The sequence below is a fragment of the Oryctolagus cuniculus genome, chromosome 1 (genome assembly GCF_051225735.1).
Source record: "Oryctolagus cuniculus isolate XC-2025 breed Fujian yellow rabbit chromosome 1, ASM5122573v1, whole genome shotgun sequence".
Classification (NCBI taxonomy): domain Eukaryota; kingdom Metazoa; phylum Chordata; class Mammalia; order Lagomorpha; family Leporidae; genus Oryctolagus; species Oryctolagus cuniculus.
Genome location: NC_142867.1, coordinates 218,155,471 through 218,434,660, shown reverse-complemented (window position 1 = coordinate 218,434,660; position 279,190 = coordinate 218,155,471). Strand labels below are relative to the sequence as shown.

Here is a 279,190-nt window from a genome sequence, read left to right as displayed (position 1 = left end):
CGAGGAACGACTCCAAGAGACTTATTCTCTCATGCAACCAGCAGAGGGTTAAATTTATTGATCCAACATGTTGGGGCCCTCTGACAAGGACAGAGGAGCAATGAGGAACTACAGCATAGGGTTTATAAAGGCAAAAACCGCTAAATCGGGAGGAGGGAGAGAATACACGGTTGCTAAGTGGTTGCTAAAATCTTACAATCAGCAATTATGATCTTAAGACATAGACAAATCACATCTTCATTATTAGCCCAGGTAACCCAGGTGCAACCTTTCTACTTTTAAGCTTGAGCAATCATGCTAGGGGGTTTTTGTGCGTTGCCAAGGGTGATGTAGTGCACTGCTATTGTCCGATTATTTGAGATCATAGTTTCAGACCAGAGTCTCACGGTGGGGGGGTTGCTTTCCCAGAATGCAGTCTCAAGTGCTCCAAAATGGAGTCCCTACTGTCAAGGTGCTACTTCACTCTGCTTTATTTTTACAGCTGCACCAGGAAGGTTTAAACCTGTAAGCTTAAGCTTAACTTTTTACACCCGTACATATACAATTTTAACTCTTCATGTCAAAGGAATCCCAGTACTTGAGACATCACCTGCTGTCTCCTGGGGTGTGCACCAGCAGGAAACCAGAATCAGGGGCAGAGCTGGGACTTGAACCCAAGCACTCGGATATGGGGTGCAGATGTTATAAGTGGCCTCTCAACTACTGTGGTTATGCCAAACACCCTCCCCTCGGGTCTTTTGGTAAAAGTACTAATTTATTTATTTTTTTTATTTGAAAGGAAGAGTTACAGAGAGAAAGGGAGAGGCAGAGAGAGAAATCTTCCATCCACCGGTTCACTCCCCAAGTGGCTGCAATGCCCAGGACTGGGCCAGGTGGAAGCCAGGAGCCAGGAGCTTCTTCCAGGTCTCCCACATGGGTGCAGAGGTCCATGCATTTGGGCCATCCTCCACTGCTTTCCCAGGCACAACAGCAGGGAGCTGGATGGGAAGTGGAGCAGCCAGATCTCCAGTTGGCACCCATGTGGGATGCTGGTGCCCGCAGGCTGTGGCTTACCCCGCTGCTCCACAATGCCTGCCCCTTGGGTCTTTTTCTGAACCTTCTATTCTATTCCACTGATAAATCTGTCTACTGATACCATCTTGCTTTATTCTTGCATCTTAATTTTTAACATAAATGTTAGCATCAATTTGTCTAGGTCAATAAAAAATTTGATGGCATTTAACTGTGATATGTTAAATTTACAAATTATGTTAAATTTACAAATTAGCTTAGGGGACATTAAAATCTCTATGATGTTGTTTCTTCCTATCCATAAACAAATGGCTTTTCACCTTGTCACTTGTTCAAAACTGCTTTTGTTCTTGTTGTTACTGAGGATTCTTTATTTTTTTAAGTTGGTCCCTTTTTATTAATTTTTATTTTTTATTTATTTGAAAGTCGGGGCAAATTCGGAGAGAGATCTTCCATCCACTGGTTCACTTCCCAAATGTCCAAAATAGCTAGGGTTGGATGAGTCCAAAGCCGGGAGCCTGGAACCCAATCTTTGTCTCCTGCATGAATAGCAGGAACTACATGAGTTATCACCTGCTACCTCCCAGGGCGCACATCAGCAGGAAGCTGGAATCAGGACCAGGGCTAGGAGTGGAACCCAGGCCTCTGATTTGGATTCCGACATTAACTACCGTATCAAATGCTCCGCCTCCGGGGCTATTTTTTAATGTCCTTCATATAAATTTTGTAAATTCCTTATTAAACATATTGCTAAGAAGGTTTGTTGTTCTTATTGTCGTTGGGGTTTTCTGTGTCAATGTTGTTGTAACCAGTTATGGCTGGTGTGCGTTAACATTGAGGATCATATGTCAATCCAATGCCTTGCCTCCGTTTTGAACTCCTGCATGGTTTGGGCTAGTTTTGTCATTGATTCCTTACGGCACACCAGGGATACTATCATGTTATCTGCAGAGACAGCTTCGCTTCTTCTTTCTTTAATTTGTGAGTCTTTGATTCACCTTATCCATTTGTAATGGTTAATGCCATTGTCACCCAGTGGAAATAGTGGGTATCTGTGCTTTACTCCTGATTTTAAGGGAAGTTTTGCAAATGTTTGCCCAATTAAGTAACAAGCTGACTTTGGGACAAAGATTTAAAAGATGATAGACACGTGATAGGTGGTAGATATGATAGGACGGTGACGCTATTTTATTGTTAGGAAAACACCCAGTAATTCCATCTTCTTCTTTTTCTAGCATCTATGGGGGAGGGTGGGAGAATCATATAATTTTTCCCTCACAGTGAAGCCAACTTCCATTCTATAGATAAATTCCACTGATCAGGATGCTTTATTTTCATAATATGAGGTTGGACTACGTTCACTGATCTCTCACATGGCATTTCACATCAGCATGGGTAGGTGATATTGCTCTGTAATTTTCCTTTTTGCATTGTCTCTGTATTATCAACATTCTATGCTCTGTCTCACTTCATACACTCTGGAACAATTTGTGTCATACTGGAACTAGTTCATGTAGAAATCTTGGTCAAATTCCCATGTGAAGTCACTTGGGCCTCTTGCCTTTTGAGGGACAGTAACTCCTTGATAAATCTTTCTATTTCCTCTATGGAAAATGATAGAGTTTCTGTCTCAAGTGTGGCCAATCTGATAAACTGTATTTTCCTTGGAAATTAACCACTCAACTAAGTTCTCAAATTCATTTGCATTCAGGTACATTAAGCACTCTCAAGATTTTTAAAATTTCTTCTGTGTCAGTGGTTATTTTCTCCTTATCTCTTTTTTTTTTCTTAAAGATTTATTTATTTATTTGAAAGTCATAGTTACACAGAGAGAGAAGAAGAGGCAGAGAGAGAGAAGGGTTTTCCATCCACTGGTTCACTCCCCAATTGGTCACAACAGCTGGAGCTGAGCCAATCCGAAGCCAGGAGCCAGGAGTTTCCTCCAGGTCTTCCAGTGCAGGTGCAGGGGCCCAAGGACTTAGGCCATCTTCTACTGCTTTCCCAGGCCACAGCAGAGAGCCAGATTGGAAGTGGAGCAGCCGGGACTAGAACCGGCACCCATATGGGATGCCAGCACTGCAGGCAGCAGCTTTACCTCCTGCGCCACAGCACCCACACCCCTTATCTCTTCTAATTTTCCATTTTCATTTTTCTCCCTCTTTACCTGTTACACAATATTCTTATTTTAATTTTTGCAAAAATAATTTGACATATTACTTAGATCCACTATTTTTCTATACTCTAGTAATTTCTGTGTTCAGTGTTGTACATTCCCTTGGTTGCTCTGTCATTCCCCTTCTAGCTTTTGGAACTAGGACTTTATTCATTCTTTTATTGGCAGGGGTGTTTAAAGACTGTGATAGGCAGAATAATGCCCCTCACCCCACACACCCAAAGACATCTTTGTCCCATTCCCTGGGATCTGTGACCCTGTGACTTTACATTGCAAAAGGAGAGTAAGGCAGGAAGCACACAATTAAGGCTGCCAACTAGTGACCTCAATAGAGGCAGATAATCCCTGGTAGTCTGGGTGGGCCCATTCTAATTACTGGGAGACAACCTGCAGCCCAGCTCAGGAGCAGAGAGCACATAGCACAGAGGGCAGGACTGATGGAGGGCAGGTGGCAGCATCAATGGGGTTCAATTGGTACATCCCACTCATAAAGCAACTAGGCCTCAGCCACTAACCCAAATCTCTCTCTGCCACTTATTTACTGCGTCACCTTGGTCAATAAACTCTGTTTACTCATCTGTAAAACGGGTACAGTAATGGCCCAGTGAAATCATGCCCCCCACATTCTCCACTCTGCTTGGCCGTATCTTCTCTGGTGAAGCGTACTTTCCTGCCCGTTGGGGTCCGCTGTGTGACTTCCTTAGCCAATGGAAACTTTGCAGATGGCTCACCAGCAGGGGTCCAGGAATCTGGCACCCCCATGGGCAGAATGTGCCTGGCTAGCCTCTTAATACCAGAAGAAGAGGAGAGAGTGAGGCAGGACCACCCCAGCCACCCTGAGAAGCGTCGTGGGCAGAGGGACGGTGCACTGCAGACAGCACCAGCAGATGCTGCCCTCATCCCTGCCTCCAAACCCAGCCCCCACCCCAGCCCCAGCATCGCCTGGTTCTCCATCTCTGTGACATCACAGTAGGTCTCCTGTCCGCTCTGCCAGCTCCAAGTAAGTGGGAGGGAGTTGTTTTTCTACACTACTAGGACAATGCCCCCAGCACTGATGGGCGCCTACCCACTGCTAGAGGAAGCAGACAGCTCACCACTTGCCCTGGACCGCCATCTCCCTGCCTGTGCTCAACACCCCCTCTAAGGGCGCCTCCAATTCCAGAAATCATCCCAGTTTTCCTCGCTGATCTTCCTTGCTCTGGCCAAGGTGCCCTGGGGTCACTAGAGACCTGGGGCTTACTAGGACAAGCCAAGTGCTCTTCTCTGCGGCACCTGCTTCCATCTAGAGGAGGGCACTGGTAGTGCAGGAAACACCACCCTCACTGTGCCCCAGCATGGTCCTTGGAACTACTATGTGAAGGATCCCGTGCCCTATTTTGTATCTTTATATCACCCAACCCTCACAGCAACATTCGGAATAAGATAGCGATCTCATTGTGCAGGTAGGAAAACTGAGGGTCAAGGAGGTTGGATTGCTCTAAATTACATGGCAAGGTGTAGCAGGTATCAGGAACTCAAGTTCATCCAAGTAAAAATTGGGTGCTCTTCACTGCTGCTCTGGCAAGCCCCATTTGGAGCCTGTCCCTTTATTAAAAAGAAAAAAAAAACAGCCTGCCATCAACTGTCAGAGGACAAGAGCAGCTCATTCTGGAACTGCCCAGAGGGTGAGGCCATGGGCAGCACAGGCTCCGGCTTCAGACAAAATCACCTGAAAATCCAGCTATTCCTCTTGGCTGTGACACCTGCAAAGGCACCGGCTGAGGCTCGATTCCTGTCTTCTGAAAACAGGACAAGACCTTGCCTTGCACCGCAGATAGAACAGTGAGATGGGTTTGTAGAGCCCGAAGGACCTGCCCAAGCCGCTCAGCACAGGTCAGTGTTCTTGGCACCTTGGCTGCGTCTCTTCCTGTTAACTCCGAGGCTGGAGTCGCAGGGGAGAATGAGGACGTCTCAGATAAGGACGCTTGCACTGATTCTCCAAGAAGAGAGTAAAAACGCTGCTCGTAGAAGGCAGAAGGGGGAAAGCTTTGGGCAAACTCTTGTCCCCCGGTCAGTGAAGGACACTTACTCCGTGTACAGCCCAGTGCTCAGGCTGAGCCTCAAAGGGGAGCTGCCTCCCTGAGAGCAGGAATCCATCGCTCTGATCCACCGCAGTAAGCCCAGCACCTCCCACAGTGCCTGGCCCCAGTGGTAGCTCCTCCATAAGTACATGCAAGATGTTTTTATAGGCAAAAATATAGGCAGTGAAAATATAGTCCTTTCTCAACAAATAATGACTGAGCGCCTGTGATGGTTTAGGCAGACCCTGTGCAGGGACAGGTAAGGACCATGATACAGGGAGGCCCAGGGGTTCTGGGAACCCAAGGGAGAAGCCCTCCTTCACCCCAAGTACTCCCGAGCTCAGCCTACAAGCACGATCGGCTAAGAAATGTGGCAAGGCCGTGATGATGGAGAGGACAGCATGTGCAAAGGCACAATGGTGGTGCCTCAAAGGCAGTGAGCCAGGAGTGAATGAAGCTGGCAACACCACAGGGCCAGAGGCCGGAGCAAGTATGAGCAGCCAAGCAGGGGAGCCACTGAGGGTTTGAGGCAGAGGAGGGACTTGGTGGGATTGGCACTGGAGGGCAGATCTGGCTGCAGGTGAGCCAGAGAGATCAGCGGGCAGCTGTTGTCATGATCCAGTGGGACAGGGGACGGTGGTGAGGGCAGCGGGGATGAGGGTGGCAGCTGAAGGAGGAGTGGTATACAAGGGAGACGCCAAGGCCTCAAAGGATGATTGAATGTGGGAGGAGTGGAGGGGAGAGGCAGGAGGAGGAGAGGGGGGTCCCATGTCTAACTTGGCACAAAGTGAACAGTGAGTTTGTCCCCAAAACATAGAACAGAGGGAGGGTAGAAGCAGGCTTGGGTTGGGGAGGGTGTGGCAGGTGGCGGGGAGCAGCTGACCAGGGCCACTGAATCAATCACCCGTAAAACCATCAATCAGTTTGGCAGTGCAGTGAGGCCAGCAGGGTCCTATTGGTTGTAACATTCCTGGAACAATCCAGTGCTCACCTCTCGCTGCTCCCTGATACCCAGGACCAAAGCAGAGTTAAGTGCAGGTTCACGAACCATGCCACACCCATCTGTTAGCTGCCTACTCATGCCCTGTCTTGGGCACCCAGCAGAAACCAAGGAAATTTCCTGCCATCATGGGTTTGCCAGTACAAAGCCAACACTGCAAGCTGACAGATTCTGGGATGTGTCAGAACGAGGCCAGGGTTGAGGGTCATGGCCGGGACCATGAAGAATGGAGTGGAGAAGGGAAGGCAGGACTGCTAGGGGCAGGGCTTAGACCCTGTGCCTAAACAGAGAGAACTGGGTTGGGGACCAGGCCTGAAGCGCCTCTGTGAACGAAATGGGCCCCTTGGGAGGAGCACTGTGGGCGGAGGAGGTGGGGGGTAAGCAGAGAAAACACAGAAAGCCACAGGTCTGGTGCCACCCAACAGCAGGTGGGAGGAGGGGCAAGGGAAGGGTTAGAGCATGACTTTGTCAGAGACACCATGGGTCCCCGGCCACAGTGACGGGATCTGACTCCCATGGAGAGAGCTGACGTGGGGGAAGACCAGCTGAAGGATGCAAGGAAAACAGATAGGGTCCAAGTGAGAGATGATGGTGGCCAGGGAAGACTCAGAGGGGTGGGACACTGGTGCCCAAGGACGAGGCCAGGAGTGAACCCGGTGTACTGTGACCAACACACAATCGCCATGACGGAAATTGCCAAAGTGGGGCTTTGGCCACCGCGAAAGGGGAGCCAGAGCGAGAGACGGCCAGGATCTGGAAGAGAGGTAGGTGATCAAGCCAATGATGGCTGCGTTCTGGCATGGGGTGCCGCTTTGTGTCAGCTGCTCCAGTTCTGATCCAGCTCCCTGTAATGTGCCAGGGAAGGCAGTGGATGCTGCCCAAGTCCCTGGGCCCCTGCCACCCACGTGGGGACCCCCATGGGAGTTCCAGGCTCCTGGCTTCAGCCTGGCCCAGCCCTGGCTATTGTGGCCATTTGGGGTGTGAAGCAGTGGATGAAAGCTTTCTCTATCTCTTCCTCTAGTTCTGCCTTTTAGACCAATAAATAAAAATCTTTAATTTGAAAAAAAAAGGAATAAGATGAACTTTCAGCTTGGGGCCACTGGTGCGGGACGGATCCTTGGAGGTACAATGCACAGGCCAGGTCAATCCACACAGCAAGTGAGCGGCAGCTCCAGGACTTGAACTGGTTAGGGTGAGCTTCCTGGTCATAGCCCCAGGAGGACTCAATCCCAGGGGAGTTAAGGAGCCACATGAAGGGAAGGGGCAGGGGGATAAAAGAAAGACAGAAAGACAATGGGCAGAGTGCACATTTGTGTACCTGCCACTACACTGGCTCACATTCAGCTAGAGAGGGATTCCTCTACTGCTAAACCCACTTTTTTTTTTTTTTTTTTTTTTGACAGGTAGAGTGGACAGTGAGAGAGACAGAGAGAAAGGTCTTCCTTTGCCATTGGTTCACCCTCCAATGGCTGCCGCAGCCGGCGCACCGCGCTGATCCAAAGGCAGGAGCCAGGTGCTTCTCCTGGTCTCCCATGGGGTGCAGGGCCCAAGCACTTGGGCCATCCTCCACTGCACTCCCGGGCCACAGCAGAGGGCTGGCCTGGAAGAGGGGCAACCAGGACAGAATCCGGCGCCCCGACCGGGACTAGAACCCGGTGTGCCAGCGCCACAAGGCTGAGGATTAGCCTAGTGAGCCACGGCGCCGGCCTGCTAAACCCACTTTCTAGAGAAATGAGGCTCAAAGAGATGACAGAACCAGCCCAGGGCACACACCTAGCAAGCAGACAACAACCCAAACACGAGCTCATCTGTGTCCACTGCTGTGCGTGCTTGGGGTCCCACTGCCAGAGGCCTTGGCAAAGGACAGCCCAGCAGACTGCAGCCACAGTCTCATGTGCATTTGGGAAACAGCTCTGTCGCGAGAACGATGTCAGACCCTCAAGTTCAGCTGACTCAGAGAAGTGTCCCTGCAGGTGAAGACTGGCCAGGTAGAGGTTCCAAGCCCCCACTGCGCAGGTAGGGGACAGTAGAGGAAGGGCTGGCCTGGAGAGGCGGCTTGGGGCATGTGTGCCACAGGGAGCTACAGGAGGTTTGGGAGAAGGGAGGGTCCAGTGTGACCCACTGCTTAAACAACAATGGGCTTCAGGGGTTGGGACTGCACAGCCAGATGCCCAGTGCCCTTTCCTCTTCTCAAAGCCACCAAAACATGGTGTGCAAGCTCTTCTGTTGTTGCTGCAAGGACAGAGAGGAGGCTCCTGACACTGTGGTCTCCTCCACCCCACGAATGTCCCAACAGCATCATCCACGGACCTTCAGTAGGTTCCACACTTGGGTGTGTGCAGTTGGCCCAGGTTCCCGAGACACCACCTCCTGCTAGGACGTCCACAGGTTTCTGCCAGGCTTTTGGTGGTGGGCAATGGGAGTTATGAGCCTAACGTGTAACAAGTCCATCTAAAACCTCTCTTGGCTATTAGATATTAGTTACTGGATGTATTTTTTTTAAAGATTTATTTTATTGATTTGAAAGGCAGAGTTACAGAGAGAGAGAGAGAGAGAGAGAGAGAGAGAAATCTCCTCTAGCCCTGGTTCATTCCCCAAGTGGCCTCAATTGCCAGGGCTGGGACAGGCCGAAGCCAGGAGCTGGGAGCCAGGTGGATCTCCCACCTGCTTCCCCAGGTACATTATCAGGGAGCTGGGTCAGAAGTGGAGCAGCCAGGACTCCAACTGGTGCCCATACAGTATGCTGGCATCACAGGCAGTTGCTTTAACCCACCATGCCACAACACCAATCCCTAGTTACTGGATGTTTAGTGCTAGTTAAGATCCCTGGCATTCGTCTGATGTAGTAGTTTAAATTCTGCCCTGGCTGCTTATTGAACTTGAACTTGACCTTCAGCTCGGAGCTTCAACATCATCTATCTCTGCCAAACAGAGACAAGACGAACATGTTCCCTACTTAGCAGGCTGATGGCAGGATGAAATGCAGTGAGGTTATGTGAATGCCTGGTGCAGCCCCACCACTGAGGCACTCAACAGCTGGGACTGCATGTGTCTATTAGGACCAACTAGGCCATGCTACAGTCTCCATCACTTAACGCAGCTTGCGGTCAGTCTGAGCTCAAACAAGCAGAATTTTTTTTTTTTCTTAAGCCATGAATACTTCAAGGAGTCCCTTCGTGGGCCAAGCCTGCTTGCTTGGGCATCACTCAAAGCCTTGCTCTGGGATTATTTTTGCCTTCATTCTTTCAGATCTGAACACAGATTCTCGCCGAAGGAGTGCACAGCAGAGATGCCCACGCCACTCACCCAAAAAGAAGAAGGGTTGCAACTTGGGAAGACCCTGAACCTTCTAGTGGGTGGCCCCCAAGCCTGCCCCTGAGCTGTGCAGCTGCTGGGCGTATCCACAAGGAAGAGCCGGTGGGCAGGAGTCATGAAGACGGATTCACAAACTCCCCTGGAGGAGAAGACGTCTGAGCCACCCCTGTGCACCTGCAGGAGCGCCTCCAGCTTCTGAAACGGCCAGAGCCGCAGAGGAGCTGCTTCCCATTAAAGTCCTTGGTCCATCAAGGTCGTGTCCCTATTCTTTCCCCCTTTCCCAACGCTGCTTCATGAATGTGGAGCAATTAAGACCCAGGCACCTCTCGTAACGGACGGTGGTTATCTCTTGTGGAAACGCCGTCAATCACTCCTGACAGAGCCGGTGAGGCTCTGCTTAGGAGCAGCTGGGCAGCAAGAGAGACGCTGTAGAGGGATGTGCAGTCAGTACTAGAACCAGAAGGCACAATCTGCCCTCCTAACATGACTCTGCCCAGAGCGCAGGGCCATAATGGACAGAGGAGCAGGCTATGCAGAGCCTAGCAACTCACTGCCGGAGCAGAGGTACAGGGCTGCGTGCAGACATAAGGCACACGGCGGACACCCAACTGCCTGCTGCGCTAGCCAGGGAGCCCGGCATAGCAGCCTGCCACTTCCACGTACCAGGACGCCAGCTTCGGGAGCAAAGAAATGAGGAGCAGTTTTGCAACTGCCTTGGGAATCTGAGGAAGCCCACCTGGAGGTGACGGTGCCTATGTTTTCTGAAGGGTGCAAGGGAACCAGCCAAGCCAGCAGGAAGGGAAACTACTCCAGAAAGGAGAACAAAATCAGCCAAGTAGGGAAACAGAGAGCTGGTAGAGGTGTGCTATGGCTTGGATCTAGTGTAGATGTTAAAAGCCTGGTCTCAGAGTGGCTGTGTTAAGAGGCGGTGGGGCATTGAAGGGGAGGGGCTTAGTAGGAGGTCATTTGGCCACAGGGGGCATTGCCCTCAGAAGCCAGGTGGCCTTCCATCTCCTCCCACCTCCTCTCAGCGGTCACTCTCTGGCCTCCAGCCTGACCACTGACCTCTCTCTCTCACCATTGTGACACCGTCCACCATGAGATCCTCACCAGAGCTGTGCTCATCCAGGCCCATGCCCCTGAACCTCCAGAACGCCCAGTGAAATAAACCTATCAAGTAAGTACCTAACCACAGGTATTTTAATATAGTACTAGGCAGTGAACCACCAGAGGGTCCTACAGAGCACAAGTGTGGTACTGATCAGTCGAGAATGACCTGAGTGTCTTGGCAGAGCAGCTTGGCCCCCACCGGGGATGCCCTCATGCTGTCTCCCAGAGCCTGGGTTGAGTCTCAGCTCCTGTACTTCCTATGCAGCTTCCTGCTAGTGCACATACCATCCCGGGAGGCAGCCGCGATGGCTCAAGTCATGGGGTCACCAGACGAAGTTCCTGGCTCCTGGTTTCATCTCTGTCTCTCTCGCCTCTCCTCCCCTCCCTCTCCCTCTCCCTCCTTTTTCCATCAAATGAATAAAAAGAAATAAAATATTAGGTTGTTTTCAATGAGCAAAGTGAAAAACCTGAGCCAAACCGTGGGTGGGAAGGAGACAGGCCACGTGCCAGCAAGAGCCTCGTATCCAGGGCAAAGGAGACGAACTCCACCCTGAAGACGATGGACAGCCGCAGTTGACCCCTAAGCCACAAAGTAACACAGCCAACGTCTAATGTCTGCAATACAAACAGCGCCGTGGCCCCCTCGGGCTGCTATGACAAAACGCCATACCTGGGTGTGCTTCTCCCAGTTCCAAAGGCTGCTGCAGTACCTGACGAAGGCACCAGCACACCACAGCTGGTGTCAGATGAGGCCCCACTTGCTCGCCGATGGTGCTCCCCACAGCACCCACGTGCAGCGTGAGGGGTGGAGGGGACAGCTCTCGGGCCTGTTTTATACAGCGTGCCCCAGTGCTGCTGCAGTAGAATGACACTCCGTGACTACACTTGGCCCCAGACTGCTCATTCATCGCCTGCAGTCCATTAGAGATTTTTCCTTTCATAACTGGTGATGTTGAGGTTTGTCAGGGCAGGGGGCGGCGGGGGAAGAGCTGCGGAGCTGCAGACCCTGGAGAAGGAACGGGCTGTCCTTGGTTCTGTCCTTGGTTCCCAGTGTCCCGCAAACAGGGGAGCACCCCTGAACAGTCACCATGCCCTGACAGCACCCTAGAGGGAAGACTTCTAGAACATTCTGCCAATGTAGCACCACAGAAATGTCCCCACCTTTCAAAGGCCACAGCCGTGCCCTTCACAAGGTTCAGGGTCTCGGCACAGCTCTTTCTTGGGTGCCCTGTCTCAGCCGCAGGGGCTGTGGTTGGGCCTGTATATGCTGTGCCTATATCCCTGAGAGTCTGCCTCACTTCTTACTCGCCAGGTCTCTGTGACTAATCCCATCATAGCTAACACTGTTTTTCTCCAGAAAACTTCCCTGGTCACCTTACTGTGTAGTTTCCGTCTGCTGATGGGACCCTGACTTACACAGTCGCCCGCTAAGAGGCAATGCAGGCCAGCAGGACGGCCAGTGCTCAGGCCTGACCGAGGGCAGCAGCAGCGGGAGACGGCCCCAAGCTCCACCTCTCAGTCGGGCTGGCCAGCGCTCGCTCACAGTCACGGGGGGAAGAAGGCACTGGGGGCGGGGTTGCCAGCTTCTTCTACAAGGCCCACATCTTCAAAGGAGGCGGCAGTGGGGCCAGGCTGACACCACACAGCAGCACAGCATTTCGCTTTGGGCTATGTTGGGCAGAGGGAGCCCATGGCACAGCCAGATGGCCAAGTTCAGACACTTTAGAAATTTTTTTTTTTGACAGGCAGAGTGGACAGTGAGAGAGAGAGACAGAGAGAAAGGTCTTCCTTTTGCCGTTGGTTCACCCTCCAGTGGCCACCGCGGCCCGAACGCTGCGGCCGGCGCACCGTGCTGATCCGAAGGCAGGAGCCAGGTGCTTCTCCTGGTCTCCCATGGGGTATAGGGCCCAAGGACTTGGGCCATCCTCCACTGCACTCCCTGGCCACAGCAGAGAGCTGGCCTGGAAGAGGGGCAACCGGGACAGAATCCGGTGCCCCGACCGGGACTAGAACCCGGTGTGCCGGCGCCGCAAGGTGGAGGATTAGCCTAGTGAGCCGCGGCGCCGGCCACTTTAGAAATATTTAGCAGGAAAGGATACATGACTGCGGCCGCAAGGGAGCAAGGGAGCTGGTGTGCACTAACAGTTCACGTCGTCACAGCCCCTCCCCGCCATGACAGGTGAAGGGGCAGCAAACACTCCCAAGCCTCACCATCCAGGCCCCCCTTCCACCCCCAGGTGTCACCCCGTACCCCCTGGACCCACCCTCTCGTCCTGTGCTCTCCCACGCCAACGACTCACTTTCCTTCTCCAGCAAATGCCACCTCCTCGCGTCTTGGAGCTGCTTCCTGTGACGGCTGACAAAGGTGTTTGCGTGAAGATGCTCCATAAACACTACTCCTCATTCGGATCGTTCTGAAACGCTTTTACATGGCTCTTAGCCTCAACGACATCTTCCCAAGAGATTTTCAAATGATAACTTTAAAAAATGGAAACCACAGCTGGGTTTACTTCCTTATATAAAATATTTTAAAATGTATTCTAAAGGCAGAGGGAAGGAGAAAGGGGAGGGGGAGAGAGAGACAGAGAGACAGAGAGAGGGAGGTCTTTCATTCAATGGTTCACTCTATAAATTCCCACAATCAGCTAGGACTGGCCCAGGCAAAGTCAGGAGCAGGGAGCTCAATCTGGGTCTGCCATGTGGGTGGAAAGAATCCAAGTACTTGATGGGGCCGATGCCATGGCACAGTAGGTTAATCCTCCGCCTGTGGCGCCGGCATCCCATATGGCCACCAGTTCTAGTCCCAGCTGATCCTCTTACAATCCAGCTCTCTGCTGTGGCCTGGGAAAGCAGCAGAAGATGGCCCAAGGGCTTGGGCCCCTGCACCTGCGAGGGAGACCTAGAAGAAGCTCCTGGCTCCTGGCTCCTGGCTCCTGGCTTCGGATCGGCGCAGCTGTTGCAGCCATTTAAGGAATGAACCACTGGAAGGAAGACTTTCTCTCTGTCTCCCCCTCTCACTGTCTGTAACTCTACCTCTCAAATAAATACATTTTAAAAAATCTTTAAAAAGAATCCAAGTACTCGAGCCATTATCCGCTGCCTCCCAGAGTGAGGAACGGCAGGAAGCTGGAATCAGAAGCAGAGCCAGGGACTCAAACCCAGGCACTCGGGTACTAGACGTGGGCATCCCCAGTAGTCTCAGTGCCGTGCCAAATGCCCACTCCCAGATTTGCTTCTGACCCACAGCAAACGAACTTCCACCAGACCAATCTACCCTCAGACTGATAACGGTAAAAAGCTGGGGTGTTTTCCCCTTAAATCTGCACAACAGAGCTACGAACACTCGGGTCTTGAGGAGCTAAGATCCTGGACAGAAAGGCAGTAGAGGGAGAAGAGAGGCTCAGAGAGGGCTTCTGATCCCCTCAGGGCACCTGCCCAGTCCCAAGCCAGGTCTAAGAGGCAGAAGACTGGCACTCTCAGTAGTCTAACAGCTTGGGGAAACAAAACTGGAGGCTTCAGGGTCACCATGAAGACAGAACCCTAATTTTCTTAAAAAATATTTTGACAGGTTTTCAGTTAAAACTGCTGAAAGGCTACCACTTCAGATCAAGGGCTCACCAGAAATAGGCCAGTGCTCAAAGGTCAGACCTACCCCAGTGGGACTCTCCCAGAACAAGAGCCTGGTGTCAACTTCTCATTTTAAAAAATGTCCAGCACTGAATCAAAACCCATGAGGAAGAGGAGATATGACCAACAGTTGATGGAGAAAGAAGGAGAGAGAAATAAGTCTAAAAAAGAACCAGATTTAGAACTAACATGGGCTTTAAAATACATAAAATTAAATATTGAAGGAAATAGATTACAAGATGCATAGTTTCATCTGAAAACTGGAAACAAGTGAAAATGATAGAGCTAGGGGCCGGTGCTGTGGCATAGCGGGTAAAGCCACCGCCTGCAGAGCTGGCATCCCATATGGGCGCCAGATCTAGTCCCGGCTGCTCCACTTCCAATCCCGCTCTCTGCTGTGGTCTGGGAAAGCAGCAGAAGATGCCCAAGTCCTTGGGCCCCTGCACCTGCATGGAAGACCCAGAGAAAGCTCCTGGCTCCTGGCTTTGGATCAGTGCAGCTCCAGCCGTCGCAGCCAATTGGAGAGTGAACCAGTGGATGGAAGACCTCTCTCTCTTTCTCTCTGCCTCTCCTTCCCTCTGTGTAACTCTGATTTTTAAATAAATAAATACATCTTTTTTTAAAAAAAAAAGAAAATTATAGAACTAAATACTGTATCAGCTGCCATCACATTGAGGGGTAGGCATTGTGGCCCAGCAGTTAAGTTGCTGCTTGGGATGCATGCATGTCATATCCAAGTGCAGGTTTGGGTCCCAGCGACTGCACTTTCAATGCAGCTTCCTGCTGATGTGCACCCTGGGAGGCAGCTTCAGTCCCTGCCACCCATGTTGGAGACTGGGACACAGTTCCTGGCTTCTGGCTTCAATCTGGCCTGGAGTTAGCTGTTGCAGGCCTTTAGGGAGTGAACCAGTGGATGGAAGATGTCACTTGCTCACTCGCGCTCTCTGTCACACTGCCTTTCAAATAAATTAATTAATAAAAAGAAAACAGGATTAATAATCAGTTAACAACAAGGTTAATAAATCAGAAAATATCCGAGTGACTCTGGAAGAGCCAGGAGAATGGATAACACCAGCGTCTTGGGGACACGAGGTTCAGCACGCGCATCGTTAGAGTCCCAGGGCCGGGAGAGTAGACGGCAGAAGCTGTGCTGAGAGACACCATGTCAGACCCTAGATGTGCTCTGAACTCCTGGCAAGATCGACATGAAGAGAGCTGTGCCTAGCCACGGGGACTACAACTACTAAAACCCAAAGCAATAAAAACCAAAAAAACATGGCATCTTCAAACGGTAGAAAGAAAATAACTAACAAGAATTCTTTACTTACCAAAAATACCTTACAAAAATAAACACAGTATTTTCAACGAACAATTTTCCATCGTAAGTCAAATACATAGATACACCATATTAAATGCTACATTAAAGACAAGTGTATCATCAGTTCTGGGGGAAGGAGATTGGTTTCGGTTATATGGAAACACAGAAAGGAACAAAGATGTATTTTTAAGCAATAAATGAATAATAAAAAATGAACATGTAGATAAATCTAACAATATTGACAGTATAGAGCATCAGTGATAATGCTTGTTGTGGTTTATAATACAGAGAGAATTTAAATCCATCACAAAAATAGCCTAACAGACAGAAAGGTGAAGGCTGTGAGGAGTCTGGTTCTCCAGGAAGCAACACAAGCAGTCACAACAGATTTGAGTAAGCCAAGGATGCTCCTTTTATCCTAGCAGGGGTAGGGAAACTTTTTTCTGCCAAGGGCCCTGTGGATACTTATAAAATTATCCACAGACCATACAAAAGTATCAACTTTTTTTTTTTTAAAGTATCAGCTTTTAAAAATTAGCCTGCTATACATTTACTGAATTTCAATTCTCAACATGCAGTAGCCTTGGCAGGTCCAGACTGAATGAACTGGCCTCACACAGCCAGCCAGTGGGCCATTCCCTAGCCCTGCCTAAGGTAACCATTAAATGAAAAGAATATACACCATAACTCATAGGCTAACAGATGACAAAAAAAAAAAAAAAGGGAAGAAGAAGAAGAAACAAGGAAGTCTTTTTTTAAAGATTTACTTATTTGAGAGGCAGAGTTACAGGAAGGGGTAGGTAGAGACAGAGAGAGAGATCTTCCATCTGCTGGTTCACTCCCCAAATGGCCAAAACAGCTGTAACTGGGTTGATCCAAAGCCAGGAGCCAGTAGCTTCTTCTGGGTCTCCCATGCAGGCCCAGGGGCCAAGCAGTTGGACCATCTTCCACTGCTTTCCCAGGACATTAGCAGGAAGCTGGATCAGAAGTGGAGCAGCCAGGACTCAAACAAGCACTCATAGGGGATGCCGCTGCCACAGGCATAGGCTTAACCTACTATTCCACTGCACTGGCCCCAAGAAGTCTTCATCTAAAAGAAGGCAAAAAGGAAAGAAAAAAAATAAAAGAATACAGAAAAAGTACACAAACAGAAAACAGTAAAAGGGTACCTATCAGCAATTAGACACAGCACAATACTCCAATTAAATTAAAATCCAGAGACAATTTTTTAGAAGTAAATAATTTTTCAGAATTAAATAATCCCTCTATAAAGGGGTTATCTGAAATATTAGGATACAGATACGCTGAAAGTAGGATGAACAAAAATGTGCAATGTCATCCCTCATCAAAATAAAGTTGACTTATTAGACAAAGTAGATTTTTAAGGCAAAAACTCTACTAAAGATGGACATTTGGGGCCAGTGTGGTGACCTGGAGGGAAAGTCACCGCCTGCAGCACTAGTATCCCACATGGGCGCCCATTCAATTCCAGCTGCTCCACTTTCAATCTAGCTGCCTGCTGGTGCACCTGGGAAAGCAGCAGAGGATGCCCAAGTCCCTGGCCCCCTGCACCCACTTGGGAGACCAAATGAAGCTCATGGCTCCTGGCTTTGGTCTGGCCTACCCCTGGCAGTTGCAGCCATTTAGGGAATGAAACAGCAGATGGATGACTTTTCTTTTCTCTGCCTCTCTGTAATTCTGCCTTCCAAATAAATAGTAAATGTTGAAAAAAAAAAAAAAAAAGAGGAACATTTCATAAACACAGAAGAGTCACTCCATCAGGAAGTTTCAATAATTCTAAATTTGTATATATGAAATAGCAGCAATACTTACCAGAAGTGAACTAAAATAAATGTTCACACAAAAACCTGCACTGGGCCGGCGCCGCAGCTCACTAGGCTAATCCTCCGCCTTGCGGCGCCAGCACACCGGGTTCTAGTCCCGGTCGGGGCGCCAGATTCTGTCCCGGTTGTCCCTCTTCCAGGCCAGCTCTCTGCTGTGGCCAGGGAGTGCAGTGGAGGATGGCCCAAGCACTTGGGCCCTGCACCCCATGGGAGACCAGGAGAAGCACCTGGCTCCTGCCATCAAATCAGCGTGGTGCACCGGCCGCAGCGTGCCAGCTGCGGCGGCCATTGGAGGGTGAACCAACGGCAAAGGAAGACCTTTCTCTCTGTCTCTCTCTCTCACTGTCCACTCTGCCTGTCCAAAAAAAACAAAAACAAAAACAAAAACCTGCACTGACTGTTCATGGCAGCTTTGTTCATAGAAGCCAAAAAAAATGAGCAACTCAACTGATGAAAGTATAAACAAAACGTGGTGTATCCCCACATTGGAATACTATTCAGCACAGAAATGAAAGTACCAATATATGCTACAATAGGAATGAACCAGAACATGATGCTACACAAAAATATCTAGACATAACAGGCCACACAACAAGTGATTCTGTTTAGAAGAAATGTGAAAATGCACAGAGCAGTGGTTGCCAGGGAGTGGGAGAGGCGGGAGCAGAGAGTGACTGCTAATGGGTGGGGGTTTTGGAGGGACAGCGGTGGTGATGAGGACGGTCTAGAATTAAAGCGTGGTGATGGCTGTACAGTCTGGTGAATATATGAAAAGCCCACTCAACTGTATGATTTAAAAGATGGTGAATTAATGCTGTATGAACTGTCTCTTTTTTTAAACTAGAGAATTTTTTTAAAAGTTGTTGGAAGTAAAAGGAGAAGGGCTGGTGCTGTGGCATAGCAGGTTAAAGCCCCAGTCTGCAATGCTGGCATCCCATATGGGTGCTGGTTCGAATCCCAGCTGCTCCACTTCCAATCCAGCTCTCTGTATGGCCTGGGAAAGCAGTAGAAGATATCCCAAGTGCTTGGGCCCCTGCACCCACATGGGAGACCAGGAAGAAGCTCCTGGCTCCTGGCTCAGGATTGGTGCAGCTCCAGCCATTGCGACCAACTGGGAGTGAACCATTGGATGGAAGAACTCTCTCTCTGCCTCTCTCTCTCTCTCTGCCTCTGTGTAACTCTTTCAAATAAATAAATAAATATTGAGAGAGAGAGAGAGACAGAGACAGAAGAACTAAAAGAAAAAAAATCTACAGTCATAGTTGAAGATTTTCTCATCTTGGTCCCTGATAGAACAACCTGACATCGGTAAGGTAACAGACTTGAACACGGCACTATGGACGCCTTGCTGATGCACACAGGCAGAAAGCAGCAACCGGAGCTGCAGAAGAAGCTGCCTTCGACTGGGCCCTTCCTGCGGACTCCAGGGAAACCAGGCCCTGTGTTATGCATGCATCACCTCCTGTGACCCCATTCTCTCTGGAGGCAAGAAATGGAGGTGCAGGAGGAACACAGAAGGTGAGTGCCTGGCCCAAAGTCCCCAGCTGCCTCCTTACCCCTCCCCTATGTACAATCTGCCAAGAGATTGGCCTAGACTTTTCCTCACATAGATATACCCCATGGGGCTGGAGTCACTGCAGTCTGATGCAGACTGGAATAAACACCAACAGTTAATGACCCACATCATCAACAAGAATACACATCACACACTTACCGCATACCAGACAGGGAGAAACTTTTTTTTAAAAAACAAAATAGCAACAATTTATTGAACTCTCCTCAAGCTGGTCATGCAAAGCTGCAAGCATTTGAAGCATTCAACACTTTTAATGCCACTGAATCCTCACAGCAACCTGCCAGTGAGCTCCTGCCTATGAGGAGGGAGACGCGAGGACAGCAAGGATGCTCGCTGTCCCCAGGCGGCAGGACTTGGATCTGAACCCATGTAACGTGAGAGCCCAAGCAGGGAGCTGCTGCCTCCACCCCCACACGATGACGCTGCGCCAGCCCCACGGGGGACATGTCTGCTTTTACACGGAGCCGCAAGCCACTGGAGCATGCCCGTGTGTGGACCTCCCCGTCCTTGTAGCCCTGTAACCCAGGAGGGACGGGGGTCACCAGGATCCTATGCAGGAGGAAACCATGGCTTGGATGCAGAGAAACGTGTCTGATGAGCGTGACCCTGCACGCCCCAGCCCACGCTGAGACCACCCCAAGCGCTAAAGCAAGGGCTCTCAGTAGAACTTTAAGTTGGAAAACAGCCATCTTGTCATCCAACAGGTACATTTTTATTCTCTATTATCATACTCACCAAACACAGGCTTCGCCCTGTGCATAATTTCACCGGGCACACTTGCCCTTGGACTTGGCTAAAGATAGACACCTAAAACAACCGCTTTCAGGGGGCTGATCCATGCACAAGACCCTTCTCCTCTACCTCAGAGAAAGTGAATGATTGGATCTGTCCCCAGGGTGGCAAGTGAGCTGCATCGTTAGCTTTCAAGTTCGCCAGGTCTGTTTTATACAGTAGTACAGAGGGTAAGGGACTCAGCCAGGTGACACAGCCGGGAGGCTGCATGGATCCAGGACAAGAACCCAGGCCTCCTGCGAGCCAGGCCAATCTTCTGCCCAGTGGCACATCAGGCCCAGGCCACCGGAGCCAGGCGGGGCTGCGAGACTGTGACGTGTGCAGTGACACCTGACAGGCCAAGGACTAGGGGGTAGCAGAATAAGCTGGGACTGCCACAACTCTCTTCCTGGAAGGACCCCCAGACTCACACAACCCACCCACCACACAGATGAGAAACAGACCCCCAGCCAAAGCAAGCACCTCGGCAGAGGCAGGTCGGGTCCAGACACAGGTCCAAACCAACCTTACCATTCAGCTGAGCTGGGAGAACAATCTGCAACAGTTGCTATGGAGATGGCAAAGCAATCGATCCACAGGATTTTTTTCCTTGAGCAGGTCTAGGTCATGCATGGAAAGTATAAAATGAAGTCTGTGTCCTCGAGGAATTTATCAACTAGAGAGAAAAATAAGCAGGTGCACAGGAAAGCAGAATTGACAACACAAAACATCAATATAGGGAGCAGCTGTATCAGGAATTTAAAAGAAGGCAAAGAACAGGCAGGGCTGGCTGTGGTGGACAGGTTCCTGAAGGAGGATTATAGAAAGTGGGGCTTTGAGGCATGAACAGGAGTCCAGTAGATTAAAAAAAAAAAATAGGTACTTCCAAAAGAATACTCCTAAAAGTTCTTGGAAAAACTGAAGGAAATGGTAAGTGTAATTTAGTGCAAAAATCAATTTAATTCCATGCAGTTTTTTCATCCTACACATTTTCCATGAACCTTTTGAAGACCCCTCATACACACAGATTTTGAACACTTTTGCACCAAAACAAACTTATTTTTTAATTTGCTTTCTCCAAGCTTTTTAAGGTACCCTCGTAAGTCGGTTCAAGAGTTTCAACTTCAGAGGACAAACCTGCAGAGGAAGGCCAAGTCCTGGGGGCCGCAGGGCCTTCACATCCCAGGCCGGGGCTTTTGACCTTGGGCCCGCGGGGCACTGGGTCTTCCAGCCAGCCTCTGAGCTCATCACAGAACCCCACGAGGGTCGATCACATTGATTCCAGAGCAGCATTAGTGTTAGAGACCACACATGTCAACCAGCGTCTGGAGCATGGAACCACGACCACAGCGTGCGTGCCGTGGACCAAGGAAGGCCGGCCAAACAGGCCCGGTCTCCTCCAGCGCTCCCCTCGGCAGCTCACCGCCCTCCGTCTCCGTCCTCCGTCTCTGCCTTCTGTGGCTCGCGGCTGGCGGCTGACAAGCACAGGTGCCGCTGTTCTTACACGAAGTAGGGGGCAGAAAAGCTCCAGGATGCAGGAAGTTCTCAGTGCGCTCATGTTCTCCAGACTGGAAGGAGGCAGTCTCAAACGGAGGAGGTCAGAGGCCACAGCAGAAAAGCAGTGTCCTCTTTAAGAGGCTCAGTTTCCCAGCCTTCCACGGTGGGGCCGGGGATGGGCTTGCCACGGAGACCAAGCCCTATACACGCCACTGGCCCAGTCTGGTCACCTCTGGACCTCCGAGCAGTGAAAGGGCTGGGAGACCGGCCCTCCCATCCATGCCCACGGTCCTCCGTGGCATAGAGTAGCTCGGACTGGGGCCAGCCAGCAGCTCCTCGAGAGGCCAAAGCCACGCCGACAGGGCCCCAGCTGCACCCCTCCTAGCTTGGGGCTCACCATCGGCCATCCCAGGTGCCAGAGGTCTCCCCCACTTCTCAGTCTTGGAGGAAAATGAGGCTCTTCATCCCGAGGTCACCTGGCCAGGAATGGGCAGCAGCCGGCGCCCAGGAGGTGGGCTTCTATGAGCTGGCAGGGACAGGGAACCTTTGGAGAGTCCAGGTGCCGTGTCCCCGCGGCTTGGGGGAGCTGGGAGGTCACCAGAAGCCGGGTGTAGTAGCCACCGAACACCGCCAGCAGCTGCTGGGCCATTTCCTAGGAGAGGCAGGGAGTAGAGTGAGGGCCATGGGGACGCACCTCCAGGGCAGGGGCACTGGTGCTCACAGGGAAGAACCAGAACCAGGCCGGGCCGGGCCAGGGCAGTCCAGAACCCCAGCTCTGCGGCTCCCTGGCGCTGGGGGGCCCACAGACTCAGCGTCCCCACCACCACGGTGGGTGGGTAACTGCTGACTGGCAGTGCACAGCGAGACGCAATCCCAAAGCACCAAAGAAGCCACCAACTGCACCCGCACACATCTGCGCGTTGCAGTGTGCTCAGTCTGGAAGGTACATGTGGTCAAGGTGAAGCAAACCCCGCTTCAAGATGAGGGGAGCATGTTGTGGCTCAGAGGGTAAAGCCCCGGGTCCGCAGTGCCAGCATCCCATACGGGCACTGGTTCACACACCAGCTGTTTCACTTCCAATCCAGCTCCTTGCTAATGCACCTGGGAAAGCAGTGGAAGATGGCCCAAGTGCTTGGGCCCCTGCATGCATGTGGGAGACCAGGGAGAAGCTCCTGGCTCCTGGATTCAGATCAGCTCAGCTCTATCCATTGCGGCCATTTGGGGAGTGAACCAGCAGATAGAAGATTGCTCTCGTTCTCTCGCTCGCTCGCTCTCTCTCTGTTTCTACCTCTCTGTAACTCTTTCAAATAAATAAAACTAAATCTTTAAAAAAAAAAATATGTGGAGGGAAGCGGTCAGCCTTGTGGTGTAACAGGTTAAGCCACCACCTGCAAAGCTGGCATCCCATATGGTTGCTCATTGGAGTCCCGGCTGCTCCACTTCCAAGCCAGCTCCCTGCTGATGGCCTGGGAAGGCAGCAGAGGAGGGCCCAACTGTTTGGGCCCCTGACACCCTTGTGGGAGACCTGGAAAGAAGCTCCTGGCTCCTGGCTTCAGCCTGACCCAGCCTCAGCCACTGAGGCCACTTGAGGAGTGAAACAGCAGATGGAAGATCTCTCTCTCTCTCTCTCTCTCTGTCTCTGACTTTCAAATAAATAAATATTTTTTTAAAAAAACTGAATTTAACACAAAAAGACAGATACTGTATGATTTGTCACTAATTGGTGGCACCAGGGTGGTAAATTCATAGACACAAAGCAGAATGGTGGCTGCGAGGGTGGAGGGGGGAGGGTAAGGGAAGCTTGCATTGGATGGGCATGGAGCCACCGTGGGGAGATGAAAACATCCCAGAGACAGATGGGGGTGCCAGGTCACACGTGTGCATGCACTGATGCCACGGAACCACGGGCTTAAGAGTGGCCATGACGGTAACTTTAGTTCTTGATTCATTTTTAACTTATTAGAAAAGTGGAGCAACAGAGAGAGAAAGAGAGACAGCGACACAGAGCAATCTTCCAACAGTGGTTCATGTCCCAAATGCTCACAACAGCCAGGGCAGGGCAGAGCCAAAGCCAGGAGGCCAGAACTCAATGGAGGCCTCCCACGTGGGTAGCAGGGACCCACCTGCACCACTGCATTGAATACCCAACCCAAGATGGTAAATTCTAAATGTATATTTTACCACAATGGAAAAAGTTTAAAGGTAAACTTTGAAAAATAATTTTAAGAATCAGAAGGAACGCACGCTCTGAGCACAGCTTTGTGTAAAGTTCCGCTCGGTTACCCAGAAGCTGGGATTACAGGGAAATGCTGGACCTGCTGTCCACTCTGTAACAAACTCCGCTCTAAGTTCCGGCCGGCCGTCTCCATCTACAGAGTCAGTCAGCAAGAACAGGCTTTCGGGGACAGCGCTGTGGCTTAAACTACCACCTACAGCGCCAGCATCCCACATGAGCAAGGGTTCGAGCCCCCGCAGCTCTCATTCCGACCCAGCACCCTGCTAATGCCCCTGGCTTCAGCCTGGCCCAGCCCCAGCCACTGTGGCCATTTGCAGAGTGACCCGGCGAACAGAAGACACCTTGTGTGCGCATGCGCTCTCTCGTGTTCTCTCTCTAACTCATTCTTGCTCTCCTTCTGTCACTTATTGCCATTCTCCCTTCAGATAAATAGTCTGAATGAAAAGGAAAAAATTGCATAATCTTCAATCAGCCGGGCTGGCTTCCGTCCTTGGCCGTGGCACACTCTGCCTCGCTCTGTGATGCTGGACAGGTCAGATGCTGTCTGGGGACCTTATTTCACCCATCCAAGCAGAAAGAAGATAACGCAGACCTCGGACGGTGAGTGCGAGAACCGCACACATGACAAAGGCGCTGGAAAAGCCAAGCGGCCATCCTCACGCTCTCTGCAGGCTCCTAGTGAAAGGGGAGGCGCTGGCCATGCTGAGACTCAGGCACTGGCTTTACTTCCTCTCCGAAATTACCAGGGCAGCTACTTTAAAAACCTGTGCACACACACTTGCTACTCGTGACAGGAAATCGTACTGCTATCGGTCTGAGTGATTTTGAAAAAAATAATTTGAAAGATTTGTATTTAACGGGCTATTGCACATAAACCCAGCCACGCATGCCAGCATCAAACATGTGATCTTATCCATCTTTTCGGGTCTTTTTTAAAAAGCCAGCGGGATGCCGGTGAAGTTTAACACATTTATCCTCTTCCCTTTAAACAGTGCAAACTGCACGTCTCCCACTCCCCACCAGAACGAAAGAGAAAGTCTGAGCTACTATGGATCTTGAGTCCCCAAAGCTCCTGGCTGAGCTGGAGAGCAGGAGCTCTGTGGAAGTTCCAGCTGTCACCCAAGGCTGCCCCTTGTGGCTTTTCTCCCTGCCAGCAGGGTGCCCTCATGGCAAGAAGCAAGCTCAAGCTGAAAACCAGACTTCCGGATTGCTGGGCTCCCGACGCTTAGCCTTATCCAACAGAGAGCGGGACCCAGCGGAAGTCTACAGCTGGAGGGATAAGCAGTCAACGGGGCTGCACACAAATTCTACCACCCAGCTGTGATTGAAGTAGCTGGATAGATGGATGCTGGGAAGGATAAACGGATAACTGAGTGACCAGCTGATAAAGACCCAAATATTCATCAGTATGTTCATGGTTAGGAAAGCTACCATCCACCAAAGCACTTTTTATCTATCCAGTGCAACTATCAAAAATACCATCTGGAGTGGACATTTGGCCTAGTAGTTTAAAAGATGCCCATCCGTGTCTCCTATCATAATGCCTGGGTTCAAATCCCGACACTGCTCCCAATTCTAGCTTCCTGTTAATGCACACCCTGGAGGCAGCTGGTGATGGCTCAAGGAGTTGAGTCCCCACCACCCATGTGGGAGACCTGGACTGAGTCCCTGGCTCCTGACATGAGCCTGGTCCTGTCCTGACTGTTGCAGACATCTGAGGACCAAATTAACGGATGAGAGTTTGGTCTTCCTCAATGTCTCTGTCTCTGTCTCTCCACTCCAAATAAATAAGACAATTTTTAAATATTTTACATAATATCCAAGATATTAAAAAGAACAACCAAAAAATCCTATAAATCAACTTTAAAGGTGCCGGGGTGAAGAGAAACAGACTGGAAAGTGGGGTTTGGCTAGAAGATGGGTATGGTTCAGAGAAGCCACGACTCCAAGAAGCCGGAGCCGTGCAGACTCGCCCCGCGAGGGGGGACGCCCCGCCGCAGCGCCCTCACCTCCGGCTCAGCCTCAGGAACCAGCTGGTGCAGCTCGGTCTGCATGAGCGCCCTCTCTGGAGGGCGAGCAGTGCTGGGCAGGAGGGGTGCAGCCTCCAGGTCCGCCGGCCCCTCCACCACCGACGCCTCTGGGCTCACCCCGGTCTCCATGACGACGCATAACTGGCTCAGTCTGCTTCTCAGCAAAGACTGCAAAGGAAACAAGGGGGTTGGGGGGCTCAGGTGTGTCCTAAACCTGGGTGGGGTCTGAGGGGCTGTCATTCCGTCCTCCTGCGGGCCCAGCAGAGGACGGAGCCACGGACAGACTCAGAGGCTGACCTCAGAAGAACGGAGGAGCTGAGCCATAGTGGTGAGCGCACATCATTCCCCAGCAGAGAACGGGCCTCCTAAAGTACTGCTCCATCCATGGTTTCATTTGTTCTCCAAGGCAGCCTGGGATGTGGGGCATCTCTAACCGCACATATGTGGTTACAGTATATGGGGTGAGACCCCGATGCCGGCTGCAAGACTGGCTGCAGCACTTCCAGGACCCAGGAGAGGCTGATCCTGGGGCAGGAGCCCAGCCTTGGAGCCACAGGCCTGGCCTCCAGGTGGGCATCAGCACCAGCTCCGGGACCACAGGCGGGCAGCAGGGCTTGCCAGAGCCTGTTTCCCCCTCTACTATCAGAACACGATCTCCCTGGACTTCGGGGACAAGGCCACTTTGAACCAGGGACAGCCGTCTAAACCTGTGACACTTAGAGACCCACCAGGATTTACTGTGAATGTTATTGTAGGGCACCTTTTGTCCTCCAAGGGCCATTTGGATATTTACAACAACATCCGCGGGTCACACAAAGTTCTCAACTTAAAAATCCGCCTGCTACAGATTTGCTGGAATTTGAGTGCCGCCTGCGGCTGCCTTGGCAAAACCAAACCACATGATTTCATGGGCCTTGTGCAGCCCTCGGACTGGACGGTCGCCACCCATTATAAAGAAATAAACACCCACTATTGGAGATGTGCAAGGTGTGATTAATTAAAAAGGAGCAGACAAACAGCCATGATTCCCAAACAAAGCATCCACAGGGTCCATGCACGCCTTCTTCCTCCCAGGTGACTCTGGGGACTTTCCTCCAAGGCTGAGGGGAGGCCACCTGCACAGCACGGCCCTCTGCTTTTGTTGGGGCTTCGCTTCTGTTTCACTCCAGATGCTTACCTCTTGGCTGGTCTTCATTTCTCGCACGTGGTCAGACAAAAACTGGGTGCAGTCCTCCAGGTCGAAGTAGACAAACCAGAGCTGTGGGGAGAGGCTACTGTGACCGCTGCAGCTCAGCCCACCACCCGCCTCCTGCAGCTCACCCAACGGAGGGCCGCCTGGTTTACCCCGGGGTTGGCAGACACCTGCTGCTCTGCTCTCTCCCAGAGCCTCTCGTCACAACCACGTGGCCCCGGGAGGACGGCTAGGAACAGGGCTTGCCGGCAAACTTCAGACACGTCCAGCCCGGTTCCGGCCGGCTGCGGCCCCACCTCCCACAGGTCACTAAGCACAGCGGCCAGACTCCAAACCCTCCCAACACCACACATCCAGCCACGGCCACCACCTCTGTTGTCGGTGGTGGGACACCCTTCTGTCAGGAACCAGAACTTGCAAAGAGGTAAATCTCCATGCCCTGGCCAGGTCTCAGGTGAACAGCTTGGGGGAAAAGGCTAAGTCTTTCCCCCTCTCCTACCTCACCTTCTGCTTGAACCTCAATAGTTCCCAGAAGGTCAAGTTCAACTTAACCAGGCTGAACTCCTCCACGTTCACTCATCACATGACATTTGTCAGGGCCACACCTCCCACACATCATAACCAGTGTTCTGCACAAAACTGGTGACCCTTGTCTCACACCTCCACCCACAGACCCCTTCCCTCCTGCCAGTCAGATGCAGGGGACCAAGGTCACATCCCTCTTTGCCTACCCATCTTGCCACTGTCTCACCCCCAAGGGAGTGTTTTTCAGTGGGCTTTTAAAAAAATATTTATTTTATTTATTCAGCTGAAAGGCAGAGTGACAGAGAGAGGAGAGAAACAGAGACAGAGACAGATCTGCCAACTGCTGCAACAGCCAAGTCTGGACCAGGCTACAGCCTGGAGTCAGGAGCTCCATCCAGGTCTCCCACATGGGTGGCAGGGGCCCAAGGACTCGGGCCATCACCGACACGCCGCTTTCTCAGGTTTGCTAGCAGGAAGCTGCATCCGAAGTGGGCCAGCTGGGATTCAAACCCGCACTCCATCCAATACAGGATGTCAGCCTCGCAAGCAGTAGCTGAATCCACTGCACCACAGTTGGCGGTCCTGATTTTTTTAAAAGGCTTTTACTATGAAAATTTCCAAACATGAACAGAAGAAGATGGCACCAAGCCATTGTCCTCCTTCAGCCATTAATCACTGCGGCCACGCCGGTGCCCTCTCTACCCTCACGCATTGCGCATCCCCAACACCCCCCACCCACTACTGCGCACCCTAGTAAATTTGAAGGACATCCTAGACATCGTGGCACCTCGTCCCAAAATAGCGTCTTGAACATGAAAGAACTCAAGCTGTCTGAAAAGATGAGGCCATCCATTAGTCACCCATCTATCCATGTATTCAGCTAACGTCCAAGCCAATTGCCAAAGCTGACTCAGCGGTGAGTAAGGTAAACGAGGCTACAGAGGACCCCAGGTGCCAGGAGCTCCCAGCCTGGGAAATCACACCGGAACTGCTTCACCCCCACACTGGACAAGACGGCCTCACACCCCACGCTGTCTCAGGTGTGATCAGTCCCCACAAAGACAGGGGTCTGGGGTGTTCTCTGCTGCAGCCCCAGCAGCCAGAACACAGCAGGCTCTCAGCAAACACTCAGAAGATGTGCAAGGCACATGGACATGGTGCTTCTTCCAGCTTCCCTGTGAACACCACGACCACCCCCGACAGTGCATGGGCTGTGACTGGTGACATCACAGACCAGGTGCCCAGCCCAGGAGACTCTGCAAGCAGGTGGGCGGTGGGCAGAGCCCAGCCAGGCTCAGGTGACTGAGGGCTTATTCAGCCCCAGCTGTGTCCCCACCCCTGAGTGACCTTGTCCTGGGCACTTTAAGATCTCCCCACTGCCTTTAGGACAAAGACAATGATGAAGCCAGGCAGACAAAGCCTGCAGGACCTGAGCCTCCCTCTCTAGCCTCATCTCTCTCTCTCTCTCTCTCTCTCTCTCTGTGGGGCCACTCCTTGGGGCCAGGGAGGCTGCTCTAACAGTATGCCTGGGAGCTCCGGCAGGACAGGGACCTTGTAGGGTCCCTGAGCATCTTCACTGGCCACAGGGCTTAGTGCAGAGCAGGAGTAGGTACGAGCTGTTCACAGCCATCTCATCAGCAGACTCCCAGACACACAGTGCAGGCTGGGTGAGCGTGAAGCCACCTCTCGCAGTTAGCCCAGCCCCGAGGTGGGCCACGCGGGGGCGGTCACTCCAACACGCGGTACCTGGATCACACTCTGGCATCCTTCCACCGTGTCCGTCACCCCCAGCAGCACCCGGTGTCTCAGCAGGGCTCCATTGGCAGCCGCCAGCCTCAAGTCAGTGTTGGTGTTGGCCTGTAAGACAAGCATCAGCCCCTTAGTCAGAACTCCAGGCTGCCACCACCCCACCCCTAGACACCATGGGACAATCCTCACCCTCGGGTCTCTTTCCTTCCCTGTGAACCCCAGGGATTGTGGGGTTGTCAGGATAGTAAACTCCAGCGTTAGGCATCCCTGGCTGTGTGGCCCTCAATGAGGTATGTCCCATCCAGCCTTGTTTCCAAATACAAAGTGTGTCCTGGTTTCCCAGGAACGTGGTGACAGCTAGCTGAGACTGCATAGGAAGCACTTCACCTTGGTCCTTGGTCTCGGCCGGGGTGCACAGGGAGCTGTGAGAGGCGGTGGGAACAGACGTTGCACCTGCTTGGTCTATGCAGCACACAGCGTGGTGCCTGGCCCTCACACGAGACTCTCAGAATCAGAGTAAACAAGGCCCAGAGGGGCTGAGCTATAACCCAGCCTAGGCTGCACAGCTAGCAAATGACAGAGGTATCCTGCCCACTTGGGAGGTTGCGTCAGGCACAGACATCAGGCCTCACGCACAGAGTAACTGCTCCTTAAATGCGGGTCGTTATCAGGACGGAGCAGATCCTGCAGGGTCTCCTGGATGAACAAACAGCAACCGTGGTGCTGTCACTGTGCCCCCGGGGCCTCCATGCTGCACCTGTGAGCACAGGCCCGGTGGTGTTCGTCTCCACTACCTGCGCCCAGCACGTTACCTGGTACTCACAGGGCTTCATAAATCCCAGCTGAATAAAAGAAGGGGTGGGCGTGTTGGGGGGGGAGAGGGGAAGCAGAAGAGCAAAGCAGGCATTCCCTGAACTGCATGAGCGACGCCTGCGTCGTTGAGGCACCTGCCACGGGCCGGATTTTTTTGCTTGCTTCTGCTAAATCAGATCGCGCTGTTCTCTCCCCTCCCCGAGAAAAGCTCCTTGTGGCAGGAGCAGCCAGCTCAATTTTATTTTTTTATAGCCAAGCACAGGGGCCATGAAAGCATCAACAGAGCCCAGGGGTAGCATTAGTTTTGTCATCTTTTCAGAATGATTAAGCCATAAAATTCCTATTTGTCCCTGTGAACGTAGGCACTAAATGGAACTCATTCCCCACCACCCTGCCCTTCCCCTTGTGAGCGAGGCAAGGGGGCGTCTTTGCTCCGGGATCTCAGAGCTCAGCTCTGTGCAGGGGCTGCAGGCTGAGGGGACAGGAACTTTCCAAGGAGCCTGAAACACAGCGTCAGTGTGGCACACAGCACAGTGGTCCCCTGAAGATGTGTGCGCCCCATTCCCCAGAACCTGTGACTCTACCGCTAGTGGCTAAGGGGAGCTGAGGTGCTGGGCAGAACGTGTGCTGCTAACCGTCTGTCTTTCAGGCTCGGAGACTACACTTCATTATCCGTGTGGCCCAATGCAAGCCCCACGCCACGCCCCAACAGTGGAAGAGGGAGGCCCAGGACTCTGAGAAGGAGACTCGGGCTGTCAGACGGAGGAAGGGGCTGTGAGCCAAGGAACGCACGGGGCCTCTGGGAGCGGGAAACATAAGGAAACTGCTGCCTTCAGAAGGCATGCAGTCCGGCCTTCCTGGTTCCAGCCCACTGAGACCACGCCCACTTCTGCAGAGCAGGAACATGGGCTGCCACCAGACATCCCGCTTCTGCCATGTGTTAGAGCAGCAGCATCGGACAGCCCCCGAGGGAGGGGACAATCTGAGCATCCTGGCCTTGAACTCCTCTCTGCCGTTATCAGCAGCCTGGCCTTGGGCTACTCCTCGGGCCTTTCTCGGAGCCTCTGCTTCTTCCTCCTCTGTAAAAGGAGCGTAGCAGCCTCTATGCAGACAGGTGTGGGGGAGGGGGAGGTTAATGAATTAGCGTGCAAAGCACAGGAGGGTCTGCAACACAGGACGTGCTCAGAACGTAGCACAATGCACACACGGAGGAAACAGAACACAGTGAGTGTCCTATGCATCAGCAGGGGCCGCGGATGGAGCAGCCCTCAGCCACAATGCTGGGGAGCAGAGCTGCCCCACACTTCAGATAGCGACTTGGCGATACCTGCAGCAGCAGGACCTAAACACACAAAACTCACTCACACTTCACGTGCACCTTGCACATATAGCCTGGAGGTGACTTTATACACTACTTCAGTGCCTCCGCATTTGACTGAGACCGGTCACGCGAGGTCAAGTGTGGAATTTTCCACTCGTGGTGGCACGTCAGTGCTTTCTGAAGTTTTGGATCTTGGAGTGCTTCAGATTTGCAGATTAGGGATGCTCAGCCTGCACCCATCTTTCCTCTGAAGATGACCAGGGATCAAGAGGACTTGAGTTGGCACCCTGGCTCTGCCACTTACAGCAAGATTCAGAATAAGTTACCTAATCTCTCCGACCACTCATGCTGCCCCAAAGGGTACTGCTGGGATTAAATGAGGCATGGCTACCGCTAAGGGACCATGTCAGTGTCTGCCCAACACAGGAGGGAGCAGTAAATCACCACTCTCCAACCTTCCTCTGCACACGTCCAGGGCACGTCACTGGTGAACTCCCAGGGACACGGGGGCATGAAATGGTTCAGTTAACTAAAGGACCGCGAGGATACTGGTCATCGATGCCCTCCTCCCAGGCTTGCTCACTCGCTTTCCACACAGCTTGTTCCCAGAAAAGCAATCCACAAGGATTAGGTAGAAAACAGAGAACATAGTCATGCATGTGATTGGATTTCTTTTCGGTGCTGGGCATATGGGCTGGTGTGCACGCTGCTGCTTGGAGACATGCTTCGAGGTAGGTAAGAGAGAGATGCTGACTCAGGAGTCTCATGGCCCCGCTACCCTGCTGCAGGAGGCGTCTCACCTTCCTCTGGTGTCTCTCGAAGACAAGCATGAGGGTCAGGGTCAGGCTGACCGCGGCCAGGGTCACGAGCAGCACGCCCGCCCAGTGGCTGCCCAGGGCAAACATCTGGCTGGTGGAGTAGATATTGGCCCACACCACCACGTAGAAAACCTGCCGGGAGCCGGGAAGAGAGCGTGGTCAGGTACCTCGATCCTCAAACAAAGGAGCTCCGCTTGAAGGAACACACTGGGGACACTCCTGCCACCAGGAGGCTGATGCAGGTGCCCGGGTCTGTGGGGTGAGCTCCTGCTCCTTGTTTATAAGGAAAGGGGCTGGCAGCCACTCCTAACTGTAAGCCACCCTGACTGCAAGTAAGCTCAGAAATGGCAGGAAGCCCTGGAGTGAGATAAATGTTAGTCCAAAGCCCGCAGGGATCCTTCAATTGCTGTGGGGCCTAGGAAAAGTCAGAACACCTCTCTGCGCCTCAGTTTCCACATCTGTACAATGGGGGTAAGATCCCTACTTCACAGGGTTGTTCCAGAGTTAATAAGGTAATGGATTATCACCCAGCACTCATTAGGAGATCAAATGCTGGTTCCCCACCCTTCCCCTTCTCCTTAGACGTGGCACGTGGGAGGCAGGTGCGCTGTCTGACCACTGACACACAGAAAGCAGCAGCAAATCATCGTGGCTGAGAGCACACGTGCTGAACAAGACTGCCTGGGTTCCAGCACTGCCTGTGCCATACGTGTGTTCATGTATGTATGCTTACATGTATGTACAAAATACACACACTCATCAGATTGGAGCTAAAATGGACTCCTCTGTTGATGAACAGGAGGAGAAACCAAGTCCCAGAGAGGACAAAAGTCTTGGCCAAGGTCACAGTGCAGGTGGGTCTGCAAATTCCCAGCCCGAGCCGTGCTCAGAGTAAACCCTTACTTCCTGCGGGGACCGGGTCAGCACTCCCTCCTGAGAACTCTTTAGACTAAAGCCAGGTCCACGTGGCACAGCTGGGTCACCAGGCCCCAGCCCCAATCTGCTCTAGGACACACCACTGAATGTCCTAGAGGTGCCCCAGGAGCCAGGCGGGGCCGGGCAGGGTCACTGTGCGGCCCACACCCCCTTACCACAGCAAAGGCCAGCCGCATGGGCCTCGAGTTGTAGATGATGTATCTTCGCACTTGGGGCTCCAAGAGGGCGCTCTCTGCCAAGCTCCTGTACTGGTCAGCCGGCACCTGCTCAGGCAGCCACAGGAAAGACAGCAGTCAGCCCCAGGACCATCACACCGGCCTCCTTCCTGCCAGCAAGCCCATGGCTCCCAGTTCAAATGACCGTCCCATTCCAGGTCACCCCAGAGGGCAGGGGGAGCTTGGAACACCAGGTGGAGATGACAGGGTGCAGCTCTCAGGTCAGGCAGGCCTGGCACCCATGGGGAGCCGAGACAGCTGGAGATCCAGCAGGGTGTTCTGCAGAGGGACTGCCATGCCCACAACTCCCAGGCCTCGAGGCAAACACAGAGCAGCCCAACCACTAAGGCACAGGCCCTGGCTCAGACAGCCCTGGGCCCGCACCCTAGCCCTCCCAGAAACGTGCTGTGTGACCTGAAGCAAGGCATCCCACTTCTCTGAGCTTCCGTTGCCTCCTCTGTAAAACAAGGAGTACCCGTCTGGTAGGGCTGAGGTGCACATTAAACAAGATAATACATCAACGGGGCTTGGCCAGGGGCCAGCCCCCTGGGGCTCCCATCACTACTGCACTGCCACCACCTGTTGACACAAACCAAATACCTACTAACAAAGCTGTCCCCACACTGACAGCTGCACCCCAGGGCTTCTCAGACCTAGGTTCTGAATACCTGCGTCCTCCTGCCCAAAGAAAACTGTGGACACAAAGGCCCTGTGAGGGTAGACCCAGGAAAACAGAATCTAATCATCAAACATTGTATTGAGGAACACGCATGGCAGAAAAATATATGAACTGTGCACCAGTTAGAAAAGCCAGTTTGGGGGCCAGCACTGTGGTGTAGCAGGTAAAGCCACTGCCTGCAGTGCCAGCATCCTATATAGGCACCGGTTCGAGTCCCAGCTGCTCCACTTCCAATCCAGATCTCTGCTATGGCCTGGCAAAGCAGCAGAATGGCCCAAGTCCTTGGGCCCCTGCACCTACATGGGAGACCCGGAAGAAGTTCCTGGCTCCTGACTTCGGATCCGCACAGCTCCAGCCGTTGTGGCCATTTGAGGAGTGAACCAGCGGATGGAAGACCTCTCTCTCTCTCTCTTTCTCTCTGAGTGTAACACTGACTTTCAAATAAATAAATAAAACTTGAAGAAGAAAGAAGAAAGGATTTTCAGTTGTTAGATCTCTTTTCATCAACCTGCTATCAAGAATGCTCTACATGCAAGTTTCATACCTATGCAAAAACAAACCCAAATTAAAAGTATTTAAATTCTAATGGAGAGTGCACAACAAATACACATGAAACCAAAACAAAAGAGAGCCGACACTGTGGCATACCAGGTAAAGCTGCCGCTTGCCATGCTGGCATCCGTATGGGCACCAGTTCATGTCCTGGCTGCACCACTTCTAATCCAGCTCCCTGCTAATGGCCTGGGAAAAGCAGCAGAAGACGGGCTAAGTGCTTGGGCCCATGCTACCCTCTTGGGAGACCTGAAAGAAGATCATGGATCCTAGCTTTGGCCTAACTCAGCTCCAGCTATTGAGGCCATCTGGGGAATGAACCAGCAGATGGAAAATTTCTCTCTCTCTCTCTCTCTCTCTCTCTCTCTCTCTAACTCTGGCTTTCAAATAAGTAAATAAATGTTTTTTAAACCCCCCCCCAAAAAAAAAAGAAAAAAAAGAAAGAAGAAGGGAGAGGAGGAAGAAGGGAGAGGGGGAGGAGGGGGAGGGAGGAGGAGGAGGAGGAGGAAGAAGAGGAAGAGGAAGAAGAGCCAGTCTGAAGGCAATCATTTAAGAAAGGCATGCTAAGGGCCAGCACTGTGGTGCAGGGAGTTCAGCTGCTTGGCCAGCATCGATATCAGAGCCCCAGTTCAAGTCTTGGCTGCTCTGCTTCCAATCCGGCTCCCTGCTAATGCACCTGGGAAAGCAGCGGAAGATGGCCCAAGGACTTGGGCCCCTGCACCCACGTGGGAGACCCAGATGGAGTCATTGGCTCAGTTTCAGCCTGACCCGGCCCCGTTGTTGCAGCCATTTAGGGAGTGAACCAACAGCTAGAAAGTGCCCCCCCTTTCTCTCCCTCCCTCCCTCCCTCCCTCTCTCTCTCTTTCAAATAAATAAATAAAAAGAAAAGCTGTCTTTCTGTGCAAAGACTGAAGGAAAAGGGATGGATCAACCCACTGGTGCTGATGCGGAATCAGCTCCGCTGATGTGGGAAGTCTGCCCTTAGAGGTGGCAAAGTGTTGATCTAAACAGCGCTGCGACTCAGTTTTAAAGGCATACCTTCTGAAACCCTCAGGGTGACATTAGCAACATGTCTCCCCCACCCTTCATTACCACCCTCGGCTAGCACGGGGATGACCTAAAGGTGTCAGGGGCTTGGGGAAGAGAGAGAGTAACCCACACCCGTGTGCTTCACAGCTTCCATAGCTACCCTGTTGTCGAGCAGAACAAGTGCTCAGGCACGATTCCCTTTAATCCTAAGAACCCCTACATAAAGGCATTAACACTGTCCTCACTTACGGATGACAACGCTGAAGCTCGGAGAGGTCCTATCACCTGCCTAAGGTCACACGCAGAGCACGGCACAGCTGGATCGGCACCCAGACCTACGGCTGTGCAAAATCTGGGCCCGAATCGCCGGCCCATCACCTAATGAACTCACGTGCACTTTCCCTTGCACACGCGATTTCCTCTCCTAAAATGCTGTTCACGGTGTTCAGCAAGTTGGTTTCTCTCTCCAGTTGGCTTACTGGCACTGTTTCCTGCAGACTTGCTACAGAAGAGCATCTTTTTTTTTTTTTTTTCAAGATTTACTATTTACTCATTTAAAAGTAACAGTGAGGCCGGCGCCACGGCTCACTAGGCTAATCCTCCGCCTAGCGGCGCCGGCACACCGGGTTCTAGTCCCGGTTGGGGCGCCGGATTCTGTCCCGGTTGCCCCTCTTCCAGGCCAGCTCTCTGCTGTGGCCAGGGAGTGCAGTGGAGGATGGCCCAAGTCCTTGGGCCCTGCACCCCATGGGAGACCAGGAGAAGCACCTGGCTCCTGGCTCCTGCCATCGGATCAGCGCGGTGCGCCGGCCGCAGCGCGCCAGCCGCGGCGGCCATTGGAGGGTGAACCAATGGCAAAAGGAAGACCTTTCTCTCTGTCTCTCTCTCTCTCACTGTCCACTCTGCCTGTCAAAAAAAAAAAAAAAAGTAAAAATGAGAGACTTTCCCTCTGTTGGTTCACTCCCTAAAAGGCTGCAACAGCTAGGGCTGGGCCAGGGTGACACTGGGAGCCAAAGATTCCAACTGGGTCTCCCATGTGGGTGCAGGGGCCCAAGCACTTCGGCCATCCTCCGCTGCTTTCCCAGGTGCATTAACAGGGAGCTAGATTGGAAGCGGAACAGCCAGGACTTGAACTGGCACTCTAATGTGGATGCCAGCCAAGCACCTCCTCTCCACCTAGCACACCCAGATTCAGCTTTCAAAACTGCCACGCACTGCCCCTTGCAGGCAAGCTGACTGTTTTCCTCTGGGAAGGTCTTCAGTGCCTGGGGCATTTATGTCATGTTGTCCTGATTTAGCCAATGCATGTCCATCTCCCCACTGGGCTTGCTGAACACTGTGTCCTGTTCACCTACAATGTTGGGCCAGCCTGGTACAGGGCAGGTACCCAAAACACACATGTGTCAGGTGACCTAACTGGGAACAGAGGCCAGTTGTAATACACCTTCCTGATATACCACAGCTAGAACAGAGTGTTTGATAAATATTTTGCGAATAACTAGACAAATGGATACATGACTGAATGGGTGGCTACCTGGGTGGATGACAGGTGAGTGGATGGGTAGACAGACGGGTGGTTGGATGAGAGGATGGATGGATGGACAGACAAATGGACAGATGGAAAGATGTGTGGATGGAAAGAAGCAAAAATGGTAGTGTCTCGGTAAGATCCGCACTCACCTGAATGCCCCAGGCCTGCAGTTGGTCTTCTGCCGTCCCCAGATCGAAGGAGATGGGTGCACAGGTGTTGTCGACCCGGAGAACCGTGAGCACCTGGCCATTGCGGAGTTCTGAAAGCACACCAAGGGGAGCCCAGGGTCTGAGGGCATCACCTCCCTGGCTGGGAGAACCTCGTGACGAGGACGCACACATTGGGACAAAGCCTGGACTTGCCAGGGAGGGGCCTGGCAGGCAGATGTGAGGCCAAAGTGAGGAGGCCACTGGCATACAGTGTGAGGCCACGTGAGTGAGGCTGGCGGTGAGTTCCCCGTCACAAGGGGTATTTAAAAAGAAGAAACAAGTAACCACAGAGGGGATGATGCAACAGACAGGAATTCGAGCTCTGCAAAGGGAGCGCAACCAAATAAAATTCCCAGCAGGCTCGGGCAGCCTGCGTGACAGATACCGGCCACGGGGAGCAGAACAACGGCTCCTAAAGACGTGGATGCCTAGCCCCCCTGGACCTGTGAACTGAGGCTGCAGATGGACTTCAAGTTGCTGATCAGCCTGTCTCACAGAGGGAGACGATCCTGGATCGGCTGGGTGGCCGGCCCCATGTAACTCCAAGCATCCTTAGAGGTGGAAGAAGTGGGCAGAAGCAGTCTGTGAAGGAAAGGCACAGACGCCTTTGACCATGGAGGAAGAGGGCGTCCAGCCAAGAAATGCGGGCAGCCTCCAGAGCTGGGGAAGGAAACAGCTTGTCCCCTAGAGGCCCTGGGAAGGAGCTGACCCTGCCGACACCCTGACCTCAGCCCAGCCAGGCCAAGAGCAGACCTAGAACCTACAGAACCGGACGGTGACAAATGTGCATGTTTTAAGACAGTACCTTAGTGGCAATTTGTTACAGCAATCATAGCAGATCAATACAGGATGCATTGGTTAACCCTTCCCAATCCTATCTGTGGCTTCTTGTCCCTCTAAGAAATACACATCGGGGTGGGCATTTGGCACAAAGGTTAAAACGACGCTCAGGATGCCCACATCCCATATTAAAGTGCCCGGTTCACACCCTGGCTCCTCCGCTTCCAACCCAGCTTCCTGTCAATATGCACCCTGGGAAGACGCGCATCAGATGGCTCAAGTACTTGGGTCCCTGCTACCCACACGGGAGATCCAGGCTGAGTTCCGAGCTCCCGGCTTCAGCCTGGTCCATCCCTGACTGCTGCGGGCATTTGGGGAGTAAATCAGCAGGTGAGAGATCTCTGTCTCTCTATCTGCCTTTCTTTCAAATTAAATGAAAATAAATGAATTTTAAAAATTTAAATTGACAGCTATCAAAACTCACTCTAACAGTGTCGGGATGAAGCCAGGCCCCAAGAGCAGCTGGGGGCTGAAAACCCAGGAGCCCGGGGAAGGAAGGGCAGCAGCACAAAGCCCAGCCTGCCTACCCTCACGTGTGAGGAAAGGAACTCTGGACTCAAGGACAGAGACCCCCTTCGACCACGGCAGGTGGCCCTGCAGGCCGCCCGTCAGACCGCCCGTCAGGGATCTTTGTTGGGCAGAGGGAACTCCCAGCCCTGGATCCTCGGGTTCCAGCATTCAGCCACGCATAGCTGAGCACTGAGTGTTCTGGTGTGTTCCTGGTGGCTTCTGCTTAGGCCATAAGGCAGGACTGGAGGGTCCACACTGTCAATACGTCCTCTGCTGGCCAAAGCTCCCGTCACCTCAGCACAGCTCTGAGCAACTCCTGAGTCTTCAAAGCCACAGGACTAGCTCTACCTGCCTGCAGAGTCCCACCCCTCCCCCTTCCCTCCCTCATGCAACCCATCACTCAGCCCTGCCAACTGGGCCACCAGAATCTCTCTGCATCCACACACCTCTGCACCTCCTTACCTCTCCCTTGCACCTGCTCGGGGGCCTCCTTCCTCGCTTCTCCAGCGGCAGAGCGCGAGTCGGAGGAAGCCAGTCCCCTGAGTAAAGCACTCAACAGCTTCCCGGTGCCCTGATGACGAGAACCAACCTTCCTATCCTACCTTCCCAGCCCTCGGGAGAACAGGCCTCTCCCAGACTCGCCTTGAGCCACACCATCCTCCTTTGCTCCTTGAACATGCGGCATTCGTTTCCCACTCCTTAGAACGCTTCCAGCGAGCTTCTCCCAGTTAAATCCCGTGCACTATTTGCATCCATTTTCATGGGGAGGTCTCCTTGACCTCCAAACTCTTAGCAGATCATTTTCTTCTGTTATACCTACCTATGCCTTTTGCTCTTCTTCCCATGCACCCAAGATGAAAATACCCACATACACAATTGTTCGATGAAACTTGATCTTCCTTCCCTACCAGACCAGCTACCCCACATCGGCTGGCTCATCACTGAACTCCCTGAGCATACAGGAGGCACTACACATAAGCTTTAGGTATAAATGAATGAATACGACAGGACTCTGGTCCCCAAACCTGTTAGGGGTCTTTTCTCACAGGGTATCAGTGATGATCGCAAGGATTCCATAATTTCATAATTCTCTGATCCAAGGATCCCTTTCCTTGCATCTCACCAAGCAGAACTTTGCTTTGTTGCTGCTCTCACTGCCTCTCTTGTTTTGTTCCATGGGAGGGGTGAGGGATGTGGAGGCAGGGGGGTGAGTTGGAGGAAGCACCCGCCAGTGTTGGGGTTCGAATTGTAGCTCAGCCTCTCGGGAAGAGAGCAACCTGAAGCCCTGGGCCTTTCTCCTCTCTCCCAGGACGCCCAGATCCCCTGCAGAGGACTTGAGAAATAAGCAAGAGAGAAAGGACAAAGCGCTGACCACAGATCGGCCCCTGAGGAGCTGCTGCTCTGGTCATCTGCCAAAAGCAAGCCGGGCAGATTGGAGAACGCACGGCCGAGCAGCACTGATCGCTTCTCCTTGGTTTCCGCCCCCTCCCCCCACCTGCTGCCAGAAAGGATTTAAGGTGGCTTCATAAAAAATAAAATGAGAAAACTGAATTTTAAAATAGCAAATCAAGAAAATTAGGCAAAAAGAAAATAAAGGCACGGGGCTGGCGCTGTGGCGCAGCAAGTTAGTTACCTTGCCGTCTGCAACACCGGCATCCCACATGGGCTGCCCCAGTCCCATTCCAGCTCCCTGCTAATGCACCTGCGAAGGCAGAGGGAGATGGCCCGAGTCCTTGGGCCCCTGCCACGTGAGAGACCTGGAAGAAGCTCCTGCCTTTGGTCTGGCCCAGCCTTGGCCGTTGCAGCCATTTGGGGATGGAAGGTCTCTCTCTCTTTTTTTTTTCATTTTTTTTTCTTTTTAATTTATTTGAAAGACAGAGTTACAGAGAGAGGTAGAGACAGAAAGAGAGGTCTTCCATCATCTGTTGGTTCACTCCCCAGATGGCCGCAACGGGCAGAGCTGCGCGGATCCGAAGCCAGGAGCTTCTTCCGGGTCTCCCATGTGGGTGCAGGGGCCCAAGCACTTGGGCCACCTTCTACTGCTTTCCCAGGCTATAGCAGAGAGCTGGATCAGAAGTGGTGCAGCCGGGACTAGAACTGGCACCCATATGGGATGCTGGCATTTCAGGCCAGGGCTTTAACCCACTGTGCCACAGCGCCAGCCCCATCTCTCTCTGTCTCTCCTTCTCTCACTCTTGTAACTCTGCCTTCCAAATAAATAAATAAATAAACAGGTTCTGGACTCCTAGCCCTCTCTGTGCCCCAGGCATGGGGCTTTGGCCTCAGGCCAGATTGCACTGACTCCTCCAGAAGCCCTAAAACATGGGAACCATGAACAGGGAGAGTGAGAAGGGAAGTCAGCGCCTGGAATGGGGACAGTCACGCGGACGGGGCCTCAGGCTAGCCCTGCACTTTCCCACACAGAACGACAACCCCACGTGCACTGGGACCGGGGCGTGGAGAACCTGAACCCTGCCCCAGCCCGGCTCTTTGCACGTGGAGCCAAGTGTCTGCCAGTGCGATGATGCAAGGATGCGGGCAGTCCACGGTGTCTCCTGGACTCTTGGCAATGGTATCTTCCATCTGTTCTTTAAAGTCAGAACAGAAAGTCCTCCACGGAGAGATACTAGTTTTTATGGCTAAGCCAAGAAAGGCTACCAATGGGGAAGGGAGGGAGGGAGGGAGGAGCAATTTCCTGCAAAGGGGCAAGAAATGGCCTGCCAGCAGTCGGTGAAACCCGTCTTCAAAGTCCTGCCAGAAATGACCGCCCCACTCTGTTCTGCCACTGCGTGTGCGTACTCGCATTTATACAGACTCCTGTCCTCGTTACAGTAACAAGAGATGCTTGGTTCTGAAGCCAAGCTTTAAAAGCAGCCACACTCCATGGACCCCTGCCTATACCCCGCCACCCATTCATTCATTCAAGAAAGTACCTCTGGGCCGGTGCCGCAGCTCACTAGGCTAATCCTCCGCCTTGTGGCGCTGGCACACCGGGTTCTAGTCCCGGTCGGGGCGCCGGATTCTGTCCCGGTTGCCCCTTTTCCAGGCCAGCTCTCTGCTGTGGCCAGGGAGTGCAGTGGAGGATGGCCCAAGTGCTTGGGCCCTGCACCCCATGGGAGACCAGGAAAAGTACCTGGCTCCTGCCATCGGATCAGCGCGGTGCGCCATCCGCGGCGGCCATTGGAGGGTGAACCAACAGCAAAGGAAGACCTTTCTCTGTCTCTCTCTCTCACTGTCCACTCTGCCTGTCAAAAAAAGAAAAAAAGAAAATAAAAAAAAATAAAAAAATAAAAAAGTACCTCTGAGCATCCACTATGGGCCAACCCGTGTCCTAGGTTCTGCAGGGACAGGGAGGAAAAGACCCCACTGGGCCCCCCACACCACCCCTGGCCCCCGTGGCACTGGCATTCTAGTGGGGAAGGGATCATTTGGCCTTTCTCACACAGATCGTTATTTCCAGACTGTGATAAGTGCTGCAGGGGGAAGCAGGAGAACCCTGGCTGAGGCTGGCCCGTTAGGAAGATTCCTCGGGGAAGGGATGTTTGAACCAAGCTCTGAAGGATGAATGCGAATTAAGCAGAGGGAAAGAGGCAGGGAAAAGCATGACAGGCAGAAAGAGCAGCAGCTGCAAAGGCCCTGAGGTTGAACTATGGCGAAGAGCCAAGAAGAGGGGGTCGCAGGAGGCACCAAGCAGGCATGACAAGCTGGGGGGACGCTGGGTCATCACGCTGTGCCCAGGGGAACACTGGAAGAAAGCGTGGCATGGCCGGATGTGCATTTTAGGAAGCGCGAAGCAGGAAGGAGAAGGGAAGATCAGATGGGAAGCTACAGTCAGAGGGCAATGGCAGAGAGCCAAGGACAGAAAGTGGCCTGGAAACACACCCGTAGATAGAAGAATTCCTGCCTCACACACACACACACACACACACACACACCCCAGACCCTCCATCATGCTATGCACGTGCAGCACAGGCAGAAGGTCCTGACCTTACCTTGCCCCCAGCCAGGAGGGTTCCCCGGAGGCAGGGCGCTCCAGCCATGGGAGGAAGTGGGCAGGGGGCCCGCGGCCCCGCCAGGGTCCATCTGTGGTTCACAGGCCATAGCGGAGGCCCCGCTGGGCTTCTACTTCCCCTTCTCGGAGCCGAGGTTCATCCTGGAGCGGCCGGCTCAGCAGCGCTTGCCTGCAGAACACAGCACAAAAAGGAACTTCAGCCCGGGGCCCGAGCTGCCTCGGGCTCTCTGAGATCAAGTCACCAAGGCCAGGCAGAGCCGCCGGGGGTCGTTCTGCTGACCTTGGCCTTTCGGGCTATGCCAAGGAAAATTCTGGGAAGGAGCAGGAAAGAAAATCCTCCGAGGCCTTTACTGAGAACTTCGCTCAGGTCCCACGGGCACAGGGTGCTCAGCAGCTGACCAGGCCGTGCTCCCAACCCCTTCCTGAAGGCACCCCAGGTCCCCAGGCCCAGGCCAGCTATATTCTCTATAGGAAGCCTTGCTGACAAAAAGGATCTCAAATGGTTTCCCACAGGACATTGCGAAATACAAATGAAAAAAATCAGGTGGTGGGAAAAACAAATTACCAAAAAAAAAAAAAAAGCCTGACAACCACAAAGAACAAAAATACCCAGACGCTCAGACAGGCAGGTTCCCACACAAAGGCAGAGGGGGACTGTGTGCACGAACATGGACTCCACAGTCAGGCCAGCCAGGCCTCCGTGCCAGCTCTCCTCATCATGGGCCACCTGGCCGGACAGCTTCGGCTCTTCTAGTCCAAGAACCTTCCCTACAGAGCTGCCGCCATGAATGGATGGTTGATGATACACACAACAGTGAAAGAGGCAACGCCCACTGCTCCACCAACGGCAGCCCTGCTGGCTGCTATTTCAGGATGTGACACCTGGGGCCGGCAGAGTGGCTGGCACAGCAACACCAGCATCCTCTATGGGTGCCGGTTCGAGTCCTGGCTACTCCACTTCTGATCCAGCTCCCTGCGAATGGCCTAGGAAATCAGTGGAAGATGGCCCAAGTCCTTGGGCCCCTGCACTCACATGGGAGACCTGGATGAAACTTTTGGCTCTTGGCTTTGGCCTGGCCCAGCCCCAGCTATTGCAGCCATTTGGAGAGTGAACCAGTAAGGTGGAAGAATACCTTTCTCTCTCTCTCTAGCTCTCCTTCCCTCCCTCCCTCTCCCCCCGACCCCGTAACTCTGCCTTTCAAATAATATAAAATAAATCTTTTTTAAAAAAGGCAGATTTGAGGGGCTGGCACTGTGGCTCAGTGGGTTAACTCCCTGGCCTGAGGCGCTGGCATCCCATATAGGCGCCAGTTCGAATCCCGGCTGCTCCAATTCCTGTCCAGCTCTCTGCTGGGGCCCGGGAGGGCAGCAGAGGATGGCCCAAGTCCTTGGGCCCCTGCACCCATGTGGGAGACTGGGAGGAGGCTCCTGGCTCCTGGCTTCAGATCGGCACAGCTCTGGCCGTTCCGGCCAATTGGGGGATGAACCAACAGATAGAAGACCTCTCTCTCTCTCTCTCTGCCTCTCCTCTTTCTGTGTAACTCTAACTTTCAAATAAATAATTAAATCTTAAAAAAACAAATAAATAAATAAAAAGGCAGACTTGACATAGTTGCTGCACCTGAGCCAATCATTTGGTTTTGAGTTTCCAGGGAGCCAAAGCTGCAAGGGAAGCACTGTCCGTTAGATGGTGGTCTGTAAGGAGAAAGGAGGGGAGCGGTGTGGCTTCCGGGCACTGAGCCCTCAACGAGCTGGGCAATGCTGCCCAGGGCTCCAGGGCCACGTCACAGGGAGGCACAGGTGGGCAGTGCCCTTAGCCACTTTCTTCAGCAAAAGCAGGGAAGTTTCCTGGATGAAAAAGTCTCCATTGACATCTGCTCTGGCAGCACCCTGCACACGTTACCCACCTGGGGCCCCAGAACCACCCGCTTACCACAGAACGTCATGCCGAAGCCCCCTGACATGACACACAACCCCTTAAATGTCAGGGTGCAAAGGCCACCGGCACCTTCTGCAGCTACTCTGGTTCACAAGGTAGGGCAAGACGTGAAGTGCTCAGCGGGCACCTGTTCTCACGTCCTCTTGATCCTGAGCTGCCCAGGGCTCAGCACCGACCAATGCCCATGAAAGGGTGACTCCCCTGTCCTCACCATCTTCCACTCCTCTCAGGATCATGACCGGCAGTGCCCAGTGCAAAAGGAAAATGTGAGGCCCCTTGTTCAGAAATGATGAGGAAGGGCCAGCACTGTGGTGTAGGTTAAGCCTCTACCTATAGTGCCAGCATCACATATGGGTGCTGGTTTGAGTCCCGGCTGCTCCACTTCTGATCCAGCTCCCTGCCAATGATCCTGGGAAAGCAGTGGAGGATAACCAAAGTGCTTGGGCCCCTGCACCCACGTGGGGGACCTGGAAGAAGCTCCTGGCTCCTGGATTCAGCCTGGCCTGGTCCCAGCTATTGTGGCTATTTGGGGAGGGAGTCAACAGATGGAAGATGTTCTCATTCTCTCTCTCTTTCTCTCTCTCTCATTTCTGCCTTTCAAATAAATAAATTAAATCTTAAAAGAAATGATGAGGAGTTTCAAGATAGTGACAGCTCAGCATGAAACCAAACCAGGGATACTGGAGCCAGGATGCAGGTTAGGCTGCTGCCTGCAACGCTGGCCTCCCATAGCAGCACGAGTTTGAGCCCTGGTTTCCCAGTTCTGGTCCAGCTCCCTGCTAAATGCACCCGGGGAAGCAGCAGAGGATGGCCCAAGTGCTTGGGTCCCTGTCTCTGACATGGGAGACCCAGATGGCATTCTGGGCTCCTGGCTTCAGCCTGGCTCCGTCTCAGCCGCTGCAGCTGCGGCGGGGGGACTGCACCAGCAAAAGAAAGTGCCCTCTCGATCTCTGTCACTCTGCCTTCAAATAAATAAATAAATCTTTTTTTTTCTTTTTTTTTGACAGGCAGAGGACAGTGAGAGAGAGAGACAGAGAGAGAAAGGTCTTCCTTTTGCCGTTGGTTCACCCTCCAATGGCCGCCGCTGCAGCCGGCGCACCGCGCTGATCCGATGGCAGGAGCCAGGATCCAGGTGCTTTTCCTGGTCTCCCATGGGGTGCAGGGCCCAAGCACCTGGGCCATCCTCCACTGCACTCCCTGGCCATAGCAGAGAGCTGGCCTGGAAGAGGGGCAACCGGGACAGAATCCGGCGCCCTAACCGGGACTAGAACCCGGTGTGCCGGCGATGCAAGGTGGAGGATTAGCCTATTGAGCCACGGCGCCGGCCAATAAATAAATCTTTTAAAAATAAAAAAAAAAAACTGGGGGATGGTGGGGAGCCCCTAGGTGGAAGGCCCTGAGTTCAGGTTGCATGCACCTGAAGTTGGCCCCGACTTCAAGCTCTGGACACTCACTTGGGAGTGCTTCCAACCAAGCACATATAAAAGACGAGCGTTTCACTAGCAATTATCACACCAGCCTCGAAGACTGGAAGGCAAAATACCATGAAACGCTAAAGCCTTTACAGCCTGCAAACACGGGCTGGAATCCCCACTCGGGTCGTTCATGTGATCTGTGACATCTGCTGCCCCAGGCACTCAGCCCAGATCTTCCTAGCCCCGTTTGGAAGATGGGGGTCAGGAGAGAAAACTGAGGCTGAAAGATGGGAAGAGCCCTGCTTAGGGCGGGGTGGCTGTCAGCTACAGAGCCACAGCGAATCCAAGCCAACCGGCTCCAGAGTCCAAGCCGTAGCTGCCATGTCCTTGTACCTCTGGACTCCGGTTCTGGCTGTCTCTTAGGCACCTTTGAAAAAACGGGGTGGGGGGGGGGTCAAGGAAAGGGCATTGCCCAGGCCCAAGCATGGTTAAGCAACAAATGGCTCACTGTGGCACTCAGATACGATGAGCGTTTACTGTCAATCTGTTCACACCTCACTTCCTTCCCCTAACCTCGAACCCACCAGAGGCCTGAACAGGGCAGGATACCAAATATAGCCGCCAGGCACTCACCAATCACCCGCCCGCCTCAGCCGTCCCCTTCCGAGGCTCAGGAGGCACACACAACGCTTGCAGTCACGGGCCAGAGAGCCTGAGAGCGGGGCAGCTGGGAGCCCGCGGCCCAGAGACATGGGACTGGAGTCTCAGCATGGACTGGGGGACCCCGGAGCAGGCAGGGCCCACACACACAGGTGGAACTGCACAGGCCCCTCCCAAAGTGCCTGGAAGGTTTGTGCCAGGAAGTCACTGCAAAATCCCACAATGAAGTATGGTCTTGGGCAAGAAACCCCAGCTCCCTCATTGGCCTCATTAGCCACCCACAGGTCCCCGTCAGCAGCGTTCACTTGTTCACCTGGACGCTGGGCTGGGCCGGGCTCCAGGTATCCTGCCCGGTCCTGCCACTTCCAACTCAAGGCACCCAGAGCCAGTTCCTTAACGTCTCTCTGCCTCAGTTTCCCCCTGTGTAAATGAGGATACGTTCAGGTCGTTGCGAGGGTTAAGTGCCCGCGGGTACAGCACTCAGAACCCCAGGAAACAGGGATCACTGGAGGGGCGGAGCTGGCAGCATCTTTACTCCAGGAAGCCTGGAGGCCCGGGTCCTGCACCTTTGCAACTGCAAAACCCAGAACAGAACCTGAAGGCCCAGCTCAGCCCTGCCTGCTGGGGACCCACATCTGGGGAGAAAGACACAGTCACAGAAGAACTGAGAAACAACCACCCAAGAAGAAGCTCCCCGGGGCTGGGGAAAGGCTCTTCCGAAGTGCTTCCAGGAGGAGGCGAGCATCAGCACCTGCCCAGAGTACAGACCAGAGGCCAGGATGGGGCCCCCAGAGCCTCTGGGGCTGCACACCCTAAACTGCGCACTCACCTCCAGCCCCGCCCCCGCGGCCCACTGACTAGCCCGAGGGCTGGCTCTGACCCGCAGTACCGCCAGCGTGTCCAGGGTCCTTAGACACACAGCAGGCTGCAGGCAGAGCAGGGCGGACCAGAGCTTTGAGGCGGGCGACCTGGGTATAAACGCCTGACTTCTGAGCTCCCTTGGCCAATCCTGCACTTGAACCAGTCCTGCCAGGCACCCGTCTTGCACAAGTTCGGCTCCCCCAGAGTCTCCATCTCTGCAGACCGTGAGCGCCCTGACTCCCCCAGGAACGGTGTGCCTCCCTGACCTTCAGCCCTGATAAAGAGAAACTTATTTGCCTAAGTTGATTCTGCTTTTGATTGTTACTATGGAGCTCCAGGCTCTCCATTTTACAGCTCAGAAAATTAAGACCCAGAAAAGCAGATGAGGTACCCAAGGTCCAGGACCCAGGGCAGAGCCGAGCCAGAACCAACACCCCGGCTCCTTCAGCCCGGGAGTCCACCACAGGGGCACGAAGCCTTGGCCTTGGGCATTTGCGTCTCAACGGGTCTCTGCTTCCCTGGGGACAGCCTACCGCCCTGCCCCCGCCGCGGCTTCCAGGAGGCGCCGGGAGACCGGTTCCCACGCCCACCGCGTGGCGGGGAAGGGGCCCAAAGGCGCACGGAGAGGCGGGGACGCTGCCCGCGGCGCCCACCCCAGAGCCCTCGGGATTGGAACGCAGGCCGAGGAGGGCGCGCGCAGAAGGCCGCGCAGCAGCCGCAGCCGCGCCGCACAACAGCGCGACCTCGGGCGCGCGCCCCGGGCCCGCGCACACTCACCGTCCGCGCCGCCGTCGCCGCCACCGCCACCGCCACCGCCTACGGACGCGGGAGGTCGGAGGGCCCCGCGCCCCTTCCGCGCCGCAGCCTCCCGGTCCCGCCGCGCTGCGCCCCGCCCGCCGCTCGCGCCGCCCGCCCCCCGGGTCCGCCCCCACCGGGAGGAGCCGCCCGCCAGGCTAGTCTCGGGCCCGGAGGGAACGCTTCTCCCGGACCCGCGGGCCGCGTGTCATCAGCCGGCTCCCCCGGGACGGCGCCTCGTGCCCGTCCGCGCGCAGCTTACCGGTGCGGTCGCTCGCAGTCACGCGACCCGGCGGATGAGGCCGTGTGTGGGACCGAAGGTCCTGGAGCGCTTGCTCTCGGTGTGTGCGAGGTCCTGCGAAGAGCGTGGGTTTGGGGTCAGAGAACCCGAGCTCTAATCCGGCTTGCTCCACTTCTTACATCATCGGCTAAATTAGCTCACCTGGCTGTGCCTTCGTTTTCTGCAAAAAGGGGCTGGGGGCGGGTTGGCCAATACAACTATGTCGTGCTAGGGGAATTAAGAGTCAAGGAGAGCAGCTGCGAGAAGTGTTGCGCAGCCAGCAGGCACATAATTACTGCTCAAAGTTGTGGCCGCAACTGCTGGACAGGCCAGAGCTCCCTGCCTGCGGCTGTCACCCCCACGGTGGCAGGATCTGCCGTGAAAAGTAAGTGCCCTCTCCCTTGCAGAAGGCACGACCCGAGCGTATTTTTCCTTAGAGCGCAGGGTGGCAGGACGCGTGTTTTATAGGAAAGGGGGTTCCGTTGTTGTGTGCTGTGGGGCCCTCTGCTTTTGGCATTCTCCGCTTGCAGGGGCACTGGGCTCTGCCTCCCGTCCCCTTGCAGGGCTCTGAGCTCCCCGACTGGCAGGAAGGCACTTGACTCTCCTGGCCCTCCGTCCTGCCCACGAAGGCGGTCCCCACTCCTGCTGCCTGGCCTTGCCGGGATGCGGCTGGGACTTAACGTCCACGCGGCAGCCTGCACTTTTCTACGGGTGGACTCAGAATGCTCCTGCGCTTTTTAATTTCAACAGATCTTGCCAAATGGTTGGGGCGGGGGGGGGGGTGCTCTAAGAACACAGGCTTGGCTGGCTGTGGTCAGTCAGCCCCACCCCCAGGCAAAGTGCTTGGAGGCGGTGGGCGGTACCTGAGAACCCTGGCTCCATCGTTCACCAGGCAACTGAGTGTCCTAGCAGCACTGTCTGCTAAGTGCCAGGTGTTGTCCTGGGCAGCGGTAAGCTGTGTTTAGTGCCTGGTGTTCCAGCAAAACGACTTGGAAGCATGAGAGCAAGGGGCCCAAGGAGCTTTGGAGTTTCACCAAATGCTGATAGGCTACTGAAAGACAGCTGCAGCAGGGAGGCGGCCTGGTCCCCAGCAGGGCCCCTCTGCCGGGTGAAGCTGGGTGGATGGTCTCTGCCCTTTCTGCTAGGCTGCCTTTACCCCTCCTCCTCGCTGCGGTCACCCTAGCATGCACTTACATGACACATCTGTGTCCTGTATTAGGGAGGCACAGAAGATAGAGGACTTGGGGGCTGGCCAACCTGACTTGGGGGCATGTGACCTCAGGACGGCTCAGTTCACTTTATTAAAAAAAAAAAAATGGAAAAAAAATTTGTTTGAAAGGCAGAGTGACAAAGAGAGAGAAAGACTTTCCATCTGCCGTCACTCCTCAAACGGCTGCAACGGCTAGGGGTGGGCCAGACTGAAGCCAGAAGCCCAGAACTCCATCCGGGTCTCCAACATGGATGGCAGGGGCCAGAGCACTCGGCGCCATCCTCTGTTGCTTCCCCAGGTGCATCAGCAGGGAGCTGGATCTGAAGCAGAGCGGCTGGGACTCAAACCGGTGCTCTGATGTGGGATGCTGATGCTGCGAGGGCAGCTTACCCCACTGCACCACCCCAGCAGCCCCGCAGTTTGCCTCCTGAACTTCAGTGTTTTTGCAGAGGGTGGACAATGCCTGCTGAAGGGGTGACTGCACTAATGAAATGAAATGAGGAGTTGCTCCACAGAGTGAAATGCAGGCTTGAACAGCAAGGCGTCTTGTGTTTGCATCTCGAAACTCCTGCACGTGGCCAGTCCTGTTACTGTGCCACGGCGCAGTGGCGGCTCCATGTACAATGGAGAAAGGACAATAAAATCCAGCCACGTGTGCTGGAGAGCAGACTTCAGTACTGTTATTCTGATGAATTCACAAAGCCTTTGGCAGTGAGCCCAAGCCCTTCCCTGCCTTCAGCTTGGCCTGGACTAATGTTTATCCACTCTCCCAACCCCTAAAATACCCTAAGCTCCAAGAATACACAGTATCTTTCAGTTCCTCCTACACCCCAAGTTCTCACTTCCAGTTCTCCGGGGTTACCATTCCCTCTTCATTGGGAAGGCCCGCCCCAAACCCCACGGACAGCTGTCTCAGGTCTTGACCGACAGTCTCTGGGAGCCCTTTACTGTCCTGGGCCTGGCTGCACCCCCCGTTCACAGTTACCTTGTTGGACCTGCACCCCAACCTGTCACCTGGTATGCTCGTCATTCAGTTCTTCCCCAGAAAGACAGTATACCTCTGGGGCACGAGGTATTTCTGCCTGTGCTCGGAGCTGTCTTCCCAGCACCCTACCCTCAGAATGTGTTAAATGCATCTGAAGTGCATGGATAGATATGAATGACATCATCAGGGTCTCACCTACAAATAAACCCAAGCCGTCACAAACCCCAGGCAAAGCCACCCTTACGCAGCAGTGGCTCCACCTGTCCTGCCGTGACCCTTGGCAGAGGGCCAGCTGCCAACGCGATTTGGCAACCTGGATGAAAACGATAAACTTCCCAGCTGGTGTTGCTGCAGATGGTACAGGGGACAGCCTCAGCCCCTCGGGGTAAGTGAAAAGGCAAAGATCGAAAATGAGATCTAGTTTTTTTGGAGCTGCCACTTACAGATTCACTGTCTTCCTAAACTTTAGAAATGCACTGTTGAAACATGACCAGAGCCTGAACAACTTGCACTAAAGTTGCTGGTGCCATAGTGGTGGCGTTACTCCCTAGACCCACACCAGCCCCCTGGTAAGCTATTTTTTAAAGTATTTGCAAAAATGTGCCTGACAGAATGTTTATTGCTGGTAGCTCCATGACACTTGTTTCAACTGAAGTCCCCGGGCCAAGTGACAAGCTCCACTGTTAGATACAAGACACGGGCTGACAGCGCGTGGGAGCTTGGGACTGAACACGCAGCTGTCCTTGTCAGAAGGTGCGCTGGGAGTAAGACAGATCGTGTGCTGTTTGTCAGGAAACTGGGGCACATCAGACGAAAACAAACCCTCTGAATTCGTGACAGGAAGGCCAGCAGCCCTCCTAGGCCATCAGGGATCCCTTTCTACACTGAAGACTGGACAAGTGCTGCCAGGATAGAAAACGGGCAGGGTTGGGGGGGCTCACCTCCGGCTGGGGCGAGGAGGGGAGGGCAATTGAAGGTAACCAGGCTTTAACTAGAGCTTTCCTGCTTTAAAAACACGGGAGGCAGTGGCAGACAGCCCAGTCCTGTCTCAACCACTAGCCTAGCAGCCTCCCCCGAGCTCACCTCCAGCAGCTACCAACGGTTCTAGGACGCTGCCACTCTGCCTTTTGTTATTTTCAAGTAGAAAGGGGCCGGGGCGATCTGCTCCCTGACTCTCTAAGCCTCCCCACCCCACCCGCCATCCCCCACAGGGAGCTATGGCCTTAAATTCACACTTGACCCAGGAGCCAGTCGTTGTCATCTGAAGTCTTCTAAAAGCCGGAGGAAGCAGATGTTGACACGATCCGGCAGCTTCCTCTCCTCGAACCACTGGCCAAGCTTCCCATAAAGCACGCGCCTAGCATGCTGCTTAAAACTGACCTATTTGCAAGGGAAGTGGGGGCTGGGGGCACAGCTGCTTGCTGTGTGTGGAAACTGCTGCAGTCATTTCACAGCCACCAGTCCTGTGACATCAGCTGACAGGAGAAAACGCTCCTATCTGCCAGACTGTCCCTGAACAGGTAGAGGTAGAAATGAGGGGCCCAGAACACACACAACCCTGACCGGCTTCCCTACCCCTGGTGCCATCAGTCTTCCTGGTGGAATGGTGGGGCCAGAGCTTTACTGGGCTGAAGGAGGCGAGTACCCTGCTCCCCAAAGCATTCTGAAAACACCTGAGAGCACAGCCAGGCTTTTGCTTTGCGGCCTCTGAGCTGAGTGGACTTCACGTCCATCACTTCCTTCCTCCACACCTCGAACATTCTCTAAGCCTCTGGGCCGCATCTCTTCTCCGTGGAAATGGAAAGCCAATGCCTAACCTGCAGGGTTGTTATATGAAGTGCTCAGAACATAGTGGGCTGGTTCCCTAACCTCTCTGCCTAGCAGCTCATAGTTGCCTAGTTGCTACGAGGATTAGTTATGATAAAGGCAGCTCTTAGACCAATCGCCAGCCCAGAGACACCTACACTTGACAACTACAGCAAACATTTTTTGCTCATGGAACATCCATGGGCTTCCTCTTTATTTCTCGGCTCCCTCCTGGTTAGATTGGGTTACGTGACCTCCACTGATTAAGTGGCTGAGAGCAAGTGTCATGTGTCTTTCAGCACTGAAGCATGTCTGCCAGCTTTGCCTTCCCATCCCTGCACCTGAGGAAACCAGCAGCAGAGATGGTGGGACGGGAGTGGAAGTAAACTGAATCACTGTGAAGGCTGTCCTGAAGTCACCCAAACTGCAGCAGGCACTAGAAATAAAATTTTGTTTTATTAAGCCACTGGGATCGCAGAGCCTGCCCTAGCCTCACCACTACTGCTATTATTACACTTTTAATAATGAGTAGAGCGAGAAAATTATGGCTGATTTCAAAAAATTAAGAAACCCTTGCTGAGCACCTAGATCGTTCCAGTACTACATGCAGTGCTTCCCTCTAAGAAACAGATGTATCAATCTGGAAGGGAGAGTGGCAGGGATCTTCCATCCACTGGTTCACTCCCCAAATGGCCTCAACAGCAGGGCTGGGCCAGGCTGAAGCCAGGAACCGGCAACTCCATCTGGGTCTCCCACAGGGGGGCAGAGGTCCACCCACTCGGGCCATCCTCTGCTGCTTTCCCACGAGCGGGGCGCTGAGGCACAGCGGCCAGGACTCTAACCGGCACTCCTATGTGGGATGCGTTTCAGCAGGTGCTGAACCCTCCATGCCACACCAGCAGCCCCTGTGCTTTATTTTTAATCCTTCTGTTATTGCTGTGCAAATAGTTCCCATCTGGGGATGGTGTGGGGACCCAAAAATACGTACCACTTCCCTCAAGCCAACTCCCCCCACCAGCCACTACTGCATCCCTCCCTCAAACCAACTCTCTCTACACACTTTATACTAGGTTCCTCTCCCAGGTCACCAAGCCCTTTACTTTTCAGATGTCTTGTTCTGTCGACTGACCACTGGTCACATCCCTTTTCTAAATACTCCCCTCGGCTTCTGTGACTAGCAACACAGGGCTGCTTGGTTCAACCAGTCATAAAATAAGCAAAGCCTTACCAATCCAGGATGAAAATATCCGTGGCAACCAGGTTAAAAATCTTGGGTCAGTGAGTCTAAGTGTTGCCTCCTGTCTCTCCAGTTTAGGAAACCTGTATTGGCAGGGGCAGCAGGTAAGGAGTTGCTACAGTTAGCAGTCACACCAAGAGTTAAGCTGCAATAAGCGCAGGATGTTAAGATGGAGGTATTTACTAAACATTCATGTCAAAACATCAAATAAGCAATTTGACAGGAGTTTGAGATACAAGTATCTTCAATACAGACAACAATGCCAGGAAATGAGAGTGGTTTCATCAGGAAATATGTACAGAAGGCCAAGAACAAAACCTTGGGAAAACAGGAGAAGGCACTGGGAAGAGACTGAGAAGCAAGGTAGCTCACCACTGGATAACAGAAGGAAACTAAGAGTGTTTCAGGGCCAGCGCTGTGGCACAGCAAGTAAAGCCACTGCCTGTGGCACCAGCATCCCATATGCGTGCCACTTCAAGTCCCAGCAGCTCCACTTCCAACCCAGCTCCCCGCTAATGCACCTGGGAAAGGGCAGAAAGTAGCCCAAGTGCTTGGGCCCCTACACCCACGTGGGAGACCCAGATGAAGCTCCTGGCTCCTGGCTCCGGCCTGGCCCAGTCCCAGGCCCTTGCAGCCATCTGAGTAAGCCAGTGGATGGAAGATCACTCTGTCTCTCCCTCTCTGTAACTTTGCCTTTCAAACAGATCAATCTTTCAAAAAAATTAATAAAATGTTTCAGGGGAAGAAGAGTGGCCAAGCCCATGAAATAATCCTAAACGTCAAATGGTAGAAGGCTGGGTTTCTCAGTGTGGACACCACCACTGACCCTGACGAGCAGTTTCAGGGAGTCAGGCATGGGTGTTTTAACAATAAAGTCAAACAGCTTGCATAAGAAAACTTTCTGAGGTCTTCTACTACAAAACAGACATGGGGGCCAGCGCTGTGGTACAGTGGATGAAGCTGCTGCCTGCAATACCAACATCCCACACAGGCGCCCATTTGTGTCCCTGCTGCTCCACTTCTGATCCGGAAACTGCTGGTGGCCTGGGAAAAGCAGCAGCAGATGGCCCAAGTGTTTGGGCTGCTGACACACTCGTGGGAGACCTGCCTGGCCTTGCCCTGGTCGTGTGGCTATCTGGGGAGTAAACCAGTGGATGGAAGATCTTGCTCTCTCTTTCAAATATATTTTTAAAAGTCTTATCTTTCAAGCCGGTGCCGCGGCTCAACAGGCTAATCCTCCGCCTTGCGGCGCCGGCACACCGGGTTCTAGTCCCGGATGGGGCGCCGGATTCTGTCCCGGTTGCCCCTCTTCCAGGCCAGCTCTCTGCTGTGGCCAGGGAGTGCAGTGCAGTGGAGGATGGCCCAAGTCCTTGGGCCCTGCACCCCATGGGAGACCAGGATAAGTACCTGGCTCCTGCCATCGGATCAGCGCGGTGCGCTGGCTGCAGCGCGCAGGCCGCGGTGGCCACTGGAGGGTGAACCAACGGCAAAGGAAGACCTTTCTCTCTGTCTCTCTCTCTCTCTCACTGTCCACTCTGCCTGTCAAAAAAAAAAAAAAAAAAAAAAGTCTATCTTTCAAATATATTTTTAAAGTCTTTCTAGCTGTATTGGTAAGGAAATCCCATGCTCTTTCAACCATTTCTACCAGAAATTAGTTTCAAACCAACAAAAGACTTGCAGCTAACAGAAAGACATTTAACTCTTATAAGTAGGAGTGTGAAGTCACTAAGAGCTTCAGTCACGTCCTTTAGCCCACCAGGAGGACACAGGCTGATAAACTGCCAGGGCAGGCCGGTATCAAGAAGCAGCAGCGAGCTGACACTACTTCTTGTTTTGTAAACCAATTTTTAGGTAAAATTACAAGCATTTTGCTTCTTGCTAAATCTGTACATCTTGAACAATTTCTAACTATGAATGCAAATGTGATATGTGAGCTAATTTCCTAAGTGGAATTCTGCAGAATCTGAAGAATTCTGTAGGCCAAAGTGCATTTTGCATTATCATACAGGATGAACCAGAGAAGTGTGAGAGATAGAACACATGACAAAGTCTTTACTTTTAAATTATCAGTACACCAAGTAATAACATGCAATAAGTTCTTAAATTCTATCATCTAGTAATTTTGATTAAGAAGCTAAAAGCAGCCTAAACAATTACACGAGTAATTCATTGCTTTTGCCTTTGGAATAGACATTAAGGCTGGCTGCTGCTTCACACAAGTTACAAGAAACTATTTACTACTTTTTCATAGATAAAGCCCCTGACCTTCAAGAAAGCATAGGGGAAACAAATTGTTTAGTCCCTTTCTTTCTTCAAAGAATTTTTTTTTATACAAGATCTAAGATAGAAAAGTCAACACTGACATATATGTTGCTTGAACTAAAAGGCACAGGAAAACACACGACATATACTTATTAAATGTCTCTAAGAAATACGAAGTAAAAAGATGAACTCTTTGGAAAGTCTGGATAAAGAAGCTAACGAGTGAAGGCCCTCCTATGAAACACACAGAAATAATTTAATGCCTTGTCATGAGGGCAGAGCGTGAGCTTTGCTGAGGCTCCATGCTCCACGAGAGCATCTGAAACGCCCAGCCGTGGAACAAGGGCAGCTTTCTTCTATCCGTTTATGCGGTAGTTCTCATGGATTTCTGGCCGGATGTCACAGACAAAGGCCAAGAGGTTATCCAAGACCTCATCCCTGTTCTGCTGGAAGTAGGTCTGCAGGATGGTCATCTTCTCCTGGGTCTCCTTCTCTACTTCGCTGCTGCAACTGCCGTGGGATCCCAGCGCCTGCAGTGGGAGGAGGACACAGAGGGAACGTCAGGAATGGCCAGGACATCCAGAAAGCTGCTTGCTGACTTGGGGAAACCCGGGCTCCTCAATGAAGGTAAGCGATCAGCAGCAGACAATGTAGCCTCATGACTGCACAGCATGTGGGGAAGCAGACACTGCCAGAGTTAACGGGAGTCACGTTCATCCAAAGGTCAGCTGCACGGCCTTCCCACTGCTAGAACCCTACTCCAGAGACGATACTCACATCTCTCCAGAGTCTAAGTGTAGCCTTAACCAGACTAGAATTGATCTTCAAACTCAAAAACTGAGGACTGGTTAAATAAATTAAGGTGCTTCCATGGATGAGTTCTTAAAGTACACAAATTAGGGAGGAAAAAAGCAAGACACAGAGCACTAGTCAGGAGATACACACAATAACACATATGTATAGATATAGATATTTGTGTGTGTGGTTTTAAAAGAGGAAATACATGGTATCTTAAACACTCTTTAAAAATGGCCTGGGAAAAGCAGCAAAAGATGGCCCAAGTGTTTGGGCTCCTGCATCCACAGGGGAGACCCAGATGAAGCTCCCGGCTTCAGTTTGGCCCAGCCCTGTCCGTTGTAGCCATCTGGGTAGTGAACCAGCACATGGAAGATCTCTGTCTTTCCCTCTCTTTAACTCTGACTTTCAAATGACCCAGCAATCCCACTCCTGGGAATTTACCCAAACAAAATAAAATCAGTATATCAAAGAGTTATCTGTACCCCCATGTTTATCGCTAACACACAATAACTAAGATGTGGAATGAACCCAGATGTCCATCAACTGATGACTGGATAAAGAAATTATGGTGTATAAACACACACAATGGAATACTACTCAGTCATAAAAAATAAAATCTTGTCTTTTGCAACAAAATGGATGCAACTAGAAACCATTATACTTAGTGAAATAAGCCAATTCCCCAAAAGACAGGTATGTTCTCCCTGATCTGTGGTAACAGAGTACCAAAAATGTAATGTATAGGAGTGAATTTGACATTTTAAGTTTCAATGATTGTTTAGAGCCCTGAACAGTGGTTTCTATTTTTCTTATTCTTAGTATCTGTTTAACTCTTTACTTAGCGTATGGTTAATCTTATAAGTAAACCATTGCTTACATCTTATAAGTATAAAGTAAATCACTGTAAAAATTAAGAAAGGGATTAGGAGAGGAAAAAAGAGGAAGGGTGGGAGCATGGGTGGGAGGGAGGGCAGGGTGGAAAATATCACTGTTTCTAAATCTGTATACATGAAATTTGTATACCTTAAATAAAATTTTTTTAAAAACTATTTAGAAACAAACACAATGAAAATACAGTTTAGGACAAGTATATAAGTTTCACCATTACTGGTTAATGTTTAAGCTCTCAAGTTCATCAGTAGATTCACCAATATTATAAATACATGACATCTGTTCTTTCAAATAGATATTCTAGAAGAACTCACAAAACACTGCTACCAATGTTGAGCTCTGAGGACTTTCAGGCTGGGAGAAAGGCAAACTGATTTCTCACTGCCACCTTTTCTACTCAATATTTTTATCTTATTACACTTTACTCTTCAGTTTTTATTCATAATTTGAGACACGCTGGTTGATGAATGTTCTTTTACCTTCTATGATCTTCACAGTCAGGTAGGCTCTTTGTTAACTGCGATAGTTTATTTGAACTTGACCTATCAGGTTCTCCAAGACATAATTTCATGTCTGAATCTTCTCATCAGCTAGTGTGCTATTTTCTCATATAGATTTATACATTAGTTTACAAAGCATTCTCTCATATTGCCTGTTCCTCACAACAACCAAGGAGGAGGCTATCACCCCTTCTTAGATTAGGAAAATAAGGCTCAAAGAGGGCAAAGTAAACACGCAGACTCAAACCCAAGTCTTCTGAGTGCAAACTTAAGAGCTGTTCATACTACATTATAACTGCTTGTATTATAGGAATACCCTGGAGCAGTTAGTAAGAGATCAGTCACTAATTCATATTTTTAAGTCCCATAACCTCTACTCGGGATAAAAACTCATTTCTGTTACCAATATAAACCGCTGCCAAGTTCCCTAAGTTACCTCAAGATGGAAACAATTATAGATGAAAATCACTAGAAAACTCAGCTTTTGCTTTAACAGTACAACACTGATAACATCTCTGTAATTGCACAGTAGAGGGTAAAACTACAGAGATAAGATGGCCGCTGGACACAAGTATTTCTCCACTGTTTTGTTAGTAGTCTGACGACTTACAGCAACAATCAGCCTAACTTCAAGCATCAGGAAACAGTTTAAGATTTTTTTAGATAACATAATTCAGTTTTTGTATTTATTTTTACTTACTGGAAAGACAGACAGAGAATCTCCCATCTGCTGGTTCACTCCCCAAATGTCCACACGAGTCAGGGATGGGTCAGGTCAAAGCCAGGAGTTTGGAACTCAGTCTGGGTTTCCCATGTGAGTGGCAGGACTGAAATGCCTGAGTCAACATCTGCTGCCTCCCAGGGTGCACATTAGCAGGCAGCGGGAATCAGGAATCAGAAACAGAGCCAGGATACGAACTCAGGCACTGAGAGGGGACATGGGCAGCCCAAGAGGTGTCTTAGCCACTGTGCCAAAACTCACCCTGCATTTTAAATTTTAATTTAAAAAATCACCCTGTGCAAAGATGGTGGAAACTTTTGTTACTGAAGGCCAAGAAGGACGCATGTGCCTCTTAATACCAGACGCAAGCCACCACAATGTAGAACTTGAGAACAAAGCACACAAAATCAAAAGCAGAGCTCAGAAAGCAAGAATCCTGAGCGTATTTTTTAAGCTCAGGATCAAAATAAAGTTAGCCTTTCACCTAGGTTTTTAGTTATACCGGCCAAGAAATTCCACTGTGCACCAGTATGAACTGCGTTTTCCAAGAGTGTTGACGGTTTTCCTCCTCCACTCTTTCCCTTTACAGACTGATGATCCCTGCTTCCTCTGTATTTTCTGTGATCTGTTTTTGTACTATGATCCAATGCGTATACTGACTAGTGGTAAATGCCTCTCACTATACTACACTAAAGCAGGGCTCTGTTTATGCTACTTTACAGCTAAAGGTCTGCAAGACTGGAAGCTAAGCTCTGTGAAGGCAGGGGTCAGATCTCTTTCTGTCCACAGCTGATTCCCTATCATCTGTCTCAGTACTCGGCACTATTTGATAGATTATTTGTTAAATGACTGAATAAGTGAAGACTAGGATTCAATGTTAGTAAACAAGACTCCTAAAAGATGCAGCCTGAGCATACAATAAAATGCATGATACCCAAATTTGCAGAACTCTACAAGAGCCAGAACCTCTGAGCTATATTTTTAAGAGCCTGGGGGAAAGAGGAAAGGAAAGTGATGAAAATAAATGGGGGTGGGGGGTGTGGCGCTGTGGTATAGCGGGTAAAGCTGCTGCCTGCTGTGCTGGCATCCCATATGGACACCGGTTTGAGCACTGGCTGCTCCGCTTCTGGTCCAGCTCTCTGCTATGGCCTGGGAAAGCAGCAGAAGATGGCCCAAGTGCTTGGGCCCCTGCATACGCATGGGAGACCCAGAAGGAGCTTCTGGCTTCGGATCGGCTCAACTCCAGCTCTTGCAGCCATCTGGGGAGTGAACCAGAACATGGAAGACCTCTCTCTCTCTCTCTCTCTCTCTGGCTCTGCCTTTCAAATAAATAAATAAATCTTTTAAAAAAAGAAAAAGAAAAGGGGGCCCACCGCAGCTTCCTTGGCCTTGAACTCCTTCTCCCTCTGCAGGCGGTACTGTTCAATTTCAGCCTGTGCTTCTTCTTTGGCCTGCTTCAGCCTCCGGTTCTTTCCTGTTTTCAAAACAGAGAACTAATCAGGAAGTGGTTAAAAGACAAGTAGAAAAGCAGACACCAAAATAGTTAAGTTTTAACAGTAAACAAGGGGAAAAAGTTAAGACACAATCCCAAGAGACAGAGACATGCATGGGAATAAGAGAATTCAAAGCTAATAGGTTCCTGGCGCCACAGGCTGTACCTAAGAAATTACTACATTAAAAAAGATGCCTTCATAATTACAGGCCATGAAAATGATGGAAAAAGTTGTGCAACGTGTCAGAATATTCTCTGCTAGGAACCAACAGGGAACTCCTCTTCCCAAGAAGTATACACCCTAGTATGGGGCTGGCGACAATTGGAGCTCTGATGAGAAGCTCAGCAAGGAGCTAATAGGTTCACCAGGGACATCAGCCTAAAATGTACTAATGAAAGATGATGTAATGCTGGAAACTACCATGCCTGTCACAAGGCAGCCATGAAAGCAGTGACTGGGAGGGCAGGCTGAAGGGGGAGCACTGAATGGGAAGCTGCACACTGGCTGAGAGGGGAGGGGACACAGGTGCCCTGGATTCTAGAACAGGGTAGTTTTTAACACACAGCTGGGAAAAAAGTCCGGTCCTGTCAAAGCCCATATGAAAACAGCACAAGACCAGCCACACATACTCTCTGCTTTCAATCTCTGTTCACCAGATGGAATAAAAAGGGTCTCAGATGATCAACCTGAGTATCTAATTCAGAACAAAAGACACTGTGCACCTGCCAGAACCATACAGATGAAGGAAACTCAGCCTTCCACTTCCTGAGGAGGAACAGAATTTTGAACCTATAACTACACTGACAACATCAACACTGCATGAGCTAGTCTAAAATAGGCTTCTCTCTAAGCACTTCTCTCTAAGCACTCACCCAAGAACTATTTCTACCAGTCTGTATTACTCCAGTACTACTTCAGGCCTGCTATCCCCCTGTACCCCAACATTCGCATGCTATCCTCCGCACTAGTTATACTGGGCCATATTTCAAAGACAAAGATCTTTGTCAAATCAACAATCTACAAATAACATTCAGGGCCCAAACAGTATGCAGTAGCTAAACCTGATTTTATAATACGTTACTCCCAACTCCCACTGCTAACTGAATCCATCACCTCTGCCTCTCAGTAAACATCACAAAGTTCAATTTGATCGGCTTCTCTGAAAATCAAAATATTTGCACAGGAAATCCTATTTCCTCCAAATCTCATTTTCCTCAGGCCTCACACTGGGAGCTGGTGTTTTTTTGTTTTTGTTTTTGTTTTTTTTTTTTTCCGTCTCTTCAATGAAATAAATCACAACAGTCTTTTTTTTTCTTCTTACTAGTAAGGTCCAAAGCACTGATTTCATTAAAACTTGGGTTGGATCATTTTACCACACCAGGCACAGCCTCTTCCCCATTCCTAACTGGGCACGTCAACCATAATTACAGATCAAGATAGGTGATCACTTTTTCAGCCATAGCTCTGAGATGTACACTAACCATAAACTAACTCTCGTGAGATAAATTCACCCAGTAACTACCTAAGGGCTACCCAGGCTATGCAGCTTTACAGGTTCACAGTGCCTCCAAGGCACTCACCTGTTCTTACCCTTTCACCCTACATGCTTGTTCCTGCGCTTCCCCCAGACAGTTCCACATCCTTCCCACTGACACAACTTATTCCCTGATGAGACACCACTGGACAAACTCTGAGAGGTCATTCTGGAAACGCTGTGTCAAGGGCATGATTGGAAAAAGTCTACAAGGAACACAAAACCTTCCAGTCCTAGGCCAAGAAAAGGATTCTTCCCATTCCCCTCAAAGAAAGCTCTCCCTATGGAATGCAGAGTATCACACAATTCCTAACTGAGAATGGACAGGAGCCACACGTGAATCCTACTTGGATGGGGGACAGATTCTAAGTCTTATACCAGGAAACACACTGCTTGGTAATTTACCCTTGCATGGTGAATTTATCCATGCCTCTAAGCCCCAACTAAGCTAATTCCCAAGGTATGGTCAAATCATTTCCCTCTGTGCCTTAGTATCCCATCTGTAAAGTGGGGGTACAAACACCTTTCTCACCAGATGGAAAACTGGATACATAAAACTAAGTCAGACAGTGTCTACTCCCCAGGAACCTGGTCTGGGGACGCAGCCATGTAAGCAAGCACTGAAGAGGGTCCCCTGACCCAGGCTGAGGGGAGCAGCATCAATCAGGGCAGACTTCCTGGAAGAAGCGCTGCCTAAATTCTGAGGTCCAAAGAAAGACGAAGGACTAGAGAACGCGGGGCAGGGAGGAGAAAGCAAAAGCTCGCAGAGGGAATGGACCAAGGTGCCTTGGCGGAGTCACAGCCATTCCGCGCCTTGAAGGGGCTGTGCTGGATTCTACAGGCATAAAAGTCCGCTGACCCAAAAGGCGGGCTGGCTGACCGCGGAAGGGTGCACCAGAAGAGACCGGCTTCTCCTCCCTGGAAGATGAGACTACGCCCCACCTATTAAGTTCTTTGGCAACCCTGCATTTCCCAACTGGAGCCTTCAACTCACCTGCAATCACCCTACCCAGGGTTTGCTTCCTGGTTTCCTGGGACGTGGAAAACCAGGATGGGGGAGACCACAGGAGCAGTGGGCACTGGCGCTGGCAGTTATTAGCCGCGTAAAAAAATAAAATAAAATAAGAAAGCAACTTTCGTTTTCGGCTGTTCATGGGAGCTCCGAGAAGTTGGTGTCCTGAGCTTAGGTGCCGGCGATGGCGATGGGGCAGGAGGGGTGGGGGGGGAGGGGGGACGACCAGACACACAAAGCCTGGGCGACCCAGCGTGGCGATCGGGCGAAGGGGAAGAGCAAGGCGGGCCCCGGGTTCCTAGCGCGAGCAGTGGTGCGGGTGGTGGCTCGCTTCCCGAAGCCGCAGATGCGAGGCAGACAGACCGAAGCTCCGTTTGGACAGCCTTCCTGTAGGCGCCAGCCAGACCCCGAAGAGCGCGCTAACCCACCGCTGTCTCTACACTCAGAATTGTTCTCGCGTAGGGCAGCCTCCGGGCGGCCCACCAGCCCTTCCAGGGCTTCCAAACACACAGGCCTCCGGGACTACCGCCACCCTCGCCCCGCGCCGTTTTTCAGGCCGCCTCCCGAGGCCTAGCCGCCTTCCTCAGCCTCGGACCCCCGCGGGCCGCCCCACCCCGAAACTCACGCTTGCGGGCCTCCGACACCTTCTCCGCCGCCCGCTTCTCGGCCTGCAGCAGCTGCTGGATCCCCTGCGACTGGCTGGCCATGGCGACCGGCACTCTGGAAGCCCAGAGCAGCGGCCTAAACCGACTCGAAGGCTCCTCTGGTCACCTGACCCACCCACCGGGCAAACTGCGCCTGCGCCTCCGGCCGGCGCCCCGCCCCTACGTCACGTGACCCGCGCGGCGTCGCGTCGGCTGACAACCCAAGGGGCCCAAGACTCAGGCAGGACGGGCGGGTCGGAGGAGGGATGAGGGGGAGTGGCCGAGTGCGCCTGCGCGGGGGCTGTGGCCGGCCTCTCTTCTTCTCTCCCGGCGCCGGCCGCTTTGCTTGTTGCGTTGTTGTAGCCACGGTGCCACGTCGTAGTTGCCGTAGAGACCCTTACTTTACAGCCAGTGCACATTAAGGTGCCGCGAGAAGGGGCCAACCTAAATCCCGTTCTCCTATCCCGCACACGACTTTTACTCTCTCCTGTTCGGGCACTCATATTAGGGAACAGTTTAGAAAAAAATTATTATTTTAAGTTTTCATTTATTTGAAAGTCACAGAGTTAGAGAGGTCTTCCAGCCGCTGGGTCACTCCCCAAATGCCCACCATAACTGGAACTGTGGCTAGGGCTGGGCCCCAGCTGAAGCCAGGAGCCTGGATTCTCAATCCGTCTGACACACGCATGACAGGGACTCAAATACCTGAACCATCGCCTGCTGCCGCCCAAGGTGTGCATTAACAGGAGGCGGGAGTCGGAGCTGGGACTGGAATCCAGCCATGCGCATGTGGGATGCTGGAGTCCCATGGGTATCTTAACTCCTGTGCCAGATACCAGTCCATTTTCAGCAGGTTCTTTGTTTTTAGGTTTAGAAAAATTCTTGCCATTTCTAGAGGTGGAGTCCTGGGTTGCCAGCAGGGAAAATTGGGATCAACTCTGTTAAAAAAAATCCGAGTGATTTTGAACAGGTCCCTGTCCATTTCTGAATGTGGGTTCAGGAAAAGCTTGTACTATTTTCCATACACATCTGTGGAACACCTGCTCTGACCCCGGATGTCCTTCAATACTTGACACAGCAGAGAGCAAGATAAACAAGGTCTCTGGTAAGTCTCACAGTTTATGGATCCAAAAGAGGTGAACTAAAATAGATAATCACAAACCGTGGTCAACGCAGCCAAGGAGAAGTGTTTTTAGAAGGATCCAGGGGCCGGCTTCAGATGCAGATTCCTGCTGATGTACCTGGGAAGGCAACAGAAGATGAGCCTAGTGCTCGGGTCCCTGCACCCAGATGGAGCTCCTGTTTCCAGCTTTTGGCCTGGCCTAGGCTTGGATGTTGCCACCATGTGGGAATAAACCAGTGGAGGAAATCTCTCTCTTTTTCTCTGGTGTGTGTGTGTGTGTGTGTGTGTGTCTGCCTGTCTCTCTGTTGTTTAAATAAATCTTAAAAAAAAAAAAAAATAAGAAGGACCCACTTAATAGCAGGAGGTAAATATGGAGGCTTCTGGGAAGGTTTTTTTGTTTTGTTTTGTTTTGTTTTGTTTTGTTTTTGACAGGCAGAGTTAGTGAGAGAAAGACAGAGAGAAAGGCCTTCCTTTTCCGTTGGTTCACCCCGCAAATGGTCACTTGGCCGGCGCGCTACGCTGATCCGAAGCCAGGAGCCAAGTGCCCCCTCCTGGTCTCCCATGGGGTACAGGGCCCAAGGACCTGGGCAATCCTCCACTGCACTCCCTGGCCACAGCAGAGAGCTGGACTGGAAGAGGAGCAACCAGGACAGAATCCGGCACCCCAACCAGGACTAGAAACCGGAGTGCTGGTGCCGCAGGGAGGATTAGCCAAGTGAGCCGCAGCACCGGCCAAGGTGTCTGGGAGGGTTTCTGTGAGACATGGCATTTCAAATGACCTCTGAAGAGTGAGAGAGTACCCAGAAAACGAGAGTGGAGGGTGGCAGGGTGAGAGATGGTCTGGGGAGAAGGAACATTGTGTGTGGAGGTGGGGACAGCAGTTGCTATAGACACCCTGATAGTAGGGACTCTATTATGGAGCACCCAAGACTCTATCTTGAGAAAGCACCCCTCCTGTGAGACTATGGTCTGAAACTAAAACATCAGTACACTGCATCCCACTTCACTAAACATAGAAATCCCCTAGAATGATTGTTCAAGCTTAAAACAGATAGGCTGCACCTGGATTGATGTTAAGATTGTAGTTTGCCTATGTCCACATATGATTGAGGTCAGTACCTGGACTAATGTCAAGACTATAATGGGGGGCCAGTGCTGTGGCACAGCGGGTAAAGCCATCACATGCAATGCCAGCATCCCAATAGTTGCCAGTTCAATCCGGTCACTCCACTTCCAATTGAGCTCTCAGCTGTGGCCTGGGAAGACAGAGTAGGATGGCCCAAGTCCTTGGACCCCTGCACCTGCATGGGAGACCTGGAGGAAGTGCCTGGCTCCTGGCTTCAGATCAGTTCAGCTGCGGCCATTGTGGCCATCTGGGGAGTGAACCAACGGATGGAAGACCTCTCTCTCTCTCTGCCTCTGCCTCTCTGTAACTCTGCCTTTCAAATAAATCTTTTAAAAAAATAAAAGACCGAAATTAGTATTGTCAAGATTGTAATTGATATTAGTTTTGCATATGCTTTAGGTCAGCTTGACCCTAGCAACCATGTATTCTCCCTTGTGGTTTTTACCTTTTTAAACCCTGTTGCTTTGAGCTTCAGGGTTGAGAGTTCTTTAGGGCACGAGCCTGCTCTCCACCACCGGCAATCAAGTACTCCCAAGTTTATCAGTGTGTGGCACTCCTCTGTCAGCACTCGCTCAGGCACAGCACCACCACCACAAACAGGGAGCTGGGAAGGCAGTGGCTGAGTTTGCCAGTGTGACAAACAGTCTTGCAAACACTTGGCTTACTCCTCAGCAACTTCAGAGTACTGTTATTAATTCAATTGTATAGCAACCAAACGGAAGATCCGCAGGTTCAGTAATTCGCGGTCACACCACTGACTGTCACACAGTGTGCTTGGACCCAGCCAGGACTGCAGGGGGAACCTCCCTCATCATGCTCTTGTGTGAGATCTTGTGGGCTGTGGAAAGAAGCAGATGACTTCTTAGAGACCACCAGGCACAGAGGAGGGAAGATGACGCCAGAATTGTTCTTGATAAGATCTCTGTACCCAAGGAGAAGCTGCATTCATGGTTATTTCACTGAGGTTGGGGGTGGGCTTGGAAAGATGACGTAACCGCAGAATACCTATCGCTTCCCGGCATGAGAACTGGATCTTGATTGCTCTCTGCGAATTTTAAATCCCATTTCAATGATTTCTTGGAAAGATTTATAAATATCTGTGTTCTCAGAAAAAGTGATTCGCCGTCTTCAGAGGACAGACGTGCGTACTTCTCGGGGTGGAGTGAAGACTCAGAGAGTTGATGGTAGCCAACAGTGGAGTGGATACATGAAATGTGGTATATGCACACAATAGAACTGCAGTTGGTCATCAACATAAATAAAGGACTGGTACAAGCTACAGCAGGGACAAGCCTTGGTGCCACTAGACAAAGCAAAAGACACCAGACACAAAAGGCCACCTGTCATACAGTGCTGTGACCTGAAACACCCAGAATAGGCAAATCTCTAGAGACAGACAGAGGCTGGGGGAGAGGAAATGGGGAGTGACTGCCAATTGGCATGGGATTTCTTCTTAGGGTGATGAAAATGATCTGGAATTAGATAGTAGTGATGGTGGCACACCCTTGGGAACATACAAAAAACACTTAATGGTAAGCTTTAGAAGGGTGAGTAACTGCTCTATGGATTATATCCTCCAATAAAGCTGTTATTTTTTAAAAAGAGGAAGAGAGGATGATATGATGATGATGACGATGACCACGCTGATGATTGAATGTGAGGGTCTCCCACAGTTTCTAGTTCCTAAGATTCTAAGTACATACAAATCCCAGAATTCTGTTGCCGCTGTAAGCATTTCCAAAGTTTATTGGGTAAAGAGAGAAACACTGGACAGTCCCTCCTCTGAGACTGCCCAGACTGGTTCAGATTTTCTGATGATCTGAGTGGGTGTTTGTTGTCAGAATGGGGCTACCCCGGGAAGGTGTCCTGCAAGAACTAGGAAATGAGATTGAAGCAATTGTCCTCTAAAGGAGCCGAGAAGTCTTGAGCAAGCAGGCAAGAGCAAGCAGTGACAAGGTTATCTGAAGGGCACAGAGGGAGTGTGAGGCTGGTTCCTCTCACCAAGGAATGCAGTAGCAGATCAGAGCAAAGAATGTGGCCACTATTGGGTGTGGTTGTTCAGACACAAACTGCAAACAAGGAGAAGGCACAGGGCTGCTCTTTGTTGGCTCTAGCCTAGCAGTGACTAAGGCAGGCGGGGGTCTCTCACGGCCTCAGCCAAGAGAGCACTTGGCCTGGGTTCAAATCCTAGCCCCCACATTCAGTTCCTGGGTGACCTTGAGCAAATGACTTAACCTCTCTGGAGTTTCAGGCTTTTCATTTGTTAAACATGGCATTAGAGCAGGTGTTTGGCACAGCAATTAAAATGCCACTTGGGGCACTTGCATCTCATGTACAAGTGCCTGGGTTCAAGTATCAGCTCTGCTCCTGATTCCAGCTTCCTGCTAGTGTGCACCCTGGGAGGCAACCGATTTGAACCCTTGTCACCCATGTGGGAGGCCCAGATTGGACTCCTGGCCCCTGGCTACCCTGCAGGCATTTGAGAAAGGAGTGGTTAGAAGTTCTCACTCTGTCTCTCAAGCTTTCAAATAAAATAAAATAAATAAATAATTTTAAATGGGGTTAATAACAGTATAATATGGTCAGTAGGAATATTAAATCTGGGGCCAGCACTGTGGCGTAGAGGGTAAAGCCACCGCCTACAGTGCCGGCATCCCATATGGGCACTGGTTCAAGTCCCAGCTGCTCCACTTCCAATCCAGCTCTCTGCTATGGCCTGGGGAAGCAGTGGAGGATGGTCCAAGTTCTTGGGCCCCTGCACCCGCTTGGGAGACCCAGAAGAAGCTCCTGGCTCCTGGCTTCAGATCAGCACAGCTCTGGTCATTGCGGCCAACTGGGGAGTGAGCCAGAGGGTTGGAAGACCTCTCTCTCTCTCTGCCTCTCCTTCTCTCTCTATGTAACTCTGACTTTCAAGTAAATAAGTACATCTTTAAAAAAAAAGGAATATTAAATAACTAACTTTGAATGTACTCACCACTCATGAAAATGGAGATATCTGGTCCCCTTATAACGATTCCTCAAAAATAATAATAAATAGGCTTTTAGTTTTTATATGTCAACCTAGTATACTCAGTTAACAAACAAACTGCTTCTAGAGACTGCATGGTTGGACAGGTTGTTCACTGCACAAGGAAGCAAGATTGCTGAAATCCAGCCTGTGCCCACCGACTGCCCAGAGGAAACAGCTTTTCCTAGTTTATGATTTTCAAAAGCACGTTGGTGCCCAGCAGTAGTCCAGAGACAAAATCCAGGGTGAGGACGTGACTTGCCCCGGAGGAAACTCATGAGAGAATGAGCTGCCCCACCCCCATCTCCTCCACCCCACAGTGGGTGGCCTCCCAGTAGACAACTTCCTGGCCTCTGCCTGAGGTGACCCCTTAAACATTTGCCACGTTGGGATGTTGAGCATTAATGGTTAACCCTTCTCCTTTGACTTAGTCTGAAGATAACTGAAGAGACCGAGCCGAGAGTCGCAAACGTTGGGGAGATCCTGTTGATCACCCAGTGGAGCCGGTCAGTGGGCTCTGTGTGTTTATAGGAAGGCACCCGCTTCCTGGCTCAGTGTCTTCACCGCTAGCGGCTCCAGGGTAGGCCTGGCTCACGTTTGCTCCTCTGCCTTCCCAGAAGCTAAGCAGCATGTCTGGAAAATGGCTGAGGGGCCGGCGCAGTGACGTAGTGGGCTAAGCCTCCACGTGCGGTGCCGGCATCCCATATGGATGCCGGTTCAAGTCCCGGCTGCTCCTATTCCAATACAGCTCTCTGCTACGGCCTGGGGAAGCAGTGGAAAATGGCCCAAATGCTGGGGCCCCTGCACCCACATGGGAGACCCAGAAGAAGCTCCTGGCTCCTGGCTTCAGATCGGCCCAACTCCAGCTGTTGAGGCCATTTGGGGAGTGAACCAACAGATGGAAGACCTTTCTTTCTGTCTCTCCCTCTCTGTCTGTAACTCTACCTCTCAAATGAATAAATGAAATCTTAAAAAAGAAAGAAAGAAATGGATCAGCAAAGAAACAAAGAACTGCACGTTATTCCTGTAAATTACCTACAAAGAAATCTGAACAAAGGCACCAGAGAAGAGGAATTAACAGTATACTTCCAGAAGAAGCTCCTGGCTTAGGCCTGGCCCAGCCCCAGCCATTGTGGCCATTTGGGGAGTGAACTAGTGGATGGAAAATCCCTTTCTCTGTCTGTCCTCTCTCTTTCTCTCAGACTTTCAAATAAATAAATACATTTTTTTAAAAAAAGAAATGTTCTGTAAGTAGGAGATACACAGTCGATTTCTAAGACTTCATACCCAAAAAGGTGTAAAATATCCCATTAACAAATTTGTTAGTGATGACAGGTAAACTTAATAGCTTAGATGAGACTATGTAAAATGTCTTCTTGTCATTAATCTTACCACTTCATCCTATTAAGATAGCTGTCAGGAACAAAGGAAACAATGAGAGCCTATGAGGATGAGAAATAGGAACACTTGGGCATTGTTAGTGGGAAGGTAAAATGGTACAGTCACCAGGAAAACAGTGCGGCAGCTTTTCAAGATACTTAATAGAATTCTCTGATGACCTAGTTACTTTGCTTCAGGCTATATGCTCAAAAGGATTGAAAGCAGCATCTCAAATGAATTTGCTCATGTTGTTAGAGTCATGATTCACAGTAGCCAAAAGGTAGAAGTAACTCAGTATCCATCAAAGAAAGAATGGGTAAACATATGTGGTATTTACCTATTTATATGTACATAACAGAAATATTATTTAGTCTTAAAAAGGTATGATATTTTGATCCATGCTATCACACAGATAACCTTGAGGACATGATGCTAAGTAAAATGAGACAGTCACTGAAAGAGAAATGCCATCGATAGAAAGACAGATAGATAGACAGATAGATGTCGGACTCAGTAGAATGGTGATTACCAGGGGCTGGGAGAAGAAGGGAATGGGAGCTATTAAATGGGTGTAGGGTTGCAGTTTGTGTAGATGAACAAGTTCTGGAGGTCAATTCCACAACGTTGTGAATATACTCAACATGATTGAACTGTACATTTGAAAATGGTAAGATGGTTGTACTATACATATTATTACCACAATCAAATATAAAAACAAAAAAAATCAGAAAAAGGTAATTTCACCTTCTCTTCTTTACTTTTTTAATTATACCAGTAGGAAATTTCAATATTATTCATGGGACTTAAGTTGTATTTCTAAATTGCTCTCTAAAAGAACAGAATTTTGAGCTCCAAAGGTTTTTAACAAAGGAAGCTGTTTGAGATTGAAGAAGGAGAGGAAGATACCTACCCAAGCTCCGCGTGTCTGTACGGGGCTGAGGTTTGAGGTCAGAGGGCATGAGGAGCTTTAGACAGAGGGAGAAAGGACAACTTGAGCAAAAGAGAGCATGGAAAGTTCTAGAAATAGCACTAAGGCTGCAGCACACCGAGGGAGGGGTAAGAGGCTCTGAGATGAGGCCAGAGAAGCAGAGGGGGGCCAGCTCGGGGCGGGGGGAGCGTGGGGGCCTTGCTCAGGGCTTTGCTCTCTATCTGAAAGGCAATGAGGATGCACTCAAAAGACTGTTCTTGCTGCCATCTGTAAGGGAGGGGGCCTGAACATGCATGTGTGTGCATGTGTGCATGGGTATGCATGTGTGTGCATGGGTATATGTGTGCGTATATGTGTGTCACTTACAGGGGGGCTGGTTTGTTTTGTGTTAATAAAATAAAACCAATGAACTTAATTAAATAAATAAAATCCTTGTCTCATGAGTGATTAACTGAGATTAGAATGGTTTGTTCCCCTGAAACTAGCCAGACACCAAGGCAAACATTCTCATTCAGTTGACTAAGACTTCCTCTGATTGTGAAACAATTTCAAGTGTGTGTCTACTCTGTACAAACGTCCGAGATTAAGTCAACCTGTTGTGTCACTTTGATGTTCACATCTGGATGGCTGTTCTTACTGCAATAGCCGAAATCAAATCATCTCCTTAATTGTCCCATGCACTTTTGTCTTTGACAAGATCTTTCACATAAACGAGTTCACAAATTGGAATTTCCTGGTTTAGAAAACATGATCTCAGCATGTATGTGCAAGGCAGCAAGGAGAGATTCAGTCCAGGTGAACACACCACTGGCTTGGCATCTTCTGTGTGCAAAGCTTTGCCGAGCAACAGACTGTGCGGTGAAACAACCTGCCAGGAGTGATTTATCACCTTCCAAGTAAAATGACCATCAAACCGATTTTCATTGTGTGTTAACAGCAACCTTTACTCTCTGTTATCTAAGCCGTAGTTTTCTCATCTGGAAAATGAAAATAAGAGTGCTTATGTTACAGGGGTGTTGGGAGGAGTCAGTGAGATAATGCTTGACATGAGATTCTACTTTCGTTACGGGAACATGTTGGAAAACCACTGTGGGCCCAGGGAAGGATTGTTCATGTCCCCTCCAAAATGCACACGTTGACACCTAACCCCAAGGTGATGGTATCCAAAGTGCGGCTTTGGGGAGGGTTCGGATCAGGAGGGCAGAGTTCTCTTGAATGGGATGAATGCCTTCATAAAGAGGCCCCAGGCAGCCGCCTTGTCTCTGCCACCATACAAGGGCACGGTTTGAAGGCACCATAATCAAATGAGCACCCCCACCAAACACCGCCTCTGTTGGTGCCTCGATCTTGGTCTTCCCGGCCTCCAAAGCTGTGAGCGATAGATCGCTGTTTATAAATTACCCAGTCTAACGTACACACAGTCCTTGACTTACGGCGGTTCACTTACAATTTCTCGACCTTACGATGGTTTTTTTCCAAGCATTAAATGCATTTTTGACATATGATATATTCAACATAACTCCATTGTGAGTCAATGAACATCTGTATTTTGTTGTTGCAGCCTGAATTGACTAAAAGTGACAGACCATAGCTTGCAAGTGAAACAATAAGAAATATATATATGTATGTGTGTATGTGTGTATATATATAATTATATATATAAATATATATATATATATATGTGCACACACACACATATAAAACTGCCTTCTGGTTCCTGACACACCAAGCTCCTAAAATCTCTGTGATCTCCTGAGTGATATGGCTTCTAGTTATTTTATTCTAATATTTGATCTTTGACTCCAGTTCCTGACATAGAACTTCTTTAAACTTTTTTTATTTACATAAAATGGAGAGGAGAGAGAACAAGAGCGAGAGTGAGAGAGAGAGAGAGAGAACCATCCATCTGCTGATTCACTCCCCAAATGGCCACAACAGCCAGGTCTGGGTAAAGCTGAAGGCAGGAGCTAGGAACTCCATCTAGGCCTCCTGCGTTGGAGGCAGGGAATTAAGTACTTGAGCCATCCTCTGCTGTTTCCTAGGCATGTTAGCAGGGAGCTGGATCAGAAGCAGAGGAGCTAGGACTCGAGCCTGCACTGCGACATGGGATCCCTGTGTCCCAAGTTGCAGGTTAACCCACTATGCCACAACATCCCCTGACATAGAACTTCTAAAGCCCTAAGATCCCCAGAGTGATAACAGTGTCATTTTGAAGGCCAATGGAATGCCTGGGGGTGGTGGCCCCTGGATCTTCCTGGACAGAGACTAGTCACCAGAAACACTAAACCCAAGTTAGAAGCTTGGAACCCTTAGCCTCACCCCTCCATTCTGTGGGGAGGGGAGAACTCAAGATGGGGCTGGAGATTGAGTCAGTAATTGAGCATGCCCACATGCAGAAGCCTCCACAAAGCTCGCTAAAGCACAGGGTTCCGAGAGTTCGCAGCTGGTGACCATTCCCCCGCCCCCAGCTTCAGAGAGCCAGAGGCTCCTGCACTTAGGACTCGCCAGAACTCATCTATGTCTGTTACCCAACTGCGCATCTGTACCCTTTGCCTTATCTTTGTACTAAACCATTAAGTGGAAGCTGAATGTGTTCCTGAGTTCTGCAAGGCATCTTAGCAAATGAATGAACTGAGGAAGGAGGCCGTGGGAACCCTGATTTAGAGCCGCTGCACACAGAAGCAGGGGGACCTGGGAGCCTACTGCTTGTGATTGGCGTCTGGGGTGGGTGGGCTCTCTTGAGGGAGAGTCTGTGCTCACTACAGGTAGCGAGGGGTTGTGTGAGTCCAGAAAAGGGGTTGTCTCCGTTAGTGCCAAGGAGGAGATCTCACTCCGCATTGGCCGCTCCCTCAGCTCGTGGTGGGAGCCGAGTGGCCGAGGGCAGTCCTCGCATGCAGGGTTCCACACTTCTCGTAGGGCCTCACAATTCTGGCGTGGTAGAAGCTGCCGTTGCTCCCACCAGATTCCCTGTGATCTTTCAGTGAGTGGGCTGCATCCCATTTCCAACTGCCACCAGCAGCACCTGCCAGCTTGAAACTTTCTTCCTGTGAGAACTGAGGGAGGAGGGTCTTCCCAGCTACAGGGCAGGAGGAAAGTGGCTGAGAACCAAGACCCCCAGGGAGCAGCCCTGGACCAGTGAGGCCAGGGAACTGGCATGGAAATACCTTGTCTTCCCTCCACTCTGGAAAGAGTTAGCCCTGAGGCAGGTTTGCCCTAGACTCCTCCCTCACCTCCCCGGGAATTAAACTATTTGCCCACTATAGCAGCTGGCTCACCATGGCTGCCCCCTCATGTACAAGGCATATGTCCCAAGACCTCTAGTGGATGCCTGAAAGCATAGACAGTACCAAGGCTCACATGTACTAAGTCTGTACCTATATATATACACTTGTGACAAAGCTTAATTTCTAAGTCAAGCACAGTAAGAGATTGACAACCATCACTAATAAAAAATAGGACAAGTGTAATCATAGGCTGTGATAAAAGCTACGTGGATTGTGGTCTGTCTCTCTAATATCTTATTATACTGGACGTCTTTCTTCCTGTGATGATGTGAGAAGCTGCAGTGACGTGAAGAGGTGCAGTCAAGGAAGGACTTGGACCCGTGATGTAGTGTTACGCTGCTACTGACCTTCTGACGATTCAACACAAGCCGGGTCACCTGCTTGGTTTCAGAGCAGGTCGGTGTGAGATCTCATCACGCTATTCAGAATTTAAGACCTGTATGTTGATTATTTCTGGAATTTTCCAATCAGATTTTTGGCCCATTGTTGACCGCTGCTAACTGAAACTTCCAAAAGGGAAGTCACTGTAATGAGAGACTTGTGTAAGACATCCTCCCTCCCTGGGGCACCTCTGCAGTCCCCTACAAGCCTGTTGCACTTCCCAAATTAAACGTGGTGCTCACAGCCTTACTTCCAAGTCTAGCTCCGATAGAACCCACACTAGCCACCAGACTCCACTGATTGAGCAACCCGTCATCGGCCATAACTCCACTGGGTGCACGATCCTGGCTAGGTAGAGGAGCCCGGTTCTTCCAGGGAGCACAAAAGGAAGAAAGTAAAGTAACAGAAATAGGAAGGCAACAGATGAGCCAGACCCTGGGGCTGAGGGCATCCGGAGGGAGGTAGGGATCCCCACTGATGTGCCGCCCCCAGGATGTCTGTGTGTCTGTGCAGGTCATTTTCACTTTATTTATCTATCCCCACTTCATCTGAAAGGTAGAGACAGACAGACAGGCAGACAGAGATCTTCCATCTGCTGGTTCACTTCCCAGATAACCACAACAGCCATGGCTGACTGGGCCAAAGCCTGAAGCCCAGAGCTCTATCTGATTCTCCCTCATGGGTAGCAGGGGCCCAAGTACTGGAGCCCTGATCTGCTGCCTCCCAAGGCATGCATCAGCAGGAAGCTGGATGGGAAGTGGAGTGGGGAGTGGCACCCAGGCTCCAGTATGGGAAGTGAGCATCCGCAACCCAGACTTCACTGTTGCTCCAAACACCTGCCTCGTCTGGCAGTTTCAGAGCAACTTCCACCCTCTGGCCAACAGAAGTATAGTGGTCTGTACAGTCTTATGGATGCTTGAAACTCAAACAGACCTGAGTTCGGCTCAGTTCTGTGTGGTCTTCAACAATTGGCCCTGAGTCTCTGGGCCTCAGTTTTGTCAGTTCTAAGTGGGATGATAGTGAGCACCTCACAGGTATCTGTTAGGAGGAAATAAAGCAATAAAACAATGAAATAAGCAACCTGGCACATACAGAGTTGGTTGCTAATAACTAGTTCTGTCCCTTACCTGAGATCTTTCATAGGTGCTGGCATCTACAAATACTTCCTGTCTTTTGGTCACCATGGCAACCCTAGGCAAGCTATAAATTTTCCCTAATGAAGTTGAGATATCTTTGTTTTTCCCTGCTGGTGCCTGTCTGTGCCTTGGACAGATTTAAAACTCCCAGAGGAGTCACATTTTAGAGAGCACAGCCTGATCATTTATAATCCACATCCCCGACGATGACATAGGCAAAAACAGCCAAACAGGGAAATTAGAAAAGTATCAAGTCAGTGAGCTGAGCATCAAGGTGCTCTGAAGTTTGGGACACTCTGGAGCACACAGGGGTGAAGAAATTGGAAAATGCTGGTTGGCACTGGGCGGAGGAGTAGCCTCGGTGCCACTCAAGAGGTCAGCAAACGTGTGCTCCTGCCTCTCCTCCTTCCGCCTTCCCTCCCCATTTCAGTACACCTCACTTCGCTCAGCAAGCACACCTAAGTACCCGAGTGGGCCAATCCTGAGCCAGGTGTGAGAGTCTCAGACAGGAACCTGGCCCAGGGCCTGCTTCAATACACTCAGAGTTAGCAGCATCGCGTTCCTTCCGTGTAAGAGGAAGCTATTGTGAGTCCCTCTCACCTCGAGCTTCTCAGTTTTTATGAATGGGAAATCAATTCTCATAGGTTGCCTATGAAGGAAGGCTTTACTCAAAGATAAGGATGGGAAATGATCACCGGATCGCAGCTTTTTGCCAGGGTGGGTGTTTGACACAGCAGTAAAGATGTGCACTCTATGCCAAAGTCCCTGGGTTGGAGCCCTGGCTCTGCTTGCAATACAGCTTCCTACTAATGCACACTCCCTGGGAGGCAGCAATGATGGCTTAAGTACTTAGGTTCCCTCCACCCACCTGGGAGACATGGATGGAGTTTCTGGCTCTTGGTTTCAACCTGGCTATGCTCTGTCTCTCTCTCTCTCTCTCTCTCTCTCTCTCTCTTTCTCTCGTGTGTGTGTGTGTTTCTGTGTCTGTCTGTCTCTGTCTCTCTCTCCCTTTCAAATACACACATACATACATAAAAATAAATAAATAAAAGCACTCACCTGCCATCTCTCTTTCCCTAATTTAAAAGAACTATCATGTAACAGGGACCTTGGCATGCTAACAGCTGTATCCACCCCTAAGGTTCCAAAAGTCTGGACCAGACATCAGCAGTCAGTTTTGCTTTCATGTTGTTTTGAAAATGCAAATTTGTTCCAAGGCAACTGATTTATTCGAGAACAATTTGAGTATAATGCAAATTCTGCATTTACTTCTGTGTGACTTCATCCACCAGCTCCACCAGGTGAAAGCTGCGAGCTGCACCCAGCTGCACGGAGCTGCCTAGTGTCGAGTGAAGAACAAATCCAGGCCAAAGCAAGGAAATTCTTTGTGAAAGAATTTGCACTAAGGGGGGTAAGAGGAAGGACGACTATTGCAAAAGGGAGACCTCTTAGAGCACAAGGCTTGTGAGCGTCTCAGGGGTCAGGCTTTTCTGTTGCACGTGGAGCCCATGCTGAGCAGTGGCGTGAAGGGCTGTGTGATGGGTAGAGGGGCTCAGAGAATGGGAGCGACTCTCAGTAGGATGCTTGAGGAGGGCCTGGAGGGCACCCAGTGTGAAGGTGCACCAGAGCTCAGGGGCCTCACAGGAAGCAAGAAGCATGATTAAAGTTTGGTGAGCAAGAATTGTGGCTCTAGTTAGTGAGACAAAAATTCTAGCTCATTATTTATAAGGTGAAGCATGGAAACTGGAGGGTTTGTGTCTGGCCCTGTCACAGGTTACCAGAGCAGGGCTTCAAAACGTGAGGTTTCTGTAAGTCTCAAGAGTCGATGTGGGACTTCGGAGGAAGCTGTTTCCAGAACACAGGAAGGGGAGGGGACTTCTCTAGCCAACACTGTCTTCCAGGATCACAGGACTTCAATAAAATCCTACATCGTCCTTAGGAATATGCAAAACACACCCGAGTGTATACTTCAAATATCTACCAGCTGCCTCAGTTCACCATTGTGTTACAAGCCACATCCAGCCTCATGCTGTGTGACAGCTGTCATTCAGGTTTCAGATGACCCCTCCTCCACCACTGCATAATAACCCAGAGGCTGTGCCACTGAGAAACTTTCTGAGTATTGTGCCCAATGCCATCTCCCTTAAGCCCTGTGGCTTCTAACTGCATTTCTTCCAATAGCATGGTGATAATTAGGAACACGTCTGTCATGGTATAGCAGAACTGACTACATTTGCAATGGTGCCTAAGGGGCTTATAGGAGAGAAAGAGCCTAGGGCAATAGCACTGCACAACTCCGGGGGACCACGGCCACGTGGCATCCTCTGCAGTGCATAGTCCGTGGAGTGCTGAATGCGTTATGCCCAGCACAAGGGTCCTCGGTTGAGGAGCGGAGAAGGCAGTATATGCTGTGCTTGCCAAGTCCATGGTGCTCCCTGTCTTTCCAGAGGGAGCTCCTGGTCTTAACTCATAGCACACAAAAGAGGAGGGCAAATGAGTTTTCATTGCATTTGGAATTGAAGTGAGTTATTTGAATGAGCAGGGCTCTGTCTTAAATGCCAAAATGAGACTTTATTAATAATCTAAAGCAGTGCTTCCAAAACCCATAGATAAGGATGACACTGATTGAACACATATTGTCTAAGGCAGCTGGCCAGGAGCTCTGACTGCCTCAGGTCCTACCCAGGCTACTCTGAGAGCTAAAGGGACCCATTCCTCCTTATGTCCCTGCACCTTCACAGTCCAGTCTGCCATGGCTTTGACATAAGGTGAAGGTAAATTAAAGAATCTGTCCCACATGACATCACAGGACCCACAACTCGGAGGAAAAGGCAAGGCAGGGGCCAGGGAATAGGGACTGGCACACCTATTGGGAAAAATACAGCTGTTTCTCTATTAAGGAGACCATGCATCGCAAGTTGGCCAGGATGTTCCAAACAGTCTTCGTAACCTTATTGATAATCCAAGGAGTTGAGACATCTTAATAGAAATTTGGTAGAACACTGTGATAGAAGAAATATGTACTTGGACTTGGTCCTATCCTGGTTCCTGGCCAGGAGCTTCTAAGTGCCTTAGGATTTGCTGAGTGATAGAAGCATCTCTCCTTGTTCCCAGGGAGCCCCTTTAGACCGCACACGAAAATGTCTGCTACTGAGACATTTCTTGGTGGCCCCCAGGTAGCTGCAGTTCTGGTCATGTGATTAGAGGGTTGGCGCTTTCAGCTCCACCCGATCCCTGGGGAGGGGAGAGAGGTGAAGACTGAGTTTGATCAAGGGCCAATGTTTTAACCAATCAAGCCACTGTAATGATAGCTCCAGAAAAATCCATAAACGGTGGGAGTAAGGGAGCCTCCAGGTGGGTGAGCACCTCAATGTGCTGGGAGGGTGGCACGCCCTTCTGGATCTCATCCTGTTAAAGAGACCGACTGCTCAGTTGTATCCTTTACAATAAACCACTGTCATCAGGATAGCATTTTCCTGCGTTCTGTGGGTTGCCCTAGCAAATTATGGAAACTGAAGGGGAAGGGGTCATGGAGATCCCTGAATTTGTCTCCAAGCTGGGCAGGAATAAAGATAGCCTAGGGACCGAGGACTTGTGGCTGGCCTCCAAAGTGAGGGCTGTCTCATGGGATGGAGCCCTTAAGCTAATGGAATCTGATGCTAACCCTGGGTACTTAGTGGCAGAATAAGGTGGAATTATTGGGTGGCCAGTAGGCAGCCCTTCAAGTTTTAAGAGTACTTTGCTCTAGAAGATCTAACGACGCAGACAAATGGTTTGGGAACAGGTCTTAGAGGCAAATGCTGGCCCCTCAATTACCAGAGGCGTGACTCTGCCCATGTGCTTTTGGGCTCCCCTTTGAGATGCGCCAGGGCTGCCCCATGGCACACCTGCTCAAGTGCCACTCACGGAGCATTCTTGCTTTGTTTTGTTTTGTTCTTTTAAAGATTTATTTATGTATTTGAAAGGCAGAGTTACAGAGAGGTAGAGGCACAGAAAGAGAGAGAGAGAGAGAGAGAGCCTTTCATCTGCTGATTCACTTCCCTTACAGCCGCAATGGCCCGAGCTGGGCCAATTCAAAGCCAGGACCCAGGAACTTCCTCCGGGTCTCCCACGGGGTGCAGGGGCCCAAGGACTTGGGCCATCTTCCACTGCTTTTCCAGGCCATAACAGAGAGCTGGATCAGAAGTGGTGCAGCCGGGACTTGAACCAGCTTGCATATGGGATGCCAGCACTGCAGGAAACAAACAGCTTTACTTGCTACACCACAGCACTGGCCCCACACAGAGCATTTTATAAGAAGATGTATGGTTCATCTTCTTCAATTCCTGGGAAGTAGGAACTCTCAGTGACCTTTCTGGCACCTTCCCTACTCGATTACCATCTACTGTGCCACTTCTTCCATGATTTTCTTTTCTCTGCTCAGATCTGTTGGCTCCACAGATGTCCAACTGTGGGAGGAAATGCCAGTGCCCTGGCTTTGCTTCCAGACACCCTAATTGGAACCTACTCTCGTCTTAGCCTTAGGGAGGGGACAAAGGGTGGCTCCCTGCTTGAGCACTGCACCATCCACAGGGACAACAATCTCCACCTCCCAGTCACCTGGGAAGACGGCAGGTCAAGTTCATGTTTTCTCAGTAATACTTGTGGGGCCGTGAATGCTCTGAGACGGGAACACTCTCAGGGCAGGCGACATGATTGACACATCTACCACGGGGTTCTGCTGTCTGGATGCTGAGGCTAGTCAATCCTTCCTTCTCAAGCACTAGAGAGCCTGCCTGAGAGGCCTCCTAGAAACGTTAGATGGGACTTTACTGGGCTCTGAGATCCTGCAAATAATTGAATTATCCAATCCTGGATGTGACTATCTAGATTCATTCAATAAATACTGATTGAGCTTCATGTTAGGCACTGGTCATTTCAGTCTCATCCAGTAGAAGGGAAAGAAAGTTGAATCTTTCTTCCTGGCCCAAGGTCACCTTCAAGCCTTCCTCCGTCTCTTCTCTTACTCCACCAGGTTGAGTGGATCGGTCACTCCTTTCTCTGAACTCTTGATATACCAAGTCCATGCCCTACAGGAGATCTGAACTATTTGCTGGCACCCATGAGGGATGTTTTTGGCGTAAGTCGCAGAAAACTGCCTAACGGTGGCCTAAATGAAAGAGATGTTTATGATCTCACTTAAGAACCAGAGTAGCAGACAGAGCATCTGGGGCACTCAGAGGTCCGATGAGCTCATCAAGAGCCCAGTCTCTTCTTACCCTCCGGCTCCTCCCTCCTGAGCAGTTAGCTTTTCGTTCTCATGCTTAGGTGGCTGTAACAGTGAGGCTTAAGTCCTCAGACCAACCAACGTCTCCAAGGAGAAAGAAGGAACACAAGTGAACTGTCTCTCCCTCTGAGGCTCTCATTTTTTTTTTTTCATTTTTATAAGAATGAAAGCTCCCATTTCAGTTTCTTTGGTGAGAACCAGGGCTAGAAATGGTCACATCAGAGGAAGGGATTGTCAAGGCCAGGTTACACACATGGTGACTCATCCCTGGGGCTGGGGACGGGCTCTTACCCTTACAAGCCAGGAAAGCGTGTGGAGGGGCAGGGGATGACTCTGAAGTCAGCCAACCTTGACCACGGGTCAAATTCTTCAGTGCCTCTGAATCTCCAGTGCCCAAGGCCTCCTTGCACACACCCCAGCTGGAGACCCCTTCTCTTTTCTTACAAGAACACTGCACTTGGCCCAGGGAGTGGTCAGCCCTGGATCCACGTTTCATAAATAAATGAAAAGGAAGAAGAAAAGAAAAAGTAATGATCTTACACGAGGTCAGGAATGGGGGAAGGTGGTGGTGCAGAAGTTGGGAGAGATACATTTCAGGGGCTGTTGCTGTGGTATAGTGGGTAAAGCCACCACCTGCAGGACTGGCATCCCGTACAGGTGCTGGTTCAAGTCCCGGCTGTGCCACTTCTGATCCAGCTCTGTTACGGCCTGGGAAAACAGTGGAAGATGGTCCAAGTCCTTGAGCCCCTGCACTTACAATGGGAGACATAGAAGAAGCTCCTGGCTCTTGGCTTTGGATCGGCCCAGCTCTGGCTATTGTGGCCATTTGAGGAGTGAACCAGTGGATGGAAGATCTTTCTCTCTGCCTCTGCCTCTCTGTAACTCTGCCTTTCAAATAAATAAATCTTTAAAAAAATACATTTCATAGACTCATTGAACAAACAGAGCAGAGATCAGATCTCTGCCCAGAGCCCATGGCCAGGTCTCAGGGGGTTCCACAGCCCCCTGAAGTTGTATAGAAGATTTTGCAAACATGTGTATGCATTTGGGATAGGGTGTGTGCTTGGTTTACTTTGCAACCCTCCAAAGACATGGAAGCCCCATCTTAAATGATCCCAGCCAAGATCTCCAATAACTGGTGGATGAAGCAGGAGCCAGCATCCCACCCAGCGGGGCAAAGCACCCGGGATTTTCCTCCCATAGCTGCAGACTCCATTGGTTCTATTTTTAAGAGGCAATTGCTAGGCCGGTGCCGCGGCTCACTAGGCTAATCCTCCGCCTTGCGGCGCCGGCACACCGGGTTCGAGTCCCGGTAGGGGTGCCGGATTCTGTCCCGGTTGCTCCTCTTCCAGGCCAGCTCTCTGCTGTGGCCAGGGAGTGTAGTGGAGGATGGCCCAAGTACTTGGGCCCTGCACCCCACGGGAGACCAGGATAAGTACCTGGCTCCTGCTATCGGATCAGCGCGGTGCACCGGCTGCAGCGCGCCGGCTGCCACGGCTATTGGAGGGTGAACCAACAGCAAAAGAAGACCTTTCTCTCTGTCTCTCTCACTGTCCACTCTGCCTGTCAAAAAAAAAAAAAAAAGAGAGGCAATTGCAAAGCTGTTATTATTCTGTCTCCCAGCCCAGCCTGGAGTGGAGTAGCCAGACAGGGGAAGGCGTCTCTCAGGGTGACTCACCACCATCTTCCCCTGAGTAATGGTTGTGGGCTCTATCACTCATTGTTGCCGACACATGGGACTGGAAAGCACTCATCCTGAGCCAGGGGTTGGTCAGGTGAGTTTGTGAAACACCAGGTAGCAGAGGCAGAGGGGAAGAGCTGGGGTGGAGGTGGAGCAGGGACCCCCCATCCAGGTTCACCACACCTGGAGAGGGAGAGAGAGTTGGATCATAAATGCTGGAGCTGAGTGAGCCACCCAGTTGGCTTTAAAATTCCAAGCCTGCCCTGCAGAGCTGCTAGCTTTGTAGGTGGGGGTGTGGGGAAATGGGAAGAAGCCCCTCCCTCACTCGGGGGACAACAGCTTCCCATCTATGAGGATGGAGAACAGCTGCTGCTGAGTCCACCTTCGGGGCTGGTGAGCTCATTGCAGGACAGACGTCACCCCCAAAATGCAGGAGTGAGCCCAAGCCCAGGGGAGCTGCTACCATTCAGCCTCCCAGGTTTGCATCCTGGTGGTGAAGCCCTGGACTTGCAGTGTGAACTTGACAAACCCAATTGTCTTCTCTAGTCCTCAGTCGGCTTCCTTACACGGGGTGCACTGGATCAGTGGTTTCACATATTAGCTTCCCAGTGACCTCTGATTCCACAAAGGTGACTCTGAGTAGGTCACAGTCAGAGAGGGATGGTTCCATTGAGGGGCCTTAGAGAGTGGGAGGAGAGACACCTTGGGGGGAAAAGGGAAGACCCCCACCCCCCGGAAGAGACAGAGGGATGTGGCTTCTGGACACTTGATGCCCATGATTCTTCCACATGGCGCCCTTTGGAACTGGGCAAGCTTCAAACAATCGCGTGATTGCTTTTCCCAAGCCTACTAACCCGAGAGTCTTGCAGGGGATAGAAACTGGAACCTGCACTTTCAGAAAGCTCTCCAGGAAACTTTCAAGCTGCAGAGGTTGGAAGTCCAAGAGGAGCCAATCCCACGCACTAAGTACCTCTTTCCCGGCAGCCCCCTTGCCACCCTGCAAATGCCAGTTCCAGGAGGCAGCCCCCTCTTCAGAAGGAAAGCAAAAGCTCTCTGAAGCCAGGGAATCTCTGAGGGTAGTTGATCCTGCCTGCAGATGTGCCGAGCGCTTTCAGCTCACAACATCTGTCTCCCGTCTCTTCTGAAAAGCATCATTTCCAGAGCCATGCGTCCATCAAGATCCCGAGTAGAAATCTCATCCCCACTTAGCTGGCGATAGATGGAAACCTAAGAACCGTGTGCTTGTTAGCGCTGGAGAGAAACTCGGAATGGGGTCTTGAAGAACTGGAATGCCTCACGATGTGTGGGGTTCGTTCTCCGGCTCAGTTCCGCTCCTCCCTGGAATGCCTTCAGCCCTATTGGCTTCCGAGATCCCCTTCCTAAATGGAGGATGTGATGTAGCCGGCAGACTGCTGAGAGGAGTGGGGGAAGGGCAGCCCCAGAGCGGGCCAGGGGGTGGTTGCCTAGGGAAGCCATGATCCTGGCTGGAATCCATCATTACAAGGACAGAGGGTCCCACCTCCAGGTGGTTGAAAGGAAGAGGAAATTGACCTGTGTCCAGGAGCTGTTGGCTAATTCCCTAACCTGACCTTGGGAGACAGTGTCACCCTAACCCGTACCTGAGTCCCTCAGGCTCCTGACTGCTCTAGTGTCCCTGTGTTCCATTTCGTTTCTTCAGGTCCACTGTCACCACTCAGAGAAGCTGAGAGCTGTGACTGTCTCCCTCCCTCCCTCCCTCTCTCTCTCTCTCTCAAAATAAGGACATCCACTTTTTCTGGCATTTTAAATTTATTTGAAAGGCAGATAGACAGAAATCTCCTATCGCTGGTCCACCCCTGCCAAGTACCCACAACAGCCAGGGCTGGGCCAAGCTGAAGCCGTGAACCAGGAACTCAAGCCTGGTTTCCCATGTGAGTGGCGGAGACTCAGACAATTGAGCCATTGTCTTCTGCTATTCCAAGCCTTGGGACACTTCCTCTTCCTTACCTTTCCCTCTTTCTAGAATGCTCTCTTTTCTCTCCCTGATTGAGACTCGGCTCCAATGTCACCACCTCCATGAAGCCTTCCTTCATTGCCCTCCAGACCTCTTAGCTGGGTAAGGGTACCCTCATTCTGATCCCATGCCCTGGGGCTTCCCTTGGCCATGGCAACTATGAAACTGTGTGGATGGCATTGGTTTTTATGTCTGTTCCTCACACAATGATCTCTTAGAGGACACAGATTTGAGTTTTGTTTTCTCGTCTAATGCCAATGCCTGGCACAGAGCCTAGCATATGGTTGACATTCAGTAAATGTTTATTGGATGGATAAATGGTTGCTCATTATTTTTCAGACAATTCTGAAAAACAGGATAATAAACCTTAAAAGTCAGCTAACATACTGGCAAAAACACCAGAAACAGTTGTTATATATATATGACCAAGAGTTAATACATCTATTCTCCAAAGTAAAGCGACAAAGACACACTTCATCGCCTAAAACACACAAACAAAAAACAATAAACACAAACTGCAGATGAACCTGTAGAAACACATTGAACAAAGCATTCCAAATGAGGCATCATCCAACTTCATTCTCCAGGTCGGTAAAAATAAAGAAAAATGGCAATGCATGGTTTTAATGAGGTTTGGGGGCGTTGCTGGGAAGGGACACTCTGGTACACTGCTGGTGGCAGATTCCCAAGCTCAACCTCACAATCTGTTCTCAAAGCCTTTAAAATGTGCAGGCTGTGTTAACAAATTATCCTCTTTCTAGCATTTTTACTTCAAGGAGTTAATCGGGAATGCACACACCTCTTCACAGAGAGCTTTCCTAGATTTCTCATTCTTTTCTCTGCCTTGAAGAGCAGCCTAACAGTACCGTGAAAAGATCTGACAGCATCTTCCTGATAACTTAGTGGTGATCCCCTAGTCTGATGGTGGTTGGGTTCTTGGCCAACAGCCGATGGCGGACATTTCTAGAGTTGCTGTGATGAAGTTGTTTGTGATTATGCAGAGTCAGCAAGTTCATCATGTGCTGGCCCATTTGGAGAAGATCCAGCAATTAATTGAAAGATGGATTTGGGAGGTGAATTCTGGCTTTGCCAACTAGGAAGGAAAATATTTATTGAGCACTTTCTATGGGCCAAGAAGTTACTTATGTGAGGCCAAGAAGTTACTTATGTGATCTCATTCTTTTTTTTTTTAAAGATTTATTTAGCCGGCGCCAAGGCTCACTAGGCTAGTCCTCCGCCTTGCGGCGCCGGCACACCGGGTTCTAGTCCCGGTCGGGGCACTGGATTCTGTCCCGGTTGCCCCTCTTCCAGGCCAGCTCTCTGCTGTGGCCCGGGAGTGCAGTGGAGGATGGCCCAAGTCCTTGGGCCCTACACCCCATGGGAGACCAGGAGAAGCACCTGGCTCCTGCCTTCGGATCAGCGTGGTGCGCCAGCCACAGCGCGCCAGCCGTGGCGGCCATTGGAGGGTGAACCAACGGCAAAGGAAGACCTTTCTCTCTCTCTCTCTCTCTCTCACTGTCCACTCTGCCTGTCAAAAAAAAATTATTTATTTATTTGAAAGTTAGAGATACAGAGAGGCAGAGGCAGACAGAGAGACAGAGAGAAAGGTCTTCCACCTGCTGGTTCACTCCCCAGATGGCTACAATGGCTGGAACTGGGCCGATCTGAATCCAGGAGCCAGGAGCTTCTTCCAGGTTCCCACATGGGTGCAGAGGCCCAAGGACTTGGGCCATCTTCTACTGCTTTCCCAAGCCATAGCAAAGAGCTAGATTGGAAGTGGAGCAGCTGGGACTCCAACCAGCACCCATATGGGATGCTGGCACTGCAGGCGGCTATGCCATGGGGCCGGCCCCTGTGATCTCATTTTAGCTCTTGCTGGACAGCCACAGTTATGCCCATTTTATTGATGAAAAAGCTAAGATAATGAGTTGAGTAGCCCTTATGGGAAATGCTTGGAACCGGAAGTATTTTAGATTTGGGATTTGGGTACATTTGCATATGTAAAATGAGACATTCTGAGGATGTGTTGTGGGTTGAGCAGGAATTGTTGCTCCCCAAGTCCTGCAGCTGTTTTAACTCTAGTGTCCTCCTGTTAATGGTTAGTTGATGAAGGGTGGAGACTTGATCTAATGATGGCATCTGAGAGGTGGGGCCCGACGGGATCACTGGAGACATGCTCTCTTGGTGGGAGGGGTGTTTCTCATGAAAGGCGTGAGTGTTGCAGTTCGAGTTCAGCCTCAGAGTTCCCTTCTTCTTCCTGGCTTGCTATTTGATCACCAAGGAACCTGCCATTTCCAGCCTCCCACAGACCCAAGACGACAGGACCACTCAATCCTACAGTCACAAACTGTAAGATGAAATAAAGCTTTTCTTTCCAAAAGAAATACCTCTTGGGTATTTAGCTAAAGTAATGAAAGGCAGACGAGTATAGCCTGGGACCCACAACTAAACACAAAATCCAGTTATGTTTCAGACACACTTTACACACACAGTCTGAAGATAACTTTATGCAATAATTGTTGCGTACCTGCATTTTGGCTAACGCAGCCCATGATGTCAGCCATGGAGTTTTCCACTTGTGATGTCAGTGCTCAAAAAATTTTGGATTTTGGAGCATGCAGGGTTTTGGGTTTTCAGATTAGGGACGCTCCATCCGTATAGCATAAGGAGCCAAAGTAGGCTATGAATTAGGTCTGCCTCACTGCAAAACCCCATGAAATTTTCCACTTCAGCACAGTGCACTAGTCCTGAACAACTTAGCACTGGGCTGTGTCACTGGTTGTCAAAGCAAAGGCGATTAAATACAGCTATTCTGGTTGCTCTTTATTAAATTGCATTGAGTGAAATTTTACATTACACCCACGTTCGGCAGCTTCTAATCATTACCCAGGTACATAACAATAACCTATCACTCAAATGAGGGGGAAACATCTGATTCAGAGCAGGACGGGGGAACACGTTGTCGGATGGCTTGGTGCTTACGGCAATTGCCTTTAAGCAAATTCTCAATCAGAGTAGCCGGGCATGTTGAAATTATTGATCGGAGACAGGCTGCTCTGTCCTGGCAGCTTGGAAGTTCATCTTAAGTGATTCTTTTTCTTATGCATTTTGTAAAAGAAATACATAAGCCTCATTGCCTTTGCATCCACAACATGAGAAAAGAATGATTATCTGACTCCTGCCTACACGTACGCAGGAACACAGACACGCACAGACGGCATAGTCACATGCATTAGTTTGTCACGCCTGAGAGGAACCCCGTGACGGGGATAAGGACCCTGGACTGGGATCTGAGGTTGGAATCAGGCACCAAGGAGGAAGGACTACAAAAAGAAAACCTCAGGCCAGTTAGAAATAACTCACTGAGTCTTTTGTTTGCTTTCTTCTTGTTTCCTAGGCATCGGTTCAATTCTTGAATTTTTAAAAAAGATTTGATTTTGATTTGTTGGAAGTTCAACAAATGAGTGACTACTTCAAAGAGTTCTTGGAAAAATGGAATTAAAAATTAAATGGTGCAAAAAAATTCTGAAATCGTTGCTTAACTTCTTTTCATGAGACATATCTTGCACAAGCCTTTTGGAGTACACTTGTACTTGTGGTTAGTTTTGGATTTTTACTTGTTGTTTGGCTTTTAAATATTTATTTATTCATTTGAAGGTCAGAGTTACAGAGAGAGGGAGATACAGAGATACAAAGAGGTCTTCCATCCGCTGGTCCATTCCCCAAGTAGTTGCAATGGCCAGGTCTTAGCCAGGAACTAGAGCTTCCTCCAGGTCTGCCTTGTTGATGGCAGGGGCCCAAGCACCTGGGCCATCCTCTGCTGCTCCTCCCAGCCACTGGCAGAGAGCTGGATTGGAAGTAGAGAAGCTGGGACACAAACCAGCGCCCATGTGAGATACAGGCAGCAGCTTCCCCATGATGCTGGTCCCTGTTTGTTTTTTAAGGATGTATTTATTTATTTTAAAGGAAGAGCCAGAGAGAGGAGGAGGAGGAGGAGGAGGAGGAGGAGAGAGAGAGAATTTTCTATCTGCAGCCATTTGGTTCATTCCCCAAATGGCTGCAATAGCAGCGGCTGGGCCAGGCCCACACCAGGAGCCTGAAACTGGCAGGTGGCAAAGGCCCAAGCACTTGAGCCATCCTCTGCCTTCTTCCCAGGCACACCTGCAGAGAGCTGGATTGGATGTTGAGCAGTAAAGACACAACCGTAGCCCATATGGGATGCTGGTTTGCAGGCAGCAGCCTAACCCCCTGCACTGCAATGCCAGCCCTGGTTTTTAGTTTGTGCTAATTTGTTTTTTGGTAGCTCTATATTCAAACATCTGCTTTGAAGATAGGATGAAATGTAAACCCAGTCAACACACAGATATGTACACAGCAATATAGCCAAGGCATACAATTTTAATCATTCATGACAAAAATCAAATTGTACCACTCATGTCTTTCTACAATGATCATAAAGAATCTAAAAATGAGGGGTTGGTCCGTGGTGTAGCGAGTAAAGCCACTGCCTGCAGGGCCGGCAGCCCATATGGGCACCAGTTCAATTCCCGGCTGCTCTACTTCCAATCCATCTCTGCTCATGGGCCTGGGAAAGCAGCACAAAATGGTTCAAGTGCCTGGGCCCCTGCACCTGCATGGGAGACCCAGAAGAAGCTTCTGTTTCCTAGCTTCAGTCTGGCCCAGGTCCAGCCGTTGTGGCCATTTGGGGAGTGAACCAGTGGATGGAAGATTTCTCTCTCTCTCGCTCTCTCTCGCTTTCTCTCTCTCTTCCTGTAACTCTGCCTTTCAAATAAAATAAATAAATCATTAAAAAATAAAAGTAAAGTAAATAAAATAAAAAAGAATCTAAAAATTATAAGAAATATTTTCACGTTACCTGTTTCATTGTATCTACTTGGTGTTCCTGACACCACCATTCTATAGCTGGGAGTTTGTTATGAAAGCAGGTTAACTACCTCGTGTCTCGTCCAGTATCCACAGTCAGCAGTTTTCAGACTTCTCGTGTGAAGAATGCCTTTGAATTCTGCGCTTCGGGATGGGCCACTTGGAGGGATTAGAGGACTTACATCCCCAGCATGGATTGATCAGTGGTTCTGTACAACGGCTGCGGGAGTGAGAGAGTGTTGTGCAGGGTCGCAAAGCCCTGCTGTGATGCTCTTTCCAGGGAAGGACACACTCCGCGGATTACACCTCTCACCAGGGAAACTTCTTTAGTGCCCTCACCATGCCCCAGCTCTTTCAGACTCGCACTATCCAACACAGTAGCCATTGTCCAGTGTAGCTATCAACCAGTCAAAATGTCACTGTTCTGAACTGAGAATCCTACCAGGATCCAAAACACATAAGACCTTGAAAAATCATTATGAAAGGATGAAGATAAAGCCATCCAAAAAGAATTTTTATTGGTTACATGTTATAACATGTTGGATACATGGGGTTCAGTGAAATACTGGTATTCATTTCACCTGTTTCCTTTACCTCCTTAAATATGGCTGCTAGAAATGTAGAATTACATCTGTGGTGCACATTACATTTCTATTGCATTGTGCTACTCTACATGCCAAGTTCTCCAATATTCCAGAAACTCCACAGCACCTCCTTGGAGCTGATTTGGTGTCACCTTTTGTGCCACACCTCTGACTGGGGCAATGCACATGACCTGGTTCCCTGGAGACCTCACAAGATGCAAGACAGACCTTGACCGAGCAAGGCAGCTCCCTGCTGGAGAGGCACCGCCATAAGTCAATAGTGAAAACTCGGGGCTGGTGCCGTGGCTCACTTGGCTAATCCTCCGCCTGCGGCACCGGCATCCCATATGGGCACCGGGTACTAGTCGCGGTTGCTCCTCTTCCAGTCCAGCTCTCTGCTGTGGCCCAGGAGGGCAGAGAGGATGGCCCAGGTGCTTGTCCCCTGCACCTGCATGGGAGACCAGGAGGAAGCACCTGGCTCCTGGCTTTGGATCAGCACAGCGCTGACCATAGCGGACATTTGGGGAGTGAACCAATGAAAGGAAGACATTTCTCTCTGTCTGTCTCTCTCTCACTGTCTATAACTCTACCTGTCAAAAAAAAAAAAAAAAAAAAAAAAGAAAAAGAAGTGAAAACCCGGCGCTCAATTCATCCCACCCCTTTCTGGTCTGGAGATGATTCTTTGCATTTTGCAGTTTTTACAATTTAGTAGAAGATGCACTATTTGAAATTGTGCACAGCTGGCCGGCGCCGCGGCTCACTAGGCTAATTCTCTGCCTACGGCACCAGCACACCAGGTTCTAGTCCCGGTCCGGGTGCTGGATTCTGTCCTGGTTGCTCCTCTTCCAGTCCAGCTCTCTGCTGTGGCCCAGGTCCTTGGGCCCTGCACTGGTATGGGAGACCAGGAGAAGCACCTGGCTCCTGCCTTTGGATCAGCGTGGTGCGCCAGCCAAAGTGTGCTGGCCACAGCAGCCATTGAGGGGTGAACCAACGGCAAAGGAAGACCTTTCTCTCTGTCTCTCTCTCTCTCACTGTCCACTCTGCCTGTCCAAAAAAAAAAAAAAAAGAAATTGTGCACAGTTAATATTTTATATCGTAATATTTATAGTTCACAAAATTCTGATTACATAAAATTGTGTCCATCAACCATGTGATTCCATTGCTCATTCAGTAAACAAAATGGACCAGCAGCTCTTCTCAGAGCAACAACAATTTTACATAATGACCGAAGCTTTGCACTGCACACATAAAGACAGTCCAGTGGCTGGGAAATGCTGACCTAGTCAGGACTGGGGGCAGGCAAAGACCACTTTTCACCCCTAACCTCATGAAAATGGGTCTTCAGAAAGTTCGTGGAAAATGTATATTATGAAAACACAGTGCATGGATTTCAAAACATTCTTACATCAAAATAAATTACCTTTAAAGTTTTAAAAATGTATTTCTTTGGGAGGCAGAGAGTAAGAATTAGATTGGAAGAAAGAGACAGCTTCCATTTGCTAGTTCACGTCCCAGTACAGCCCCTGCGACAGCTGGACGTTTAGTCCTGGTCCCCCCCGTGATTGACAGGGACCCAGGTCCTTGAATCATTGCCACTGCCTCCCAGGGTCAGCATTAGTAGGAAGCTGGAGCCAGGAGCCGGAGGTGGGACTCAAACTCAGGTTCTCATCCTGAGTGGGTGTGGGATGTGGGCACCCTAAACAGCACCATGAACTTTTTTCTGTCCACTGTATAACAGCAGTGTTCCCTTAGAGTGAGTTTAGCATCCCTGTCGTTCAGAGACCACAAGATCGGGGGAAGGGAAAGTCCGAACTTGTCAGCTCCAGCTTCCACACCATGTAGAGGTTTCTTTGCACAAATCTATCAGAAAAAAAAATTTATTTTGTTTGAATAAGACAGAGACAGAGATAAGAAAGTTCAAGATCTTCCACCTGCTGGTTTGCTCCCCAAATGTCTGCAGCAGCTGGGGTTGGACCAGGCTAAACGAGGAGCCCAGAATTCAGTCCAGGTCTCCCATGTGGGGGACAGGGACCCCAGTAGTTGAGCCATCACCTGCTGCCTCGTGGGATGTGTATTTTTTTTATTCTTTTTTTTTTTTTTTTTTTTTTTGACAGGCAGAGTGGACAGTGAGAGAGAGAGACAGAGAGAAAGGTCTTCCTTTGCCGTTGATTCACCCTCCAATGGCCGCCATGGCTGGCACGCTGCGGCCTGCGCACCGCGCTGATCCGATGGCAGGAGCCAGGTACTTATCCTGGTATCCCATGGGGTGCAGGGCCCAAGTACTTGGGCCATCCTCCACTGCACTCCCTGGCCACAGCAGAGAGCTGGCCTGGAAGAGGGGCAACCGGGACAGAATCCGGCGCCCCGACCGGGACTAGAACCCGGTGTGCCAGTGCCACAAGGTGGAGGATTAGCCTAGTGAGCCACAGCGCCGGCCTCGGGATGTGTATTAATTAGCAAGGAGCTGGAATCAAAAGAAGAAATGGAACTTGAACCCAGGCACCCTGACACAGGATGCGGGCTTGAGTCTCAGTGGTGTCTTAGTGACTGTGCCAAATGCCTTGTCGCAACCTGTGCATAGTTTCTGATCACAGCCATTTGGCTGCTCGGACTCCTCTTAATGACAGAAAGCCTCTGCCTCCAGAAATTCGGGTGGGTTTCATTGTTTCACTCCCACGACCATGGCTGTAAGAAGTTCGTGCTCACATTGAACCCTGTGGTCAGGTGTTCACTCCGCCATGACCCAAATGAGATCTAGGATTGGAGCAAACTCCCTTCCCCAACAAAGATGAGTTTGAATTCAGGCTCAGCTATTTAGACCTCTTCAAGCCTCAGAGCCAGCACTGGTTGCTTTGTCTGAAAAAAAAAAAAGAAAAAGAAACCTGAGGGGAATGGTATGAAAACACTGAGCTTACAAAGTCGTTGCAAAGGGCCAGGCAAGAAGAAAGGGCTGTGGACCTGCGAGCCGCTGCCCGTGAGCTGGTCTGCGTGTCTCAGTCTGCGAGTGCTATTTCTCTAAACCAGGCAGGGGCTTCCTTCCTAGTGCCCAGCAAACCCTGACTTTCACAAAGATGGCTTGGCCATTACTCAGAGTCCTATTCTCTTCTCGACGTTTGCCAGTAGATTTGTCCCCACATTTCCAAGTGTAGAAGGTATAGAAACAGCTGAGTAATGAGGCATGGGGAGCCCGGGGAGTCCAGGATGGGCTTTCTGTGTGCAGGAGCAGGTGCAGAGTGAGAAGCAGGTGATCTGAGCTCCACGGGAGAGCAGGGGCTGTGTGCATGCTGTCCACAGACTGCAAGTAAATGGCGAACACTTAGGGCAGCTGAAGTAAGTGCCCTGGATTTGCAGTAAAACAGACACAGGTGTAAATCCCAGCTCTGTCACTTATCAGCAGTGTGACCTTGGGGAGGTCATGCCCTTCACTGTCATTTTTCATCTATAAAATGGGGATAATATCTACTTCGCAGTATCAAGTATTGCTTATGCATTTTGTATACGGAACAAGACTGCTATCTATGAAATGTGTGATCTTTGGAAACTTGCTTTTGTTCACCCATGTTTTTTATTTTTTAAGATTTATTTATTTGAAAGCAGAGTGATACAAGAGAGGAGAGAGAGAGAGAAAGAGCTCTTACATCTGTTGTTCACTCCCTAAGTGACTGCAACAGCCAGGCCTGAGCCAGGCTGAAGGCAGGGGCCCAGAACTCAACCCAGGTCTCTCATATGGGCAGCAGGGACTCTAGCACCTGGGCCATCTTCTGCTGTTTTCCCAGGCTATCAGCAGGGCGCTGGATAGGAAGTGGAGCAGCCAGGACACAAACGGGCACCAATATGGAATGCTAGCTTGCAGGCAGTGGCTTCCCAGGCTGTGCCACAACACTGGCCCCTTGTTCATATTTCATTGAGGGAAGGTTGACACAGCATAAAGTGCAGACTTCAAAGTGTACGATTTAATAATTCTTGCCACCTGTGAATGCATGGGAACCCATCACTACAACCGTCATCTTCACAAGTTTTCTTGCCCCCCCAACCTCTCTCAGTTACCCTCTTCCCAGAAAACCACAGATCTGCTTTCTGCCACAATAGAGTGCATTTTCTAGAAACGCATATAAATGAAATTATATGTCATATGCTCCCTTTTCCCTGGCTTCTTTCACACAGTTGCATAATTTATTTTGAGAGTCAGCCACATTGTTACGTACATTCCTTTTTAGTCCTGAGTATTATTCCCTTGTATGCACACATTACAATATGCATATCCATTCATCTGTTTGTTGACTGACATTTTAGTTATATCTATTTTTGGCTATTACAAATAGTGTTTCTATGAACATTCATGTGTAAGTAGTTATACAGACATATGCTTCCATTTCTTCTAGATAGGTATGTAGAATGAGAATGGTTGGGTCATATATAATTGTTTTTCAAAGTGATTGTACCATTTAAAATTTTTTTAATTTTATTGTTTATTTGAAAGACAGAGAGAAAAAGAGAGAGGGAGAGACAGAGAAAAGAGGATCTTCTATCTGCTGGTTCACATCCCAAATGTTTGCAATGGCTGGGGTTGGGCCAGGCCAAAGCCAGGAGCCTGGAACTCCATACAGTCTCTTACATGTGTGGGCCATCTTCCATGGCTTTCCCAGTGTGTTAGCAGGGAGCTAGATCAGAAGTAGAGTAGGGGCTGGCACTGGTGCAGCAGGTTAAAGCCCTGGCCTGAAGTGCTGGCATCCCACATGGGCACCGGTTCTAGGCCTGGCTGCTCCACTTCCAATCCAGCTCTCTGCTGTGGCTGGGAAAGTAGTAGAAGATGGCCCAAGTCCTTGGGCCCCTGTACCCATGTGGAAGACCCGGAAAAATCTCATGACTCCTGGCTTCGGATCGGCTCGGCCATTTGGGGAGTGAACTAGCAGAAGGAAGAACTTTCTCTCTGTCTCTACCTCTCTCAAATAAAAATAAAAATAAAAAGAAGTAGAGCAGCCAGGACTTGAACCAGTGCTCATATGGGAGGTTGGCACTGCAGATGCTGGTTTAACCTGCTGTGCCACAAAGCTGGCCCTGGTTGTACCACTTTTACACACCACCAGTGGATTAAGAGAGTTCTGATTGCCCCACATCCTTACCCCCTTACCCTTACTCTTGATTTGTCGCTTAGACTGGACTATTCTCGCAAATACTCAAAACTAGGTAACTTATAAATAAAAGGAATTTATTTCTCACAGTTTTAGAGGCAGGGAAGTTCAAGATCAAGGCACCAACAGGTTTGGTGTCTGATAAAGTTCATAGAGGGCACCTTCTAGCTGTGCCCTTACACAGCTGAAGCTCTCTGGGCCCGCAACAATGACATTAGTCCATTTATTTTAATTTGGTTTTTGACACTTCCTCAGGTTTATTTGCACAAACAGCCCAGAAGGACCCTCAGCAAATGCAAATGGCATCCGGAGAGGGGCTCACACATTAGCAGATGGAGGTCATTACTGTGCAAGTTTCATGGTGGAGGGGGGCAGTGGCTGACCTAGAGCTGGAGCTGCAGCCTGAACAGGCCTGAGGCTCAGTTTGAGCCTTGACCTTGCCTCTGGCCAGGACAGCGTGAGACTGTTGGCAATGCAGGCACAAGCATACTTCTTGAGCTCAGGGTGGACAATGCAGGCAAGTTGATTGAGCTTGCAGCTGACAGCTTATGAATCTTGAACTTAACTTCCTTAAACTGGCAAAGGCCCCGACAGCCCTGGCAGGTGCACACCCAGCCTTGGTATTATTGGCCTGCCTCTGTGTCAGATCCTTCTCATTGTGCTTTTTGGCCTCAGGATGACATTTCTATGCCATTCTCGGGGCTGGGTGTGTATGGTGTGATTCTTGAATTTGGCCATGTCTACACTACAACCCTTGGCTCTGGAATTGCTTGGGATAGAAAAAGTCATTAATCCCATCTATGGGCCATTATGCAGTGCCTACCCAGCACATGAGCAGGAAGCTGAATTGGAAGTACAATGTAGCTGGGACTCAAAGGGGCACTCTGAAACTGGATGCCAGTGTCCCAACACAATGCTGGCCCCTATTTATCCTTTTTACATGTGGTTAGATTCAATTTACTAAAATACCATTAAGAAATTTTGCATTTTCTCATTAAGACTCTGTATTCCTTTGGCGCTGTGGCATAGTAGGTAAAGCCACCACCTGTAGAACCGGCATCCCATATGGGTGCCAGTTCAAGTCCCAGCTGCTCCACTTCCGATCCAGCTTGCTGCTGTGGCCTGGGAAAGCAGTAGAAGATGGCCCAAGTCCTTGGGCCCCTGTATCCATGTGGGAGACCTGGAAAAAAGCTCCTGGCTCCTGGCTCTTGGCTCCAGATTGGCGCAGCTCTGGCTGTTGCAGCCATCTAGGGAGTGAACCCACAAATGGAAGACCTCTCTCTCTCTCTCTCTGCCTCTGCCTCTCTCTAACTCTGCCTTTCAAATAAATAAATAAATCTTTTTTTTTTTTTAAAAGAATCTGTGTTCCTAAGACCTCTTGGTGTGTAGTTTTCTTTTCCTATAATGTTTTTGAGATTTTCCATTTTTTTTTTTAATGTAGGCGATTAATGTTCTCAGTTCTCCCCATGTATTACTTTATGGCCATCCTTGTGTGCACGACATGGTATCTCATTGTGGTTTGGGAATTAAATTTTGCCACTTGAAATTGTCTCATTTTCCTGATGCTCTGTTCTAATTTTTCTCTGTGTCTGATTTTGGACAGTTTCTCTTGCTATGTCATCAATTTCACTCATCTCTGATCTCTAACCTGCCCTGAATCCCATCTGATGCACGACCTTGTCGTTTTCATCTCCAGAACTTCAATTTGGTGGGGTTTTAATTTTTAAAATGTCTTCCCTGTGTCTAGTTGACGTGCTCAATCTTTCCTCTAGCCTCTAGAAGACATGAAATGAAGCTATGATGACTGACTTAATATTCTTAGCCGCCGATTCTATCATCTATGTCATTTCTGGGTCAGGTTTGATTTATTTTTCACTTATTTTATTACCTTTATTTATTTTTAAAAGATCTATTTATTTCATTTGAAAGGCAGAGTTACAGATAGAGAGAGAAGCAGAGACACACACACAGGGAGGTTTTCCATCTGCTGGCTCACTCCCCAGATGGCTGCAACGGCCAGAGCTGGTCTCATCTGAAGCCAGGAGCCAGGAGCTTCTTCCAGGTTTCCCATGTGGGTACAGGGGCCCAAGGACTTGGGACTCCTCTGCTGCTTTCTCAGGTGCATTAGCAGGGAGCTGGACCAGAAGTGGAGCAGCTGGGGCTCGAACCTGTACCAATATGAGATGCTGGTGCTGCAAGCAGTGGCTTTACCCACTGGACCACAGTGCTGGCCCCATTTTCTTGCTTTTACATGTCTGGTTGTTTTATTTATTTTTAAAAGTAAGTTCATCTTATTAAAATTTTTATTCATTTTGTTCATTTTTTAAAATTTATTTGACAGATAGAGAGAGAGACAGAGAGAAAGGTCTTCCTTCCGTTGGTTCACCCCCCCAAATGGCCGCCATGGCAGGAGCTACACCAATCCGAAGCCAGGAGCCAGGAGCTTCTTTCTGGTCTCCCATGCGGGTGCAGGCGCCCAAGCACTTGGGCCATGCTCCGCTGCCTTCCCGGGCCACAGCAGAGAGCTGGACTGGAAGAGGGGCAGCCAGGACTAGAACCCGGCGCCCATATGAGATTCTGGTGCTGCAGGAAGAGGATTAACCAAGTGAGCCACAGCGCCGGCCCCATTTTGTTCATTTGAAAGGCCGAGAGAGAGAGAATCTTCCACCCACTTTTATTCTCAAAATGCCTGCAAACTCCTGCGCTCGGCAAGGCTGAAGCCGCGAGCCTAGGAGTCAATCTGAATTTCCCATGTGGTTGGCAGGGACCCAAGGACTTGAGCTGTCACTTACTGCCTCCCAGTGTGTGCATCAGCAGGAAGCTGGATCAGAAGCACAATAGCCAGGACTCAAATAGCCAAGCACTCTGATCCAGGATGGAGGTCTCCCAAGTGACGACTTCACCACTGCCCCACCATGTGGCCTCCCGAGTGGCCTCTGAACTGCTGCATCTTGACATTTTATCTTACTATGTGCTGGATAGTATTGTGTTTCTAATATAAATACATAAATAAAATGAAGACTATTTGGGAATTGGTATTGTGGCATAGTGGGTTAAGCCGCCTCCTGTGATGTTGGCATCCCATATCAGCGCTGTTTTTTGTGACAGCTGCTCTACATCCAATCCAGCTCCCCTGCTAATGGCGTGGGGAAAAGCATCAGAAGATAGCCCAAGTGCTTGGGCCACTGCCACGTCTGTGGGAGACCTGGAGGAAGTGTCTGGCTCCTGGCCTGGGCTTGGCTCAGCCCTGGCCATTCCAGCCACCTGGGGAGTGAAGCAGTGGATGGAAGACCTCTCTCTCTCTCCCTCTCTCTCTGTAACTCTGCCTTTCACATAAATAAATAAATCTTTAAAACAAATAAAGACTATTTTAAAGCTATGTTTGTGTCCTCTCTCCACCCCCATTCGGGATGACTGGCCTTATAAAAAAGGCCAAAGAGAGCTCCCGGGCCTCTCCTCCCACGTGGCGACCCAGCTGGGAGGTGCCATCCGTGAACCAGAGAGCAGGGCCTCACTGCAATGACTCCACCACACCATGATGTAGGCTTTCCCTGCAAGGAGAGAAATGTAGAGTTTCTGACCTTTTCTACACATATGGAGCTCATCCACTTATTTTATCTGGCGGGGTCAGAGCTTCCATGTGTGTCTGAAACACATCTCTGCACTGCTTCTCTGGGGTGTGGTTCAGTCACCCTGGAGCACTGGACAGCTGCAGGATTTCTCAGTTTTCTTGGGCCTGAGCAGATCAGCACTTGGTCCAATGGTCAACTTCCCCCAAAGGAGTCGAACCCCTTCTTAGTCCTCCAACACATGCCCCCTAGGTCACGTGCACTTTGGCTTCAGCCCTTGGGAGTTCTGCATGAACTCTGAGCAGTAGCCCCTCCCCGACGGTGCTTTCCCTGGCCTCAGGCGGGTTCCGCATGTGCTCTGACCCAGAAGCAGTACTTGGGAGTAACCCGGAAGCAATACCTGGGAGTGCTCTGGCACAGAGTTCTAGAGTGTGTGTGTGTTCTCAGTCCCTCTTCCTCTCCTCCTCCTCCCCTTCTCCCTCTCTGCCTCTCACTCTCTCGCTCTTGAGCTCCCTTCTCTCTAGTACTCAGCCCTACAGACTCTTGACTCTCTCAGCCGCCCACCTCGGCATCCCCAGCTCCAGCAGTAAGCAGGGCTCTTCCTGGCTTGCCCTGTCTGCAGTGTGGACTGGACGCTCACCGCAGGCACTCAGATGGGGCAGTCGTGAGGATCAGCTCATTTGTCTCCCTTCTCTCAGTGTCATTGCCCTCCAACAACTCCTTTCCAGTGTCTTGCAAGCTCCTGTTTGTTTTTTCAGTTGCTTTGGGAGAGAGAGTGAATATGGTCCCTATCATTGGGCTTAGTCAGAAATAGAAACTGGGAAAGTTATTTAAATCTTCTATGGGACAGTTTTCTCACCTGATATATGAGAATAATAACAGTGCCTTTTATTTCATTCAGCTGGTGCAAGGATTCAATAAGGCTTTAGTACAGGACCCGGTACATGGTAATTGCTCTGTAAGTAGAAGCTATCGTTGCTGTTATTGTTTTGTTGTTGTTGTTGTCGTCTGTGATAACCTGGAATCTATGGGCAGCTTCCCGGGACTCCTGAATTCTCAGTCCCAAGCACAGTGCCTGATACTCCATTGGTGTCAAATATTTGTACTTCACTTACTCTGTCCCCTACCTCTCCAGCAGGTATCGCTTGTCTCCTTGCTTTGGAGCAGGCTAAGAATGACCTTTGAGATCTTTAACAGCCATAATTTCTATGCCTCGGCGATCTAATTGATAGTCTCATCGGGCAAGTTAGCATTTGCAGCAAACATACTTTACTTCAGATTTTTTATGTGCTTTAAATTAATGCAACAAGGATGCTCTGCAGCACAAACCACAGTTTAATTCATAAGAGGCTGGAGGCTGGTCTCTGAGTTAGCTGAAGGTGCTCGGGGCAGGAAAGAAAGAGCATAACCCAGTCCTTGCCAGGCTGAGCGTATGGGCAAGTGAGCTGTTGAGAAAAGGGGAGAAGGCTATTTGAACCTGCAGCGGATGAGAAGGGAACAGTGGCCTCAGCTCCCTGGTCCCCGTCAATTCCTCCTCCTGCCCTCAGACATCTTCTCTAAGTGTTTATGTCGTTGGGGTCAGACATGCTGCTCAGGCACCCGGCTGGGCCCCCCTGGAGGCCAGGATGAAGCCAGCGGAGTGAGGCAGATCACCATGTGTCACCAGGGTAAGTAGGATGTGTTCCGCGGTGGCCTCACACTAAGCCCATGCTTCAGTTTTCTTATAAGATCTCTCTTCCCTCTGCCCCGCAGTTTTGATCAATAGAAGACAGGAGGCTGGAACTCCATCCAGGGCTTCCATGTGGATACAGGGGCCCAACTGCTTGGGCCATCCTCTGCTGATTTTACAGGTATGTTAGCAGGGAGCTGGATCAGAAGCAGAGCAGCTAGGACTGGAACCAGCGCTCTGATAAATGGTGCTGGCATTGCAGGTGGTGGCATAACCTGCTGTGCCGCGACACCAGCCCCCCAAGAACTAAAATTCTCATTCTTAAATCAGCAGCAGCTACTTGATTCTCCTGGTTTCTCAGAGTGGTACTTGCCGTGGTTAATAACCGGCATGGGCTATTTTTTCATTTCTAAAATCAAGATAATCACAAATACAACGTCTTAAAAAACCTGAACACTAAAATGGACGAAGTCTGGTCCCAAAGGGCGGAGCGGGGTCAAAGGACCAGGGATGGATCCATGGCAGGGAGCGTCTCTGCTTCAAAGCCATAAAGTGAGGCAGCATCGATTCTGCTATTTGGCAGTTATTAAGAAAGGATCTAAAATATCCTTCTAGCCTCAGAGAGCTGGCGTTCAATATGGGGTAAGAGACAAGGCCGTAAACAATGGGAAGTCAGTAGAAAATGCTTCAGGCTAGGGAATGGTGATGCATACTGGTTAAGATTTTGAGCACTGAGGTACAGGGAGCTAAGCTTCCACCAGCAATGCTGGACTTCCGTATGAGCACCAGTTCTGGTCCCAGGTGCTCCTCTTCCCAACCAGCTCCCTGCCAATGCACCTGGGAAAGCAGTGGAAGATGGCCCAAGTGCTTGGGCCCCTGCACCCACATGGCAGATAATGTTCTGGTTCTTGGCTTCTGCCTAGCTCAGACCAGGCCAGTACAACCATTTGTGAAGTGAACCAAGGGATGGAAGTTTCTCTCTCTCTCTCTCTCTCTCTCTCTCTCTCTCTATATATATATATATATATATACATATATACATATATATATATATATCCACCACCCCCTCTCTGTCATTCTGACTTTCAAATAAATAACTCTTTTAAAAGAGGATTTTGAGAGGCCAGTGCTGTGGCGTAGTAGGTTAATCCTCCTCCCGCGGCGCTGGTATCCCATATGGGTACCGGTTCTAGTCCCGGCTGCCCCTCTTCCAATACAGCTCTCTGCTATGGCCTGGCAAAGCAGCAGAGGATGGCCTAAGTGCTTGGGCCCCTGCACCCATGTGGGAGACTGGGAAGAAGCTCCTGGCTCCTGGCTTCGGATCAGCGCAGCTCCTGCCATTGCAGCCATCTGGGGAGTGAGCCAACGGAAGGAAGACCTTTCTCTCTGTCTTCCCTCTCACTGTCTGTAATTCTACCCGTCAAATACATAAATAATATCTCTTTTATAAAAAAAGATTTTGATTGGAGTTAAATCTGGGTTCACCTGCTGGTTTTGACCTTGACTAGGTGTGTGCCCCTAGGAAAGTTTGTTCTGTTTCCTGAGCCTTCGTGCTCTGGTTTGTAAAGCAGCCCTACGAGAGCAGTTGTATGGATTTAACGAGATGAGATTTGTGAAGTCCTTAGTGCGTTGCTCCGAGCTGTCACCCAGCCCACATTAGCAGTTGTGGTTTTTTCAGTCCAGAAGAGGACAAGATCTTAGATGGTTTCCTGGGGACAGGGTGGGGGTGGCTGCTGGTGGCTCCCCACCCCAGAGAGAAGGTAGAGCTTTGGAACCGGCAGACCAGAGGCTTCGAGGAAAATTCGAAGCAGTTCTACCTCCTTCTGGAGACCCGGGCATCCCCAGTGTGGGGCACATACAGCTCCGGGGGCCCCGGCGTGGCTTATTCCATGCCCTTTGTCAGCTGCATTCATCCGTAGCCTGAGCTCCCACCAGAGATGCTCTGATTTCCCATTTCTAAACAGCACCGCTTCTCTCCTTGTGGGTTGCAAACTCGCTTATGGATGGCATCCTCTTCCTGGGACGGAAGGCGGAACCCTATAGACATCTTCAGTGCCTCCCTTCCCTCCCTTCCTTTACCCCATGCTACAGATTGTGGAGGGGAGGGTGGTTGCAGGGGCAAGTCCCATGGGTTCTTTTCCTCAGCTTAGTAGAGAAATAAAAAGCTGGGAAACAATTTGCAAAGAGGCAGAAACTTTTATTTGACAGAAACGCGTCTGGTCCGAGAGGAGAGCCGGCGGCGTCCCCGAATGGGACGCCTGCTTTCAGGAAGTGCCCAGGGTTTTTCAGGCATTCTGTGGGGGTGCCCTTTGCACGGGGGGTTCACATACTGTGTGTTGATTGGCTTGGGGCTCATGGAGATGGCCCATCTCCCCCCGGGGGGCTCATCTCCCTCCTCTGCCTGCTCAGGGTGGAAGATTGCAACTAACTTGAAGAGGTGATTTAAAACTGCAAAGTCACTCATGCAGCACAAGAAGCTATTAGCAGGGGAGATGCCAGCCGGTCTGGAAACAAGCTTTTCAGCCACAGCTGGCAGCCGGCTTGTGCAGGACGTTCTACCTACGTCTCAGGGGCCCCCAGGCCCCCCCAGCCCCACTGGACGGCCTCACGCTGCATTGTCCCCTAGACTGTCCACAGCCCCATTCAGACCCCATACAGTCCTTCACATCTTGTCAACTGTGCGTGAGCACACGTGCACAGACACCGCCCTGTGCAGGTTACTGTCATCTTTCCGGTGATGGGCTGCAGTGACTGCCCGCCAGCCCCTCTCCTTCTGCCTTGACAAGGCCCGTGGTCCATCCTTCTCTACTCTCCGGGGTCGGGGGTGGATTGAAATGCACCTGTAAGTCTCCCCAGCTGGAAAGCCTTCCCTGGCTCCCTTCACAGCATCCTTCCTACTCATTCATTTATTTACTTACTTAAAAGGCAGACACACACACACACAGAGAGAGAGAGAGAGAGAGAGAGAGAGAGAGAGGGAGAGATGTTCCATATGCTGCTCCATTCCCCAAATGGCCACAATGACCAGGTCAGGGTCAGGCTGAAGCCAGGAACCAGGAATACCATCTGGGTCTCCCAGACAGGTGGCAGGGGCCCGGGGACTTAAGCCATCCTCTGCTTCCTGCCCAGGCACATTAGGAGGAAGCTGGATCAGAAGCAGAGCAGGCAGAATTCAAACTTGAGCTCCGATATGGGATGCCAGCGACGTAAGCAGCAGCTTAATGCACTGCGTCACTACACCCGCCCCCTGAAGTCCCAATTTTGGACTGGGACAGCAGGGCTCAAACCTTAGCTTTCCAGGCTCCCTCATGGCTTCGTGGCCAGGTTCTGGTGCGTGTGATGTAAGCAGAGGTCCACAGTGCGGTGCTTCTTGGGATGCTACGGTCTTCCTGAAAGCGTGGGGTGGATTCAATGGGCACAAAGCACCTTTGCTCTTCCCTGCTGCTTCCAGTAGGGCACACAGTCTAATGACCGAAGGAGGAGTGATCTTGATGCCGACCAGGAAGACGGAAGGCAAATGTTAGGGATGGTGGAAGAGGAAGCTCCAAGGAATCTGTTTTCACTATGACTTCCTGGGGCAACCACAGTAACCCAGGCCTGTGGAGCTCTGGACTTGTTATGCAAGCAAAAACAATCTCTGTTTGATTAAGCAATTGCATCTCCATTCCTGTTCCTGAAGTCAGACTCAATCTTAACAGACACACTCTCCCATCAACTGGAGGAGCAGTCTGCAAACTGGACTGGCTTTTGGGTCACTTGGCACTGATTGAGATGCAGCATTGGGACCCCACCACCAGATTCTCTCCTAAGGAAATCCTGCCACTGGGATTGTTTAAAAGCACCTTAGGAGCTCCCATTATAGATGTTCCATTGATGACAATTAAAGAAACACTAAATTCTGAACATCACAATTAGACAAAGAAACGCACACAATTTGGATTTACAGGAAATTTAATAACTGGCCTTGGAACTTCTTCAACCTCATCTGGGGTCACTTCCTGCTTGCCTGTCCTTGCCCACAACCTTCTGGGACTTTACAGATGTGGTTCCAAGTTCAAAAACCCCTTACCACTTTTCCATACCCGGGTCCTTCCTAGGCCACAGGATGCAGCTCAGGAATCACCTGAGATGGGAAGATTCCCATGATTCCCCGGGCTGTGCTTGCTGTCAATCACTGAGGAGCCTTGAAAATCCTGGAAGGAAGACTCAGGAGATGGAGAGAAGTGGAGAGGCACCTGCTCCCACTGGCTTGAATGAGAGTAAGTGGGTGGGGAAAGAGGCCTTTGGAGGATCTTCAGTTGTATTGGTTTTCATTTCATCCTTCCTCTTGTAACTCCTGCAGCCTGGAATCCACAGCCAGAGTTGAATGTCTGCTCCAGAAAGTCATTATCTTTGGTAGACTGTTTTCTCCTTTTCCCTTGGCGTTTACATTTTGGGAGTTAGAGTCAACACCGTACATGCTAGAAGCCATCAGAGAGGCCCCAGTGGAAGCCAGGAACGTCTCATTAAGTCCTTGTATTTGCAGGTGGAGCTGTCAAGGGGAAGAAAAAAATGTTGACTAGTTTGATGTTTACAGAACTCATTCACTCATTCAATCATACATTCACTCATGTATTCACTCCCCCATCTCCAGACAAGACTCTCTTGGTTACCAGTGAAAAAAATACTTTAACTGAGAGAAGGGAAATTCATTGGCTCATGTGGCCGAGAAGTGTTACGTGTTCAGCTGGCTTCCCGCACCGGGGGATTCGACCATGGCCCTGAGGTCTCTCTTCCTCCGCCTCCTACCCTTCTTGCGTCCCCCGTTTCCCCTTTTCCTCTTCTTCTTCATACCTCCCATCTCTCATCCTGCTATCATCAGTCAGGCTCTGTCTTTATGGCAACCAGAAGAGCCTCCGGCAGCCCTAGGCAAACCCCCCAGCAGCTTAGCAACCCTGAGAAAAGAGGTTCTTTACTGCTGGCACCAGCCGCGACATCCCAGGGAGGACACTGGTCTGGCTTGTGCTGCATGTCCTTGACTGACACCAGTTTCTGCGGCCGGAAGTTCAGGGATGTCTAATTAGCAATGCCTGGGGTGCATAGCCAGTGTAGGGTATGAGGGGTCAGGTTCAGCACATTTGTTTACAAGAAATGTGTATCCCTTAGGAAAGAGGGATCCTATTTCCAGGAGCCATAGGAAAGGATACAGATGAGACATAATCAACAGATTCCACCATTATATCCATCCACCATCCACCCATCGACCCATCCATCCATCCATCCATCCATTGCCCCATTCCCCCTCATCCCTCCATTTGTCTGTCCACCCATTTGTCTACCTTACAAGCATTTCTTTTTTTATTTCTTTTTACTTTTTTTTTTTTTTTGACAGGCAGAGTGGACAGTGAGAGAGAGAGAGAGAGAGAAAGGTCTTCCTTTGCCGTTGGTTCACCCCCCAATGGCCGCTGCGGCCGGTGCACTGCGCTGATCCGAAGCCAGGAGCCAGGTGCCTCTCCTGGTCCCCCATGCGGGTGCAGGGTCCAAAGACTTGGGCCATCCTCCACTGCACTCCCAGGCCACAGCAGAGAGCTGGCCTGGAAGAGGGGTAACCGTGACAGAATCCGGCGCCCCAACCGGGACTAGAACCTGGTGTGCCGGTGCCGCAGGCAGAGAATTAGCCTAGTGAGCCACGGCGCTGGCCTCCTTACAAGCATTTCTATGCATCGTTTTCTAATGCTGGACCCTGTACAGGCACTTATATACAGATCCTCTATCGAACAGTTAAAGGGCTTAGCATGGACTTAGGATAAGGTAGGCACTCACGAAGTACTCAATGGATTAATAGATGAAGGAGTCTTAAGCATGGGTTGGTAGGACTATGCTGATAGCCTCAACAGAAAATGAGAATACAAGCAGGCAGGTGTCTCTGGGATGAGAAGGGCTGGACTGGGCAGAGTATTGGAGCATTCCACGTGGCCCCCATAACTGGTGGTCCCATCACTTCTCTGCTGGCTACAGGAAAGCTGGGCAAACACAGAAATTCTCTGCTGCTCTGCGCTGCCAAGCTCGGAGGCTGGGGACAGAGACAGCTATTCTGAGCCAGCAGATGAATAACTATTTTGGACTGTAGTGAGAGTCAGTGGGGAGTCGTGATGGTACCGCCGTGGCGGCACAGTGCGCAGGCTGCTCCGGGGAGCCCTAGTTCACAGCAGGAGGGAGGGCCGGGGAGAGCAAGGGCCCATCGGCCAGGCCGCTGTAGGCTGTGACTTCACACCTCCCACCTTCCTCTCTTTCAGCGGGTGATCCCAGACAAGGGAAGGACACTCTGCCCTGCTCTCTCTTTGGCGATGGCCACCAGCATTTGGATCACATCACTGGGTACCTGTGTGTCCCCAGTGATGGGAAATCTCCTGGGGAGGGAGGCATGGCATGGACATTTCCACGAGGACATCACCGCCAAGCACTAAATCACCATTAGCTCTGTGCAAGCCACTCCATGCAAGCTAGGTAGGGTGCAAACCCAGGGTTGGTTGGAGGACAGGATTCCAATACGCACTCTCACGTTCTAGGGCATTCTTTCATTTGTTCAGTGGTCAATTAACTGATAAAGTCTTTCCTTCAGTTCACTCAGGCCTTCAAAAATATTGGCGAGGTTTGTCATCAGTGCTCCACACAGACTCCTTTCTGTTGCTGTACCTCAAAATCCTCGCCTTTGGGGTGCTTTCCCAGTCCAAAGGCCAGCACCTGGGGCCCCTTTCAGGCCTGGGCGTTCCCACCTTCCCTGTTGCCAGGCGGCCTTTCATCGTGGACCCAGCAGTGCAGAACTCAGAAAGGTCCTGACACCTGGAGCTAATCAGGAACATGCTAAGGTTCTACTTATACTCCAGCTTTTCTGAAGACTTAAAAAATGTTTGTTTATTTATTTGAAAGAGAGAGAGAGAGTGTGTGTGTTTCTATCCGCTGGTTTGCTCATCAGATGGCCACAAAGGCCAGGGCTGAACCAGGCGACAGCCAGGAGACAGGAGCTTCATCCAGGTCTCCCACATGGGTGGCAGGGGCCTAAGTACTCGGACCATTCTCTACTGCTTTCCCAGGCCATTAGCAGGGAGCTGGACAGGAAGTGGAGCAGCTGGGATAAGAACCAGTGCCCTTATGGGAAGCCAACACCACAAGTGGTGGTTTTACCCACTACACCACAGTGCCAGCCCCTTCTGAGGGATTTTGTCTGAAGTCACATCCTTTTCCAGAGGGCTGGGACCTGAGTGAGGCAGGAGGGTCGCCCAGAATTTAAGGAGAGGCTGACCTTGCCAGTCATGCACAAGCGACCTTGTCCCTGGCGCTGCCGCTGGCAGCTTGCTTGTCCTCTCTAGCCTTGGCCCTGAGTGCTAATCTTCCCCCACTTCCCTGTCCGCGTTCCCTGCTCCTTCTGGGCTTCCCGTGAGAGCACTTCCATAATAACCCACCTGCGCAGAAATCTTCATCTCTATTTATGGGAAACCTGACTGAAGGTAATGGAGTAACTGCTGTGTTCTGGAATCCGCTGTGTGTGTGCACGCCATCTGCTCCCAGGAGCTCCCAGTCTGATGGGACTGCATGGCTCCAGGTCTTCCGTTTGCAAATAACTGTGCCACCACTGGGTACAGCCCAGAGAAAGGGAGAAGCCCACCGTCATGTTCAAGTGAGTTTGCGACTGCCTCGGGGCTCACACGTTCCCCGGGGCTGCTGCCGTAAGGAGAATTTGCAGCATCTGGGTAATGAAAAGCACTTCTAGAGCTGACTGTGTGCAGTCAGTGGCTGCAGTCCACCATGCATTTGCATGCTGCGAAGGTTAGAGATTCCTTCTTCACTGACTTCTCTCGCAACATTTGGATTCGAGGTTTAGTGCAATGCCAACTGCAGAAAGACACCCACCTCTCATCACCACCATGCCTTGGCAAGAGGCCAGGGTGCTGGGGAACAGCTGTGTGGAGGAAGTACGGAGCCGACAAAGGGATCTCAGGCTTGGAGTCAGTCCCGAGAACCCCACGTAGGGCAGAACAGGGCCCCCGCTAAAATCCCTGTCCGTGTGAAGCTCAGAAGGTGAGGTTTCGGGGTAACTGACCAGCCTGAGGCCACAGAGCTGGGAAGTGGTGAACCAGGTCCATCTCATCAGAAGCGCATGCTATTTCCAGATGGGAGAAACCAACATCTTCAGCTGGAAACAGAACAAAACAAACAACAAAACAAAACAAAACAAAACAACTGAAAACTTTCCTTTGCTTCAACAGACACTTAACAATTTTGTGGCTAAATAAAAGCAGTCTATCCACGTAGACCCCAAATCTCTATCTCACTCTCTCATCCAGAAGGATCTCAGTGACGGCTTCAGGCCCGTCACGATCTTGAGTGTCTTCTAGAAGCTTCATCAATGAAGAGGAGGTGAGGTTGCTGCATGCAATGCATCCTGTATGAAGTACCAGTTCAAGTTCCTGCTGCCTGGCTCCCGATCCAGCTTCTGCTAATGCACCCGGGAAAGTGGCAGAAGATGCCCAAGTCCTTGGGCCTGCCCCTGCCACCCACATGGGAGACCTGCGTGAAGCTCCTGGCTGTTGGCTCTGGCCTGGCCCAGCCCCGGCCTTTGCGGCCATTTAGGGAGTGAACCAGCCGACCTCCCTTGTTCTTGCTCTTACTTGCCTTTCAAATAAATAAAATAAATGTTTAAGAAAAAGAGAGGGAGAGAACATCCAGACAGAGAAGGCCACAGGAAGGCAGAGGCAGAGATCAGAGTGGTGAAGCTGCAAGATGAGAAAAGCCAGGACTTGCCAGGAGTCCCCAGAAACTAGGGAGAGGGGCCAGTGCTGTGGCGCAGTGGGTTGAAGCCCCAGCCTGCAGCATCTCATATGGGTTCTGGTTCAAGTCCCAGCTGCTCCTCTTCCCATTCAGCTCTCTGCTATGGCCTGGGAAAGCAGTAGAAGATGGCCCAAGTCCTTGGGCCCCTGCACTCACGTGGGAGACCTAGAAGAAGTTCCTGGCTCCTGGCTTCGGATCAGCGAAGCTCTGGCTGTTTCGGCCAATTGGTGAGCGAACCATCGAATGGAAGACCTCTCTAGCTCTCTCTCTCTCTCTCTCTGCCTCTCTCTGTAACTCTGTCTTTCAAGTAAATAAAAATAATAATGTTTTTTTAAAAGAAAGAAACTAGGGAGAGGCTGGGGAGCATCCTGCCCTAGAATCTTCTAGGAAGCATTCTTCTACTGACCCCTTGAGTTTGGACTTGCAGCTTCCAGAACAGTGACAGAGAATCAATTTCTGTCTTAAGTCACTCAATAAACTAATACAACCCCGTCTCTTAAAGGTTTACAGAGAAGGTGTTCAGATGAAGTTATAAGCCAGGGTACAGGCAAGTCAGCCATAGATTAGGGATCAAGAAATTGCAGAAAGGAGGCCACTGGCTCACAGCTGTCAACGGGGCCCCTCCCAGCTTCTCACTAAATCCTGATGACCCCACTGAAAGAGAAGCAACGGTCCCTCCCAGCAGCGTGGGACATGGTGGTTGTCAAGTTAAAGGCAGCATTTAAGAGGGACTAACACCAACACAATGCTGCCCCTCCGGTTCATAAAAAACCTGCCCAGAGGCAGGCATTGTGGCCCAGCGTGTTAAGCCGCCACCTGTGACACCAGCGTCCCATATGGGTGCTGGTTTGTGTCCTGACTACTCAATCTTGATCCAGCTCCCTGCTAATGGCCTGGGAAAAGCAATGGAAGATGGCACAAATGCCTGGGGTGCTGCTGCCCACACGGGAGACCCGGATAAAGCTCCTGGCTTCAGCCTGGCCAGCCCTGCCCGTTGTGGCCATTTGGGGAGTGAACCCGTGCAAGGAAGGCCTCTCTGTCTCTACCTCTCCTTTTGGTGCAAGCTCAGAAGAGACCACCAGAAAAGAATTTTGCAAACTTACAGGCCCACCACTCGCCTGGGGCCTTCTAAAAAGGCACATTCGGATTCAATAGGTAGGGGGTGGGGTGTGGCAGAAGGTAGGATTCTTGGGAGATCCCAGGTGCTGCTGGGGTAGCCCAACTAGCCTTGGATAACAAGACTCTCAAATGTCTCAGAAGCGGGTGGAACCAGGTATGGGCCTAGAGGACACTACAGTCAGGGCTGATTGGGTGGTCAGCAGGTAGAAGCCCGCTAGGATTTGGGGGAGGAATTGAAGCTGTGGGGAACTCTGGGATTTATGCTTCACAATATTGAGTGATCCTTCGTCCGGGAGAATCATTCTCTCCTGTCCCGTTGACATCGGGGCTTGGAGTGGAGCAGGGAGGGCTGGTGTCACTTGGAGACCATGGCATGGCTCATTCGCCGCACCCCTCTTCGGCTGCAGAGCTGGCTCTGCCTGTGTGTCTCGGCAGCCTTGCTCCATCTCTCAGTGCACTCCCCTTGGCCATGTTATCAAGCGGCAGCTTGCCATTGGACTTGCCAGCCTCCAGAACCACGAGCTGGATAAATTCCCGTTCTTTCTGAGTCGCCCAGCCTGTGGCTCTCAGTGACAGCAACAGAAAACAGACCTGGCCACAGCCCAGGAAGCTTACACTAACACGTTTTGCGTTTCAAGTTGGGTTTAGTAGAATTTGTGTGAGAAGCCGGAAATCGGCATTCTTAAACATTACTCACGGAGGACGACACTTGTATAGTCTTTTGATGGATGAATTGGCAAAATGAATCACTTATAGCCTTATCAAAAGAAAACACCCTTGGAACTAGCAGTTATGTTCCTATGAATTAATGGCAAGGATTAAAAAGATAAAGAGATTGTTTATTATAGCTATATTGACAATATGGGGAAGTTAAAAATTATCTAAGTGTAAATAATGAGGGATTGCTTAGTAAATCAGACACATCTACTTGGTCTTTAAGAAAGACACTGTGGCATAGCAGGTAAAGCTGCTGCCTGCGCCACTGCCATACCACATTGGCACTGGTTCTAGTCCTGGCTGCTCCACTTCTGATCCAGCTCTCTGCTATGGCCTGGAAAAGCAGTAGAGGATGGTCCAAGTGCTTGGGCCCCTGTGCCCATGTGGGAGACCCAGAAGAAACTCCCAGTTCTGGTCGTTGCAGCCATTTGGGGAAGGAACCAACAGATAGAAGATCTCTCTCCCTCTCTCTGTCTGTAACTCTGCCTTTGAAACAAATAAAAAATCTTAAAAATAAAAAAGAATGGTGATGTATATTTAGATGTATTACCATAGAAAGGGGTTTATGATGTATTGTTGGAATTGTAGAGAAATTTAAAATATCATATGCGTGTGTATATATATATAAATATTCTTGTTTTTTGTAGGGAGAGATATATTTGAAGAAAATTCAAAAATTTCATGGAAACATGGAATTAAAAGATAAGTTTAATTTTTAAAAAAATTTGCAGTCAATGCATAATTTTATCCTAATATGCTTTTTCCATGAACTTTTTGAAGACATTTTATACATGATTTCAAAAATTTTTTGTACCAAAATAAACTTGTTTTAAAAAGATTTATTTATTTGAGAGGTAGAGTTACAGAGAGTGGGGTCTTCTATCCACTGGTTCACTTCCCAAATGGCTGCAAAGGCTGGAGCTGGGCTGATCTGAAGCCAAGAGCCAGGAGCTTCTTTCGTGTCTCCCATGCAGGTACAAGGGTCCAAGGACTTGGGCCATCTTCTACTGCTTTCCCAGGCCATAGCAGAGAATTGGATGGGAAGAAGAGCAGGCAGGACTCAAACCGGTGCCCATATGGGATGGTGGTACTGCGAGTGGTGGCTTAGCCTACTATGCCACAGTGCCAGCCCCAATAAACTTATCTTTTAATCCCATTTTCCATGAAAGTTTTGAAGTACCCCTCCATGTTTACATAGATACACACACACACAAAAATGTCTGCAAGGTTTAGTAAGAGACCTGACAACGATCCAGCCAATAAACCCTGAATGTTTTATCTGTACTCACACTTAGTATGTCTGTACATTGTGGATTTTTTCCCTCAGTTACCAAGTCTCCTAAACCTGCCAGGTGTCATACAATTCAATTCAGTTCTGACACCGTCTCCCTGGAGTTGGCCCAAATCCCATAAAATTGCCCTCACGTCAGAGGCCAATCACAAGCCCAGGTTGTCACCTGCACTCCCAGACAACGGGCTGTGAATCTGACGTTCCCACGGCCCCCTCCAGGGTCCCATCATTTGCGAGAACGGCTCACAGGGCTCAAGGAGACACGTGTTTTTGTTTACCAGGTTGTGGTAGAAAACATTGCAAAGGAAACAGATGAACAGCTGGCTGAAGGGGTACCCAATGCAAGAGATGTGGGAGGGGGCTCAGGGCTTTCATGCCTTCTCAAGGCGGGATGGAGGGGGCGGGGACAGCCTCCCAGCACCTCCACCTGTTAAGCAACCGGAAGCTCTGAAAACTTGTAGTTTCAGAGTGGTCATGGCCTCTTCCATCTCCGGTCTCTTTTCCTCCTGCGAGGATAGGGGCTGCAAATTCCAAGCTTCTCATCACAGTTTCATTTTTGGGGTGACCACTGCCATTCAGAAACCCACTAACCAGTGCTCCATCTGAACAAAAGGTACTCCTGTCCACCTAGGAAAGTCCAAGGGACCAGCAGTTCTGCATTGGGAACTGGGGTCAAAGACCAGATATTAGCCCGAAAGATGAGATGCACCTAGCACCCCTCTCATTTGGGAAAGCACAAGGGTTTTAGGAACTCTGGGCCAGGTACCGGGGACAAAGCCAAAACTAGGTATTTCTTTTTTAAAATTTTGTTTTTGGGGCTGGCATTTGGCACAGGGGTTGAGATGTCACCAGGGATGCCTGCAGGCCATGCATAGGGCCTGGGTTCGAGTCCTGATACTCTGCTTCTGATCCCACTCCCTGCTAATGTACAGCCCGAGAGGCAGCAGGCGATGCTTCTAGTCCCTGCTGTGCGCGGGGGACGTGCAGATTGAGTCCTGACTCTGTTCCGACCCAGCCTGACTCTGTTCCGACCCAGCCTGCGTTGTTGTGGACATTTGGAGAGTAAGTCAGCAGATGGACGATCTCTTCTCTCTCCTTGCCTTTCAAATAAAGAAATAAAAATAAAAGAAGATTGTTTTCATTGACACATAATAATTGTGCATATTCCTGGGTACAATGTGATATTTTGATACATGTACCCAACGTACAATGATCAAATCTGGGTAATTCACATATTCATCATCTCATTTATCATTTTTCTTATAAATCACATTATCATACTGAATAAATGAATGAATAATTACGTGAGTAAAAGTTAAAGACAAAAATGTTTGTATTTGCTTCCTATAGGTGGATATTATAGATGATCTTTTTTAAAATGTGTTTTCATTCTTTTAAAATTACATCTATTTTCTAATTTTTATACAAAAAGCATATCACAAGAAGAAGGAAAAGAAATGTGGGTTTCTGTTAAATTCTGCCTCAACTTAATTTATGATCTGGACACCTCAACCACCCTATCAGCCACAGGGTCACCAGTAAGAAATGGGGTACTGGAGACAGGTGTTTGGCACAGGGGCTAAAATGTCACTTGGGATGCCTACATCCCAATCGGGGTGTGCAGGATTGAGTCCCCTCTCCACTCCCAATCCAGCTTCTTGCTAATACACACCCTGGTGGGCAGAGGATGATGACTCAGGTGCTGGTATCACTGCCACCATGTGGGACACCCAGCTGGAGTGCTGGGCTCCCGGCGTTGGCCTGGTCCAGCCCTGGCCGTGTGGACCTCTGGGGAGAAAACCAGCAGGGGGAAGCTCTCTCTGTGTTTATGTCTGTCCATCTGTCTGTCTGTCTCTCTCCTCCTCTTTCTCTGTTGCTTTTTTGAATAAATAGATTTTAAAAGCTTTAAGAAATGAGAATTGATTAGATGACCCCCAGGGCCTCCTACAGAGGCTGGCTGGCTCGGGGAGGGCTCCAGGCAAAGGCAGGCTGACCCACAGAAGAAGGAGTTAAATCGGTGATGGTTGTTGGAGGTGTGGTGTTGTACCCTGTGCTGTGCAGCAGGTGCTGACACATTCTGGTTCGAATGTGTGAGAATTTCTCCAGGAAATGTACTGAGACATGAAGCTGTCGGCTACAGCGTTGGCATGCTTGCAAGTCTACCAGCTACTGCCAAGGAGCGCTCTGCCGTGGTCGTGCCAATTTCCACTCCCACCAGCCCTGTCTTCCTCTTGCATCATAATCTTGTCAGTACTTGGTAATGTCAGATACCTTGATTTTGCCAAGTTGGAACGTGAGAGTTGCTATCTCGCTATTGGTTTAACTTGCAAGTCTCTGATCCCAAGTAAGGCCCAAGAGCTTTTCTGATGTCCATTAGTTGAATGAGATTTGTGCAAAAGAAGTGACCTTGATCAGACTTGGGTTTCTCCACCCTCTAGATCTGGGGGACACCCTTGTATTTGCCAGTTAAATATTAGGCTTCACTTAGTGGGTGCCCTCCCTACCTCTTTCACCCGCCTTCTCCTTGAAGACTCAGTGTGGGCATTCACTTCTTCAGGAGGCCTTCCTGACTTCCAGTCTTCACCTCGGGTCAGGTGCTCCACTCCCACACCCCATTTGCTTCCTTCTCCTAAAATGTCCACTCCCGTTGAATCATAATTGTTCAACTCTCCTTCTAGAACATTCAATTAATGTTCGTTGTATGGATGGATACAGCCCAGGCTCTGTCTCCTTATCTGTTAAATGGGATGATACAGAGATCTTGGAGAGTTGGCATGAAGAACGGAGCATAATGTATCTGATAGAGGAAACACTCGATAAAGTGAACCCGGTATCATTTACAATAGGCAGATCTTAATCTTTTTAGATCACGGATCACAGGAAAATCAGACATTGTCACAAACTTGCGCAAACTATCCTGCACAATCCCAGGAACTTCACAGGTGCTCTTAAGCCATGAGCCCCCAAATCAAGAACCCATAATTTAAAAATATTTATAAATGGCCAGGATGTTTATTTTTATACCCACGCTCAGTTAAAAAAAGAGGGTGTTGCTTAATGATTTGATTTTGAGAGTGGATCAGCTCCCCGCCGACTTCTGAGCCAATGAGCATCTCAGCCCACGGTTGGCTTTCCCACTCCATCACCCGTAAGGAAAGTCGACTCCCAGACCTTGACATTTTCTGTCAGGTGAAAACAATGGCACAAGACCTTCTGCATGGGCTCAGCAGAGCCTCCCAGTCTCCCTGGGCCACCCTCCCCAACCTGCTCACAGTCCTGGAAAACAGTCTCTCTTCCTCCAACCCCGCAATCAGAACCATGCAAATCTGAAACGTAACTGTAATCTCCTTGCTACAGTGCTTTTTAATTAGGCGTCAAAAAGCCCTGGAGATCACACGGCTTCCTTGTAATGGTGTGTTCCAGAAAATTACTGCCGTCGGATTCCATTAAAGAAAGGTTATTCCTCTGATTCGTTAGGCCCAACTCAACAATGCTGGGGCTGTTGCTGCTGTTATTGTTATTGACAGAGAAAGGAATTTGAGGGCACATCTTTCTGGAAGGTTACTGATGAGACAATTGAGTTCTCATAGAACAGCTAGGAGAGGCTGAGAAGTGGGGCCTGGAATTAGGACATCAGGATTTGTGCCAACTAGAGGTAGGGAAAGAAGCACCTAACATCGGTTGAGAATACGTTCAACAACATTGGGCTGAATCGTGTGCCCCTATATTCAGCGGTTGAAGTCCTGACCCCCAGTACTTCAAAATGCAACTGCATTTGGAGATCTTTATAGAGTAATTAGGTTCAACTGGGCTCCTAGGTGATCCCGATCCAGTATGAGTTGCATGAAAAGGAGATTTGAATGCAGACAGGTGCATACAGATAGGTGAAAAAAAAAAAAAAAAAAAAAAAAAAAACTCGGGAAGACAGACGAAGCAGGCGGCCAAGGAGAGAGGCCTCAGTAGAAACTATCCCAGCCAACACCTGACCTTGAACTCCTAGGCTTCAGAACAGGGAGACAATATACCTCTGTTGTTCCCTGCCTGCCCCCACCCAGGCTGTGATACTTTGTTACAGCAGCCCTAGTGAGCTAACAAATGCTCTATATGCCAGGCGAGAGCTTGGCGTAGGCAGCTGCATTTAACCATCCCTGTACTCTTTATTGTCCACTGAGTGGATGAGGACATTCCGAACCAGAGGGTACCATGTCACTTGCTGCAGGCAAGTGGCAGAACCAGGCTCTGAACGCAGGTCACTGTAACACGGACACCTGCCACACCCTGCCAACCTCGTGAAACTGAGATGAGGGGAAAAGGCAGTCGCTGGCTGGTCTGGATTTTGAACGTCTCCTCCAACCTAAGCAGCCTGTGGTTCGGCATACTGTGGAGCTCAGACGTATTTTTAGCGAGCGCCCGTGTCTATCATCCTCCTGAAAGAGTGCCACACTCTCTGAGGATCTTTATGGAGTACAAGAGTGTCTATAAATCTTGGAGAGCTGTTAAAGAAGGTGCCTGATGCTTCTCCAGGAAAACTCAGAGCCTGCACCTGCAAATTGATGGCTTTCAGAACCCTGCCAAAATCGCTCAGGCCAGCAACCCATGTCTGACATGACCCCACCTCTTCTCACCCGTCTCCAGCCAGATCTCTGGCCATGTGCTGGCTGCATCCATATGCCTATGCAGAACTTCCTTCAAGTTCCTTGAACATAATTACATCTTTTCTTGCTTCCGGGTAAACCTGCTTCCAAACTTGCGGACTTGATGACAACCCCGTCCCCCCCTCAATTTAGTGTCTTCTTTCAAATGTTCCTTCTTTCAGGAAATCTTGACCTCACCTGCCAGACCCAGGGGCCTCTTCCTCAGGGCACCTGTTGCACTCTGCCATCCTCCATGTGCAGCTACACTCTAAGGGGAGCCCCAGTGGGTGGCACCCTTGTATATTCTCCTCCCCTTCAGTTTCTGCAGAACCTGTGACTTGCTTCTGACCCGCAGAACATGGCCAAGGCGATGGTGTGGCACTTGCTTGAGTGGGTTACTTTATATGGCAATGAGGATGGGGTGTCGTCCCTCTGATTGCGTTATAGAAGGCACTGCTTAGCAGGTGAGAGAGAGGAGAGAGGGGAGAGGAAAGAGAGGGAGAGGGGGAGTTTCATTTGCTGTCTTTGAAGGAGTCGGCTGACAAGTGGGGCCCTCAATCACACCATCATGAGAGGTGATGGCCAATGGCATCTGTATGAGCTTATCTGGGGAAGGGTATCCTTCCTTCTCAGGGAAGATGCCAAGTGAGAACACAGCCTTGTCCTGATTGTTGCCTTGTGAGACTCTGAGCAGAGAAACTGGCTAAACCAAGCCCAGATTCCTGACTCGTGGGAACTGCATTACAATAAACGTGTGTCCTTGAAGCCATTGAGTAAGCAACAATTGTTAAACAGCAACAGATGACTAATATACTCTCTCATAGCATATAACTGGTAGTGCATTTTTTTAAAGCATTTTTGTTTATTTATTTATTGAGGGGGGAAATGCTTTCATCTGCTGGTTCACTCCCCAGATGCTCGCAGTGGCTGAGACTGGGCTGGAGTGAAGTCAGAAACTCAGTCCGGGTCTCCCACGCAGGTGGCAGGAAACCAATTACTGCAGCTGTCATTGCTGCCTCCCAGGGCCTGCATTAGCAGGAAGCCGGAATCAGCAGCAGAAACTGAGAATCAGATCCAGGTGTTCTGATGTGGGATGCAGGCATCTTAACCACTAAGCTAAACACTCACTCCCAGGATTATCCTTTAAATGTGATTTCCACATAGATGGGAGCTGTGAGAACAAGAGTCTGAGCTCAGCTCTCTCACCCCCCACATGATACCTGGCACACAGAAGGCACTTGATAAATGTTGGTTGAATGGAAAAAAAAATGAATAGGATCTTTAAGGTTCCACCTGACTTTTATTTTATTTTATTTTATTTGAAATAGTTACAGAGAGAGAGGAGAGAAAGATCTTCCCTCTGCTGGCTTACTCCCCAAATGGTTACAATGGCCCAGGGCTGGGCCAAGGCAGAAGCCAGGATCCAGGAGCTTCCTCAAGGTCTACCATGTGGGTGCAGGGACCCAAGCACTTGGGTCATCCTCTGCTGCTTTCCCAGGCACGTCAGCAGAGAGCTGGAATGGAAGTGGAGCAGCTGGGACTAAAACTGGTACCCACATGGGATGCTGGAACTGCAGGTAGCTTAACCTGCTATGCCACAGCACTGGCTTCCAGTCCACCTGATTTTTTAAAAGAAGGCTATGATTCTAGGCTGTTGAAATTCCATTTACTGTTACCTTCATAGAAGGTCAATGAGAATATCAAATTTCCAAGGAATAAAGAATGCAGAGAGCAAGCATCCATCTGTAACAGTTATGGATTCCTTGACACAATTTGCCAAGTAGTTGGGCACACTGGGCCCTATGAATGTAATAACAATGTCTGCTGAGTGACTTTGAACGTGGTCAAAGTCAAAGGCAGAAATCACAAAACTGGCTGAAAGGCAGCTAGGATCATTAACTGCTATTTGAAACCCGGAGGCAAAGAGACATTGAGAGCCTGGAACCAGTGTGAGTGGCAGTCATCATTCAGCTGTGGAGCCAGGGACACACTCACAAATCTGCAGCAGCCCCCAGAAAACTCTTCATGCCCCCCCATCTTCCTCTGCCCCTCTGCCCTCCTCCTCTGCCAAAAGCCAAAAGAATACAACATGCTTCCCGATCACCTCCTCCAAGCCCCTTACCGTGCAAATGGCAAGCCTGAAGCACACAGATGATGGATTTGGCCAGCAGCGCACAGGGGAACCTGAGAACAGCATTCAGTTGCCGAATTCCCTGAAGACTGAAGTTTAAAGCAAAGCAAAACAAAAAGCTTCCTTGAGGACCAGTGAGGAAATAAGGCGATCATTCAGGAAGTCAGACATCTCACTATTTAAAAAAAAAAATCTTGGTGGGAGATTGAAAGATCTGCAAAGCTATAGAGTGATGTCTCAAAGCATTGTAGTCTTCATAGCCAACCCTGAGCTGCCCTGGTTCCGTGTTTTTTGGTCCTAGGTGCTATGTGACACTTCACATTCCTCGTCTCTGTTAGTCTCCCAAACAGCCCCTTTCAGTAGCTCAATTTAGCTATCTGGTTTTTTTTTTTAAACTTTGATTTTTTAAAAAAAAAAGTTTATTCTCATCTACTTGAAAGGCAGAGCAATGTGGGGATTGAGGGAGATCTTGCATTTGCTGGTTCACTCCCCAAATGCCCACAACAGTCAGGGCTGGGCCAGGTTGATGGCAGGAGCCTGGAATCCCATCTGGATCTCCCACATGGGTGGCAGAGCGACAGGGACTTGAGCTGTTATCTGCTGCCTCCCAGGGTGCACATTAGCAGGAATGCTGGATGAGAAGCAGAGTAGCCAGCAACAGCCAACATGGGATGTGGGCATCCCGAGTGGCGACCTAACCCATCGCAGCACAACGCCCACTCCTAACTCTCTTTTATACAGATGAAGAAACTGCGGTACTGACCATGCTGCTTTGATGCTGGGATGAGCCGGGGGGCTGAGGCATTACAGAAGGGGATGCCGGCTGGGAAGCCTTGCTTAGAACACCCACTCCACAGCTCACAATGTTCCCATTTGTCCACCCATGATAACAGTTGCTACACACAACACTGAAGCTCCCAGCGGCTCCAGGAGGGCAGGAACCCGGGGAGGGCAGGGGCCATGGCACCCCTGCTCCTGCTGAGTGCTCAAAATGTTATCTGCCAGAGCAGACAAGCCCCTCCCACTGGGGGGTGACGCGTGAACAGCGTGAAAGCATGAATGGAAGCCCCAGCTGACCATGCTGGTGTGCCCATGGCAAGGATGTTTCTCCCAGGGGCTTCTCTCCCCTGAACCAAGCTGGGGTTGGAGTGAGTGTCCTAGCGTTACCAATACATAATCCCCTAATTAAAGAAGCTCTTAGAGACTTCCCAGCAATCGGCTTACAGCACAGCAAGCTCCGTGAGGTCACTTCCACCGCTCTGCCACTTCCAGCCCACAGATGGGCTCCCAGCAATTTATATTTGTTGTGGTGACAGTTCTCCACCCCCCGCCCCGAAAGTGGAGAAAGAGAAATCAGCATGAATTCCATCTGTTTTACTACGAAGCACAGTGAGCACGCAGACTCTAGGGAAGTTACCTGTTGCCCAGACACTCAGTCTACCCAGCTGTCAAGTGGAGTATCCGTTTTGTGAGAGTGGGAGGATTGGGAGAAACAACCCCAGTACAGCATTTAGTCTTCTGCAAGTACTCAGTAGCAGTCCCTTTTGGCTGCTAACGAAAGAGGCCAGGACGAGCACCATGGCTCCTGTGCATTGTGGGCAAGGCAGCAGCCTTCTCTGCCCCCGATTGTCCCATCTGTAACCCAAAGGCAGAGAGGGAGGGAACCAAGGAACCATTCGGCAACTAATTACTGAGTACACGCTCATCCTTGGCCCAGCACCAGACACAGAGATAAGGGAGCCATGGCCCCTATTCTTATGGGACTCCCATGTGTAAGAGTTTTTTTTTTTTTTTAAGATTTACTTATTTATTTGAAAGTCAGATTTACATGCAGAGAGAAGGAGAGGCAGAGAGAGGTCTTCCATCTGCTTGTTCACCCTCCAATTGGCTGCAACTGTCAGAGCTGCACCGATCTGAAGCCAGGAGCCAGGAGCTTCTTCCAGGTCTCCCACGCGGGTGCAGGGGCCCAAGCACTTGGGCCATCTTCCACTGCTTTCCCAGGCCATAGCAGAGAGCTAGATCGGAAATAGAGCAGCCGGGACTCGAACTGACACCCATATGGGATGCCAGCACTGCAGGCAGCGGCTTTACTGGCTATGCCACAGTGCCGGCCCCTAAGAGTTTTAACAGAGATGGGTGCCAAGCATTGCAGGAGCACCAGGTGCATGCCAAACACAGTGATGGATACTGCACACAAGAGCACAAGGGATAGTCACAATAATGCCATGCCCCCCCTTTTTAAGATTTTTATTTGTTTGAAAGTCAGAGTTATGGAGAGAGGGACACACACACACACACACATCTTCCATCCATTAGGAGTGAGCTGGACTGGAAGTGGTGCAGCTGGGACATGAACCGGCACCCATACAGGATGCTGGCGTCACAGGTGGCGGCTCTACCCTCATGCCCCCGTTTCACAGGCAAGGGAACTCTGGTAGAAAAGCCCTCCATGATTTACCCAAGGTCACAAAGGTAGCAAATAGCAGAGAAGGGTTGTGGCGCCCTTCCTGCACAAAATCCCATGATTTTCTGTGACCATGAGACAGACCCTTTGGGAATTACACCGAGCCCAAGATAGAGACCTGCATCCCTTCCGTTCCTGCCATTGCTCTGCATTCTCTTTCTCTTGCCTCTCTTATCTCCCTGCACTTCCATCAATTTCACTGCATTATCTGGCAGTCATAGAGGCGGCTGTTTCCCCTCTCTCAGCCAATGCCATCCCCACTGACACAGCAGCCTACAGGCAGCCCATCGTCGCGGGCCTGGCGCCCGAGCGATAGCTCCAGTTGCTAATGTCTTTTCTCCAAGGACCCCAGAGCTCAAAAAAAGCCTCCGCCTGTCATCCAGCATCAGAGAGCTTTGCACCTCCTGATGAGCAGGCTGAGGACCCAGGTCCTCTCCACCACCTTGTCTCAGCACTGTCTTCTTCACAACCCCCTTCCCCTTCCTTCCACCACGGCTTCCCAGGCAGGAATCCTTAGCAACCTCACATGCGCCCAGCCCTGCTGTCTAGAGAGCATGTGGTCCTCACACCAGGCCCAGCAGGGCTGCTGGCCAGTTCAGCACCCTGAGTCCAACACCTGGGAGGCTGCGCTGCACCGTGGTTAACAGTCAGAGCTCTGGGGCCACACTATCTGGGTTCAGATTTCAACTCTTCCATGAACTACTTCCATGCCCGCGGATCTACCTACCTCTCTATGTCTCAGTGTCCTGTCTGCTTTACTAGGAGGAGGATGACAATTACGATGACAACGAAGATGATGACATCTCGCCTATAGAGTATCAGGCAGATACAAGTGTTTAGGGGCCAGCATTGTGTTACAGCTAATTAAGCCACCATTTTCAGTGCCAGCATCCTATATTGGAGCACCGGTTTGAGTCCTGGCTGCTCTGTTTCTAATCTAGTTCCCTGGGAAAGTGCCTTGGGAGGATGGCCCAAGTCTTTGGGCTCCTGACACCCACTGGGGAGACCTGGGATGGAGCTCCAGGCTCTGGCTTCAGCCTGGTCCACCACTGGCTATTGGGACCATTTGAAGAGTGAGCTAGCAGAAGTTCTCTGTGTGTGTGTGTGTGTCCTTCTATTACTCTGCTTTTCAATAAAATAAAATTTAAAAACACTTTTAAAAATGCAAGTGTTAAAGCAGTATTTGTCTCTCAATAAACATTAGCTATATTTTCTATATATCCTATATGGAAATTATGGACATGATCTCAAATTAATCTCTATTACCTTCTATGGAGACATTCCAGTGGATAAGAGGGAAGGATATATGCTCTGACTCACTGTGAAATAGAACAAGACTTTTTAACACTGTCATGGAAAAGAAGGAAGAGGGCCGGCACTGTGGCGCAGTGGGTTAATGCCTTGGCCTGAAGTGCCGGCATCCCATATGGGCACTGGTTCTAGTCCCGGCTGCTCTACTTCCGATCCAGCTCTCTGCTATGGCCTGGGAAAGCAGTAGAAGATGGCCCAAGTCGTTGGGCCCCTGCACCCACGTGGGAGACCTGGAAGAAGCTCCTGGCTCTTGGCTTCCGATCAGCGAAGCTCTGGCTGTTGCAGCCAATTGGGGAGTGAACCATCTAATGGAAGACCTCTCTCTTCTCTCTGTGTAACTTTTCCTTTCAAATAAATAAATAAATATTTAAAAAAGAAAAAGAAGGAATAATGGAAGGCAGTGGGTTAAGCCGATGCCTGCGATACCAGCCTCCCATATGAACGCCTGTTCCATGTCCCAGCTGTTCCACTAACAGGCCAGAAGCCCTGGAGCTAGTGTGCCTGAAAAGGCAGTGGAAGATGGCCCAAGTGCCTCTGTCACCCACATGGGAGACCAGGATGGAGTTTTTGGCTTTGGCCTTGCCCAGGCCTGATCTTCGTGCCACTTGAGGAGTGAACCAGCAGATGGAAGATCTCTCTCTCTCTCTCTCTCTCTCTCTCTCTCTCTCTCTGTCTTTCCCTTTTTCTTGGTAACTCTGCCTTCCAAATACTCTTTTAGGACACTTGAATTTGCAGCACGCTCTCATTTGCTGCACAGGGCACAACACACGCAGCCAGCAGCTGGCCTCTGGGGAGCCCCATTCCACGAGGGGCGGTGAAGCCACCTGCTGTGGCTCACACCGCTGGCGAAAGGGGAGCTTTGTGATCAGGAGAAGGGTTCTCTGCCTGATATCCAGAGTGCAGCTCCCTGTGTTGCCTCTTGGTCAAAACCAACACATAAGAAACAAACAGCAAACAAAAGCCCAGCTCAACACAGAGTACTCCTAAGCAGGTGCAGTCTGTGCGAAGCACAAAGCACCACCCAGTTCAGGCTTCTTCCTTCTCCATCTCTTCCATGGCTGCACCTGGGTGTCCAAGTTTCCAAGAATATGCACGGGGGATTGGCCAGAGCTGAGAAGCCACAGTGAAGAGAAATCAGCACCACGCTAGGAGAATAACATTTTCCTTCTGAAGAGGGCAGTATGCAGCCAAGGCCAAGTGCTCTCTGACAGGTTCCTCCCAGCTCCTCCGAAGCCCGCATTCCCCAGGGCTTATTTCTGAACAACAGACACATCTTCAGACATGGAATCGGATTCCTAGGATTTGAGCGCAGTCACACTGCCTCTGATCTGAGGGTGCACAGTGCCAGCTGATAGTAAGGTGGCTGTGCTGCGGGGCTGGGCTGTGTGGCTGCAAGAATCCCCAGCGCTTTCTTTTTCTGCTCTCTCACACGTGTCTGCCCTCCCAAATCCACCTCTAAGAAATTAAACAATAGCACAGGATCCCAGATGGTCTCTGATGTTTACAGAAGAAACTGTTTCTTTTTCTACTAAGACTTTTTGTGACAAGGTTTCTGCCGCCTAAGGCAAAACACTTTCTTGAAAACAGCCTTTGCTCAGAGATAAAATGTTAAGGGATCTTAGCTCTGGGGATGCATTTATTAAACCAATCACAGTCATTATAATTAGAATAGAAACTAGGTGAAAGCTAAGTATGAAATACATTTGCAGAAAATCTGAACCTCATACAATTAAGCCCTGTTTGGTGGCATTTTGAGGTATGCCATTAATACATTTTGGGAATGGAGATTAATTTTTTTCTACATATCTTAGGCTAGTTGCAGTAAAGTTTTCAAAGGCAGTTAAGAAGGAAGAATCTGGAAACATACTACAAAGTGCTAAACTTAGACCTGTAAACCGAATGTCCAATGTAGCCTGATTCTGGCTATTTAAAAAAATATTCCTCATACACTCCATCAAATATATTCACTGGGCATTCATTTAAGCTGTTTCAGTGACAATGAAGAAGAGAATTGATGCTGCCTAGAAAAAATATAGCTTTAATTCCTAACCTCCTGTTTTTGAAATACATGAAGTCAACAGTGTTGAAAAATCTTTCCACCGTTCCACGTTGTCCAGAGAAGAAAGTTCATCCTAGGGTTTCTTCACTCAGGTGTCACCTCCTCAATAAACCCCTTTAAACCCAAGCTCCCTCCGCCCTTACGACGCTGGTTCTCCAACTTTGCCTATTTACACCATCTTTCTCCCCAGCCAGACTGTGACCTCCCTCAGGTCAGAGTTCTTGTCCTTTATTATTTTGTTTTTTAGATTTTATTTATTTATTTGAGAGGTAAAATTACAGACAGTGAGAGATGTCAGAATTACAGACAGAGAGAAATGTCTTCCTTCCGCTTGTTCACTCCCCAAATGGCCGCTATGGTTGGAGCTGCACCAATCCGAAGCCAGGAGCCAGGAGCTTCTTCCAGGTCTCCCACGTGGGTGCAGGACTTGGGCCATCTTCTACTGCTTTCCCAGGCCACAGCAGAGAGCTGGATGGGAAGAGGAGTAGCCGGGACTAGAACCCGGTGAGCACATGGGATGCCCACGCCGCAGGCGGAGGATTAACGTACTGCGCCATGGCGCCGGCCCCTCTTGTCGCTTTAACCCAAATCTCCTGCATCCAATCCACCACTCGGGACAGAACAGGTGCTTGGAAAATGGTGAGTGAGGCGTGATCAAATCAGTAAATGAATGACTGGCCCCTCCACCCAGGTCCAGCTCAAACCTACTGCTCCAGGTGAGACCCCATCTCTCTGCCACCCCGAAGGGAAGCCATCTGGCTCCGCAGTGACAATTCCAGGGCAGTTTTAGGGAACACAGGGCTTGCATAGGAGAACGGCTTGGGAGAGGCTGTTTAGACTGGCAGGGATTGTGGTCTGTTTGTGTGCCTGCTACAGAGCTCCTTCAAAAGCCACTTTGAGGTATATGCAAGAGCTTAGCTTAGATTGTATTTGGGGGAGGAGGGCAGCGATGAAAGACTGGAGTATTTTATCGTTTTGACTTGAGATGGAAAGGTCTAGAATACTTCCCCCCAGCTCCATACGCACAGTAATTTCTGAAATAATTGCAGAACCACGTGCAGTTGTAAGAACTGATGCACAGACAAGCCATGTACCCTTCACCCGGTTTCCCCAGTGATGACAGATCACAGCCAGGAGGCAGACATCCAACACAATGTCACAATGCTCCTGTCTCATTCAGACTTCAGGAATTTTTTTTTTTGCACTCGTGTGTGTGTGTGTGTGTGTGTGTGAGTGATGCGCACACTTTATACTTCTGAAAACAGCTCCCAACCCGCCCTGGCGCGGTCCTGGAGACTGGGCAGGGGTGCGGTGTGATTTTTCCGCGCACCAGCAGGTGCCCAGCAGTGCCCACACACACGCTGGAACTTGCATGGCAGAGCGTGCGCAGGAGGGCTCGCAGTGTTCTAAGGCAGAACACCGAGCCCCGAGCGTCCAGTGTCTGAGAAACAAAAAGTTGGCAATTTCCCCTCCACAGTTGTGAATTAGCTGGCCGGCTAATTACTCCAACCCGATCCTGGTGCACAGGCTGCGATCGCCGCAGAAGCACAATTTTTAAGGCCCCTCTTCGCCAGGACCCCGGAGCCGCAGAAGAGCGGAGCTCCAAGGGTCCGCGATGCTCCCCCGCCCCTACCCCCACTTTCACCCCCTGGCTTCCCGGGGCTGGCCCGTTTCACCCCGTCTCCAGGCAACCGTCAGGCTCGCCAGGCGGGACGTCATTTCCTGAAGAGCCCGCGGGGGGGAGGGGGCGGGTAGGGGGAGGGGCGAGGGGGCGGGGCCAAGGCTGGGCTGGCGACGGCGACGGCGTCGGAACTCGCTGGAAGACTCGGCCCCGGGCTGCTCAACAGTTCGGAAAGTCCGGGCTCCGCGGCCGCGCGGCTCCGTCTGCGCCCCGGCGGCGCAGGGGCGCGGGGGCCCCCGGGCTGCTGCATCCCGGGGCGGCCTCGGACATGCCCCGCACCCCCTGCCGGACGCCCGCACGGCTCCGCTGGCGGCGACTCGGGAGGCTCGGGGACTAGCGCGACCCCTGCGCCAACTTCAGACTTTGGGGTCCCCCAGCCCGAGGGGAACGAGCAGCGCGGCTGGGGGAGCCCCGGGCGTGGTGTGACGGGGCGGTCGGCTTTACTGTGCCCGCCCTCCGGCCACCCGTGGGCTCCTTGCCCTCCGGGATGTAGCTGCGTCCCGGTGCCCCCCGGACTCCAGCCGCAGTGTCCGCGAGCTCCGGGCTGCGCCGCCAACTCTGCCCCCCGGGAGCCCGGCGCCGTCTCCGCGTCCTCTGGATCCCGGCCGACGTCCCCGCGTCCCCCGGACTCCAGCGTCCCCGCGACCCCAGGACTCCAGCAGCGCTGCTCGCCCGCCCCTAGGATCCAGCCGCTGTCGCTGCGCCCCCCACGCCCATCCTCCAGCCGCCGTCTCCGCGTCTCCCGAAGCCCAGGCTCCAGCCTTGATCTCCGCGTCGCCGGCGTCCAGCTGTCGCTCCGGAGCCCGCGAGTGCAGCGCCCCCGGGCGCGCGCCCCGAGTCCGGCCGGGCCCGGCGGGGAGATGAACGCGCAGCTGGACGGCCTGTCGGTGAGCTCGTCCTCCACCGGCTCGCTGGGCTCGGCGGCCGGGGCTGCCGGGGCGGGCGGCGGCGGCGGCGGCGGCGGCGGGGGCGCGGGGCTGCGGCTGCTGTCTGCCAACGTGCGCCAGCTGCACCAGGCGCTGACGGCGCTGCTGAGCGAGGCGGAGCGGGAGCAGTTCACGCACTGCCTGAACGCGTACCACGCGCGCCGCAACGTCTTCGACCTGGTGCGCACCCTGCGCGTGCTGCTGGACAGCCCGGTCAAGCGGCGCCTGCTGCCCATGCTGCGCCTGGTCATCCCGCGCTCCGACCAGCTGCTGTTCGACCAGTACACGGCCGAGGGCCTCTACCTGCCCGCCACCACCCCCTACCGGCAGCCCGCCTGGGGCGGCCCCGACGGCGCGGGGCCCGGGGAGGTGCGCCTGGTGAGCCTGCGGCGCGCCAAGGCGCACGAGGGCTTGGGCTTCAGCATCCGCGGCGGCTCGGAACACGGCGTGGGCATCTACGTGTCGCTGGTGGAGCCGGGCTCGCTGGCCGAGAAGGAAGGGCTGCGGGTCGGGGACCAGATTCTACGCGTCAACGACAAATCCCTGTCCCGCGTCACCCACGCGGAGGCAGTCAAGGTAGGGCTGCGCTTTGGCGAAGGAGTGGAGGGCGGAGTAGGGGCAGAGTGGTGGGGGCTTCGTGCTGTGTGTCTCCAAGCAAATCGCTAGACCTTTCTGGGCTCCATTGAGACTAGAATAGCTTCTTAGTTTATGGAGCAGATAGGTGCCCGGCCCTGGGGAAGTGCGGATGGTAATGTGCAAAATATGCACGGGCCTTGCCTTTGCGGGGCTTACAGGCTGCCGCAGGAGGTGGCTCTTAGTAAACACTCAGGCAAGCGTGTGATTACAACAGTCGAAAGGACTGTGGATTCCTGAGAGCGTTAGGAGCTGGGCTCTGCCTGGCATACTGTCAGTCATCAGTAGGTGGCCTCACCTGCTCTGCCCTGCTGTTGTGATTCTCCTCATCCTGTAGGTTTTGCCCCTAAGAGAAAGTTTTGTTAGTCCCCTAAGTGGCCCGTAGCGTCTGTTGGGGTGACGGCAGAGTTCCGGCACTAGAGCCTGCAGGTGTCGTGAACAAGTCACTTGGCCTCTCAGAAGCCCTGCTTCTCTCTACTTGGGCAGCCGGACAGTTGCTCCAGCCGAGGGGGTCCCTAACCGTCCTGGAAGTCAAAGAGAAATCCCCCTGCCCAGAGAGAGAGAGAGAGAGAGAGAGGAGAGTTTGCGCCTCTCGCGGCTGTTAACTGAGAAAAGTGATCCTGTGGCCGTGAGCTGCCAGGGATTCAGCGGTGCTGTGGAAGGGAGTGTGTGTGTTCTCTCATCTCCTGGCCTGGGGCTATGGAGAGCCAGGTGCAGTGCACATGGTGGGTGGTGTTTGGTTCGGGGTGGATTCAAGGATCCCTTGCAGGCATTGAGCACCCCAGATGCTCCCCCATTTGTGTACAAGAAATGAGGTGTTTGGGAGGAACAGAGCAACGCATGCTTTGCTGCAGAGAAATGCTTCCCTGGGGGGGGGGGCTGCCCGTGACCACCCCTCCACCCCGAGGCCTCCCGGTCCTCCCCAGCACTGGTGTTTAGAACCCTGGCCTGTGGCCTCCTGAGACAGAGACCTGCGGCCTCTCCCTGTGTGCTGTCCCCTGACCTGTGGCCAGGTGGGTCTTGAGCCACCTCCCGACCCATGCACCTGGGACGCCACCATCTGCTTCTTGACTTTGTCTTCCCTGCCGGTGGACCCCTGGTGGGGGTTGGGGAGGCCTGGGGCTTTTGGAAACTTCTTCGCAGCTTCTGGACAAAGGCCAGTTGATGGATACTGTTCCGGGGTGCGGTGGGCAAAGCTCTCTGTGGGTTTCTGTGCTACAGCTCTGTCTGCCTCTGGCCACATCAATCTTTTCCTTTGATCTAGCCTTCCAGATATTTATAAAGAAGTCCATTAGCCTTGCCCTCAAAAGGTCTGGAGTTCCCAGATGATAAATTTCTGCTCTAAAGATACTCGATCCAAATGGTCATTTATAAATGTGGATTCAATTTTAGTGGCAATTTAAAAAAGACTTGGGGGAGAGGTGAGAGGCTCTGGAATTGCTGTCAGTTAACCCAGATATGAAAAACCCCGACTCTCCATTCCCTTTGCACCTCAGCCGTGGCCGTGCGCAGAGGGTCGGGCTGCTTGGCCGTGAACTTCAGCTGATTGGCACGTCGCCCCCCTCCCTGCTCCCGTTAGGGTGCTCACATGCGGGATCTCCTGGCTGACCTTTCCTGAACAGTACCCCAGGGCCGCGCTGTGACTCGGGGCAGCACCAGGCCTTTGCTTTCGTGCATTTACTCCTGTTGCTTCCAGAACAAAACCCGAACCCTGCATGGCCGGGATAGGGTCCTTGCCGGAGAGGCTGAGAGGAACGGAGCTGCTCTTGGAGTGTGGGAGCCGGTGGTGGCGCAGGAGCCTGTGTGCACCAGGCCACCAGCCTCCCTTCGTCCCTGCCATTGTGCCGCCTTCTGATGGCGGCTGCTAGGCGGAATGACCCCCCTGCCCCTGGGCCAGTGCCAGACACCTAGCCTGCCTGGGCTGGACCCCTTAGGGCCCTTCAGAAGCCGCAGGTGGAGTGAGTGCCGCTTTGTGTCACCTTAACTCCGGGTGGGAGAGAGGCACAGACTAGACTGCAGCAGGTGCAATTTAAACCGGAGGAGGCGGAGCTTAGTCTCTGAGGCCATGGCCTTGGCGGGGTTGCCTGATGGGCAGATAGCTTCAGGGACAGTTTAAAAGAGCACCTGGGAGAGAGCCCTTGACACATTCCCACAAAATGAGGAGCACTGAGTCACCTCACTGCTAGCCTGGCACCGGTGGTCCCTCGGTCCCCCGGAGGGTTTCTCCCGCTGTCGGTGGGCCCAGCTCTGCGTGGCGCCTGGTCAGGATTGGATGGTAAGATGCATTACTGCTAACCCCACTGCAGACTCACCTCCAACGCCTCTGGCTCTCCTGCTCACGGCCCTCTGTCTGTTCCAGGACATGACCTTGCGTCTAGTAAGGGGTGTCTTTGCAATCTGAAAACCTTCAGTTTTCTTCTGGGATGAAAAGAGAGGTGCGCGGTGAGGGGAGACCCTCGGAACTTCCCAGAGGGAGAGATTAATAGAGGGATTACTTTTCTTTTACTTAAAAAAGTGAAATAAATTTTAGGTTGGGAGTCGAGGAGGGTCGCAGCTTTTTAAAGGGAGGATTGAGCTGACAAATTTTTTCCCGCTTCTCCTTCTGACAGATCTCATGGTCCTTGTTTTCCCAGAGTGTTTTGTCCTCTAGGAGGCCAGGCTGCCAACCCTCTTGGGGAAAAAACCATTTGCCAAATCAGCCCTGACAGGTCCAGGTAGGGTGAGCCTTTTGCTAGTTGCAATTATGTTGAAATGTTTGATTTTTGGAGAAATGTATCTTGAGTGAACAGGAGCCAAACTAATAACAGTAAAAGGTAGATCTTTCCAAGGTTTTCAGCCAAAGATGCTTGCTCCATCGGGCAAGGAGTCCACAGCCCCGGGCTATGGTAGGCTCTGCTGCGCTCGCTTGCTGTGTGACCTTGAGCAGGCTGCTCGGCCTCTCTGGCCCCAAGCTCAGTCTGTGATGTGCTCTACACGTGCTGCACAGAGGCGTGGGGAATACCTCCTCTCATGTTTGCCTGTTCTGGAACTGCCTTTGGCGAAGGCAGAGTAAAGCAAGTTGGCTAAGGATCGGGAGGCAGGAATCTGGGCAGCCTGTCTGCCATGCTCCCAAGTTAGGAAATCAATGGGTTCCACACTGTTCTGGGAGACCTTGACCTCTGTCTCTCAACCCAGGAACTCATTGCTATTGCCAAGTACATGAGAAACTCACAATAGGATTCTGTCGCCTCAGGCACCACCCTGGGAGTGCTCAGAATCAAATTCACGTCCCCACTTGTTTCCTGAGTCCCCCGGTGATGTGGAGAGCAGAACACGGGGTTTCTGAGTGCTGCTGTATGCATGGGTGTGTTTCATCTCAATAGAAAGAAAACTGCTTCACTGTATCCTCAGTGTCCCCGTGGGTAAGTCTAAGGAGTGTCACAGCATTTGGAATGTTCTGGAAGTTAAAAACTCTGGCTGGCTCTTTGAATCAATTCAAGAGTTATCACATGCTCCTCCCTGTGTATAGTAACCCAGGCAGAACCTGTTAGTAGCGACACACGTTTGTCAATTTCCCCTTACGCTTGGTTAGCCGACACTGTTACACATCACTGCCAGTCCCAGCTTGCTATCTGCAGCGTGGCTTCGCCTGCTCGGCTCCCTCCAGTATTCCCATCTGGAAACCTTGGGTGTTTCCTCTGGCCTTGCTTGTATCCTTGGGCCCTGCGAGCCCTGCCAGCCGTGACACGTGGAAAGTCCATGATTCATAAACCCTGTCTGGAGTGGCGTTGCGGCTGCTGCGTGTCTGGAGTGCGAAACAGTGCATGCAGAGGGTCCATGTCTTTAATTTAGTCTCATGTGTTTATTTGGCTCAAACTAATCCTCCAGGTTTTAGAAAATTATGATGCCTACCTAGGACAAAATCCTAGCTGAGCTGGCTGTTTACTGTTTGGATCAAGGGAGCATTTTGTAGGGTGCAAGACAGTACCGTTATTTATTTTGAAGGATCCACAGATTTTGAGAAGATTCTCACCTCCTGATTTGCGGCTGGGCACAAAAGAGAGAGACTCGCCCCAGTGCCAGCTTCTTGTTCCCTGCCATTCTTCCGTGCTGACAAGCCCACTGGTGCTTGGTCATGTGATGAAGCTGCAAAGAGAAAGGTGGGCCCTTGGCCCTTGACCGGGACACTGTGTGTGCGGGCACTTGCCTCCTCTGCCCGCCTTCAGCCACAGGCACGGCAGGCCAGCTATGTGCACCTGTCAAGTGCACACAGCCGCTTGCCTGCGTGCCTGTGAGCTCTGCTCACTGCTCATGGAGCCCTCCTCACCGCCCTAATCCTCCTTACGTCCTGCAGAGGGTTTTGCATGGAGGGAGGTGTCGGTCAGGGATTAGGCCCCAGCTGGCTGCCCCTAGCAAGGCTCTTGAATGCCCTCCTGCCACAGCCTTTGGTCTCCACAGCTGGGGAACCACAGACTTGTCCCCAGCCAAGACCAGAGAATCTGATTAGAAGAAATGACATTAAATGGTGCAGGTAGCTGGAGGCTGAAATCTGAGTCTCTCAAAGCAGATTCTTTTTCTGGTTTTAAACCCCCAAGCAAGAACCTGATAGGAATTCGGAGCTCACACAGTCTTCTGATTGTGCCCCAGGGTTGGGGCTGGTGCTGAAGGGTTCTGTGCTGCTGGGTTTCCCTTGTACTGTAGCAGCCTGGCTCGAGGAAGGGGTGCAGGGAGCAGGAATCCAGCTCTCTCCTCATTCCTTTCCCGTGCATTCTGGTGCCAGCACTGAAAGTGGCACCCTGGGGCCGGAGCACTTGGAGTTTTTTTTTTTTTTTTTTTTTTTTTTGACAGGCAGAGTGGACAGTGAGAGAGAGACAGAGAGAAAGGTCTTCCTTTGCCGTTGGTTCACCCTCCAGTGGCCGCCGTGGCCGGCGCACCACACCGATGGCAGGAGCCAGGTGCTTCTCCTGGTCTCCCATGGGGTGCAGGGCCCAAGTACTTGGGCCATCCTCCACTGCACTCCCTGGCCACAGCAGAGAGCTGGCCTGGAAGAGGGGCAACCGGGACAGAATCCGGCATCCCGACCGGGACTAGAACCCGGTGTGCCGGCGCCGCAAGGCGGAGGATTAGTCTAGTGAGCCGCGGCGCCGGCCGCTTTTTTTTTTTTAACAGACTTTTTATTTTCTTAGAGGGGTTTTAGGTTCACGGTGAAATTGAGGGGAAGGGGCAGAGTCGCCTCATATCTGCTGCCCCCACACCTGCAGAGCCCCCTGACATAAGCACCCCCCACCAGGAGGTACAGGTGCTGAGCTGATGAACTCACACTGACACGGTCCCTAGTGTCCATGGCTCTGTTTAACTTTGCTCTGCCGGAGGGACACTGGGGAGCAAAGAGGAGTACCTGCCGTGCACGGCGACCCACCTGTCCCATTTAATCTTCCCCAGAGCAGGCAGGGAGGCCCGGGGCAGATGAAATTACAGAGTCCGAGGTCACCTTTGGGATTAGGAACCAAGTGGCTTCTCTGCCCGGAGCCTGTCTTTGGGAAGCTGGCGTCAGCCCCCTGCTGGAAGAAAGGAGGATATGCTGGCATAGGGGCCCTTTACCAACCGCCCAGAGACTGACTTCCTGTTACTCAATGGGGACTCGAAATCTGCTCGGCCAAGTCCAGTGTGTCTGTCTCCGCCAACTCCGTCGTCAGAGGGATCATTCAGCCCACCACGCGCCAGTGGCTGCCACTTGCAAGACAGAGATGTACAGGGGACACGGCCCCTGTCCTCATGATGTCATAGGGGACGGAAGGGCATGGACCTGTCCACGGCCAAGGTCACCAAGTGTTTCCACTACTGCGATTGTCCTCTCCAAAGCAGCACCCGTCCCTCCCAGCCCCCCAGCGCTGTACCCTGCTGTAATTCCCTTCAGTGCACCTGTCGCTACTAGGAGGACATTGTTCACTGTCTGCCTCCCCCGTGACAGGTGAGCTCCCCAGGGACCAAGGTTGACTCCCTCGCTTGTTCGCAGCTCCCCAGCTCCTGGCACACAGTAGGAACTTGAATCAGTGAGTGAGGCTTTACTGAATGAACGGAACGATGTTGGTCCTAATCTATCACCAGTGAGTTCAGGCGTCCCTGGTCCCTGAATAGGAGATTGAAGAAAGCTCCCATGTGGCAGCATAGTAGGTGTGGCACGGAAAATTGGGGAAAACCGCAGGCTCTGGCATGTGCTTTGTCACATGTGTTGGGGTGGGCAGTGCACATGATATCTTAGAACCTCAGTCTTTACAGCTGTGAAATGGGCATAGCTACTTCCCTCCAGGGATGGTTGTGGGGACGAATGATGTACTGGGCATGAGAACATTGGAAACCCTCCCTGAGTGTTTCTGTGAAATGCCTTTAAGAAACGTGGTCTGTGCCTGGGTGGGCAGCAGCTCCCCTCTGCCCACCCCCCCCGCAGCCCACATCCATCCTGCGAGGCCTCTGTGGCTGCTTCTTTAGCCCCTCTGCTCTTAATTGAAAAACCCCATTCCCAGATGCAGCTTCTTTGAGCAGCTCACCTCTGTGATTCCAGAGTAGAATTATTTTTGCATTCTGAAGCAATCAATGAACCAGTTTGGAGTGAAAGACATCTTCTGGTATTTTATTTAAAAAAAAAAAAAAAAAAAAGCAAAAAACCCCTCCACTTTGGGTAGCAGGAAGCACTCATTCCCGGCAGAGGCCACGCCCCCAGCAGTCGCTGGTGTGTGGAAGCTGCTATGTTCCAGCGTCTAGCATGCATGCGTAGCTTTGTTTTTTCCTCTGCCAGTCCCAGCACCTCGCCTCCTTCCTCCTTTGAGGATTTGTGTTCTTTGGCTAGATTGGCTGGGGCTTTGCTTCAGCCGGCAGCTGGTCTCAGAATTATTTTTCCTCTCTACCTGAGTTTCATAAAATCAGCATCCCTTCAGCACGGAATGCAAAGCCAATACATCAGCCCTCTGCAAACAAGCCCTGTGATGTCTTCTCCCCCGGTTTCAAAGGCTGCAGGCGACAGGAGGAACATGGTTAAGTGACATCAAAGAGGCTGATTCCATATACACAGGTGTTAGGGGCTTACAGGGGGTGATTCACCAGCCAGAGCTTGCTTGAGAGTTAGCCAGCCCTGCAGGCAAGTCTTCACTGCACTAAGGCTTGGGAACCCCTCCCTTCCCTGAGGACCCCTCCTCAGCGCCCCCATCTGGAGCCACAGAAAGGGTTGACCTGTCCCAGCCTTCGCTCTGGTGGAGCCAGACTCCAGACGTGCAAGCTCATCTGATAACACTGGAAAAACACAAGGAAGAGAGCCCTGGACCCAAGAGGTCAGAGCTGGAGTGGGGTTCATCTGACAGTGTTCCTGGGCTGTGACCTGGGCAGGTAGGTCCTTTTAGAGACCCCTCCCCCCGCCCCACATAAAGAGAGAGAGAGAGACAGGCAAGTCTTTTTGCCTCTCTTAGAGACCCCCCCACATAAAGAGAGAGAGAGAGAGAGAGCGCGACAGGCAAGTCTTTTTGCCCCTCTATGACTTAGAGACCTCCATACACACACACACACACACACACACACACAGGTAGGTCCTTTTGCCTGACTTAGAGGCCTCCCTACACACACACGCACACACACACGCACAGCTCAAGCTGGCTCCCAGCCCTCACAGACATCACAAGTTCAGAAAACATGGCCCTGGAGGTCCCGCCGCAGGCATTGTAATGAAGAGAGTTATCGACGGCATTCACTTGGCTTTGAATGTCTTCCGTTGTGCCTGCTTGGTTTTAGTGCTCTTGGAAGAACCCGTCGGGCCGCAGGGGCCGCGTGTGCGCGTGGTCCATTGTCGCTGTGTGAATTGCCGAGTCATTTCCTCCATGTGATCAATATCCCCGCCTAAACGGGATATTTCTTTCAGGATGTGATTGCGCCTCTCTCTGGCTTTGGGCCTCTGCGTTTTCACTTTACAGCGGTCTGTTGTCAACCCCAGGGGTCGAATGGATTTGTGTGTCCCTACCCTCCCGTCCGATTTTCTGTGACGTTGTCGTAACAAATGTGGGGAGGCCGCGCAGCCAGCGGCCCAGCGTGTGACGGCTGCCGCCTCACCTTGTTCCACAGCATCTTTCCCTGATGGGCTCCCCGGGGGCTCTCACGAGGCGGGAGAGGAGGTGGCAGTTTCCAGAGCCCATTAAAGCAATTAATGCAGGCGAACGTGGTGATTGGAGAACTTGGGCTTCTGCGCTTGAAAACAAACCCAAACCTGTAATTTATTTGAACTGCGTCTGAAATAATGTGCCAGGCCACATCGAGAGTTTTTCCAGCGAGGACAAGGAAAGAAAAGTGGTCCGCCTTTCAGACGTGGACCTGCCACATAGTGGGAGACCTCCCACCAAAGGTGGGCGGAGGGTCTTCCTCCCGCCTTCCCACTCCTCCCCGCCCCCGAGCAGGGGCTGCCTGCTGTTGGTGCCTCTGGGCCCAGCGTACTTGTGTCCTTGGCTTCATCGCTTTGCTTCTGCTCCCCTTCTCTCTCGAGCCCTCTTCTCATTCCAAGAGCCCTTCCCAAACTGAGATTCTAAGACCCGCACGCAGCCATCTCCCCCTGTTCCTTCCCCTCTCTCCAAACCTCTGTGTCTCCCCGGTTTCCTAGCCTTTGCATCTCTGAGCAGGATCCGCGCCTGATATCAGTGGATTTATTTGTTGTCTCTATTTTTAGCTCGTATCCAGCCTTAGGAATCATCTTTATTTGCTCCGGAAGTCCTGGCTCCTCTCCCGCCCTGGGATGGCACCTTCCCTCGCCCTTAAGCCATGGCCATCTCCCAAGGCATTGACCTTGGCCGGTTTCTGCCCCATAGGGTCCTGTTGAGGACTGCACCAGCCCCAGGGGGGTTGCTCTGAGCTCCCTGCAGAGATCTCAGTCCACACACCCCCTCCTTGGTTGTGGCTGCTTCCTCCATAGTCCGTCTGTCTCCTCTCTTGCTCACCTGCCCTGCAGCCCATTCTCCATCCTGGGGGTAGGATGGCTTTTTGATGTTTCTGTCTGCTCCAGCCATGCTCTGCCTGGATCCCTGCTCCTGAGCTGGGGGGCTGCAGGGTAGGGGCTGAGCCCTTTCCCCTGGCCTTCAGGCTGCCTGGGACCTGGTCCTGTTTATCTGCGCACAAGCCTCTTCTCCAGCTGCTCCCCAAGCAGAGACCAGGCCAGCAAGCACGCTCCTCTGAGACAAGGCATGGATTCGCTCCACCTGTTGACACCCATGGGTGCTGTTAGGCCTGGCCTCTGTCACCTTCCCCAGCAGACCTGGCCACCCACCCTGTCACTCTGCCCGTGGGTGGGATCCTTCCCTTCCTCTCCTCGGTCCCCTCACTGTCACTGCCTGCTTTGCTTCTGTCATAACACAGATAATATATTTCCCGCTGTTTTCTTCCCTCTGTTGCTCAGTGTATGATAATAACCTTTGTATTGAGCGAGGGCTCGCAATGAGCCAGACACTGTTTTCAGACCCTGTCTGTACAAACCCATTTCAGCCTCACAATAGCCCTTGCAGGGAGTTTGCCACTTGCTAATTGTCACAAAGATAGAAAGTGGTGGGGCCAGTGCTGGTGGAGCAGCGTGTTCAGCCGCTAACTGACGCCGACATCCCGTATGGGCACAGGTCTGAGTCCTGGCTGCTCTATTTCTGATCGAGTTCCCTGCTAGTGTGCATGGGAAGGCAGCAGATGATGGGCCAAGTGCTTAGGCCCCTGCACTCACGTGGGAGACCTGGATGCACTTCCAGGCTCTTGGCTTCAGCCTGGCCCAGCCCCAGCTGTTGTGGCCAATAGGGAGTGAACCAGCAGATGGACAATATCAGTCTCTTTGTAACTCTGCCTTGCAAATAACTGAATCTTAAAAAGCAGGGAGAGAGGGAGGGTGAGGGTGAGGGGGAGAGTGGCAGAACCAAGCTATGTGTTGGCCCCAGTTTTGCCGACTTGAGGGATTGTGCCTTTACCGCCATCATGGAGAGAGGTGAGATCCACAGTGGCTCTGGAGCCACGTTTCTGGGTTCGAATCCTGACTGGAGCCCTGAACAAGCTTCTAAACCTCTCTGATTCTCAGAGTCCTCCTCAGTCAAATCACGATGTGAGCCAGTCGCTTCACTTCCGGGCAGGTTTCCTCATCACCATGACAAGGATACTGACGCACTGCCGCGGACCTCGTACCGAAGCACCGGGAGCACCTGCGGGTCTGAGCACTCGGTGCTTACCTGCTGGTTCACACCGCTGCCTTGGTGGAGCTGTTTTCCTGTACGATGGCACCCCTCCTGTCTGGAGAAGGCACAAAATACATCCCCAAGGTGCTGCGAGTGTTAATGAAATGCACCACGTTGACACTCTCTGTGCCCTCTGGAGCTCTGCCCGGCCTCCGGGTGCAGCCCCGTGGAGGGGAGAGGAAACAGAATCGGAAGAGGAGGTGGATTAGAACCCAGGGCTTCCTGCCTTTTCAAGTGCACAGTCATGACCATGACCCTCAGCTGCTTTAGCGGGGAAGCAGGGAGTGCAGCCCGTACGGTGGCAGCCGGAGTGGAGGTTCTGCAGAACCTGCTTAAGTGTCCTCCCCCCGTCTGTCCTTTAAGGAAATGGAGCCAATTGATGAGGAGGCCCAGGTGGCAGCCGCCCTGCCCTCTCCCAGACAAGTCCACGCGCTTTATTGACCAGGCGTCAGGGACAGAGGCGGCGCTGGGCACTTTAACCCTTGTTTTCTTCTTCCTCTTGCCATGCCTGACCTCTATCAGGTTTTTATGCTGTTCCGTGTCTCTGTCGGTTCCCTGCTCCGGGGCTGTGATCTGTGCTTAAGCCCCATTGGACTAAACCAGTGCCCGTGAAACCATCACGTTGAAGGGTGGGGTCTCTGATTCCTCTGCGCTACCACGGAACTGGGTCAGAACACCCAGGGGTGAGAACAGGGTCACAGACTAGACAGCCTGAAGGACTGCGGTTTTTTTTTTTTCTTTTAAAGATTTATTTTATTTATTTGAAAGTCAGAGTTACACAGAGAGAGGAGAGGCAGAGAGAGAGAGGTCTTCCATCCGATGGTACTCCCCAGATGGCCGCAATGGCCGGAGCTGTGCCGATCTGAAGGCAGGAGCCAGGAGCTTCTTCCTAGTCTCCCATGTGGGTGCAGGGGCCCAAGAACTTAGGCCATCTTCTACTGCTTTCCCAGGCCATAGCAGAGAGCTGGACAGGAAGTGGAGCAGCTGGGTCTCAAACCGGCGCCCATATGGGATGCCAGCGCTTCAGGCCAGGGTGTTAGCCCACTGCGCCACAGTGCCAGCCCCGGGACTGCTGGTTTTGGTTCATAGGAAATGGGTAGAGAAGAATCCGTGGAGACTCATCTTGAAAGCCAGTGCTTGTGCGTCTGTGTAGGTGTGTTTATTTCTGCCTGTATCTGAATGACCTCAGATCTGTGAACTCAATTTAAACATTGTGGAAAGCCCCCAAAACAGAAGAAAATAACAAAAATCATTGATATTCATACCTACCTACCTACCTACCTACCCATGAAGTAATTGCTGTTAATAGTTTGATTCCTGTCTCCCCCAAAAGACGTTTCTGTGGGAATTCGCTATAAACCTGCCCTTCCAGAACACGGGGGTCTGACCTGCCCCCTCTGCCCAGCCGTGTGTCCCAGCTGTTTCCCCACTTTGACATGTTTTTAGAGCTTGGATTTTTAATGACTGCATGGTGTAGCAGAACACGGAGGTACCTGATTTATCTAACTAATTGCTTGTTGGACAGTTTGTTTTGTTAAATATTATCCATAATGCTGCTTCAAAGATCCTTGTGCATTAATCTTTAAGCACATCTCAAATGATTCCTCGGGCTGTCTGGCTCGCAGTGGTGTGGGCTTTGCAAAAGGCATAATTTTCAGACATTTAAAAAAAATTCATTTATTTATTTGAAAGGCAGAGTTACAGAGGGGCAGTGGCAGAGAGGGAGAAAGGTCTTCCATCCACTGGTTCACTCCCTAAATGGCTGCATCTCCAGAGCTGAGCTGATCCAAAGCCACAAGCTTCTTTGGGGTCTCCCATGTGGGTGCAGGGGCTCAAGGACTTGGGCCATCTTCTGTTTTCCCAGGCTTTATCAGGGAGCTGGATTGGAAGTGGAGCAGCAGGGACTCAAACTGGCACCCACATGGGATGCTGGCACTGCAGGTGGCAGCTTTACCCACTGCACCACAGTGCCAGCCCCCAGACTTTTGATAACTGTTACTGTTGCCAAACAGCTCTTAGGAAGGATGTTAAAAAAAATCTTATTTTTTTTTTTTGAGAGACAGAAATGGACAGAGTTCTTTCTTCTCCAAATGCCCACAGCGGCCAGGGCTGAGCCAGGGCTGGAGCGGGGAGCCAGGACTTTGATCCAAGTCTCCTACATGTATTGGCAAGAATCCACTTACTTGGACCATCACCACCACCCCAGGTCTACAACAGCAGGAACCTAGAGTCAGGAGCCGGAGCCAGGAATCAAATCCAAGCACTGTGATATGGGACGTGGTGTCTTAACTGGCATCTTAACTGCTAGGCTGAACACCTGGCCCTAGAATTCGGAATTTTTTGTACTTCCTACCAACATTAGCAGTGGGAGGTTACATTTCTTTTCTGTTTTTTTTTTTTTTTTCAATCTGATAGAAAAGTATCCTATTTTAATTTGCATAATTTAAGTAATAAAATTGAACTCTTTTACATGTTTTGTTTATATGTGTGCATATGTATTCACACACTTTTTTTTTGGTGCAGAACTTCCTTGATATCCTGTGCCCATGTGATCACAAGTTTCGTGTTTTGATATCAAATTTATCAGTCTTTTTAAAAAATTTGTTCATTTTTATTTGAGAGACAGAGAAAGAGAGATCTTCCATCTGCTGGTTCACTCCCCGAATACCTGGGGCAGACCGAAACCAGGAGCCAGGATCTCTCTCCAGGTCTCCCACACGGGTGGCAGGGAGCTCATTAGCAGGAAACAGGAGCTGGAAGCAGAGCTGGGACTTGAATTTAGGGACTCTGATAGGTGAAAGGGCGTCCCAAAGGGCGGCTAAACCCACTGCACTACAATGCCTACCACTCCATGCTGGTGTCTGCTGAGCAGACTTTTAGGAGATGGTTGATTCATCCACCTGGAATCCAGCTCTTTCCATCCGAGGTTGAATTAAATGGGGAGCTCATCAGCTTTTCAACTGAGAAGGGCCAGAGGGTGTTGAGTGTGGGCTGTAGGATGCCTGGGAGGGGAATAAACTCCATAGCGTACCGAGAGAAAGAGATGAATGTAAACAGATATTCCTGACGGATCTGAGTGCGTGTGACATCGATCTGAAACTATAAAACGCTCCATTGCTAACTCACTGTGGCTCATGTGGAGCGATTATATTTATAACTGCTAGAATCTTGTTTGTTCTTCCTTTACCCCAAAAAAAAAAAAAAGCATAAAGAGACAAAATTTAAAAGAACATTCGTAAAGCAATTTACTTAAGTTACAAGGGACTAAAAGCCAGGCTTAGTGGATAATTGAAGAATTGCATTAAAAAGGAATCGATATATTTCTGGAATCTGCTCTGTCCTCTGCTGAGTTGTTTGGCTGAGAAGTGCGCCCCCTGATGGCCACTGTTCTGCAGGCTTCTGGGAGGGTCACCCCCGAAGGTCAAGGTTCTTTGCCCTTCTTCGCTTGCTGATGCTTTTGTTTCTCCCGCAGCCGTGGCTCACTGAGACGTTTAGGAGCAGTCACAGCAGAGAGCCGGGACCTTCAAATGTCAGGTCCCTGTTCCAGCCCCTGCGCGGCCCGTGTCTCCGGCACAGGAGCGGGGGTCATGTTCTGCTCCATCCCAGCCTTGGAGAAGTTCACACTCATAAAGAGAAGAGGGTGCTGGGAGCAAACCGTGGTTTTGTGTAAACCGCTTTTGTGAGGCTCGAAGGAAAGGCACATTTAAATAGCATTAAAGAAAACCAGGAAGAGGAGAAGAACGCCGCATCGCTGTCTCCCACCTGGTCATCGGCCCTTTCTCTGCCACCTCCTCTGGCCTTGCCGCCGGGGACCCCCGTTTCCTGATTGTTGAGCCTCCTGCTTGCTGGCGCTTTCATGTGGGGCAGATGCAGTCGTGTTGTTTTGTGATCTTGAAGTTGAGCTGTTTCAGGGAGGGGCCTTGGAGGGGCGCACACAGCTGCCCTGCAGCAGCACAAGCAGACGAGGGGGTGGGGAACAGACGGGCCGCGGGGAGGCCTGGTGCTGCCTCGGCTGTGTGATGAGCACACAGATGTTGGGGAAGCTGTGGTTCTTTGAGAAATAGTGAATTCTTACCACGCCGCGACTGGCCGTGTCATTATTCCAAGAGAATATAGATGAGAGCGCAGTTTGTGGATTTTGATTGAAGGGAGATTTACAAATGCCATGCGTTCTCAGAACAGACGTGGCAGCTGCAAAGCATTTGTGGGGAAGGGGGGAGCGAATTCGGAGGAGAAAGCAGAGTAACTGCCCAGGCATCTGGGACGAGCGGCTCAGCTCCCAGCTGCACGGAGAGGCCAGGATTGAGCATTCACTCATCCACTCCGCAGCGGGATTCGAGCCTCTATAGTGTCACGTCGCACTCTCTGTAAACCCCACATAGCTCATGTACGTACTTGCTAGTGTGCTTATAATTAATACACTTACTGATGTCAAAAATCAGATGACCTGAACAGCACATTCTGAAAACGAGAGATGAGTGTGTGTGTGTGTGTGTTGCCTTTTATAGGGACTGTATTTCATCATGTTAAAAATATTTAGTTATTTATTTAAAAAGCAAGATGAAGAGTGCGAGAGAGAGAGAGAGAGAGAGAGAGAGCAGCTGGGACTTGAACCAGCTCTCTGATGTGGGTATACCCAGGTGTGGCTAAACCCACTGCACCATGACACTGGCCCCAGCATTTCATCCTTAAATTGAATTCGGAGCTTCCTAGCAACCAAGGCAAAAACGGAAAATGTATTTTTTTGACTTTTCTAGAGAGGTGGCTGATTCCAAGAGGGAGGCATCCTTGCATTTGGGGACTCACTCACCCCCGACGGTGTTTTCTGCTTATTGATATATTTGTGACCCAGTGAAGAGTGTCCTGGCTTCCTGACCCATTGAGAGAGGCGTAGATCAGGTGATCATTGTATAAGAATGTTGAGAGGTGTCCTTTCGGAGGTGGGGAGCAGCACATGTGAAGGCTTGCCGTGGAACAGAGCTGAGAGCACTTGATATGTACGGAAAGCTCAGGTGGCAGGGGCTGGCTGTGCGGGCCTCAGGTGCACTGCTCGGGGTTTGCGTTTTCCAGCAGAAGCAGTGCGGAGAGCCTAGGGCAGGGGAGGGACAGGGCCCACTTTTACTCCCGATGTTTATTTTACCTTAATTTGAAAGGCGCACACAGAAAGAGACAGAGATCTTCCATCTGCTGATTCACTCCCCGGAAGCCCACAATAGCCAGGGTTCAGCCAAGCCCAAGCCAGGTGCCCAGAGCTCATCCCAGGTCTCCTACATGGGTGGCGGGGACCCAAGTACTTGACCTGCTGCCTCCCAGGGTGTGCATCGGCAGGAAGCTGGAATTGGAAGGGAGGCCAGACAGGAACCCAGGCACTCTGAGTGGTGTCTTAAATGCTGCACCAAATGCCCGCCCCCTACTTAGCATTCTTAAAGGATCCTGCGGTGGTCTGCAGGTGCCAGTGCTGGGGACTGAGAGAGGAGGCTTGGAGCCATTAGTGGCTGCCATCAGATGAACTTGACGCAGATAAAAATGGTGCAGGTGGAAGGAGTTCTATGGACAGGGTGCTCATTAGGACTTCACTTTCCCGTGTCATTAAAATATGCCACTGGGGCAGAGTCCACATCGCCAATTTCTTCCCTTCCTGTAACCGGGGCTGTGTGGGGAGGTCTTGCTGGCCCATGTGGCTGGACCTGGCACCCAGTAAGGGCTCAAGAGTCTAGGGCCAAGATGGAGGTTGACCTTGTGTTATCTGAACCCCTTGAGCTGCAGGCGAGAGGCAGTGAGGAACAGCGGAGAGGGGGCTCAAGTTGAGGGAGTGCAAGGTTTCTATGCAAGCCCCACCTCTTATCCGCTATGCCTCTCGTAGGACACTTCACCACCCGGTCTCTGCATCCGTGCAATGGGAAGAAGAAAACCTGGTCGCCATTGCAGCTTGGCTGCTGCTGCTAACCTTAGCCACCGTTTGTGGTGCACCTGCTGCCCGGTGTCAGATGTTGTGTGCCCCTTATCTCATCAGTCCTCATTTGGCCCACACAGCAGCTCTGTGGGGCCAGGCACGGGTAACCCATTGAACAGGTGAGAGAGCTGAGGCCCACAGAGACAAGTCAGTCGTCTGAAGCCTCCTAGCTAGGGAGGGGCGGAACACTGTATGGTAATGGCTTCCTGGCAAGTGTGTCTTCCACTGGAAAGCTCTGGGAGTGCAAGTCTCCACCCTAAGACATCAGTTACCCTTTGTGTTTCAAGATCCTTTGCAAAACTCTAGGGAGCAAGGTTTGCCTAACCCCAGATGAACTGGGAGATGGGGCTTGTGGAGGAAAGCTTGCAGGAGAGTGGATCCCTGCACCAGAGAGAGTGCTGCCTTGGGAGAAGACCACAGCGGAGGTCTCTCCCAGCCCCATCCAATGGCCCAGAACACAGGGCTTCTGTAGGCCCAGGTGGCATAGTGCTGCCCCCTGCAGGTGGTTGTAGGAACTGCGTGGGGGAGAGAGGCTTGCCCCCTCCACCCCTGCACATCCTCCCAAAGAACGGGATCCCATAGATAAAGAGGCACTGCCCCTTGCCCTAGGAGAGTGAGGTGCACGTGCACGTGTCGTCAGGCTGACATATCAAAGGATGTCCATTGCATGTGTCTGTGCTGGCAAAAAACTGGTAATTGATAGGGAAGTGAAATCCAAAGTGGGGAACCTTGGCAGCCAGTGGGCCGTAGGGCCAGAGGAGATGAAATTAACATCCCTGAACAGGCGCCGGAAGACCCCGCAGTCCGTTTTCAGCGGGAACGCGGAGGCTGCAGCAGGAGATGCTCAGAGTGCGTCCATTTCTGTCAAAACCAGGTGACAGCGTTGTGCATGTCCGCACACGTGTTTACGACATACAAGGACGAGTGAGGGAGGCCAGACGCCAGAATGCGGCAGTGCTTTCCACGGACGGGAGCTCGAGGGCCCCGCTCTGGCGTCTGGGTTCCAGGAAGAGCAACCCCAGCCCTCTTGTAGCTCTCCACGGTGTTCCGGGACCGAGTGCTTTCTGTGTTGCCGCATTTCCTCCTCGTCACAGCCATGCTGTGAGACGATCCCATGCGAGCCCTCGTTATGCCGGGGCAGCTGGGGCTCAGGAGGAGGGATGAGTGCCTTGCCCAAGGCTGCCGTGGGCAGGTAGAGCCGGGATGGGCATCTGCAGGCTCCTTCTTCTGCTTCGCTTTCCAAACTCCACCTGTGTCTGCCGGGCTTACACGCACATCAGCGTGGAGTAGCAGGGACAGGGACCTCCATCTGCCTGACTCTGAGGGTTAGTGTGGTTCTTCCTCATCTTCCTCTTCCTCCTATTCTTCATCTTATATGAAAGACGGAGAGAGACAGAGAGAGAGAATCGTCCATCCACTGGTTCACACCCCAAAGCTCGAAGCTGGGAACTCAGTCTGAGTCTCCCACGTGAGCGGCACGGACCCAAGCTCTGGAACCCTGGCGCTCTGATATGCGATGCAGGAATCCCCGGCAGGGACCGTGCTGGGCCACACACCCGCCCTATGCACTGCCCTTTCTGGGCCCTGATTTGCACTGAATCCTGATCCTGGAGACCACCAGACATATGTGAAACTTACTAGGTATCTTGTTGGGTGAATGAATGGGGAAAAGACTGGGCGTGAAGAAACAGGGAGATTGTGAAGGAAATAGCCCACAGGGTGCCTCACCGACAGCCTTACCAACAGGAGTGTGAGTGTCTGAATGTTGAAGGTTAGAGGAAGGAAGTCTAGTTCCTAAGAGGAGGACAGCTGAGGGCCTGGAGGTGGGGAGTGGCCGGAGCTGCTCATGTGTTGGGCCCCTGTAGAGGACAGGTTCAGGGGAGGTCCCTGGCTCGAGTCTGGGAGGAGGAGCCGGCAGAATCAGGAAGAGATGAGCTTGCATTGAGGACCTGCTGTGTGCTAGGCACCTTAGTTTATTTCTACTTTCAAATTTATTTCTAAGAGAGAGAGAGAGAGAGAGAAAGATCTGCTATTTGCTCCTCAAATGCCCACAATAGCTAGGACTGGGCCAGGAACCCTGAACTCCATCTGGGTTGTCCATGTGGGTGGAAGAGGTCCAAGCACTTGAACTATCATCTGCTGCCTCCCAGGGTGCACATTAGCAGGGAGCTGGATTGGAAGCAGGGTCGTCATCCTAAGCAGTGATATAAGCCCCTGTGCCTAATGGCCACCCCTTGGGTTTTGTTTTTTTAGTTTTTTAAAAGATTTTTTAAAATTTATTTGAAAGGTAGAGTTACAGGGAAGCAGAGGCAGAGAGAGAGAGAGAGAGAGTGAGAGAGAGAGAGAGAGGTCTTCCATCTTCCATCTGCTGGTTCACTCCCCAGATGGCTGCAATGGCTGGAGCTACGCCAATCTGAAGCCAGGAGCTCCTTACAGGTCTCCCATGTGGGTGCAGGGACCTGGGCCATCTTCTACTGCTTTCCCAGGCCATAGCAGAGAGCTGAATTGGAAATGGAACAGCTGGGACTCGAACCAGCACCACAGCGCCAGCCCCTGCCCCGTGGGTTATTTTCGTAATCCTTATAACAGTTGCTTTTCAAATGCAGAAACAGACACAGAAAGGTTAAAGGATCTGCCTAGTGTCACACAGCAAGTCAGTAGCAAAGCCAGGCTCCTTGTCGCAGCTCGGCAAGGTGAAGTCTGGAAGAGCACGGTCCTTTTGTCCCTTCCAGGTCACTGAGCCAGGTCTGGTGACTGTTCTCAAGGTCAGCACCCTGAAGTAAGCGGGCGGAGTCACTGTGATGCGTCCTTGTCGGGACCTTGCCGGCACACTGCCTGTGCACCTGCCCCTCGGCGCAGTGCTCTGACAGTCAGGCGGCCTCTGGAAGTCGGTGCCCGTGTCTGCCGTGGCAGCACCGCCCTGAGTCCCCGCCACCAGAGCCCTCCCCAGACTGTTTCGTAAGCCTCCCTGCCGTGGGCTCTCCCTGGATGTCACCTTTTTCTTTTTGGCCATAGATCGTTGAATCCCAGAGGGGCAGGCACAGGCTACCAGGGCTCCCCTACCGGCAGGGAGGGTGGGATTCTGGTCTTCATTGTGCAGCAGAGGAAACAGATGCACAGAGTGGGTTGGTGGCTGGGGAGGGGGGGCACCGCTGGCAGCAGGCAGTTGGTTCGGGCTGGCTGGCCCTGCAGGGTTGCCATCGCGGGAGAGGGTGCGGGGGACTGTCACCAGCCATGGGAAACAAGCCCACTGGAGACCATGTACCCACCAAAGGATGGACTCAGGAACATGAAGGAAGGAAAAAGCAAAAGGAGGAGGCATTTGTCGATTCCTGGCCTCGAGAGCAGTGGCCAGCGGCGGAAGCGGGCACACTCTCAGAGGGTGAGCTGCTTGTAGAGCTATCGTGCAGAAGCTCCAGGAGGCGGGGCCAGGGCCGGGGGGGGGGGGAGGTTGGTGTTGCTGGGCAGGTAGGCTGGGGGAGGGGGAGTTTACCCTGTGCTTCCATCCATGAAACTGTTAGGAGCTTAGAAATGGCCCCACGTGTGAGTGAGGGCCTGAAAAGTTGCTTTAAACAGGAAAGTAACAGCCTCTAGTATTTCCTACTACAAAAGCCTGTCCATAGCACAGTTGCTCCGGGCCCAGCCTTCCCCCGAGTCAGGTGGGGCTCCCCAGTCTGATAACACTAGGTTGGGAGGAATTTTCCATCATGTGCACTCAGCAAATCCTTGGTCCAGGGAGAGGGAGGAGAGAGCGAGCCCGATGCCTTAGCAACCTCAGTCTAAATGCACACTGGGCACTCAGATCCGCTCACCTGTTCGATGGGTGACCTGCTCCATCACACCTGGCTCCCTTGCCAACCACTCCTCGCTGTCTCACGTCTGAATTCTTTCTTGTGCCGAGACAGGAACCTGGGCCCCTCATGTCTGCTAAGTGAGTTCATCGGTTTTAATTTTTTTCCTTAGTCCCCTTTGCAGCTGGGGACTAGGCCCTGGCATGATGGCTGTACTTAGGCTGAGCTAAGTTCTCACAAACATACACCACTGGCTCGCTTCTAACACCAACACACACAGACAGGGCATGCAGGTTGCTTTAAGGTGGGTGTTGGATGTGGTTTGTCTGCAGAGAGCAAGGTCACAGCTGCAGTCCCTTTGGAGGGTGACTCCCTGGCCTTCTTGTCATCAGGTCCCTGCTAGGGATGATGCTATACCTGAGATACCCATCTGCCCTTCTGGTGTTTTCTTAAACCCTCTTGGCCCCTCCCAACTGCTGTGGAGCCTCAGAGCCTTCAGGGTCTGGGTCAAGTTCAAGGACTGGGTCACTGACCTGATAGCAACACTCGCCATGGAGGATGGTGTTCCAGCCCCAGCCTACAGGCCCGCCCAGAGTCTGTCCCTGCACATCCCAGAGGCCTGGATCGCTCTGCCCTCGTGACCTGTGACCACTGTGCCAGTCAGTGTTGCCTTTCCTTCTAACTGCAGCCCTGAACCAGAGAGACCCAGACACTTAGCTGGGGCCAGGACCTTAGCCAGGACTAAGTCCATCCAGGAAGGGGGAACCCCAGTGAGCCAGGTTTGTCCCTGGGTCCCTGGCCCAAGGGCAGCCTAAGGCCCATTGCTGTGTAGGCTCTGGGGAAAGAAGCAAAATGAATGGCTTTGTGCACTTGATGTTGAGCAAGGACCGACCCGTCCCCCTGGGGGCTGGAGCCTCAGGGTGAGTGAGCTGGAGGGCTGGTGGAGCAGCTGTCACGTGCAGAAGGCATTGGGCAGCTCCCCATAGGAGCTGACTCCAGTGTTTAATGATGTCCTTAAAAATAAGCAAGCGGTGGTGGTGTTTTTAGAATTGTTTTGCTTTTGTGCAAACCTGGAGAGAAGGCAGCTGTAAGATGGGAGAAGCCCACTCCTGAGCCCCCCCCCCCCATCCCTGTCCTTGTCCCCGCCTGATGCTCAGACATTTCAGTTCAGCTGAAGAGCAGGGGCTGGAGCCTCCCTTCCTGCGGGACCCTGTTCCCAGGGCTGCTTAGGTCCTGAAAGTGCTGTCTCAGGAATCGTATTTTTCTTGGGTTTTGCCAGAAAAATAAGGCAAGCAGCCAAGGATGATGATAGTCCCGCTCCCCTGGACCCTGTGCAAGGTGCGCCTGTCTCCAAAGAGCAGTCAGCATCCAAGGGTCCCGAACGGGCTAAGCCTGAGTGGCTGTCAGATGGGATGGGGCGTCGCCGGCCTCCGCGCATGGCCTGGGCTGTGCCTGCCGTACCCACACCCCCTTCCGTGGCACACTGGCCACCTCCCAAGCCCTCTGCGCACCAGCTCGCTGTGGTGTTCTCATCAAAGGCGTTCACCTCCTCTCCTTTCTCAAGGTTGCCGCTTGCCTATTTATAGAACTGGCCAGGAGGATCTACTGTTGCCGGCGATAAAGAATACGAATGACGCTCCGTGCATTGTTTTCCAGTCTCGGCCTCGCTCTCCATTTAACTCCTTGGACAGTGCTTTGCTGTGGCCTGGTTTTCCTTCTCCATGGAGACCCCATGGAGCAGAGAGGGTTGGGAGGGCTCTGTCATTTGCTGCGCTCCTACTGTGTGCAGAGGCTCAGGATGTCACGTGCAGTGCCGCGTGTAATCCATGCTGCCCAGGGGGGGGCTGTTGTCCTCCTGTCTCTCACCTGCTAGTCCTGTTTGGAGCCAGTTGTAGGCCCAGGACTCTGAGCTAAGCAGAGGCAGAGGTGCCGCCTGAGTGTTGTTGCGCCTGATGCCACGACCCCAGTGTGTTCCCTCCCCAGAAATTCTTCTGCCTTCAACTCTAGCCGTCCAGAAGCAGCCACAGCACAGTGCCTGTGGAGGTCGGGGCTCCCTCTGGGGGCAGGGTTTATTTTCTTGTCCAGTCAGGCCCGTCTTTTCTTAGGACCTACTATGTGCCGGGCGATGCCTCACCTCTTCTGGGACACAGATCTCACAGGGACCTACTGTGTGCTCTGGATGAGGTCGTATTTTTTACCAGATGCAAGCAGCGCAAGGAACTACCGTACACCTAGAGATGCCTTGTCCCTCACTGGGCTGCAAGAGACACGAGATATGCCCGCTGTGTCCCCTCTAGGCCTGCACACAGTAGGCCCTCTGTCGGCCCTTGGTCAATGCAGGCAGAGCTTCCTCTCACAGTGTGTCCCGGAGCGAGCAGAGGAGGAGGCAGGCCAGGTGGGAGAGCGAGCTCTGCGCTGAGGGAGGGGAAGCAGTGGGCAGGAGGAGGGGTCGGGGAGACTGGAGGGGCTTGGGGGGACACGGTGGCCTAGGCTCCAGCTGACGCCATCTGCCTCCTGGGCCCCACTTTCCACTTCTGGCCGGCCCCGCGCCTGCAGCTTCACAGACGTCTGATTGTCCTGACTGTTCCGGCAGGACGCCCCGGGGGATGCTAGAAGAACACTAAATCTCTCCCTGCTCCTCATCTCAGAAATCTCCACGAGCAGAGCTTTGGAGAGCCGCCATCCTCTCATTAGCCCTGCACTGGGACTGCCAGTTAGCGGTGAGGGGAGGCGGGCCCTGGCATCTTCCTCCTCTGGGAGAGGACCAAGTGTCGGAGAGTCCCCTCTCCTGTACTCCTGCCCGGCCAGGGCTCCCATGCATCCACGAGCCCAGGCCCCGGTCACCCCATCTGCAGACATGGATTGCAGGGTGGGGGACTGGCAGGCACAGGGCCGCCGAGGCTGAGTGTCTCCCTCCCCTTCTTTTATTCTTTTAAGATTTATTTATTTATTTGAAAGGGTTAACAGTGAGAGACACAGAGAGACAGAGATCTTTCATCTGCTGGTTCATTCCCCCAGATGGCTGCAGCAGCCAGGGCTGGGCCAGGCCAAAGCCAGGAGCCAGGAGCTTTTCCTGGGTCTCCTATGTGGGCAGAGGGGCCCAAGCACTTCGGCCATCTTCCACTGCTTTCCCAGGCCATTAGCAGAGAGCTGGATCAGAAGTGGAGCAGCCGGGACTCGAACCGGCATCCATGTGGGATGCTGGCATTGCAGGTGGCAGCTTTACCCGCTACACCACAGCACCAGCCCAACCTCCTCATTCTTAAGAGTACTATTTTCTTTTGATGTTGAGAGCCACATACCCTCAGTGTGGAACATTTGGAAAATATTGAGAGACAGGAAGAACAAAATCTCATCACTCAGCATCCTGCCGGCCAGAGAGCGCTGCACGCATCTTAGCACAGTGCCTGTCTGTTTTGTTCTTTTCTGTGTGATTTTTCCCTTAACATCACTGAGATCACACGGTAAGACCTGACTGGGTAGCAGCCTTCTGGCCCGACTGATCATCACAATATCTCACAGTTCCATAGCGTTACAAACGCGTGGTCGATAGGATTTTAACAGCAGCATAAAATTTCACCACGCATGGATGCCACCTCTTATGCACACAGCCAGCCCCGTCACGGGGTGTGTTAGCCGGCTGGGGCTGCCACAGCCGAACGCCGTAGACCGGGGATGCTGAGCCACAGCAGTGTGTTTCCTCCTGCTTCTGGGGACTGCACGCCTGAGAGCAGGGTGCCAGCCTGGTGTGGCTGTGGTTGTCTCTTTGTGTCCTCCCACGGAGGACTGAGGGCAAGCTGTGGTCCCTCTTCTCACAAAGCTGTGGGTCCCACTGTGACTTCCTCTCATTGCCTCTCCGAGGCTCCATCCTCACGTCACCACCGTGTTGTGGGCTGGACTTCAATGTATAGAAGTCGGGGAGACACTGGCATCGGGCGTGTCTGCTGCTTGTCCAGATGCTGAGTGACAGGCTCCCGGGGTGAACTGCCCTGTCTCAGCCACCAGTGCCTGGCGGTGTGGTCCATCTCAGCTTCCACCCCATGATGTGGTCTTTGGGCTTCCCGGTCTGTGTGCTTGTTCTGTCCCCCAGCTGTTTCTAGTACAGGTGGCTGTGGGAGGAACCCCTTAATAGCTGTGTAGGCAGATGATTTTCCTCCATTTCTTCATCTGAGTGGTGAGGTTCCCACCCACAGTGTGGATCCTGTGTGGATTCCATGAGATACGGCCGGGCAGGTGCAGAGCAGTGTGCCTGGCCCACCAGCCCCTTTGCAGACGGGAGGCTGTGGCTATTACCAATGCTTTTTTTGCTTGACCCTCTTGTCTGATGTTTCCCTGGAGTCCCTAACACCACCGCCTGGTTCGGCGACCCACTACGGAAGCTCCCAGGGCTCAGCATGTGCCATCGTCCCTAGGTGTCTCCCGGGGAGATTGGTTCCAGGATGCCCCATGGATACCAAACTCCTTGGATGCTTAAGTGCCTTATATAAGAGGACATAACTTGTTCATAACCTCTGCATGTCCGCCAGTATACTTGCACTTTAAGTCTTTCCCTAAGTTATTTATAACACCTAATGCTGTGTAAATAGTTGTTAGACTGTTTCATAGGAGATCGTGACACGAAAAAAGCCTGTACATGTTCGGTACAGATGCAGTTTTGGTTTTAGATTTTATTTATTTTATTTTAAAGGCAGAGAAAGAGACAGAAAGCTTACATGCACTGATTCACTCCCCAACTGCAGCAGCTGGGACTGGGCCAGGACCCCTGGTCTCCCACGTGGGTGGCAGGGAGCTAAGCACTTGAGCCATCACCTGCTCCCTCCCAGGGTACGCATTAGGTAGCTGGTTCAGAAATAGAGCCAGGACTCTGATATGGGATGTAGGCATCTCAAGCAGTATCTTAACCTCTGCCCCAAACCAGATACAGTTTTTTTAGAAGATATTTTTGGTGCCCCGTTGGTGAACCCATGGCTGCAGAGAGCCAGTTGTACTTGTATTCTTGGCTAAGGTTTTCCCATTGAAAGGGTGCAGAGTGGACTGGTGCAGCTGTGATGCAGGTGGTTAAGCCACCGCCTGCAATGCAGGATCCCCTATGGGAGCACCTTTTCGAGTCCCAGCTGCTGCACTTCTGATCCAACCCCCTGCTAATGTGCCTGGGAAGGCAGTGGAAGATGGTCCAAGTGCTCAGACTCCTGGCACACACATGGGAGACCCCAATGGACTTGCTGGCTCCTGGCTGCAGCCTGTCCCAGCCCTGACCGTCCAGGCCGTTGGGGGAGTGAACCAACGGGTGGAAGACCCCTTTTTCTCTCTGTCCCTGTCTCTCTGCATGTGTGTGTGTCTCCATCTTTCTGTGTCACTCTGCCTTTCAAATAAATAATAAATAAATAAAATCATAAAAAAAGGGTGCAAAGCATATGAGCACAAGGATAGGTACAGTGGGCGAAGGCCAGAGGGAAAGAGACACAGCTTCAGGGTCTCCTCGCCGTGAGTCCCATTGGACACACTTCATCCCTCCGACACCAGCTGTGACATCCATGCAGAATATTGCCTGTCTGGGAAGCGGGGCCGGGCGGGGTGGGGGGTCCCTTACGCCACCTGGCTGCTTGTAACCCCTGTGTCCCTGTCTCTCTAGGCGCTCAAGGGCTCCAAGAAGCTGGTGCTGTCGGTGTACTCAGCGGGGCGCATCCCCGGGGGCTGCATCACCAACCACATCTACACCTGGGTGGACCCCCAAGGCCGCAGCATCTCCCCGCCGGCCGGCCTGCCCCAGCCCCACGGCAGCGCCCTGAGGCAGCCCGACGGTGAGCGCAGGAGTGCCTTGCACCTCTTGCAGGGCGGGGATGAGAAGAAGGTAAGCTCCCGGGCCAGAAACACCGCTTCTGCTTCCATGAGCCTGGAAGGAAGGCTCTGTGCGGTCCCTCCAGTCCTTTCTGAACAGTTTTGTGTTCTGTCTTTTGCCTTTGCTTTAATAAAATAGGTTTACTTATTGTATTGGAAAGTCAGAGTTACAGAGAGAGAGGAGAGAGAGAGAGAGAGAGATGTCTCCCATCTGCTGGTTCATTCCCCAGATGGCTGCAATGGCCAGGGCTGGGCCAGGCTGAAGCCAGGAGCTTCATCCTAGTTTCCTATGTTGGTACAGGGGCCCAAGCACTGGGCCATCTTCTGCTTTCCCAGGCCATTAGTAGGGTGCTGAATTGGAAATGGAGCAGCCAGGACTTGAAGCGGTGCCGATATGGAATGCCTGCGTCGCAGGTGGCAGCTTTATCTGCTGCGCCACAGCACAGCCCCCTTTTTCTTTGCTTTTCGATCTATGCAGCATAGAGTATGAAGCAGCCTAAGCTGACACAGGAGAAGAGCCAAGGTTCTGGGATCTGCGTGAGAGGCCTTTCTCCTGCATGTAGTGGAAGAGAGGGGAGCCTCCAGTCTCTCCAGACTCGTGCCCTCTGAGTACCACCTGCTAGAGTTTGGCCCCTCCAGCTGCCTGGTTTAGCCCCCAGGAAAGGGGAAGAGAGAGATCCCAGGGCATCCTTTTAAGATACAGGGGATAGAATTCCCACGGCCCAGACCCCAGCGTGTGGCCACATGGAGCTGCCAGGCCTCCAGGCCACACAGCACCCTTGGCCATGTGCGCTTGGGTCTTCAGTGACAGAAACCCAGGCTGGCCAACTTCCACAAAGTTGGACGGCGTCGGGAGGCCGTGGGCAGCCAGGGAGTGAAGCTGGGGCTCTGGGGAGGGGGCATCCACCCTTGTGTCCTCTCTGTCCTGCCCTCTAGGTCCGCGTACCCGGGAGGGGGCACGTGATTGGCTGGCGGGGGCACTTTGATGGACAGGACCTCCCAGATTCTGTGGCCCAGCGCACTGTGGGGTGTCGCCACCTGAGGAAGGCCAGACCTGGCCTGTGTTTCCAAAAAGACTGAAGTGGTCCCCTGATGGTTCCACCTTCTCTCTGCGTGGTGTTGGCGCTGTGTCCCACTGGTGTCTCTGGGACCGAGAGCGTGACTCCGGCTGGCAGCTCTCTGGTGTCCTGGGACCTTGACACTGACAGCCAGGAGGCCGCGCAGCTTGGGGCTCCGGGCAACCCGCCGTCCCTCGGGAGACTTTCTCAGCTTTCCTTTTCCAGTTGATAAAACCCTAGTGTTGATTTAACGCATCTGGGCTTTGCACAGACGTCAGCCTGCAGAGTGTGGTGGCCACTGGGGCCGCTGGCTGGAGCTGGCAGAGACGGCCTAGCTGGCTGCTCTGCACCGTGCAATCCACTGGGGCTTTCTTAAGGGGGCGCCAGGGGAGGTTGCTCTCTGGCCATCTCTAGAGAGCACTGCCTGTGACATGGAGTCAGGTTCAAGGCCAGCTTCCAGCACTGACTGAGAACTTGCTTTTTTTCTGTGTGAGGCAGGAGCTTAAAGTAGTGAGTGCCGTTGGCCAGGGGCTCCCTGTGTGCCCAAGCTGCCCTGCAGGGTCAGTGTTGCCACCTCTTTTTATAGACAAGGAGTCCGAGGCCCAGCCGAGCCGTAACCAGGACCGAGTCAGCGAGGCACCTGTGTGTACCGAGCTCCTCTGGTGCGCCTGAGTGTGTTCTTGGGGGGGTGCAAATAAAGCTGTGGACACAGGAGCTGGGGCTCACCCAGGGAAGTGTCCAGTGAGTATGGAGGTGGTAGGAGAGGGAGGCCGAAAGAGACACAAGCATGGACAGTTTTGGCTCGGTCCATTTCCTGTTGTTGCTGTAACAAAATTCTGCTGCCTGGGTGACTTTTTTTTTTTTTTTTTTTTAAGATTTATCTATTTATTCGAAAGGCAGAGTTACAGAGAGAAAGGGAGAGACCAAGAGAGAGAAAAAGAGAGAGAGAGAGCAAGATCTTCCATCTGCTGGTTCACTCCCCAAATGGCTGCAATGGCCAAAGTTGGGCCAAACCAGAGCCAGGATCTAGGAGCTTTTTCTGGGTCTCCCATGTGGGTGCAGGGGTCCAAGCACTTGGACCATCTTCTGCTGCTTTCCCAAGCCACTAGCAGGGTGCTGGATCAGAAGTGGAGCAGCTGGGACTCGAACCATTTCTCGTATGGGATGCTGGCATTGCAGGCGGCAGCTTAACCCACTATGCCACAGCGTTGGCACGGTGTAAAAGCCTCATTGCCCAGATGGCGAGGGGTGTGGGCTCAAGTCTCTGTAGCCCTCGCTGCCGGATCCTGGGCATGCCGCCTGGGGGGCTCTGCTTCTCTTCTCCCCAGCAGCCTGGTCTCACCGTGTAATACTGCAGACAGCAGGGCGTGCCTGCTCTGTGCACCGGTCTTCGTGGTCAGCTCCGGGAATCCACTTAGAGACGTGGTGGGGTCAGGGAGAGCCAGGACTCAGACGCCCCACAACTTCCACCTGCTCCTTTGTCCAGGAGCCTATGGTGGCCTCCTGTGTCCCTTGTGGTGTCCACACCCCACGGTCCCCAGTCCTGCAGCACCCACAGCTCCTCCAAGCTCCATTACAGAAACAAGATGGGACCTGCCCTTCAGCTTAGCTTGGGAGGAAGGGGCCTTTGGGCTCGGTGGTGCTGGGCTTGAAACCCATCTTCAGAACTTCCTGACTGCGACCTTGTGCAAGTCACTTAACCTTGCACGAGTCCTGTAAGTGTCCCTGAGTGTGGTTTGGGGATCATCACACCAGCCACAGGGGGCTGATTGAAGGATTAGTAATCACACACAGAGTTCGGTGCCTGGGACACAGTAGCCGGTAGCAGCTGTCAGTTCACCAGTGCCAATCGGGTGCTATGTGCATTTGGTACCTCCCCCCCAGATGTTTGCTGAGCCCCTATAATGGGCCCAGAACTGTTCCAGAAACTGGGAATAGTAGTGGACAGGTGAAGATGGCCACTGCCAAGGGCTCACCTGCTCGTGTGTGATAGGACATTCGAGTAAAAGGTAGAAGATTGCAGTGTTGAGGGAGGAGGGCGAGACAGGGCATGGGGAGGGGTCACAGGGGTGCAGGGATGGCCTCAGGGAGTGCCCACGGATGCCCACCCTGTGGGGGCAGGGCGCGCCTGGCTGGGGAGGCCTTGAGGGCAGTGGCAGGGCCCTTCTGAGGGTGAGCAGAGGGTGAGGTGGCAGCAGTGGCTTCAGGCTGTGTCTGTGGGGTGCACCCTGAGTGCAACAGGAGCCCCGGCAGAGCTTAGAGCAGCAGAGGGGCCAGAAGCAGGTGAGGTTCTGCGGGTCCACTCAGGCTGCAGGTAGAACAGGGGTGGATGCAGGGAGCCCAGCAGCCCTGATGGCCACAATGTCCCCACAGTGCACCTGCAGCTAGGGTTGTGTCTGGCTGCAGGTAGCAGCACACCTGTATTGCAGGTGCTTGTGCAAGGGGCCTTCAGAAAGGTCATGGGCGCTGCCTATCGCCAGTTCACTCTCTTTTCCTGGGAGCTTTTGGAAGTCCCTTCCCTCGCCCCATGAACGGGGTCTGTTGTCTTCAGGTGTGGTGGGCCAGGTCGCAAGTCTCTCCTCCCTCTCCTTCTTGGGCTAAACAAGCAGCATCCCCAGGCTTGTTGCTTCATGGCTGCAGCATGGCAGCATGTGCCCCTGCCATCACAGCCCCTTCCAACCTGCTCCAAAGCAGAGTGGATGGAGGGGGCAGAAGGGCTTTCTCCTACTAGGTGCAGGCCTACTAGGGGCAGGGGCCCTGCGAGCTGAGCCCCTGAGGCCAGGCCTGGCTTGGTCTCCCCTCTCCTGCACCTGCACCCCCAACCCCCAGGAGTCTCTTGGAATCTGCGTGTGAACCTGCCAGGCACCTGCTGCTTTCCAGGCCCTCTGCTTGGCTCAGGCCCCCGCAGGCCGAGCACGCCCCTGCCCCCACCCTGGGTCCGGCTTCGCTGTGGCTGTGTGGAGCTGCACCCCGGCCTATAACTGGGCTTTAGCACACGCGGTGGCCACAGCACTACCTGTCTCACAACCTCTCCCACAGCCCCTCAGCCTTTGGGGCCGTGTTTCTAAGGAGCTGCACCTGCAGCCAGGCTCCCAGGACTGCCCTGAGAGACGTCTCTGGAAGGCAGCAGTGTCCCCAAAGATGTCCCACCTCCAGGTCCCTAGAACCTGCACAGGGTACCTTAGTGGCAGAAAGGACTTGGCAGGCGTGGTAAAGAGAAGGACCTCCAGGTGGGGGCTGGCCTGCGGTAGCCGGGTGGCCCGGGGGGCATCACAGCGTCCATGCAGGTGGAGGGAGATGTGGTAAGGGGAACAGAGAGAGGGAGGGGCCAGGGGACACTGCGCTGCTGGCATTGCAGAGGGAGTGTGGCGCCATGAGCCCAGGAGCTGGGACAAGCAGGTCACAAGGTCACCCCAGGGTCACCCCTAGGGCCTCCAGAAGGGCCGTGGTCCTGCCAGCCCCCTTGGGAGAATCAGGCTGTGCAGTCTGAAGCCCCTCGCTTGCACGGCTTTCCCACACAGCAGTGCAGTACCCTGGGGCCAGCGCTGGGGGAGGAGTGAGGGACACGGGCCTGGGCCGAGGGAGGAGGGGGCTGCAGCACCCGCACAGCAAGCCCGGGCTGGTCCCACGGGGGCTCCAGAGCAGAGTCGTCCTGAACTGAGGCAGCGTTGGCTCTTGACCGCCCCGTCCACCTGGCGTTGGATGGAGAAAAGGTGTGATGGGGGCAGGGGGCAGCCCTGCATCCAGCTGTCAGCTGTCAGCTGCCGGCGCCCGCAGCCCCTGGGGGCCGAGTGCCTTGGTCACCTTCCCAGGAGGCCCACACAGACCCATGCTTCCTCTTGGCCTTGTCTCACTGCCCTGCAGTGTCAGGAGCCTCTGAGAGTCTCCCTTTCTTGTGCCCAGCACAGCCTGCGTGGACCTGAGCTTTGGCAGGTGTCTGCCTGGAGCCGGGCATCGGGTAGCCTACGCGCGTCCTGCCTGGGAGGAAGGCCCTGCCACTCTCGCCAGCGTGCACCTGCAGAAGCCTGGCCTCATGGCCTGTCCTGGATGCTGTGTCGCAGGTCGCAGTAGCCAGCATCCTGTGAGGGCGTCCTCTGTGTGGGCGCTCTATGGAAGGGGTCCGTTCATCCTTTGCAGCAACACGGTGAAGTACCAGGGCCCTTCGAAAAGTTCATGGAAAATGCATATCCTGAAAAAATGGTATGTGGATTGTACAACATTTTGCACTCGAACTTTTTTTTTTAAGGAGAGGTCTTTTTTTTTTTTTTTTTTTAATTTATTTGAGAGGCAGAGTTACAGACAGACAGAAGGAGAGACAGAGAGATCTGTATGCTGGTTCACTACCAAATGGCCACAATGGCCAGAGCTGGGCTGATCTAAAGCCAGGAGCCAGGAGCCAGGAGCTTCCTCCTGGTCTCTCACATGGATACAGGGGCCCAAGCACTTGGGCCATCTTCTGCTGCTTTCCCAGGCCATAGCAGAGAGCCGGATCGGAAATGCAGCAGCCGGGACTAGAACCGGCACCCACATAGGATGCCAGCACTAGAGGGAGAGGCTTCACATTCTATGCTACAGCGCCAGCTCCCCAAATAAACTTTTAATTCCGTTTCCCCTGGACTTTAAAAGTTGTTTATTGGAGAGACAGAGACAGACATACAAAGAGAACCCCCAGCTGCTGATTCACTTCCCCAGTGTCTGTAACAGCTGCTGGACAGCGGTGGGGGCTGAAACCAGGAACTCCCTCCAGCTCTCCCCGGGGGCTCAATTCCTTGAGCCATCACCTGCCGCCTCCCAGGGTGTGCATAGCAGGAAGCTGGAGGCAGGAGTCAGAGGCAGGAGTGTGTGGGGAGCAATCCGGACTAGACTGAGTTACTGGAATTAAGACTTATTCTATGCATCTGCTCTCCCACAATATGGCGCTGGGAGAGAAGTAAACAGCTTCCGCACAGCTGCCTCCAGTTCAACCAATTAACTGTAGGACTTGCTCCTGATTGGAGAGCAGCGTACTCGGCGTGTAGGCAGCCGAGTTGGGATTGGCGGAGGAGGACTATAAAGGAGGAGAGAGATGGCATGCACCAGGAACATCTATGGGGAACATCTAAGGGAACCCGTGCAGCCCCCGAGAAGAGCCGGCCGGCGGTGTGCCGCTCCCCTGCGGAAGTGGGGAATGCGGCCAGGGGGAACTGCCCTTCCACGGAGGTGGAAGGGATAGTAGCCAACCCGGGAAGAACCAGCAGCAATCCCGGGGAGGGCCGAGCAGACGAAAGAACAGCGCAGGGTCCTGTGTCGTTCCTCCACGAAGAGGGGGAGCGACATAATGGTGCCGTGACTCGGATATGAAGCCTAGGCAGGGCTTAGTGTCGTTCCTCCACGAAGAGGGGGAGCGACATAATGGTGCCGTGACTCGGATAGGAAACCTAGCTCGGATAGGAAACCTAACACGGATAGGAAACCTAGGAGGGAAGAAGCAGGAAAATACCGGAGAGAGAGACTAGCAAAGAGCCTAGGTGCCGGAAGAAGCTATTGAAAGCCTAGGCAGAGACTCGGATATGGACTGTGGGAAAGAAGTTAGGATTGAAAGCGAAAGTGAAAGCTTTCATAGACTCGGATGCGGACTATGGCGGGGAAGCTAGGAGATTGAAAGCGAAAGTGAAACCTGGAGGAGGCTTGGACTCGGATACGGACTGTGGGGAGAAGCCAGGAGAAATGAGAGGAATATTGTTGGAAGAAAACTTAAGGAAACATACCGGGTAGAGAAAAATGTTAGGGAGGATGAAGCCACGAGTGCAGGCCGAGGCGGAGATATAAGCCACCTGGGAATTCTTCAAGTCACCCCGGGGAGCAAGAAGCGAAGATCTGGAACCAGAGGCAGAGACGTGGGCCGCCAGGATTCGCCAGGTTAGTCCGGGGAACTTGGACTGAATGCCGGTGGTGGCGGAAACATTCGCGGAAGCCGCCGCGTGCAGAGAGAGCACGGGGCGTTGGCGCGAGGCCGTGGTGCGGGCGCGAAGTGCGTGGAGACCGCGGAGCGTGCGCGCAGAGCCGGGAACCCGCCGGCGGGGCGAGGCGCCAGGAAGCCTCGCAGAGCTGTGAAGCCGCCGCGGGGCGGGCGCCGGCGGGGCGAGGCGCCGGGAAGCCGCGCAGAGCCGTGAAGCTGCCGCGGGGCGAGGTGCCGAGAAGCAGCCTCGGGGCGGGCGCCGCCGGGAAGCCGCAGGGATAAGAGAAACAGAAGTTTAGAAGTAAAATGAGAGAAATGGGAATGCTGGAAGATAGAAGTAAAATGGGAGAAATAGGAATGCCCGGAGATAGAGAAATAGAGAAATAGAAAGGCCTCCCTACAGCACTGCAATGTGAGAGCTTGGATTCGGTCTGCCTGATTAAGTGAGGCGATGAGCACGATGAGCACCTGCGGCGGCTAGCAGCTTATGCGCCGCAGGTCACCGAAGACAGGCACGAATTAACATCAGTAAAGCTTCCCCACAATACAACAATGAGAAAGCTTGGATTCGGTCTGCCTGATTAAGGCGGTAAGCGCCAGCAAGCAGCTCGACCAGAGTATGAGCTGCAGGTCACCGAAGATAGGCACGAACCAACACTAATAAGTCTCCCCCACAATACGGCAATGAGAAGGCTTGGATTCGGTTTGCCTGATAGGTTTTGTAAGCACCTGCAGGCAGTTCTAGCAGAGCAGAGCATGCGCTGCAGGTCACCGAACACAGGCACGCATCAGCGCCTAAAAACCTCCTCACAACATGGCGAAGAGAGGACCCGGATTCGGTTTGCCTGATTGATAGGACTTGTAAGAGCCTGTGGCAACTCTAGCAAGTAGAGCAGAGTGTGTGCCGCGGGACACCGAAGACAGGCGCGTATCAACGCCAAAAAATAAAAAGAAAGGGGGATCTGTGGGGAGCAATCCGGACTAGACTGAGTTACTGGAATTAAGACTTATTCTATGCATCTGCTCTCCCACAATATGGCGCTGGGAGAGAAGTAAACAGCTTCCGCACAGCTGCCTCCAGTTCAACCAATTAACTGTAGGACTTGCTCCTGATTGGAGAGCAGCGTACTCGGCGTGTGGGCAGCCGAGTTGGGATTGGCGGAGGAGGACTATAAAGGAGGAGAGAGATGGCATGCACCAGGAACATCTATGGGGAACATCTAAGGGAACCCGTGCAGCCCCCGAGAAGAGCCGGCCGGCGGTGTGCCGCTCCCCTGCGGAAGTGGGGAATGCGGCCAGGGGGAACTGCCCTTCCACGGAGGTGGAAGGGATAGTAGCCAACCCGGGAAGAACCAGCAGCAATCCCGGGGAGGGCCGAGCAGACGAAAGAACAGCGCAGGGTCCTGTGTCGTTCCTCCACGAAGAGGGGGAGCGACAGGAGTGGAACCCCGGTCCTCTGATAGAGGACACAGGCGTCTTTACCGCCAGGCCACCCCCGCGCCTCCAGGAACTCTGAAGCAGCTTCGCCTGTGTGTTGTGTCTCCTGGTATTTCAGCGAGGGAACCGAGGCACAGAGAGGTGAAGCTGCCTGCCGGAGGCCACGCACGCAGCAGGTGTTGTTGCCAGGATTAACCTGCAGCAGCCCCACACCGTGGCACCCCCCAGGGGCACCTGCGTGTGACCAGGGACTGGGCTGGGCCCCTGTGGGCTTGGAGGCAGCACTGCATCAGGGCGGGGAGGGCACGTCCCAGGGGCTGCCCTCCAGTGTCCGCGGAGCCCGCTGTCTGCAGGAGCCCATCTGCCTCTCTCACAGCTCCGGGTAACTGCGCGTGAGTCTCCCCGCCCCAAGCTCTGTGCCCTTCCTGCCGCTGTGGTCGGATCTGCCTGAGGAGGAACCCCGTGCCAGCCCCAGACCCCAGGGGGCTGGGCCTCCCCGGCTCTGTCCTGCCGGATGGGCCACCCTGTCTTACGGGGGAGCTGTCGCCTTAGGAGCAAACGGAGGAGGCCCTGGCTGCCAGGCCCTTTCCCGACACCCTCTGGCAGTCAGGAGGGAGCCGAGCTGCTGCAGCCTGGTCCCAGCCAGCGGAGAAACCAAGCCTGGAGAGCTCTGGGCTCCAGAAGCGGGCAGAACCCTGCACGCGGGTTATTTAACAGGGCCACTTGGTTGTGCAGTGGCCAGTGTTAATTGCGCACTTGCTGTGGGCTGGAACCTCATCTGCAGACTCTCCTTGCTCTCCTAATTTGATCCTCCATCCAATAACCTTACAAGGCAGGCAGTCTGATTTTCATCCTCATTTTCAGATGGGGCCCAGAGAAGTTAAGTAACTTGCCCAAGGTCTCCCAGCTGGGTCCTCCCTTGGGCAGCTTAGACCAGAGTCTCTCTTCTTCACCACCAGGGGGTTGAGGAGTTCACTGAGAGAATCCGTGTCACAGGCTTGTCCCCGTAGCTTGGGCGGAACAGTGCACCGAAAAGTCACTTTTCAGAGGCAGAAAGCCAACGGTGTGGCCTTGCCTGGAGCCGAAGGTCCCTGCCCCTGCCTGTCCCCTAGGGCAGGCACACCATGCTCCAAGTCACTCAGTGTGCCATCGAGGCTGCCTGTGTGGTGAGGCGGGTTTGGCTCTGGGCTGGGTTCACACTTTCTCCGCCGATCCCCCTCTCATGCCCAGGACCCATACAGTCCTGCAGGTGCCTGCGTGGTTAAGGCAGCCTCCCAGAGTCTGCCGCCAGCCTCTCCTGGAGGGCCCCGCGGCTGCCTCTTCCCAAGCCGAGGGCCTGGCTGTCCAAAGCCTGCTAATGCTGTGTCTCCCTGTTGCAGGTGAACCTGCTGCTGGGTGATGGCCGCTCCCTGGGCCTCACCATCCGAGGGGGAGCTGAGTACGGCCTGGGCATCTACATCACCGGTGTGGACCCAGGCTCTGAAGCGGAAGGCAGTGGGCTCAAGGTGAGGGTTGGGGGAGTGAAGGGGGACGGGGAGAGGGGAGGACCCGGGCCCAGAGCTCTTTGTGGCTTCAGCGGTGCAGTCAGCACCCACCCTGAGCCCTGCTGCCAGAGGAGCCGTCCCCTGGCTCAGAGCAGCAGCAGGGGCCTCCTCTGGTCCTGGGCAGCAGGCCGGCTGGAGTTACTCCTGACTGCTGTTTTGTAAACACTGCTGAGGTCTGTGATGGCCCCGACTTGCGTGTTTCTCATGGTGCATGGAGATGGGAGAGGAGAGGAGGCTGTGGCTGGGGTGTGGGTTGCACGGGGCAGCGTCAGGGCTGGCATTGAGTCCGGGGAGCCGGCAATGATCTGATGTGATCAGCACATGTTTTCAGGAGGGCTACCCGCCTGCCCAGCCTTTGTGATGCACCACACATGTGTCTTCCCCGGAAGACACTCGGGCTGCCCTGCGGGGCGGATTGTTTTTCCTGTATTTTCCAGCTGAGGCCCAGAGTAGTGGACCCAGCCTACCCAAGCTCACACAGCTGGTGGGCTGCAGAGCCAGATTTGAACCCAAGCCGTGGTCTTTATGCTACCTGTGCTTTGGGGGTGGGGTGGGCAGGAACTTGTTTAGGCAGAGAGTCTGTGTCTGAGGACAATGAACCTAGGACGTGTGCTTGGTCGAAATCCTGATGCCCTGGATGCCAACACAGCAGCAGTGCGGGAGGGTGACTGTGGCGCGGGTGCTGTTGGAGCCAGGCCTGGGTTGGGGACCGTGCGTGAGACAGGTGGGTAGTAAGGGGGCTGGGGCAGAAAGGGAGCAGTTGGCTGAACCGTGGGTGGAGGGCAAGGCTCCGGGGCTTGACGCACAGGTGAGACTGTGACTGCAGCAGGGGCTTGGAGTGCCCTCGGCTCGATCGTCCACACAGGCAAGGAGAAAAGGTGACGAAGAGCTCTGGCCTTGCAGTCAGGAAGGCCCGGCTCAAAGCCCAGTTGAGCTGTGGGACCTTGGGGTGGGGGGCCCTCCACCTGTCTGGGTGTCCCTTTCCAGGATTTCTGAAAGGGCGGCGCAAGGGACAAAGGGACGTTATTGTTACTGATCATAGTGAGCACTGCTGTGGACCGAATGTGTCTCTGTGAACTCCCCTGTTGAACTCCTCACCCCAAGGAGGTGGTGTTGGGGGGGTGCCCTTTGGGAGGTGACGACGTTATGAGGTGCAGCCCTCATGAGTGGAGCTCGCGCCCTTGTTTAAGAGACCCTCGCCCCTTGTGCCGTGTGAAGATGCAGCCAGAGGCACCAGCTGTGAACCAGGAAGTGGGCCACCCCCTGACACCTTGATCTTGGCCCTTGCAGTCTCTAGGGCTGTGTCCATGAGCTGCACAGTACTCACAAGTACTTAGTTACAGCAGCTCGAGTGCTAGGAAAGTCGTCGTCAGCATCTTAGTATTAGAAACATCATAATGAGCACTTGCTGTGTCTCTTCTTTCCTGGTGCTCTTCCGGGCCCCCCACACTGCCCCGTTGTGAAATCTCCTGATGCCCCCGCAAGCAGGTTCTTTTCTGTGGCTCATTGCACAGGTGCAGCAGCTGAGACTCAGAGTCCCAGAGCTAACACGAGGCAAAGCCAGCATTCCCATCCTGGAGTCTGGGCCCAGCTGGGCTCATAACCAGGCCAGCTGGGGAGGCGGCAGGTGCCCCGCAAATGCCACGTGGGTCCAGTTGATCGAGGTACCCCGGTCACTTACTGTGCTTTCAACAGCACCTCGTTGGGACTCCGAGTGGAAATGGTCTCGTGATGTTCCGCATACAGGTTTCATTTAATAAATTTGTCCTTTTAGACACATTAAGATTTAGTTGCAAAAGGAGTTCCCAGGTATCCCTCCCTTGGTTTCCCCTGGTGTTGGCATCATCTGTGTCCGGGGTGCAGTGCTCTGAGACCCTGACACTGGCATCAGACTTTTAAACAAACTGCAGATCTGTTCAGTCTCCCCCAGCCTGCCCACTGACACCCTTTTGTGACTCTCTAATCCGGCAGACCACAGTGCACTCAGTCTGTATGCAATTTTCATGCTATTGCCTTCCTCCCAAAATTCCAACGAAGACTGGTGACAACTTCTAAACACAGAAGATTTTTTTAAACTGAGTGAGGGGGGCCGGCGCTGTGGCAGTAGGTTAATCCTCTGCCTGTGGCGCCGGCATCCCATATGGGCATGGATTCAAGTCTCAGCTGCTCCTCTTCCGATCCAACTGTCTGGCCTGGGAGGGCAGTAGAGGACAGCCCAAGTATTTGGGCCCCTGCACCTGCATGGGAGACATGGAAGAAGCTCCTGGCTTCAGATTGGCTCAGCTCTGGCTGTTGTGGTCATTTGGGGAGTGAACCAGCAGATGGAAATCCCTTCTCTCTATCTCTCCCTCTCAGTGTCTATAACTCTGCCTCTCAAGTAAATAAATCAAATCTTTAAAAAAAAAATGAATGAGAAAGGGCTTGGCATCCTGGCGCAGAAGGTGAAGCTGCCACCTGTGACCCTGGCATCTCGTATCAGGATGCCTGTTTGAGTCCCGGCTGTTCCCCTTCCAGCCCAGCTCCCTGCTAGTGCGTCTGGGAAGGTAGCGGAAGATGGCCCAAGTACTTGGGCACCTGCACCCATATGGATACCTGAATGGAGTTTCTGGCTCCTGACTTTGTCCTGGCTGTTGTGGCCTTCTGGGGGAGTAAACCCGTGGATGGAAGATTTCTCTCTCTCTCTCTCTGTCTCTGTCTCTCTCGTTCTCTGCTTTTCAAAGAAATAAATCTCTTGTTTTAATGAGTTGGGAAATGGGGGACACTGATTCCCAAGGGCGGTCTCTTTCATCATCTTGTCATCCTCTGGTTGGGCCGCTGCCATGTCGGCAACTGTGCTTCGAACTTCCCATTCATCCTCCTAAGTTTTGCAGCAACCTATTTCCATAGGGCTGTTCCTGTCCCCACCTTAGAGCCCACAGACTCAGGAGCAATGTGAAGCGGCCTCACCCGGCTGAGGAGTGCCCGAGCTCGATTTGAGCTGACAGGCCCCCTCCAAGCCCACGTCCCAGTCACCAGCTTCAGCTCCTCTCAGTGACGGCGCCAGCCTGCCCCTCCTTGGCCTACAGCTGAAGAAACCCAGGCTCGCACAGCTCAGAGTCAACTTCTTTCTCAGGTCAGAGCTGGGGTTGAACCCGGGCAGCCTGGTGTTGCCGTGGGCGGGGGAAGACAGGAGCCGTGCACCTGCCCCCGAGCAGGTGTGTGAAGGTGGGCGTGTCCATGCAGTGTGGGTGGTCTCGGAGGTCTGCTCCTAGGTCGGCCTGTTTTCCCAGCCTGGGAGGGGCAGAGGGTGCCTAGACACCAGATCATTCTCCACGCTCCTCCCGCTGTGGGTTCCGTGTTCATAGAGAGAAGCTTGCCCGTGACCTGCCGGCGCATCCCTCCTTTGTGTAGGCGTCCCGGCTAAGCCGCCTCCCTGCCTTCTCATCGAATTGGCAAGTGTTCACTGGCACAGACGCTGGCTCTGCCCCCTGAGCCAAGCCAGAGAGATTCAGCCTCAGACCTGCAGTTTATGTTCTAGCAGGAAGACTAGAGGTGGTGGGCGTAAACACATCGCACAGCCATTCGTGGGATTATGGCCGTGGCGATGCACACGGAGCCTGCGAGTGTGCAACAGGAGGGGACACCTGCCCAGGTCTCGGATGTCTGGAAGACTTCCTGGAGGAAGAAGCATTGCAATTGAAATTTACAAGAAGACAAGGGCCAGTGTCGTGGCACAGAGGGTTAGGCTCCCTCTTCAGATGCCAGCATCCATATCAGGGCACTGGATAGCCGCTCCGCTTCTGATCCAGCTCCCTGCTAAACACCTGGGAAGACGATGGAAGATGGCCCACATGCCTGGGCCCCTGCTACTCGCATGGGAGACCTGGGTGAGGTTCCTGGCTCCTTGTTTAGGCCTGGCCATTGCGGCCATTTGGAGAGTGAGCCAGCAAATAGAAGATCCCTCTGTCTCTGTTTCTGTATCTCTCTAACTCTGCCTTTCACATGAGTAAAATAAATCTTTTTAACAAATGTAAGAGACCATAATTAGATGAAAGAGGAACTAAGAACCTCGGGCCGAAAGAACGGCTCAGGCTGAGCCCTGGCTGCAGGAGGAAGCGGTGCAGGGTGCTAAGGTGCCACCGAGAAAGCGGGGTCCAGAGAAGGTGGCAGGCGGTGCCAGCAAGAGTGGAGGGAGCTGATCACCCAGGACGTGTCCTTCGCCCGAGCCGTGCAGCCGTGCGAAGCTGGAAATGTGGGTGCTTGTCCCTGGTCTGTCGTGAAGTGGGAGGCACAGTGCAAGCTGCAGGGTCTTGTTTGCATTGTGTCTGTGCATGCAAATGGTCCTGGAGAAGCCCGGGCGCCAGCCAACGCCCAGCAGGAGCCAGTCCACGCACACGGGTCTTGGCTGTATGTGATTTCCACTTCGTTCCTCCCTTCCTTCTGCAGCCTCCAAATGGAGCAGGGATTACTTTTATCATTGTGAAAGCAGCAACAGTCAAGCCATTTCCAGTTTGAAACAAGGCAAGGGGAGAATATTCCAGAGAAGTCCGGCCCTCATGTTAGATGGCCTCTCGGTCGCAGGCAAGCAGAGGCCTTGTTTGCTCCCAGAACGCGCACCTTCCATCATGTCCTCCCCTCTGCAGGCTCGGCCCCACCACGCCCTGCTGTGAAGCACCTTCTGTTCCCTGCCACTGTTTCCCTTTCGCTCCCAGGCCCCTCGGCTAACACCTGCCCACACTCACTCGCGCGGCCGGCGCTGATGAATTCTGCTGATTGCCGGTGCACTTCCAGTGGAATTAGGCGTATTGAAATGGAATAAAGGGGCTTGGCTGTGTGGGTGGTGGAGCCAGGAACAGGCTTTATTTGTAAATAGGGCTCCTGGCTGCTGTGCGGAGCTCTGCTGGGGTGAAAGTGCCGCCTCTCCCCCTGGCTGCCAGCTGTTCTGCCCACTTCGCTCCCGGGGGCCCCGTGTGAGTCCAAGCAAGGGGAAGGACCAGGCTGCCCGAGGTGGAGAGGTACTTACGAGGTCAAGCCGGCCCCCAGCATTTCCTCTGGAGGTGGCCTCGCGTGACTGGGGACTTCTCCCCCGCTCTCAGGAGGGGCAGGTGCCCGTTCCCCCTCCCCCCCCCCCCCCAGCCTCAAACCCCATCACTAACTGGCTCATAAAGCCTTCTTTGTTCCTTTAAGAGCAGCTAAGATGGATGGTTTAAAAATAGTCCTAACGGTAACGGTTGCCACTTGTGAACTGGTTGTTACGAATGGGCACTGTGCAAAGCAGGTTGGACGCTCCTTGATTCAACCCTGCCCGTAGCCCTGTGATGGGCACTAATAGCACCGTTTGGCAGCTGAGGCTCAGAGAGCTGCAGCAGCTTGCCCAGGATCACATGGAGGGATCCAGGCCCCAGCCCTTGAGATCCTCTGAAGGCCATGTGCTTTGATCGCTGTCTCCCTAGTATCCTAACAGGACGGAGTATCAGAAGGATGCCCAGAGGGGACACAAGGCGTCAGGCAGCCTTTGAAATGTCCAAGCTTCCGAAGCCCAGCGTGGTTGCCTTGGCCCTTGCTTGGCCCCTGGGTTCCACTCCTGAGGTTGTCCAGGGAGGGAAGGCCCATTTTGTTCCTGCTCATGGGGGCCGTTTCCCGACCTGGCTGAGGTCCTTAAAGCAGAATCTCTGTCCCCATGCATGTTTCCCTTGTGCTATGGGTCAGGCCCATCAAATGGTGCAGAAACAGCATCTCAGTGCCCCTGGTGTAGACGGGGCTGCCGCAGGCACTGGGTGTGCTGGGACTCAGGGCCGTGTGCCAACACCATTGGTGCAGCCAGGGTGAGCCCCTCCCAGGCTGCTTTTGCCATGTTCTGTTCTCACGACCTGGCCTCTCTGCACTGAGCCCTTGCACAGTGCCCTTGGCCATGAACGCCCACCTAGAGGCAGGTGGTCTCCATGCATCTGGAGCTATGGGAGGGGGGAGCTCTACCCCACCTGTGAATTAGCAGGGTTCAGTTAATGACCTTCTCCAGATCGTGGCAGCGCGGGGCAGAGACAGGGTGTCCTCGACACCCCAGGTCCCTTGTCCCAGACAGTGCTTGCCACAGGGTAGGTGTTCAGGAAATAGTTCTGGACTTGAAGGAGCAGCTGTGCCTGAGACAGGACCGAAGCCTGGTGCCCTTGACTCTGAGCTCCGTTTAGAAGAGTTCTAGTGTCTAGCCCTAAACATAGACAGGGCCAGCATTTTTTTTTAATTGAAGACTTTTTTTAAAAAAAGATTTATTTATTTGAAAGAATTTTAGAGAGGGATCTTCCATCTGCTGGTTCACTCCCCAGATGACCACACAACCGGGGCTGGGTGGGGCCAAAGCCAGGAGCTTCCCTGGGTCTCCCACATGGGTGCAGGACTCCAAGCACTTGGGCCATCCTCCACTGTTTCCCAGGCTATTAGCAGGAAGCTGGATCAGAAGTGGAGCTGCTGGGACTCAAACCAGTGCCCACGTGGGATGCCAACGTCACAGGCGGCGGCTTTACCTGCTACGCTGCATCACCAGCCCCAGGACCAGCATTTTTCAGAAGGAATCAGTCCTGCTCAGAAGCGTCAATGCTGTCCCCGCTTGCTCAGGCTGTGAACTGAGCCGGCAGACTCTGCAGGCTGCAGGGAGCTGAGTAGCAGCCACGCCCACGCTGAGCTTTGCTTGCCGCATGCTCTGTGAGCGTCAGGTGCCACCCTCAGCTCTCCTCTGATGGAGGGAACGGCAGGGGTCTGTCCACACACATGGATCTCAGCCTCCAACTCTAGGGTTTCAGACAAGAGGAGTCTGAGGGCCTGCAGGAGGGCACGGCACTGGCTGGGTGGAGGGTCCTGGTGTCTGGATCCCCAGCACTGAGCTGTCACCATCAGGGCTGACCCTGTCCTGTGCCCCCCAGGACAAGCCTGACTCACTCTTCAGGAACAATCGGTTTATTCTTAGTGGACAAGGGATGTGGTTACTTAGACAATTTGTTTTTTTTTTAATTTTTTTTTTTTTTTTTTTTTTGACAGGCAGAGTGGACAGTGAGAGAGAGAGACAGAGAGAAGGGTCTTCCTTTGCCGTTGGTTCACCCTCCAATGGCTGCTGCGGCCAGCGCGCTGCGGCCAGCGCACCGCGCTGATCCGATGGCAAGAGCCAGGAGCCAGGTGCTTTTCCTGGTCTCCCATGGGGTGCAGGGTCCAAGCACCTGGGCCATCCTCCACTGCACTCCCTGGCCACAGCAGAGGGCTGGCCTGGAAGAGGGGCAACTGGGACAGAATCCAGCGCCCCGACCGGGACTAGAACCCGGTGTGCCGGCGCCGCTAGGCGGAGGATTAGCCTAGTGAGCAGCGGCGCCGGCCAACAATTTGTTTGATAAGCAGACTTTCAGTGTACTTTTTCCTGTGTTGTGGCTGGTTTTTATGAGAGTCCTAATGAAACTGACAAAAACAGTGTCTTTAAAATTAATAACTCTGTGCCTTTAAGTTCTATAACTTAGATGAATGAACCAGTTTCTTGGACGGCACAAACCACTAACACTCAGGAAAGAAAAATAGATAGTCTATATATCCTGTATTGATTTGTATCAAAGAAATTGAGTTTTTAGCTAAAAATCACCCTAAAAGAAAGCTGGAACCTAAGATGCTTCCACAAATGGAATCTACCAGGCACTCACAGAAGGACTACTGTGTTGTGCCTACTTGAAAGGTGAGGGAATACTTCCCAGCTCTTTATCTGAGACAGCAGTATGGAAGAAGACCAAACACACTGCAAGAAAAGAAAACTGCAAACCACTGTGCTTCGTTAATGTAGGTTCAAAAATCCTCCACAAAATATCTGCAAATAAAATCCAGCCATCAAAGGACAGTAAACCAAACCCAGTGAGCTTCATCCAAGGAATGCAAGACCAGTTCAGCATTGGAAAATCACTGTGATGATCAAGACAGAAAAGCCATGTAATCATAAAATTGTCTTTGAAAAAATGCAGTACCCATTGATGATAAAAAGGAAGCAAACTACTTGGGGCCGGCACTGTGGCATAGCGGGTAGAGCCACCGCCTGCAGTGCCAGCATCCCATATGGGCACCAGTTTGAGTTCTAGCTGCTCCACTTTCGATCCAGCTCTCTGCCATGGCCTGGAAAAGCAATGGAGGATGTCCTGGGTCCTTGGGCCTCTGCACCTACATGGGAGACCCAGAAGAGGTTTCTGGCTCCTGGCTTCCGATTGGCCCAGCTCTGGCCATTGTGGCCATTTGGGGAGTGAACCAGTGGATGGAAGACCTTTCTCTCTCTCTCTCTCTCTCTCTCTGCCTCTGTCTCTCTCTGTAACTCTGCTTTTCAAATAGGTAAATGAATCTTTTTAAAAAAGTAAGCAAACTGGAATTTAAAGGAAACTTTCATAATCTGATGACAGGCATCTAACAACACCTACAGTTGATGTATTCCACAGTGAAGAACTCTGCACTTTTTCTCAGATTAACCTATGCCAAAAATGTCATCTCTCAATGGTCCTCTGCAACATCATGCTAGAAGTTGTAGTTAATGCAATAAGTTAAGGAAAATAAATGAAAGGCATACAGGTCAGGAAAGAAGAAATAAATCTCCCTTTATACAGAGACAGACTGTATGGAGCTCCAGAGAACCTGAAAAAAAAAAAAAAAAAAAAGCTCTGAAAACTGGCAAGTGAATTTACTGAGGTGAAAGGATATGCAAAGTCAGCCTAAAATAAGTTGTATCCCCTCCCATATTTGGAGTAAGCAACCAGAATTCAAAATTATTAAAACAATATCAATTATAATAGCACCCAAAATCCTTAGGCATAAAAATCAAAAAATATGCGCAGTTTTTGTATGCTGAAACTATAAAACAAAAAAAGACCTAAATAAACAGAGAGATGTACTATGTTCATGGATGGAAGACTTAATAGTATGAAGATGTCAGATTTCCCCAGTTTGATTTAGATTCAATACAGTGCCACTTCTAATCCCAGCAGACTTTTTTGTAGATATTTATAAACTGATTCTAATTTTTTTATGCAAAGACAAAGAAATTGGAGCCAAGACTGTTCTGAAGGACAGGAACACAGTTGGAGGATCCTGTACTTGATTCCATGACTTAGTGTGAAGCTACAGTACACAAGATAGTGCACTATTAAATGAGAGACACGGAGATCAATGGAACAGAATCATGAGTCCATAAATAAACCCACACAAATACTCCTGATTCTTGGCAGAAGTACAGAGGTAATTTAATGGAGACAGGTGCTAGAACAATTGGAGTCTGTTTGCCAAAAAAATGAACCTCAACCTCACACTTCATGTGAAAATCAACTCAAAATGAATCATAGATTTAAATGTAAAATGCAGAGCTCTACTTCTTGAGGAATACGAAGGGTAAAATCTGCATGACATAGGGTTAGGCAAGGAATATTTCACAAAATAAAAAAATTGAGCCTTGTTACAATTAAAAACTTTTGCTCTTCAAGAGACACCTTTGAAACAATGAAGACTGGTCACAGGAATAGGATATTTTCTGATCATACTTCTAGCAGAGGGCTTATTTGGAGAACTTACACAGAACACAGAACTCTCAAAATGGACAAAAGGTGGTGGGAAACTTTGATGTTGGAACTGTAGTGACAGACACATGACTGCCTTTGTCAAAACCCATAGAACTGTGCGTCGCAGAGTGAACTTCACCCAACTTTCTAACACTCCACCAGGATGTGAGTATGTAGGTTGCAGATGGAGAGATGGATGTGGCTGAAGTGGATGAAAACAGAGGAGTTTAACTCTATTGCCAGTGGTTCCCATAAACACACCAGCAGGGGAGAGAGAAGAAAGGGACTGATTTAAGTATTTGAGAAAACATTGATTCAACTAATATTGTAAGGCGGAAGACAAAAAAGGCATACAAACACTGCACTCCAGTTGGCAGATATTTTTCTTTTTTTTTTTTAAAGATTCATTTGCAAGGCAGAATGACCAGAGGGAGAGAGAGAAAGAGAGCTCCCATTTACTGGTTCACACCCCAAATGGCTGCAATGGCTGGGGCTGGGCCAGGTCAAAGCCAGGAGCCTGGAACTCCATCTGGGTCACCCATATGGGTGGCAGGCACCCAGGTGCTGAGGCCATCTTACACTGCTTACCCAGCCACATCAGGAGGAAGCGGGATTGGAACCAGAGCAGCTGGGACTGGGACTGGCACTCAGGTATGGGACGCTGGTGTCACAGCATAGGCTGACCGCTCTGTACCGACAATTTTTTTTTATCCTCAAAAGGGTATAGATTAGTAATTCTGAAGCTATTTTGTTTCAACTAATGTTGGAAAAATAAGTGATCCTGTTTTAGATAATGAAAGGTTTCTCACTCTTGGGAAAAGTTATAAGTAAGGAAAGGAGGGAGAGAGAATTAACGGTGTGGTGCTAGGGTAGAGTGAACTGTATCAGCATGGACTGGTTTATAAAAAGAAAAGAAATATGTGTGTGTGTGTGTATACATGCAGAAATATGAGGGTACTTCAAAAAGTCAATGGAAGATGGAATTGAAAGTTTTATGTTAGTGCAAAAATTTTTTTGCAGTCCATGCGTACATGTCAGTATGGATGTGCATATGTGTGAGCTGTTAAACATATGTGTGGTCCCTCACTATCCATGAGGGGGCTCAAGGCAGGGACACCCCGATAAAAAAGCACACCTAGCACTCAGCTCTCGGTCTCTAAATGTCCTTCTCCAGATAAAAGGAACCAGGGCTCTTTGTAGGAGTGGTTGGTTCTAGGGTTAGCACAAGGAAGGTACAGGCCTGCTATAAAATAATCAGTCCATAAGCTTGTCAGGCGGCAGAGACACCAATCAAAAATGCGCTCCCAGTGGCCCAAGGAGAGCAAAAGAGGCATGCAGGAGCCTGCGCTAATGCTGAATACATAAACAAATGGGAGAGGCAAGAGCGCTACCTGAGGGGTAAGTTCCTTAATGAATGTGGAAGGAACAGAGGGTAGAAAGTCCCCCCCCCCCGCCCGAGCACCTAGCATCAGTCATCACCGCTGTGGCCAGGTGCCCCTGGGAGTGCTGGGAAGAGGGCAAAAGTCTCAGCAGTAACAGGGCTTTGGGGGTAAAGTATCAAAATCTCTGGACACTTGTCTTTCATAATTATAATGTATGTACAGTGGAAATTTCTGGCTGTCTCCCACAAATATAATACTTCTTAAAAAACATCTTTCTTGACTGTGTTTTCCAACTGCAGAAGTGTTCCTTGCTGGCTGTGGAGGGGAGAAGCAATCTGCAGGCTCCTGGTTGCTCGGGAAGTCCATTCTCTCTAGCTCTGTCCAGCCTAGCGTGTGACAGCTGGGGACCCTCCTTGTCCATTCTCTTCCTTTTGTGAACCATCAGCTTCTTAGAAAATGACTTGCCTTCTCTTTGAAAGCCTGACATCGCTGATTTATGAGATTCCCACTGAGATGGGCACACATGTAGCGAGCCTGTATTTTAGAGTCTCGTTGCTCTGTTTTTCTGCTAAGATTTAAAATCTATAACGTTCTCTCTTCTGCTAAAAATCAAGGCAAGAGACCCCACAAAAGGCCCCTGAAGGTGCCTGTTTGCTCATCTTTCTTGACAGCATTTGGAGAGAGCTGTTTGCTGGTGGCAGAGGGGGCAGCTGTGTCCCCCCCGGACACCCCAGGGCCCCCTAGGTCTTCCTTGTGGGACCACTGCGAGCATTTGGGGGGCACCAGGTGCTGGTGATTCCCCAGGCCAGGACAAGGTGTGTGCGACCCCACATGGGGACCTGCATCTGCTGTGTGTTCCGTGTGGGAATGATGTCAAACGGGGAGGGTGGGAGTGGGAGACGGAAGGCAGCAAGGACTGGTGGCCCAGGGGATGCGTGTGCTGAGTGCTGGCAAAGCGAAGGATGACAGCACAGCAGAACGTTCTAGGCTGGGCCCCTGTCGAGCACTTTTTCCGATGTATGCTAATGACTCCCGGAACAATCTCCCAGGCAGGTTTGGTACCGTCTTTCACTGAAAGAGGAGCAAACACAGGCGAGGAGCAGTCATCACTCGCCCAAGGTCCCACGGCAAGGAACTGACGGAGGTGGTTCGGGGTTCTGGCTCCAGGACGTCCCCTGTGAGCCCTAGAACTGAGTGTGCAGGGTAGAACAAAGCTGTCAGCCCTGGGCCGGCAGACGAGCAGTCAGCCGCCTGGCTTCAGCCCCGAGCGCTGCCGTCAGCACGTTAGCACTCACCTGCCCGCTGTTTCTGCACACTCTGCTTTTGGATTTGGGACCTGGAGGATCCTCTGGCCGTTCAGCATGTGTTTAAGGAGAGGCCTGATGAAAATGGTGGAAGATACAGCGGCATGAGGTGGCAGTGATCACAGGGCGCTATCTAACAGACGTAAATTAGGAGAGCAGTCTTGCAGTTACTTTTCATTTATGCTCCCTCTGTGCCAACCATGGTGCTTAGAGAGGGCTGTGCCTGCAGGGAGTCATGGAGTCCTCCCAGAACCTCTGGGAGGAGGTGTCCGTGTCATCCCCATTGTTGAACTGGGCAGCTGAGGCCCAGAGAGGTGCGGTCACTTGCCCATGGCCGGGCAGCTGGTAAGTGGAAGAGCTGGAATTACAACTGAGGTGAGTCCGTACACAGTCACAGAAGGGCCCTTCCCATCTCTTCCCTCCCCCATGCCTCTCTGGTGGCTTCTGGTGGGTCTTACAGAGCTTGGAGGGGTCAGCCCTTTGTAGAGAGGTTCTCAAACAGGGCCCTGAGTTCCCGGATCCCCGCTGGAGGGGAAGGAGTGAATGATAGACACCTTGACTCCAGGGTCTTTCTGTGTGTGTGTGTGTGGTGTGTGTGCACCTGCTGGCATCTTCCTGATGTCTGCAGAGCAGGCACAGCATGGATGCACCTGCTTTCTGACCCCACCGGCTGGCCCCCTGCCCTGCAGGTGCTCTGTTCTGTCCCCTTGGTAGTCCCAGGAGGAGGCCCTGATGAGCTTAAGCCACTCGTTCCACAGCATATTTTTTAGTTGGCAGAGAAGTGGTGATTCTAAAGCAGGGCTTCCCGCGGCCACGTGCGTCACCTCTGAGCACTGCCGCTGGCACGGCCCGCTGAGCACAGCAGTTGAGTGCCGGGCACTGTGAAAACGATTTCTGTTTTACATTGGGAAGGGCTTTGTCCACGTTTCTCTAACCCCAAATCCAATGTTCCTCAGGACAGCAAGCAGTGTAGGTCGTGCATGCCAGCACCATTTCACTAGCGTGACCGTGGAAGCGTTTATGCATACGTGGGTGCAGTCGGCTGCTTCAGAGCGGGTACTTGACTACTGATGCAAAGACTCGCTCTGCGGTGTGTGCTGGGGGGCAGGACACACTGGGCAATGGAGAGTCTGCTGGATCCATGTGACAGCATGGATCTGGCTCTACTTTTAAGACTAGTTAAATAAGAATTATCGACTATCCTGCTTAGCCAGAAAATGTGTTTTGGGGCAACGCTAATAACAACAGGCTGGCACCGCGGCTCACTAGGCTAATCCTCCGCCTTGCGGCACCGGTACACCGGGTTCTAGTCCCAGTCGGGGCGCCGGATTCTGTCCCGGTTGCCTCTCTTCCAGGCCAGCTCTCTGCTGTGGCCAGGGAGTGCAGTGGAGGATGGCCAAAGTGCTTGGGCCCTGCACCCCATGGGAGACCAGGATAAGTACCTGGCTCCTGCCATCGGATCAGTGTGGTGCGCCGGCCGCAGCGCACCAGCCGCGGCGGCCATTGGAGGGTGAACCAATGGCAAAGGAAGACCTTTCTCTCTGTCTCTCTCTCACTGTCCACTCTGCCTGTCAAAAAAATAAATAAATAACAACAACAGACGCTGCTACTTACTGTGTGCTGGGCGCTGGGACGTGAGCGGCGCTGGTGGTTCAGTGCGGGTGCTGTGGAGTGAGGTTCACGGCTGTGTCCCTGTGTCTCCTCGAGACTTGGTTTCCTCTCCAGCAAAGCCAGGGTGCCTGCGCCTCAGTAGGAGAACGGCAAAGAAGTCGGCAGGGAGTCTGGAGTGCAAGGGGGTAGTGGCCAAGACAGTGCTGCCTTAGCCCAAGTCTGCCCCTCACTGTAGCCCTGTAAGGGAACCACCCTCAGCCTGGTTGGAGGCCCAGAAAGTGTGTGGGGGGGGAGGGGTAGTCACCCCGTATCACATGCCACGAAAGGACTGCCCAGGGCTGCGGGCCCAGCTCTGTCCTCTGACGCCAGGGCAGGGCTGTTTGCACTGTGGCCCCAGGGGACAGTCTCAGGCTGTTCCACCTGGGACAGGGTAAGTGACGCTGTTCCGGCCACTCCCTCTCGGGCACAGCAGCCCAGGGCCCCAGGTAGGGAATCAGGGCTGAGCAACGTGCTTACAAGCCCCTGACTGGGGCCCTGAAGATCCCCCCAGCTCTTCCTACAAGAGGTGGGGTGACCCCTGCCACACTGTTGGTGCGTCCCCGCTTAGCCACCCCTCTCCTCCTGGGCAGGGAGGCGATGATGCGGGCCGAGCTCTGGGTGCTTGGTCACATGTGTGTGGATCCCCGTGGGACAGGGCAGGTGCAGACTGCGGTCAGCTAGTGGTGCAGTCACGGTGGCTGCTGGAGCATCTCGGGAGTAGCCGTGGTTCTGCTCACGACACCGGGGGTCAGGAAGTGGACAGGGCCCAGCAGGGCAGCCTCGTTGCGTAGACATTGGCATCCTTGGGAGGCCCGGGTCTGTAGGTGGGTGCTGGCTGGCAGCCAGAGGCCCGGTCTTCTCTACCTGGGCCTCTCTGTGCTGCCTTGCACAGGGTGGGCTCAGCATGGTGGCTTAGAAGGGCACCCGGAGCCAGGTGCCGGGAGAGAGTCGAGTAGGGGAGGGGGCCTGTCTTCTTTCTGTGACCTAGCCTCCAAAGCCACCAAGACTCACCCTGCTGAGCCTGTGTCCAGAGGAGTCACATGTTGGCGAGGTGCAAAGGGAGGGACTCTTCCTGTCTGAGACAGCAGTGACCGCGAGCTGGGTGCCGGGAGACAGCAGGTGTCTGAAGATGGAGGGCCCAGAGGCCTGAGAGCGAGGCGTCAGCAGGGTCATGCCCCACCCCCCCCGACTTCCGGGAGACCCCTTCCTTGCCTCTCCCAGCTTCTGCTGGCTCCCGCAGCCTCACTGCCGCCTCTGCCTCTGGCTCCACAGCACCGTCCTCCCTGTGTCTCTGCGTGCATCCAATCCCCTCCCCTTTCACAGCCATTACATTTAGGGGCCCCCTAAATGCAGGATGATCTCATCTTGAGATCCTCAAGACCCTGTTTCCAAAGAAGGTCAGATTCACAGGTACTGGGGAGTAAGACTCCGGCATTCTTTTTTCTCATTGTATTTGAACCACAGAGAGACCGAAACCTTCCATCTGCTGGTTCACTCTCCAAATGCCTGCCAAGGCAAAGCCAGGAGCCTGAGACTCAATCTGGGTCTCCCGGGGGGGGGGGGGCAGGGACCCAAGTCCTGGAGCCATCACTGCTGCCTCCCAGGGTGCACCTTAGCAGGAAGCCGGAATCAGAAGCGGAGCCAGGACTCAAGTGCAGACATTCCCATGTGGCTGCCCCAGGTGGCATCTGAGCCACTGCATCAAACACCCGCCCTCAGACACAGCTTTTTGGGGGGACACAGTTGAATCTACCACACTTTACGGTGGGTGGCGAGGTTCTAGGGCATGCATGGAACTTGGAACAACACAGACCACCTCCAGAGTTTTGGGACAGAGCCTAGGATCTTTGCTTTTCCTGCCAGCCACAGATTACGTTGACGGCCGCTTGTCTTACTCTGTCCGCCTGCCATAACTTCATACCTGAGCCTGACTCCCGGTTCTGGAGGCTGAGAGAGGGAGAGCAGGGAGGCCAGGAGGCAGAGCCCTCATGGCTGAATCACCTCTTAAAGGCCCACACCTTAATATTGCTAGGACAGCAACTGAATGTCCATGTGAGTTTGGAAGGGGACAAACATTGAAACCACGGAGTGGCTGGTCCACAGGCAGAGACACAGGAGACTGCTTTTGAATGGCTGAAGACCTAGTGAGCAGGAGCAAACAGTAACCAGCAAACTGGGAGTGAGATCCTTAAAGAGGTACTGTCCTGTTAATACCAGCAGCGCCTGATGCTTCGGTAACGCACAGCACCTACTGGGTATAGACACTGCTGTAGACACTGGGCACATAGCAGCTCCTTCAGCCCTCACAGCAACCTTGTGACAAGGATTCTTTATTTTTAAAATTTATTTGAAAGGCAGAGTTACTGAGAGAGAGAGGGAGATCATCCATCCACTGATTCACTCTCCAAATGTCCTCAAAGCCCAGAGCTGGTCCGGTCCAAAGCCATGAGCTTCTTCCAGGCCTCCCATGTGGTTTCAGGGGCCCAAGCACTTGAACCTTCTTCTTCTGCTTTCCCAGGCACGTTAACAGGGAGCTGGATCAGAAGTGGAGCAGCCAGGACTTGAACCAGTGCCCATATGGGATGCCAGAGTTGCAGGCGGCTGCTTTACCTCCTGTGCCTGCTATGCCACACCTCCAGCCCCATGATAAGGATTCTTATCCCTTGTTCATCAGTGTGAGCTCAGAGAGGTTAAATGACTTACCTAAAGCCACACAGCCAGGACATGGGGGAGCCAGGACTTGAACTCAGGCCAGCTGGTCCTAATAGGTGGGCATTGCACGGTGCTGTCCATGCTGGATGCCCAGGAGGGAGCAGTGAGTCCAGGTAAATGGTCAGTTGTGATGGCAGAGAGCGGGTGGCTCCCTAGCTGGGTCGTGTGGGGCACGTATGTGGTGAGCAGATCCTTGCCCAGCAGCTGTGCGGGCATGACATGCCAGCGTGAGCCCCAGACCACGTGATCTCAAACCTTCAGACGTGGCCAGGCTGGTTGGGGTGTTGACGGTGCGGGACAATGCTAGCAGGGAATGGAGGGAGACATCTACAAGGCAAGAGGAGAGGGGCAAAGGCACTGGGGCATGGGGTAGGGGTGGGGCCGAGTTTGCTGAGAGGAGCCGAGGGGCTGAGAGGAGCCGTGGGGAGGGGGCCTGCAGTAGGGTAGACACGGGTGCCAGCAGCTGGCTGGGCACGCCTAGGATTGCACGTGGCAGTAGGATTGATCGTATTGATTCCAGAGTCACGAGCTGTGAGCCGTGTGGCAGATGGAGGGAGAACGCAGCTTTCAGAGCCGGGGGTGTCCAAAGAACCGGGGAGGGGGCTGCGCCAGAGCCACTGACCCTTTGAGGAGCCTGGTTCATTTCAGTTTCTTCGATTCCCCCATCTAGCGTCATGCTAAGCTCAGTGTCTAACACAAATGCACGCACAAACACGCGTGGAAAGTAGGATGCTCCAGACACGCTGCCTCCTCAGGGCAACCTTACCATAAAATCCCTCTTTTTAACGGTAGAAATCGGTGGTATTCAGTATCTTCACAAGGCTGTACAGCATCCACTATCTACTTTCAAAATGTTTTCATCCCTCCCCCCATAATCCCTGTACCCCTTGAACAGTCTCTCCACATCCTCCCCTCCCTCCACTCCCTGAAATCCACGCATCTACTGTCCGTCTCCATAGAGGGACCTGTTTGGGGCATTTCATAGCCATGAGTCACGGAATATGTGGCCTTGTGTCTCGTCTCTCACTTAGCATAATGGTGTAGCTTGCAACAGAAACATCCCTTTTTATGGCCGTAATCTATTGTGTGTCTACCCTGTGTTGCTTATCCATTCATTAGCTGTGAGCATTTGGGTCGCTTCCCATCTGTTAGCATCTCGATGTCATTTTTTTCCTTCTTTTCTCTTTTTTTTTTTTTTTTATGGGATCGCCGTTATTTGGCATGTGCTGCTTTGCAGTCAACGTTTTTCACTTGTGTCCTCCCGCGCATGGTAATTAAAAGCTTCTTGCAAGCACAGTTCGTAAGAGTTGCAGAATAATATTGCGTCTGCAGCTGAGTTTCCCTAGCCAGGCCCCTGAAGTCAGGTGTTTAGCAGTTTCTAATTGGAATAAGGTTTTCAAAGGAGAGAAACCTCACAGGGTCTTCCCGGAGCAGTTTAAGCCGCCTCCGAGTCTCTGAGCCAGCAGGCTCCCGAGCCCGGAGACAGTGGCAGGAATGATTAATCCTCAATTACTAGGAGGCCTCCATCACACCGCGTGGGATGCAGAAGATCCTGCTCTGGCTCAGCTCGCAGATCTGCTGGGGCGCAGACCCCCTCGTCCCCAGAACCCCGACAGACGGATGGATGGACGGACGGAGAGCAGAGGAGAACATGGGAGAAGGCTGAGGAGGTGACAGCCCCTGCGGTGTCTGCTCCCAGATTTGTATCTTTGAGGACTTTTTTTTTCCTTTTTAAAAATATTTTTATTTTTTATTTTTATTTTTTTATTTTTATTTTTTTGCCAGGCACAGTTAGACAGTGAGAGAGACAGACAGCAAGAGAGTTATAGACAGTGAGAGAAAGACAGAGAGAAGGGTCTTCCTTTCATTGGTTCACTCCCCTAATGGCCACCACGGCCGGCGCTGCGCTGATCCAAAGCCAGGAGCCAGGCACCTCTTCCCGGTCTCCCATGCGAGTACAGGAGCCCAAGCACATGGGCCATCCTCCACTGCCCTCCCAGGCCACAGCAGAGAGCTGGACTGGAAGAGGAGCAGCCGGGACTAGTACCCGGCACCCCAACCAGGAGTAGAACCCAGGGTGCCGGCGCCGCAGGCAGAAGATTAGCCAGGTGAGTCACAGCGCCGGCCTCTTCGCAGTCCTTTTAACCCGTGGATGGGCAGTGTTATGACAGCAGGAAAGCAGCTGGAATGCAGAAGTGAGGCATGCGCACAGCAGGGAATCCTACACTCCGGGGAGAAGTCCTGCAGCCATCTCAGGCTGTGTCCATCCTTCGCATATTCTTTTTATTTTATTTTTTAAGATTTTATTTGTTTACTTGAAAGAGTTACAGAGAGGCAGAGGCCGAGAGAGCAAGGTCTTCCATCCACTGGCTCACTCCCCAGATGGCCGCAGCGGCCGGAGCTGCACCATAGGGAACCAGGAGCCAGGAGCCTCTTCCAGGTCTCCCATGCAGATGCAGGGCCCACACACTTGGGCCATCTTCTGCTGCTTTCCCAGGCCGTAGCAGAGAGCTGGATTGGAGGTGGAGAAGCCAGGACTCAACCAGTGTCCATATGGGATGCCGACACTGCAGGTGGTGACTTTACCCGCTGTGCCAGAGCACCGGCCCCACCTTCTGGCATGTTCTGCCAACGTGGACTAGTATTTGGTTAAGACTATTTTAACATGATTGCGATCAGGCTGTTTTCTCTCCCCCAACTTCCATAACAAGGTGGCATTTGGTTGCTTCCGTGTCAGAAAGACCATTGCAGAATACCAAGTGAAGAAAGCAAAGGGAGAGGTTTTGGTTTCTGAAAGAGGGAAATAGATTTGAATGTCTACATTTCTTGGTGCAGGTGCTGAGACTTCGGTACCGGAGCTGTGTTTTAAAGGGAGCAGGACTGGCGGAGGAAGGTTTACAGCTTGTCTATACTCCCTCTTCCCCATTGGGCCGTTTGTACTTGGTGCTTAGATTAGGCTTGTTGCTTTAAAAGTGTTTAATTAGGGAAAATCAATACATGCCATTAGATATTTCATAACATTACTTTTATTTAATTTTTAAAAAGATTTATTTATTTATTTGAAAGGCAGAGTTACAGAGAGGCAGAGGCAGAGAGAGAAAGGTCTTCCATCTGCTAGTTCACTCCCTAGGTTGCTGCAATGGCCAGAGCTGCACTGATCTGAAGCCAGGAGCCAGGAGCTTCTTTTGGGTCTCCCACATGGGTTCAGTGGCCCAAGGATTTGGGCCATCTTCTACTGCTTTCCCAGGCCTTGGCAGAGAGCTGGACCAGAAGTGGAACAGCCAAGACTCAAACCGGTGCCCATATGGGATGCCGGCACTATAGGCGTTGGCTTTTCCCGCTATGCCACAGCGCCGGCCCTATAACATTACTTTTAATAACGTTACAAGCACCACTGTCTGGGTCTACCAATTGATGTTTAATCACTGACTGCTAGACATCAGGGGAGAGTCCAGATTCTTGGTGTAAATATGAAATTTGCACAGATGGGGTTGTTTGAAGGTTAATTCCTAGGAGTCAAGTTCAAGGGTTTTGGCACTGTTCTGCCAGATGCACCTTAGCAAGTTTCTACCATGTCATGCTGCAGCTGACGAAGAGCTGGATGCCCTGGTAGCCCTTTCTCACCCAGATGGGGAGGCGGTGGCAGCCTTTTGGTGTTTAGTTGTATTTGGTTAAACCATGGTGCTCACCGTGTATTTGGTGCCACAGGTGTGGTGGGCAGAATAATGGACCCCAAACATCCGTATCCTGGTCCCTGGAAGCTGTGAATGTGCTCACTCATCAAAGGGAACCAAGGTTGCAGGTGGACTGACTTTGCGATTAGGAGATGATTCTGGGCTGTTCCGGCGTGATCACACACGTTCTTTAAAGCAGGAAGGAACCAGAGAGAAGTGGAGAAGTGACTGCGTGACGTCTGGGCCCACTGATGTTAGCTTTGAAGGCAGAGGAGAGGGCCCCCAGCTTAGGAATGCGGGCGACCTCTAGAGGCTTGGAAAAGACAAGGAAACAGATTGACTCTGAGGCTCTCTGGAGGGGAGCGTGACTTGAGCCCAGGGAGATGGCTCCAGGACTTGGATGCGTGGGGGTGGTTTTCGGCCACTGGGTTTGCAGTGCTTTGCTACAGCGGCTGCAGGGGGCTCACACCATGTGTACTGTGTCGCCAACACCCCTTAGAGCTCTGGCCCCTGGGGAGCACGTAGCTCTTGCCTGTCGGCTTCCGTGCCCTGGTGTTGGCCTCACGTGCGTTGCCTTCTTCCAGGTGCCAGGCTCTCAAGTGTCTGGAGGGGCAGATCCGTCTCCTTCATGCCTGTCAAGCACGTTCTGGTGTCTGATGCTCCCTGTGGAAAGACGGGACCAGGACGGTTTTGTTAAGTGCTGGACTTGGAAAATCCTGCAAACAACTCCCGAATACCCTTCACCTCCATGAACCGATCGTTAATGTCTTGCCGTTTGTCTTATCACTCTCTCTCTGTTGCTGTCTTCTGTATGAACCACAGGACTTGTACACCTCATGCTCCTGTCTTCCTGAATACTTGAGCAGCTTTTTTTTTTTTCCTATGAACAAGTTCATTCATGTAGCAAAATCACAGAGCAGGGATCAAATTCGGTCAAGGTAGCATCAGTGCCGTGCTGTAATCTGATGGCGATGCCTCATTCCCGTGTTGCCCCTGGTCCCAGGAGAGTCCTTTTGTAGCAGTGCATTTTTGTTTCAGCGCAGAAGCCAGTCCAGGGTCACACATCGCATTTAGTTGTCCGACTGTTTGATTGCATTTCCTTTGGAACTGGTCAGCCTTTCTATATCTGCCTGTGGCGTCCATGCCTTTGAAGGATTCCAACTCATTATTTTGGAGAATTTTCCTCTGTTTTGGTCCCAACCATGAGGCAAGGCCCCAGGTGGATCCCATGATGTCAGTGTGTCCCATTATTCGTGAGGGCCACCTCCATCCCCTGGGTCTGTACGGTCTGCGCCAGATTTGAAATTACCCGTTCTTCCTATTGTAATGAGTAACTACTTTATGGGTGATATATTGCGACTCGGTGTGTATTCCCTTGCTCATGGAATGTGAGTTCTGCCTGATTTGGAAATGACTACTCATTTTCTCAGCAACTCTTGATTTTTTATTGTTAGAACGACTAGTGTGACCTTTATATATATATATATCCCAGCAGTAGTCCATGCAGTCCCCAGGGCTCCACCCCATCTCTCCCCGTGGTTCACCCGGCACCTCTGGCCTCCTGGCAGAACGAGGGCTCCACTTCTCCTTTATTTGCAACAATTTATGGAAACTCTTCTGTCATTTTACCATAGAGAGCAGCTTGGTTCTCTTCTGTATTTATTTCGTGTAGACATAAGCTGGTGCATTCTTGCCTTATTCCTTGTGGTCATGAATTATTTTGGTACCCAAAGTGTCCCAGATTTGGGCATGGCTGTCCCTTCGAGCTGGCTTCGGTGTCATTTTGACAGGTGCCCATCATGCTTTGAGCACTTCCTTACTTTCTGGCTCAAGAAAATGGTGCTGACTCACCTGGCTGTTTTCCTGGCCCAGCTGTGGACTCAGCCATTCTCCAGTAGGCCCTGGCTCCCTCAGAGGGACTGGCACTGGGAAATCAGGGTCTGGAGCTGTCTTGGACTTGGTGCTACTCTGCTGCCATTGCTGACAGGCTCTTCAGTGGAGCAAGCTAGGAGAAGTATTTGCATGTCTTTGTGTGCATGTATGTGATGCATACTGATTCCACATACTACATGTGTGTATGCATGCGTGGGAAATGTATTCCATTATCTGTCTGAAACTGTGTGTCCATTCCTACTGGACCCTCCTCCTCCTCAAAGCCTTCACCTATCTCTCCAACAGCAGAAAATCAAGAAGCCCCCTCAACAGATTAACTCCTTTGCGCCTTTTTCCAATAGGCAAAAGCAGTTGCCGAATCACTGCTGCCCACCCCCGTGGAACAGGATCTCAGGAGAGTCCCCGAGCTGTTTGAAGCCCGTTCGGTCTTTAAGCTGAGCGTGCACTAAGGGCTGTGCGCTGGTGTCAGTGCCTTGGGCACGGTGATAGCATTCGTTTGAGATAAGGTTGATTTATTTCTGGTGGCATTTGGTGGGGTTCCCCGTCTTTATTGGGGTGATTTTACTTTCTGAGTAACTACAGCAGCCAAATTCTACAGGAAGGTAGACTTGGAATATGACTTCTCCCCCACATCCATTCTACCCACACGTGCCTACTTCTTGAACGTAACCAAATGAACAGGTTTCCAGTTTATTTCAGCCAAGCTAAGCAGGCTTGTGGGTGCTGCATCTCCTTTCTTATATAAAAGGTACTATGCTTCACATGTTTACACTAAATTTTTAAAAATTTATTTCATTTATTTGAAAGATAGAGTGACAGAAAGAGACAGGGAGAGATCTTCCATAACCCGGTTGACTTCCCATATGGCCACAATGACCGGGGCTGGACCCGGCAGAAGCCAGGAGCCAGGAGTTTCATCTGGTTTTCCCATGTGAGTGACAGACACATTAGCAGGGAGCTGCATTGGAATTAGAGCAGCCGGGATTCAAACCAGCTCTCCACTGTGGGGTGCTGGTGTCCCAGGCAGTGCGCTCCGCACAGTGCACTTAATTTTTTAAATGTGGTAGGTTCCTGGGACTCGCCTCATGGCGTCTCCTCTTTGCAGCAGCCTGATCTCTGCCTGGGACTGTCCCATGCTTCATTCAGCCGCTGTCCTCTGTGTGGGCATTCAGGTTATTTTCAGTATTTTGCAGCTGTAGGTGGCGCTGCAGTGAGTAACTGTGCGCACATTTTTTATCTGTTTGTTTTTACTTTGGAAGCAGTCTTCGTGGGCGATTGCTCATAGTGGGATCCCATAAGTGTTTTACCTCCGGAATTCCCGTCTGCCATGCAGGAGGTCCCTGTGTCCCGTAGCCAACAAGTGCTGTCATGTTTGTCGTGTTTTCTGTCTCCTTCTGATCGGATGTGTGAGAAATGGAATCTCTCTTTTTTTTTTTTTTTTTTACAGGCAGAGTGGACAGTAAGAGAGAGAGAGAGAGAAAGGTCTTCCTTTGCTGTTGGTTCACCCTCCAATGGCCACCGTGGCCGGCGCGCTGCAGCTGGCGCGCTGCGGCTGGAGCACCGCGCCTATCCGAAGGCAGGAGCCAGGTGCTTCTCCTGGTCTCCCATGGGGTGCAGGGCCCAAGGACTTGGGCCATCCTCCACTGCACTCCTGGGCCACAGCAGAGGGCTGGCCTGGAAGAGGGGCAACTGGGAAAGAATCCGGCACCCCGACCGGGACTAGAACCCGGTGTGCCGGCGCTGCTAGGCGGAGGATTAGCCTAGTGAGCTGGGGCGCTGGCCTGTGAAATGGAATCTTGATGAGGCTTTATTTTGTAGATTTCTTACTATGAGTGAAGTTAAGCATCTTCAATTTTAAATCATTTTTAAAAGATTTATTTATGTATTTGAGAGGCAGAGATAGCGAGAGAGAGAGAGATAGCGAGAGAGAGAGAGAGATGGAAACATCCTCTGGCTCACTCCCCAAATGGCCACAACAGCCATGCCTGGGCCATGCAGAAACCAGGGACCTGGAGCTCCATCCAGGCCTCCCACGTGGGTGCAGGGGCCCAAGCACTTGGGCTGCCTTCTGCTGCCTTCCCAGGCACATTAGCAGGGAGCTGGATTGGAAGCAGAGCAGCTGGGACTGAAACCAGCACTCAGATAGGAGATGCCAGCGTCACAAGCCACGGCTTGACCTGCTGCACCACGACAGCGGCCCCTGTGTCTTTTTTTTTTTTTTTTTTTTATAACTTGCCCAGGTCTTTGTGTTTTTATCATCAGGATTTTGTCTGTTTTCTCCCTGAAGTGTAAGAATCCTTGCTGTGTTGGGGCTGACTGGGCTCTCAGCTGTGATGCAGAGGGTACTGCAGTGCCCTCCCCCGTGTCTCCGCCCCTGCTGGCTGAAGCGCCCTGCACACGTGGCCTCCACAGTAGAGTTTTACTTCCTCCCAGTTCTGGATCCTGGGAAGCCCTGGGCCAACGAGCCAGCCCCTTTCAGTTCCCGATGTGGGCAGGCTGCACAGCTTCCTTCCCGCCGTGTCCTTCATCTGTGTGCCCACGCTCTGCCCTGTGGGTTAGGGCCTCACCCTTGACCTTGATGGCCTCCTCCAGGACAGGCAGAGTAGGGGTTAGGGCTTGAACCCCAACTTGCCAGTTACTGTTTTCTTTTGACTTTGCTTATGGTCTTTTTCAACGTAAAAACTGTGTTACGTTTCTTAAAACATTTTTTTTTCCAGTGCTTGCTATAAGCCATCTTTGGCTGTTAGTGTTTTGTTTTTTACTTTTTAAAGTGGATTTATTTTTACTTATTTGGAAAACATAGGGACAGAGAGAAAGAGAAAGAGAGAGAGAGAGAGATCATTTGCACGGAGTCCTGAAGGTGAAGAAGGGAGGGGAGAATGTTCTGGGCTGAGGAACAGCAGGTGCGGAGTTCCTGAGGTGGGAAGGAACTTTCTGTTCGGTGAATTGACAGATGTCAGGTACGGCTGGGTTGGAGGGAATCTGGGGAGGGAAATGTGAGATGCGGCTGCGAGCTAAGCCCCCCGCAGGTTGGGTAGAAGAGGAACTTGGAAGCCACTATGGAGTTTTGAGGAGGGCGAGACAAGATCACACGTGCAGTCTGAATCAGTGCCGTTGCTACCTGGGGTAGCAGGGGGCAGGGAGACCACTCAGGACGCCGTGGCAATGGTCCGAGTGAGAGCCGATGGTGGCCGGGAGCAGAGTGGACGTAGTGGATATGGAGGGTCCTGTCGGGGGAGAAGAACTCTGCCTTTAAGTAAAATAAATCTTAAAAAACAAAACAACAACAACAAAAAAAACCTGAGGCAGACCAGCCCGTACCTGAGCTTAGCGTGTGCCCTTACCTTTCTATTATATTTATTTTTGAATATGAGCAAGGTTTCCTGACTTCTGAACTGTTGGGAAAAAAAAACAAGTGTTGTCTCATTAAAACTGCATTGCACACTTATCCTGAAAGGGAAAATAAAGCCCATTAAAGTTTTATACCTGACATGGAAAACTATTAAAGATTCATAATTGCAATAAAACTCTTCCATCGAATTTGGATTTTCATTGTGGTGATGCTGCCGTCAGCGGGATCCTCACTTGAAGCCACAAAACCCGTTTCAGGGCAGCCTTGGGGAGGCGGTGCGGGAGGCGGAGAGGCAGGCGGGGCCGAGGCTTCTTGGTGAGCACTTTCCCGGCACGGCTTGCACCTGCCTGCCTGTCCCAGGAGGAGGGACTCCCCCTCTCTGGCTCCGCACAGGATCAAGTTGTTGGCGTGCTCCCGACAGCCTCTGGCTAGGGAGCTCAGAGCTCCTGTCGCCTGCTTGTCTGTTTCCAAGTTGTCCTCACCAGGCGTGAACAGAGTCCCTACTGTGTGCGTGGTAGAAGCCCAGGACCAACTTGGGAGAGGTGGATGCAGGGCAGGCTGGCTGGCTGTTATTACAGGAGGCATGGTTGGTATGGGTTCAGGCATGGGTTTTGCAGGCTGGCGGCCCATCCCAGCTCTTGTCACTTCGCTTCTCGGCCTCAGCCTTCTCGTCTGTAAAATGGGGAGAGTGGTGGGTGCTTCATGACCCCAAGGTCAGTGCATGAGGTCAGCTGAAGCTGGAGGTGGGGCTGAAGGAAGGGTAGAGGAGCTCAGAGCACGTGGAGGGCGCCCTGCCGGGTAGCCGGCCTCACGCTGCAGCGGTGGGTGATCCGGCTCCCAGCACGAGGGAAGGAGGACTTGGAGTGGGTGAATTGCTTTCCCAGTGGCAGGGGACAGTCACCCAGGCACCCAGGGTCCAGCAGCCTTCCCCCACCCCCATGCTCCTGTGCCTGCCTTCACCCTTGGGCAGCGAATTCCCTGCCTGCTCGTGGTTGGCCAAGTTCAGAGGATCTCCGTGTCCTGCCCTCGTTCAAATCCCTTTGCTTCCTCCTCCCAGGGCTGTGCATGACAGATGAGTCCTTCCCTGGCCTTGACCTGCAGGGCACGCCCATGGCCCGCCCCCACTCCTCCTCACTGCTGATAAACAGGACGCCATGGTGACGAGGGAAATAAACTGCCTGATTCACGTCTCCTTCCGTGTCCTCCTGCCAGCGCCGGAAGTGGGCTGAGCAGCGACAGAGGCTTGCTCACGCGTTGCCATCGCTCCTGTCCCTGGGAATTCGGGGGTGCCTAAGAGGGTGCTGTCGGTTAGAACCAGGGTCTGTGCCTCTCCATCGCAGGTCCGCACAGAGGAGTCTCCCAGCTGCAGGAGACCCCTCGGAAGACCCCGACACTTGCAGCCTCTGTTTGCTGCCCATTTGCCACTGCCATCTGCAGGGAATCCCCAAACAGAGCACGCGGCGTTCTCTGGGAGAGAGCAAGATCATGCCTCTCACTGCCTGTCCCCCCCCCCAACCTCAGATCGCCCCGACCGAGGAGAGGGAAGCAGAGGGAAGTGACATGGGGAGAGGGAGGACAGGTGGCCCCATCGCTCACCGTCCACTGATCTCCTGCAGACCAGCACTGTGCCAGGAGAAAGGCAGCCCAGGTGGGAGGAAGGCTAGGGGGAGGGTGGGCTCCACTGCTGGCTCAGTGTTTGCTTCCTGTGTGATGAGTGACCTTGAACTGGCCGCTGGACAACTCTAAACCTGTCTCTTCTGGAAAGGAAGCCAATGAAGAGCTTAGCTCGTGGCTTCAGCCTCTCCTGTCTCAGGCTCTGTGGTCCCATTTGATTGTCACAGCTACCTGGGAGTTGGTTGAATCACACCCATCTTACAGATGAGAAAACTGAGACTTGCAGCACACCTGAGTGCTGTGGGCAACACGCAGGTAGTATGGCATGGTGGCCTGGCGTCTGAACGAGGGGCTGCGCTTGAGGGGCAGAATGCCACACCCCCCTGGCCACTCAGGGCTGCTGTGAGAGCTAGGGGGACGGGAGTAGGTTGAGGGTAGTTTGGGATCTGTGAATCACCCTGTCCTGACAGGGCTTACAGAACTCTGGCGCTTTCCAGCAGGTGGAGCAACAGAGAGCGCTGGGCACGCGAAATGGCCCAAGTCAGACCACCTGGGCTGCGGGGAGACCCGGGAAGCAGCCTCGAACAGATCTTGGAAAACAGACCCCCGAGGAAGAAAAGACAGCAGCGCCCTGCGGAGAGATTGGGAAGATGGGTGCACGGACCCCCGCTCAGCAGGGGCTTCCTGAGTCTGACTCCCGTTTCCCAGCCGCTCCCCCGCTGGATGACCCCACGCTGCCTCCTGCAGATCTGGCGGGAATGTATCTATTTGGCAGGCCTGAGTGATAATGTGGCCAGCACAGCAAAGCTGTGATTTCACGGCTGTTACTGCTGAGGGTGAGGTCCGGGGGTGCTGCGTGAGTCACAGGACTCAGGTTGTGTAAGGGACAGGTGTGGGCGCAGGGCGAGGGGCAGCACTGCAGTGTGGACACCAAGGCACCGCCTCAGCCCCGGCCCGAGAGCCCGTGGCTGCAAGGTCACCGACACCCCTTCTCCAGGGCTGCCAGCTGTGGGCGCACTGAACAGGCTGCACATTGAACGTGGAGTTTCAGGTCAACAGTGAGCCTTTTTTTTTTTTTTTTTTTTTTACACTATGTATTGTGTATGCAGTATTTGGGACATACATATATATTTCCAAGGAATTGGTTGCTTATCTGAAATTCAAGTTTAACCGGGCATCAGTGTTTTATCCGGCTGCCAGGGAGAGGCTGGTGGAACGGAGTTGGTTGCTCCCCCTCTTCTCCCCCAGGCATGCACCTGGGGGCAGAGTCTGCAGGTAGGGGACACCCTTATGTACCTGGTCTCTCCAGTGCTGGTTCCTTCAGTTAAACTGTGGGGATGGCATAAAGTGCATGAAAGGAAAGATTCAAATTGGTTCCCTTAGTGCAACGAAGGCTAGAGCTGTAGAGGGAGATATTAAGCAAACAGTGGCTGCCCGGCACAGCCTGGACTCCGGCGTGGAGCAGTGGGTGCCGTGGGGAGGACTGTGCGGGCAGAGACAGAGATACAGCTGCCCCCCGATCAGGGAGGGAGGCTGTTTAATGAATCTGGTGCGAGTGGAGCTGGCAGGATGTGTGTTTCTCCTCCACTCTCAGAAAGTCCTGGGGGCCTGGGGCGGGGCGGGGCGGGGACGGGGGAGTCTCTTTCACTGCTGCTCTGCTTAGTGTCAGAGAGAGAGGCCAGGAGGGGGCTGTGGAGGCAAGGTAGGAACTGTTGAAATCCTCACCTCCGTGCATAAGCACACATCGAGCGCCTGCTGGATACCAAGCCTGAATCTGTTGTTGGGGCTCCTCTCAAGAGGTATACAAAGAGACCAGCTAGGACTGCCGAAGCTCCAGGGGCCCAGGCTCCTCACTTAGGGGGCTCAGAGCCACAGAAGGGAAGGAGTTACAGAAATCTCTGGGGGATAGGTAAAGGGTGTGGCATTCGGAGACAGGTGGGACAACGGGCGTGGCCTTGGGACACAAGCTCTGGTGACCATAAAACTGAGAGGGCAGTCCTGAGCCAGGACCCCTGTTTTACACCCAAGGAAAGTGAGGCACAAAAGCTTGTTGAGGGGCTTGTGGGGGCCACACGGCATGCAGTAGCAGAGCCAGGATGTGTGAACCCAGGTCGGTGGGCCCCTTAACCATAGCAGTTTGCTGCAGGGACGGTCACTGGGGATTTTTAAGCAGAGAGGAGCATCCCAAAGCAAGAGGGTGATGAGATCCATCTGGTGCTGTGGCTGTAGGCTGTTTAGACGTGAATGCGCTGGCTCAAGAACCTCAGCGGGGGCAGCAGGGGCCCAGGGCCAGGCCGCTGGCGTGGACAGGGCTGAAGGTTGGAAGGGACTTGTTGAAGAAGCCACTCGGAGACCGCAGGGCAGAGTCAGTGCTGGGGTCTGGCGTTCAGATCTAGCTGCTGCAGTGGGGCCAGGGAAGGGTGGCAGGACAGTGGGCTTGGACATGCTGGACTTGAAGTGATACCACGTGATCCCCGCACAGAGCCCCTGGCAGCAGCCCTGGAAGTGCGAGGGCCCAGCCACCCCCTGCACGTGCTCTGTGACCGCAGACCACAGGCTTGCCCTCTCTGAGCCTCCATTTTCCCCCTGTTTATGGAGAGCAGCGATGCCTCTTCTGTAGGATGTTGGGGGTGGTGCGGCAGGGGAGACGTGTCACGATTCAGACAGGGCTGGCGCCGGGCAGTTGGCCCTGCTGGGCTGGGGCAGAGAGGCTTGTGGGAAGGAGCGCCTTACTCACATGATCACTTGTCAGTGAATTCCCACTGTGGGCCAGGCCCTGGGGAAACAGTGTGGAGCCGCTTGTGGAAAAGCCGGTGACAGCACCCAGCGGAGGCCACTCGCACCGTGAGCGACTCGAAGCGGGAGCCAGTCGCCCCACGCAGCGCAGCGCAGCGCCTGGCACATAGTGGGGCTGCAGCAAATGTTGGGGGGACACTTGAAACCCAGCACAGACTGCCCACTGTGCCTGGGTCCTGGACACCCAGCGTGGCTGCAGGTGCTGAGGGGAGAGGTCAAGTCTGAGTTAGAATCATTTTCTGTCCCAAAAACTCCCCCGGTGGGGGGCCAGACAGTTCAAGGAGAGACAGGAGCCTGGGGCCAGGGTTTTGGCTCTCAGCCTGGTTATCACATCGCCTCTCAAACTCATTTTACTTGGGGAAACCCTGGGGATGACTGGGGGGGTCGCTCACATGCCATCAGCAGGTTGGAAGCTGGGGAGAAGGCGGAAGTACTGAGGGTGACAGACCTTGGGCGGCTGCCCCAACAAGCCCCGGTGGGTGGGGCTGCCCCTGGGCAGCCCCCACACACCCGAGGACCATCTCGCACTGCCGCATCTTCCCTCCCGACCGCTCCTTCCATTTTTGTCACACATTTATTTTTATTGCAAAGGCTGGGGTTGTTTGCAGTTTTTTGCCTCTCTTCTTTATTATCCTTGCATTAAAAAATGTTTTTTTTTACATGATACAATAAAGCTGCCCACTTGTGGTAGGATTCCAAGTAGTATATATTGCTCTAATGGGAAGCTGGTTTTCTCATTTATGGCTTTAATAAATTAAAATGTTGCTTACAATTTAAGGTGGTATAAGAACGCATGCTTAGGGCTAAATTCTCAACAGTGTCAAAGCATGGAAGGAGAACACAGAAGTCTGACCTCTTCCCTCTCCAATTCTACCCGCACTGCAGCCTGTGCGGTGACTTATCTCTGGATGAGGGGACCCCGGGGGTGTCGCTGTAGACCCTGCAGCTCTTGCTTGGGGCAGCGTGGGCTCATGGTCAGAATCGGGAGGCCAGCTCTGCCGCTGACTTTGCTGTGTGACCCTCGGGCATCTGCACGACCTCTCTGAGGCTCCCGGGAGGAGGAGGAGTGTTGGGGGTCAGCATCCTGCCAGCAGCCCTGGTGACGGTGTGTGTGGTGGCCCTGGCAGGTCGGGGACCAGATTCTGGAGGTGAATGGGCGGAGCTTTCTCAACATCCTGCACGACGAGGCCGTGAAGCTGCTCAAGTGCTCGCGGCACCTCATCCTGACCGTGAAGGACGTGGGGAGGCTGCCGCACGCCCGCACCACCGTGGACGAGACCAAGTGGATCGCCAGTTCCCGCATCACGGAGATCGCCGCGAACTCTGCAGGGTCTGGCCGCTCGGCGTGCTCTGAGCTCATGTCTGCAAGCCAGGCAGCCCCTTCCCAGCCCCCCCCCCCACACACACCTGCTCACGGGGTCCCCTTGCTTTGCAGGGCCTGGCCTTGAGCACATCCTTTGCTCCTGCTGGCCTCAGTTTCCCCGTGGGAAGCGGAAATGCATGATCCCATTCTCTGCTTTCTCTGTCCTCAGGCAAACCCCTTGCCTCACTCTCGGTCCTTCCTGGCCACACCTGAAATGTGGGCGTCATTCCCCTGCCCCGTCCCCAGCTGCTGCTAGTGAGGAGCCCGTGAGGGAGTGGGAGCGACAGGGTCTTGGACATCACTGAACCATGACGCATGAGCCAGGCGGCTGCACAGGTGCTGATAGTGCACTGTGTCACCTGTTGGGCCCCTGGCAGCTGTGGCCCCCCAGCCAAACACACCCCAGAGCAGCTCTTCTCGCTCTGCCCCCCCCCGCCTTTCTTCCACCTGCACTATATGACGCCTTTGAAGATATCATTGGCCAATTTTTTTTTTTTTTTGACAGGCAGAGTGGACAGTGAGAGAGAGAGACAGAGAGAAAGGTCTTCCTTTGCCGTTGGTTCACCCTCCAATGGCCGCCGCGGCCGGCGCGCTGCGGCCAGCGCACCGCGCTGATCCGATGGCAGGAGCCAGGAGCCAGGTGCTTTTCCTGGTCTCCCCTGGGGTGCAGGGCCCAAGCACTTGGGCCATCCTCCACTGCACTCCCTGGCCACAGCAGAGAGCTGGCCTGGAAGAGGGGCAACCGGGACAGAATTGGCGCCCCGACCGGGACTAGAACCCGGTGTGCTGGCACCGCTAGGCGGAGGATTAGCCTAGTGAGCCGCGGCGCCGGCCCAATGGCCAATTTTTTTTGAAAAATCTTTCCCATAAAAAATCGGGTCTCAGCCAGCGCCGTGGCTCAATAGTCTAATCCTCCACCTTGCGGCGCCGGCACACCGGGTTCTAGCACTGGTTGGGGCGCCGATTCTGTCCCGGTTGCCCCTCTTCCAGGCCAGCTCTCTGCTGTGGCCCGGGAGTGCAGTGGAGGATGGCCCAAGTGCTTGAGCCCTGCGCCCCATGGGAGACCAGGAGAAGCACCTGGCTCCTGCCATCGGATCAGTGTGGTGCACCGGCCGCAGCGGCCATTGGAGGGTGAACCAACGGCAAAAGGAAGACCTTTCTCTCTGTCTCTCTCTCTCACTGTCCACTCTGCCTGAAAACAAAAACAAAAACAAACAAACAAACAAAAAAAACCGGGTCTCCAGCTGCTGCCTCACCCTCAGGAAGTCGGGCACCTGGCACCCACTTTTTGGTGTGAAAAACATGGGCAGGAGCTGAGCCACCCACAGACTGCATCTGGGCCCTCCAAGATTCCCGTCCCCATCCGCCAAGGGCTGGGGGCCCTGGTACAGGGCAGTCACCCGTGCCCTCTGCTGTCTCCAGGTGTTGCTGGCCTGCTCCTGTGGGGCTGGAAACAGCCCGAGACCCTGCCGTGTGGGCGCTGGGGGCTGGGAGCCGCCCATCTGGCCAGGGGTTCATGCATCCCCGAGGAACCCCTGGCCTGAGGCCGAGACGCTGTGGTTTTCTTAAAGCTTCTCCCTGCCTGTCCCTGGTGGGAGCCAGTTGGGACCACTCGGATGTGCACCTGAACATGCTTGTCTTTCTTCACAGGTTTCCCGGGGACCTCACAGCAGAGGGGACACACAAGGTAGGGCGTTCTCCATCTCGGGGTGTCGTGGGCTTCCTCACAGATGCCCGGGTCAGGAGCTCGGGGCTGGGCAGCAGGTGCCAAGTTGACTTTGGCGCAGTGTCCCCTGTGAGCCTACAGTCCCCTGACTGCCCTTGCATCCCCCGTCCCTGGTGTCCCTGAGTGCCTGCCAGGTTCCAGCGTCACCCCTGGCCCCAGGGTTAATGGCAGAGAACAAACAGATCAGGTCCCTGCCCACATGGAAGTCCCACCCAGGCAAGGACAGAGATACACAAACCGGTGATTACACAAGGTGCTCAGAGCCATTGAGGTGGGCTGTGGGGGATCAAGAGAGAGGTAACAGTGAGGCCAGACCTCCGTGGGGTGGGAGGACAGAGGGAGAGGGAACCACCCCTCCCCAGGTGGTAGCAGAATTCTGGAGCTGTGAGCTCATCGCTGAGTGGAAGTTCATGGGATCAGAGTCTGGTGGGGGCAGGGGTGGAACACAGTAGGTGCCAGGGCCCTGAGGCAGGGAATGGCTTGGCTTGCTGGCAGAGCAGAAGAAGGCATTTGTGGAGGAGCTGGGAACTAGCGGGCAGCTTATAGGATGGTAGGATCACTTGGGTTTGGGGGGTGGTGAGGGCGTGGCTCCTAACCTGAGATAGGAGATAGCCCTGGAGGGCTGTGAGCAGGAGCCACACGGCAGAGGTGCTGTGCTTGTGGCTAGGAGATCTTTGCAGCAGCTCCCGCCATTGATAGAAAGGGTCCCGGGGGCCCAGGGGAGACCTGATGGCATCTGGGACACAGTTGGCCACATCTGAAGAGATGACAGAGGCAAAGGTGCTGTGTGGGTGCTGTGCCCTGGCTGTGGCCACATGGGGGATATCCATGGGGCTTACTGCGTGTGCTGACACCACCCGGGGGCCGTGCGGACCGTGCCACCCCTGTGTAGTGCTGCCACCGGCTTGGCCCGCTCCCCTGGCCACAGAGCAGCTCAGAGTCGCCGGGCCGCTGTCTTTCTGTCTTTCAGCTGGGATTTTACAGGGGCCCGGTGGGCTCGCAGGTGACCCTGAGCAGCCTGGGAAACCAAGTGCGTGTGCTGCTGGAGGAGCAGGCTCGGCACCTGCTGACTGAGCAGGAGCGCGCCACCCTGGCCTACTACCTGCATGAGTACCGCGGGGGCAGCGTCTCTGTGGACGCCCTCACCATGGCCCTGTTCGAGCTCCTCAACACCCATGCCAAGGTGAGACTCCGCCCTCCGCCCTCTGCCCCCAGCTCCTTGCCCAAGCACCTAGGAAGAGGCAGGCCTGGACTGAACCCCAGGCAGAGACTGGGATCCAAGACAGCCCCCCCGCCCCATCCCCAGGAAGCTGTCATATCGGTGGGCAGTGGTGTGGTGACTGCTAATGCAGTGCCTTTCAAGGCTGAATGTGTTGTAGAATCCCCCATCCACCCACCTACCCATTCCCCATTGCTCTTAAAGCAGCGCCGGGCCCCATCCCAGGCTGGCCGAGGCCTCTCGCCTGTGCACAGCGCCAGCCAGCAGGGCTGTGCACAAGATCCCCAGGGCACTGGGCCTCGCCTCCAGCTCTGGTGCAGCCGCTCTGAGGCCCAGAAGTGTCACAGAAGAAAGGGATGGAGTCCGCTGGGGGTGGAGTATGTTTTGGGAGACTTAACAGAGTGAATGTGGCGTGAAGACAGGTTGCGAGAAGGGGGAGCCAGGGCCTCCTGGGGTGACTCGTGCAGGTATGTGCCTGCAGGAGGCAGGTGACGCTGGGCCCCGTGGCTGGGCACAGGTGTTTGGGCTTTGTCCTGAGAGCACTGGGAAGCCATAGAGGGTTACAGACAGAAGGTCTGATGTGTATTCAGTAGGGGTGCAGGAGGTCTCACCTCCTGTGCTGGAGGACTCCAGATTGAATGCCCTGCCTGTCCCCCCCTCCAGTTCTCACTGCTCTCGGAGGTGAGAGGCGTCATCTCCCCGCAAGACCTGGAGCGCTTTGACCACCTGGTGCTGCGGCGTGAGATTGAGTCCATGAAGGCGCGGCAGCCCCCGGGCCCTGGGGCCGGGGACACCTACTCCATGGTCTCCTACAGTGACACGGGCTCCTCCACAGGCAGCCACGGCACCTCCACCACCGTCAGCTCGGCCAGGGTGAGCTGCCCGTGCCCTGTCCCCAGCTTGAGGGCCAGGGCCAGAGTCCAGATTCTGGCCTTGGAGCTAGACCATTCTGGGTTCGAATCCCAGCACCACCACTTTCCTGCTGTGTGCCCTGTCTCTCCAAGCCCCAGTTTGTCCATCTGTAAGAACCCGGTAGTTAACTGAGTGCCTACTGAATGCCAGGGAGACTGGTGAGCAAGAGCCATGACCCTGCCCCAAGGGGCTCACAGCCTGGGGGCCAGGGGCGGAGGTTAAAAAAAAAATCATTATAATACATGGGAGGACCAGATGGGGAAACAGCAGCCCAGTGCCTGGCCCCTGGAGAGCACTTGGTAAATGGTGGCAGTCAAGGCCACAGGGCCATGATTCTAGTTTTCTCAGCAAGCCACTCTTTGACTCTGGAGCCCCAAGCCCAGCCTGACTTCCTTGCAGACTCACCAGCCCACCAGAAAGGCGCCAGGGCCCTCTGGGAGTATGGTTTCACCCCCAGCACCCAGAAGTAAATTCATGCCAGGAGGTGTTGGCCGGGAACAGCCTGGGGGAAGGGCCTCAGGGTCGTGCCATGAGCAAGGTGGCATGGATCAGGGGGCTGCTGGGCTCTACCCTGTCCTCCATGCTCCGAGATCACCCCTCCCCACCATCACTGGGAAGGGGGGGGGAGAGGAGTGTTTCTTAGCCACTGTTGCTCCTAGATGCTGAGCTGGAAGCCTCCTGGGGAAGTCTGAGCCCCGAGGCAGACGGCGTTGGACAGGGGCAGCAGAGGCTCTGGGGGTGCAGGGACGTTCAAGGCTACAGACGCATGGCTTCCTGGGCATGGGGGAGCTGGCAGCTGCCGAGACACTGCGTGCCCCTCTTCCACGGGCTCCAGCTCCCAACATGGCTTTAGCTCTGGGGCTGGGGCTGTCTTGAGGATCTTCTGCTCCACTGCCTCTATCCTGGCCATCTCGGGTCACCTTCATCCCCAAGGGTCCTCGTCCCCTTCCTGGGGCGACCCTAGAAATCACCACGCATCCCTCCAGGGCTCTGGACGAGGCCGCAAAGGAGGCAGTTTCGTGTTTTAGAACAAGGCATTTCTATGTTGTTTGTTTTTATATTTGACTTTCTGAGAGGCAGAGAGAGAGAGAGAGACTAACGGAGAGATCACCCATCTGCTGGTTTGCTCCCACATGCTCAGTCCAGGGCTTCCACGTGGGTGGCAGGAACCCGGTCACTTGAGCCATCACCGCTGCCATCCAGGGTCTGCACTGGCAGGAAGCCGGAGTCAGGAGCTGGGGCTGGGAGTCACACCCGGGGCCCTTCAGTGCTGGCAGGAGGAAGCTGGCCCTGCCTATACTGCGTCTGCGCTGAGCACGTGCAGTGACGCCACACCCCGGCAATGGACTGCTGTCGGCCTGCAGGGACTTGGCCCGTGTGACTGTTTTCTCCTGGAACTGGCTCCACGGAGATGGGTTCCCCAGGGGTTCTTCAGGAGCCCGGAACCAGTGCTCTACAGCCTGGGGCTTCCCTGTTGCAGTCCCAGCGTTGTTCCTTTAGAATGAGGGATGCGAGATCCTGTGGGCAGGCCGGCGTGTACTCCAGCCTGGGGAGCAGGAGATCTGCATTTGAGCTCTGGACTCCTGTCCAGAGTTTCCCCGTGGTCTGACGTCACTGCTGGCTCTGGTCACGAAGCCTGAAGCCCCAGGCGCGGATCAGGCTGGAGCATAGGAGGATCCAGGTGACCCTTACACCTGGAAAGGGCTCTGGGCAGGGCTCAGGACCCCCAGCCCAGCCCCAGCTCAGCACTGGCCCGCGATGACCTTGTCCCAGTCTGGACCCCAGCGATGGCAGTGGGCCCTGCCCTGCCCCAGGGGCCCTTGCTGCAGATGGCACCCCCTGGAGGCAGAGCTCAGAAAGGCCTTGCAATGGCTTTGAGAGAGTTTCGGGGGAGAGGCGGCAGGGGTGGTCCTGGTGCCTTCTCTGAGTTCTCAGGATGGGAAAGGCACTGGGGACTTGGCAGTCCACGGCCCACCGGGTGGACACATCCGGGGTAGGGCTAGCCTAGAGCGGGACGAGCTCCCGAGAGAGTCGTACAGAGAGGTCACTTGGCCTTGGGGCCTCGGTTTCCCCGCTGGCGGAGGAGTGCTGCTGTATCCTCCCGCTGTGCACTGGGAGGGTTAACCCAGAGAAAGGACCAAGGCCCAGCATCTGGCGCAGCCGAGGGTGGGGGCACCGCTCTTTCTGACCATCCCAGCCTGCCCGGGGAAGTCCAGCGGGTTTCTCTCCCTGGTCTGTGGACACCCGGAGGCCCCAGGAAGCTCAAGGCTGGGGGCCTGGCATTCCCCACTCCCGACCTGCCTCCCGCCAGGCGCCCTGCCCATATACCCCCGGGGCTGTGCTCTGCCATGGCAGGGCTTGGGCCTCCCCAAAATGCAGGCCTCCTCTGACCCAACAGGGCTGTCTTCAGGCTCTGCCTCTCCTTAGTAGGCATGGCCTTGGGCAAGTCTCTGCCTTCCCTGAGCCTGTTTGTCCATTTGCCAAGTAGGGATGGTCCCGGACCTGCCCAAGGGGAGCAGCCGTCTTCCACAGGCTCTGCCTCCAGGATGTGTGCATTTCTTTTTTTTTTTTTTAAGATGTATTTATTTATTTGAGAGGCAGAGTTACAGACAGAGAGAGGGAGAGACAGAGAAAAGTCTTCCATCCTCAGGTTCACTCCCCAAATGGCCACAATGGCCAGAGTTCCGCCAATCCGAAGCCAGAAGCCTAGAACTTCTTCCGGGTCTCCCACATGGGTGCAGGGGCCCAAGCGCTTGGCCATCTTCTACTGCTTTCCCAGGCCATAGCAGAGAGCTGGATCGGAAGAGGAGCAGCCGGCACAAGAAACAGCACCCATATGGGCTGCCAGCGCCACAGGCGGAGGCTTAGCCAACTGTGCCACAGCGCCAGCCCTGCCAGGTGTCATTTCTTCAGGGCCCTGGGGACTCCTCAGTGTCCCCCAGAAGCAGGCAGAACACAGGGTGCTGGTTGTCACAGGGAGGCCTTTTTCTCCCACCCCCCCCCCCCCGCCCCCTCTATCTTCCTGCCTGGAGTAAACAGAAAAGGCCCTGGAAGGTCACGCGTGTTTTGCATGTGTGTGTGCGTGCTTTGGGGGCGGGGTTGTTGCTGTGCCCACCCCTCTCCCTAATGTTTATTTGATGCATTTTTCTTTTTGCCTTTTGCCCGACCTTCCTCCCCAGGAGCGGCTGCTGTGGCTTATAGACCTGATGGAGGTACCGTCCTTCCTGCGGGTGGGCGTGGTGGGCGTCCCTCAGCCAGGGGCGGAGGCAGGGGGCTGTGGCCCTGCTTGCTGCCCCCTTGTGATGGAGACCAGGACTGCTGCGTGGTGCTCTGGGTCCCTCCTGGTCACCAGGTGGTCAGGTGTCACAGGCTCTGGTGTGAGCGTGGCCCCTCCAGATCCGACTCGGCTGCCCCTGGCGGTGTGGCCTCGGGGACAGGTCCCCTCTGTGGCTGCAGCTTTAGGGTCTGTACAGTGAGGGGGATCATTTCTCTGCCCTGAGGATGAGAAGCCTCTTGGCCTTTGCATATACCATGCACTTTCTCCGGAAAGTTCTCCTTCCCACTTCTTACAGCTTGACTGCCTCCTCTGTGGCCTCCCCACTCAGCTCAGCACCACCTCTCAGGAGAGAGGACCCCCCCCCAATCCTCTCCAGGGGCTGACTTTTACCCCCAGCTCCTCTAGCCCCTGGGGCCTCCTGTGGTCTCAGCCTCTGTCTCAATGCATTCTCTGTCTACTCAGTTCTGCGCAGCACTGACCCTGAACACAGCAGCTGCAACTGTGCCTGCCGTCACACACTGAGTCCCCAGTGCCCACCCAGATCCTGACCTGTGGGAATGATCCAGGCCTTTGTTAGCGGTGGTAGAGGTGGAGGACAGCTGTTGAAAGCTGGCTGTGGCTCTGTGAGAATACTTCTCCCTCCCGGTACTGCTGTGAGCCCCACTGATGGCGAAGAGAGCGGGAGCTCAGAGACACAGCTGGCAAGTGTGGAATCAGGATTCGAACCCGGGTCTGCTGGCCTCCGAGGTGGCCCAGGGGACCTGTGCTGCTGGCAGCGACTCTTCCCTGAACCTCGCCAGCTGCTTGTTAGCTGCCTGTCTCCTCCTCGTCCCTCCTCTCTGCTAACGAGTCTTGAGTGCTCGCTGTGTGCTCTGTATGGTTCTAGGTGCTGGCAACCTTTTCTGTTGTAAATTCAAAGGCAAGCAGGAATGACAAGCAGTGTGCAAGATGCATATCTGAACTCCAGGGGCTTCTTTTTTTTTTTTTTTTTTTGATAGGCAAAGTTAGTAAGAGAGAGAGACAGAGAGAAAGGTCTTTCTTCTGTTGGTTCACTCCCCAAATGACCGCTACAGACAGCGCCGCGCTGATCCGAAGCCAGGAGCCAGGTGCTTCCTCCTGATCTCCCATGCAGGTGCAGGGCCCAAGGACCTGGGCCATCCTCCGCTGCACTCCCGGACCACAGTAGAGAGCTGGTCTGGAAGAGGGGCAACCGGGACAGAATCTGGCGCCCCGACCGGGACTAGAACCCAGAGTGCCGGGAGGGGGTTAGTGGGGTGATTGGAAAGTGGCACTTGAGTAAGGACCTGCAGGAAGGGAGGGAGAGAGCCACCCCCGCATCTGGGAAAAGAGCAATTCAGACAGCAGGAACAGCGTGTGCAAAGGCCCTGGGACAGCGTTGTGCCTGGGCCAAGTCCAGGAGGCCTGGAAGGCCAGAGCAGAGTGAGCGTGTGCGGAGGACTTTCTGGCTTTGAGCGAGCTGGGAGTCCTTGGCAGGTAAGAGCAGGAACAGGCATGGTCTGACTTAGTTTTTACAGAATCCCTGTAGTTATTCACACGCAGGGATGGGCTGGTACAAGATGGACAGTTTCCTTCCCGGGAGCCAGCTGGGCCCAGAGGTGTGTGGACCACGCAGGGCCTGGGGCAGTGGTGCAGCCTGAGCTGCTAGGAGCCGTGCTGATGGGGCTTCGCAGGTACGGCTGCCAGCCCAGCCCCTGCCTCGGTATCTCCTGGGGAGGACTTGTGTCGCACACACAGCAGGCCTCAGCCTGGAGACCCCATGCACCTCCTCCACCTGGAACCCCTCCTGCAGGGCCTGAAGGGCACAGGAACTCATCCTGGGAGCCCAGAACCCCACTGAAGACAGCCCATCACCACTGCATACGACCCAGGGAGACCCCCCGACTCCTCCCACTGTGCGGGGAGGGGCCGGAAGCTACGCAGGGAGGCACAGCAAGGATTGGTGACCCCGTGTCCCCAACAGCTGTGTGCATCTGGCAGGGGAGAGCTCGAGGCCACCCTCAGTGTGACTGTCCCACCCCGGGTGCCAGGTTCCGGCCTGCAACTCCCCTGTCCGCGTAAGCTTTTGCTGCAGTAGTGCTGGGTAGCAGACAACTTCAGAATCTCTGTGGACAGCAAACAAAAGCCTTTCTTTCTCAGGGCCCGATCCCTTCCCTCGTGGAGCTCCTAGGCTTTTAAAACTCATTCATTCATTTGTTCTCCATTCATTCATTTTGGTACTGGGGAGACAGAGAGAGCCCCCATCCACTGGGTCACTCCCCCAGTTGCCCGCAGCAGCTGGAGCTGGATTGAGGCCACAGCTGGGAGCCTGGGACTCATGCCCAGTCTCCCGCGTGGGTGGCGGGAACCCAAGTCCTCGAGCTGTCACTGCTGCCTCCCAGGGTCTGCAAGAGCAGGAAGCTGGGGTCAGGAGCCAGAGCCCAGTGTCAAAGCCAGGTTCTGCAGTGTGAGACGCCGGTGTCTGCACTGCGAGGCCAGCGCCTGTTTGCCCTTCAGTCCCTGCTGGGACACTTAGCACACACTGCTCCCTCTGCCCGACTTTCCCATCCCCAGGACGTGGGGAGAGAGGGTAGGGACCTCATCTTTCTCCTGGCATGGGGTAGAGGCCTGGGGAGTGTGGAGTGGAGCCACCCCCCAGCTACCTGCAGGCTCACCTCTGACCTCTCGCCTCCCACACTGTAGGAAAGTCCCCTTGGCTCTGGCGCGCAGTCGGGCTGGCTGCCGGTGACCAGATGTCCTGACCATGGCTTCGGTCTCGCCCGTGTTCCCTGGCTCATGCTGTGCGGTCGGCTGTCCCTGCTTAGACGCGGCTCGTTCTGCAGCCAGTGTCCCCCAGACCAGATGCAGTCAATGAAAGGAACTCTGATGCGGCCTCCTCCACCAGCAGATCGGGTTTGTTTCCATGTGTGGAGCAGAGTCAGCCTTGGGCCCCTCTGCCGCCTCCAGGCAGTATTTCTTACCAACAGGTGGTGGCCAGGACAGCGGGGCAGAGAACGGCCTGAACGACGTGACTTGAATTCTTCTGGTGTGAGCAGGCCCGTGGCAGAAGGGCTCTGGACCCCTACCCTCTGGCTACTGCCCCCCAGACTAGTAGCCCTCTCAAGCAAGTGACCAGGCCCTCCAGGCCTCAGCTTCCACATCTGTGCAGTGGGCTGTTAGAACCAGCCATCTGTGTGTTGAGAGGAAGTGTCTCTGGGAGAAGGGATGTGTGGTTGTAGGGTGTGTGGGGGTCAATTCTGTGGCTGGAAGAGGGCACTGCAAAGGGTTTTGGAGGACAAGGGATTGTCAAGGTCAAAGCCAGCCTTAAACCCTGGTGAGGTCAGAGTGTGGCAGCTGGGTGGAGCCCTGCTCTTGACCTCAGGAGTCTTCTACCTGCACTTGAGAGGTTTTGTGTTCCGGGCCCCTCCTGTGCCTGGAAAAAGGCTCCCAGGGCCTGCCCAAGGGTGTGGGATGGGGCCCATGCCCCTGAAGGGCCGGGTCTGCCTCCCTCCTCCTGCCCCCCACAGGAAGGTGAAAATCAGGCCCGGCAAGGCCGTCAGGACTTGGCTCCGTCCGCTTCCTCCCCTTGCGGCCTCTGCATATCCCTCCTCGTGGGGAAGCCCAGGCCTGGTTCGGGCTCCTTTAGCTGCCGCGTGCCTGATCGCCAGACAGCACTTTGCAGAAACAGGGAGCAGAGTATCGTGGCCTTCGCCCTCCTCCTGCGTTCTGAGCGCGGTCCCCTGTGGATGGGCTTAGAGAGCCTTCCGCTGGCCAGGCCTCTCCCAGGAGCACAGGGCAGGGTGGGAGAAGAGACTCCAGCTGCGCACTCACTCATTTGTTCAGCCACTCCTCCCAGTCTGCAGCAAGTGCTTGTCAGGTGCCTTCTGCCCAGCGGGCGCTCAGCCTCCGCTCCCGGCCTCAGGACGGCTACTGGAGGAGGCAGCCTCAGGGGAAGTCAGCCACGTAATTCACCTGATGACCCTGCGGTGTCCCAGAGAGATGCTCAGGCGAGATGGGAAATTGGGCACCGGCCAGGCAGCAGATGAGGTGAGACAGCTTTGTGGTGACTGAGCTGGGAGGCACATGACCACTTGGAGGAACCGAAGGGGTCAGAGGGGCCACCAGGCCGGCAGGGATGGGAAGAGGGCAAAGGTCAGGGACAGGAGGTACCAGGGACCTGCATTCAATCTGAAGCCATGGGACACCGTCCGTGGTCCTCCATAAGGAGGTGGCCAGGTCCTGTGTTTCCATCTTTCCTAAGCCTCCCTGGTACATGGGGAGTGCTGAGGGGCAAGGTGAATGGGATCCCCTGGTGCAGGGAGGACTGGTACTGCTGTCCAGGTGTGCAGGTGCATTGCTGATGGACTGACCCCACATGCCCCACACAGGAAGCTACCCAGTGCCCAGGAGAAGCTGAGCAAGGATGGAGGGTGCCCACTGCCTCGAGTAAAATAGCCCTCTCCATCCCAGGTGCACCTGACCCTTGTACTGCCACATCCATGTTAGCCACAGGCATGAATGGCCCTCAGGGTCACCCTGGCTTTACCTTGGCTGGAGTCTGAATAGGACTCCACCAGTACCTTGCTTCAAAAAAAATTTTTTTTATTTGATTATTCGTATTCATTTGAAAGAGACTTTCCATCCACTGGTTCACTCCCCCCAAATGCCTGCAACAGACAGGCTGGAGCCAGGAACCCCATCTGGGTCTTCCATATGGGTGGGAGAGACCCAAGTACTTGAGCCATCCCCACAGCCTCCCAGGTTGTGCATTAATTAGCAAGAAGCTGGAAATGGAAGCAGCGCCGAGTCCTCCCATATGGGATGCTGGTGCCCCACGTGGCGTCTTAGCCGCTGCACAAAACCCCGCCCTCAGTAGTTTTCTTTGTCTGCAGGGGTTTATGGGACACCTGCCTCCCGGGTGAGGACCTGGGATGCTTCGAGCTGTTTCCACCAAAGAGCCAAGACCATGGCACGTAGCTGCTGTGTGCCTCCCACACTGTCACACCAGGGAGTTGGTCTGAGCCTGGCTCAAGACTTGGTTCTTCTCTGCTTTTGTGTTGTGGAGCCCTGCCGCCAGCTGGTGAAGCCCTGCCCCCACCTCAGAAAAACAGTTTTAAATGTTTAAAAAAGAACCAAAACACCTCAGTCAGCCATAAACCCAGCCTTCTAAAATCACAGTAGATATCGGTGGGTCATCTTGAGGCTTACATGAACAGTACAGAATGACCACAGAACAAGCTGCACTTCAAAAATTAAAATACTTCGATTGATAAAGGGAAGAACCATATAATGAAGTACTTTTTTTTTAAGATTGATTTATTTGAAAGGCAGAATTAGAGACAGAGAGAACACTCCCATCCTGTGGTTCGCTGCCTCCCTGGGGTGAGAAGAGCCAGAGCCAGGAGCCAGGAGCCGCTTTCAGGTCTCCCACATGGGAGCAGGGGCACAAGCACGTGGGCCACCTTCCGCTGCTTTCCCAGGCACATTAGCAGGGAGCTGGATCAGAAGAGGAGCAGCTGGGACTTGAGCCAGCACCCGTACAGGATGCCGGCGTCACCTCCGTGCCACACACTCAGCCCCTGAAATGCTGTTTCCAACATGAGGGAGCACCTGTCATCCAGGCTGCTTAGCGAGCACGCCTGGGGCCGAGGTGGGGCCGGGTCAGTGATGGTGTCCTCCTGAAGCCTTGGCGAGCGGCCATGGGCCCCGGCCGCATCTGTGACGACTGCGCCGTGGTCAGGAAGCTGAGGCCTCGTCCCCTCTGTCCCCTCGTGAGAGCTGCGTGGAAATGCACTGGTGCCCTTCGCCCATCACACCGGCTCTCGGGCCCCTGCCCCCACTCCCCGAGACCCGCTTTCCAGAGCTCGTCCTGGGGCTCCTGCAGCCCTGACCGCCTGCAGATTCTGGGTCACGTTCTCCTCAGCCAGTGACCTCCTTCTCCCGACCGTAGCAGGCTGCGTCATAGCAGAGGGAGGAGCATCTGGCCAGCCGTGACACAGGTCTCCTGTGACAGCAGTGACCCGGCCCCGGCCCTCGCATCCCCGCCCCGGCTCTGGAAGCTTCCTGGAGACCCTTCTGCTTTAGTGGCTTGGTGCACAGATGTGCTAAGTAGAGCAGACTGTCGACTACAGGACGCCAAGTGCCACCAGCCCCCATGGCGGGGGCCGGGGGAGGAGCTCAGCCCACCTGCTCCCAGGCCGCCCCCCTGACCTTGCCGTTCACCCACCAGCTCCCAGCCCCACTCTGTGCTTGAAGTTGGAGGGGGGAAACTGATCCCCTGTCTCTGCCAGCATGGCTGTCATCCCGGGGTCCAGTCCCACAAATCCTCCAGCTCCCTGACGGCCACCCCTTGGCTCTGGGCAGCCCCACTGTCCCCAGGAATCTGGGCCCACACAGGTGACCTTCCAGAAGCTTTGTGCCTCAGTTTCCCCATAGAGTGGGGGATGGGCTAGCTCTCCCAGAGCTCTCGTGCCTTTGGGGGTGAAGGGAGTTGGCCTGAGTCACGGTGAAGAGCAGGAGGAAGAGCGAGCAGGAAACAGCGCCTGGTGCACGAGCCCTGCCGTGGTGCGGTGAGGAAGGCCTGGGAGGTGCGGGGATGGCCCCGGCCAGCGCCTGACCCTGGCAGCACCCAACCAGGCCTCCTCTGCCCACTTCAGCACCCAAGTCCGCCAGCAAAGGCTGGCGCAGGGCAAGCCCCCAATCATCCCACATTGCTCCATTTACCCCTCACAGTCGCCCCAAACCAGGCTCCAGCCACCCCTGCAGCTGTCTGGGCCAACTCGAGCAGGCAGGGGCGCAGGGGGTGGGGGGTGGGTCTGTCTACACGGGAGGGGATTGTCTGAACCCGCACAGGCAGGGGAGAAAGGCAGTGGAAGAGCCTGACGTGGAGTTCTGTTTCCTGCTCTGTCCTTGCTGTGTCACCCGGGCAGGTGACCCTCCCTCTCTGAGCCACAGTCACATCAGCTGTGCAGTGGGGGAGGAAGACGAACTGAGCCGCTGGGCTCTGGTTTCCACAGGCTGGGGGAGAGGGTCCCGGGCAGCTGGGGTAGGGGGTGGCCAGGGCGTGCAGGCTGCGGCTCTGACCTTGAGCCTGCTCCGGACGGCTGCGTTTCTGCTGACGCACCCCGCGGGTTCTTAGCCTGCTGTCTGAAGCTATTTCCGACGCACACGCAACATGGCTCGGGGACTCGGGGCTCCTGAGTGTCTGGATTCAGCAGATGGAGTCTGGCAGGGCTGGGCCCTGGCCCGTCTGCCGTTCGCTCCACTTCAGGCCTCCCTCCCTCCTGCACCCCTCCCCCTCCCCCACCTCCTGTCTGGCTGCCAGGATGCCATTAACAGTGGCCAGTGGTGGCTGTGCTCAGCACAGAGAGGTCCCCGCGATGTCAGGGTCCTGTCCGCTGCTTTGGCTGGGCCGGAATAGCATGGGTTTGGGGGTGACCCGGGGCGTTCTAGAAACCTCATCTGCTGTAGGACAGCCCCGTGATCTTACCTTAGTCACTTCCCTCTCTGAAATGGTGACAGCTGTGAGGAGAAGCAGGCACCGTTGCCTCTGGGCTGTGGGAAAGCCAAATGAGATAGAAGTGACCCACCCAGCCCGGGGCCGGGCCCCCTGTGGCTTGTGGTTCTCCAGCACCCTTTCCAGGAGACGGTCGTGAGTTATGGGTGCCCAATGAGTGTTTGTTGAATGACTGAGTGAGTGTTCCAGGCTCTGAGTGCCCCAGGACAGGACAGAACGGGGCCCCCCATGCACTGTCATGCGAGCCTCACCAGCTTCCCCCAGGGTGCCCGTGGCTGCACTGAGTGGCAGAGGCCCCTGCTGAAGCCAAGGCCATGACTGCGAGTCTTGGGAGGAAATCGCAGGCCCCAGCCCTGCCGGTTGTCTTAGCTCTGTGTCTTCAGTGTTTCAGGGGGCAGTGGGCTAACTGCGCCTCGGGAGAAGGGGCTTGTACAGTGCGGCTTCCATGCCCTTTCCAGCATTCGTTTGATGGCTGGGCGAGCTTTCAAGACCCCTGAGCCCTCAGATTATGTCACAGCCGCCTTTCCCTCGTACGTCGTGCCAGGTTCTGTTACAGGTGTTTTACAGGTATCCAATGCCCTCAGCATCCGGCACACACTGCCCATTTTACAGCTGAGAAAACCGAGGCACAGAGGGACTCAGGGATTTGCCCACCAGCGCTCAGCTGTGAGCCAGGTGGGATCTCAGAGGAGGCAAAGCAGAGCCGGCGTCGCTCGTCAGTGGGTGGGAGAGCGCCACCCCCCCCCCCGGCCCTGCAGTGTCACCCAGGCTGTCAGCCTCTTCCTGGGGGGGAGGCAGGCAGCAGTGAACTTGTCCGGAGGCTGCGGGCTGCACAGAAGCCTGTTGTGCTGGGACAGTGACAGCGGGGCCCCGGCCTGCCCATGTGGCAGTGGCATCGTAGGGCAGAAGAAGAGCTGGGGGCAGAGCAGGGAGGGCTCTGAGCCTGGTGGGCTCTGGGCTCTGGTGTTTGGGGTCAGAGGCCCTGGGCTTAGGGCTTCAGGGAGACCATTGGAGGTGGGGGTCTCCCGGCCTCCGCCCTCAGTCCAAGCGGTCACCACTGCTCCCACGAGGGCTGCAGAAGCACCCGCCCCCTGTCTGCTCAGGGCTCCTCCCCTCGAGGCGTAGAGCGATCCGTGGGTTCCTGCATGGCTTCATTCATTCACTTGGCGAACACTCATCAGGCAGCCGCCGTCTGAACACCGAGGAGAGGGTGGGGGCAGGGTAGTCACAGGTTCTGCCTTCTCAGAGTTTCTTTCCCCTGGAGAGACTGGCAGTAAGTTAGCAGGCAGGACGAAGTCGGGTCGTGATAGAGGAGGGCAGGGGCACACAGGGTGAGCTGGTGCACCGTGCTGTTGCAGACAGGCTGGTTTAGGGAGAGGGGGTCTCGCTGAGGTCGCTGCCGAAGGGAATGAGCTGAGTGCAGGGGTAGGCAGTGAGAGCAGCAAGTGCAAAGGCCCCGGGGCAGGAACGAGCCCATGGAGCTGGAAGAGCAGCAGTGAAAGGCCCAGTGAGTGTGGTTTGAAATTTCCTGCAGATGAGCCAGCCCCCAGGGCGGCGGCTGAGCTGGGAGGAGACAGGACCTGATTCACATTTCAAAGGTTGTATCCTGGCTGCTGCTCGGTGGAGGAGAGACCAGAGAAGAGGAGAAAACAGCAGGGCAGGGCTGGGGTGTTCAGTAGCTGGGCTGGGTAGACCTCCCAGAGGAGGTGGCGCGTGAGTGGGGTCTTAGGGAGGTGAGCAAACACCGCACTGTGCGCCGCCCAGCAGAATGTTCCAGGTGGAGGTCCTGAGACGCCTGCCTGTGGTGCTCGGGCGTGGCGAGAGAGGACAGGAGCCCAGGGCATCCTGGGAGAGGGCAAGCGTGACCCTGTCTCCATAGCAACCTGCAGTGCTCAGGCACAAGCCCCATAGCACCCACTCAACTCCGGCGGCTGCTCAGCGCCTCTCACACCCACTGTTTCCTTCCTGCCTTGGGTACTCTCTGTCTGAAACACTTGGCCTTCCCTCTGCCCTGTTCACCCACAAGACCCCACCTTGAGCCGCACCCCTTCCTTCAGGAAACCTTCCTGGATGCCCCCCACCTCTCCCAGCTGTGTTTTATGGCCTCGTCTGCCCACTTGGTGCCCTTGCTGCACGGTCAGCTGACCCCGCTCTCTCTAAGTTCCGGGAGGCAGGGTTGGTGTCCCCAGTCCCACATCCATCTGGGGCTCAAGAGCTGCTCAGTATGGATTGCTATGCAGGAGACGAAATCCAGGTGTTGGTGGCTGTCACTCAGGCTCCCCCAGAGCAGAGCCCAGGGGCTAGCTGCATACAGACACAGGAAGTGCTTGGTGATGGGGGCTGGGAAGGCCCCCACCTGCCATCTGCAAGCCAGGGGCCAGGAAAGCTGCTGGCTCCCAAAGTCCAGCCCAAGTCCAGGGCCCAGGAGCCAGCAGCCAGCAGCCTAGGGTCTGAGGGTCCCAGCTCCAGGAGGGCAGGTCCCCCTGCCCACCTCTGTCATCCATTCAGGCCCTTGACTGACACCCACCCGCATTGGGGAGGGGCACTCTTCTGCCCTTGGCCTGCCAATCAACTGCCAGTCTTCCCCAGCAGTCATGCAGGTACACCCAGAAGTACTATTAGTGGCTGCTGGCCGTCCCTCAGCCCGGCCAAGCTGACACGTATTGGAGTGGCCGAGGCAAACTGACCTCCCGGGCTCTGGGGCAGGTGGGAGTGAGCCCAGCAGGCCAGAGCTCTGCACGGCCACCCTGCAATGGCTGGGGATGGCCCTGGGCAGCTCCATGTCACCTGCGGGCCGGCGCATTGGGCTGCTTCCGGTGAGTTAGGGAAAACAGGTGCACGTCTCCACAGAATAAGCTCATTTCAGCCTTCGACTGGTTTCCCCACTCCGTGGGCCTAAGACAGTTCAGAGAGGGGCTCTCCTGCAACTTCTCACCTGCCCCTGCCACTCGCACAGCCTCTCGGGATTTTGTCAGTGCAGAGGAGACTTGGGCTTCGAGGGTGCTGAGCTCTCACAGCCAAGTCCAAGAGCTGGGGCTGGAGACATCCTTGGGACCTCCTCACTGGAAGTGCAGGAGACCTGACGTACCCAAAAGAACCAGCTGGGAAGTGCCTGGCGGGAGAGGTGACGTCAGCGTAAGGGGTAAAGCAGAGTGTGCCCGGGGTCACGTGAGCCGCGGGCAGGCTTTGGTGTCCTGGCAAACAGACTGGTTTCCCTTCGCTTTGTTTTCTCACCCTGCTTTCCGTCCCTTTCCAGAACACTCTGGACCTCGAGGAAACTGGCGAGGCTGTCCCGGGCAACGTCAGCGCCCTCCCAGATGTGTCCGTGGTAAGGCCTGGCTGGTGTGGCACTGGGTTCTTCCCGAGCCCTGGGGACACTCTGGGGGACAACCATGGGGAGGGGGTCAGACGGTGGCTGAGAGGACAGAGGCACCTGCTGGGAGCCCCCAGCCCAGCTGCAGGCCCTGGGCACAAGCACCCACTGTGCCATCTGCAGCAGGGGCCAGAAAGGCTAGGCCTGGCGCTTTGGGGTCCAGCCATGAGGCTGACCAGACACCTGCTCGCTCGGTGACCCATCAGAGCGGGTACTGGCCCCTGGAGCGGGTGGCAGGCGCTCTGAGAGGCCATGTGCCCAGGCTGGAACTGGAAGCTAAATGTGACGTCATCTTCCAGTACTTCTGAACCACCACGTGGCTTTTGAACGGCCTGGCCTATGCAGCCAGACTGCCTGGGCGCAAATCCCACTTCTGTCACCTGCGGTGTGACTTGGGCCGAGTTTCTGAGTCTCTCTCAGCCTCAGTTTTCCTGTCTGTAAAACAGGGATGATAACAGCACCCAGCTGCCCCATACAGTTGAGCCTGCCAGGCTGTCAGAGCTCGGCAAATGTTGGCTGGGCCTGGCAGAGGGAAGAACCTCACTGTACCCATAGCTGCTGCTCACAATGCACCTGCCGCGTGATGGACAGCTTGCTGGCATCATACACGAGGCTCCTCCCATCCCCCCACCCCAACTGAGCCACTGTACTTTTCCCCCAGTGCCCAGAGGCTCGCTCAGAGAGGTGCCGCACGTTGCCCAGGGCCACTCAGCACCACAGCCCAGGTGTCCCTTTCGCCCCAGCTATCAGAACCCCCATCTCTGGTAGCCGAGATACTCCCCTAAAAAGAAAAGCCCACGAAATGCCCATCCATGCTCTCATCCCTGATGAAGTCCCGCTCCCCATGGCGAGATCGCCAGGCCCCGACTGTAACGAGGCCGTCCCCAGAGACGCCGCCAAGATCCCAAGGCTGATCGCTGCCGAGATGCGGGAGAGATTTTCCACTGGGTGCTGCATTATTCAGATCTGCATAGGCTGGAGCCGAGAGAGCAGGGCCAGAGCTCCAGCCTCCCCGCTCCCAGCTGCCATGGGCTCTGACTCCTACTCCTGCTGGGTCTTTTGGCAGGATGACGTAAAACCCACCTGCGAGGGGCTGCCCAGCTGCAAGCCGCCGCCTCCCCCGCCACTCCTGGCCCAAGGCCACGACCGCCCCCCGGGCCAGCTGAGGAAGCCGGGGCGAGAGGACCCCCCCGCACCCTCCTCCGCGTCTTCGCACTCGGGCATCGTCTTCTCGGCTCCGAGGACCTGCAGCCCGCCGGCGGGCACTGCTGCCACCCCGGGCTCCTCCTCTGCACGGGACTCTCCCTCCTCCCCCATCTACGCCTCCGTCTCCCCCGCCAACCCTGGCTCCAAGAGGCCCCTGGACGCCCATCTTGCCCTGGTCAGCCAGCACCCCATCGGCCCCTTCCCTCGGGTCCACTCACCCCCTCACCTGAAAAGCCCCCAGGCCGAGGCCCCAGGGGCTGGGGGCTGCCTCCCACCACCCTCGCCCTCCAGCCCCCCAGACCCCACGGGCACCAGCCAGCACTTCGTCATGGTGGAGGTGCACCGCCCAGACAGTGAGCCCGACGTGAATGAAGTACGGGCGCTGCCCCAGACGCGCAGTGAGTACCTTCCCCGCGGGCTCTGGATGCTGGGGGTCCTGTCCTTTGGGGGTCAGCCAGGAGCTTGCCTGGGAGCCTGCCAGCCTGGCAGTCCTATGGCTCAGGGTCCAGGTGGCCAAGGGAGCAGTACCCTGGGTGCAGTACTTGCATGGCCTTGGAGTAGACAGAGACTCCAGTTGGGATCAAGCCTGGACTAGCCTGTGGCCACAGACCAGCTGCTCTGCCTTCTGGGTCTAAATGAAGCAGAAACGGGTCCCAGCCCCGCCAGGGTGCCACCAGGGTTGGGAGCCTCCTCCAGTGCCCCCAGCCCTGCCCCCATATTCACACCAGAGTTTCCCCGGTGAGACTGAGCCCACTCAGGGCAGGGTGGCTTCTGTTGTCCCCAGACCCCAGGGCTGGGCACGGAGCAGGTGCTGTGGGAAAGTACGTGCGTTGCAGGTGAATCTCTGGCTTCCTGGCACATGGAACACAGGGCTGCGGGGTCAGAGTGCGGGGTGGAGCGGACCCCCGGGAGGCCGGGCCTGGGTGGCAGCTGCTGGTTTTCCAGCTGAGGAGGAGGAGGAGGGATAGGACAGCCACTTTCCCCCCACCAGGAGTCTCTGGGGCTCCCGCTGGTACATTTTGATGGAGTCTGCTGCCATCTTGTGGTGGCAGTGGTACTGCGGGCCTGCTTGACCTGGGAACGGGGCAGCCAGGTTGGGGACTTCAACGGAATGGGTGGCAGAAGGCGAGGTGCCGGCATTGGCAGCTTACTCAGGGGAGGTAGCCAAGGCGAGAGCAGGCAGGATGTGGTGAGAGAAACCAGGGCTGGCACAGAGCTGCACGCGCGTGGGACAGGGAGCTGACGGCTCTGCCGATAGTGAGCTCTCTCCGAGCGCTGGACACTGATCAGAGTGCCTTCATGCCTCACTGACTCCCTGAATCCTCCCAGCAGCCCTGTGAGGCTGGCACTGCTGTTACCCCATTTTACAGATGGGGAAATTGAGCCACAGTCGGTAGTTGAAGAGCCAGGCAGTCAAACTCCGATCTGCTCTCTATGCTTCCCTGTGCATGTCGAATCTGTGCACCTTTCTTAAAAAAAAAAAAAAAAAAAAAAAAAAAAAAAAAAAAAAAAAAAAAAAAGGATTTGTTGATTTATTTAAGAGGCAGAATTACAGACACAGAGAGAGATCTTCCATCTGCTGGTTCACTCCCCCAAATGGCTGCAGCAGCCAGAGCTGGGCTGATACAAAGCCAGGAGCCTGGAGCTTCTTCCAGGTCTTCCACCCGGGTGCAGGGGCCCAAGCACATGGGGCATCCTCCGCTGCTTTCCCAAAGGCATTAGCAGAGAGCCTGATCAGAAGTGGAGCAGCCAGGACTTGAACCGGTGCCCATATGGGATGTTGGTGCCCCAGCAGAGGCTTACTGTGCCATAGCGCCGGCCCCAGATCTGTTCGCCTTTCTATAGCCGCCTGGGTAGGCAGCACTGGCTGCTGTGTTATGACAGGAATGCAGAGGCTGAGAGAGGCTGCGCTGCACACCCAGACTTGCACAGCATCAGGGGGATTCAGACCCCACCTGCCAGAATGCAAAACGTGTGCTTTCAACCCAGGGTCTCACCCTCAGGCCAGGAGAGGTGGCTCGGGTGGCGGGAGCACCTGCGGGTGTGCACCCAGCGCTCCGCCCAGGCCTGGAGTCATGCTGGGCCCAGACCTTCCTCCTCTGTTTGAGAAGCTACAAATTCAGCTTTTTTGTTTGTTTGTTTTAACAAAGGGACTTCAAAAAGCTCATGGAAAATGAAATTAGAAGATGTTTATTTTGGTGCCAACTTTTTTTTTTTTTTTAATTTATTTGACATGTAGAGATATAGACAGAGAGACAGAGAGAAAGGTCTGCCTTCTGTTGGTTCACTCCCCAAATGGCTGCTATGGCCAGCACTGTGCCGATCCGAAGCCAGGAGCCAGGTGCTTCTCCTGGTCTCCCATGGGATGCAGGGCCCAAGGACCTGGGCCATCCTCCACTGCCCTCCCGGGCCACAGCAGAGAGCTGGCCTGGAAGAGTAGCAATTGGGACTAGAACCCGGTGCCCATATGGGATGCTGGAGCTGTAGGCGGAGGATTAACCAAGTGAGCCACGGCGCCGGCCCCTTGGTGCCAACATTTTAAGATCCACGCCTGTGCACATCCATGGAACATGTACACCATGAAAACACCACGTGTGGATTTCACACTGTTTTGCACCAAAATAAACTTTAAATTTTTGCAATGCATTTTCATTTTATTTGAAAAGCAAGAAGACAGATGGAGAGAGGGGTCTTCCGCGTAGTGGTTCACTCCCCTGATGGCCACAACAGCCAGGGCTGGGCCAGGGCTGGGCCAGGTGCCTAGGACTCCATCCAGGTCTCCCACGTGGGTGGCAGGGGCCCAAGCACCTGCACCAACACCGGCTGCCTCCCGGGCTGTGCCTCAGCAGGAGGCTAGACTGGAAGCAGTGGAACGGGGACAGGAAGCAGGCACTTCCCTGTGAGGTGTGTGCTTCCCACGCAGCAACTTAACTGCTATGCCAAGCACCCACCCCTAAATTTGTCTTCCAAAAAAAAAAAAAAAAAGACATGTTTATGACCCTGTAGTACATGTCTCTCTTTATGGGACACAGCTGCAGAATAGAAATTTAAATTTTATGAGAAATCTCCTACTTGGAGTGTGTCAGGCCATCGTTAATAATTAACAGTGCTGTGTGGTTAGAAACCAAGAAACCAAGCCTGGGAGCTGGGTGTGCCTCCTGATCTCTGTTTCCATCACTGGGAGGTGGAGGCAGGTGTGGGAGCAGTGACCTTCGGACCAGGTTGCGTCGGAAGGGCAAGGCTTCAGGGCATACAGGAGGTGGTGGGGAGTCTCCTTGCCCCTTCCTCCCCACCCCCGCCAGCCCCACAATGCCCTCATTCTACCAGTCTGCTAGCCTCTGGCTCCGCCACTGCCTCCAGGAAGCCCTCCTTGCCTTCAGCTCTGTAAGCTGTTGTTCTCCTCCCGTTCCCTCCTCCCAGCAGCCTCCACGCTGTCACAGCTCTCAGACAGCGGGCAGACCCTGAGCGAGGACAGTGGGGTGGACGCTGGTGAGGCGGAGGCCAGCGCCCCAGGCCGGGGCAGACAGACGGCGTCCGCCAAGAGCAGGAGTAGCAAGGAGCTGCCTCGGAACGAGCGGACCACAGAGGTGGCTAGCAAACCAGTAAGCTGCAAAGCGGGCTGTGGGTGGGTGGGAGGGGGCAGCTGCAGGTACAGACATGGAGGGGAACCAGGTGCAGTTCGGCAAGTGACCTCCAGGGGAGGTCGTGGGGCCCCTGTTGCTGGAGGGACTTGGGAACCAGGAAGGAGCACTGGGTTAGGAGCCCAGAGGCCCAGGTGCACTCCTACCTTGGCCATGACCCTGGGCCACTGGGGGCTGAAAGTGCATCCCAGGAACCTTCTGAGTCCACTCCGCTGTGGCCTCACTGACCCAAGTCCTGATGCCACCACCAGGCCGCCGTGGGCAAGCCTCAGCTCCCCGAGCCCCAGGGACCTTTATGTGGCCACCACGGGTATAGCCTAGTGGCTGGCACGCTCTGGCTCTCAGCCTGGGGCTGAAGTCTGAGCCCTGTTGGTCCAGGGCCGGGTCACAGCCCCACCCAGCCCCTGGCCAGGCCTGGCCCCCGGAAGGCCCCAGTGCTGTCCTTCCTCGCACCTGCAGCCTGGACTCCTGGAGCCCACATCCACCCTGGTTCGCATGAAGAAGAGCGCGGCCACCCTGGGCATCGCCATTGAGGGCGGCGCCAACACGCGCCAGCCCCTGCCTAGGATCGTCACGATTCAGGTACGTCCCCAGAAACCTCCCTTCGCAGCCCCTCCAGGCTCTTGCCACTCCCAGACGTGACACAGCACCCAGGCTGCTATCACCCTTGCTCTGCTGAGCCTCAGTTTCCCTCATCCGGGCAATGGGCATCCAGTTGCCTGGTTGGTTGGCAGTGTCGGGCTTGTCCGGGTGGGTGGTTAGAGTCAGCGCACCAAATCCTCAGGCGACCCCTGACCCTTGTCTTTCCCTTGCAGAGAGGTGGCTCGGCCCACAATTGCGGGCAGCTCAAGGTGGGCCACGTGATCCTGGAAGTGAACGGGGTGCCGTTGCGTGGCAAGGAGCACCGGGAGGCCGCCCGCATCATCGCCGAGGCCTTTAAGACCAAGGACCGGGACTGCATCGATTTCCTGGTCACCGAGTTCAACGTGATGCTCTAGGGACTCCACTGCCCAGCCCATCAGCAGGCTCCGGGAGGGCTCGGGGGCGGCGTGGCCAGGGCAGCAGGAAGACGGCCCCCTCCACCCCGGCCTGCCTGACCGGAGCCCGGAGGAGACGGGAGCGGTGTGCTGGGTACCTGTGGGCATGCGGCCGAAGGGCAGCGCTCTGGTTTCTCCATGTTGGATGAGGGCATTGCTGCCCCCCCGCCAGCCTAGGAGTCGGGCCATGCGGACGAGGCCCCGCTCTCAGGGGCATCTTGCAGGACCTTTAGTGCCACAAATAAGCATTGTGCACCCCCTCCCATCATACCCACCCCTTCTGGCTCCCTCTTTCCCGTGGTATTTATTATTTATTGCGCCTCTTTGCACCGCCCCCCCCAGCCTATCCCAGAGGCTGCCCAGGTAACCAGCAATGTCAGTGTATTTATATACAGAGCTTATGACTTTAATTTTTCAATAAAGAAATCTGTACAAGGTTAGGACCAGCGTGCTGTGTGGGCTGCCCGTGGGGCTGGGCTTCTGCTGGCTCCATGCGGAGAGCAGTGGGCAGGAGAGAGGGCTGCACCACCCGCATCACCCCTCGCCCACCTCTGCCTCTGCCCCCCACCCAGCACAGTCAGGCTGGAACAGGCATTGGGGCGTGCAAGAGCGCTTGAGCCACAGCCGTGTCTTGGGGCATTTTCCTCGAAGCTTTGCATGCTGAGCTTGAGTATTTGCAGGTCATCTTCTGGGACTGAGACACACAGTGCAGAGTGCACATGCGCAGGAATGGTGGCCAACTCAGGGGTGGCTCCCTGGAGCTGGCTGTGAGAAAGGGGCTTGTGTGCAGGTGCTGCACCCCAGGGGAGACCAGCAAGGGCGTGGGGGAGCAGAGCAGGGAGAGACCCCCTCACGGAGGCTGCCCCGCTGTCTGGGGCCGCAGCTGCAGGTCGGGGGGGGGGGGGGCCCTGGGGAGGCGACTGTGGTCAGGGTGATGCTGACTGCTGGAGGCCTCTGGTGTGAGTATGGCACACTTTTTCCAGGCCCCAGTCCTCGTGCGTCTGTTCTGAGCAGGGAGCTTTCTACCCGCCGCCACTCACCTCCTACAAGCATTGTGACCGCAGGGACAGGTGGCCACCGTCCTTGCACCTGCCCACTCGGTCCAGCCACCACTAGCTGCTCCCCACGGCCCCACATTTGCATCCCGGAAGAGCAGGATAAGCATGAGTGTCTGCAAATGCTGCCGCCGCCAATGCCTGGGCCTGACTCTGGGGCTGTGGCCATTGGGTAGGGAAGGATCCCCTTCCCCAGTGGGATGTTGCTTTTTTGTTTGTTTGTTTGTTTACTTGAAAGAGCAACAGAGAGGGAGAAGTGGTGGCAGAGGCAGAGGATGGTGGCAGGTGATGCTCCATCCACTGGGTCACTCCCTAAATGTCTGCAACAGCCAGGGCTGAGCCAGGCCAAAGCCAGCAGCCTGGACCTCCATCCATCTCCCACGGGGAAGGCAGGGCCCCAAGCACTGGGGCCATCAGCTGCTGCCTCCTAGGTGCCTTGGTAGGGAGCTGGATCCAAGGCAGAGGCGGGACGCAAACCCAGGCACTCTGATATGGGACGTGGGCTCCCCAGCAGTGGCTTGTCCAGTGCACCCCAAAGCCTGTTCCCCCCAAATTCTTCTGTGAGTTCCTTGGGAAGTCAAGTGGCTCACCCAAGTCACCAGCTAGCAAGGACCTGGGGCCTGCTCTTTCTAGAACTGGAAGCCCCAGGATCCTGCACACCCTGGAAGGGACCCGCTATGGTGAGTGCAGGCAGAGGGCCACCTCACTGCACATAGGCGGACACGGAGGCCTAAGTGGGGGAGGGCAGGGGATGGACGGAGGGGGGAGGGGGAGGGTCTGCTCCTCCCTTGCTGGAGAACCCCTGGGGCAGGTGACACACCTCACCAAGCCTCAGTTTCCCCCTGTTCAAGTCCCCCAGGACTGCTGGGCTGCTCAGTTCCAGGGACACAATCACTTCCCTGACAATGAGAAACCCTCCTGGGCCCCTCCTGCTCCACATTCCAGGGACCGGAAGGCTGATGAAGAAGAAGGCGGGGAAAGTAGGGGCTTGCGGCTCCTGGGGTATGGGCCTGCCCTGACAAGCATTGAGCCGGCCCTGAGCCCTCTCTGCCTGGGAGAGAGTGGGGGGAGGAGGAGCTGGCCCAGAAGGGGGGAGATGCGGAGAACAATGCACAACCCAGACTGCACACCTCAGTCACAATCTTCCCCTTCAGTGCCCTGCCTCTGTGACCTTGGGCGAGTCCTTTTACCTCTCAGCCTCAGTTTGCCCATCTTTAAATGGGGAGCATAATATTCACCTAACTTGTAGATTATCCTAAAGCTTAGCCAAACTGTGTGCCCCAGGCACTAAGGAGGACCTTGGTGAGCGGGAGGTGCTCACAACAGGGCCCAGTGCTCAAGAAAACTTTACTATTGCTCCTACTCAGCGGCCCGTGTCCTCCCCACAGTGCGTGGCTTCTGCCTCACCGCGGCTCCATGCAATCTCGCGTCACATCCCCCACCCCCCAACCCGCCCCGGGCCACAGATCCACGCGGTGCGGCTCCGCAGGCTTGAGACGCGCAGGCTGGGGCCCGGGAGTCCACCAGCGCGCTCCCCTGCGTCACAGCCCTCTCTGCGGCCCGCCCCCTCTCTGCGATTGGTGAGGCCTCCCGAGGCCGCGCCTCCAGGGCCCGCCCCCTGCCGCCGCGGGCGGGTCTCGGGGATTATGCAAAGAGGCCGCCGCCCCGCCCCGCGCCCGGATTGGAGGCCTTTGTTTGCCGCTCAACTCCAGGAAACCACCCGCGAGCAGGGCGGCCGCCGGCAGGTGAGACGCGGGGAGGGGCTCGCGGTGGGTCCTGGGCGGGCCCCGACCCCTCGCTGGGTCTCAGTTTTTCCGCCGGGAGAATGGGGAGGGAGAGTGGACGGCGCCGGAGGGCTCGGCTCCCCAGGAGCGGCGCTGCTTTCGGTCTTCCCCCACGTGGAAACCCCACGCGCACGGGGGGAAGAGGACGGATGGCCGTCCTGGAATGGGAGGGAGCCCAGAACCGGCGGTCTGGGCTGGAGTCCAAACCCCGCTGGCCGCGGCGTCCTGCGGCCTCCACCCTCGGGCCTCAGTCTCCACCTCCGCACAATGGGGGCGTCGGCCTGTTCGCGTCTCTCCGGCTGAGGCTGGTCGCAGGCAGGGGAGGGGGGTCCCTGGGGAGCCCGGGAGTGGTCCTTGGCGGGGCCTCGCGCTGTGTTTGGGCTGGAGGCGGGGCTCGGGTTGCTGTGGTGACTGGGGAGGTGGGGCTTCTGGGCTCTGGGATTTGTGTGCGGTTCGCTCGCCCGGCAACGACCCGCGCAGCCCTCCCGCGGACGCCTAACGCAAGTTTCTTTTCCTCTTTTTGGCAGGGGGAGGGAGGGAGAGCAGGGGCCAGCGAGGGTTGGGCAGTCCGGGCAAGGGTGGGGACTGGGACGGGCGGCAGAGTGAGGCCGGTCCCCTGTCGGCGCGCTCGTGGAGGTGAGGCCCAGAGAGGGGTGCGGCTGGCCCGAGCGCGCACAGCAGGGGCACAGGCTTGGCGCGCGCCCGGCCAGACTCTCCCAGTGTCCCCCTGCCTGGGTTCTCGTTGGAAGGAATGACAGGTGGGAGGGGATGCTTACCTGTGTTGAAAACTCTGCTTGCGAGTGGCAAGGTCGGAAAGCTGCCGGTCACAACCCCGAGTTAAGTCGGAGCTGAGACAGTGGAAAGAGGCGGCGTCTCCATCCCGTGCACTAGAAGTGGGCTGAGGCCGAAGCAGGCAGGGTAGGGGTTAGATATGTAGAGGGACTTCCCAGGAGCGTTTTCGGGCACGCCCTCTGGAGTGGGTGGGTTTTCCTTTTTGGCTGTTTTGTTAAGAGGGCAGAATAGCTGCCCACCTGGTTGGGGGTGGAGGGGGGCGGGTCTGATGTTTTAGGGACAGTCTCTTTGGGTCTGTTCCGAGAGACAGCAGCCAGCTGCCCTGCAGGAGGAAGAAGACGCCTGCGTGGGGCCAGCCGGTTTGCATTTGAGACACGTGACTGGGGCTGTTCTTGCGAGGGGATTTCATCAGCTCCCACCGTCCAGGCAGATTCCGCCAGGGCTGGGGATTCCAGCGCCTGCAGGGCTGAGAGGGTGTTGTGGAAACCAGTGCACCATGTGGACATTCCCGCCTACCCCGCAGGCCAGCGGGAGAGTCCGAAGGGCCCAGCAGATGCCAGGTTCCTTTTCGGGATTCTTCAGTCCTGGTACACGGGAACTAGTGGCGACTGGGAGTGAGAAGACCCGGGCTCAAATTCCCGGCCCGGCTCCCATGCTGAGAACTTCAGTTTTCTCCTCCATAAAATGGGTGCAGAAGTAGCACTACTGTAGGGCACAGGGGAGGTAGCGTCCTAGGAGGCTTTTGCCCCGGCCACGTGCCAAGTTTGGCGATGAGGGAATTGAAGCCCAGACAACGAGGGAATGACAGCAGTGATGCTGTTAACCCAGCAGCTAGGATTTGTTGAGTGCTGTGTCCCAGCCGCTACACCAGGGCGTGCGCGGCAGGGAGTGAGGTCTGAAAGGGCAGGAGCACCTGTTTTGTCATGACTGTCGCTCTCTAGTGCCCAGTACAGAGCCCTGCACACAGTAGGTCCTCAACACGTCGCGGTTGATCATCCTTGTTTCAGGATGTTGAGGTGGGTGTCTCTCCACCCATTTTACAGAGGAGAGCAATGAGATTCAGAGAGGTCAAGTCACTTGGCCAAAGGCACACAGCGCCGCCCTGAGTGAGCTGGTCTTTGCTTTTGGGCTATGTAGTGGTGTGCTGGCACCAGCAGGTGAGGGCTGACTATACCCACATCAGGGTACTAAGAGAGAGAGACGGCGTTGTGGGGTGGAGGGCCAGCCTTGCTTCTGCATGGGGGCTAGGAGTGGGGGTTCCTGACAGTGCAGGGAGCAAGGCCCCAGCCTGCACCCTGCAGCTCCCCTACGCTGTGGGATTGGGGAGAGAAGCCTTTTGGGGCTGGGGGTCCTAACCCATGATGTGAGTTGTGCACAGCAGCCCTCTGACTCGGGAACAGGGGCAGGAGCCCGAATATTCCAGGCCAAGACATCTGACCTTTCACCCACAGTGATGGGAGCCACCCCCGGCCCCTGGAGGGGCAGAGGCCCGGCCAGCATGGTGCTCTCGGGAGACCGATGCCACAGCTGCCCCAGGGGGTGAAGGCGGAGTCGGGCCAGACGACTAGGGAGAGGGAGAGGCGCTGTGGTCGTTTTCTGAGCGTGTCCAGTGTGCTGTGTAGACAGAGTGGGTTAGCCTGTTGCCTCGTACACACACCCCTCGGTGGAGTGCTGTCCCCAGTCTGTGGGTGAGGACAGGAGAGAGGCTGGGCAAGGGGTCTGCGGGCAGTGCAGCCAGCCGCGCCTTGCTGCCCCAAAGGCCTGACTGCTCAGGACCCCGACCCCCTCTCCCTTGGCAGTGTCAGCCAGACTCCGCTCGGTTGCCTGCCGAGGGAGACTTCCTGCTCCCAGGGCTGCTCCCCTGCCGCCCCAGGAGCCCAGATCTCCGCCAGAGTAGAGCGCTCTGTCTCCTCAGGGTCCTGGGGGTGCAGATAAAGACCCAGGAGTGCAGGAGAGGCCTCAGGGCCCCGGGGACCCCACTACACCCCCCTAAAGACGGGGATGTAGACCCAACCCTGCCCTGATGCGCCGTGTGACTGGGGGCAAGTTGCACACCCTCTCTGCGTCTTTCCTCGTTGGCACATGCCTGGTGGTGTGTGAGGACCCCACCGGGCCACACAGGCTGTGCCCCAGAGCACTGAGAGAAGCTAAGGCTGGGGCCGACCGCTTCCTGTCCCTGTGAGGTCTCCACGTGTTCCTGCAGGTGGCACAGCGGCTGTTTGCAAAGACAACACCGCGTGGTGTGTGAGGCCCAGGACGTCAGGGCTGCGAAGGCCCCAGTCCCCGGGGTGGGGCGTGCATGGGGTGGGGGTGCGGGGGGGAGGTGCCCAGGGCCTCATGGGAATACAGCTGTGGTGCTACGCAGACGCGAGGCCTCTGGGTTTGCTTTTGTCTTCCGGAGCCTGGCAAGTCCTCCCTTCATGTTTCTCTTGAGAGCAGCTGCTGTTCTTAGCAAATAGACGTAAAAAAGGTAAAGGCGCTGATAACTCTCCCGCCTGGTCACGGGGATTGTGATTTGGAACACATGCTTCTCTTCCTCCGTATTTTCCTGCTGTGGCTTTTTTCCTTGAATGGACACAAACTAGACATAGGTCCTTTTATAACTGCTTTCCGATTCACATCATTTCTATTCCGTGCCTCTTCGTGGCTTCCCAATATTCCTTCGAGTGGAAATAGGATTTATTTCAGCAATCCCCTGTAACTGGACACTGAGGTTGTTTCCAGTCTTCCCCTCCGCCCCAAGTGTCAGTGGCAAAGCGCTGAAGATTGAATTCTCTGAATCCAGACAGCAGGCTCAACCGCGGCTTCCTCACCTGGAACACGGGCACGGGCGTTTCTGCCGCCTTGGATTGGGGTGAGGGCTGCGTCACGGGGTCCTGTTCTGCACAAAGCTTCCAGGAAAGGCCTGTGGCGCACAGCAGGTGCCCAGTAAAGCTGTCGCTCCCAGCCACGCACTCCTGGCACGTGGGCTTTGTTCATTTGCTTTTGTGAGAAGAGCTTAACTGTGTGTGGGAATGTGTGTTTGTGTGTGTGCATGTGTGAGTGTGATGTGAGATTTGTGTGCATGTGTGTGTGCACACATGTGTGTGAGATTGTATACTTGTGCATATACCTGCATGTGTGTGGGTGTATGTGTGAGATTTGTGTGCAGATGTGTGTACGTGTGCATGTGTGTGAGATTTGTGTGCATGCATTTGTGTGGATGTCGACGTGTAGGTGTGAGATTTGTGTGCATGTGTGTATACCTGCATGTGTATATGTGTGAGATTTGTATGCAGATGTGTATATGCATGCATGTGTGTGAGTGTGTGAGATTTGTGTGCATGTGTGTGTACGTGCACATGTGTGTGAGTGTGAGATTTGTGTGCATATGTATACCTGCATGTGTGTGTGCGTGCACATGTGTGTGAGTGAGATTTGTGTGCATGTGTATACCTGCATGTGTGTGGGTGTATGTGTGTACATGCATGTGTATGAATGTGTACGTGTGTGAATGTGAGATTTGTGTGCATGTGTGTATACCTGCATGTGTGTGGGTGTATGTGTGTACATGCATGTGTATGAGTGTGTACGTGTGTGAGTGTGAGATTTGTGTGCATGTGTGTATACCTGCATGTGTGTGTGCGTGTTCCTCACTGTGGCCGTACCCTGTTCATAGCCCACATCCCAGAGGGCCGAGGAGAGCCTGTTTCACCCACTCCATGTGGGCCATGGTTCCTGGTCCCCCAGGAGACGGCAGCATTTCTCTCGCGTGGGAGGGCTGCCCTGAGACCCACAGCTGGAGCTCCCGCCAACACCGAGGGAGCTGCAGAGACGTGAACGCAGTCCCGAGGAGCGGGACGTGTGGCCTTTCACTCCCGCCAGTGGCATTTATTCGCGAGCCGTTGCTCTGTGCCAGCTGGACCCTGGGCCAAGCGCCTAGGGCCATAATCTCATTGCTCATCCTGAGAACCCTGCAAGGTCAGTGTGACCCCATTTTACAGATAAGGAATCTGGGGCTCAGAGGGGTTAAGGGACTTGCCTGAGGCCACAGAGCTTTCAAGGGAGAACCTGGAGTTCTCCATGGGCCCACACAGCCGAGGAGCCATTAACCCCTGCGCCCGGCCGCCTCCCCGAGGGAGGACACCCGTTCCAGGTTGCTCAGGCTGGCCTGGGGTCTCCACTTGCCACGCTGGGTTTCCATCCATCTTCCTGGTCCGCTCTGGAAATCCTCGCCTGCCTCCTCTCTTTCCCAGACCCCCTGTGGATTTTAGTTGCAGGAGTCACTCCGGCAACCTGTGCAGGGAAGAGTGGCAACTGCGGGCCAGGGGTGCGGGGTGGGGGTGTCATTTCTTTCCCAGGAAAAGGAGAGGCAGGTGGGGCACTCACTCAGGAGGGGCTCAGAATGGAACAGCACAGCCTGCAGCCTCCAGGGCCCCCAAAGCTGCCAGCCCCGGTTTCCCCCAGGGTGGCTGGGAAGGCCACTGCGTCCCCAGGCCTGAGGACATGGTGTGAGTAGTGGCTGTCCTGGATGGATCGCATCTGCAGTCCCAGCACGTGCCAGACCCAGGGGCCGTCCTGGGCCACATCTGAGGCTTAAAGAAAGAGCCGCTCTCCTGCCCGGTTACCCCGAGGCATGTTGGGGTGCTGGAAGTGATGGTGGGGAGAGGACGAGGGCGAGGGACGGCCGAGGGGCTGGACTGTGAGCCAGAGAGGGTGAGGAGTGCCGCAGAGGCTGGAGGGAGACGGCTGAGGGCATGCTGGGGCCCCAGGGGCAGGGCTGGAAGGCCTGTTACTGGACCAGTCCTGGTAGCTGGAGCCAAAGGCTTTGGCTGTTTCTTCTCTGGGTGGGTGACCAGGAAGTAATCTGTCCCCTTCAAGTGGCCTCGTTGACCTCACCTCCACTGTGCAACGCTGCCCTGGTCCCACCTGCTCCCCAAAGTTCTTCCCAGGCTTGTGGTGCTAGGAAGGCTGTAGAAGCACCTTGCAAAGCCCAGACTCCCGGCGGAACCAGGGCCTCATGGGAGGTCAGTGCCTTGGCTGGCTGGGTTGTGGTTGTCAGTCATAGCCCCGCTCTGATTTCCTCGTGTGTGGCGTTGACCGTCTGCAGGCTGCAGTGTGTGGGTCAGGAGCTGGGTCTCCGGCAGGTTGCTGGGTTCCGGGGGCCTTTGTGGGTCCAGCTGTAAAATGCAGTTATGAGGACTAACGCAGAGTCGTAAGTCAGGCTGGGGCTACTGATCACCCGGCGAAATGCATTGCGTTTCTGCTGTGCATCAGGGTCTGTCTGCGCCGGGGACATACCCGTGAGTGGCTCGCAGAGTCCCCCGTGGAGTGCAGAGAGCTGTGTCAGCGAAATCATCCTACATGAGGTAGGATCCCAGGTGACGAGACCCTGAGCATGGCAGGCTGGAGCTGTCTGCGGGGGCCCTGGAAGTTATAGGGGGAGATGTGGAGTTGGCTGCCAGGGAGGGAGGGGCAGGGCGCACCTGTCTGGGGATGGCAGGGAGTCCTGGGCTGCAGAGTGAGGGCAGGGGAGGGCGAGCGGAGAGGCTGAGCAGTGGCCGGCCATGAGCTTCCGGCCTCTGTCTCAGCTGTGGGCAGCTGCTGAGGGTTGTAAGCACAGAAGGGCCATGGCTTGGGGGACCCTGAGAGCTGTGCAGGCGAGGCCATGCCGGAGGCCACACGGGAATACAGACACAGGCTAGGGCAAGTTCTAGATAGGTTTAGGGAGCAGAATCAACAGGACTTGATGATGGATTGGTTGTGGGGTATAAAGGAGAGGGAAGGGGCCGGTGCTGTGGCGTAGCGGGTAAAGCCGCCGCCTGTGGCACTGGCATCCCATATGAGCACCGGTCCTAGTCCCGGCTGCTCCTCTTCCAATCCAGCTCTCTGCTATGGCCTGGGAAAGCAGTAGAAGATGGCCCACGTCCATCTTGAGCCCCTGCACCCATGTGGGAGACCTGGAAGAAGTTCCTGGCTCCTGGCTTCGGATCGGCCCATCCCTGGCCATTGCAGCCCTTTGAGGAGTGAACCAGTGGATGGAAGACCTTTCTCTCTCTCTGCCTCTGCCTCTCTGTAATTTTGCCTTTCAAATGCATCTTTTAAAAAATAAATGAGTAAAAGCGAGGGAAGTGGGTGGGATGAGAGTGGATTTTGGAGGTCTTTTTGTGGGGGGCGATATTATGAGCTCAGCTGGGGACACATTGCATTGGTTAAGCAAACTTGGGCCTGTACATGGGGATGGTGTTCCAATGGGGGATCCTGGGTGAGCAAAGGCAGGGAGGAAGACAGGCAAAGCTTAGGGGTGGCAAGGAGGAGAACAGTGTGTGCTGGAGGCTGCCCCTGAGATGAGATGGGGCTGCTCAGGGGCTCTGGGCGCACTGGCAGCAGCAGCCACCTGGTGCGGAGGGCAGCTGCCTGGGTTAATGACTTCCAAGGGAGGGAGCATGAGTGAATGACAGGGTGTCAGCAGGGCCCGCCCAGTGCACAAAGGCCCGCAGGATCCCAGAGCTGGCAGAGAGCCCTCATTAGGTTTTGGCTCTGCTCCCTGGAGGGTTGGGGGCTGTGGGGAGAGCCTGATGTGGGTAAAAGGCAGGGGAGGGGGCGGAGAGGTGGGTTGATGGCAGGATGGAGGTGCCTGGTTCCAGCCTCGGTTCTGCCGGATGCTCACAAGCTGACGGTGGAGAAGTCCATTCATTCGTTCATCAGCCACAACCAGGGGTTGGGTTCAAGGAGGGCTGTTGAGGTCTAGCCCGCCCGGGAGACCTGGGACTTGAACCTAAGCAGGGACAGCAATAGCTGGAATTGTAAAGTAGCTCAGTAAGGAAGCCAGGCTGCTGGTGCCCTGTTCTGTACCTGGCTGCGTCAGGACAGCCTGGTACTGTGGCTGCTCTTCTTACACCTATTTCACAGATGAACAAACTGAGGTTTAGAGAGGCAAACCCTCGAGGGTCCCGGAGCCCCCAAGAGGTGGGCCTGGGATTTGAACCCAGGTCCAACAGACTCTAAGATTCACTTTCCTTTCCCAAACCTGGCTGCTCAGCAGAAGCACCTGGGCAGCTCGGTGGGCAGTACAGAGAGCCAGTTTTTCCCCTTTTTCTTTTTGTTTCCTAACCCAGAATCCCCGAGTCAAAAGAGCCATGTGATGTGGAGGCGGGCTCGTGTGCCCCTTCTCCAGCCCCATCTCCTTCCTCTCCCCAGAGGCTCCCTCTGCTCGGGGGCCACAGGTGCTCCCACTGGGGTCTTTGCACCTTCCCTCCCACGATACCCTGCCGGCCTTCCTGTGCCTGTTTGTGCCCCCTCGTGCTTCTGGCCCCCTTGTTTGAATGTCACCTCACACGGACCTTCCCGACTATCTTATAACCCTCCTCCCCAACCCATACTCTCAGCCCGACAAGTTCCCCTACCTAGGCCACACCCCCCTTCACCTGCAAAGTCACTGAGGCCCAGGGACTGATGCGGTTGGTCTCAGGGGAGCCCCAGGCATCAGTGCCCTCACAGTCTCATGGGGTGTGGATGGCCACTCCCTTGCACCTGCTCTGTCTTGGTCACACCTGTCTCCCCCAGATGACACACCTGTTTGCTTATTGTCTGGGGCTCCCTTAGAGTCGAGGAGGGCACTGGCAGTCTTCCCAGCACCCTGAAAGGTACCTGCCACACAGTGTCGGCTCAGACGACCTGTCTCTGATGAATGAATGAATGAATGAATGAATGAACAGGGTGACAGGACCTTGGGAAAAGGCAGCTGATCCACTAGGCAAATCTGTCTGCTGTCCTGTGCTGAGTCCCTGGAGGGTGCTTACAACAAAGGGTGAAATTCCCCCTCCTCCAGGCTGCCTGGGCAATCCCACTGGAGCTGCAGGCCTGCCTCAGGGCGGGACAGTGGATGAGATGACTGACAGGTCATGCACTGGCAGACAAGTCAGAGCTCCAGGGCTGCATGGTGTCTGAGCCTCCCTTCTGCTGATGGCCACTGACCCTGCTGAGGGAGGGAGCCTGGCCCAAGGTCTCCTGTGGTTGAAGAGGCCCTGGAGAGTAGGGTGCTGTGTGAACTTGACCCAGCCTCTGACCTTCCCTGGGCGTCCCTGTCTCCATCTGCTCCCTGAGTGGGGTGGCTGGGAAGCTCCCCTGAGCCTGCAGAGAGCCTGCAAGGGGTTAAGCTCTCGGGGCTCCGGCTCTGCAGCCCGCAGCCCCCTCCTTCTGACAAACACTTGTAGGAAATCAGGCCCGGCGCTTCCTGCCGTGGCAGCCTCACTGCGGTGGGGCGGGGAGAGCTGAGCGATGTTCATCTGGGAGCCGGGGCTGGGGCTGGCAGACTGGCCTGGAGGCGGGCCAGGGCGCGATGGAAGCAGGGGGCTCCCCGGGTTTGAAACAAAGACCTCCCAGGCTGGTCTCCTGAGCCAGGCCCGCAGGACGACGGTGGAGCAGCCCGAGAGAGGTAAGGGAACTGAACGGAGGCAGGCCGGACACAGAGGCCGCCTTCCTATGCAGACCGTCCCGTCCCGAGGCCAGACCAGCCCAGCCCAGCCCAGCCCAGCCCAGCCCGGCCAGGAAGTTGCAGCTGCGGCCGCTATTCCGCTTCTCGCCTAGCTTGCGGGAACCTGGTCCCCCAGACAACGGTGGATTTTAGGGGATTTGGTCAAGCCTCGGGATGCCAGCTGGCAGTCCCCATTTCTCATCTCTCGTGAACTTGGGCAAGTGGCGGTTGCTGTCTGTCCTAGGCACTGCAGGGCCCAAGACTTTGTGCCCTTGGTTGCTTGGGGGCTCAGAGATGTGCAGGGACCAGGAGCAGGAGGCACGGGGCAGGGGTCCCCAGGGAGGGAGAGGAGCCAGGAGATCAGGATGGTGAGTCTGGAAGGGTCCCCTTCTTATCTCAGCCCCGGGTGCTGGAGCGAGCGGGCTGGGGCCTGGGGTTCGAGAAGGGGCCGCCAGCTTCTACCCAGCTGCCAGGGACCCCTGGAGTACAGCTGGTGGGGGAGGTGCTGAGCCCACAGCCCTGCCTTTTTGGAGGACCCAGCTACTTGCTGTGTGGGGGAGAGGGAACCTTCCTTCCTCTTCTTCCCACTCCCCCACCCCCAAGTCTGGGGCACTCGGCTTTGCATCCCTGGGCCACACTCCCTGGCTGCAGGGTTTTGGGCGAGCCGCCACTTCTCTGTGTCTCACCTGGAGGGTGGGAAGGGAGCAGGACCAACCGTGCCCTGAATGGCCCTGGGTGGAGGGGACGGGGCAGCCGAGAGCAGAGGGGGACTGTGCGGCTGTGTGGGCAGGGCCGCACACCCAGGTCCTGGGGGTGGGAGGGGAGGGGGCGGAGAAGCCCCCTTCTCTCCGGGGTGGTGGGAACAGAAGTCCAGGCCACCTAGGAGCTGAAAGAAGACCACAGGGGTCTTCAAGACCATTGAGAGAGCCGGTCAGGGCGACAAGAGGGAGGGAGGGGCAGTGGCTGGCACTTCCTTACAGGGCCAGTTTCTCCATGGCAAGGACCCTGAGCCCAGCAGCCCAGCCCCTAGGGGGACTTAGTCCTAAAGCTGGCCCTCCTGGGGTCAGCACCCAGCTCACGTGGCAGGAACCTTCACTAGACCCTGTGTGGCCCTAACGCAGGCTGCCCCAACAACCCTGCGTCCAAGGCCCCTTCCCTCCAGCGCCCGCAGCTCTCCTTCGAGTTCAGTTTACTCTCAGACCACCGTGCCTTTGCCTGCGCCATACCCCTGCCTTCTCCTTTCTTCTCCCCCAAATCCTCCTGGTCTCTCGGGCCTGCCCTAGGGCCTCCTTCTCAGTAACCTTTCGGTCCCATCCCTGCCCTACGCCGCTCTGTGTTCTTTGGGTCTCAGGCAGTGCCTGGCAGATGTAGGAAACCGTTAGATTTGTAACGTGAATTTGCACCTGTGGGCGCCCGGTCTTGTTTCCTTGGCACTTAGCACTGTGGCCTCAGTGCTAAGTCAACGAGGAGGCTCCAAGTTCGTCTCACCCCACCCCCCGCCTCCCCACCCACCCGGGTAGGGTGATGCCCGCTTGCAGGCACGAGGGCAGGTAGTGTTTCTCCAGTTTGCAGGGAGGGAAATTATGGCCCAGCCATCCTCTGTAGCTCTGTTGCAGCTTCCTCCCAGGGTGAGGTTGTCCTGTGGGTGACACTAATGTGTGTTTGTTGACTGACTAACTGACTGAATGGTCCCAGCTGCCATGGCTTGCATGGGAGACCAGAGGCCTTGCTCAGGAAAGTTGCACAGGTAGAGGGACCAGAGGGGTAAGCACAGAACTGCAGCCGGTGACCGCAGCTGCCTGTGACGTGCAGCGTCCCGGGTCGCAGTGAGACTGGTGTGACCAGTGAGTCATCCCAGGAGACAGGCTGTTCCTCTTTGTGCACCCGAGGGCCTTTGTGATTGGGTAGGCTGCTTTGCGGTAGGGCTATGAAAACACCCTAAGAAGTCAGAAAACCGCACACCACCCCAGCGCCTTCCTCAGTAGAAATGTCAGAAAGCAAACAGCACCAGCTCACCCAAAGCACCTGCCCCAGCGGCAGGACCCAGAGGCCTGGGGCTCTGGGGTAAATATTTTCACAGCAGGGAGGACAGAGGCGGGGCCCAAGGTGCGCCTCCACTCAGCTCCTGATTCCCACGCCTGTGTCTTTTTGTATATTTCTGCATTTATTTTTATTTCTTTGAAAGGCAGAGACAGAGAGAGGGATTTTCCATCTGCTAGTTCACTCCCCAAATACCCACCAAAGCCAAGAGCCAGGATCTCCCACACAGGTGGCAAAGACCTGCATACTTGAGCCATCACTTCTGCCTCCCAGGGTGTGCATTAGCGGGAAGCTGGATCTGAGATGGAGCGAGGACCGGAACCCAGGCGCTCTGCCGTGGGACACGGGCATCCCAAGCAGGGTCTGCTGCATCAAGTGCAGATTCCAGGGCCACTGAGTCAGGCTGTCTGGGTAGATCCAGGAATCTGCTTGCAGAGGGAATTTTTTGGTCTTGCTTTTTTTTTTTTTTTTTTTTTTGACAGGCAGAGTGGACAGTGAGAGAGAGAGACAGAGAGAAAGGTCTTCCTTTGCCGTTGGTTCACCCTCCAATGGCTGGCGCGGCCGGCGCGCTGCGGCCAGCGCACCGCGGCCAGCGCACCACGCTGATCCGAAGGCAGGAGCCAGGTGCTTCTCCTGGTCTCCCATGGGGTGCAGGGCCAAGCACTTGGGCCATCCTCCACTGCACTCCCTGGCCACAGCAGAGAGCTGGCCTGGAAGAGGGGCAACCGGGACAGAATCCGGCGCCCCAACCGGGACTAGAACCCGGTGTGCCGGCGCTGCAAGGCGGAGGATTAGCCTAGTGAGCCGCGGCGCCGGCCTGGTTTTTTTATTTGAAAGGCAGAGCATTAGAGAGAGAAGGAGAGAGATAAAGAGATCTTCCATCTGCTGGTTCACTCCCCAGATGTCTACAACAGCCAGGGCTGGGCCAGGCTGAAGCAGGAGCCAGCAGCTCCGTCTGGGTCTCCCACCTGGTGGCAGGGGCCCAAGCACTTGGGCCATCTTCTGATGCATTCCCAGGTGCACTAGTGGGCAGCTGAATTGGAAATGGAGGAGCCAGGACTTGAACCAGTGCTCTGATTATGGGATGCCAGTGTGGCAAGTGGAGCTTAACCTGTGCTGCCCACAGCGCTGGCCCTGCTGGAGCTGAGGTCACTGGCAGGGGTTCCTAGGAGAGGTGTAGGCCCTGCAGAGGGTATGGGGAGCAAAGATTAGCACTGCTGTTTATAATATTTTCTATTACATCTTTTTTAACTTTCACATTTAGAAATACTCTAACACATGTAATTGTGTGAGAATCCTGGACTGTAGGATTGAAAGCAGTGTGGAGGCCCCTGGATTCCAGTTGACTGGGACTTTTGGAAAACTTGCTCTGGCACTGGCCAGCGGGGTGGTCTTGGCCAAGTCCCAGCTCCATGCTGCACTTCAGTGTTGTCATTTGAAAAACAGCTTTCCTGTGATCTCCCTAGCCCGCACCTGCCAGGACAGGTGGAGGAGAGGTGGGAAGACTTCTAGCTAGGCCGGCATCCAGTGGGCACACCACATGTGGTGGGGGTGGGGGGCACACAGGGGTGATCTCGGGGCTCTGCACTGGGGGGTGCAGTGAAGAAAGCAGGGTGAAGGCAAGAGGAGGGAGGGTTCTGAGCCCCGGTCCCGGAGCAGTGGAGCAGAGGAAGAATGCTCTCCCTGTCCCTACTGCAGCCCTGAGAAGTCCACCTTGCCAGGGCTGCGCCAGTCCCTGGGGAACTGTGTGTCCAGAAATAGTTGCCTGCTGACTCTTCTCAACTGAGCACATCAAGGCTCCTGATCAGGATCCAAGCGCTCACGAGGCCGGCAGCACAAACACAGACGTGTCTGTGTTCAGGGCCTGGATTCTACCCCGCTTGTCCCAGACGTGGGCCGGGAGACTGATTGTTCGGACCCGGGTGTGGCCCTGGGCAAGGCCATCCACTCTCTGCGACTTCCGGCCTGCAGAAGGAGGCCTTTGTAAGGGTTGACCTGGGGGCCCCTCCTGCTCTGGTTCCTGGAGACCTCCAGGCCTGGGAGCTCCCGGCATCCGTCACCCTGGCTGTTGGCTTTGGGTGTCCTGGTCGCACTGTCTGCTGTCAGTGGCACCCAGACCCCACCCCACGCCACAAGCATTGGGAGACCACCAATGGAGAATAACCAGGGGCTCGCCCCCTTCCCCTCCCAGGCCTTTGTACCCACAGCCCACCATGCCTAGGGTGCTTTAAAAATGATTTCATTTATTTGAAAGGCAGGGTTACAGAGAGAGAGAGAGAATCTCCATACCCTGGCTCACTCCCCACATGGCCACAATAGCTGGGACTGGGCCAGGCCAAAGCCAGGAGCCATGAGCTTCTTCCAGGTCTGCCACATGGGTGCAGGGGCCCAAGGACTTGGGCCGTCTTCTACTGCTTTCCGAGGTGTATCAGCAGGGAGCTGGGTGGGAAGTGGAGCAGCAGAGACTCAAACTGGTGCCCATATGGGATGCTGACATCACTTAAATAATGCTACGCCACAATGCTGGCCTGCATTTATTTTTAAAAATGTGGTGAAACTCACATAACATAAAATTAACCATTTAAAGTAAATGATTGAGGGGCCGGGGCTGTGGCATAGCAGGTAAAGCCCCAGCCTAAAGTGCTGGCATCCTGGGTGCCGGTTGGAGTCCTGGCTGCTCCACTTCCAAGCCAGCTCTCTGTTGTGGTCTAGGAAAGCAGTGAAAGAGGTACCTGCACACCTACATGGGAGACCTGGAAGAAGCTCCTGGCTCCTGGCTTCAGATCAGTGCAGCTCTGGGGAATGAACCAGTGGATGGAAGACCTCTCTCTCTCTGTCTCTCTCTCTCTATGCTTCTGCCTCTCTGTAACTCTGCCCTTCAAATAAATAAATAAATCTTAAAAAAATTAAATGATTCAGTGGCATTTAGTATATTCACCATGTTGTGCAACCATCACCACTACCTAATTCCAAAGCATCCTCACCGCCCTCAAAGGAAACCCCGTAGTTACTCCCCACTCCCCGTTCCCCAGCCCTGGCAACTGCCGGCCTGCTCAGTGTCTGTCTCTGTGGGGCTGCCTGGTCTGGATAGACGCATACGTGGCATCACGTGAGACGCGGCTGTCCGTGTGTCTGGCTTCTTGCAGTCAGCGTGATGTTTGTGAGGTTCGCCCCCATGGTAGCGTGTATAGGACGTCAGTGCTTTTTCTTCCTTCCCCTTTGTGGCTCAGTAACATTACGTTGCCTATGGATGCCCACATTGTGTAGCCATTCTTTCCACCATGGCGCTATGGGGACAGCGCTGCTGCGGCCGTGTGCCGACCTCAATTCGTCACAGTGCCTATTTCCAGTTATTCCCGGTGCTCGAATGCTCTCTTCACCACTCTCCCACTATCAATCGGAATAGTTTTCCAGATTTATTTATTTATTTGAAAGGCAGACTGACAGAGAGAGGGGGAGGGAGAGGACAGAGAAAGAGTGCTTCCATGTACTGGTTCAGTCCCAAAATGGCTGCAAAATCTAGGACCGGGCCAGGCTGAAACCAGGATCCAGGAACTCCATCCGGGTCTCCCAAGTGGATAGCAGGGTCCTAAGCACCTGGCCCATCTTCCAATGCTTTCTCAGATGCATTAGCAGGGAGTTGGATGGGAAGTGGAGCAGCCAGGGCTTGAACCCGCACCCTGGGATGGGATGCTGGCATTGCTTCTTACTCAAGAAAGACCCCCGTGTGACATGGCCTCTAAACAGGGGCTTCCCTGACCTCCCCAGGCTGTGCTGGGCCCCAGCCCCTGAGCCTCCCCAGCATGTCCACCTGGGTTGCAGGTGCCTGGTTGTCTCTCGGGTCCCTCCGGAGCTCCCAGCTGTCCTGAGAGCACACACAGAGCTGGGCACCCAGTGACAGTTGCCATGGCTTGGTGCCCTGGCCCCTGGCCTTCTCATCCGGTCCCAAGTCATTTTACAAGCTGCTGGCAGGAGAGAGGAATGACTCAAAGGGAGACAGAGGGACTGCCCCAGCTCACACAGCTTGAGGAGGTGGGGCCGGGCCCCGGGGGAGTACGGTGGTGCTGCTGCTGCCAGTGTCCTGTTGTGGATAAAGGCGAGGACTCAGGGGTTCACGAGGTGTCTTTCTTGTGTCCCCTACAGGCCACAGGCGGGATGGCTGGCATCTCTGTCTCCTGAGGATGAAGTGGCCCAGGTGAAGGCCAGGCCAGGCCTGGATGGCCAGCACGGGGGCTGAGGCCCACTGGGCTGAGCCCAGCCTGGGGCAAGGGTTCCGGCGGCGGCGCTGGGCCTGGGCCACGGAGGAGAAGGGTGCCGACAAAAGTGGCCCACGGGGCTGGGGAGAAGAGCGGCCCTCCCCCGGCACCCCCAGCCCCGAGCTCTTGGAGGACTTCCTCCTGGCCCAGCCGCACCTGCTGCCCCCGGAGTGGGGCCCAGACCTGCAGCCGGACACACATCAGGATTCCTCATCCGGGGAGTCTTCTGGAGAAGGTGAGAGCCCTCCCCGGGCCCCTGTGGGGGTGTCCGGTCCCCCGGTGTCCCACCTTCTGGCAGGCGGATGAGGGAGCCTCAGCATTCGTCACTAAATTCTGTAAAAGCTGTCATTTACAATCTTGAAAGATTTAAGTCATACAGGTAATACTGTTCATCACAGAAAAATCAGAAAGCATAAGTAAAAAAGAGATAATATCACAGATTACTTGTTAAGCCACAACAGCTCCAGACCCATGTTCCTCCCTTAAGACATAAATATGTAAATAAGAATGTGAATAGGGGACAGTGTTATGCACACCCCATTGTAACTGGCTTTTTTTTTTTCTTTTTTAAGATTTATTTATTTGGGGTTGGCACTGTGGCGTAGCAGGCTAAGCCTCCGCCTGTAGTGCCAGCATCCCATATGGTACCAGTTCAAGTCCCGGCTGCTCCTCTTCTGATCCAGCTCCCTGCTAATGCACCGGGGAAAGCAGTGGAAGATGGCCCAAGTGCTTGGGCCCCTTCATCCACATGGGAGATCTGGATGGAGCTCCTGGTTGCTGGCTTTGGCCTGGCCCAGCCCTGGCCTTTGCGGCCATTTGGGGAGTGAACCAGCGGATGGAAGATCCCTCTCTTTCTCCTCTTCTCTCGGTAGCTCTGATTTTCAAATTATATATATATTATATATATAAAGATTTATTTATTTGAAGGAAGCATGACTGAGAAGGACGGAGAGAGGGATCTTCCATCCGCTGGTTCACTCCCCAAATGGCCGCAAAGGCCAAGGCTGGGCCAGGTAACCAGCAGCTCCATCTAGGTCTCCCACATGGGTGCAGGGGCCCAAACACGTGGGCCGTCACCCACTGCTTTCCCAGGTGCATTAGCAGGGAGCTGGATTGGAAGTGAAGCAGCTGGGACTCCAACCAGTGCTTGTGTGGGACGCCAGCAATGCAGGCAGCAGCTTAACCTGCGGCGCCACAACACTGGCCCCTTGTAATTGGCTTTTTCACCTAAGGGGCGTGCGTGCTGTGCTGGCTCATCACATAGCCTTGCACAGGCCTACAGTTCTGTGCTTGCACAGGTCCCCGGCGGGACTCCTCTGCAGTTTGTCAGGGCTGTTTAACTCTTGCTGGGAATTGCGAAAATCTCGGTTTCTATTGCAAGTAATGCAAAGAAGGTGTCATTAGCACATCCTGGCATGCACACTCGATTTGATAGCATCTTGGGTCATTTGAATCACTTGGTCCAGGGGTCATGCCCATTTTAAAGATTTTTTAAAATCCCAATTTATCAGTGGGAATCTGATATTCCTTGTCTTCTATAATAACTATTCTCCTTCCATCAAGTCCAACTTAGACTAAATTCGTGGTTTTGCTTGGCAAGTGCCTTCTCTGAATCTTGGTTTCCCCATCCATGAAATGGGAATAACAACCCACTGAGATTAGTAAGGTCTTGGGGCGTGGTGGCTGTCGCCGTCAGGCTGTGAAGGCCTCTGTTGCAGGACCCTGGTGAGTTTCACCCTCCTGATCGACTACTTCCGAGCTCTCCATCAGGGAATGGAGACAGGTGCATGGGGTGACAGGCAGAGGCCCGTCTTACTGGGGTCACATGGTAACCCCCTGCTGTGATGTAACAGCTGCTGCCATGCCCTGTGCCCTTGCTGTGTGCCAGGCCCAGGGCTGGCTAGGGCCTGGCCTTCTCTCCTTCCCACCTCACCACCTTCTGCCAGCTGGGAGCGTCGAGCACCAAGTTCCAAGGACTGCCAGGGAGGTGGGTGACTTGTCCCTCGCCCCCGCATGACAGCCCAGGGCAGGGACGAGCTTGCCTGCATGGCTGAGGTCTGGCTTCCGAGCCACCGTGTGATCTTTGGCAAGGTACGTAGCCTCTCGGGCCTCCAGGTGTGTCTCTGTAAACTCGGGTGACTTGCTGAAGGAGGCATGAGGATGTGAGGTGTCAAGGGGAGGGGGCAGGAGAGTGACCTAAGAGGCCCTGCCAAGGTGCATCTGGCTGGAGCAGAGAGGCTGGGCTTGGTGGCACTGAGACTATGTCTCAGGAAACTCTGGCTGTGTCCCAGAGGCCAACGGGGGGTCCAAGACAGAGCCTGGGCTCAGTAGACATTGACGGCGTGGATGATGGGTGCTGAAGGGCTGCGTGAGGGATAATCGAGTGGCTGGGTGGGTAGGTGCATGGGGCAATGGACGGATAAATATTTCTTGGGCACCTATCCTGTAATAAGGAAACAACACTCCTTTCTTGAGGATACCTCATTGTCCTCCTCCCCTTCCCGCCTCCCTTCTGTCAGTCAGCAGAGGGCTGAGCAGCTACTGTGTGTGTGCAAAGATGAATGGAAACAGCTTCCTTGCCCTCATGGAGCTTGCAGTGTAGCAGGAGAGACAGATATCAAGGAGGCAGTGGCAGGAATCCATGGAAAACCGTCACCGTGACAAGTGTGACAAAGCAGACAGAGGTGTCCAGTCCCACGAGGGCCCCGGCAAAGGGAGAGCGGGACCCAGCCAGGATGTAGACTGCTTTGAGGAGCTCAATATTGAGCTAATCCCTGGAGGGCAAACCAGGGTCCATGAGGCAAAGAGAAGGAGAGAGAACGGCCCCAGCGGAAGCCGAGCCTGGGCACAGTTCCCGTGGGGAGGGAATGGGCTGTGTGGGCTGCTCAGCAGGAGCAGGGAAAGACTGACGGGCCAGGAGAGCCAGTGGGGACTGAGGTGGCACAGGCCCCCCGCCCAGAGCGAGCGCTCTGCTGTTGTCCTAGGGACAGAGGGAAGATTTTGATGAAGTTCCAATCTCAGAGTGGGGGCAAGGGGAGGGTTGAGGGGAGGGTTAGGGGGTCACTGCAGCAGTCCAGGCAAGCCAGGCAGGTGTTGGCTTAGAGCAGGAGTGGATGTGGCAGCACCTGGTAACATTCTGGATGGAGGAAGTGGGGTGGGGGGTGGAGGCAGAGATGGCCAAGGTGTCTCCCAGGCCTCTGGCCCGTAACTGGGTGGGATGGCCTTGGCATGTGATGAGACGGGAGACACTGCAGGGCAGCCAGGTTTGGAGTTTGGAGGACCTCTGAGGCCCTCCATGGAGCTGTCAGAGGATTCCTGGGCCATCTAGGGGCTCAGGGGGCTTCTCGCCACCCCAACGTGGAAGCCAGGGAGCAGAAGCCAGGGAGCTTCCTCCCGGAAGCCTGGACCTGGCTGGCACCTGCTGACTAAGCAACGAGGGGGCCTGTCTTTCCAGAGACTGGAGCCGAGGATGTGGACAGCCCAGCTGCCTCCACCTTGCCTCTCGGCTGGCTGCCCCCGCCGGACCCGCATTTGGACATGACCCAAGAAGAGCCAGATGAGGCCCTCGCAAGTGCCAAGGCTGAGGAGGGAGGGGAGAGCTCCCCGTCACTGGAGGAGGAGGCTGGTCCCAGCTCGGAGGGCGATGGAGACACCTGCCTCGTGGCCCTGGGCCAGGCTCAGGCCAGAGGCTGGACGGCCTCTGGCAGACAAGGCAGCAGAAACAGACTTCTAGAACATTCTGAGGTCAACTCGGCAAGGTCCTGGAGCAGTGGAACCGTGAGCCTTGGCCACCTTAGTGACAGTCTTGATTCTCCCTGGGAAGGAGACCTCGATGTCCCCGGGCCCCCCGCCCTGGAGGAAACCTTGCCACTGAACCCCAGCAACCACCCCCTAAACCCAGATGTCAGAACTGGAGGCACTGTTGCCCCGGTGACCCCCACGGAATTCCAGGACACAGCGGCCCCAGCCCAGCGCTCTGGGTGCACTGCAGGCAGATGGAGCAAAGACACCATCGGCGTCTCCTGCCCTCAGCCCGAGGACCAGACCTGGAAGCGGACAAAGACATCCCCGAAACCACTCCCTTCCCGATTCACCGGCTCCATCAGCCCCATGAATCCTCGGCCTAGGCCAGCCCAGAAGAACAAGATGCCGCCCAAGCAGGGAGCCACTCTGGCCAGCCACTCGTCTTCTGATGTCCCCATGTATGGCCGGGGGCGGCTGAACTACCCACTCCCTGATTTCTCCAAGGTGGGGCCCCGGGTGAAGTTCCCCAAAGATGAAAGCTACCGCCCCCCCAAGTCCAGGAGCCACAAAGGGCAGCCTCAGGGCCCTGCCAGGCCCCTGATCTTCAAGTCCCCGGCAGAGATTGTGCGAGAGGTCCTGCTGAGCAGCGGAGAAGCCTCCCCGGTGAAGGACCCCCCTCCAGCCCACCCCATCACCAGGGTACCCCAAGAGTTTCAGACGCCGGAACAAGCCACTGAGCTAGTCCACCAGCTGCAGGTAAGCTGGGCTCAGGCCCTTAGGTGTTGCCGAGGCACCTGTTGGCCTGGAATGGAGCAGGCTGGGTGGGAGGCGTCGGGTCTGAGCCAGGAGCCCTCTGCTGGCAGAGCCCCCAGCCCTTTGCTCAAGAGCAGCTGTGCTTGTACGTAATGTTTCTTGTTGATGTTCACCTTAGATTTAAAAAAAAAAGTCAAACATGTACATGAGAGCAAGTGATGTACTGAACTCCATGCACCCAGTGTCGCTGTTGGCAGCTCCTGGACCTGTGGCCTGACCTGTACCCCACTTCAGGCAGCCCATCAGTTTACCCAAACATATTCTAGTGCATCAAAGTCCAGAGATAATAACCATTTCAAAACCTAACTGTTATCACACCTGGAAGTCAACACCACTCTCTTAGTATTATCAAATGCCGGTCGGCACCCAAGTCTGTCCCTGTGTCTCGTAGGTGACTTCTTGCAGCCTGTTGGACTCCGAATCCCGTAGAGTGCAGTGGGTCCGTGTGCTTTTCAAGTCTCTCCTCCCCCTGTTGCTGTTCCTGGTTTTGCATTTTGTTGTCAAGTCTCTGTTTACCCAGACATCTTTCCTTGCCTCTCCCTCCTTGCTCATAATTTCCCATCGAGGAGCCCAGCTGTCCACCTCCTGTCCTGGGTTTTGTTGTCATCACCCGGCACATCTCTGCCTGTGTCCACTGCCTTCCCTTTCTCCTGTCACTGGCAGATTTAGAGGGAGTGGCTTTTCCAGGTCGCGGGCACCTGCTTTGGGAGACTGGCGCCGCTCCAGGCTGTGACCTCTGTGGGGCCAGGGCACATCACCCGTGGCTGTCTGCTGTCTTCAGAGTCTAGGACACCTGTTAAGACGCCCGCAGTCCCTGCTGCTGTGTCTTGAACCAGCCCTTCACTGGGGGTGACTTAAATGGTGGTGCCGCATTCATTGATGGGACTCTTCTGAGCAGTAGAAATTGCCCTCAGCAGCTGTGGAGTCACCAAGGTCCTGTTCGAATGGGAAGGAGTAGAGCAAAGCTAGATTCTGCCCTTTTAGTTACTCGTTTTCAGAGCCCTGGGTCGTTTCCCTCGCGAAGGGGTCCAGTGACGAGTGTCGAAGGTGAGTTCTGAGACGCAGGGACCGTGGCTTTGAAGTCACGGTTCGCTCTCCCAAACGACTCTTGGAGGAGTCCCTCAGCCGGACCTTAAGCACGCATGACCACAGCTCTGGGGGAGGTGGGGTTAGGCCTTCCCCACAGGTGGGCAGAGAACCTGCACGAGTGAGGGAGTAGCGGCAGCCCGAGCCCCGCGTGCCGGACTCAGAGGTGGGAACAGCAGCACCCCCTCTGCTGCCCGGTGTGCGGGATTTGGACTTGGGGGTCAGTAGCGCACAGGATCTGAGGCTGTCTGCTCAGAAGAACCCAGAAGCCTCACGGATAGGGCTGCACCTGCAGAGCCGGGTGCCGTGTGCCGGGGCGGTGACCGTGCGGCCCTCTTCCCACAGGAGGACTACCACAAGCTACTCACCAAGTATGCAGAGGCCGAGAACACCATCGACCAGCTGCGCCTCGGGGCCAAGGTACGAGGCTGGGGGGAGGGCCCACAGCCCCAGAGGAGGCCACTGCCTCCCGCGCCCTCCGAGACCCTGGAGGCAGTGGAACCCCGGGCTTTGTTCCATGCATTGGCAATGCTCTGTGTGGGCTCAGTCTTCCTTGCCGCTGATGAGCCTTGAAATCCTTGAATGCCAGAGTGCAGACTATCACAGGAAGCTGTTTCCTTCTAGACGGGCTCTGGAGTGACCCTACCTGTGCTCGGCTCCCGCCTCCGTTACTAACCAGCTGGGCGACCTTAAGGCAGTCACTTGGGCTCTCTGAGCCTCAAGGCAGTAGCCAAAATAGTCTGCTCAGCTTCTGGTGCTTGGTTCCTGGCCTGATTCTTCCTGGATCACATCTTGGCCTTTCTCCGTCCCCCGTCTTCACCCACAGCCTCTCCCCAGGCCCTGACGCAAGTGTGGCTGAGATAGAGTGGAGGGAGATGCATGCCCCCAGAGGGCAGCTTCCCCATGCCACCCAGCCCCCACCGGCTTTGCAGGAGGCTGTGAATTTGCACCTTCCGCTTTTCTGGGGGAGGCAGGAAGTGGGACCTGTTGCGGCCCCTCGTGGCTTCCTGCTTTCCTCATAGTCCCTGTGGCCCCACCAGGCGGCAGCGGAGGAGGGGTGGCAGGTGGCAGCGTTGGTGCAGAGATGCCCCCTCCCCAGACTCAGCCCCCAGCCTCTGCAGAGGCCTGGCCCTGTCATGCAGCAGGACCGCTACCCCCTGCCACGCTGCTCTCAGTGTTGAGAGGCACTTCTGGGACACGTGGGCACCAGTGGTCATGGCGAGACAGCAGAAGGGAGTCTGGAGTTGGTTCCCAGCCACCCCAGCATCATACACATCTGTAAAAGGGGGGATTATTCACACCCTCCTCCTGGAGGCCAATGTCTTAAGACTCCTTCCAGGTCTCTGAGCAGCTGGGCCACATCCAGGGGGGATTGGAGGGGGCGCCGAGGTGAGGTCGTCCTCTGTGGAGAAACCACCTGTTCAGGCCCGTGGACTCCTGGAAGTTCCAAGAAGGCACCTGGCTCTCCCACTTTGCAAATGGAGAACCTGGGGCCCCAGTGGGGCTGGAGGCTGCCACAGGTCACGGGGTGGTCTAGGGAGAGGGTCAGTGTCTATGGAGGCCATGCACCTGGCACGTGCAGTTAGGAAACTTGAGCATTGCAATGCCATTGCATGCCCAGGGTGTCCAGGGTAAGGAACAGCTGGGCAGGGTGGACATGGGGAGCACAGCTGTGGGGTCTCCCCTCGTAGCTGCTCCCCTGAACAGGGGGACATAGAGCCCTTCTCACCCCGGCCCGGCTGGAACCCAGACCCAGCTTGAGTGCAAGGGGTCACAGGAGGGAAGGTAGGAGGGGCCGGAAAGGGCTCAGCCCCCCTCTCCTGCTTTTCTGGAAAGATGACTCTGTGGCCTGCAGGTGCCCTCAGGACGAGGCTGGGCACGGTCCAGAGGCAGGGCCTCCTCTCCCCCATCTCCCAGCTGCCCCTGGGGTGTCTAGGGGGCGGCGCTGTGGTCCCAGCATGCAGAGGAGAAAACGGAGCCCCAGGTCCAGGATGGTCTAGGCCAGCTGTGGTTCTGCCCTCTGCCTGGGGTGGGCTCTGGACACCTCGGTGCAGGAGACCCCAAGATAGTGTCCCGCTCAGAGCCCTGGTCAGGGAGCCCAGGACATGAGACAGTCCTGTCTCTGCCGGGACCTGCCAAGCCCCTTAGCTATGCTCAGAGCCCCCGTGGGGAGCCTGAACCTGTGTGGGAGGGAGCCAGAGTGGGGGCGGCCAGGCCCAGCAGGTAGGAGGGCAGCAGCAGGTGAGGATCCATGGGAAGGAGATGGACATTCCTAAGCCACTCAGAGGGCCAAGCCCCAGGCTTAGGGTCTTTGCATCCAACCCTCTCGACTGTGGCCCAGCCAGGTGGAGTGGTTTGCTCAACATGGCACAGCTGGTGTCAGGGGCAAGTTGGGACTTAAGCCCCCATCTGCCTGACTCCTGCCCCGGTGGGCAAGCCCTGGCGTGGAAATCCCAAGAACACGAGTGGGTGGTGCTTGTTGCCGGTTCTCCCAAGTCGTTTACAGCTGGGGAAGCTGAGGCACGGACAGGCTAAGTAACTGGCCCACGATCACTGAGTGAGTCGGTGCCACAGCTGGACTTCGAACCCTGCAATGGAGCCCCAGTGCCCACATCCCTGGCAGACCAGGAGCAGATAACTGCAGGATCTGTGTCTCGGGAGGCTGAGAAGGGAGTGCCAAGGCCTGGCTGGGCAGCCCCAATGGATCTGGAGCCGCTGGGTTGGGGCAGGACCAGGGAGCCCGGCTGGGCAGCTGGGAGGCGTGGGGCAGGGAGCCTGGCGAGTCAGGCATCAGTGGTGGGCTCTGTTCTCTGCCTGGCCTCTGGCCAGCATGCATGGTGATCTCACTGTCCTGTTGCCACCTCCACCCAGCCCTGTCCCCGGTCTGGGCTTCAGGGGCCTGCAGAAGGGCTGAGGTGACCAAATATTACCCTAGAAAGAATTACTGGGTCAGAGGGGGAATCAAAGCCATCTTTTCCAAAGTGTGTTCTGATGGCTGCTGGCTGGTCCAGATGCCCCCGTGGGGGTGGGGGTGGGGGTTCCTGTGTTCAAAGGAGCTGAGGGAAGGACTCCTGCTCCCCCCACCCTGCCCCTCCCGCCCCATTCATCAAGGCCATTAGCATTCTGAAGGCTGTGAGAAATCCATCTGTGCAGAGAACAGTCATCTGTTTAACCCTTTGTTCCCCACACTCCCTGACCCACCACCTTGCCAATGTCTCCCTCTGGGAGTACCGCCGGGAACACCCTGGCTTCGGAGGGGACCCCCCCAGCTCCCTGGGGTGGGTCTGGCTGTGTCCAGGGGACAGGTCTTGGGAGGCCAGGCCGCATCCTCAAAGGGCAGTTGCCACCCGAAACCCCGCCCCATCTCAAGTCCTGGACAGCTGCAGGCTTTGGGCCTCTCTGCTCTAAGCCCCTCCTGGATTCCTCCAACAAAGGGGCTTCCCCAGGCGCCGCCTGGCCTGGGAGCTGCGGGTTTCCTGGTGCTCCCCACCTGGGCCCCAGGGAGGGCTGGGGAAGGCTCCCCAGGATTCAGGTCACCTCTTGGGGAGAGGATGCTGGTGGCGAGCCCCACAGGCAGGCAGGCCTCAGAGCAGATGGTGGGGGGATTATTAAAATCCAGCTTTGTTCTCATCTAGCCAGGCTGGGCCTGAGAGGGGGAGTGGCGGGGGCCCGGGCGTGCCGGGGTAGGGTTTTCTGCCACAGCTGGGAATCAGAGCTCAGCTTGAACAGGAAGTACTGCTTGGCCAGGTGCCAGGGAGCCGCCTCCAGCAGGCCCACCCTAAGCTGCCCATTCCCCACCTCGGGGCTGTAGGGGACAGTTAAGAGGATCCACCTGACCCCCTGAGGAGCAGGTCCCACCGAGGTACCACAGACTCCATGGTGATGGTGATGATGGCGATGGCCGCAGAGATATTGGTGCTGGTAATGGTAATGATGATGGTGGTGGTGGTGATGGTGATGAATGCGGAGTTGGCAACTGAGATTTACTGAGCATTTACCTTGTGCACACAGAGGTTAGCCAGATCAGCTGCTCCGGGACAAGTGTTTGGCCTAGCGGTTAAGACGCCCCTGTTGCATATTGAAGTGCCTGGACTCTGGCTCCTGACTCCAGCCTCCTGCTAATGAGGACCCTGGGAGGCAGCAGTGGGTTCCTGCCACCCGCCTGGGAGACCTGGATTGAGTTCCCAGCTCTTGACCTCGGCCTGGCCCAGCCCAGGCATTTGGAAAGTAGACCAGCAGCCAGCTAATGATAAATAAGTCAGCTACCCTAGGACTCAGAGGTGTGCAGTGGCAGAGCCTGGACATGAACCCAGGCCAGCTGAGCCTGGATGCTGAGCCAGGCTTGGCAAGCTTTGTCTGCGAAGGGCCAGGTTGTGAATATTTCCACCTCTGTGGGCCATCCAACGTCCGTCACCACTCCTCACCTGTGCTTCTGCCATGTGGAAACATCAACCTATAGCCATGGCTGTGCCCACTAAGCCTCAGTCACAACCCCAGACCATCACTTTGTAAGCTCAGCTCCAAGCCAGCTTCCCCGTGTGAGCTCCAAAGGGTCTTTCCTGGTCATCTGCCTGACTCCAGACTTCTCCCTCCCAACCTGGGCTGTTTGACAAATTAAGTCCATTCCCTGGGCACCTGCGTTGTGGTACATGGGGTTAAGCCACCGCCCCCAGCACCTGCATCCAACATGAGCTCCAGTTGGAGTCCCTGCTGCTCCACTTCTGATCCCGCTTCCTGCTAGTGCACCTGAGAAAGCAGCAGAAGATGGCCCACATGCTTGGGGCCCTGCCACCCAGATGGGAGACCTGGGTGGAGTTCCAGGCTCCCAGCTTTGACCTGGCCCAGTCCCAACTGTTCTAGTCATTTGGGGAGTAAACCACCAGATAGAAAATCTCTCTTTGTCTCTACCTCTCTCTCTATAACTCTGCCTTTCAAATAAATAAATAAGTAATTTAAAAAAAAAATCCATCCTCAAATGACGGAGCTTTGCTACCAGGGAGGGAGGGATTTGTTGGTTTACTTGGTGGCTCATTCATCCATTAGTTGCTATTATCAATATTATATTACAATATTACCAATATGATAAAATGGTTGGAAATGTTTACAGTTTCATAATAATTGTGTGATGAGTGTTGTATAGTCATTCTGTTATAATTATACTGTAACCATTATTGTTAGTAGAAGTCATTGGCCAACTGTAGATTTTTTTTTTTAAAGATTTTTGTTTATTTACTTGAGAGATAGAGTTGCACAGAGAGAGAGGAGAGGCAGAGGGAGAGAGAGGTCTTCCGTCCACTGGTTCACTCCCCAATTGGCCACAACAGCCAGAGTTGGGCTGATCGGAAGCCAAGAGCCAGGAGCTTCTTCCAAGTCTCCCACACGGGTACAGGGGCCCAAGGACTTGGGGCATCTTCTACTGCTTTCCCAGGCCACAGCAGAGAGCTGGATCAAAGTGGAGCAGCCGGGACTAAAACCGGCGCCCATATGGATGTCGGCACTGCAGGTGACAGCTTTACCTGCTACACCACAGCGCCAGCCCCCGAACTGTAGATTTTGAGGCTGAATTGAGTCCCCAGCTGGAGATGTTGAGTAGGTGCCGTAAGCTCTCTGAGTCTCAGTTTCTTCATGTATAAAATGGGGATGACGGCCCCTGCCCTGCCTCCCCTTCAGGTCAGCCCCCGCCCACGGGCCCCAGGACAGGGTAGTCACTGTTGCCCGCGTGTTTGCTGAGCTCCCTAGTGGAGGTGGCGCTGTGGCCTTTCTGGTGGGGTGTGCCCGCCTCTGACTAGGCCCTGCCTTTGCTCTTCCACACAGGTGAACCTGTACTGGGACCCTCCCCAGCCCAGCCACAGCACCCAGCACAAGGGGAGGCCGGTGCAGGGGGCCCAGGCCTTGTCCTTCACCATTCCGCAGCCCCGCTCAGCACAGTGGTGGCCAGCCCCCGCCACAGAGCCCCAGAGCTCGGAGGCCTCAGGTGAGTCTGGGAGGGGTGTGTGGCTGGGGGGCACCTCCCGCCTGTGGATCTGCTCTGAGGGGCCCTGGTTCGCCCTGGGGACAGCACTAGCTTCGGGCAGGGGACGGAGCTAGGCGAGGCCCCTCCCTGAGCCCTCTGACCTGGGGTCACCTGGCGATCTGCCAAGTGTACCGCTGACCTGCAGCCCCGGCCCTGGCATGTGCCATCTTAGCCATCTTGAGTGAGTTGCACGACAAAGACGCCCGGCCTTGGAGAGTCCACGCAGGGGCCAGGCCCTGCACTGGGGTGTCAGCCTGGTGAGATGGGCACCATTGCTGCCCCAGTGACAGTCACAGAGACCAGGGCTCAGAGAGGTGAGGACACGGTGAAGGTCACGTAGCTGTGTTGGGGAGGGATGGGGACTTGACCCCACGTCTCCTGAGTTAAGGCCCATCCCATTGGCTGGAAACCCAGAGGCCTGGCATGGCTCCACTCCTTCCAGCTGTGCCAACCAGGGCGCATCTGCACCTCATTATTCACGCATGCAAGACGGCTGAGCTGTGGCTTGTGGATGGCAGTGGTGCCTGGAGCCTCCACAACAGCTGTCTGGGGCCCCAGTGTTCAACACTTGTGTGTTACAGGGTGGCCGATGGCTCGAGGAGACCTGGGTGCCTCCTTGCCCCCCAGCCTGCCCACCCCAGGCTGGCTCCCAGAAGACCAGGCCATCGCCCCGGAGCAGCCCCCTGCGGAGTGGACCGAGGCACTGGCTTCTCAGGCCCATCGGATCCTGGCCCAGGTGAGTGGAACCGCAGGTGCACCCCAGCAGGACTGAACTCACCTGCAGAGGGCAGGACCTCTGAGACCGCCCGCGAGACCCCCGCGTGCTCTGTCTGTGCCGAGTGAACGTGGCCTTCGGGAAACGTGACCCTCCCACCGGTTGTTCCCACGCAGCCCCCGCGCTGGGTTTCGCCCCCTTTTTGGTCTCATCAGAAATCCTTCAGCTGGGCTTGAAAGGCTGTCCCGTTTGGCCTCCTGGGAGGCTCGGCCTTTCCAGGATTCTGGCAGGGGGACCTCCACTCTGCCTGTCCCCTCCGGGATGAGTCACCTCACTTTCTCAGTTCCTGTCAGTGTGGAAGTCAGTTCTCCGTTACTTCTCACAGGGCGTGGCGTGCTCTTTGCTTTCTTTTTTAAGATTGTATTTATTTATTTGAGAGGCAGAGTTATAGACAGAGAGACAGAGAGAAAGGTCTTCCATCCACACAGGCCAGAGCTGGGCTGATCTGAAGCCAGGAGCCAGGAGTTTCTTCTGAGTCTCCCATGCTGGTGCAAGGGCCCCAAGCACTTAAGCCATCTTCCACTGTTTTCCAGGGCATTAGCAGGGAACTGGATCAGAAGCAGAGCAGCCGGGACACAAACCGGCACCCCTATGGGATACCAGTGCTGCAGGCAGAGGCTTAACCTACTGCGCCCCAGCACCGGCCCTGGACCGGGGCATTTTCATAACAGTTCCAAGTGACTGTAAATTGTGGGCAGGTCTATTTACATCTGCACTCTTGGCCCTGTTACAAACGTGCCCTAAAGCAGATTGGACAAACATTATGTTTTGCTGCTTTCTGAAAGCGGAAGTGAAGAAACTAGGGCGGGGGAAGTAAAGGCAGAAGAACTAAACTTAGTGTGAAGTGAGCCAACACAGTGTTCTCTGGGACCGCACTCACACACTGGGCTTTGAGTGTCTTAGTTGCCAGTGCAAAAAGGGAAATGCAACTGTTACATGCACCACTGTGTCCATGGTGCAATTCCTTCAGAGAGCGCCACCATGCTTTGCTTCTCTTTTTGGTATCAACTTTGTTGAGCTGTAATTCACATACCATACAATTCACTCATTTGAAATGTGTATTTTGGTGGCTTTTACTGTATTCACAGTTGTACAGCTATCATCATAATCAAATCAAATAAATAAATAAAATGATAATATTTGAATAATAATAATACTATTTGAAAGGCAGAGTGAGAGAGATCTTCTACCTGCTGCTTCACGCCCCAAATGGCTTCAACAGCCAGGGCTGGGCTGGTCTGAAGCCAGAGTCCCAGAACTCCATCCTGGTCTCCCACCTGGGTAGCAGGGGCCCAAGTACTTGAGCCACTACCCACTGCCTTCCGGGTGCATTAGCAGGGAGTGGAGCAGAAGCACCACAGCTGGGACTTGAAGTGGTGCTTGATATGGGATTGCTGGTGTCGTGGGCAGCAGCTCAGTTCACCACGCCCCTGCACTGGTCCCCACACCCAGTTCTACAACCTCTTCATCACCCAGGGAAAAACCCCGTGCGGTTTATGTCACACCCCACTCCGCGTCCCCCAGCTCCTGCCAGCTGCTCACCTACTTTCTGTCTTCATGGATGCGTCAGTGGATTCATTCAGCATTTGTGTTTTTCTCTCTGATGCCTTTCCCTCACCCTCACCATGAGGTTTTTCAAAGGTTTTAATCCAGGTTAGGATAGCATGGACAAGTACTTCGTTCCTTTTCCTGATTTCCTTTTCAAATATTTATTTATATGAGAGCCAGTCACTTTATGTTAGGGAAGTAAATTAGATTTTAAAAAGTTGGTCCTTGCCTATTTTTTAATTAAGAATTTTTTAGAGGGGCCACCGCTGTGGCGTAGCGGGTAAAGCCGCCGCCTGCAGTTCGAGTCCCGGCTGCTCCACTTCCAATATAGCTCTCTGCTACAGGCTGGGAAAGCAGTGGAAGATGGCCCCAGTCACTCCACAGATTACCACAACATTTGGAGCAGGGTCAGGCCAAGGCCAGGAGACCCGGAAGAAGCTCCCGGCTCCTGGTTTCAGATCGGGGCAGCTCCGGTTGTTGTGGCCACTTGGGGAGTGAACCAGTGAATGGAAGACCTCTCTCTCTCTCTCTCTCTCTCTCTCTCTCTCTCTCTCTCTGCCTCAGCCTCTCTATAACTCTGCCTTTCAAATAAATAAACAAATCTTAAAAAAGCAATGTTTTAGAAAGGCAAAAGACGCATGTAGCAAAGACCATCACACAGTGCGAAGGCCATTTGCAGTGGAAAGTCAGACTTCCCTCCTACCCACGAGAACCTCTGCAGGGCACACACGCGCACCCGTGGAAGCGATGGCACGTACGCTGTGTTGTGCCTCGGCTCATTTAATGCCCCAAACTGGAATATGGATTTGGGGGTATTTATTTATTCTGAAATCACATGGTTCCAAGTTCAGCGGAGGTAAAGACCATACCGTAGAAAATCCCCCTCTGTCACTGTCTGCCAGCCACCCAGGGCTCATCCCCTGGAGTCCTCCTAGAAATAGTCTGGCCTCTGCAGTCTGCCCTCCCTATCCACGACTCTGCATCTGTGCATGCAACCAACCACGGGTGAAAAATGTTTTTTAGAAAGCTGTGTCTGTGCTGGAAATGGTCAGGCTTTTTTTTCCTTGTCATTGTTCCTAAACAGTACATTAGAATGACTCCTTACATTGCATTAGATATCATAAATATTCTAGAAGTGACTTAAAATATATGAGATGTCTATATAGGTCATGTACAAATGCAAACCATTTTTTTTTTTAAAGATTTAGTTTTGAAAGACAGAATGACAGAGAAAGGGACAGAGACAGAAAGAAACGTGTCTTCTGCCCACTGGTTCATTCCCCAAAGGACTGCAGCAGCTGGGCTGGGCCAGGCCAAAGCCAGGCGATAGGAACACAACCTGGGTCTCTCACATTGGTGGCTGGGGCCCAAGCATTAAGCCATCCTCCACCACCTTCCCGGGGACATTGGCAGGGAGCTGAGTCGGAAGCGGAGCAGCCAGGCCTCGAACCAGCGCTCTGTTAGTGGATGCTGCTATAGCAAGCGGCGGCTTAACTGGATGCGACACCAGGCCCAGCTACGCCATTTCCATAAGGGACTTGGTGTCCTTGAGGTGGAGAGAGGTCCTAGAATCAATCCCCTATGCATACTAAGGGACAATCGTACAGGAAAATGCATTCGCACCTTCCTTTGTGATTCCCTATGTATTTGATACAAATGGTAGCAAACCATGTACCTGGCTTTGACCCTGAAAAACAGGTCTAGGGGGTACTTACACAGCAGAGCATCCACATGTACCTTCCTCCTGCTGTTCCATGGACAGGCATTTAGGCTGTTTCCTGCTCCCCTGCCCCCCCACCCCTGCCTGCCCTCCACACACACACAGCCGTATCCTGGTGTTGCAGGTCTTCATACACGTGCATAAGTGTACTTTGTTGTCTGTGAACACCTGCAGATTCCACCAGGGTTTTCTCTAAGGCTGCTCTGGCTGAGGCCAGCAGTGGAATCTGTGCATGGTAGAAAGCCTGTCTTCCAAGGCCAGACCCAGTGGTTTGTGCCAAAGCAGGAATGTGGCTGAGAGTGGGGGCTGTGCAAGGTTCATCTTCAGGGTCTGCATTAATGGAGCCTTTTTCCTTCCCCTCCCAATGTCCAGGTGGACTCCTTCGAAGGGCTGATGCAGGCAGGCCAGCTCACGCCCCGGAACCAGCTCAAGGTACGGCCCAAGTCGGGAGATGGCCCGTCTCCCATAGCTGAGTGTCTGGAGCCGGTTCTGCTGCAAGAGGCAGAGGGGAGAATCCCGCACAGCGCCTGTGTTCAGAGCAAGCGGCTCCTGCTCAGCACCCTCAGGGGAGCCATCCTGATAGCACAGCAGTTACCGCCGATGAAGCCATGGTGGTGCCCCAGGTGCTGCCATCACCCCCATGAGCCTGCAGAGGCAGTTCTCGTCACCACCGTATTATTTTTTTAAGATGTATTCATTTATCTGAAAAAGTTACAGAGAGAGAGAGAGAGAGAGAGTGCGCTCTTCTACCTGCTGGTTTACTCCCCAGGTGGTCACAATGGCTAGGGCTGAGCCAAGCCAAAGCCAGGAACCAGGAGCTGCATCCAGGTTTTGGACCTGGGTGGCAGGAACCCAAGTATCTTGGGAATTCACTGCTTTTCCCAGGCCATTAGCTGGGAGCTGGATTGGAAGTGGAGCAGCCAGGACCCCAACCAGAGCCTGTGTGGGATGCTGGCATCGCAGGCAGTGACTCTACCTGCTACGCCACAGCACCTGCCCCAGTCATCATCTTCTTTAACCAGGATGGAACTTAACACCCAGAAAGCTGCTTTGAAAGCCTCCTAACTTGTGGGCAGCAGAACCTGTAGCCAGGTCTGACTCCCAAGTCCAGGGTCATGATCACTGCCAGGGAGTGCTTCCCATTGCTCAGACTGCCTTGCAACAAGCAGAAAAGCTCCCTGTCTTTTTTCCCATTATAAAAGTAGTTGCAGGGGCCAGCGCTTGTATAGCGCCAGTTAACTGCTCCACTTCCAATCCAGCTGCCTGCTAATGACCTGGGAAAGTGGTGGAAGATGACCCCAGCTCTCGGAACCCTGCACCCACATGGGAGACCTGGAAGAAGCTCCTGGCTCCTGGCTTCAGATTGGTTCAGCTCCGGCCATTGCAGCCATCCAGGGAGTGAACCAGCAGATAGAAGACCTCTCTCTCTGCCTCTGCCTCTGCCTCTCTGTAACTCTGACTTTCAAGTAAATAAATAAAAATCTTAAAAAAAAAAAAAAAAAAAAAAAAAGTGGTTGCTAGGACTTTGGAAGTTGGGCCTAGTAGAGGAGATTGTTACTTCCTTTTGGGCTTGGGAGTTTCAGGTAACTCTAGCCGTACATCCAATTTAGATTCCTGATGTATCAGTCAGCATCCCAGTGAGGAGCAGGTGGAGACCTCGGAGCTGGCAGTGCAGGGGTCGGGGAAGGGGCTGTCATCACAGTTGGGGGTGGCATCGGGGAACCCACCAGGCCTTGAGCCCAGGGAGCTGCAGCTGTCTGAGCGGACCCCACCCCCAGGCCTCTCCCCTCCCACACTGTGGTCTCTTGTAGGTCCCTCCCTCTGCACAGACCCAGGCAGAAGCTGGCAGGCAGGGAGACCCACTGACACGGCAGGGTCGGGAGAGGAGCTAAGAAGGTGGGGCACAGCACGGGAAGTTTCTAAAGACACGCAACGTCGTCAGTGTTCTCCTGTGCTGTCGCGGGGATGGCACACATGCTTGCCAGTTGCACAGTGGGTGATGGGTGTCACATCAGCAAACGCGCCATCAGGGGCCTTGAAAATGAACACCCTGCCTTTTCTTGCATTCTTACTTGACACCAGTGGTGCGTGTCTGTGGCGCATGGTGTGACGATTCCAACCATGTATGCAATGCGTAGTGACCACGTCAGGGGTTAGCACGTCCGTCTGCTTCGACATTGACAGCTTCTTTCTGTCTCCTCTCTTGTAGTTCTTTCTGAAATATAGTCATCGTTGCAGAGCCTGGCCGCCCTACTGTGCAGGAGAACACTGCTCCTGATTCCTCCTTTCTCATCCCGTGTTGCTCCCTGTGAGCCACCTCCTATCCCCCGCCTCTGCCCCTGCTGGCCTCTGTGGCCCACGGTGCTGCCCCCTGCTCCCAGGCCATCCAGCTTTCTTACATCCCCATGAGACTCTGCAGTGTTTGTCTGTCTTTCTTTCTTTCTTTCTTTCTTTCTTTCTTTCTTTCTTTCTTTCTTTTTAAGATTTATTTATTTGAAAGTCAGTGTTACACAGAGAGGAGAAGCAGAGAGAGAGAGAGAAAGAGAGGTCTTCCATCTGCTGGTTCACTCCCCAATTGGCTGCAATGGCTGGAGCTCTGCTGATCTGAAGCCAGGAGCCAGGAGCTTCCTCTGGGTCTCCCTTGTGAATGCAGGGGCCCAAGCACTTGGGCCATCTTCTACTGCTTTTCTATTCTATGGCAGAGAGCTGGATCGGAAGTGGAGCAGTCAGGACTTGAACCAGCACCCATAGGCACTGCAGGTGGCAGCTTTACCCGCTACGCCACAGCGCCGGCCCCAGTGTTTGTCTTTCTGAGTCTGGTTTCTTGCACTTCACCTGCTCTGGTCCCTTCCATGGAATCACAAATCACGTAAAGCCCTTCATCTTCTTCCTCCCTGCAGGCAGATCAGGCCTGACTGGGATGTCTTGGCCCCCACGTGCCCTGTCAGAGTTGGGAAGGACAGGGACGATTTCCAGCAGAGCACAGGGCCCTACTTCCTGTGGTTTTAGCCACATACTGCGTGTGGTCACGTTAACCCTGGAGGCCCAGCGTCATTGTTAGGACCTGGGTTCCAGTCTTGACTCGGCACCAACTTGCATAGCCTCTCTGTGTGTTGGTTTCATCATTTTGCACTCAGATGGTAAATGACCCCTCACTGGGATTGTGCTGAAGGTGAGATGAAGAAGTGCAGAGGGCATCAGCCTTGAGGCCCAGTGTGTTAGGTGTGGTTACTGACAGTGTGAAGGGGGACACCATCTGTCCTGGCAGTTCACAAGGATTCAGGAAGAGAATGACTGACTTTGCAAATCCAGGCTAAGGACCCAGCATCTCCCAGGGGTGAGGTCTGTCTGGAACATAGGGATACTGTGTTTTGCGCTGCAGCTGTCATGGTGCCTTGCAATCCTTGTCTGTTTACCCAGGAACAGCTGGTGCCCAGGCCCTAAGTGGTGCCTTTGCCATGCCAGTCTGACGACAGAGAGCCCCACCAGTACAGGCAGCTTCCAGAGATTTCCAACCCCCAGCCTCTGGCTCCTGGTGACTCAGGGGCCCCTGAGTGCCATCCCCCCTCCCAACCACCACTTTCCCTGCCCCAAGCCTTCTCATGGGGCTGTGTCTGCAGGAACAGAGCCTGCACCTGGGGCTGGGCACTCAGGTCGTGTGGCTTGGTCTGGTTTCAGGGCTTCCAGCGGCTACAGGCTGCCCATAGGGCCCTGGAGGAGGAATACCTGAAGGCCAGCAGGGCGCAGCACCTGGCCCGGCAGCTTGCAGGCTCCGAGGGGACACCTGGGAAATTTGATCCTGGCAGGTACGTGCTGGGGGGAGGTGGAAGGAGCAGGCCCCCGGGTTCCCTCTGTCACCTGGAGAGGGTCACTTGGTCCTCATAATGCGCACACAAGAGAAGCAGAGAGAAATCCTCCCCCAGGTAGTGACACATCCACATGGTGGACCACTGGAACACTGAGATTGTGTTCTTTGGACAGACATACTGCAGAGAGAAGACACTCTGGATACAAGAGCTGAGGCCCCATGTTGGGTTGTGGGGAAACTGAGGCCAGAGGGGGATGCGGTTTCCTTAAGGTCCCGCAGCCTGTGGGTGGCCCAGGGAAAGCCCAGGCGAGGACTCCCAATGCCCAGTGCAGTCTCCTTTCATCTTGTTTGTTTGGAGTTCATTACCATTATGCAAATGCTGAGGCCTCCCCTGGGTCTCTGCTGTGATACCTGGCCTCCCAGACCTGCCTGATGGGGCTGCCGCCCAGGGCTCCTAACACTGACCTTGCCCCATCCCAGGGAGCTGGAAATGAAGATCTACCATCTGGGAACTCGTCTGGAAGAGCTGAAGGACCTCGTGAACCAGACCCAGCAAGCCCCTGAGCCGTCTGGGTGCGACTCAGCTCCGGACATTGCGCCGGACATTGCGCCAGCCATGCCCTCATCCCGCCAGCCCAGACATCTGCCCACCCCTCCGGGACAGACCCCCGCACCAGACAGTGAGACCGCCTTCCTGGAGGTACCCCTCTGCATAGCCATATTGGGCTGGGCCTTCCTTCATTTGTTCCTGTCTTTGCTGATTTGCATATTTATGAAGTATTTACCAAGGCCAGGACCCCAACGCATGGTAGGATCAGGGAGGTGTGAGGACAGGGGAGGGAAGTGGCCTCTTCCCTCCTGGAGTTTTCAGTGTGGTTGAACTCGGTACACAGTTGCTTCATGATCAGTGCTCGGAAAGGGGAAGGTGGGATTCTGTGAAAAGAGAATAGGGGGCCCCAGGACTGTGTTTGGGAGGGGCGTGTCAAAGGAATATTCAAATGAGACCTGAAGGTAGGGTGAAATGACTCAGTGCAGAAGAAGAAAGCCACTCCAGCTGGGAAAGCAGCTCGTGCAAAGGCCCTGTGGCTAGAACGTGGGGCATGAAGGGAAAAGCCATCTGAGAATGGCTGGAGAGGCGGGCAGGGGCTGCATGACATAGGGGTTTGTAGATCACGTTGGGAGTGTGGTCTTTAACTCTTCTGGGCTTCCCAGTGCGACGAGGGAAGCTGGTTTGCTGGTGAAACAAGCTGAGCCGGGGCGAGGGGAGGCAGGACACAGCGAGAGATGTGCATGGGCTTGGGACAGGTGTGGCAGCACGGCTGACTGTTCCGGGAGTGGCCGTGAGAGACGAGGGCACCAGGAATGGCCTCCGGCTTCGAGCCTGTCGTGCTGGGTGCTTGGGGGGCATCTTCAAAGATGGACGGCCCAGGCGAGCACCACACAGGAGGGGCTTTGTAGAAGTCCTTCCAGCTCATCGCAGCCCCCGAGAGACGATCCCCATCTCCTTTTTGCAAACTGAGTGTGCAAAGACCACCCAGGCGCAGTGCTGAGGTCCCTGTGTCCCCGCTGGGGAGGATCGGAGCAGGACGATGACTCCGCTTGTTAGGGGGGCAGGGTCCGGCGAGGGTTGGGAGGCTGGGACATCCCTGACCACGGAGGCCTTGCTGGCCCGTGATTTGGGGAAAATTCCCCCACAATGTGCTCAGCCCAGGTAATGGGCAAACCCTACCAGGCGGCATCTCCTGAGTGTGTCGCTTTGAGGGGCCGCTGGGCTCCTGCAGTGAAAGGTGCTAAGGTACTGGGCAGCCAGGCTGGAATTGGAGAGGGAGGGGCACAGGAGAGGTGCTGATGGCAGGAGATCTGGGTGCGAATCTCAGCTCTTTGTGGCTTTGGGCAGATCACCTGAGCCTCCATTTCCTGTCCGTCAAATGGGTTGAAGGGAGGCATCCATGCTTGCGGGCTTGAGAAGTGATGCCTGGATGGTGACTGGCACACAGGAGGTGCTCAGTGCTCAGCGCTCAGCCAGGACTGAAGATCATTTTGCAGAAGTGTGGATGGGCTGTGTGTTAGCGAGGGCAAGGCCTCAGCACCCAGCAGGGGCCTGGCGTGAGGCAGGTGCGTCAGGGTGGTGGCTGCGTACCTGCTGAGTCTCTGCCCCTCTGCCTCTCTGGCCTCAGTCTGCCGCCACTGGCCCTGGCCCTGGACCATTGCACGTGAACGTGGAGGTGACCTCTGGCAGCAGTGAGGTGGGGGACAGGCCCAGAGAGCTCCCAGCCCTGCTGCGGTGCAAGGAGCTGCAGATGGAGCAAGATTTCCAAGGCCTCCTGGACCGGTGAGCACCTGCGCCGTGGAGGGCTGGGGTGTGCAGCCAGTGGCTGGGTCTCTGCGGCTCCCACCCGGCAGAGGTGCATGTCCTTCTGCGTGTTCTACAGGAACCTCAGTGTGAAGTCTCTCTCAGAGGTCTTGAGGATGGAGGAAGAGGAGGAGGAAGAAGAGGAGGAGGAAGGCCACACTCTGGAAGTCGATGGGCCAGCTCTGGTGCCAGGGAATGCCGAAGCCAACAGGATGTGCCGAACGCAGCACCCAGCACAGGCTGAGAAAGGTCACGGGGCGCCCGTTGAGTAAGTCCACACCACTCTGAAACTGGAGGGACGACGGTTGTCCGAGCAAGCTGGCTAGGCCTTGGCAGCTCAGGTGTGGAGCACCTGGCCTGCCTCCCAGGGTGGAGCGTGTGTCCCCCAGAGCCCTGGAGCTGGCCTGGGGGTGTGGGACAGGGGCAGATGCAGTGCACTGAACACCACGATTGTCCTCCAGCTGTGGCCTTCTAATGACAGTGAGGAGTTGCTCATATCTTTGATGCCTCCCTGGGTGGTCCTCTGAAAAGAAGAGGGGCGGGGTAGGGGGGAGCAGGACAGAGCGCGTGAGCAGGCCTCCGGCCCAGAGCCTGCAGGAGGCCACAGGATGTATCTAGAACGTAGTATTGTTTTCACGTTTCTTGTATTTATTTTCAAAGCTTGTTTCTATTTTAGCACAAAATCCTGGCCTTCCTGTTGGCAACTGTCTATTTGGGGAGGGGGAAGTTTGTGGGTGTGGCTGAGAGAGGGAAGGTGGAGGGCCGACTCCGGGCTGCCTGAGCCCACTTCTCTCCCCATCTTTCCGCTGTGGTGTAACGGGCAGCTTTGGTGGGCATCTCCATTTTCCAGTTGACAGCAGTGAGGTGCAGGGAGGGGAAGTGCCTTGCTTGAGGTCACACAGCTGGCAGGTGGTAGAGCCAGGATGAGCAGCCAGGGGCATCTGACTTCAGAGCTCATGTCCTGGACAGCCTGGCTCCCCGCACAGGCTGAGCCCCAGGTCGGGGCTGTCTGGCTCGTGTTGGGACCAGGTACCTCTCCTTCCCTGTCAGGGAGCCCGTGGAACAGATGGTGTCCCTGAAGCCACGAGGCCTACAGACAGCCATGGCCAGAGAAGGGCACGTGCCAGGCCTGGGCTCTGCTGGGACGGCGACTCTAGGCCCTGGTGTGCCATCGTCCCCCGCTCTGGGTGCCAAGTCTGAGGCGTCCCACCAGAGCAGTGAGAGCAGCCTGCCAGGAAGTGGCTTCTCCGAGCGCCTGCTGCCGAAGTCTCTGCACCACGCCGGCGGGCCCCATGCAGAGGTGAGCATCCTCATGGGGACCCGGCCTTGGAACCTGGGACATTTCCTCCACCTCCTGGGCGCTCCGCCTCTGGCCCTGGCTCATGCTACTCCTTCTGCAACGCCTGCTGCACCTGTCCCTGCCAGCCACTGTCCCGCCCCTGTTCCAGGAGCACCCGTTCCTCCCTTGAGAGAACCTATAGCCCACTGCTTATATGGGAGCCCTCCAAAACACCTGTGGAAAACGGAATTACACATTGTTTACCGGGTACGCAAAATTTTGAAATCCAAGCGTCTGAGGCACCTTCAAAATGTTCCTGGGAAGAAAGCCTATCATGGAAAAACTCGGCATGGTTCAAAAAATTTTTGTACCCCAGTAAACTTAGCATTTAATATGATTTTCCATGGACCTCTGAAGCAGGCTGGTATCTCCCTGAGCCTGCTTATCAAGCCAGGGCACCCTACAGTTCTTGACACAGTGGGGTTTGCATCCTGAGAGCAGTGATTCTGAAGGGGCCTGGTGGAAATGCAACTTACACTTTGCATCCTGTTGGAGGGGAATGCACGTGTGTACACACATGTGCACACGCAGACACACTTCCGTGGTCCTGCCAAGCCCATGGGCAGCCCTCGGCACTCCGCACCGTGAACCTGCGGAGTGCAGGCACCTGTGTCTCTCTGTTCTTTTTGCCCGGAATTAAAGCCCGGACCCAGGAGGTACACATGGTTGATGGAGTTTATTTTCCTATTAGATTGGGCCTCGTCATTTCTGCAGTCAGGTGAGACCACAGCAGGCCAGGCCCCAGCCAGAAGATACAGGAATAAGACTTTCTCCTTTTCCTCCCTCTGTTCTTGTCTCCCCTACTGTCTCTCCCAAGGGCTCGGCTGCCACTTGCCCGAGGGTCCTGTCGGGCTCTGGAGTCCCTGCTATTTGTCAGCCACTTTCACCTAGGGCCTGGGGACCTGAGAACCCTCACCCCCTGGTGGGCCTGGCTGTGGGGGGCTGGGCCTGCTCCCCATCTGTGACCCGCTGGAATGTGAGGCCCAGGCCAGGATTTGGGAAGGGCTTCCTGCTGCGCCCTGGGCACATTCCTCACACTTAAAGGGATACTGCCTCTTTCAGGAGCCCTGGATGGCATCCCCCGAGACAGACAGCGGCTTTGTGGGCTCAGAGACCAGCAGGGTGTCGCCCCTCACGCAGACCCCGGAACACCGGCTCGCCCACGTCAGGTATCCTGGGACTCTGCCACTGTCCCGTCACGGTCACACACAGGGCACAGCCTGGGGGTCAGAGTGTTCGTGATGCCCCAGAACAGGGGTGCGTGGTCTGCGCGGATACCGGCCCTCGCTGTTCCCGCCACCCCCCTGCAGTATTCCTGGCTCCCGTCTTCCTGATAGGGGGAGCAGAGGCTCAGAGAGGGCAAGCGACTTCGCCAGCGTCACACAGCCCGTCAGCGGCAGGACAGGGAATTATTATTTGTTGAGCAAATGAATGAGTAAACTAAAGCAGCAGGGAGGGCTGCGTGAGGTGCACAGGGGACAAAGACAAAGACCGCGCCGGTGGTTACCTGGGGCGGCGATCGGGCTGCACCCCAAAGAGGAGAAGAGAGCGCAGAGGGGCCATGGGGGCCATCATCGACCCTGCTGGCTGCTGACCAGGTACAGGTGCCCCCAGAAAGGATCGGACGTCCTATTTCTCTTTGTTTTCTAGAAGGCGGGTGGAGCTCTATCATTGCCTGTGTGTGGGCTGCCAGGTGGACTGCTAGGTGGTTGTAAAGAAGTGGCTGGGTGACGTGGGTCGTCCTTGGGATGTGAGCTTCCGTGGGCGGGGAGAGCGCTGGTTTGGTGCAGAAGGGATCGGCCAGCATGGCCTGAGGGGCTCTCTCTGCGTGACCTCAACGTGTCTGTCCCTCCGTGGTCCCCTAGCACCCCAGGGACATCAAGCCAGCCCTTAACTGCACCTGTGCCTCACGATGGAGCCTCTCACCCCAAGGCCAGGGGTTCTGCCATGGCCGGAAGAGCCAGGGAGCCCAGCACGCCCCGGAGCCGAGCCCAGAGGCCCCTCTCCAGCCCCAGCAGTCCGCCGCAGCCCAGGAGATCCGGCTTCCGCGGGGAGCGGGCCCCGCTGGCCGAGATGGGTGAGTGGATGGGTCTGCAGGTGGCGGAAAAATCAACCAAGAGAAAACCTTGCGCCACCCTTTGGGATATGCCGTAGGTGACAGGCCCCGTGTCGGGAAATCTGAAGTCGCTCTCGTACACTGGAAGGCACCAGGGCTGACATTTGGGGTAGAATCTGGGAGCTGTCTTCTCCCGAGTGGGAGTGTGCTTGGTTACACGCGCTGTGTAAGCGGCTGGTCACTACACATGGGCTTATCTATAAAACCTGTATGTGATTTGGTTTTTTACCTTTGAAGACTTATTGAGGCCGGCGCCGCGGCTCACTAGGCTAATCCTCCGCCTAGCGGCGCCGGCACACCGGGTTCTAGTCCCGGTCGGGGCGCCGGATTCTGTCCTGGTTGCCCCTCTTCCAGGCCAGCTCTCTGCTGTGGCCAGGGAGTGCAGTGGAGGATGGCCCAGGTGCTTGGGCCCTGCACCCCATGGGAGACCAGGAAAAGCACCTGGCTCCTGGCTCCTGCCATCGGATCAGCGCGGTGCGCCGGCCGCAGCGCGCCGGCCGCGGTGGCCATTGGAGGGTGAACCAATGGCAAAAGGAAGACCTTTCTCTCTCTCTCTCTCACTGTCCACTCTGCCTGTCAAAAAAAAAAAAAAAAAGACTTATTGAAACAAGACAATCACACAGACATTGATGAATTTTCACAAAGAACAGAGACCACAAAGAACAGAAACTCAGTGTGATCAGAATCCCAGAATCCGACCCAGGCCTCTTCCCGGCCCTGCCAACCACCCCAAACATAGCCCCTGTCTGACTTCTAACACCTCACGGTAACTTTGCCTCTGTTTAAAAGGTGTGGACGGGTGGGTGTATTTTATTTGAAAGGCATACAGATACGCAGAGTTCTGTTCACTGGCTCACTCCCCCAGGTATCCCAGTGGGCGTGTCAAGGCCCGGAGCTGGGAACTCAGTGCAAGTCCCCCACGCGAGTGGCAGGGGCCCCAGTACTTGAGTCATTATTGGCTGCCTGCCAGGGCCCAGGGCCGCAGGAAGCTGGCATCCAAGACGCAGGCATCCCAAGCAGCAGCTTAGCGCTCTGCATCTAAACACCGGCACCCTGCCTCTTTTTACAGTGCATCATTTTTCAGTCATTTTTATTAAACTTTTTTTTTGAGATCTTTGCATTCTCATGCAGTTTAAGACATACTGCAGAGATTCCAAGTGCCTTTCCCAGCCCCCCACCCCACCCCCAGACCACAGCTTGCAAAGCTGCAGGGCCAGGTTGCAGCCAGATGTTGACACTGATGTAGTCAGGACACAGGAAGCTCTCATACTGAGGATTCTTTATGTTGCCTTTTTATAGCTACTCCCTCCCCCGCCATCCCTAATCACTAATCTGCTCTCTGTTTCCGCAACTATCATTTCAAGAATGTTTCATATATGGAGTTGTATACTATGTAGCCTTTGGGGCTGGGCTTCTGCCCTTTGCGTCAGCCCCTGGAGACGCCTCTCCATTGCTCCTTGCACCCAGAGCTGGTCCTTTGTGTATCGCCCAGCCCAGGAATGTTGCTGCGGAGTCACTGTTGTAAAAGCATGGGCGGTGTGTAACTTTTGAGCACTCTCCCCAGGCGCTCCCACGCAGGGTGAAGGTGGCACTGTGATTTCCCAAGGACAGGTGAGGCACTGCAGCCAGTCCCGCAACAACACCGTCAGGCCCGGGTGACGGAGCAGTTGACTCTCTGTAGGGGCCAATTCCAGACCGTGTGGATCCGTGGTATTGGGAGGAGGGGGGCAGGGCCAGCTCAGTGTCCCACGCTCCCAGCCAGAGCCAGGACTTCCGGCTCTCAGGTCTGTAGCTCATGGGCCACATCAATTCTGACCTCTGTTGCCGTGGTCTCCTCGCCACCCTTCATTCTATCCACACAGGTTTAAGCTTCGAGGGTTTTCTGCTCCGACTCACTTGTATCTCTCTCTCTCTGCCTAGCGACCCCCAGCTCCGAGTTCGAGAGGCCAAAGCAGAGTGCTGGACAGCTCCTCCCCAGCAGGACAATCGGCCCAGCCCCGACCCCGGCCCCAGCAGCTGCCCCTCTGCCCTATGCACCTACGACGGGGACCGCCCCCAACTTCGTTCTCAGCAGGGCGGGCCGAGAGTAAGTGGGGTACTCAGAGTTCAGATCCATTGTGCAGGCTGGAGACTGATACCCCTGGGAGGGGGAGGGGGTAGCTGTGCCCGGGGCCTCTGCCTCAGCTCAGGGCTGTGTCTGTGGGGCCGCATCGATCCAAACACTTTGAGGACAGTGCTCCAGGTGGCGGGAACCTACCTAGCCGCTGACCCTCCCCACCCCTACCCCCACCCCACCCCGCAGGTCTGCCCTGCCCGGATAGGTTATCTGCAGTTTGTGTATCCACTGTACATGTCTGTCCTCCCCTCCAAGGAGTTGTTGCAATAAGGTCATTGCTCCTTGCTTGGCGAGGAGAGATGGGAAAATAGCCGGTCCAGCCTCTTACCCCCTTGTTGGTGGCTCTGGGCCCATGTCCATCACAAGCATTTGCAGGTGGGGTGTCAGGCTCGGAATGCCCCGGGGAGAGCACTGGGCAGGCAACAGTGGACCAGACATTGCCTTGGCCTCACAAGGCTCATGGCCTTGTTAGAGGGACAGACCAAAAATCAGGCAGTTGCACCCCAGTGTGAGGGTATGGTAGTGGCAGAGATGTACAGGACTGTGGGAACACAGGGAAGGGGCTTGTAGCCCAGGTAGAAGCTTCAGGGAGGGCTTCCTGGAGGAAGTGGTGTCTCAGCCCAAATCAGAAGAAAGAGAGAAGAGGATCTCCAGCAGAGGGAGCAGCATGTGCAAAGGTCCTGGGCGAGAGAGTGCCCATTCCCTTTGAGCTCATGATAGCTGCATCCCTGAGTGTGAGGTGGTGAGTGTGGAGCACTGAAGGCCTGGGAGAGACTCGCAGGGCCTTCAATGCCGTGGTTAGCAGTTTGGATGGCAGCTCGGTCAGAGAAGGCATTGGCTGACTGTCCCTTGAGTGCAGAAAGGCTCACCCTCAGGACGTGAGGGGCACTGCTAGCAGGCAGTGGTGTGGGTGAGAACAGAGGCCGGGAGACAGGAGACAGCTGACCAGACTGTGTCTGCCAGGGCAGAGGCGACGGGACCTGGACTCCAGGCAGGACAGGGGCAGGGAGGCGGAGGGGTTACTTGAGAAGACATCTGTGCGCTTGGTGCTTGATCAACTTCAAGAGTTGCTGGAGGAAAGGAAAGATCTAGAAGGTCTCAGGTCGCTGGCCCGTGGCCCGAGATGCTGCGTGTGGAGATGGAGCAAGTCTGCAGGGCGGGGCGGTCCCAGAGCACGTGCAGAATGAAGCCAGGAGCACTGAGGACTCCACAGGAGACCAGAGACGGGAAGTGACCCCAGTGAGCGCTTCAAGCCCCAGACCCACGAAGCCCTGGTCAGCGCCTTGGACCTGGGACTGGAAGCTGGAGCTCTCCCTCGCAGGGGTTAACTGGTGACCTCACCCTCCTGCAGCCACTGCCCCGCCCCCCTCAGCCTTCACCTTGGAAACCCCAACAAGCGTCTCCCTGGGCGTTGCCAGGGGAGCTCCCTGCCTTGCCCACACCACACAGACACAGCCAGAGACAGGGCGCGCCCGCCTGCTGGCCACTCATCCGAGAGCTGTGCAGGTGACACCCACAGTTCTAGGGGCCACCAGGCAAGCAGTAACCCATAGGGGAGCCTGCACCCCAGGAGCCAGCCCGAATGAGTGGATGTGGCCTGTACCAGCCCACAGCACAGCCATGCAGTGCCCAGACGTGTACGCTGCTCCGTGGGTAGTGGATCTGGGAGTCGGGCCGGGGGCGGTGTGACTTGTCTGTCATAAGCCAGCAATGCCCAGACCATGAGACTTTAGCGATGCCAGGACTGACTGAAGAGATCCTAGTGGCTCGGTGCCATACCTGTGGGTGGGGGGCTGGGCTGTGTCTGGGGTCTCACGGTGGCGGCGGGGGGGGGGTGTCACAGCAGCTTGGCAAGCAGAACCCTGCACCTCCCAACCTGCTCACATCCCCCCTCCAAGTTCAGCAATGTAGAAAGGCTCTGAGGGGCCCGTAAGCTGTGCGCAGTCCTCTGCTCCCTTTTGTGGCCTGGGTGCCATTCAACAGTGTTTCCCGTGTGCCTCTGTAAGGTGGGGTCCCAGGGCTATCTATGAGATGGGGAAGCCCAGCCCCTGCCAGTGGCTCCCTCTGTGGTCCAGGAGACAGGTGCATCCAAGGGCCAGATGCAGAGACATGGCCTGGGACAGCAGCAGGAACCTGGGGAGTGTGGGAGTGAGCCGTGGAGCCAGGCAGAAAGGAGCCAGGTGTGGATAGATGGATGGAGATCTGAACGGGGACCCCTAGCCAGTGCTGTCTGCATGCCTCTCTGTGGCTTGAGATGCAGGCGCCTGTGGGCGAGGAGGGGCCGGTCTCAGAGCAAGGGTCTCCTTTGCCTGCGAAATGTGCAGGAACATGAACTCAGAAAGGCCCTGAGATGTGTCACGGAAGCAGTGATCACACAGGGGAGTTCCGGAACCCCCGGGCAGCTTGTTGGACGCTTGTGCCTGCTGGAAAGGACCACAAGACTGCCCATCCAGGCGGCCCCTGGGGGGGACGCTGCTGCAGCTCTGCTCCTTGGGCATCTGTGCTTTGTTTCTGTCCTCACCCCCACCCCAGCCAGGCCATCCGTGAGCTGCAAGAGGAGGTGTCACGGCTCCGTCTGCGTCTGGAGAGCAGCCTGCACCGACCGCCCCAGGGCAGCCCCGTGCACCCAGTGTCTGCCTCCCACCCCCCCGCCCGGCCCTGGGACCGGCCTTCGGACTCAGCCACCCGGGGCTCCCACTTTGGCAGGTAGGTGACCCCGGACGCCCTTCTCTGTGCCCATGGGAGCCATAGAAGATAGATGGGACTGCACTGTGGCTCCCCCTGGACCTAGCATGCACTCAAACACCGCCCATTCACTAGTTCCCTCATTCATTAGCTCCTCCATGTGCACAAAAGCCCTCCTGTAACTCATGTTAGTAGTAAAGCACTACACGGTGGGGGTCCTGGAGCCCACGCCCAGGTGGAGAGCCAGAGGCCCCCAACACGCCCCCCACCCAGCGGGACTCCCATGCAGGTTTCTTTTTTTTTTTTTTTTTTTTTTTTTTTTTTTTTTTTTGACAGGCAGAGTGGACAGTGAGAGACAGAGACAGAGAGAAAGGTCTTCCTTTACCGTTGGTTCACCCTCCAATGGCCGCCGCGGTTGGCGCGCTGCGGCCGGCGCACCGCGCTGATCCGATGGCAGGAGCCAGGAGCCAGGTGCTTTTCCTGGTCTCCCATAGGGTGCAGGGCCCAAGCACCTGGGCCATCCTCCACTGCACTCCCTGGCCACAGCAGAGGGCTGGCCTGGAAGAGGGGCCACCGGGACAGAATCCGGCGCCCCTACCGGGACTAGAACCCGGTGTGCCGGCGCCGCTAGGCGGAGGATTAGCCTAGTGAGCCGCGGCGCCGGCCCCATGCAGGTTTCTGCGGGAGGGTGCTGGGTCACGGGTTTTATTGCCATTGTCCTAGTTGTCCTTCCAGGAACCCTCTGAGAGCGCATTGCTCTTTTTATCCCCATTTGACAGATAAGGGAATTGGGGGCCAGAGGGGCTCAGAGCTGCTTTCTGGGAAGCCGTCTCCAGGGTCCTGGGCTCTGGCTTCTGCGCCCTCTTCCTCCCATGGTGGAGGAAGCATTTCTGGGTCATCTGTGACCAGGCTGCACAAAACCACACCCAGTGACATCACCTCCTTTTCCTTTCACAGTAAATCCACAGAGAGATTGTCTGGGGAGCCGGGATGTGCAGAGCGAGCTTCGCCCGCAGGAAGGCAGCGACCCAGGTCCTCCTCGGTGCCCCGGCTGCCCCTGGGTAAGTGGCCACCTGCCAGGACTGATTTCTGAAGACCAGGGCGTGTTGGCACCGCGGGTGGGGACCACAGCAACAATGCCGATTGCAGGGATTCTGCATGGCTGTTGTAGGCTATCGCACTGCTCCAAATCTCAACCCACTTCTTTCAAGACTTATTTAGTTATTTGAAAGGCAGAGCGACAGACTGGGAGCAACAGGGTGGGTTTAGGGTTCTTCCATCTGTTGCTTCATTCCCCAAATGGCTGCCTCTGCCAGGCTGGGCCAGACTGAAGGCAGGAGCCTGGAACTCCAATCAGGTGTCCCACGTGGGTAGCAGGGACCAAGGACTGGCCCATCCTCTGCTGCTTTCCCAGGTGCTTTAGCAGGGAGCTGGATCAGAAGCTGGGTTGCTGGGACTTGAACCAGCACGCATGGGATGCCGGCTGTGGCTCAACCACTGTGCCACGGCACCTGCCCCCACGGTGTGCTTCTGGTGACAGCCATTGCATACAGCACACCGACCAGGTGCCAGATCTTTAAGTACTTCACCTCACCTTACCCTCACCGTGGAATGGGTCACGTTATCCACCTGCTTCAGATAATGACACCAAAGCCAGGGAACACAGGGCACTTGCTGGAGGAACATGGCTCAGGAGCCAGGGGCCAGGATTCCACTCCAGCCTGTCTCAGCCAGGCTTTTTATGGGCTCTGAGTTAGAGGCACAGCCAGCCGTGGAGTAACAGTGGCAGCCGCCTCCTGGGACTGCTGCCCAGAGGCCTGGGCTGGCACACTCAGTGTGGGGACAAGGCCCCGTGCAAGGCAGGCAGGATTCCGGGTGCGTGCTGCCATTCCGAAGGAGCAGGCTGGGGATGAATACCCAGGCATCCACCCTGGAGCCGGAGCCCCTGATAGGCGCGCTCCTGCCTCTGGGGCCCTCAGCCACCTGCCCCCTCTCACGCCCCGCCTCTTTGCACCCCAGGTTCCGAATCTGAGCCTCCCTCCCCGCAGCTGTTGTCTGAGAAGAGCAGGACCCCCGAGGACGAGGCACAGGTGGCTCGGGACGGAATGAGAGCGGTGGGCAGCACCAGGCGCCCGGACAGGGTCACCTTCCGGGGCCAGTACACAGGTGGGTAGGCAAGGGGGAGGACTGGGCTGGGCTGGGCTGGGCTGGGCAGTCCCTGGGCCAGCCTCTACTGCCATGGCCTGTGGGGAGCAAACCGGACTAGACTGAGTTACTGGAATTAAGACTTATTCTATGCATCTGCTCTCCCACAATATGGCGCTGGGAGAGAAGTAAACAGCTTCCGCACAGCTGCCTCCAGTTCAACTAATAAACTGTAGGACTTGCTATTGATTGGAGGAGAGCAGCGTACTCGGCGTGTGGGCAGCCGAGTTAGGATTGGCGGAGGAGGACTATAAAGGAGGAGAGAGACGGCATGCACCAGGAACATCTAAGGGGAACATCTAAGGGAACACCTGTGCAGCCCCCGAGAAGAGCCGGCCGGCGGTGTGCCGCTCCCCTGCGGAAGTGGGGAATGTGGCCAGGGGGAACTGCCCTTCCACGGAGGTGGAAGGGACAGTAGCCAACCCGGGAAGAACCAGCAGCAAACCCGGGGAGGGCCGAGCAGACGAAAGAACAGCGCAGGGTCCTGTGTTGCTCCTCCACGAAGAGGGGGAGCGACAATGGCCGGCCTTCCCCCTTCACCAGGTGGGCCGTTCACATTCCATTTTCCATGTGTCCTGTGATGGGAAAAATATCAGGGGGCATTTGTTCATTTACTCATTCATTCATTCAGCAGTTCCTGATGCCTCCCCTTCGCGAGGGCTCGTGCTCTGTCCTGGGCATCAGGTGGATCATTGAGAGGTTCATGACCTTCTGCTCCCTGCCAGGGTGGACACTGACCCTCAGCACCCACACCTGACTGACCCCTGGGACCTGGTGCCAGGGCCTCTGTGTCCCGTGTGCCAGGCACGTGGCTCACAGGGAAGCCTGAGATGACAGCCGGTAGCATCGCAGAGTGCTTAGCGTTCCGAATACAGACGAGGATATGGTTCACGTGGGATGCCAGCTGCACGAACCCGATCCCAGCTTTGCAACAGTGAGGGAGTGATGGCGGTAGGGGCCGCGGGCCACTAGTGCCATGTCCACATGGCCGAGTGTGGCAGGAGGCAGGGGGCGCATCCCTGCCCTGTGTTGTGCTGTGAGACGACAGCCCGAGGGGCAGGGAGAGCACAGGAAGTGCAGGGCCTAGTGCGACACCCAGGGGGCGGGGCCACCTCTCAGCGGCTTCAGCAACCTCCCGAGGCTCTCATCGGAGCCCTAGGCGTGGGCCGGGCAGGAGCTGGTGGGGCGCCCAAGGCTCATATCCGTGAGTGCTTTCCATCCGCCAGCCCCGCGTGGGAAGCCTCAACAGATAACCACCCCGTTCTGTCCTCCCAGCGAGACTAGGAAACCCGCGGGCACTCAGAGCACAGGGGAAGACGCCACTGGTGTCACGCCCGAGCCGTTCGAGTCAAGCATCACCTCCGCCTGCCTGCTCTCAGGCCCGACTCGGGACGCGCTTGTTGAATGCCCCTGAGCGGCAGAGCCAGGCGGCTGCTCCCAGGCTCTGAGATGGAACCAGGAGGAGTCTGGAGAGGCTTGGACTCATCAGATCCGTGTGTTCTATGTATGTGTGTGATGGCTTGTCCACGCTTGTGCACGTACGTGACACATGTCTGCTCACATGACAGCCGGATAGAGAGACCTATTAAAAAAAAATTTGGAGGAAGAGGAGAGGGGTCTTTATACGACTCCTCCCCCAGTTCTGCTTCTGTGCAGGGGCTGACACTGAGCCTTGTGGCTTCCTTCCCCAGGTCAGGAGTACCAGGTTCTGCCCCCCAAGGCTGTGCCGAGAGATGGTGGGGCTGCCTCCTGTCCTAACTGCCTGCCCGTTAGGACCCGTGACTCAGGTAAGGGCTGGTGCCTGGAGGCTGTAGCTCCCTGCTGTGTGGGGAGTATGTCGCTGGCCAGAGTGGGCTTTCGCTGAGCTCAGCACTGGGTGGTAGCTGCAGACAGGGGCCAGGATTCTTTTGGACTTCCCAGCCCTGCAGGGTGCCTGCCGTTACACCTGTCGCCCCAGGCGCCATGCCCTCCTCGACCTAGGAAGTCCCTGCAGGTCCTGATAGGGGGGTGCCTGGTAGCAGGGAGCTGGAGGTGGTGCTTCGGTCTCATCTCCCACCCCACCCCTGCCCCCATCCTCCCTCCACACCTCTCCCTGTCCCCCAGTCACTGAGAACCGGCCACCTACTCTTGGTTCTGCCACTGACTTGCTGTGCACCCTTGGATCGGTTCCTTGCTGTCTCTGAGCCTCAGGCTCTGAGTCCACATTGGAGGAGGTGGTCTCTGAGGCCTTCTCTTCCTATGATGATGATGATGATGATGATGGAGCTGTCATTGATTAGGCTCCCACTGTACACAAGGCATCAGGCAGAGGATTGTGCCTATCCATCCATGCAATTCTATGAGGTACTAATATGACATCCATCTTACAGATGAGCAAACTGAGGCTCAGAGAGTTTAAGTAACTTGCGCGAGGGCACACAGGTTACCCAGGCATTTGGATCAGTGGTTAAAGCACAGCTTGGGAAGCCCGCCTCCCACATCCGAGTGTCTGGGTTTGAATCCCAGCCCTGCTTCCTATTCCGTCTTCCTGCTAATGTGCATGAGGGTGGGGGTGGGAGCAGCAGATGACCCAAGTACTCGGGTCCCCGCCACCCATGTGGGAGGCCATATTGAGTTCTGGACTCGTGGCTTTGGCCTGGTCCAACCTTGGCTGTTGCAAGCATTTGGGGAGTGAACTCATCAATGGAAAATCTCTGTCTCTGTCTCTCTGTCTCTCTCTGTCTGTGTGTGTCTCTCTCTCTCTCCACCCCCTCTCTGTCTGCTCTGTGCTGCCCAGGCAAGCCTAGGGGGCTCCAGGTCCTCTCCTGACCTCTCTCCTTCCTCTTCCAGGCAGTGCTGCCACCAAGGACCCCCTGGGGCCCCATCCCACGGAGACGCTCCGATGTCCCCTGTGCGGTCAAGTTGGGTTCCCCACTGAGGGAGACAGCTCAGGCCCAGCCACCTCTGGTAGGGACAGCGCTGGGTGTCTAATGCTGGGGCCCTGGGCGAGTCTGGTGGTGTGGTTGCTGCCCCCGCAGGGAGGAGTGGTCTCCCCAGGGGGAGGCACGGCGGGGTCCAGCTGTCACGGGGATGGGAGGCCGGGCCTGCCCACGTGGTCAGACTCTGGCCTTTCCTCCCCCACACAGGGGCAGAAAAGGCTGCCACGAGGAGAAACGCACCTGCAGCCTCCAGTCCCAAGCAGAGGAGCAAGCGGGCGGGGTCGCCGGCAGGGCCGCCCCCTGGACTGTGGTACCTGGCGGCCACGCCTCCAGCCGCGCCTCCAGCCTTCACCTACCTGTCCTCAGTTCCCGTCTTGCCTTACCCGCCAGCCACCGTGTAAGCTCCTCCCCTTCCTGCTTCCCCGCCTCTGCCTGAGTTGGCAGAGGGCTGTGCCAGGCCGCTGAGAACCCCGTGCTGCCCTCGTGTGGGTAACGTATGGTACAAGCCTGACACGCACGTGGTTGCTCAGCAAACCGAGTGCACCCTGGGGACTGGGGAGCATCTCTGTCCTGGGCAGAGGGGCCTTCTCCTGGGAACTCACAGCCCCCAGGGAGACCTGGGACCCTCAGCGTCTTCCGTTTCCTGTGACCCTTCCCAGAGATCCAGCAGTGAGCACCCACTCCTGTTATTTTTTTTATTTATTTATTTGGTAGACTTTGTTAGGACCAGTTTTGTTGATTGATTTTAAATTTGTATTTGAGAGGGAGAGCGAAAGTGTGCATGTGCTGCCACCTGCTGGTTCATTCTCCAAATGCCAACAATAATAGGGCGGGGCCAAGGCCAAAGCTGGGAGCTGGGAACATAATCTAGGTCTCCCACGCGGGTGGCAGGAACCCTCCTGCTTGGGCCATCACCACCGCCTGCCGGGGTGTGCCTTAGCGGGCAGCCGGGACGAGGAGCTGAGCTGGGTACTGGACCCAGGTACTCCTGTGTGGGTCATGGGTGCCCTAACTGGCACATCGGCCACTAGGCCAAACCCCGACACGAACAGTTGTAGGTTTACAGAGAGCCGAGCAGGAAGTGCGGAGAGGTCACATCTACCCCGCCCCACCCCCAGCTTCCCCTACTGGCAGCCCTGTACGTGAATGCGGGGCATTGTCACCATTAGTGAACCCCATCGCCAGAAACGCGAGTCCAGGGTTTACCGAGGTGTCCTTGGGGGTCCGCTGACTCCGCCCAGGAAGCCACGCCCCCTAAGGCTGCTCTTGGCCGTGACCGTGTCCGCCGACCCTGCCGTTATGGAGGCGTGCGGGGGGCAGGCGCGTGGGCACTGGAGGAGGAAGCCGCCTTTGCCGGTCCTTGGAAAAGAGGTGGCAGTGGAGGCAGAAGTGGCTCAGAGCTGGTCGCAATCCGCCTGTCCCTCGTCGGTGCTGTGGTCTCGGCACAGCCGCTCCGGCTCTGAGCCCGAGCCTCCCGCTCCGTGAAGTGGAGCCGAGAGAGGACCAGAGGAGACGCGCACGCAGTGGGTGGCGAGGAGCCGAGGCGAGCTCAGAGCTGCGGACCCGGCAGCTTGGTCACCGCGCTGCTCAGCGCCGTGGTTCGTGAGTAAGAAGACTGAGTGAGTGGGTGCGACCAGACAGGATTGTGTAGGGGGGACGCCTGGCCAGCTGGGCGGCCTGTCCGACCGTCCCCAGCAGGTTCTCTGCCTCCGTTTCCCCCAGCTGTAAAATGGATCTGAATCTTTAGAAGTCCGTGTCTGTGGGCAGTGAGGGCCCGGCTCACGGGGAGTGAGAGCCGGTGTGTGGTGGGAGCAGGGGCCTGGGTCCGTCCAGCCCGGTGCCTCTGTCCACGGGCTACGCCTCGGCATACAGTTTCCTGCTGCTCTTCCAGCGGAGGCCGGGCAGGTCCTGCCGTGTGCTGTGAGCCCATGCCACATGCTCAGGCCCTGGTGGGAGTGGGTGCAGACACCTGCCCGTGTTCCGACTCATTGGACAGGAGAGGGTTTGCCTGGAATGTGGTGGCCCCCATAGGAACCATGGGGTATCTACTGCCCTGGTGCCCCCTTTTGTATCTTTTCAGGCTCTGTTCCATGGGCACAGCCAACCGGCTTGCCGTCTGCAGGCTTGGATGGGCCGCAGAGAAGGGGAAAGGCCCTCAGCTTTAGTGGGCAGTGGTTGCCAGATAACCTTGGGTCACTTTGCTCTCCTGTGCCTCACTTTCGTCCTCTGTGAAATGGGTTGTAGTGAGGAGGAAATGAGCTCATGCCTGGGAACCCTAGTGCTGCTAAGGCTGCTAGAATGTGAGCAGGGACCGCCCTGGGCTTTCTCCAAGCTGCTCTCTTGGCAGCACTGAGCATGCTCAGTGGCCAGGGCCAGGGCGCAGCTTAGAAAGCTAAACGGACCTCTACTGCCACCTGCTGGTGAGCTGCCCTAACAGCCCTGCAGCCCTAAATTAGGAACTTAGGGGGTGACTTTCAGACCAGGCTGGTCATCAGATGGACAGGAGATGAGGGGCATGAGAACCCGGTGGTCACACAGGACGGCCCTGAGGGAGGGAGTGTGTGCTGTCATTCATAGGATGCAAGCGGCCCACTCACTCGGTGTAGAAGCTGTCGACTCCTGCCACTTGCTAACAAGCCCCTGTTAGAGACGCTGGGGAGAGTCAGGTCCAGGTGCCAAGTCAGCTCTCTGGTGCCAGGCCTGAGTCACTATTTTTGTAGCGCAGGGCCCTGGCCTGCCAGTGCAAGGATCTTGACCTGAAGCTGCCCACGGGCTCTGCCCTGGGAGGTAGCACTCGATGGCCATTTTGGCTGGGAAAACAGAGACCTTGAAAAGGGATGCAACCTGCCCCAGGTCCTGCAGCTGACCAAGCTGAGTGACCGGGACTAGGAGCAGGCTTCCAGGGCCGGAGTGGCTGCTGCTGGTCTGTGAAAGGCAGATGGCGGTACTGGCTGGCACATGCGTACCAGAGACGGAGACACCCACCCAGAGGCGGGCTCTGCATCTAAACTTTGCTGTTTCCCTTTGCCCTTGCACACAGAGCTTGGGCAGTGCTTGTTATTCTTCCTTTATTTTATTTTTAGTTTTTATTTATTTATTTTGTCTGAAAGGCAGAGAGAGGAAGAAAGATCTCCCATCCAGTGGTTCACCCCCAAAACAGCCACAACTTAGCCTGGACCAGGTCAGGCCGAAACCAGCACTCAGGAACTCAGTCTGGATCTCCTGTGTGGGCGGCAGGGCCTCCCAGGGCGCACATTCACAGGGAGGTGGAAGGAGGAGCAGAGAGCAGAGCCGGGGTTCAAACCCAGGCCCTCTGATATGGGATGCAGGCATCCCAAGCAGAGTCTTTGATAATTTCTTTTTTTTTTTTTTTAAGATTATTTATTTATTTTAAAGGCAGAGTTACAGAGAGGCAGAGGCAGGGGAGGGGGTTGTCTTCCATCCGATGGTTCACTCCCCAGTTGGCCACAATGGCTGGAGCTGTGCCGATCCGGAGCCAGGAGCCAGGAGATCTTCTGGGTCTCCCACGTGGGCGCAGGGCCCAAGCACTTGGGTCATCCTCCACTGCCAAGCAGAGTCTTAACTGGTGCACTGAGCACCCACCTCCCCTACTATTCCCATTTTAAAGGCAAAGAACCTGAGGGCCAGAGAGGAGGGCCCAGTGGCCCAGCTGGGGTTCGGAGGAGGGTGGGCTCCGAACACTCTCAGCCCGCTCTGCAGCTAACAAGCACACGTTTCTCTCCCCAGGTACTATGCGCCCCCAGCAGCACCTACCTCAGCCTCCTCAGGCACAGCCTGCGGTCGGGCAGCCCGAGGGTCCCGGCACTCCGTCCAGCTCGACCCGGCTGACCTGGAGGAGCTCAGCAGGGCCCTGAGCCAAGCCGTGCGGGCCGCCGAGAGCGTCCGCTCCACCAGCCGCCAGATGAGCCGCTCGCTGTCGGCTGACCTGCGCCAGGTCCGCAGCCTGCGCGGCTCCTGCCTCTTCTGACTCTCTCTGGAGGCTCTGAGCCAGATGGGGACAAGAGGGCAGGTGCCCCTGCGGACCCCCAGGCCAGGAGTCAGCTGCAACCACTGACGCCCACGTCCCGGGCGTGGTCTCCCTCCAGCAGGGGCCCCGCCTGCCCTGTCTCCCTGCATCCAAACTGGATGGGGCCTTGGCCTGCTCTCCTAGGGCAGTAACTTCCCAGGGGGACCAGCCCCCCAGGGATGCTGTGACCAAGGCCACCTGCGCCTAGTGGCACCTCTGGGACTCTCCTGGTCCTGCAGATGTGCCCCTCCCGCTAATAAGATGTCTTTTATACACAGATGGACAGTTTTCTAAACTGGGGCATTTTCCTGGCCTTGAGTTCCCCTTAGGAGGAAAGGCCCAGACCCCTGGAGCAACCCCCACCCCCACCTCTGAGCAGCCTGGCGGGAGACCTGGCTCCTAGCATTTGGGTACCTGTGGGCCATCTTGGGACGTTGGAGCCCCAGCGGGACACGTGCCTCCTTCTCCCAGACTGCACAGGCCTCTCCGTGGGCCTCCTGGGATGGACACCACCCCGTCCACACTGTCCCTCTCGGTGTGTCCTCCCGAGGCCCCAGCCCTTCCCAAGATGCCAGCGGCGTTGAGAGTGGCCAGCTGCCTGCCAGGCCCCGGTCTGGGGCAGGACTGTGGCTGTGAGGCCTGGCCATCTCCCACTCCCCACCCCATAGCAGCGCATACCTCAGCATTTCTGGAATGTGTGTGCATCAGTTGATGTATGTATATTTGAGGCATTAAAAAATCTATTTTCATTATAAGAGCAAATGAAGAAATGAATGAATATTGCTTTTCCAAAAAAGCTGCCCATGTCTGAGAGGGTGCCATCGGCCTGGGAATCCTACTAAAGTCCAGTTTGCAGATGGGAGGTTGGATGCCCGGGCCAGCTTCCCCGGTGCACCTGTTACAGGTGTGCGCACCTCCTGACTCTGCCTGCCTCCCCCTGGTGCTCCGTCTTCCCAGCCCTCCCCCTCTGCTTAGCTCAGCACCACAAACCTTCCAGCTGGGCAGGCATGCGAGGAGAGTCCATCTGGCCAAGGTGGCAGGTGCTGAGGCCAGAGATAGCACAAGACACACAGCAAGCTGTTGTTTGCAAAAGCCTGAGCCTGGACTTCTCCAGCGCTGCTTTCGGTTGCAAACACAGCTGCCGCTCCCAGAGCACCTGCCGGACCCTGATCCCAGAGCTAAGCACCTGGCGTGTCCTTGAACCCGCCTGCCCCCATTTCACGGAGAAGCAGAGTGAGGCTGCACGGGGCCTCTGCCAGAGCTGGCTGGGGAGAGCGCCGGGCTTTGCTCTCCTGTCTGTCTGATGCCCCGGCCATAGGTTTTGTGCCTGTGTCTTGCTCCCTGGACCTGCTTGGGGTTTTTCTTTGCAGCCCTGACCCCTCTCCACCTGGTGTCCTCACCCGTCGCCCTCACTGCTCTGCTCTCTCACGTCCCCGGCTCACCAGCACCTGCGTCTGTTTCCTTGAGTGGTCTCCGCAGTGGCATCCCACCGCAAGTGACAGCAACATAGAAAGATTTCGCATAGATTCTGAGCCCCATGTCCAAACCCTCTGGGCACCGAGAGGCACCTCTGTCCACCTATGTTCTGAGGACACCAGGCTGGGAAGTGGGGGACCTGGGATGTCCCCGGCCACAGCAGTGGCCACAGCTGATGGACTCTTGGGCCTGGGGGCTGTGCTCTCAGAGGGGAGGCCCAAAGGGCGCAGGTGCATAAAGTCGCAGGAATGGGTTTGGGGCCTGGGCTGCAGATCCTGCACTGGTGGCTGAGGCAGCCACACACAGGCCTGGGCGCGTCAGCCCAACCCTCCTGCCAGCTGAGTGGTGCTGCTTTCCCCGCTCCACAGCAGCCGCGGGTCAGGAGCCCCTTTGGGGTCAGGGAGTAGCCGGAATTCCAGCATCCGGCTCCAGCGTCTGTGCCACCAGCGTGTGCCAAGCCTCAGCTGCACCTCAAGGGCCCCAAATCATCTCCCAGGTGTCTCAGGTGGGCACCCTGAGGACACTTGCATGGAGGGACCCAGCCCCTCTGACCTTGGCCCCAAGTCCCCTGCATCACCCCGCCTTGCCTGGGCAACCTCCTGCAGCCAGGATGCCTGGCTCAGCCTCCTCCCAGGCCTTCCTGCCTGCTGTCGG

The 279,190-nt window shown here is 54.2% G+C and overlaps 4 protein-coding genes and 3 long non-coding RNA genes across 23 annotated transcripts; 4 read left to right on the top strand and 3 right to left on the bottom strand.

The window, feature by feature from the left end:
• Positions 1 to 6,596: 6,596 nt before the first annotated feature.
• Positions 6,597 to 11,234, top strand: LOC149128871 (uncharacterized). Of its 3 annotated transcripts, XR_016225047.1 has the most exons (4): positions 6,600 to 7,008; positions 9,494 to 10,301; positions 10,612 to 10,736; positions 10,935 to 11,195. It is a non-coding gene; the product is annotated as an uncharacterized LOC149128871 (long non-coding RNA). The 3 variants fall into 3 exon arrangements; XR_016225045.1 differs by having other exon boundaries at positions 6,597 to 7,008; positions 9,494 to 10,736; positions 10,935 to 11,198; XR_016225046.1 differs by having other exon boundaries at positions 6,602 to 7,008; positions 10,612 to 11,234.
• A 9,609-nt stretch (positions 11,235 to 20,843) lies between these two features.
• Positions 20,844 to 53,848, bottom strand: TMEM268 (transmembrane protein 268). 5 transcript variants are annotated; one of them, XM_051842662.3, is made up of 10 exons: positions 53,676 to 53,848; positions 48,429 to 48,521; positions 42,477 to 42,665; positions 37,075 to 37,184; positions 33,078 to 33,185; positions 31,969 to 32,118; positions 29,032 to 29,142; positions 26,746 to 26,826; positions 25,548 to 25,736; positions 20,844 to 21,954 (listed from the first exon to the last, which is right to left on the bottom strand). In XM_051842662.3, the coding sequence occupies exons 3-10, from the start codon at positions 42,583 to 42,585 to the stop codon at positions 21,775 to 21,777; spliced, it is 1,038 nt and encodes a 345-aa protein (XP_051698622.1). In that variant the 5' UTR covers positions 42,586 to 42,665; positions 48,429 to 48,521; positions 53,676 to 53,848; the 3' UTR covers positions 20,844 to 21,774. The 5 variants fall into 5 exon arrangements, with proteins under 5 accessions (XP_051698622.1, XP_051698619.1, XP_089175912.1 ...); XM_051842659.3 differs by lacking the exons at positions 48,429 to 48,521; positions 53,676 to 53,848 and adding an exon at positions 48,149 to 48,304; XM_089319786.1 differs by lacking the exons at positions 48,429 to 48,521; positions 53,676 to 53,848 and adding an exon at positions 42,777 to 42,936.
• Positions 53,849 to 55,707: 1,859 nt separating this feature from the next.
• On the bottom strand, positions 55,708 to 63,673 carry ATP6V1G1 (ATPase H+ transporting V1 subunit G1). The gene is made up of 3 exons (XM_002720414.6): positions 63,521 to 63,673; positions 60,230 to 60,330; positions 55,708 to 56,476 (listed from the first exon to the last, which is right to left on the bottom strand). Exons 1-3 carry the CDS (start codon positions 63,600 to 63,602, stop codon positions 56,303 to 56,305), a joined length of 357 nt encoding a protein of 118 aa, XP_002720460.1. The 5' UTR covers positions 63,603 to 63,673; the 3' UTR covers positions 55,708 to 56,302.
• Positions 63,674 to 99,364: 35,691 nt separating this feature from the next.
• LOC149128870 (uncharacterized) lies at positions 99,365 to 100,814 on the top strand. Its single transcript, XR_016213835.1, has 3 exons — positions 99,365 to 99,444; positions 99,915 to 99,971; positions 100,596 to 100,814. It is a non-coding gene; the product is annotated as an uncharacterized LOC149128870 (long non-coding RNA).
• Positions 100,815 to 126,978: 26,164 nt separating this feature from the next.
• On the top strand, positions 126,979 to 219,855 carry WHRN (whirlin). 7 transcript variants are annotated; one of them, XM_017350103.4, is made up of 13 exons: positions 126,979 to 128,399; positions 154,047 to 154,265; positions 164,065 to 164,190; positions 195,273 to 195,475; positions 197,159 to 197,195; positions 198,205 to 198,417; positions 199,117 to 199,326; positions 202,545 to 202,577; positions 213,412 to 213,483; positions 214,595 to 215,132; positions 218,155 to 218,336; positions 218,835 to 218,957; positions 219,191 to 219,855. In XM_017350103.4, exons 1-13 carry the CDS (start codon positions 127,758 to 127,760, stop codon positions 219,371 to 219,373), a joined length of 2,781 nt encoding a protein of 926 aa, XP_017205592.3. In that variant the 5' UTR covers positions 126,979 to 127,757; the 3' UTR covers positions 219,374 to 219,855. The 7 variants fall into 7 exon arrangements, with proteins under 7 accessions (XP_017205592.3, XP_017205593.3, XP_017205595.3 ...); XM_017350104.4 differs by having other exon boundaries at positions 126,986 to 128,399; positions 218,158 to 218,336; XM_017350106.4 differs by lacking the exon at positions 164,065 to 164,190 and having other exon boundaries at positions 126,986 to 128,399.
• On the bottom strand, positions 205,943 to 225,446 carry LOC149128869 (uncharacterized). Of its 3 annotated transcripts, none has more exons than XR_016225036.1 (3): positions 223,028 to 225,434; positions 210,129 to 210,193; positions 205,943 to 209,843 (listed from the first exon to the last, which is right to left on the bottom strand). It is a non-coding gene; the product is annotated as an uncharacterized LOC149128869 (long non-coding RNA). The 3 variants fall into 3 exon arrangements; XR_016225038.1 differs by having other exon boundaries at positions 205,943 to 208,417; positions 223,028 to 225,428; XR_016225035.1 differs by having other exon boundaries at positions 205,943 to 210,193; positions 223,028 to 225,446.
• On the top strand, positions 222,091 to 277,809 carry AKNA (AT-hook transcription factor). 3 transcript variants are annotated; one of them, XM_008273396.5, is made up of 22 exons: positions 222,091 to 222,212; positions 237,682 to 238,029; positions 241,249 to 242,294; positions 243,783 to 243,857; positions 249,252 to 249,411; positions 250,032 to 250,186; positions 253,866 to 253,925; positions 257,172 to 257,299; positions 257,782 to 258,001; positions 259,479 to 259,633; positions 259,734 to 259,922; positions 260,705 to 260,954; positions 262,056 to 262,162; positions 262,859 to 263,070; positions 265,030 to 265,195; positions 267,758 to 267,931; positions 268,868 to 268,971; positions 269,930 to 270,076; positions 271,807 to 271,902; positions 272,945 to 273,061; positions 273,241 to 273,430; positions 276,781 to 277,809. In XM_008273396.5, exons 2-22 carry the CDS (start codon positions 237,756 to 237,758, stop codon positions 277,019 to 277,021), a joined length of 4,266 nt encoding a protein of 1,421 aa, XP_008271618.3. In that variant the 5' UTR covers positions 222,091 to 222,212; positions 237,682 to 237,755; the 3' UTR covers positions 277,022 to 277,809. The 3 variants fall into 3 exon arrangements, with proteins under 3 accessions (XP_008271618.3, XP_089175860.1, XP_008271619.3); XM_089319734.1 differs by lacking the exon at positions 222,091 to 222,212 and adding an exon at positions 222,667 to 222,751; XM_008273397.5 differs by lacking the exon at positions 222,091 to 222,212 and adding an exon at positions 231,263 to 231,459.
• The last annotated feature ends 1,381 nt before the right edge of the window (positions 277,810 to 279,190 follow it).

What these genes read in the sequence shown, in the direction of transcription:
- TMEM268 (XM_051842662.3), bottom strand. Translation starts at nt 42,585, where the DNA reads ATGGCCTGTGAACCACAGATGGACCCTGGCGGGGCCGCGGGCCCCCTG. An exon ending in TGCAGGCCTGGGGCATTCAG is followed by an intron (nt 33,186 to 37,074) that starts GTGAGTGCGGAT and finishes CTGCCTGAGCAG; the next exon opens with GTGCCGGCTGACCAGTACAG. An exon ending in GATGCCAGAGTGTGATCCAG is followed by an intron (nt 26,827 to 29,031) that starts GTACCGCGTGTT and finishes CTCTCCCCACAG; the next exon opens with CTCTGGTTTGTCTACTTCGA.
- AKNA (XM_008273396.5), top strand. Translation starts at nt 237,756, where the DNA reads ATGGCCAGCACGGGGGCTGAGGCCCACTGGGCTGAGCCCAGCCTGGGG. An exon ending in TTCCAAGGCCTCCTGGACCG is followed by an intron (nt 259,634 to 259,733) that starts GTGAGCACCTGC and finishes CGTGTTCTACAG; the next exon opens with GAACCTCAGTGTGAAGTCTC. An exon ending in CGGGGCTCCCACTTTGGCAG is followed by an intron (nt 267,932 to 268,867) that starts GTAGGTGACCCC and finishes TTCCTTTCACAG; the next exon opens with TAAATCCACAGAGAGATTGT.
- WHRN (XM_017350103.4), top strand. Translation starts at nt 127,758, where the DNA reads ATGAACGCGCAGCTGGACGGCCTGTCGGTGAGCTCGTCCTCCACCGGC. An exon ending in CGGAAGGCAGTGGGCTCAAG is followed by an intron (nt 164,191 to 195,272) that starts GTGAGGGTTGGG and finishes TGGCCCTGGCAG; the next exon opens with GTCGGGGACCAGATTCTGGA. An exon ending in CAGCAGAGGGGACACACAAG is followed by an intron (nt 197,196 to 198,204) that starts GTAGGGCGTTCT and finishes TCTGTCTTTCAG; the next exon opens with CTGGGATTTTACAGGGGCCC.
- ATP6V1G1 (XM_002720414.6), bottom strand. Translation starts at nt 63,602, where the DNA reads ATGGCCAGCCAGTCGCAGGGGATCCAGCAGCTGCTGCAGGCCGAGAAG. An exon ending in GGTGTCGGAGGCCCGCAAGC is followed by an intron (nt 60,331 to 63,520) that starts GTGAGTTTCGGG and finishes TTTTGAAAACAG; the next exon opens with GAAAGAACCGGAGGCTGAAG. An exon ending in TCAAGGCCAAGGAAGCTGCG is followed by an intron (nt 56,477 to 60,229) that starts GTGGGCCCCCTT and finishes CTCCCACTGCAG; the next exon opens with GCGCTGGGATCCCACGGCAG.